Source organism: Pseudochaenichthys georgianus, chromosome 21 (assembly GCF_902827115.2).
Source record: "Pseudochaenichthys georgianus chromosome 21, fPseGeo1.2, whole genome shotgun sequence".
NCBI lineage: Eukaryota > Metazoa > Chordata > Actinopteri > Perciformes > Channichthyidae > Pseudochaenichthys > Pseudochaenichthys georgianus.
This window is the reverse complement of record NC_047523.1, coordinates 37,968,538-38,212,982: the sequence shown is the minus strand read 5'-3', so window position 1 is coordinate 38,212,982 and position 244,445 is coordinate 37,968,538. Positions and strand designations below refer to the sequence as shown.

The window sequence follows — 244,445 nt, the reverse complement described above, 5'->3', positions numbered from 1 at the left end:
TAGGGCGTCTTTAATAGCTTGAAATATACTTTCCCTCAATCAAGTTTGAAATAGATCTGGGTTTATATGTCTATGCCTTGAGATATGTCACCCTTTGTAACATGACTACTTCTTCAATCTTGCAGGTTAGATGAAATAAAAGCTGTGGTGAAGTTGCTACTGAGGACCACGCACCAGGGGATCACACACACACACACACACACACACACACACACACCACACACACACACACACACACACACCACACACACACACACACACACACACACACACACACACACACACACACACACACACACACACACACACACACACACACACCACACACACACACACACACACACACACACACACACACACACACACACACACACCACACACACACACACACACACACACACACAGCTGCTGCTTTCCATCTCATCGTCCTGTTGAATCAGATTTGAAATAGCGGAGAGATAGAGGCACATCATCCGAGGGGAGGAGAAGTAAATATGCTGTTTGGTACATGTTGTATTCTTTGCTTTAAGCCTCGTGTCATCCTCAACCCTCTTAATTCTATTCATGATTTGCTGTTACACTAAACCATAGCTGCTACTTGACCTCAATTCTATGTTAAACGTCTCGATCTACAAATAGTTTGTGATGTCTTTTTATACGTCAGATTATATTTATGCACTCGGATCGAGTGAGTCGCAGTCTGCTGCTTTGAAAATGTATATTCCTTACCCAGGTATCAGTCACTTGACCTGTGGGGTGGACTTTCTTTAGTCTATTACGTGAACCAAATGTATTTATATCGGGCGGCACCTCGAGCTATATTGTTTCAAAGTATTGTAAATATACACGGACAAAGGTACATGTATTGTTAGCATCATTATGAAGCTAACAACTTTCAACATTGCTCGTCGTAACTCGTTATTCACTCATAATCAAAGGAACATTGGTAATTGATCAGACTACTATCTCTTCTTATGCATCTAGAGATCCAGTTACACCTAAAGTACCAGTAGCGATTCATTCGTGTCGAATATGTATGGGTTAAACTAAAAACTGACAGATGTCCTCAATCAGAGTTTCCACCGCAAGTCAAGAATTTCTCATAGTAACTCGTTATTCACTCATAATCAAAGGAACATTGGTAATTGATCAGACTACTATCTCTTCTTATGCATCTAGAGATCCAGTTACACCTAAAATACTTGTAGCTATTAACTTTTGTCTCGTGAGTTAAGCTAAAAGCTGACAGATGTCCTCAATCTGCTTTCCACTGCAAGTCAATCCAAGGATGATTGGTCCTTTATCTGACTTTATTATTATTTTCTTCACTTTCTAGAGACACAGCTACACTTAAAATACTAGAGATTAATGTTCGTCTCATATGTATCGGGGCATCTACTTGTTTCTTAGATTCTGCCTCAGTTTGATGTTGATCTGATTCTCATGCAGACCTTGCCAGCGGCTCGGGGTCAGCTAACAGATGACCTCATCAGATCTGGCTCTCAGGGCCTTCAGATCCTCAAAGTCTATTGCGTATTTCCTTATGGGTCAGCCCTACTTCCAATCCTTTCACAAAAAAACTCTCCCGCTTCTCAACACATCCGTCACCGTCAGGATTTGTTGTATTTGGGTTTTACGCCTGTTTCTTGAGATCCCAACGCCTCTGGCTTTCCTCATAACTGTGCCGCTGATGCATTAGCCTCAACAGGTGCTCCTTTCTGAAATGATCACTTAGGTATATTTAGATTTTGAAATCTGAGAGCGCCCGCCTGTGATTGGCTGTGTGGACCACATGATAACCTGGGTAGAAATCGCAGCCGTGTGCTTTCTCACAGCTTTTCTCTGGAGGGAAGCTGGGGAGGCTTTGGCGGCTTAGGAGAACATTTAACTTTGATTTAACTGGTAAGCAAAGAAAAATGGATTTTAAAAAAGCACAAATATCTATTTAGTTCGTCCTCACCTTGCATGGCTTGTCCATCGGTTTGGACTTCCATCATGTCCATCCTCTGCTGCCATGGATCCAGGAGGACAGTTGAGAAGGTGCTGCACATTTAAGGAATAACTAAGAGATCTGCAAGCAACATCTCCCCAGGCGTGCCTTTGGATGTATCTTGATGTCAGCAACAGCCCGGCCTTTTTCGCCTGGTCTCTTTGAAATCTCAACACCTGTCGGGGCTATTTTGTTCTTTTACCTCAACTTGCATCTATTTGTCTAAGTATTGCACATATATGTTTTTTCTTAATTTATTTAAAGAAAGGGCAATCGAGTGCTAAAAAAGGTACTTAGTATGCCATCCTATATTTAACCTGCAGCCCTCAGAAGGCATTGCCCTACCGTTTGCTAAACAGAGTCAACCAATCGGGCTGTGGCATTAGCTTACATGTCAAATAGCTGAAGCTCTCTGTTGGGCAGCTGTCGCCAACCTTCAGCCAGTGCCTCCGTGTTGTGGCAAGTGAGGGAGGAGGGGCGGCTTTCTCACACATTTAAAGGCCTATGATAATGCACTAATGTCTCACCTTCCTAACCTGCAACGCTCCCTGTGTAATTCTCTCTCATTGTCCTACTTTGTGACACATTTCTATTGCTTTGTTTAGGACAAACAGTTGGACTATCAGTTTGAGACCCTAGTGGATGACAAGGGAAACGTCCTTACAGTCAGGAATTTCAGCGGAAATCTTACCTTGGTATGGCGTCCACTTGGTTTACCATTACTATATATATGTTGTTATTTCTCAGCGTGTATTTGCTGCTATAAGTCCTATATTTGATCGGGTAATTGGGTTCAACAGGGGATGACTGGCAGCATCTTAAAATACCCCCGGTGCAGTTGTCCTTTGATCTCTGGTGTCTAAGCCCCAGTAAAAGCTGTCTGACGTTGTGAAGTGTTGCTACCGCTGGACACATTTAAGATAACTCTGCGACATACTTTTTACGCTGTATGTATAAACGCTTATGAGGCATAACCGTGTCCATTCAGAGTTTAAATAATGAACATCTTTTCAAATCTCATCTGTGTTTTGTCTAGAGCTTTTAAAACCGTTCCAACATGGCAGAGGAATTTGAGGAATTTGAAGAGAGTTATGAGGAGGAGGAATTTGTCGAAGAGGTAAGTAAAAACTGTGCACATTAATCAAACTGCGAAATTACTTTTCTACGACTAGTTTACTCATATTATATTTCAGCAGATTGAGGTTATCCACCGGGACAGTGGCAGACCCTATGAATAGTTAAGCTAGCGCCCCCCCCCCCACAGTCAGGCACTTCAGTCGTCAGGATCCTGTTCAAATGGGTTTACATCCTGGATCGCCCTTAACGGCTAACTATAAATCTAAATTAACTCAAACTGAAGGTTTACACATGTTCCTGGGACATTATCTGTTGTCCTATAAGGAGACTTTCTATGAGGCTTTACCTTATGACCGGTTGGTCGTAACTATGCTACCAAACTGTATAATAAATAGTATCTTCAGTGGTGGCGATAGCGCCATGTATTCCCACAGATTATTGCATATAATGAAACTACAGGCCATCTGCTTTTTCCAACACGTCTAACCTATCAATGAACACATGCTGTAATGTTACCCAACTAACACAAGTACCCTTCACCTGTAATCAGAATCAATCCCTTTATTTGTCCCACAACGAGGAAATGTACATAATAACAACAATAGTGCAGATACAGTGAAGACATTAGACGTCAAGGTACAAAGCCCAATAGGATTAGATTTGGGAACACGCCAGTTACCATTCTGTCTTTTTATTAGAACTTAACCAATGGTGTGAACTGAAGTGGCGTGGACCAATTGTATCTGCCTATGATCTGATATGTACCAATATGTTTGAGTGCTGTGCCCTGGGTGCTTCTGAATGTCTCACTGTGTCCAATGGAAGCGTGAAGTCAGAAGGCTAACAGCTTAGTCCTCCATTTCCTGGTGAAATGGGATTAAAGCCTGCCTTGTATTCGTTAATACCTAATATTGTGATATCTTATAGGGGAGTCAAATGGATATGTATCACCTAGTCACACCGAGCAATTACTTCCGTGGCCATTGACTCCCATATAACATATCAAATGGGTCTGCCATCGTTACCGCACTGATGGCATATCGACTGGGAGGCGGAGACAAACGGAGACCCACAAAGTCAATACACTCTGATTTCACTGGCACTTTCATCTACACTGGAGAAGAGTTCAAATGCTTTGGATAAATAGTAAGATGGCTTCTTATTGAATCTACAGAATGGGGAGAAACATAGTGATAGTCAGGATATACGTGAGACAAATGCATATAGTTCAAAACACGCAATGCCTTTTAACGATAATTTCGTTTGACTATTTTATCATTTCATAAAGAGTGGAGTTATTTTGTTACACTGAAATAACTGAAATCTGACTTTATCATGTCAACAGATTTCACGTAACTGTATAAGGTTAGTTGTAAGCAATGATATTAAGTATTACATAATTAGCTTCAACTTAATATTATTGCTTTCCACTACCCTAATACAGCTATGTGACATTTGTTGACATAATGCACTTAATTAAAGTCAGCGGTTCAGTCTTTCCAATGTATTTTAATCTGCTGTGATCCATGATATATTAATTTGGGTCATTAAAAGGTGGAGCGTCTGTCTGGCATCCGGACACATTTAGAAGTGGACATCTAAGGCACCTTGGCAGAGTGTGAGAGAGCAGTGAGAAGTGAAGGGAGAGAGGGAAAGAGACAGCCTGTAAATCACACTCTGATACGTGTTAACGTCACTGCGAGAAATTTGCTTATGAAAATAATAATAATACATTTTATTTCGAGCCGCCTTTCAGGACACCCAAAGTCGCCTTACAGTGCATTTAAAAGTTAAAACGGCTAAAACAAAAACATATGAAAGGTGGGAAACTGCCCGACGGGTGGCCGAGCTATCGTTGTTTCTGCGATGCTTTGTAGGCATGTGATAAAATGGCGGCGTAGTGTTTCATTTACACCTATGGTTCTCTCCTGTCTGATAGATTTGGATATCGAAGCCTCTTACACATGTTGATAAAAAAAGGTTTGAGATGTTCTTTCCCGCAGCTCTGGTTATTTCTAGGTGTCTGGTAGATTTGAGGACGTCTTGGCAGTGGGGAAAGAAGTCATATGTTAGTCTACTTAGTGGCAATAACACAGTGTGGAAAGCTCTAAAAGTCAATACTACTCAATATGCCACTTTCAGAATATTATAATTGTGTATGCATTAATATGCACACGTCACTAATGCAGCTGGTAAATCTGTGGCTATCTTGTAATACTCTCCGATAGCTCATTTCCAAAAATAATACATCAGTTATTTTTATTTTGTTTATAAATCTGAAATATGTTATTTAGTTTACAGCGTTACAGCAAAAGTCACAAAGCAGATAAAAGTCAACAATACAACGAGTAAGCTTACATATGAAATATCTACACAAATGAGCAAATACAAATAAAAAAAGACGACAATTATTATTATTGTATTAATTGTAAAATATAGGCAGTGATGCAAACAGTACAGTATTGGCTTACAAGTGGAATAAAAGAGACATTTAAAGTGCAGTACTCCAGTCAAAGTTCGCTTCCAAAAGTGCTAAGTTAATTGGTTAGCTTCCAAAGACACCAGTGTCAAAATGTTCAACCTGACGTGACTGTAAATGTTTCACTGGGATCGTAGGGAAGTGTAATTCAGGCTGTAAGTTAGACGGGCTATTCATGGCCCAGTATGCTCTGCGTGGGAATGCTGTCCCTCACTGTGGTCTCGGGGTTAGGTTGCTTCAATGGGGAAGCGAGTTTCTCATTGGGTTTGTATACCCCAAAGAAAAACAAGTCGCATCCAGCCACGCAAAATGTTTCAATTAAACCTCAGATCTGAGGATTTCTGACTCCAATGCAAAACAACGTGGGGGTGGGTTTCATGTGTGGTGCTAACAGCATTGAAGATTGTCATTTTAAATATCTATCTCTTCATTAGCCTGATCATAACTCTGGAAGATCCACGGGAACATCCGTTTTGTTAGGGACTACTTTTCTGGAAGACAGTAAGGCAACAAGGCAAGTTTATTTATATAGCACCTTTCAACACAAGGCAATTCAAAGTGCTTTACAACAACAAAGAAAGACATTAAGAAAATGGCATTTAAAATCAGTCATTAAAAATAAAAGCTAATAAAATAAACATAAAAAGAAAAAACACATGGATAAAAGTTACAGTGCAGTCCAAGATATGAACAGTTCAATTAAAAGCAGCGACAAAAAGAAAGTAGTCCCTAACAAAACTGTGGATTAACACAGGCTTTGTTTCCAGAAATGAAAGTGGTTGTTTTGAAATGTTCAATGCCGTTAGCAACCCACATGCAAACTTGTTCCCTTTCACTCTGTTGGAGTAAAGGCAGGAAGCGTAAAGACTGCTACCTAAACATGTTCAAAGTATTACTAGGGATGATTAGACGATGATTTAGGGTGAACTAATCCTTTAAACTCAGAGATGATAACGCCGTCTAAAGACGTTTGTGTGCATCTGAGGAAATGTTCGATGCAATAAATAAAACCTAAGAATAGAATGTCTTTCATATGCTTATAGCCTCGGTCAGATTTAGAGCAGTCAGTCACACATAACGGAGGATATCAATCTGTCCTTTGTATAAACCAGACTTAATTAGACCAGTCATAATTACAGTACATTACCCCTCTGTGGATCGCACTCAGTGACTCTGTTCGAGTGGGTAATGAACCAGTTCCTTACGCGTCGGGGCGCGGAGGCTTTTATGCAAGTCGATGGTCTTTTTGAGGGCGGTTGACAGAATAGCCTCGAATGGGATGTCGAGTGATTTCCTGGGACTCGTCAGGCTTGACGTGTTCATGGCAGTAATTGATGAGCACCAGAGCTGTGGAAAAATCACCCTCGATCCAAATAGAGAATACTTTGCTGTTTCTCCCATAACTTGTTCTGTCAGTTTTGAAACCCCAGAGTGTGTCCTATATTTGTAGTATGTTGAGCAGACTACCACAACGACTGTCTCTGAGGGTGCTCAGATGTTACAGGTAAAGCACCTCCTCCCAAAAGGACTCAGAGGAAACCCCTCCTTGTCTGCATGTCTGTGGATCATCTGTTGTCTGGTTATCTCATTAAAGGCCTCGTCTCCGTCATCAGGGCAGGTTTTAATGTTTAATCCACGTCAATTAAAACCCTGATGGCGACGTTTTCATTTACAAATCAAGGTTTCTTTGCCAACTTAAAGTGATTTAGTTTCCTGAAGCCTTTGTTCGCTCCAGATGAGATACTGTTCGCTTGTGTTCATGTTACATGTGATCCCGGTATCGCATGCAGTGCAAGATGCTTGTTGTTGATGTTTCTGTACACTGTGCGGTTTACTTGTGTTGGTTTGTTCGTTGTTTGTTATTCAGGCCGTTATCCGTACTCCCTAAGTATCGTGTACATTTAAAAGTGTTACAATTACTAGTTACCTGTACACAAATGTAATCAGTAATCCAATATGTGTATCAAAATATAAAAGTAATGTATTACCTTCCGTTACTTTGGGATTAGACGGTTGAACAATTTGAGCCGAGATATTTAGGGTAAAAAATGATGGCCGTCCTGATCCTTTTAGAACTAACACGATATGCGCTTTCTTAGTTGTGTTATCCTGCTCGTAATCCACAGTTTTTAGAAACGTTTCGTAGTCAGATTATGTAACTGTCCTGCTTGTAATCCGTTACTTCCCAAGCCTGTATGTAGAATATTGCACAGATTCATAAATGAAGGTGGGTTCATAGAGTAATAGGTAGACTGCAAACAAAGACATATTACGTTTCCTTTCAGTCTTGATCAGATCATTATCGAATCCACACCTTTGGAAAAGATTTGTTTTGTCCGAATGTCCCGTGTCTGTCTCTGTCGTTTCACTTCCTGTAGTCAGGGAGCCCTTTTGTCAGTCGGGTAGTTCATCGTGTTTTCCTCTGTTCTCGTCCAGTCTGGCTTGCAAGTCAGGAAGGTCAGGAAGAAGGACAAGGTGGACACTTCCAAGTTCATGACTCCATACCTGGCTCACAGCCAGAAGATGCTGGATCAGTACAGTCACGTAAGCGACACATTTGGATCAAAAATAATGACTTACCTCCTTTTTTTGTCTGCCTGTTAAAGTTGAGTTATGTCCATTGTACTAAAGGCAGTGTTTGCTCTTCTTTACAGAACGTGTACAGGAAGGCTTACGAGATGTCCAAAGGCCAGCCGACCGCCTTCATCTCTGATACTCCTGAAATGATTCGCATCAGGAAGGCTCAGGAGCAGCTCAGCGAGGTAAGACCGAGGACTGTGGTGGTATTTTACCCCAAATCATTACGTTTTAAGTAGTGCTGTCAACATTATCGCGTTAACGGCGGTAATTAATTTTTTGAATTAATTGCGTTAAAATATTTAACGCATTTAACGCATGTGCAGAATGGCCCGCCCCATACGTGTCACCAGTGGCAGCGCCAGGGTATGGCTGGGGTAGGCTACACCCATACCAAGAAATGGCTTGGCCCCACCATGAAAAATGATGTTAAAGTAAGCAAAATAAAGTCTGCCAACTCGCGCGGAGTAAATTGCACAGACGGCAGTTAGTAAGATTGATTTCAGTAGCCACTTGTCTGGAAATACAGAAGACCAGAAACGGTTTTGAAAACTTTTGTCACGTAGTGATCGTCTTCTCAATAGAACATCTTTGATAATGTCTTCTGGCCAATCAGAATCAAGATAACGGCGTGGTGTTGTTGCAGGAAGTCCCGACGGAGAATACTTTTGCTGTAGTACAGGGGTGCACATAACTGGTACGCAGGTTATGTGCGTAATCTGAAATGCGTACCGTCACTTGTGTCACAAAGCGCATTTGCGTACCGACGTACTTGTGAAGCTTTTCCAGAAGGCGGTTAGATCACCGGACGACAGAGTCGGTCTCCGTGTGCACAGACAGGCTGCTGTTAACGTCGGTCTGTACAACGGAACTGTGCCAAAACTAGCCAACCGGCTGCGGAGGGAGACCCCCCCCCCCTTCACTGGAGAACTGCGCTAAAACAGCTGATCACAACGTTCACACTCTGTGGTCACGAAGTACTCCACTAGCCCCCCCCCTGTCGACTTTCCTGAAGTACTCCCCCGTTGATAGAAATCAACACGTAATGAATTAAGACCCCACGGTTTGATGATTGATAGGTGTGTGGGTTGTCTTTCATTTTGACACGCAGAAAAATGTTATAATAAACATAGATACTGTATGTTAAATGGATATATCCGCCTTCTTTCATTTATCTTTCCATTCCCACAACAATATACATAAAGAAATGGCATATTTTGGACATAGTTCGAATGGTGATTAATCTGATTAATTAATTTTTAAACTGTGATTAATCTGATTAAAAATTGTAATCGTTTGACAGCCCTAGTTTTAAGTCTAAGGTTGAGTTTTGACAGGTTATACGAATGGGAGATTTTGAATTTGTAAAATAGCTTAATTGAACCTATGATGTGGTGGACACTTGATTTGAGCTTAAATGGATGAGTGTGGAGCAGAGATGCTGACCGAACTCAGGCTAGTTTAGTAATAGCACATGTCAACATAAGGTCATTCAAAATGCTTTACAAAAAATATGCCAACACTTTCACAACTTAAAAAAACCCTAAAATCCCACCTTTTAATGTAATTGTATTCACTTTATTAGCATCCATGAACAAAGCGCTAAAGATACCATGTAGTATTATTATTATAATAATGTATGTTGAAAGCATATAGGCCAACAGAAACACATTAAAAGTTAGATTTAAATACATTTAAACAGTCATTTAGAGCCAAAGGACTAAAATAAAACTGAATAGGTATTTGGATAAATGAATGTGTTTAAAAGATGAAGAACTAAATTAATTGATTCGCTCATGTCATGAATTCTAATAAATGACACGTTTCTCCCTCAGGTTAAATACCGCATGGAGGGCAATAAGACTCGGACAACCAGCATGTACGGTGGCGAGGCCAGAGAGATCGCCCACGTCAAGCACGTGTCCGAGCTGATCAGCAAGGTGAGCGACCTGAACCTATACAACAACAACATATAGGACAATGAACCAGTATTTACAACACGGTTTTACGTATCTTTTGCAGGTTCTGTACCGACAGAAGTGGGATGAGACTAAGGACCGGTACCTGCTGCCGCCTGACGCTCCGGAGCTGGTGCTGGCTGTGAAGAACGCTGCTAACTACAGCAAGGTGAGCACGATGTACTGTCCGAATAATGCTTCTACATCAACATGTGTCCCCTCTTCTTCATGTCTCCTCTACATCAACATGTGTCCCCTCTTCTTCATGTCTCCTCTACATCAACATGTGTCCCCTCTTCTTCATGTCTCTTCTACATCAACATGTGTCCCCTCTTCTTCATGTCTCCTCTACATCAACATGTGTCCTCTCTTCATCATGTCTCTTCTACATCAACATGTGTCCCCTCTTCTCCATGTCTCTTCTACATCAACATGTGTCCCCTCTTCTTCATGTCTCCTCTACATCAACATGTGTCCCCTCTTCTTCATGTCTCCTCAACATCAACATGTGTCCTCTCTTCTTCATGTCTCTTCTACATCAACATGTGTCCCCTCTTCTTCATGTCTCTTCTACATCAACACGTGTCCCCTCTTCTTCATGTCTCTTCTACATCAACATGTGTCCCCTCTTCTCCATGTCTCTTCTACATCAACATGTGTCCCCTCTTCTTCATGTCTCCTCTACATCAACATGTGTCCCCTCTTCTTCATGTCTCCTCAACATCAACATGTGTCCTCTCTTCTTCATGTCTCTTCTACATCAACATGTGTCCCCTCTTCTTCATGTCTCCTCTACATCAACATGTGTCCCCTCTTCTTCATGTCTCCTCTACATCAACATGTGTCCTCTCTTCATCATGTCTCTTCTACATCAACATGTGTCCCCTCTTCTTCATGTCTCCTCTACATCAACATGTGTCCCCTCTTCTTCATGTCTCTTCTACATCAACATGTGTCCCCTCTTCTCCATGTCTCTTCTACATCAACATGTGTCCCCTCTTCTCCATGTCTCTTCTACATCAACATGTGTCCCCTCTTCTTCATGTCTCCTCTACATCAACATGTGTCCCCTCTTCTTCATGTCTCTTCTACATCAACATGTGTCCCCTCTTCTTCATGTCTCTTCTTCATCAACATGTGTCCCCTCTTCTTCATGTCTCTTCTACATCAACATGTGTCCCCTCTTCTCCATGTCTCTTCTACATCAACATGTGTCCCCTCTTCTTCATGTCTCTTCTACATCAACATGTGTCCCCTCTTCTTCATGTCTCTTCTACATCAACATGTGTCCCCTCTTCTTCATGTCTCTTCTACATCAACATGTGTCCCCTCTTCTTCATGTCTCTTCTACATCAACATGTGTCCCCTCTTCTTCATGTCTCTTCTACATCAACATGTGTCCCCTCTTCTTCATATCTCTTCTTACATCAACATGTGTCCCCTCTTCTCCATATCTCTTCTACATCAACATGTGTCCCCTCTTCTCATGTCTCTTCTACATCAACATGTGTCCCCTCTTCTTCATGTCTCTTCTACATCAACATGTGTCCCCTCTTCTTCATGTCTCTTCTACATCAACATGTGTCCCCTCTTCTTCATGTCTCTTCTTCATCAACATGTGTCCCCTCTTCTTCATGTCTCTTCTACATCAACATGTGTCCCCTCTTCTTCATGTCTCTTCTACATCAACATGTGTCCCCTCTTCTTCATGTCTCTTCTACATCAACATGTGTCCCCTCTTCTTCATGTCTCTTCTACATCAACATGTGTCCCCTCTTCTTCATGTCTCTTCTACATCAACATGTGTCCCCTCTTCTCCATGTCTCTTCTACATCAACACGTGTCCCCTCTTCTTCATGTCTCTTCTACATCACCATGTGTCCCCTCTTCTTCATGTCTCTTCTACATCAACATGTGTCCCCTCTTCTCCATGTCTCTTCTACATCAACATGTGTCCCCTCTTCTTCATGTCTCTTCTACATCAACATGTGTCCCCTCTTCTCCATGTCTCTTCTACATCACCATGTGTCCCCTCTTCTTCATGTCTCTTCTACATCAACATGTGTCCCCTCTTCTCCATGTCTCTTCTACATCAACATGTGTCCCCTCTTCTTCATGTCTCTTCTACATCAACATGTGTCCCCTCTTCTTCATGTCTCTTCTACATCAACATGTGTCCCCTCTTCTTCATGTCTCTTCTTCATCAACATGTGTCCCCTCTTCTTCATGTCTCTTCTACATCAACATGTGTCCCCTCTTCTCCATGTCTCTTCTACATCAACATGTGTCCCCTCTTCTTCATGTCTCTTCTACATCAACATGTGTCCCCTCTTCTTCATGTCTCTTCTACATCAACATGTGTCCCCTCTTCTTCATGTCTCTTCTTCATCAACATGTGTCCCCTCTTCTTCATGTCTCTTCTTCATCAACATGTGTCCCCTCTTCTTCATGTCTCTTCTACATCAACATGTGTCCCCTCTTCTTCATGTCTCTTCTTCATCAACATGTGTCCCCTCTGTGGAAAGAGACTCTGAAAGTTTCAGGAACAAAGATTTTCTCTCTTTTTGATCCATTTCTATAAAAACCTGTCTGAAAATGAGCTGATCAGATTTTGGCCACTTTATGATGTCATAACGATGTGTTGTCTTGTGTAGCCATTAGCCAATCAGCAACCAAGGTAACCCCCCCCCCCCCTTATCACCTGAATCTCCTCCTAGAGCACCAATAGCCGCGTTCACACTGCGGTACTTTTCTCACAAAGGTTCATGCGAACTTAGTTCATGATCGCGTTCACACCAAAAAGAGCCGGTACTAAAAGTAGTTCATGCGAACCTTTTTACCCCCTCGAAAGTCCCTGCTAGAGAGCAGGGACTTTCGAGCGGCTCTTTTTTGAGAAAAGAGCTATATTTCTGATTGGCTGGGCGGATTGCAAACCACGCCCCGTAAAACTCCCAAAAAGTTTTGTGAAGCCGCCATTTTATTTGCTGGCATTAGCATTATTAGCATTAGCATTAGCCCAGCGCAGAAACGCAGAGAGACTAACTTATGGCAACACAAAATAAAACATGGGAGCGGTGGAGATGAGGAGGTTTCGGCGTTCTGGAGATTTACTCGGAAGGCTTCAGTAGAAGCTGCTGGGACTCCCAGCAGCTTCTACTGAAGCCTTCCCCAACTCCGGGGACTTCCGGCCGGGGACTTCGGGCGGCAGTATACGCCGTGAAGTGGTTTGCGGCCTGCCAGTAAACCCAAAGCAGAAGAAGAAGTGACGTCAGCGGCTTCATTTGCCTAATCCTCCCTCTGGGACTTATTCCGGTGTGAACGTGATCTGTACTTAGTTCATGAGAACTAAAGAGTTCGCATGAACCTTTGTGGGAAAAGTACCGGAGTGTGAACGCGCCTATTGAGTTCTTTGTAACCAAACCTCTCTCAGAGGGGCGTGGGGAGGGGCTCCTTATTTTCATCTAAAGTAACAGACAGAGAATCAGCACTTTGGAAACAGGGCTGAAACAGAGGGGATTATGGGTAATGCTGCAATGATCAGTTTGGTGTTTCAGCCAATCAGAGACAGGTTTTATGATGGGGGATCTTTAAATGTATGCTTTATTATAAAGAAAGTCTATTTGTTGTAATTGTTCTGTCTGCATGTGGTAATTGTTGCCCTTGCCCCTTGTTCAGAAACGGTACACGGAGGACTGGGATGCGGAGAAGACGATGTATTACCCGTACAGCGACAGCCCCGAGCTGCGCAGGGTGGCCAAGGCTCAGGAAGTCCTCAGCGACGTGAGTTACATTTACACCAAACTGGAGGAAATGAAAATACCATTTTTTTTAGAAAACAGTTTTAGAGCTGTGTATCGTTTTAATACTTCCAGGGGGATTTTTGTTTGTATATTACTCTATTATATTATATTTAATTAAATGATATTTCAATAAATTACATTATATTATGAAAATACAGTACACACACTGTCCAATATTAAGACCTGTGTTTGGTTTTTCTTTATTGCAGGGTGAAAAATATGACTTTATTACTCTATTATAACATATATTATTATATATTGCATAACATTACATGACATTATATCATATTACATTATATTGCATTATATTACATTATATTATATAACATTATTTTATATTTTATGACAGATAAATATACAAAACACAATATTTATATATTTTTTTATATAAAAAAATGATTGCATATATACTCATATAAGATATTATATATATATTTATCTCCTTTGATTCTATCAAATACTGTTGTTTGAAACAATGTGGAATATCTAATACTGGGTTATTCTGTAAGAATTAGGAAAGCTGTGACACAAATTCACCTGAGAAGTTCATTTCCATTTTACGGTGCTAGCAGATTGCTAATTCAGCATCAAATACAGAGGCATGCATATGTTCCCCACCATATATTGCTTTCTTCGTTTCAGGTTACATTTATTTGAATTTAGTCAGACGTAGCAGCAATTAACCCCCCCACCTTTTGAACACAATAGCTTGTAAGCCTTTCTGCTGATGTAGGAAAGTCACCAGTCAATGAAGCTGTGTGTGTGAGTCAGACCGTGCTCTCGGGTCAGGTATCGATGTTGTCGAATGAACCCTTTCTGTCAATTTGAACTCCTGCTGTGTGTCCCCCCCCCCACACAGATCAGCTACAAGAAGGGTCACGACCAGCGCAAGGCCAAGTTCACCTCGCTGGCCGACCCGCCTGAGTATGAGCTGGCCAGGAAGGCGGCCAATCAGCGCAGTGATGTAAGCAGAACACGTTTTGATCAAGTGTAAAAGAAATGGGGATGCACGATTATTCGAAAGTGGACTAATGCTAATGTCCTAAACACTTCAGAAAACAACTTTGACGACAGCTGAAAACGTATTTTTTGACATTAGCGACATTCCACTTTAATTAGTGTTTTAATCTTTATTAATTTTAGTTTATTATTTTTACATATTTATTTAAACATATTTTTATAGTGTATTTATTTTCTCTTATGGCTGCCTTTGTTTCACTGAGAGGGTTATACGTATTTTTTATGTCCCCCCTTGTGTCCCTTGAATTGTTATATTATGTTTAAATGCTCAATGTCTGCAAACAGGTTTTGATGTGAATTATTCTTTTTAAAATAATCTCCAATATCTTTTATCATATCGCAATTGTAATTTCAGTCCAAAAAAAAATCACTGTTTGTTTCTTTTTCCAAATTGTGCCGCTTCAGAGGTAGAAAAAGTGATAATTAACACTATAAATACCTGCAGATAGCTCTATTACTATTTATAACGGCACATAGGAGAGTGATGAGCCTCATTGCTTCTCAGGAACATTTGATAGGCTCTAACTCAAATGGACACAGTGCCCTCGGAGACCAACAAACACTGAGTCACTGCTCGGGATAACGGACCACCTGCTCTCTCATATTACCGAACACACTAAGCTTGAAGGGAGAGGCCAACAATAGTTTCAAATTCCAGTCGCTCCCAATAGATCTGTCCAATATGTTACTGCATATCTTCGACCCACAAGTGCTCTCCTGTGTAAAATACATCCTCTAGTGATGACTATTTGTACTCCACAGCTCAAATACAAGGAGGATTACAATAAAAATGTCAAGGGTCAGTGGTGCGAGACGCCATACTTCGACGTGGCCACTGCCAGGGTGGCGATGGAGAACTTAAGCAGCGTAAGTGCTTATTTCAACCTAAGGGGCAGACATTTATTATAATTATATTAGTTGTTCATTTGTCTACATCTCACGGTTGTTATTTTATCCTTCCAGAAACGATACACGAAAGATTGGGAGGATAAGAAAGACCAAATTTATTTCATGCAAACAGACACGCCTGTTTATGGAACGAACAAGAAGGCTGGTATTGCTTCGAGTGAGGTAAGTGTTTTTATAGGACTTCTCATATTGAATAAACGTCAGGATTATCAAGAGTCAGAGCAGAGTGAATTGTGCCCACACATGAACTGCATGACTGAGAGATTTACGTTTGAATCAATGTCACTGAATTAATTGAGTGTGGAGTTCAGTACCAGATGTGAAGAGGCTTATTCAGCTCCTGTATCCCACACACTCGCACAATGCAAACATGCGTCACTTTAACAGACAATGAAGACACATTTGGCGTTCCCTACCAACGTCATGTGTGAGTCAGCGTGAATACACCTCATGGACAGCCTTAATTGTCCTCTTACTCACTCTACTCTTCGTGTTTCTGTTTTCAGATCAAGTACAAGAAGGAATACGAGAAGCAGAAAGCTCAGGCGGACTACAACACGCTCCCCGCCACAGAGAACCCGCTCCTAAGACAGCTCAGATATGCCGGCACCATCCTGAGTGATGTAGGTGTCTGGAGATATGGGTGTTAGATCACAGGTGGTCTTAGGACAAATTATGAATGATACTTAAGATAGATTCAAGGCTTTTATTGTCGTTCGTACACAGCTACAGTGTAGTTATGTCGATGAACATCTTAGGTCACAGGCTCCTCCAACAGTGCAACACAATAAAACTGATAAAATAGTGCAAGTAAATACAATAAAATAGGATAGAAGCAGTGCCATAAGAGTCTACAAGTAATAAGGGGGGGACAAGGACAGAATCTATAAGGTAGAACAGTATTTAGTATTAATGGTTTCAATGTCTAAGGTCCCCATTAGCATTAGCTATTCTTCCTGGCGTCCACAAAGGGTGTCCATGTTTTTATTCCTTATAAAGATCCCCATTAGCATTAGCGTTAGCATTAGCTATTCTTCCTAGGGTCCACACATGACGTCCATGTTTTTTATTTATTATTAAGATCCCCATTAGCATTAGCTATTCTTCCTAGGGTCCAAAAATTGTGTCCATGTTTTTTATTCCTTATAAAGATCCCCATTAGCATTAGCGTTAGCATGAGCTATTCTTCCTAGGGTCCACACATGACGTCCATGTTTTTTGTTTCTTATTAAGATCCCCATTAGCATTAGCGTTAGCATGAGCTATTCTTCCTAGGGTCCACACATGACGTCCATGTTTTTTGTTTCTTATTAAGATCCCCATTAGCATTAGCGTTAGCATTAGCTATTCTTCCTAGGGTCCACACATGACGTCCATGTTTTTTATTTCTTATTAAGATCCCCATTAGCATTAGCTATTCTTCCTGGGGACCACAAATGGCGTCCATGTTTTTTCTTCCTTATTAAGATCCCCATTAGTATTGGCATTAGCTATTCTTCCTGGCGTCCACAAAGGGTGTCCATGTTTTTATTCCTTATAAAGATCCCCATTAGCATTAGCGTTAGCATTAGCTATTCTTCCTAGGGTCCACACATGACGTCCATGTTTTTTATTTCTTATTAAGATCCCCATTAGCATTAGCTATTCTTCCTGGGGACCACAAATGGCGTCCATGTTTTTTCTTCCATATAGGAATCCCCATTCACATTAGCATTAGCTATTCTTCCTAGGGTCCACAAATGGCGTCCATGTTTTTTCTTCCATATAGGAATCCCCATTAGCATTAGCATTAGCTATTCTTCCTAGGGACCACAAATGGCGTCCATGTTTTTTCTTCCATATAGGAATCCCCATTAGCATTAGCTATTATTCCTAGGGACCACAAATGGCGTCCATGTTTTTTTTCCATATAGGAATCCCCATTAGCATTACCTTTAGGAATAGCTATTCTTCCTGCAGTCCATACAGTAAATGGGGTCAATGTATTGTATTCCTTATTAAAATCACCATTAGCATCAGCAGAAGCGTTAGCAAATGTTTCCTGGAGTCCACAAATGTACAGTCAAACACACCTTGACTAATTGTAGCCACTCAAAGAAAAAAACCTGACTAATTGAATTACAATGAAGTACTAACTAGATCAGAAATTGACATCCTTTTAAGTCACACTCAAATTAAACCCCAAATATTAATGGATAACAACATGTCAAGAATTCATAGCAAACTTCATGTTTTGCTTTTTTATACATATTCATTCTCTCCCAAGGATAATTTCGACTTTACATATAATTACACATTTCAATTGTTGTTCCTGAACTTTTTTGAGGTACTGTTTCAACAAAATCTCTGTTCTCTGTTTAGACAAAGATGTAGCTTGCATGCATTTGGCAATAACTCTGAAAGGTGACTGCTGAAAGGTTGAAGAGTGTCTGACATGAAGCTCCTCTGAGTTAATTGTCATATTAGAAGTGCTAATTAAACCACCTGGAAGTCACTTGCAATACTTTTTCGCCTTCAGGGAGTTAATTGATCTAATTGAATAACGTTACCAGTCCTACTGACGTGTTGTTTGCCGTTAGTTAGTGAGTCATACGGACAGATATGTTAAGTTGTTGGTTTTCTTTTTCAAGCTACTGATCATAATTGAGTTGCCATTTCTCGAGTTCATGATCTGTTTCATATCTTCCTTGCAGAAAGTATATAAGTCCAGCTATGAAAAGGCCAGGGGTTCAAGTATCAACTACTGCGACACGCCCAAGTTTCAGATGGACTCCGTACTCAAACAGTTCACTCACGTAAGAATAAAATACTTTCATAAACCACGGATATTATCACTTGTCTTTGCTTTGAATCATGTTTTATGTTGTTCTGTAGGCACGTTACACAGAGAAGTATGACAACGTGGTGAAGGGGCACTACGTCGGCAGCTATGAGGATGTTTTCATGGTTCACTGCCAGAAAATGGAGGCAATGAAGAGCGAGGTAAGTCGTTGTGCATTTTTCTAAAATCGAATCAAGATTGTATTATATACTTTTCAGTGCAATTGACCCACTTTTTCTTATCTTGCAGCAAGAATATAAATCTGATTATGAAGACAATAAGACAAAATGCTTCTACCCTCAAACACTGACGCCTGAATATGAAGTTAATAAGAAGCTTCAGAAGTGTAATGATGTGAGTAGTAGGCTCCACTAAAATAGCTCTCTTCTGTTGGTAAATATATGTAACTTACACCATTTTCCTTCCTTGTGGTTTGCAGAAAGTTTACCGGCAACATCCGGACACCATGAAATTTACACAAGTGTCGGATTCACCAGTTCAGCTTCAAGCCGCCCTCAACGCCAAAAATCTAAGTGACGTACGTATGAATGCACACAAAGCCGATTAAAAAATATATACAGATTTAAATTAGCACAAAAAAGAGGCACCGGTTGCCCAAAAAATATAGTTTTCTTTAAATAAAACATTGAAATGGTGTCTGTTCAGCCCATTCAGCGATTGATGTTAAGTCACTTATCAATATTGCTCACTGTTACATAAACGATATATACATCTATATATATTGACTCAATTGCTAGCTAATTGGCTATATCAAATTCTCCTTCACATGCAGATCAGCCTTAAATGTGCCCGATCATCCACGTAGTCTTTCTGTGGGCACCATGGTAACTGGAGAGCCATTTCTCTGAAGTAAAAATAGCAACAAGCATTCAGTTAGCCCAGAATAAACCCTGTGATCACAGAGGGAGGCAGGGGAGCAGAGCAAGGGACCGTCAATATGTCTCGGATTGTTTCCAGCGAACACGGCTGCCCTCCAGTGACGGAAAATCTAAATTACCTGAACGTGTGTCTTGGAAATTACTGTACGGCTGCACACATATATAAAAATAACTATGACACCTTGTTCTTTTTGCAGATCAACTACAAGGCCAAGTACGAGGAGACTAAGTTCAAAAACACTCTGCCCCCAGACTATCCCTTCTTCATCCAGTCCAGAGTCAACGCCTTCAACCTCAGTGATGTAAGTAACCGCTCTGCAATTCATTTCGTAATTTCATTTTGGCATGTGTTTTCCATTTCCCTGACGGCATGATTCTCTGTTTGCAGAACTGTTACAAGTACGATTGGGAGAAATCTAAAGCAAAGAAGTTTGAAGTCAGGGGCGATGCCATCTCGATCCTTGCTGCCCGCGCTCACACCAACATCGCCAGTGATGTAAGTATTTCACAACATTAGAGAGGCACTATTATGCTTTTGGGTTTTTTTCTTCCTGTAGTGTGGTCTATATATATATGTCATGTAAAGGCAAATATATCAACGTATATTGGTATTTGTATTGGAGTTTCTCTCCCACACACTCACCCCCTGCTTAAAACGCCTCCATTGGACTCCTTTGTTTACTTCCGTAACATTATGACATTACGATGTTACTTCTATTGGCTAGCGCTCCGACATATTGTACGTGATAGGATAAGGGGCGGGACATCTCTAAGCGGTTGACCAATCACAACAGAGCCGGCCAGCTAACCAATCAGAACAGACTGGGCTCTGGTTTCAGACAGAGGGTGAAAAGAGGTGCTGCAGCACAGGCAGTATGAGAACAATAAAGAGCTTTTGAACATTAAAGCCTGGAGACATGTAGAGACACTACATACTGATATACACCTGAACATCAGCAGGAGAGGACTCTTTAAAGTAGAGACACTACATACTGATATACACCTGAACATCAGCAGAACATCAGCAGGAGAGGACTCTTTAAAGTAGAGACACTACATACTGATACACACCTGAACATCAGCAGGAGAGGACTCTTTAAAGTAGAGACACTACATACTGATATACACCTGAACATCAGCAGGAGAGGACTCTTTAAAGTAGAGACACTACATACTGATATACACCTGAACATCAGCAGGAGAGGACTCTTTAAAGTAGAGACACTACATACTGATACACACCCTGAACATCAGCAGGAGAGGACTCTTTAAAGTAGAGACACTACATACTGATATACACCTGAACATCAGCAGGAGAGGACTCTTTAAAGTAGAGACACTACATACTGATACACACCTGAACATCAGCAGGAGAGGACTCTTTAAAGTAGAGACACTACATACTGATATACACCTGGACATCAGCAGGAGAGGACTCTTTAAAGTAGAGACACTACATACTGATATACACCTGGACATCAGCTGGAGAGGACTCTTTAAAGTAGAGACACTACATACTGATATACACCTGAACATAAGCAGGAGAGGACTCTTTAAAGTAGAGACACTACATACTGATATACACCTGGACATCAGCAGGAGAGGACTCTTTAATGTAGAGACACTACATACTGATATACACCTGAACATCAGCAGGAGAGGACTCTTTAAAGTAGAGACACTACATACTGATATACACCTGAACATCAGCAGGAGTGGACTCTTTAAAGTAGAGACACTACATACTGATATACACTTGAACATCAGCAGGAGAGGACTCTTTAAAGTAGAGACACTACATACTGATATACACCTGAACATCAGCAGGAGAGGACTCTTTAAAGTAGAGACACTACATACTGATATACACCTGAACATCAGCAGGAGAGGACTCTTTAAAGTAGAGACACTACATACTGATATACACCTGAACATCAGCAGGAGAGGACTCTTTAAAGTAGAGACACTACATACTGATATACACCTGAACATCAGCAGGAGAGGACTCTTTAAAGTAGATACACTACATACTGATATACACCTGAACATCAGCAGGAGAGGACTCTTTAAAGTAGAGACACTACATACTGATATACACCTGAACATCAGCAGGAGTGGACTCTTTAAAGTAGAGACACTACATACTGATATACACTTGAACATCAGCAGGAGAGGACTCTTTAAAGTAGAGACACTACATACTGATATACACCTGAACATCAGCAGGAGAGGACTCTTTAAAGTAGATACACTACATACTGATATACACCTGAACATCAGCAGGAGAGGACTCTTTAAAGTAGAGACACTACATACTGATATACACCTGAACATCAGCAGGAGAGGACTCTTTAAAGTAGAGACACTACATACTGATATACACCTGAACATCAGCAGGAGAGGACTCTTTAAAGTAGAGACACTACATATATCCTCTTTGACATTCATGATATTAGTATTTCTTGCTTGCTTTGTACATTTGATTGCTTTTACTGCCCAGTGTCTTTAATCGAGCAATGATAAACTTTTGTTTTCCCCCCAGGTCAAGTATAAGAAGGCTTATGAGAAGAACAAGGGGCAGATGGTGGGAGCCCTCAGCATTCATGACGATCCCAAAATCCTGCACTCTGTTCGCGTGGCTAAAATCCAGAGTGAAGTAAGTCATTATCTTTCTAAGTTACTTACATTTCCCTTCACATTCATTTATTAGATCTGAGTAACAAGCGCAATGTTTTACTGATATCTCCACAGCGTGAATATAAGAAGGACTATGAAAAGATCAAGACCAAGTACCACTCACCACTCGACATGATGTCAGTCACCTTGGCCAAGAAATCCCAGGGCATTGCCAGCATGAAGGGCTATAGGAGCATCAACCCCAACTACTTCCTGCCCCCCGACAGCATACTTATGAACCTGGCCAAGAAATCCAACATCATCCAGAGCGATGTAAGTACAGACTTTACAGCATCCTATTAATGACGCTTAGCTTAAAGGTCACCTAGTATGCTAAATTCACTTGTTCATGTCTCTTCTGCATCAACATCTTCCCCTGCATCACAGAATGATTACAAGTCGGAATACAACAACTACACCAAGGGTTCTCCATGGATCCCCTGGGGCTCTGTGGAAGTGGAGAAAAATAAGAAAGCTGGTGACATCCTTAGTGAGGTACGAGCCCAACAGTACTTCCCCATCTTCACAAATGCGTTCTTGTAAAAGGAAATATGTGTCCGTAGGTGGGATATGTCTAATATGTTTTGTAATGACTTCTCACTACAGAGAAAGTACAGACAGCATCCGGACAGCATCCCCTTCACCTCTATTCACGACCACCCCGTCATGATGCAGGCCAAAGCGAACCAGCTTATGAGGAGTGATGTGAGTCTACGGTCTTTCTCTTAGTTAACCACAAATCTTAACCTTAAGACTCTGTCAAGTTTCATTTACGGTAAGTACAGCACATGTAATGCCTGCCCTTTTTTTGCTTTCTTGCCTTACAGCGGTTCTACAAGAGAGGTCTGGAGGAGATCCATCAGAAGTACTCTCTGCCTCATGATGTCCCTGAGTTCGTGCAGGCCAAGTGCAATGCTTACAACATCAGCAAGGTAACACGTTGAAATACAGAGGGATTACTTGTGTTATTTATATACTAAGATGTTCTAATAGTGCACTTTTTTCGTCGTCATTTTGGATATCTTGCTCCTAAACGTGATTTGCTTGGACGCACTGACACATACGTTAAGTGTGCTAACTGTATTACTCTTTATTGTTGTTGTTTATATCCGTTATCTCTCATTTCAGAACACCTACAAGTATGCCTGGGAGGATCTGATTGCTAAAGGTTATGACCTGAAGTCCGATGCGATCTCTATTATCGCCGCCAAAAAAGCCAGACATGCTGTCAGTGATGTAAGTGTATTTCCCCCATGTTTGCTCTGTACCAGGTGAATTGTACATCTTATTGCTACATACAACTGTAAAAAAACGTTGAAAGCTGAATAATTAAGATCCTATATGCCCGTTTTTACATCTAGGTCCAGTATAAGAAGGCTTACGAGAAGGCCAGAGGACACCATATTGGTTTCCGCAGCGTCAAGGACGATCCTCTGATGGTCCACTACATGCAGTTGGCCAAATTGCAGAGTGACAAGAACTACAAGAAGGACTACCACAAGGCCAAGCTGAAGTATCACTCCCCAGTGGACATGATGAGTTTGGTGCAGGCCAAACATGCTTCGAAGGTTCAGACCTTCACCGGCTACAGGAAGATCCCTAACGGCTACTTGATCCTGCCGGACAACTTGAACGTGCAGCGGTGCCGCAACATGATGGAGATTCAGAGTGATGTATGTTCTCACTTTTTACACAAACAATAGCCTAGTAGCTTCAGTGTAGTTATGGCAGTGAACATCGGAAGTCCCAGGCTCCTTCAACAATGCAACATACAAGACATACAACAATACAACTAATCTGCAAGAAGAAACAGAGTACAATCAATAGTGCAAGACTATCTATACTATGCATGTCAAAAAACTATTAAAGGTGGGGTAGGTAAGTTTGAGAAACCGGCTCGAGATACACTTTGTTATATTCCATGGAATGCTCTTAACATCCCGATAGCAATGAATATCTGAAGTGCTTTGACAAAAAATACATAAAAAATGCCATCTGTGGAAGCCGTGGCGCTGTAAAAAGCACGACCAATCATCTGAGCCGGCTAAAGTAACTGGATGGCCTACCTGCCTGTCAGCCTTCCATCTGGGCACAGACTTACCTCGTGCCCTCATTGGTCATGTGCGCGTTCGTGTGTGTTGGAGGAGGGGCTCTGTGAGGAAGTGGCAGATTTTCTCCGGCTGTGTATTTTCAAATTCTAGCGCACTCGAGCTGGTTTCTCCAAAAGTACCTACCCCACCTTTAAGTTAAATTGGACAATGGCATATGTTTTGTTTCTCTATTTTAGTCTTAAAGGTGGGGTAGGTAAGTTTGAGAAACCGGCTCGAGATCGCTAGAATTTGAAAATACACAACCTGAGAAAATCTGCCACTTCCTCACAGAGCCCCTCCTCCAACACACACGAACGCGCACGTGACCAATGAGGGCACGAGATAAGCCGGCTAAACAGATTGGTTGTACTTTTTACAGTACTACGGCTTCTACAGATGACATTTTTCGTATGGATTTTTTGTCAAAGCATTTCAGATATTCATTGCTATCGGGATGTTAAGAGCATTCCATGGAATATAACAAAAAGTGTATCTCGAGCCGGTTTCTGAAACTTACCTACCCCACCTTTAATTCAAGTGAAAAGTAAGCAATGGACTAATTATAAAGATTTGGTTAAAGTAACAAATGTTTACTTATCCACTTCATTGCCCAGTTTAAAACATTTAACAGAATAAAGGGATCAAATGTTATCAGTTACATTACTTTGAAGTATGTGAAATAGTGATATATAACTTTTAAAGTAACCTTTCCAACATGCAATAGCAATCCATAAGGATAAATAGTTAGTCTCCTGGCTAAAAGTTGGTATTTCTCAGGTGGGATATTTTGCATTATTCCCATGTCTTATTCCTTTCCAGGTTAACTATAAAATGGACTATGAGACTTCAGTGAAGGGAAGCGGCTGGATTCCCATTGGTTCTGTGGACGTGGAAAGAGCTAAGGTGGCGGGAGCAGCGATGAATGAGTCAAAGTACCGCCAGAACCCGGACACCTTCAAGTTCTCCAGTCTCAGCGACTCCATGAACATGATGCTGGCCAAGTCCAACGCCAAGATCATGAACACGGTGAGAAGGAGCAAAAACAATAACTTCTTGTCTTGCTATAAAGTAAATCACATGGTTTCCGTCTTTCGATTCCCTTTAATAACAGACAAACCGATGTCTTTGTTGTCTTTTTGCAGAAAGAGTATAAGGCCAGTGGAGAGAAGTTTTTGCACACTTACCATCTCCCTGCTGACGTCCCTGAACTGATGCAAGCCAGATACAACGCCGTCAACATCAGCAAGGTGAGTCGCACATTCTTATTTAGTATTTTCCAGCCTTTATGCATACGTGTAGAATATGTCGAGAAATGACTTTTTTATCCTGTGATATAACACTTCATTCATTTTATTTAGAATTACTACACCTATGCTCATCGCCAAGATCTGCTCAAAGGACATCACGTGAAGCAAGATGCCATTTCCATTATTGCAGCAAAACAGTCCACTAAAATCGCCAGTGATGTAAGTAGCATGCCGATAATAAAACGTTTGAATCGTTACTGAATCCGATAATGCTTTTCATACCTAACGTTCGTCTTTTTTTTTTTTACAGTACAAGTACAAGCTGGCTTATGAGAAGGCAAAGGGCCACCATGTTGGCTTCCGCAGCATCGAGGACGATCCCCTGCTGGTCCACTACATGAAGGTGGCCAAGATGCAGAGTGACAAGAACTACACGAAGGACTACCACAAGGCCAAGCTGAAGTATCACTCCCCAGTGGACATGATGAGTTTGACCCAGGCCAAACATGCTTCAAAGGTTCAGACCTTCGCCGGCTACAGGAAGATCCCTAAGGGCTACTTGCTCCTGCCGGACAACTTGAACGTGCAGCGCTGCCGCAACATGATGGAGATTCAGAGTGATGTATGTTCTCACTTTTTACGCATACTGTATGTAGATGTCCAAGTCTTTGAAAAACACTTAAACGCAGCATGCATCTGTGTGACGCTGGAAACAGAAAAGCAATAAGCGAATTCAAGTCAAAGTCAACTTTATTGTCCAACTTTCAGTTTGTGTGTACAGACAGAGAGATCGAAATACCGTTTCTCACAATCCCGAATACAAAAACCAATATATTTAAAAATATGTATGCAAATGTGTATATACCTATATATATATATATACACAACCAAAAGACACATTTATACATATGCACACATTAAAGGTGGGGTATGTAAGTTTGAGAAACCGGCTCGAGATACACTTTTTGTTATATTCCATGGAATGCTCTTAACATCTCGATAGCAATGAATATCTGAAGTGCTTTGACAAAAAATCCTTAAAAACAAAATGTCATCTGTGGAAGCCGTGGTACTGTGAAAAGCACGACCAATCATCTGAGCCGGCCTGGCTAAAGTAACTGGATGGCCTACCTGCCATCTGTGCACACACTTATCTCGTGCCCTCATTGGTCATGTGGCGTTCGTGTGTGTTGGAGGAGGGGCTCTGTCAGGAAGTGGCAGATTTTCTCCGGTCGTGTATTTTCAAATTCTGGCGATCTCGAGCTGGTTTCTCAAACTTACATACCCTACCTTTAAGACCTCAATAAAAGCACAACAATAATTGACGACAAACACTGAATTTCTCAATCTTCTTCTCTTTAAACCCACAGAATCTCTACAAGTCAGAATACAGCAACTTCACTAAAGGCACAGGTTGGATCCCTATTGGTTCTATTGATGTGGAGAAGGCCAAAGTTGCTACAGCCGCCCTGGATGAGCACCACTACCGCCAGCCCCCAAGCTCTTTCAAATTCACCAGCAAGACTGATGCCATGAACATAACTCTGGCCATGGCCAACACCAAGATCATGGATCACGTAAGAATGTCTTCTAATAATAAAGAAACCAATGCCTTCACAACTCCAAAATGTGTTGATTATTCATGTACCAGGTTTGACTTTTGTTCTTCCTCTCTAGTCTTCATACAAAGCTTCTGGAGAGAAGTTCATGCACACCTATAATCTGCCGGGTGACAGCCCTCAGTTCCTTCAGGCTAAATTCAACGCCCAGACCCTGAGCGAGGTAAGAGGACATCATATTCATTAAGTTAGAAAATGTTTTGTATGCCAAAGAAATAATTGTCGGAACACTTTTTTGCTTTGTTTATCCACAGACTCACTACAAGCACAAGTGGCTGGCCGATATTGCCAAGGGATACAACATGAAGCCGGATGCCATTTCTGTCATTCACGCCAAGCATGGCAGACATATTGCCAGCAATGTATGTATATCATAAATCTACCCAACGCACTTTTTTCCATTTAACTGAAAAAGTCACTAACGTCCACAAATCCTTTTTTTCCAGATCCAATATAAGAAAGAATTTGAGAAGGCAAAGGGCCACCATGTTGGTTTCCGCAGCATCGAGGACGATCCCCTGCTGGTCCACTACATGAAGGTGGCCAAGATGCAGAGTGACAAGAACTACACGAAGGACTACCACAAGGCCAAGCTGAAGTATCACTCCCCAGTGGACATGATGAGTTTGACCCAGGCCAAACATGCTTCAAAGGTTCAGACCTTCGCCGGCTACAGGAAGATCCCTAACGGCTACATGATCCTGCCGGACAACTTGAACGTGCAGCGGTGTCGCAAAATGAACGCCCAGTCAAGTGATGTAAGTTTGAAACCTTAAAGCACAGCATATTACTAGACCGACTGGAAAACTGGGTGGGACTTTCGGAAACAGTTCTAAATTGGTTTGAATCCTACTTAAAGGACAGAAACAACTTTGTTTCTATAGGTAAATACACATCTGAGTTGACAAATATGACATGTGGAGTTCCTCAAGGCTCTATCTTGGGGCCTCTTCTCTTTTACATCTACATGCTACCACTGGCTCAGATAATGAAAAACAACAAAATAAGTTACCATAGCTATGCAGATGACACACAAATCTACGTAACAATTTCACCAGGAGACTATGCTCCAATTCAAACACTGAGTAAGTTCATTGAACAAATCAATGACTGGATGTGTCAGAACTTTCTCCAATTAAACAAAGATAAAACTGAGGTAATGGTTTTTGGAGCCAAGGCAGAACATATAAAAGTTAGCGCTGAGCTTCAGTCTGCAATGTTCAAACCAACAGATAAAGCCAGAAATCTAGGTGTAGTCATGGACTCTGACCTGAGTTTCAACAGTCACATTAAAACAGTTACTAAATCAGCCTACTATCACCTAAAGAATATATCTAGGATTAAAAGACTAATGTCACAGCAGGATTTTGAAAAACTTGTCCATGCTTTTATATTCAGTAGACTCGACTACTGCAATGGCGTCTTCACAGGTCTCACTAAAAAGTCTATTAGAAAGCTGCAGCTGATTCAGAACGCCGCTGCTCGAGTCCTCACTGACACTAAGAAAGTGGATCACATCACTCCTGCTCTGAAGTCTTTACACTGGCTTCCTGTGTGTCAAAGAATAGATTTCAAAATACTGCTGCTGGTTTATAAAGCACTGAATGGTTTAGGCCCAAAATACATTTCTGACCTCCTGCTAAATTATGAACCATCCAGATCTCTCAGGTCTTCAGGGACTGGTCAGCTTTCTGTCCCTAGAGTCAGAACTAAACATGGAGAAGCAGCGTTCAGTTATTATGCTCCAAATATCTGGAACCAACTCCCAGAAACCTGCAGGTCCGCTGCAACTCTGACTACTTTTAAATCCAGGCTGAAGACTTTTCTTTTTGCAGCTGCTTTTAATTGAACTATTCATATCTTAAACTGCACTGTAACTTTTATCCATGTATTTTTCCTTTTAACGTTTATTTTATTAACTTTTCTTTTTTAATGCTTAATGTCTTTCATTTTTGTAAAGCACTTTGAATTGCCTTGTGTTGAAAAGTGCTATATAAATAAACTTGCCTTGCCTAAAGGGGCCTTCAAATGCCATTTCCCTTTCCTGTAGTGCGTTATATAGGTTTTTGTGCATGTAAATGGTCTGCTAAGGCTAAAATCCCAAAGTTTCCTTTCAGATTAAATAATAATACACTTTATTTATATAGAACCTTTCAAATAGAGTTAAAACGGGCTCCAACATAATACAAAAAAAATTATTAAATAAACACAGAGAATAAAATTAACTTAATTTAAAAGAAATTACCTAAATGTTTACATTTAAATGGGAATTCGTTCAATCACTACTAATTGTCATTTTTAATTATAGTGTAGAAGAAGTATTTACAAATCCTGCTATTTTATACTTCTACCCATCCGCAGTTTAGAGGCTAATGTTTTACTTTTTGCCAGTTGCAACATTAAATGTATCTATTGTATTCACAATTGTGCAAAACGTTAACACGAGTCATACCTAACAATTTATCCATGTTTTTTTTCAGTGTGACTACAAGTCTGAATGGAATAACTATATCAGAGGCACTGGATGGGTCCCGATCGGCTCAATTGGAGTTGAGACGGCTAAAATTGGCGGTCTGATTCAGAGCGACAACAAGTACCGCACCGACCCATCCACCCACAAGTTCAGCAAGCTGATGGACTCCATGGACATCGCTCTGGCTACTGCCAACAACAAGATCATGAACAAGGTACAACACGGTTAACTGTTCTGTAGAGTGCAGGGCCACTAAGTATGAATTATTATCATCATTCATTTGTTTTTCTGGTCTTACAGCAAGCATACACTGCAGCTTGGAATAAGGCCAAACTGAGCATCCACGTCATGCCTGATTCTCCTGAAATCATCCTGGCCAAGGCCAATGCCCTCAACATGAGCAACGTAAGAGGAATACTTAAAACTGTTTAACCTACCTCTAATTGTATATAAATAATGGTGATCGGTTTGTGTATTTTAACACTCTTACGTTTATCCAAACAGAAACTTTACAAAGCCGGTGTTGTGGCGATGGCCAATAAGGGCTACCATCTCAAAGGAGACGCCATCGCAATCGTGGCCGCCAAAGCTGGAACTAGAATTGCCAGTGACGTAAGTCGAACAAACATTCCTGTGCCAAATTAAGAAGGGAATCTACTGAAACCCACCATGCATGTTAAACAAGTATTCTTTCACCGTTTACAGTACAAGTACAAGCTGGCTTACGAGAAGGCCAGAGGACACCATGTTGGTTTCCGCAGCGTCAAGGACGATCCTCTGATGGTCCACTACATGCAGTTGGCCAAATTGCAGAGTGACAAGAACTACAAGAAGGACTACAACAAGGCCAAGCTGAAGTATCACTCCCCAGTGGACATGATGAGTTTGGTGCAGGCCAAACATGCTTCGAAGGTTCAGACCTTCGCCGGATACAGGAAGATCCAGCACAGTTACTCTCTCCTCCCTGATGCAATTAGCCTGAAGCACTCTCGCGCCATGAGCACCCAGGCTAGCGATGTAAGTTTCAAACATTAAAGGGGCCCTAACATGCTTCTTGGGGTCTCCCCTTTCCTGTAGTATGTTATATAGGTTTGTGTGCATGTAAAGGGTCTGCAAAGGCTAGAATCCCTGTGTTCCCTCCAGAGGGAGTTTCTCTACCACAAAGGCAGAAAACAACTAATAATTGATTTTTATCAAACTCTAATCATCTGAATTATGGTTTTTTTCAGTGTGACTACAAGTCTGAATGGAATAACTATATCAGAGGCACTGGATGGGTCCCGATCGGCTCAATTGGAGTTGAGACGGCTAAAATTGGCGGTCTGATTCAGAGCGACAACAAGTACCGCACCGACCCATCCACCCACAAGTTCAGCAAGCTGATGGACTCCATGGACATCGCTCTGGCTACTGCCAACAACAAGATCATGAACAAGGTACAACACGGTTAACTGTTCTGTAGAGTGCAGGGCCACTAAGTATGAATTATTATCATCATTCATTTGTTTTTCTGGTCTTACAGCAAGCATACACTGCAGCTTGGAATAAGGCCAAACTGAGCATCCACGTCATGCCTGATTCTCCTGAAATCATCCTGGCCAAGGCCAATGCCCTCAACATGAGCAACGTAAGAGGAATACTTAAAACTGTTTAACCTACCTCCAATTGTATATAAATAATGGTGATCGGTTTGTGTATTTTAACACTCTTACTTTTATCCAAACAGAAACTTTACAAAGCCGGTGTTGTGGCGATGGCCAATAAGGGCTACCATCTCAAAGGAGACGCCATCGCAATCGTGGCCGCCAAAGCTGGAACTAGAATTGCCAGTGACGTAAGTCGAACAAACATTCCTGTGCCAAATTAAGAAGGGAATCTACTGAAACCCACCATGCATGTTCAACAAGTATTCTTTCACCGTTTACAGTACAAGTACAAGCTGGCTTACGAGAAGGCCAGAGGACACCATGTTGGTTTCCGCAGCGTCAAGGACGATCCTCTGATGGTCCACTACATGCAGTTGGCCAAATTGCAGAGTGACAAGAACTACAAGAAGGACTACAACAAGGCCAAGCTGAAGTATCACTCCCCAGTGGACATGATGAGTTTGGTGCAGGCCAAACATGCTTCGAAGGTTCAGACCTTCGCCGGCTACAGGAAGATCCCTAACGGCTACTTGATGCTGCCGGACAACTTGAACGTGCAGCGGTGCCGCAACATGATGGAGATTCAGAGTGATGTATGTTCTCACTTTTTACCCAAACAATAGCCTAGTAGCTTCAGTGTAGTTATGGCAGTGAACATCTGAAGTCCCAGGCTCCTTCAACAATGCAACATACAAGACATACAACAATACAACTAATCTATAAGATAGTGCAAGATTATCTATACTATACATGTCGAAAAACTATTAAGTTAAATTGGACAATGGCATATGTTTTGTTTCTCTATTCTTAATTCAAGTGAAAAGTAAGCAATGGACTAATTATAAAGGTGTGGTTAAAGTTCACGTGTTCAGACTAATGCTGGATACAAGCAGTCCATCCCACACTACACTGTGATGCCTGACGCTATGAACCTGCGACTTGCTCATAACATGCAGTTCATCGCCAGTGATAGAGAGTCTGACTGAAATAATATCTATTTACACAAGACTTTCACTCCAAATTGGGACATTGACTTTGCATGTAGCTGTTTTGCATCTAAAATAAACTGTTTTTGTTGACTTCCCCCCTCAGAACCAGTACAAGAGTGAGTATGAAAGCTACGTTAAGGGAGTAGGATGGGTTCCCATTGGATCGTTGGATGTTGAGAAAGCAAAATTAGCCGGACGTATCTTCAGCGAATCCAAATACCGTCAGTCTCCCAGCAAATTCAATTTCACCAAAGACATGCACTCCATGGATCTCTTACTGGCCACCGCCAACAACAAGATCATGAATAAGGTACTGGATAGGATTTGTGGGTTTTTTTAAATCACAAATTGGTCTACTCTAGCATGTATGTGACGTAAATGTTGTTTTTTAGCAATCCTACACCACTGCCTGGGAAAAAGCCAAGACTTCAGTCCACATGATGCCTGATGCGATGGACATTGTTCTAGCCAGAGGAAACAAGAAGAACGTCAGTGAGGTAAAGGGTTATACTTAATGCTTCCACACATGTTTTTCTAGATCTTTTCTGGGGTCTGTTATGGAAACAAACAAAACTAGTCGTATGGATTTCGCCAAAAGGAATTGGTTGGGATCAGTAAACAGAACGGTATCTCCATTTCGAGAGTAATAATATATTTGAAAGACTATTTGCTTTGTGTCTGAGCTAGATTACCAGGTTGCTGGATTTCAATCATCATTATATTTGTATTTTGAACTGTTGGTTAATAAACTGAATTGATTACATTACTTCACGTTGGTGCATTAGTTGATTCAGTATAAAGAAGACATGCTCTCCTTAATAAACATGTGTATCCTTTCTCTCTTCAGAAACTGTACAAGTTGGACCATGAGCTGTCCAAGAAGAAGGGCCACCATCTTCGTGGTGATGCCATCTCAGTCTTGGCTGCCAAAGCTTCCACTGCTATTGCTAGTGATGTAAGTGCCTGTGTGGATATTCCTATACTGTTCCAACAACTGGATACATCAATTGTGATATTCCCACCCTCAAGAGTTTTTTTATTTGATGATAAAACTCTCACACTTTCTTTTTTAGCACAAGTACCATGCAGGATACCGTAAGCAGGTCGGCCACCACATCGGTGCTCGCTGCGTCCAGGACGACCCTCTGCTGGTTCTGGCTCTGAACTCAGCCAAGATTGCCAGTGACGCTTTGTACAAGAAGGACTTCAACAAGTCCAAGACCAAGTTCAACCTGCCTGTGGACATGATCGCCTTTGCGCTGGCCAAGAAGAACCAGATCCAGGTCAACCACGCCAACTACATCACCCGCCTCCACAACTGGACTTGTCTTCCAGACTCCACTGATGTGCGCCAGGCCAGGCGCGCGTATGACATACAGAGTGATGTGAGTATGAATCCTGAAATGCTTACTTTGTGCAGTATTCGTTTTGCAGATATTTCAAGTTGTAAAATCATCGTTCACAACATTAAACCTTTTTGTTGCATCCAGAATGTGTACAAGGAGGACTTCAAGATGATGCAGGGTATCGGGTGGGTGCCAATAGGTTCACTGGATGTTGAGAAGGCAAAGAAAGCCGGAGAGGCTCTGAATGAGAGGAAGTATCGTCAACACCCAAGCAACTTCAAATTCAAACTCACCACTGAGGACATGTCCCTGGTGTTGGCTAAGGCCAATAACAAGGTTATGAACAAGGTATTTTCTATGCGGTTTTTTTAAATGTATAATGTTGTGTTTTATACAATATTGATGCATGTTTTTCTGCAAGTTCACTTCATAGGTTGTCTTTAACTGTAAAGACAGTACTTTGCATTATGTTTTTTGTTCAGTTTTTCAAAACATAAGGAAGGACGATAGCATGGCCTGAAATAGAAAAGGAATTTTAGCTTTCATAACATGGGTTTTTCCTAATGTCGATAACAGCAAAGTCAATTTAACCATACTCTATAAGAATAAACATTGTTTGGTAAATAAGAAACAAGCTGTTCATTGGAAGTGATATGAATGTCTAAATATCCAATGGGCTTAATTAGGGTACATTTAAAATAATGTAATGATTAACAGACTTGCATTTCATTATATAAAATCTAATGTATACCCTGAATGTCTCTAAAATTGGGTATTTTATGTTAAAAGATAGTGCTGTAGTTTCTGTCTCTCTGTGAGGAATATCAACACATCTGCATAGCGCAATATCAGTGATGATTCAGCCTTAAATACATATTTTTCTTTTTGCACATCATTTGAAAGGTTTAGAGATCAATGCAAACTACAACCCTGATTAAGTACAACCTTTGTTGTGCCTCTGATTGTAGAAAATACATCTGAGGAGGTTATTAAGTGTAGTTTTAATCTATTCAATATAATCTTAAGCGAAATTGAATGTGAACAAAGCTGAGAAAAAGTTCCTGACGACTTGAAAACATTCTTCACTAGATTTAAGAAGTCCTATAGTTAGGAGTTTTCTAATTTCATCAGCTGTATATATCATTTTCTAAATGTTTTTAATATTGTATTATTGAAACTAAACCTATTTTGTTTTAATTTGATCTACAGCAAGCTTACAATCAAGCCTGGGAGAAAGACAAGACATCAATCCACATCATGCCTGACTCGATGGAGGTTCTTCTAGCCAAAGCAAACAAAACCAACTACAGTTTGGTGAGTCACATTTTCTGAGTAATTGATCGCTTTAAAGCAACATTATTATTGGTACACAACCATTTTTCAGAAGATGTTAATTTAAAAACATTTTATTTTCCTTTATACAGAACAAGTACAGGCAGGCAAATGAGGACGCCAAGAAGAAGGGCTACGACCTGCGCAATGATGCCATTTCTATCATCGCAGCCAAGAAGACCAGGGATATTGCCAGTGATGTAAGCTTTTTAACAAATACAAACCGTTTCCACATGTTTATCACTGCACATGTAACCATGGAACTTTGTTATTCAATTTTCTTCCAGCACAAGTACCATGAAGGATACCGTAAGCAGGTGGGCCACCACATCGGTGCTCGCTGCGTCCAGGACGACCCTCTGCTGGTGCTGGCTCTGAACTCAGCCAGGATTGCCAGTGACGCTTTGTACAAGAAGGACTTCAACAAGTCCAAGACCAAGTTCAACCTGCCTGTGGACATGATCGCCTTTGCGCTGGCCAAGAAGAACCAGATCCAGGTCAACCACGCCAACTACATCACCCGCCTCCACAACTGGACTTGTCTTCCAGACTCCACTGATGTGCGCCAGGCCAGGCGCGCGTATGACATACAGAGTGATGTGAGTATGAATTCTGAAATATATCTTATGGAAAGTTTATTTTTTGAACATCTTGGACCATATAACACAATGTGTCTGTTGCATCCAGAATGTGTACAAGGAGGACCTCAAGATGATGCAGGGTATCGGATGGGTGCCAATAGGTTCACTGGATGTTGAGAAGGCAAAGAAAGCCGGAGAGGCTCTGAATGAGAGGAAGTATCGTCAACACCCAAGCAACTTCAAATTCAAAATCACCACTGAGGACATGTCCCTGGTGTTGGCTAAGGCCAATAACAAGGTTATGAACAAGGTATGAAATCATCAATCCTGTAATCGAGAGGGTCAAAATGGCTCAGTTGAACTACTTATACTGATATGATGAAAGCTTTTCCGTTAATTAAAGTATATTGTAATAATAATATATATTGTTTTATCTTTACAGAAAGCATACTCTGACGCCTGGAACCGCGACAAGACAACGATCCACATCATGCCTGACTCTATGGATGTTCTTCTAGCCAAAGCAAACAATGTCAACTACAGTTTGGTGAGTGAAAAATTAAACATATTATGGTAAAGCAATTAAATACAGTATAAGGATAATAGTAATACATTTTATTGATGTAAGATATTTTTAAACAAGGTTACAATATGCTATATTCATTAGGATATTGTTTGTTTTCGATACATCTGTCTTATTATAACTCAGACCTACTTTTAATCAGAAATGAATGTACACTTAATGTGGGATGTTTGTGTTTGTTTACAGAAAAAGTACAAGCAGGCAAATGAAGACTCCAAGAAGAAGGGCTACGACCTGCGCGGCGATGCCATTTCCATCCTTGCTGCCAAGAAGACCAGGGATATTGCCAGTGATGTAAGCTGTGGGATTTCTTTTTAAAACTGTTTCCATATGGTTATCACTGCACATGTAACCATGAAACTTTGTTGTTCAATTTTCTTCCAGCACAAGTACCATGAAGGATACCGTAAGCAGGTGGGCCACCACATCGGTGCTCGCTGCGTCCAGGACGACCCTCTGCTGGTGCTGGCTCTGAACTCAGCCAGGATTGCCAGTGACCATCTGTACAAGAAGGACTTCAACAAGTCCAAGACCAAGTTCAACCTGCCTGTGGACATGATCGCCTTTGCACTGGCCAAGAAGAACCAGATCCAGGTCAACCACGCCAACTACATCACCCGCCTCCACAACTGGACTTGTCTTCCAGACTCCACTGATGTGCGCCAGGCCAGGCGCGCGTATGACATACAGAGTGATGTGAGTATGAATCCTTAAATGCTTACTTACACAGACAGTGGCAGAACTTCAGTGTTAGTGTTATTAGATCTCAGTGCTGCGTTTGACACTGTTGACCACAGCATATTACTAGACCGACTGGAAAACTGGGTGGGACTTTCGGAAACAGTTCTAAATTGGTTTGAATCCTACCTAAAGGACAGAAACAACTTTGTTTCTATAGGTAAATACACATCTGCGTTGACAAATATGACATGTGGGGTTCCTCAAGGCTCCATCTTGGGGCCTCTTCTCTTTAACATCTACATGCTACCACTGGCTCAGATAATGAAAAACAACAAAATAAGTTACCATAGCTATGCAGATGACACACACATCTACGTAACAATTTCACCAGGAGACTATGCTCCAATTCAAACACTGAGTAAGTGCATTGAACAAATCAATGACTGGATGTGTCAGAACTTTCTCCAATTAAACAAAGATAAAACTGAGGTAATGGTTTTTGGAGCAAAGGCAGAACGTTTAAAAGTTAGCGCTGAGCTTCAGTCTGCAATGTTCAAAACAACAGATAAAGCCAGAAATCTAGGTGTAGTCATGGACTCTGACCTGAGTTTCAACAGTCACATTAAAACAGTTACTAAATCAGCCTACTATCACCTAAAGAATATATCTAGGATTAAAAGACTAATGTCACAGCAGGATTTGGAAAAACTTGTCCATGCTTTTATCTTCAGTAGACTCGACTACTGCAATGGTGTCTTCACAGGTCTCACTAAAACATCTATTAGGAAGCTGCAGCTGATTCAGAACGCCGCTGCTCGAGTCCTCACTGACACTAAGAAAGTGGATCACATCACTGTTCTGAAGTCTTTACACTGGCTTCCTGTGTGTCAAAGAATAGATTTCAAAATACTGCTGCTGGTTTATAAATCACTGAATGGTTTAGGCCCAAATACATTTCTGACCTCCTGCTAAACTATGAACCATCCAGATCTCTCAGGTCTTCAGGGACTGGTCAGCTTTCTGTCCCCAGAGCCAGAACTAAACATGGAGAAGCAGCGTTCAGTTATTATGCTCCAAACATCTGGAACAAACCCCCAGAAACCTGCAGGTCCGCTGCAACTCTGACTACTTTTAAATCCAGGCTGAAGACTTTTCTTTTTGCCGCTGCTTTTAATTGAACTATTCATATCTTAAACTGCACTGTAACTTTTATCCATGTATTTTTTCTTAATGTCTTTAATTTTTTGTTTTTCTTTTAATGTTTCTTTTATTATCTTTTACTGTTTTTAAATGCCTTTATCTGAATGTCTTTCATTTTTGTAAAGCACCTTGAATTGCCTGGTGCTGAAAGGTGCTATATAAATAAACTTGCCTTGCCTTACTTTGTGCAGTATTCGTTTTGCAGATATTTCAAGTTGTAAAATCATCGTTCACAACATTAAACCTTTTTGTTGCATCCAGAATGTGTACAAGGAGGACCTCAAGATGATGCAGGGTATCGGATGGGTGCCAATAGGTTCACTGGATGTTGAGAAGGCAAAGAAAGCCGGTGAGGCTCTGAATGAGAGGAAGTATCGTCAACACCCAAGCAACTTCAAATTCAAACTCACCACTGAGGACATGTCCCTGGTGTTGGCTAAGGCCAATAACAAGGTTATGAACAAGGTATGAAATAACATTACAATTATGTCATCATAATAATGCATATTTGCAATGTTCATCAATTTCTCTCTTTCTTTCTTTTATGACCACAGAAAGCATACTCTGATGCCTGGAACAAGGAGAAGACGAAGATCCACATCATGCCTGATTCTATGGATGTTCTTCTAGCCAAAGCAAACAATGTCAACTACAGTTTGGTACGTGAAAAATGCAGTATTTATGGCGATACAGCAACCCGTATTCCAGTTTACTTTCAAGAGTTAATGTATACTTAATTTCTGGGATGTTTGTGTTTGTTTACAGAAAAAGTACAAGCAGGCAAATGAAGACTCCAAGAAGAAGGGCTACGACCTGCGCGGCGATGCCATTTCCATCCTCGCTGCCAAGAAGACCAGGGATATTGCCAGTGATGTAAGCTTTTCAACAAATACAAACCGTTTCCATATGTTTATCACTACACATGTAACCATGGAACTTTGTTATTACATTTTCTTCCAGCACAAGTACCATGAAGGATACCGTAAGCAGGTGGGCCACCACATCGGAGCTCGCTGCGTCCAGGACGATCCTCTGCTGGTGCTGGCTCTGAACTCAGCCAAGATTGCCAGTGACCATCTGTACAAGAAGGACTTCAACAAGTCCAAGACCAAGTTCAACCTGCCTGTGGACATGATCGCCTTTGCGCTGGCAAAGAAGAACCAGATCCAGGTCAACCACGCCAACTACATCACCCGCCTGCACAACTGGACTTGTCTTCCAGACTCCACTGATGTGCGCCAGGCCAGGCACGCGTATGACATACAGAGTGATGTGAGTGTAGCTCCCTTGCTTGATTGTTTTTATTTCAGTTTCATGCTACTAAGTATGTGAGGAATTTAATTGTTTTCTCTACTCACTTCAAAGGCTGTGTACAAAGCTGACTTGAAGTGGCTCCAGGGTTTGGGCTGGGTTCCCATTGGCTCACTGGATGTGGAGAAAGCCAAGAAAGCTGGAAATGCTTTGAATGAAAGGAAGTACCGCCAACCCGCAAGCAATTTCCCCTTCAAGAGCACCACAGAGGCTATGAACCTCGTACTTGCGAAGAATAACGCTTTGGTCATGAACAAGGTTCGAATTGAAATATTTTGGGTTGAATTCAAATATCTTTGTGAAAAAAGGTCTATTACGACCGTGATTTGCAATGGAGACCTCTCTCTTGAGATCTCTTCAGTTAAAACCATCAAGTAACACTTATTTGTGGTTTGTTCCAGAAACTCTACACCGCCGCATGGGAGAAGGACAAGACCAAGCTGCACATCAACCCCGACACCCCTGAGATCATCCTCGGTCAGCAGAATGCCATCACCATGAGCAAGGTTAGCTTAGTGAAGAAGCTGAATTGTTGGACCTCCATTTGTTGAAGAGCTGTTAACTAAAGTATTCATATGTGTCTTTCTTTGTAGAAACTCTACAGACAAGGTTACGAGGACACCAATCAGCAAAGGATATTATCTTCCCGGGGATGCTATCTCTGTAAAGGCTGCCAAGGCCTCCAGGGACATCATCAGTGATGTAAGTGACCCACAACTCACACCAACACTAGCTATAACAACACTGTCATGCAATATTCTTTTTTTGGGGCAAATTATTAGTTATTAATGGCTGCTACTTTTTGTTACACTCCTTTATACTGGAAGAACACTTACTTTTGTAATGCTGTCATTTATAAATCGGGATTTCTGAAAACATAAAACCCTTTTCTGTTGATATCATCAGTACAAGTACAAGACAGGATACCGTAAGCAGGTGGGCCCACCACATCGGAGCCCCTGAGCGTCAAAGACGACCCTCTGATCGTGCTGGCTATGAACTCAGCCAGGATTGCCAGTGACGCCCTGTACAAGAAGGACTTCAACCAGTCCAAGACCAAGTTCCACCTGCCCGTGGACATGCTGAGTATCGAGCTGGCCAAGAAATGCCAGATCCAGGTCAACCACGCCAACTACATCACCCCGCCTGCACAACTGGACCTGCCTGCCCGACTCCAGTGACGTGCGCCAGGCAGGAAAGCGTACAACCTGCAGAGCGATGTGAGCCTCTCTTGGGACATGTTCGACATCTTTCAACAAACAATGTGCCGAGGTGTTTTAATGTTACATGTAAACTATTTTCCCAACAGGCCGTATACAAGGCTGACATGGATGAGGTGATAGGCGTCGGATGGATCCCCATAGGGTCAGTTGATGTGTTGAAGGCAAAGCACGCTGGAAGATTCTCAGCGAACATCTGTACAGGTTGAAACCAGACAAACAGAAATTCACCACGGACATGTCTTCCATGTCCATGGTCTTGGCCAAAGCAAATGCTGGCATCATCAACAAGGTGAAGACTATCACATCCCTCTTTTACAATTCCTCAATCATCTCCTGGTGTGTTGATGTGTTTTCAATCCCTTTTTATGTTCCTCACAACAGAAAAAACTATACGGCAGCTTGGGAGGCTGACAAAGTCAAGAACCATATCAACGCAGACTTACCTGAGATTCTGCTCTCTAAAGCTAATGCTTACAACATGAGCAAGGTACGTTCGGTCTGTTTTGACCTCGACTTGTATTATACAGCCATGCAAGAACATATGATGCTGATCGTGTTCATTTTATAATCAACCATCTAAATGTTTCTTTCAGAAAAATTACAGGGAAGCCGTCGACGCGATGTTCAGAAAGGGCTACGACATCAAGTCCGATGCCGTCTCTATTGTTGCTGCCAAAAAAGGAAGAGAAATCATCAGTGATGTACGTAACTTACGAAAGGACACTTTTCTCTCAGACATATATCGATAGCAATACGAAATAACCCGTCTTAAGCAATGTGGCTCAAAAACGGGGGTCCAAGGCTATACAAATGTGTGCTTACTTGTATTGTACTTTCACTTTAGATTAGATATACTTTATTGATCCCAATTTGGCAAAATATACCGATTTTGACAGTGAACGATATACTGTACATCTATTATATAAAATATAATTATACAAGATTGACGTCAGTGTCACAATGATATGCCAACCTATGACTAACTAAATGTATACATAAGGTCATTTTTTAATTAAAGACCTTCACCTTCTCTTTCTACACAGTACAAATATAAGGCAGGTTACCGTAAGCAGGTGGGCCACCACATCGGTGCTCGCTGCGTCCAGGACGACCCTCTGATCATGCTGGCTCTGAACTCTGCCAGGATTGCCAGTGACGCCCTGTACAAGAAGGACTTCAACAAGTCCAAGACCAAGTTCAACCTGCCCGTGGACATGCTGAATATCGAACTGGCCAAGAAATGCCAGATCCAGGTCAACGACTTCAACTACAGGACTCACCTGCACAACTGGACCTGCCTGCCCGACTCCACTGACGTGCGCCAGGCCAGGAAGGCATACGACCTGCAGAGCGATGTGAGTAACGAGAGTTTATCAGAATGTGTTTGCTCAACTTTATCTTGCTTATTTATTTTATTAATGCGTCTCCACTTTGTATCCTCCCGATATGACTTGTAGGCTGTTTATAAGGCCGACATGGAATGGATGAGGGGAACCGGCTGGGTGCCAATAGGTTCAGTTGATGTGGAGAAGGCCAAGAAAGCAGGACAGATCCTGAATGAAAGGAAGTACCGTGAGCATCCCAGCAAATTCAAGTTCACAGCCAAGACAATCGACATCCCATATGCCCTCGCTACGGCAAACGCCCATATCATGAACAAGGTAGAGATCCTAGAACATGGTACTTTATTGTATTTTGCATTTTATCTCAGTTCTTCTTTTGATTGAAGTATTATGCAGAATATGTGGGAAAGCGTTGAACTTGCTTCCCTTTGTTCGACTCGATGAAATCGCATAAAAAACTGTGCACTCTGCTGTTTACAGAAAGCGTACACTTCCGCCTGGGATACGGATAAGGTCAAACTTCACATGGTACCGACATCCCAGAGATCATCCTGGCCAAGCAGAATAATATCAACACCAGTCTGGTAATGTAGTTCTTAACCAATGAGGGCATCACATATGGTCATATCAATAATTGTTAACTTGCTAAAAGAATAATTATCAGATCCTAATGTTTGAAGAATGAAGGACATTTTAGTGTTGATGTTGTAATCACTGGTACAAGGAAATAGTCTCCATTGGTACTGATATTGGAACTTAAACTAAATGTATATCAGACATACTAACTGCCTATTCCTTCTTTTGTTTCCCAGAAACAATACCGTGAAGGCTATATGGAAACCATCAACAAAGGCTACTACCTTCCCAAAGATGCCATTTCTGTTTTGGCAGCGAAGGCCTTCCCGAAATATCATCAGTGATGTAAGTCTGTCTTTATTTGTGAAGTATTATGCTTCACAATCTAAATTCTTCAGCCCGCATTATCCTTTTATTTTATCACTGCAATGATTCCTTTTATGAGAATAATCTAAATATTTCCATCCCCATGTTTTTAGTACAAGTACAAGGCCGGTCTCCGCAAGCAGTGTGGCAATCAAATCGGTGCACTCAGCGTCAAAGACGACCAGCTGATCGTGCTGGCCGCTAATGCAGCCAAGATCTTCAGTGACGCCTGTACAAGAAGGACTACAACAAGTCCAAGACCAAAGTACAACCTGCCCCGTGGACATGCTGAGCATCGCGCTGGCCAAGAAATGCCAGAACCAGGTCAACCAAACCAACTACTCCAACCGCCTGCACAACTGGACCTGCATGCCCGACTCCACGGATGTGGTCCGTGCTAGGAAGGCCTACGCCTTAACACAGCGATGTAAGTATATGTAATGTGTTAGAAAAATATCACTCGTCCACGGCTTGAGGTTCCAATATCAGGATACATGTACTCTATTATCCTTGCAAGAATGGAAGTAGACATCACATACAGAGCATCAGCTAGTTCCTGAGCAGTGTCCTCACATGCTGATATCCAGAGAGGGAGTCACACAGTCACAAGGTGGAGGAATAGAAAGCAGTATTCAATGTTTACTTCAGATTAGCTCCACGTCAGAAATGAGCATGCTTGATGTCTCTCTCCATAGAGGCTGAATCATCATGTTAATCACAGAGCTATATCTGCCTCAAACAGTCCTGATGCTCTTCTGGGTCATCACACATCCTGTCATGTTTCACAGCTACAGTTGGGATTCCTTTGTTATCATGTTACTCTCATGCTGGAAGAGGACACTCAGTATTTTCCCAACATAATGTTATTCGGTTTGTTGAGAGTGAAATCACTTCGTCCGTTTGTTGGAGGCGTCCAAGTTGAAAAACCCACAAGAACAAAAACACATCTGTATTTTTTGTCTTTCTTTTTTCAGGCCGTGTACAAATCTGATTTGGAGTGGCTGCGAGGATGCGGCTGGTCCCCACAGGACTCAGTGGACGTCGTCAAAGCTAAGCACGCCATGAAGATCCTCAATGAGAGGCTCTACCGCCAGCCCCCAAGCAGCGAGAAGTTCACCAGCGTGGTCGATCTGCCAGCCATGGTCCTGTCCAAGCAAAACGCCATCAACATCAGTGATGTGAGTGATTACATATTCAGGTCATGCAAAATGCCTTTTCTAGTAAATGTTAAACTCAATATGTTTTTTAAATCCTTTTTATTTATTCTGACAGAGGAAATACAGGGAAGTCTGGGATAATGACAAGCTCAAATTCCACATGCCGCCCGACGCCCCCGGCTTTATTCTGTCCAAGGCCAATGCTGTCAACATCAGCAATGTAAGTTTGCTTTTTTAAAACAAGCCAAGTTCTACCCATGTTGAAACTTTACATTAAGTCTTTTCAAATGCACAGGTTTGCAATGTAGTTTTATAAAGTACTTACTTTGTGGTTTGGCTTCAACTGTTTTTTTGATCGTATGTTCTTGTTCTGTGCAGAAACTGTACACGAAGAGTTGGGTGCGCAGAAGGCCAAAGGCTACCAAATCAAGGAGGATACTATCTCCGTGCTGAAGGCCAGAGCTTCCAGGGATATCGTCAGTGATGTAAGCAAGGCTTAAATACAGTAAAATCATACATGAAATACATTTCTTGCTTCATCTTCTATCTCTTCTCTTTAGTACAAGTACCATGCAGCGTACCGTAAGCAGGTGGGCCACCACATCGGTGCTCGCTGCGTCCAGGACGACCCTCTGATCATGCTGGCTCTGAACTCTGCCAGGATTGCCAGTGACGCCCTGTACAAGAAGGACTTCAACAAGTCCAAGACCAAGTTCAACCTGCCCGTGGACATGCTGAATATCGAACTGGCCAAGAAATGCCAGATCCAGGTCAACGACTTCAACTACAGGACTCACCTGCACAACTGGACCTGCCTGCCCGACTCCACTGACGTGCGCCAGGCCAGGAAGGCGTACGACCTGCAGAGCGATGTGGGTTTATAGAAATGCTTGTGGATAATATTCACTCTATTAAAGCAATGATCACATATTTATTTAATTATATGTACCGTACTTTTCGGACTATAAAGCGCACCGTCATATAAGCCACAGCAGCTAAACTGTCCGTCTGTCTTGCTCTCGTTCTGTCTCTCGGTTCCACTTTCACTTTGGCGCGCTACCTGTCTCACTCTTTTCCGGCCTCCAGCTTTTCCTGCTGGAGCCCGCCGCTTAGAGGTGGCGGGCGCGGACCGGTCCTAGAGCCCATGGTTAATTTTACCTGTAAAATCCATAGATCTAGGAGGTTCCCTAGTGGCCGGTAGCTGTACACAAACAATGGGGGAAAAAGTCGCGGCTTATAGTCCGAAAAGTACGGTAGTCTGTATCCTATTGTAGCCCGAGCAACTCTCACATTGTAAATACTGTACATTTATATCTCATACACATGAACCTGTTTTTGTTTCCTCAGGCCGTGTACAAAGCTGATATGGAATGGATGCGTGGATGTGGATGGAATCCACACGAGTCTGTGGATGTAGTGAGGGTGAAGCAAGCACAGAAGGTCCTGGCTGATGTAAGTGTGACTTCCATTTAGCTTCTTAAATAAACACATTTATACACATTTGTTAAACATGTTGCATTTGTTCCCTCAGTGTATTTGCTAAATTATTCTTCTTTCACACCTTTCCTGCTATTTTACAGAGAGGCTACCGCGTGAAGCTGGATACGCAGAAATACATTGTTCCAACTGACAGGCTGGACATGGTCTGTGCCAAGAATGCTGCTAAAGTCCTCAACGAGGTGAGGAAGACTCTGCAATGTGGACGTGTTTGAGGCCTATCTTCAATTCAACCACTTAAACGTGACGATGACAGATTCCAGTTTGTGTTTGGTAACTAACTTCTGGTTTATCCTTCTGTTCAGCCCAAATATCGTGAGGCCTGGCACAAGGACAAGACCAAGTACTCCGTTCCAGACACTCCAATTCTCGCCACAGCCAGAGAGGTGGCGAAGATTCTTCACCCGGTAAGACGACTGAAGATTTGCTACATATTACATTTTAACAATACCTAATCCTTTGCCTATTTCATCATCAGCTTGACAAATCATCACACAACTTATTATAACCATGTCCATCTCTTGCAGAAACTGTACACCAAAGCCTGGGATAAGGTCAAAGCCACGGGCTACTTCATGCCTGGAGACGCCGTACCAATCAAGCAGTGCATCGCCACGAGTAAAGTGCAGAGTAAAGTGAGTAGACTGACACACTCACCCCTCCTTTCATAATCAGAATACCAATGAAAGTTGTTCCTAATGTAACTGTGGGTTCGGGCATATAGAGATAATGTTTTTCTTTTCCTGCAGCACAAGTACCTTGAATCGTACCGTAAGCAGGTGGGCCACCACATCGGTGCTCGCTGCGTCCAGGACGACCCTCTGATCATGCTGGCTCTGAACTCTGCCAGGATTGCCAGTGACGCCCTGTACAAGAAGGACTTCAACAAGTCCAAGACCAAGTTCAACCTGCCCGTGGACATGCTGAATATCGAACTGGCCAAGAAATGCCAGATCCAGGTCAACGACTTCAACTACAGGACTCACCTGCACAACTGGACCTGCCTGCCCGACTCCACTGACGTGCGCCAGGCCAGGAAGGCGTACGACCTGCAGAGCGATGTGAGTGCTAATCACACTTTCCCCGGATTTTATATCATATTAATATTAGGTGTTCTGCCCTCACGGTCGTTATGAGTACAGTTATGCAGATAGATAACTCCTCGACAACAAGTGGCAAGCGTTTATCTCCTTAAATAAGATATTTACATCAACAAGTCAACAGAGTAAAACTGAAAGAAACACAATATACATAGAAATTAGGCACTTAGCTGTGATGCAAACATATATATACAACATTTCAATACACCTCAAACATAACAAAATGGCAATGTATTTAAACATTGAAATAATATCGAAAATACTCGCTGATATCCACACAAATAATATGAAAAATACTTACAGGCAATGCTTTCTACAACATAGCAAAGAAGGATGGATTCAGATTCAAACTCTAGTCTCACTACTCGCATGTGCGTATCACTTCCTATGTTTTCAATGTGAGTCATTCCCATTGGCTGCTACTAATAAAAGAAGAAGTAACACAAAACAACAGCACCACCTGCTGGCTGGAGTAAGACAGCGTCTGACGGCACATTAGGGCTGTGATACGATACATAAGTAAGTAAGTAAAACTTTATTTATATAGCACCCTTCTCAACACGGATGTACAAAGTGCTTTACAGTACAGTACACAGGACACAATTCACAGTACAACTATAACATGTAGAATAAAAGGCATAAAACGGCAGCAGGTAACACATAGGATAAAACATAGGACAAAACACCAATAATAAAAAAAGAAAAAAAAGAAGACAGCCACTAACTCACCTCCTCCGACGACCCAAAGGCCTGTCGGAAGAGGTGGGTCTTTAACTGCCCCTTAAAAATCTCTATTGAGGCCGAGGTTTTTATTATTTGGGGGAGTTTGTTCCAAAGCCTTGGGGCCACCGCCTCAAAGACACGGGCACCCTTAGGAGGTCTTGCTCAGAGGACCTCAGGGCCCGGGTTGTGATGTGCGGGTGGATCAGGTCATTGATGTAGGCTGGGGCTTGGCCATGGACGGCTCTATATGTGAAGACCAGTACTTTGAATTGGGTTCTGAGATGGACAGGGAGCCAGTGCATACATATCCTGATAAGGGGGTATTAGAAAAATATCACTCGTCGTCACCGGCTTGAGCTTCAATCTCAGGATCCATAGAAGTAGTCATCACATACAGAGCATCAGCTAGTTCCTGAACAGTGTCCTCCACAAGCTGATATACAAGTACATTCACTATTTTCCCACCAGGTGGTATGATTAATGTATAACATGTGTCTTTCTTTCTGTCTTCAGTGTGTGTATAAGGCTGACATGGAATGGCTGCGAGGCTGCGGCTGGATGCCGGCTGAGTCCGTCCACCACGTCAAAGCCAGGAATGCTCAGGCGATTCTCAACGAGGTATGTTGACCGTAATCCCCACTGCTGTTTTCTTTCAGCATTTTTTGCCCATTCTTTTGTTTTCAGTTCATTGTGACTCACCTCAATGTTGTTGTTTTTACCTTGCAGAGACACTACAAGCAGGGCGCAACGGATGGCTTCGCAAAATTCACCCACATCGCGGAGCGTCCTGAGCTCATCTTGGCGAGATTGTACGCCGCTAACCTCAGTGATGTATGTACAAAAAAAAAAAGTTTAATTTTTCAATTTCAAGAAGCAAAGTAAAACGATGAATAACGTTGTTTGCTTCCCACTATAGGTGAAGTACAAAGAGACCTTCAACATAGAAAAGGGTCACTATTTTGGTTCGGAAGACACTCCTCAACTGGCACACTGCAGGGAAGTGGGCAAGAACGTCAGCGAGGTAATGATTATTTCATAAATGTATGATATGTGTTGGTAACATCAGACTTGCCTTTAACTCTGTGTCTACTTTGGGTCACTTCAGAAAACATACAAACATCAATGGGACGAGTCTAAGGCTACTGGCTACAAGCTGGACGAACAATACATCCCACTTCTCAGCGGAAAGAAGGGCAGGGATATCATCAGTGACGTAAGTGACTCCTTTAGGGTGTCCATTGCTAAATGTGAAAGCACAAGGGCATCATGTTTTCTTCTTATAGTAGGTGGACTGAAAACTGACTTTCATTATTCTGGACTTTTTTCTAGGCCAAGTACCATGAGCTCCATGAGAAGGTAAAGGGACACTACATGGCCGGGACCCTGGTGGACTTCCCTGAGGTGATGCGCTGTGGAGGACAGGAGAAGAACAAGGGACTGGTAAGATATCCTCGATTTATTCCATACGTGACAAGACATCCTTCAATTGATAAGAAAGTTAAACAAGATATGAATGATATTGCAAAATGAAAGCCAAAGAAAGTTTAAAAAAGTTATTCAGATACTACAAAAAACTCCCTTAAGCGAGAGATTGATAATCAATAGTCAAAATAGCACCTTTCTTGAGGTAAATCTAAGGTCTGTCACAAACCTGGACCGGATCAACTTTTATCATAATCAGGTGTGTTGCCGCGTGGATTAACACACATAAGGAATTTGCTTTAATCTATATTGGTGCAAATAGAAGAAGAAATAGACCTTGGAGTGTGATGTTATTGTTGGAGTAAACATACTTTGTTACTGTACTTAAATACATTTCTCTTGTATCAGTACTTTACTCCACTACTCTTTTTTTCTGATGACTTTTTACTTTTACTTCTTAAATTTTGAACCCAAATACCTGTACTTTCTACTTCTTACATGTTGAACTCAAATACCTGTACTTTCTACTTCTTACATGTTAAACTCAAATACCTGTACTTTCTACTTCTTACATGTTGAACTCAAATACCTGTACTTTCTACTTCTCACATGTTAAACACAAATACCTGTACTTTCTACTTCTTACATGTTGAACACAAATACCTGTACTTTCTACTTCTCACATGTTGAACACAAATACCTGTACTTTCTACTTCTCACATGTTAAACACAAATACCTGTACTTTCTACTTCTCACATGTTGAACTCAAATACCTGTACTTTCTACTTCTTACATGTTGAACACAAATACCTGTACTTTCTACTTCTTACATGTTGAACACAAATACCTGTACTTTCTACTTCTTACATGTTGAACACAAATACCTGTACTTTCTACTTCTTACATGTTGAACCCAAATACCTGTACTTTCTACTTCTTACATGTTGAACACAAATACCTGTACTTTCTACTTCTTACATGTTGAACACAAATACCTGTACTTTCTACTTCTTACATGTTGAACACAAATACCTGTACTTTCTACTTCTTACATGTTGAACCCAAATACCTGTACTTTCTACTTCTTACATTTTGAACACAAATACCTGTACTTTCTACTTCTTACATGTTAAACTCAAATACCTGTCCTGTACTTTCTACTTCTTACATGTTGAACCCAAATACCTGTACTTGCTACTTCTTACATGTTGAACACAAATACCTGTACTTTCTACTTCTCACATGTTGAACTCAAATACCTGTACTTTCTACTTCTCACATGTTGAACTCAAATACCTGTACTTTCTACTTCTTACATGTTGAACTCAAATACCTGTACTTTCTACTTCTCACATGTTGAACTCAAATACCTGTACTTTCTACTTCTTACATGTTGAACACAAATACCTGTACTTTCTACTTCTCACATGTTGAACTCAAATACCTGTACTTTCTACTTCTTACATGTTGAACTCAAATACCTGTACTTTCTACTTCTCACATGTTGAACTCAAATACCTGTACTTTCTACTTCTTACATGTTGAACACAAATACCTGTACTTTCTACTTCTCACATGTTGAACTCAAATACCTGTACTTTCTACTTCTTACATGTTGAACCCAAATACCTGTACTTTCTACTTCTTACATGTTGAAAACAAATACCTGTACTTTCTACTTCTTACATGTTGAACACAAATACCTGTACTTTCTACTTCTCACATGTTAAACTCAAATACCTGTACTTTCTACTTCTCATATGTTAAACACAAATACCTGTACTTTCTACTTCTTACATGTTGAACACAAATACCTGTACTTTCTACTTCTTACATGTTGAAAACAAATACCTGTACTTTCTACTTCTTACATGTTGAACACAAATACCTGTACTTTCTACTTCTCACATGTTGAACTCAAATACCTGTACTTTCTACTTCTTACATGTTGAACTCAAATACCTGTACTTTCTACTTCTTACAAGTTGAACTCAAATACCTGTACTTTCTACTTCTTACATGTTGAACCCAAATACCTGTACTTTCTACTTCTTACATGTTGAACACAAATACCTGTACTTTCTACTTCTCACATGTTGAACTCAAATACCTGTACTTTCTACTTCTTACATGTTGAACTCAAATACCTGTACTTTCTACTTCTTACATGTTGAACTCAAATACCTGTACTTTCTACTTCTTACATGTTGAACCCAAATACCTGTACTTTCTACTTCTTACATGTTGAACACAAATACCTGTACTTTCTACTTCTCACATGTTAAACTCAAATACCTGTACTTTCTACTTCTCATATGTTAAACACAAATACCTGTACTTTCTACTTCTTACATGTTGAACACAAATACCTGTACTTTCTACTTCTTACATGTTGAACACAAATACCTGTACTTTCTACTTCTTACATGTTGAACCCAAATACCTGTACTTTCTACTTCTTACATGTTGAACCCAAATACCTGTACTTTCTACTTCTTACATGTTGAACCCAAATACCTGTACTTTCTACTTCTTACATGTTGAACACAAATACCTGTACTTTCTACTTCTTACATGTTGAACACAAATACCTGTACTTTCTACTTCTCACATGTTGAACTCAAATACCTGTACTTTCTACTTCTTACATGTTGAACACAAATACCTGTACTTTCTACTTCTTACACGTTGAACACAAATACCTGTACTTTCTACTTCTTACACGTTGAACACAAATACCTGTACTTTCTACTTCTTACATTTTGAACACAAATACATGAACTTTCTACTTCTTACATGTTGAACACAAATACCTGTACTTTCTACTTCTCACATGTTGAACACAAATACCTGTACTTTCTACTTCTTACACGTTGAACACAAATACCTGTACTTTCTACTTCTTACATGTTGAACTCAAATACCTGTACTTTCTACTTCTTACACGTTGAACACAAATACCTGTACTTTCTACTTCTTACATTTTGAACTCAAATACCTGTACTTTCTACTTCTTACATGTTGAACACAAATACCTGAACTTTCTACTTCTTACATGTTGAACACAAATACCTGTACTTTCTACTTCTCACATGTTGAACACAAATACCTGTACTTTCTACTTCTTACATGTTGAACACAAATACCTGTACTTTCTACTTCTTACATGTTGAACACAAATACCTGTACTTTCTACTTCTTACATGTTGAACACAAATACCTGTACTTTCTACTTCTTACACGTTGAACACAAATACCTGTACTTTCTACTTCTTACATTTTGAACTCAAATACCTGTACTTTCTACTTCTCACATGTTGAACTCAAATACCTGTACTTTCTACTTCTCACATGTTGAACTCAAATACCTGTACTTTCTACTTCTCACATGTTGAACTCAAATACCTGTACTTTCTACTTCTCTCATTTCCCAAACAGCTGGTTCCTTTAGTCTGAATGTGTGTTTGGTGCGTGATCATTATTCTTTAGAGTCACTGCGTGCCTATTGGTTGGAACACGATCCGTGTATCCATCACTTCCTGGTCTTCTCTAAAGAAGAGGGACCAATGGAAACGTTGTCATGTTGCCGTTGGTCACCATGGAAACATTCATTAGCTAACAATGACATTATTGTTCTATTGATATAAAGGGAGGTCAGGTACTCTTTAAAACAGCTGCTAGCTATCGGTACTTTTTACTGAAGTACACTTCAAAGCCTCTTTACTTTTACTTGAGTGAAGACGTTTAGTCAGTACTTCTACTTTCACCAGAGTATTTTTAAACACGAGTATCTGTACTTCTACTTGAGTAAAGGATGTGTGTACTTTAACATCTCTGCATATTGTTCATGTCAAACGTCCCATGCTTCCTCTCTTCACAGAGGCTCTACAATAAGGACTACCACACCACCAAGACCAAGAACCACATCCCCCCGGACATCATCGCTAACAAGGTGGCTAAGCGCAGCCAGGACATGCTGAGCGAGGTGCTCTACCGGACCTACCTGCACCAGTGGACCTGCCACCCCGAGCAGGAGGACCTCATCCGCGCCCGCAAGACCAACGAGATCCTCAGCGATGTAGGTTTATTAGTTAGGAAACTGTTGCGCTTTTTGAGGTACGGACTCGCTGAAAAGAATCCAGGACGCTTCTGGTCGAGTTCACCGCCAGACAAATGACCCAATACAACACTTTGATTATTCTCACACAACACAACGGGGTGCTTGGACCTGTGGTAGATGTTTGGACAAACTGTTTGGATGTGTGTTTGTTAGATATACAAGCATTAATTAAATATAACCAATTGTATATGTATTTATTTAGAAGAAGAAAAACACTATTATTCTACCAGGGGAAATTCCAACTTTAGTCTTATACAGTTATAGAAAACAAAAATGAATTCGCAAATACAATCTAATGTTATTAATATAACCCAATGTCACACGACACCATTGTCTTAGTGCGCTTCAAAGATCATCAAACATGAATGAGAATATAAAAATATATAATAAAATTACACGATAAAATGCAAATAAAATGGAGTAAAATAAAATAACAACAGGACCTTTCCACATAAGGTCCTGGAAGTACATACATGCACGAAAGCATGCGTGAAAGCAGCACTCGGCACATGAGATACAAGATGGACTCTGTTTCAAACCGTAATAAGACATCAGTGGATCTTCATTGAGCATGTCCGCAGTACCCCAAGGCGTATTAAGATGTCCAATGTTTGCGTTCTACTTGATATGGAGTGTAAACTGTTTGTAAGCAACGGATTGTATCAGATTTTTTCTCCGTTATTAAATATTTGTGCTTTTTGCTCGTGCCGTTCCAAAGGTGTTCTACAAGGAGGACCTGAACTGGATGAAGGGAATGGGCTGCTTCGTCTGGGACACCCCGGAGATCCTTCGTGCCAAGAAGTCCTACGAGCAGCAGAGCGAGGTGAGGGACACCCCGTAACCGTCACAGGGAACTTCAGACTATCGGGTTCATAACGTGTGGCTTGTGTGTTAACCGTGTGACGTCTTCTCTTGCAGCTTAAATACAGAGCGGAGGCCAAGAAGGAGTTCAACAATTACTCCATCGTGACTGACACCCCGGCCTACGTGACGGCCATCCTGGGGAACACCTGGGCGAGTGACGTGAGTGAGCCTTTCAGACATACGTGAAGTTTAGAGGTCACCTGTAGCAGAATCCACTTCCTCGTGTCTCTTCTGCATCAACATGTGTCCTCTCTTCTTCATGTCTCTTCTGCATCAACATGTGTCCTCTCTTCTTCATGTCTCTTCTGCATCAACATGTGTCCCCTCTTCTGCATGTCTCTTCTACATCAACATGTGTCCCCTCTTCTTCATGTCTCTTCCACATCAACATGTGTCCCCTCTTCTTCATGTCTCTTCTACATCAACATGTGTCCCCTCTTCTTCATGTCTCTTCTACATCAACATGTGTCCCCTCTTCTTCATGTCTCTTCTGCATCAACATGTGTCCCCTCTTCTGCATGTCTCTTCTACATCAACATGTGTCCCCTCTTCTTCATGTCTCTTCTACATCAACATGTGTCCCCTCTTCTCCATGTCTCTTCTACATCAACATGTGTCCCCTCTTCTGCATGTCTCTTCTACATCAACATGTGTCCCCTCTTCTTCATGTCTCTTCTACATCAACATGTGTCCCCTCTTCTTCATGTCTCTTCTGCATCAACATGTGTCCCCTCTTCTCCATGTCTCTTCTACATCAACATGTGTCCTCTCTTCTTCATGTCTCTTCTACATCAACATGTGTCCTCTCTTCTTCATGTCTCTTCTACATCAACATGTGTCCCCTCTTCTTCACGTCTCTTCTACATCAACATGTGTCCCCTCTTCTTCATGTCTCTTCTACATCAACATGTGTCCCCTCTTCTTCACGTCTCTTCTACATCAACATGTGTCCCCTCTTCTTCATGTCTCTTCTACATCAACATGTGTCCCCTCTTCTTCATGTCTCTTCTACATCAACATGTGTCCCCTCTGTGGAAAGAGACTCTGAAAGTTTCTCTCTCTTTTTGATCCATTTCTCTAAAAACCTGTCTGAAAATGAGCTGATCAGATTTTGGCCACTTTATGATGTCATAACGATGTGTTGTCTTGTGTAGCCATTAGCCAATCAGCAACCTAGGTAACCCCCCCCCCCCCCCCCCTTATCACCTGAATCTCCTCTAGAGCTCCATTGAGTTATTTGTAACCAAGTCTCTCTCAGAGGGGCGTGGGGAGGGGCTCCTTGTTTTCATCTAAAGTAACAGACAGAGAATCAGCACTTTTGAAACAGGGCTGAAACAGAGGGGATTATGGGTAATGCTGCAATGATCTGTTTGGTGTTTCAGCCAATCAGAGACAGGCTCTGGATATATCTGAGAGCTGTGATATATTGAGGGAAAACAGTACATCAGGGACCTTTAAGTTAAAATGCCTAAACGTGTGTTAATGAAACGATTATCCTTAACAGCTGAACTACAGGGAGGCCTATCACAAGGAGAAGCACATGTACACCACCGTGCTGGACACCTACGACTACGCCAAGTGCCGCAACTTCAAGCACTACTTCAGCAACGTAAGTGACGACTCTGTAATCCAGTCACATGATCGAAGATCTGCTTTAAATGTCGATAACGTGTTGTTTTACTTTCCACAGAAAAACTACACGGCCGCCTGGGACAAAATCAAAGACAAGAGCTACCAGATCCCTCAGGACTCTCAGGCGCTGCAACACGCCAAACTGCAGAAGGTTATCCTCAGCGGCGTGAGTTCTGGTTACTTCAATTGGTTTGGGATTTTAAGAAATTATTCACAAAGCTTACAAAACAAAATAAACACATGTAGGTACATAACGTAACTACATAACAGTTGACACATCCGAAATTAAATATTAATAATAATGTTAATAATGATACAAATAAAAGGATGCAATATTAATACTCAGGTATACATTCATTGTCATGTTCCTTATAAATCTTCATTATACTTTACCCACCTTTCCTCAAAGATTTCTAATAGTTGTTTTCTCCATTACACATTTATTTATTCGGTTCTTCCATTGAGAGTTTATTAAGTTATTATCCTTTAGCCGATTCCTTGTAATTTGTTTAGTGATCGCTTTTCTTACCAGAAGAAATAGGTCATTCATTTATTTCATTCTACGTTATAACAGGTTTTTTCTTCCATATCATTTGGACTGTTTTAAGAGACGATGTGCTCTTGTCCCTTTAGGTGAAGTACAAGGAGGACTACGAGAAGTTCAAGTCCCTCTACAGTGTGCCCAAGTGTCTGGAGGACGACCCGGCCACCGCTCGCTGCGTCAAAGCCGGAAAGCTGGTGCTTGATGTAAGTGACATTAATCAGGCTTTTTTTATCACACTGTGTGTCTGAAGTATTGTTAGTGAGAGAAGACTGACAGATTAACTCCACTTGAAAAACCAAGCTGCTAAAATGCGTCTAACTGGGTTGTTTTGTGCATTAAAATATCACTGAAAGATTTTTTTTTTATCATTACATTATTTTATTTGTACCCATTAGAGCAGGGGTGTCAAACTCAAGGCCCGGGGGCCAAATCCGGCCCGCGACTTCATTTTCTGTGGCCCCACAAGAGCTTGCAAATAATATAATATGTTTATTATATGGTTACATGCCGATTTACAGAAGCACGTTGCCCATAAACTACATGTCCCACAATGCATCTCAAATTTGACTTTTTTCTTCTAAATATGCCTTTTTTCTCAGAATTTACTTTCTTTTTCAAAATGTCACTTTTTTTTTAATTGTGCTTTTCTTTTAAAATCATTTTGTGACATGCGCACTGAAGAGACTTGCCATTATTAGCCCTAGACTTCTGCTTTCAGACGTAGTTAATTATGAAGTTATTACCCTATCCGATAATAATCCAATGCAGAGGCAATGATGTAATATAATACATTATTTTAAATATATTAAATATTTATATATGTATTTTTATATAGTCTTAAAGTTACACCCGGCCCTTTGAGTGCAACCATAATGCGAATGTGGCCCATGATGAAATTGAGTTTGACACCCCTGCCTTAGAAGCATGGCATTCAAGATAATGTAAATATTTCAGGAGAGGTCAAAAAGCCACAAGCTGATATAGCCAACCTCCTTCAACTTAAGAAATAACTACATTTAATTTGTTTTGGTTTTTCGGACGAAGGAAAACTCGAATTCAGTTTGAACTATTCAAAAAAATAGTTGTAAAAAAAAAAAACAGACGTCCAGAAAATGCATGACGAAAACTAATGTGAATTAAATGGAAATATAATTGCAGTTCATTAAAGAAATGTAATGAGAAAATAAGCTAACTTTGTTAAGTTCCATTAAATGTGATCCCTAATAATATGGAACACTCCCACGCTCTTGATAACACCAACCGTCTGGTGTCTGTCTGTATAGCGCCTGTACAAGGAGGACTATGAGAAGACCAAGGCGAAGAACCACATCCCCGCAGACATGCTGGAGATCCTGTCCGCCCACAAAACCCAGTCCTCCGTCAGCGAGATCAACTACCGCAAGAAACTGCACCAATGGATCTGCCTGCCCGACATGCAGGTGTTCACGCAGGCACGCAAAGTCAACGAGCAGCTCAGCGACGTAAGTCAGACTGTTATAGAAGAGAATCCTTTATTGTCCTTATACAGGTACGAGGAGATGAGGAGTGGAGCTACTCCTTCGCACATGGCACATCAAAAAACAAAAACAAGAGACGTCCAAAATTCAGGAGAAGATGTTTTAACCAATTGCAATCCAATACGTGACTTAACTTGTGTTATCTTTGGTCCATAGATCTTCTACAAGGATGATTTGAACTGGCTGAGGGGAATCGGTTGTTACGCCTGGGACACTCCAGAGATCCTCCGCGTCAAGAATGCTGATAACCTTCAGAGCGAGGTAAGTCCTATCACTTTACTCATTCTTATGCTGCCCTCTATTTCACATCCTTTTAAGACACATATTACTCTTCTCAACAATGTCCATTAGCTTCCCTAGTATCCTCGGTAGACTCAGACTGCATCGTGTTTTCAAAGGTGAAGCTGATCGTCCTGTCGTTGTGTTTTATTTCAGAACAAATACAAAGCCAAAGCTATCGAGTCTTTCAAGGACTTCTCGGTGGTGATGGACACTCCGGTGTACGAGACGTCCAAGCAGAACTCCCAGAACCTGAGCGACGTGAGTGAATCTCAAAGTGTTCTGAACAATTTTCCATACATTGTATACATATTATATTTACGATATATCTCAACTGTCTTTCTTCTCTTTTCCAGCTGCACTACCGCTACGACTACAACGCCAACGTCAAGGGAACGAACACCGCTCCGGCTGTTACCATCGACACTCAGAGGGCCGCCATGGCTAACTACATCCAGAGCGATGTGAGATACTATTCCTTGAGGTTCAGCAGCCATGTGGAGAAATTACCATCACATGTTAGATTAGATTGGAACAATAATTTGCAGCAGCATGTTGAGAAAGTATTGCACAGAAAATAGAAATATGGACTACCGTACTTGTTGGACTATAAAGCGCACCTGCATACAAGCCGCAGCAGCTAAATTGTCCGTCTGTCTTGCTCTCGTTCTGTCTCTCGGTTCCACTTTTACTTTGGCGCGCTACCTGTCTCACTCTTTTCCGGCCTCCAGCTTTTCCTGCTGGAGCCCGCCGCTTAGAGGTGGCGGGCGCGGAGCGGTCCTAGAGCCCATAGAGTTAAAGGTGGTTAATTTCACCTGTAACATCCATAGATTTAGGAGGTTCCCTAGTGGCCGCTAGCTGTACAAAAAAAATGGGGGAAAAAGTCGCGGCTTATAGTCCGAAAAGTACGGTACATAATGTCAGAATGTAGGAGCACTCTACTCAAGGGAACACTTGTTGTTGACATAATATTAAATTAATAACATTATTTGATGTGCCGTTTTTGTAGTTTTCTTTACACTTTATTCTTTATTTTATCGTGGGAATTTGTTCAGATCTCCAGTATGGTGGAGAGGCTACACTGCACACGCTATTTTCGTTTCATTTAATTGTGTATTTGAATCGGGACAGAACACATTGATGAACACTTTAAAACAAAAATAATGCTTACAATGCTTTGAGCTAATTTCCATCCGTAGTCCCGTCACATTCAACATATAAGAACATGACATTTAGTAGTAGTGACAAGGAACCCAGTGCTATAGTGAATATGTGTACTGCAGACTAATCTCTGCTAAACAGATACAAAAACAACAAATGCTGTTTTCCAATTGAAACATTATTCAGTTAAGATCGTAGGTTCAGGATTTCTCCCTAATGTCGTCCAGTCAGTATCTGTTTTTTAAATTATTACTTATAAGCTGTATGTTTTCCGAGTTGAAATGCCTCCCATCTCACCTCGTTGTCTTTCCCTCTCTCAGAACGTGTACAAGGAGGAAAACAAGAATTCAATGCCCACTGGATACACCCTGACTAAGGACACACCGCTCATCAAGCAGGCTAAACTGAACAGCGTCGTCACCAGCAATGTGAGTACAATTCCTGCCTTAAAGGTCTCCCATTATGCAAAATCCACATATGGGTAATGCTGCAATGATCTGTTGGTGTTTCAGCCAATCAGAGACAGGCTCTGGATATGTCTGAGAACTGTGATATGTTGATGAAGAACAGTAAAATAGAGGACCTTTAAATCATCCAATTAAATCAATGTTACTGAGTCATATCCCCTCGCTTTTCTTGTTGGGTAGGTGAAGTACAAGGAAGCCTATGAGATGATGAAAGCAAAGGCCTACACTCTTCATCCCGAGGGAGTCAACTTCGTCCTCTCAAGGAAGGCTAACAAGATCACCAACGAGGTAAGATTATCGATTAATAGAAATGTACATATTACTGGATCAAACAGTCTCTTATGTCGTCTTTGCCCTTCCCCAGCGCCTGTATCGTGAGCTGTACCACAAGCAAAAGGACAAGATCCACACAACCTACGACACCCCCGACATCAAACAAGTCAAGATGAACCAGAAGCACCTCAGCGACGTATGAAAGCGTTTGAACCCCACTTATATCATCCGGGTTTGTTTCATTATTCATGATGGAGTCATGTTTGTACTCATGCCACCGTTTTGCTTCCTTCTCCAGTTGTGCTACAGAGAGAAATACTACAACACCAGAGGTCAGCTGATCAATCTGCCCACCACACCCCAGCTGATGCACTGTTACCACGTCAACCAGATCACCAGCGAGGTATAAGAAGAGAAAAGCAGACGAGAGATGTGCTTTAAATCGATTTACATTCATTTCTTAAATGCTCATTAAAACCATTTTGCGTCTTCAGCTGAAATACAAAGAGGATCTGCATTGGCTGAGAGGCGTCGGCTGCTTCCTGTACGACACCCCGGAGATGGTGCACGTCCGCAACATCACCAAACAGAGGGTACGTGTTTCACATCCCTTAATATCGTGATTATTAGAAACCTCAGTAACTGAAATGTGCAATAAACACCTTTTCAATGTATTATTACTGCGACTTTTATGCTTCGACTTTATGTGCACTTCCTTCGGTGGCTTCACAATCTTTTCCATGTTAACATGTTTCTTTTCCAGGTGACCTACCCAGTGGAGGCTAAGAAGAACCTGGCCAACTTCTCCGTGGTCCTGGACACACCGGAGTATAACCGCGTGACGGAGCTGAAGACCCACATGAGCGGCGTGAGTCAAGTTCCCACACATTTAGGGACTCATTTAAGCGATGTCTATACGGACTTATGACCTTTTCTTCCCCGACTTAATTGCAAAAACATCCAGAGGAAGTCTGTCCTGTAGTGGAATTAAATATACCCTATTGTGCCTTTTCCCCTTAGTGTGTTATATAGGTTTGTGTGCATGTAAATGGTCTGTAAAGGCTACAATCCCAACGTTTCTCTCCCACACACTCCCCCCTCCTTCCTGAGAACCTTGATTTGATGTGAACATGTCACGGTCGAGGCTCAACACACACAACCTGGAAATGAGCACAATATGTCCGTTTAACAAATTCTTAGTCCTTCTCCAAATGAATACGAATACTTTAGATTTCAATTTGCCCCGATGTGTCATTTTAAAAACAATTATTCAACATTCAAGATGCAAGGCTTTATTGTCATTTTCACATTTCAGTAGCTGCAGTGTAGATATGGCAATGAGCAACTTAATTCATAGGCTCCTGCAACAGAGCAGCATGAATATATCAACCCGGTCTCACAGCCTGCGTACAAATGCCACGACTTTGCAAAGGATTGGGATGGATATACTTTATTAATCCCCGCGGGGAAATTGTTTCTCTGCATTTGACCCATCCTGTGTTAGGAGCAGTGTGCTGCCATTTTGAACGGCGCCCGGGGAGCAGTGTGGGGAACGGTGCCTTGCTCAGGGACACCTGGGTAGCACTTGGTCTTGCCGGGACTTGAACTGGTGACCTTCTGGTTGCCAAGCCAAGTCCCTATCGACTTCGCCGCCACCGCCCCAAAGGCGTGCAATAGATACGCAAAAGTCTGATTTTGCGTGCATATGATACGCTGATATTCAGTGGCGGTTCTAGACCAATTTCACTGGGGGGGCCACTGGGGGGGCCAGGCTGGGGCCAGTTATTTTCTGAGGGGGGCACAATAAATGCGGGACGAAAAAAGACAAGGACAGTAAGAAGTAATTGCGCATAAGAAAACAATGCAATACAGTTATTGGTATTTGTTTCAGTACACATATTTATTTCAGATACTTATAGTTACAGTTTTTACGCTCTATAGGTCCGACTAGAACGACAAATAGCGTTAGTTATGTCTATTCCGTCAGCCAAGAAATCGTTTAATTTTTTTTTCAGGGGGGTCACAGGGGGGTCCAAAGTCAGTGTTAGGCCCCCCCCCCCCCCCCCCCCCCCCCCCTGGGACCGCCCCTGCTGATATTGCACCTCAAACATTGAAACAAAGAGCTCTGTGGCTTCAGGCTTGATCGCCGTTCCAATGACAGTTTTAATGTTTGCGGTGCAATACACGACACAGCAGCTTATGGTTATAGTCAGGGTTAAATAAACGTCAGAGATATGTAGAAAATAAACGCATTTAAGATACGTTCATAACAAACGTAACGTGGGAGTATCATATGCACTCAAAATCGGACTTCTGCGTATCTATTCCACGCCTTTGCAAAGTCGTGTCCTTTGTACGCAGACTGAAGAGAGTGGGCTGAATATAGGACCTAGAACACGTAAAACAGATATTGGCACAATGTATATCAACTGCATCACATTATTACCTCGAGGTTCACATTCAGAAAAGAGCGTCAGAAAGCAAACATCGCGACGTAATCTGCTTGAGCTTTTTGCACTAACACCATATTTATATAAAATAAAGGCAATGAACAGTTACATCTCTACTTTACATAAGGGTGTCTGCACAATCTCACATTACAGCAACAAAATCCCGAGTACCAGAAAATATACATTTAAGAAAAAAAGACTTGTCATTGTTAGGGGGGCCACAGGGGGGTCAGAGGTCAGGGTTAGGGGGGCACTGGCCCCCCCTGCCCCCCCCCTAGAACCACCCCTGCTTGACGTGTTTGTGCTTCTCTATTCTCAGATGATCTACAAAGCCCAGGCTAGGGAGGACATGTCGAAGGTCAGGACCACCGGGGACTCGGTGGACATCAAGAGAGCCAAATGGGCCCAGCTGCTGACCAACAACGCAAGTTCAGACACAACCACCACCACGAGTCGTCGCATTAATCATTAGCTGATGATCTAATCCAGCGTCGTATCTGTTTCTCCACAGTACCAGTACACCAGCTTGGCTTCCAAGGAGAGAATCCACTTCACTTCAGAATATGAAACACCAAGCATGTGTCATTCTAGGAAAATGAAGGTGGTCTGCAGTGACGTAAGTATCCCCTTACTGGGTGTTTGGAACCTCTCACATCGGAAGAAGAAGTTCATATCTTTGTATATTTCCAGTGACATCGTGGATAGAAAATACTGTCCATTCTGTCAGTGCGCTCATGTGTTGCATCCATGATGTCTTCCCTCAGAACAAATACAAAGACCAGTATGAGAAGATGAAGCACAGATACACCGCCATCGCTGACACGCCCCTCCTGATCCGCGCCAAGAAAGCATACGTGCAGTCCAGCGATGTGAGTATACCTCCGAGTCAATGATTTCCAATGCACTTAACCCTTCGATGCCCTCAGAGTGCCTGGACCCCACTCTTCCATAAGTGGGTCAAAAAGGACCCGTATTAGAATAATGTGTTTTTGTGCCGTGTTTGTCATTTTGGTTTAGAAAAATCACGTGTATAATATTTAGTATTATATTTTGAACTAGAAATATTTTATATTTACTTTTTCACTATTTATAATTTTAGACATTTTTTTTACATTTTGAAATAAAACGTTTTGAACATATCGATGGAAAGATCTCCGCTATTCTGAGACCCTCACAGTGTTCCAGTCCCTTCTCCTCTAGTCTACTCGTAGCCCACCCCCCATCAATCCATGCCGGTTGATCAAGTTTGATAGTCCTACACCCCCACCCTAACCTTCCCTTATATTGGAAAGCGATTTTGAGTCCTTGAAAAGCCCTATACAAATATAATGTATTATTATTATTACTATTATTACACAGGTATCAGATCTTGCTGTGTAAAAAAATCTTCTTGAGAGGTGTCACTTCTGATGCAGCCTGTGTGGTCCACAGTGAATGTATTCCTGACAGCAACAGGTGATAAGAATCAGAGGATCCCGTAGGATCCCATAGGAAATGCATGCGGGTCATTTTTGACCCACGTATGGAAGCTTGGGGTAGAAATACAAAAACTACCATTTCTTAAAATTTAAATTTAAAATTAGAATGGCATGATATCCAAAACATGTTGAGGAATAGCTGGAATATGAAATGATAAAAAAATGTAATTACAAAGATACTTCAAGAGAACCAGCTCACCGGGTCCAAGAGACCCACTTGTGCATCGAAGGGTTAAAGCGACTTTGTTCGTTTTGTGAAGATTTTTTTTTGTAAAGCGACTTTGACTAAAAGCCAACCTTTATAAATATAACATTCATATGAGTGCAATCATTTTACATTTTTTGTAGCTTTCTCACCTTATCTCAGAACAGTCGTGTAAAAAAACGTGTTATTAAACCTGTGTTACTTCACTTGAATAAACTACTAATTAAGCTACGAAATGTATTCGTTAATGGTTTGTATTTTAAGTCAATGATAGTCTTAATATATGTTTCCTTTTTCTTTCATTTCCCACCGTTTTTCAAGCTACTACCATGAGACACCAGTGCCAAACTGTGGCGTTTCTCCACGGATGATAATGATGTCTCGACATATGTTTCTGTGTTTGATGAAAACCTGACCCCATGTTCTTTCTGTCTTCAGCTGCGCTACAAAGAGACCTTCGAGCTCGCCAAGGGCCACTACCAAACCGTGAAGGACGCTCTGAACATCACCTACCATCGCAGAGTCACTGACGACATCAGCGAGGTCAGGAATACAAATTATTGATATTATGAATAACGTTCGATAAATAACGTGCGATTACGTAACTACCACTACGGTCTTTGCACTACTAAATACTGTTAATATTAATTATGTGACCGTCTGTTTCCTGTAGTTATTGAACCGCTCTTTTTTCCGCACTGTTAGTGTACAGTTTTATTTTTGTGCTGAACGATTTCCTTGGGGATGAATGAAGTCTTATCTTATCCACTTGATGTGAACATCTTTGCGTGCTAAGATCATTTTGATTCAACTCTCTGATATGTGTTCCTCCATCCTTCAGGTTAAATACAGGGAGAAGTACATCAACTCTCTGGGAACCTGGAAGTCTATCCCCGACCGCCCCGAGTTCTTCTACAGCAAGATGGCCAACGACAACATCAGCAGCGTGAGCGATCGTGACTTGCTTTCCAAATCATTTACTCACAGCATAAGATTCAGAATTAGAAACAGATTTATCACCAGGTCGGTTTACGCGTACGAGGGATTTGACTTGATGTCGTGGAGCTGACATACAAGTAAAACAAAAATTAAAAAAGATAGAGAACTATTACAAGAAAACTATAGTAATATTAAAACATATTACAAATATTAAGAAATATAGTGAAATATAGCAGTATTTACATAATAAAAAAAATACATAAATAATACAATAAATAATAAAATAAACAAATAAATATACAAATAAATAAATAATTAAATAATAAAATAAATACATAATGAAATATACAAATAACTAATAAATAAACAAATACATAAATAATTAAATAAATAATAAAATAAACAAATAAATATACAAATAACTAATAAATAAACAAATACATAAATAATTAAATAAATAAATAATAAAATAAATACATAATAAAATATACAAATAAATATACAAATAACTAATAAATAAACAAATACATAAATAATTAAATAAATAAATAATAAAATAAACAAATAAATATACAAATAACTAATAAATAAACAAATACATAAATAATTAAATACATAAATAATTAATTAAACATATAAATATACAAATAAATAAAAAATAAACAAATACATAAATAATTAAATAAATAATAAAATAAACAAATAATGAATTAAATAAATAAAATGGAATAAAATATGGATTATAATTCGGCAGTAACAATAAAAAGAAAACAGATATTGTGTACATTGTGAGTGTCATACTTTTTTTTAAAATGTATTTATTTTTAAACAATATCTTTATTGAGTTTTTCATTTTTTACAAACACAAACAATGATATCCTCAAATACACATATTAACAATGAGTGAATAGGACATGTACAAATGAGTGGGCAATCCATGTATAATATACAACATTTTACTTACTAATACGTAACCAGCGAAACACAAAGACTCACCAGGTGACAAGACTAGACATGTTTTAATAAAATAACTATCAATTATAATAATCAAATGCATTTAGAGACAAACATAAAGGCACTCAGGAATACAACCATTTCCAAGCAGCTATTTACTTTGGCTTTCAAGAAACTTCAGTCAGGGGTACCTCCGTTGTGTGTGTCATGCTTTGTAATAATTGTATTTAATCTGTTTTTTCATATCGCCCTCTTCAGGTGAAGTACAAGGAGGACCTGGAGTGGCTGAGGGGCGTCGGCTGCTACGTGTGGGACACACCTGAGCTGGTGACCGCCGTGAAGAACAAGGCGCTGTACAGTGGGGTAAAGAATCTGACTATTGGATTATTGATATCATGTTTTTACAATCAAAATCAGAAGGTCTTTATCGTCATTATACTTGTGTACAATGACGTACCACAGGCTTCTCTCCAGTTTGCACTGGAAAGAAATGGGAATAACAAAAGTAACAACATCAAAGACAAAACACTCAAGTACAAGGCAGTCGTTCAATTTAATTTAATTTACGAGATTTGCAAAAAAACTATTATATTATATGTTATTGTTTTGTATTAGATTAAAGTATATTACATTATATTAAATTATATTATATAATATTATTATTATTTTAATTCATGTTGTCTTGTATATCAGCCTGTCTCCCTTGTGTTTTATTTAGTTTTTTTAAATTACAATATATATATTATTATAGATTGTTATTGCATTATATTATTTAATTATATATACTATTATATTCATTTTGCAGTCTTTTAGGGGTCGGGGTGTGTGTGTGTGTGTGTGGTGTGTGTGTGTGTGTGTGTGTGTGTGTGTGTGTGTGTGGTGTGTGTGTGTGTGTGTGTGTGTTACAGTATGTTTTGTCAGTGTGTGTGTGTGTGTGTGTTACAGTATGTTTTGTCAGTGTGTGTGTGTGTGTGTGTGTGTGTGTGTGTTACAGTATGTTTTGTGTGTGTGTGTGTGTGTGTGTGTGTGTGTGTGTGTGTGTGTGTGTGTGGTGTGTGTGTGTGTGTGTGTGTGTGTGTGTGTGTGTGTGTGTGTGTGTGTGTGTGTGTGTGTGTGTGTGTGTGTTACAGTATGTTTTGTCAATGTGTGTGATGAGTTCGGGAGCTCCTAATAATCTTAAACAGTAATATTTGTTTATGCCATACTTAATAAAATGCCATGTACTCGATAGCACTTGATGTTTAACATTCATATGGAAAGTACGTTTATTTCCTGCATGTTTCTAATCGTAACGTTTCATATCTTGTTTACAGAAACTGTACAGAGCGTCCTTTGAGAAGAACAGAGGAAACTTCAAGTACACCTGCGACACGCCGTTCTTCCAGGCCGCCAAGTATGCTTCCACCCTCATCGACGACGTGAGTGTCTTCATTCTTTTACCCAAAGCGGTCATTTATTATCGCAAAAAGCAGTTTTATCTTTACTTTGATGATTTCCATTTGTAACATCGACATCTTTCTGTCTTTGTGCATCTCTATCGGACTCTCAGCTCGGAGGTCAAAGTGTCAGAATTCATAGTTTAATATTTAATTATCTGATTCAAATGTTTATGAACTGCATTCCTGTTGAGAAACCAATGCATTATGTTTCCTTTGTTCTTCATATCGACTTCTTGTAACCAGTGGTGGAATGAAGTATTTAATGTTGTGTACATTCGAAGTACTTTACTTCTCCATTGCATCTAGAGGTCATGTTTGTAGTTTTGACTCTCAGCCTTTATTACATGGCTTAGTTGAATACTCGATTCTGATTGGTCAATTCAGAACACGTGACACGTTGTTAATATCGAACAGACAGACCGCTGTCAAGGACTTATTGACCGTTGTTAAGGACGCTCACATCTTCAGAAAGAAGTCCGGTCGATTGAACTGTATACAGTTGGGCGAACTGGGACATGAAAAGCAGCGCAGAAGTAACGGGGCAGAAACCCTCCTTTTTACGCAGCGGTCCAGACATAGACATCAAACGGCGACACATACTCAGTGTGCAGTTCCTTTGGCATTAGGGCAGGGATATCTAGATACTTTCCAAGGTTTGATATAATGAATTGTGCTACTTTTAAAGCAAGCAGCGATGTTTTCAAATCTGTAATCAAAAAGCTCCTCAAAAACGCTATCGAAGCAGTTCCTGCCGTTGCTACGGTAACAACGGACTATTTTTCTTAGCGGATGCATGTCAATTTAAATCAATACAAATATTTTTTAAATCAATAAAATCATTTTCTAAATCCATAAAAGCATTTCAATTAATATTGGGAGTCATAACGTTACTTTGTTGAGAATGAGGGCGTGTAATAATCCCTTACATCGACCGCTTAAGTCCAGTTTTAACCCCCTCTGATTTTGAGTTTTCTGAGAACCTGAAATGTGACTTGAACTTTCTTACTAAGCCAAATCTACTATCCACCGTCACAAAGCAGAAAACAGGGCTATTTTACTGATAGACAAAAATACAAATGTGCCTTTCAGAGATACGTTGTTCTCACAGTACAGTGGCAACGCTTCCCATATACGAGGACTTTATAACATGATGTATTGCTGCAGGTTAGACTACCCCGAATGTAAAATAAGCACAGCTGGAGCAGTAAAACACAACACACACACATTCAACTGCACAATACATATTGTAACTCTCCATCCTTCACATGTAGATTAAACCGCTGCGAGTGTTTCTTCCACCACTGGTGTTAACCTCCCTTTCTCCCCCTGAAAAGTCTCATGACAGCGCTCTGTGTTCTGGACGTTTGTCGTTAACCACCTTCTGACATTTCTGAGCAGAGGTCCTACAGAGCTTCTTATGAGAAAACCAAGGATAAGTTCACCATCACTACAGACGATCCTAGATACAAGCTGGCCAGAGCAAACAACCAGATGAGCCAGGTAACGTCCTGCTGGAGCTGACACCACCGGCCTGCCTCTTCCTCCTCCTCCTCTTCCTCCTCCTCCAGACCTCTGCTCTGACGCATGAGGTCGTCCACAGACCTGCCTGCCGGGGGTCTGCGGCGCATGGCGGCGCTATGTCTGTGTTTACCAGTCCCACACCGGTCGACGCAGGCACTCGTAGCAGCTGGACGGCTGTGTCGAGGGAGCCTCTATCTGTGCCGTCAGACAGGCGGTTGAATCGACCCATGAGGACATATTTAATGTCTTCACATGAAGTCCAAGCAAGAAGATTTTTAACAGACACTCATATTCCCATGATAACATGTGACATATTTATTTATTTGTACACATTTTTGGTGGCAATTGGAAGATTTGTAACAACATCCTGGATCCATCTTTTCTTATATACCTTTACATTATCATTTGGGTTGTCTATGTTTGTAATTGTATCAACTTTATACACACAGCATCTATTACAAGTCTGTGATCAACGGGAGAGTGGTCCCTCCTCGCCTAGATTTTTCCCCCATTTCCCCGTAAGTGTGGGGTTTCAGTTCCTTGTTCCTGCGAGGGTCTTAGGACAGAAAGCGTCATATTAAATCCCCCTTAGACAAATGTGTAATTTGCGACATTGGGATTATAAATACATTTTCTTTTTTACATTACCCGTCACTCTGAAGGCACAGATGAGGACAACCAGCTGCACTTGGATCTCCGGAGTACTGCTCCAGTCCTCTCAGTGTTTCTGCTGTTCTACATGTGTCCTCAACTATGGCATGCTGTGTGTGTGTGTGTGTGTGTGTGTGTGTGTGTGTGTGTGTGTGTGTGTGTGTGTGTGTGTGTGTGTGTGTGTGTGTGTGTGTGTGTGTGTGTGTGTGTGTGTGTGTGTGTGTGTGTGTGTGTGTGTGTGTGTGTGTGTGTGTGTGTGTGTGTGTATGTGTGTGTGTACAGGCAAAGTATAAATCCAAAGCAAAGAGTCTTCTTAAGAGCGGTTGCAATGAGCTCCGCCGCCCTGACATCCTCTCGGCCCTCTACCAGTCCACTTTGAGCAGCAAGGTAAACGGCCTCAGAGATGGACCACCTGTGTAGTCAACAGGCTACATTATTTGTATTGACTGCCATCTCTCAACAAGGTCTTATAACATCTCAAAGTCATCCAATTAAAACTGCTTTCCTCCATTCAACTCCGGAAGGGGTTTTAACCTCCACACTTCGCACCATTCTCCTTCACGCTAAAAAAAAACCATCCATCCACCACCAATTGGTTTTGCTTCATCTAGTCAGAAATGGATCTAATTGATGCATTACAGTCAGAATTTGAGGCAGGGACAAAAGATATGATTTCTATTTTACTATAACGCCAAAGATCTTGACTGTCACTGTCTTCTCCAGAGTAAACCTCGTGTTTATATATCAGCCTCAGATTGACAGTGATCCATAGATTAAGATGGACTGCTGGTCAGCGGGCGCTGCTGACTTTCATGACTGAGTCGTGGTAACACACGTCTTCATTTTCACCTGGGAAATAACTGTTCTGCACGTTTCATAAAGCATCCTACACTAACATATGCACGGCACCATTTCACTCATTACACATGTTATCTGTTTCTGAAGTAGTTCATAGACTGTTGGAGAACTATCCAAGAAGAAAGAAGAGAATGAAAAAGATTTTTCTTTCAACTTCACTTTATTTTATTACAACAACTCATTTAAAGCCATATAAAATACTTCTTTTACTTTGTCTTTTCTCGTCACCACATCATTCATCCCTTTTCACCGTCATTTACTAAAATTGTTAAAATCCACATTCCCTGAAACTGTAACATTTCACAGATCCATTTCCGCCTTTTCTTGGATAGTTTTCACCTTGACGAAATGTGAAAAAAGACAGAAATACACATGAATAAAAGCAAGTTAACACATCGACACAGTTTCTACGAGCGGTGCTGACGTTGTTGTGTTCAAACCCTTCCTCAGTGGAAGTACAAGGAGCAGTATGAGCGTGCAAAGGACAAGTTCACCTCCGTCCTGGAGACTCCAGAGTACGAGGCGCACAAGCGCAGCAAGAAGATCCATGACGTGAGTTTCTGGATTCTTCTCCTTTCTTTTGTTATTTCTAAACTTTAATATTGGTGTGTTCTGAGTTGCTCCTGACGATGTGACGCTGTTAATCCCTTAGATCATCTACAAAATGGAGTACAACAAGACCAAGGCTAAGGGATACACCTTGCCTTACGACACCCCTCACGGGCAGCACATGAAGAGAGTGAAGGACATCACCAGCAACGTGAGTCCCACTCAGACTCCCTGCACTGTTCTCTTCTACAGACACATCGGAAATATACGATACGATAATACGATAATACTTGAATGGTCAGATCAAGTCTGAAATGTTACCTGCATCACAGCAGCTCCATGAACACTTGCCAACCCTCCCGATTTTCGCGGGAGACTCCCGATTTCACTGCCCTCTCCGTTTCCTCCCGGGGTCATATTTCTCCCGCATTTCTGACAAAATCAAATTTACTCAGGACTGTTTCCACTCAGACTTTAATCTACAGCTACACCATTGTTTGGTTTCCATGGTAGCGCGTCTCTTTAGTAGCGCGCGGAACTGAAAGTCTGAGGAAGATTCTTTCACACACACATACGGGTATTGGGCCGAGGGCGACACCGTACTTCCGGTATCCGCCATTTCACGCGAGGTGCAAGCAGAATATCACAGTCTATTGCCTTAATCAATATCTAGTCAACTCTAAAATACCACATATATGCAATGGCATGATAATATTATTGTGACAAGTGGGGTATTCACCTGGTGTTTCCAGATAGACGTAGATGCTGCCAAAATCGACGAAGGCCACTTTCGAGGGTCGTTTTCCCATACATCTGCAGGCAGTCTGTCAGGGCAATCCGACAACCCACACAGCTCTAGTTCACGCTGGTAACGACCTCGAGCACACCCCTCAAGTCCAGAGATGTAATCCGAAGACATGCAGCGATTTCTTCAGTCGTTAATTCAGAAAAAAAACCTAGTGCGTTCTGCCTGGCTACGTTAGCTAGCTGTTTATATTAGCACCACCAGGATATTAGCACCTCCAGGAAAATGCCGTATTTATATATATATCTATGGCGCGCGTTGCATTGTGGGTAGCTCGTGACGTCACTGTGTGTGAAAGAATAGTCACAGAAAACAGAACAAGAATCGACAACTCCACCCTCTGCTCAGTCCTTATATATACAGGTGCAGCCCACAAATATGCTCCATCAAGGATGCTGCTTCAGGCCGCGCGGCAGTGCACTTACAGCTACAATAAGCATGTTAATGTTAATCTATATATATATAGACATTTGTATTCATTGGGATAAATCCCTTGAGATGCACCATCTCGTTTTCAAGGGGGTCCCGACAATAGCAACAACTTACAGACATACATAAACAAAATGCAAAACATGACAAACCACATACAGTCTGTTAAGTGAAATTCAAGCAATGCACACAATCATTACAATTTGAGACAGTCGAGCAAATCAGTTTCATAATATCAGTTTCATTAATAACAGTTTCATTAATAACAGGACAGACCAGCTGAAAGTGAGATGATAATGCATGTTTAAACCCAGTGATGCAAGAGATCTAATGGCAGCAGGTAAAGTATTCAGTCTGTTACAATCTAATACAGCTCCGGCGGTGGTTTTGAAATCCTCCCGATTTCTGAGGTCTCAAGGTTGGCAAGTGTGGTGTAACATCACACACATATCAAGACACAATACATGACAAACAAACAACACACATTTAACATAGCAGCTCGATCAGTGAGAGAAAAGCTGCTCAAAGAGCCGTCAGCGAGCATTTGATCTGGATTCAGCTCTGAGTTCACTGAGAGGACTGACTGGAGCACAAAGGATGCTTCAGACTGACTTTAATGAATCTCCCATTAGATGGTAGCAGTTCATATTCGCTGTTCAGAACATGCTTTGGGTCCCAGATGATGTTGTTGGACAGCTGTTACGTTCCCTGGTAGATCTAGGGGTACCAAGGGAAGTAGCGACACACAAGATAGCTGGACGAGAGAAAAAGGAGAGGAAACTCAATGCTCAAGGAGTTTAAGTGAGGTTTTAATAAGAACATAAGTGAGGCGGCTCACCAGCCAAATTACAACACAAGACTACAATAAACATCACACAACCAAGCTGGGTCTCACACAGAGACATGCTGCACACATGCAGCCAGACGAGAAGGAGAGAAAGAAGGGGCCTCACTGCCGCCCTCCTCCGGTCCTATATGGAAGCCCTGATTGTCGATTAGGAGCACCTGGGGAGAGGCTGCACCTGGGGACAATCAGAGGGAGAGAGGAAAACACACACACACCACCACACACACTACGGCACGTAACACTTCCCCCCATAAAACACACCTTATACTGCTCACCAGCAGCCAACACCGGAGCAACACATGGAATACATGGAACACACACACCACTCACTGAACACAGATCCACATCGCTCTGAGCTAGGTCCACACCCACCGCTTCAGAGACGGAAACACCCACAGCACTGTCACAGACGGATGCAGAACTTAACTGCACCACACCACTCTGTCGCATCGCAACCGGGTGCCGGTCTTTTGGCTTTTCCAGAGCAGTTGCCACCTGCTCCTTCCGAGCTACACACTCTGCCTCTAGATGACCAGGATCAAGACAAAAGAAACACAATTTCTTTTTCTTGGGTCCTGGAAGAGAAGCAGAATGAGCCTGTGTGGCACGCCTGTTACGAGCTTTCCGGAAACCAAAACGATGAGGAGAATCGCTCTGAGCCAAAAGCTCAAGCCCTTCCTCATCCGCCATAGTGGTGGCCTGCTTTCGCTTCCAAGCTGCACAGTCTACTATCATATGACCTGGGTCAAGACAAAAAAAACAAGCTCTGTCTATCCTGGGACCTAACAATGGAACACTGGCACAGGGAACATCATTAGCAGGAGCTCTCCGATAAGTGTCCCGCTGAGGAGGGTCCCGCTGAAACAAAACGCTCCTGTGTATCAGCGCACTCTCGTCTGCCAGAGTGGCAGCCTGCTGAAGGGTAGTCACTCTCTGCTCATTGAGGTAGACTACCGTACGCTCCGGTACATAGTTTTTGAACTCCTCTACCAGCATCAGCTCACATACTGAAGCGATGTCATCCGCTTTACATGCTCTACACCACCTGTCAAAGAGGACTTTCTTCTCCCTCGCGAAGTCCACGTATGTTTGGCCAGCAGCTTTCTTCATGCCGCGAAAACCCTGCCTGTAGGCCTCAGGCACCAGCTCATATGCCCTGAGAATAGCACCTTTCACCTTGTCATACTCCAAACTATCCTCGACAGAAAGAGAAGAGCAAGCCGCTTGAGCCTTGCCGACTAGCTTGCACTGTACGAGTATGGCCCACACGTCTTCTGGCCAGAGCAGAGCAGCAGCAATGCACTCAAATGCACTAAAGAACATCTCCACTTCCGACTCCAGAAAGACAGGGACTAGCTGAATGTTGCTACCAGCATCAAAAGCAGCAGCAGAACCTGAAGGTGTAACGGCAGAATCACCCACCACAGCTGCTTGGAGCTCTAGCTGACGCATCCGGACAGCAGTGTCTGCCTCCAACTTCCTGATCTCCAGCTCCTGCCTGAGCTGAAACTCTCGCTCACACTCGCGCTCCTCCCTCTCACACTGGAGACGAGCCATACGCACTTTTACCCTGGCATCTAATTTAGACCCCATAGTAACGGCTACTTACAAATATTATTATTTATTTATTTACAAACTTCCCCAGATCCTGCCCACCAAACTTTACCTAACTATCTTCTGGAGCGTGCCGGGCTCGAGGCGACTTTAAAGGCAAACATCAGCGGCCAAAACCCTGAATCGCCTGCCCCCAACAGGGAATGAATCCCCACCCAGGATTACCCCGAAAATAAAAAAGGCAAAATAAAAAATGAGTGCCTGAAGGAAGGACTGATTCAGTCCAGCTAGACACTCCCCTGTCTAAACTGAGGAAGCTGTTCAACAGGAAGACACTTCACAGCCACTCTTACACCTATATACACTACTGCTCACCACCACACACAATATCAACACTAACCAACAACCAAATACTCACTCTTTGTCTCAAAGATTGGACGAGCCCCCATATTACGTTCCCTGGTAGAGCTAGGGGTACCAAGGGAAGTAGCGACACGAAAGACAGCTGGACGAGAGAAAGAGGAGAGGAAACTCAATGCTCAAGGAGTTTAAGTGCGGTTTTAATAAGAACATAAGTAAGGCGGCTCACCAGCCGAATTACAACACAAGAATACAATAACCAGCACACAACTAGGCTGGGTCTCACACAGAGACACGCTGCACACATGCAGCAGCCAGACGAGAAGGAGAGGAAGAAGGGCCTCACTGCCGTCCTCCTCCGGTCCTATATGGAAGCCGTGATTGTTAATTAGGAGCACCTGGGGAGAGGCTGCACCTGGGGACAATCAGAGGGAGAGAGAGGAAAACACACACACCCGACCACACACACACTACGGCACGTAACAACAGCCATAGGTTGTCATAGAGCAGTGTTTCTCAAACTTTTTCATTCCAAGGACCACTTCACCAATAAAAAGCACTCGCGGACCACCTAACTCCACAAATATCAAAAAACACATAGTTTTTCTAGAACAGATTACAAATCGCCTGAAAATGGTACAAACAAGTGGCAGCATGTGTGACGAAGGTGTTGCGCTGGGCTATATCATGCAATCGAAAGTGAAACTTAACCTCCCTCCATTGCGGAGATATTCCCGCGAGAGTGCGGAAAACTGAAATGTATTTATTTATTTCAATTGTGAAATGTTACCAATATACTCACGGACCACTAGGGGGCGCTCACGGACCACCAGTGGTCCGCGGACCACACTTTGAGAAGCATTGTCATCGAGTCTCTGACAGGGTTGGCCAACAATCTTTGAGCAGATTTTTAACAGGTGGAGCAGATTTGATTTGAAAGCTGTTGACAAACACTTGCACCAGGTAGTATTGCAGTACTGTAGAATAGACAAACAACAGAAGAATTTCTCTGCTCGCCCCAAAAGACCTAAGGCTGCGGAGAAAATGCATTTTAATTTAGGGCGTGTGGCGCAGTGGGTTGTGCGTTGGTGTTGGGATCAGGGGGTCAGGGACAGGTTCAAACCCCACTGCAGTCAGCATGTCGTTGTGTCCGTGAGACCCTTCACCCCAAAGTGCTCTCATGTGGGGATTGCCACAGAGTTGAGCATGTAAGTCGCTTTGGATAAAAGCGAGTAACATGTCATGTCATTTGAAATAATTTGGTGTTTTTTTTCTCTTGCAGCTGAAGTACAGAGAAGTGTATGAGAAGAGCAAGGCCCAGATCAACATTGCACCGGACGCTCGCTCGATCCGTGCTGCCAAGGAGGCCTACAAGAACAACAGCAATGTAAGTGTCTTCAGTGCAGGGATTAAGGATGGGTTGAAATTGAAAATGTGAAAATATTGAATAAATATTGGGGTTTTTTCCCTCGGTTTTCAGCTTGACTACAAGAAGAAGTATGAAGCCACCAAGAACAAGTGGATCTGGACGACAGACAGACCCGACTTCCTCAATAATGCCAAGAACACCCTGCAACAGAGCGACGTAAGTAAATGCGTTTTATTCAATGAAATGCTGCCACCGCAAAAACTAATTAAATGAACCGTCAACATATTTCAGAATCTCAATATACATCTTTTACAATAATAAAAACATATTGCTTTTCCAAAAAGGAGTAGGACGATGTGTACACTGATGTGGTCGTACCGCAACTCCCTCTTCTTTAGATGTTACGTTCTTTATTTTTAACAACGTCCAACAGCATTTGTCGTCCATGGTTTCACCCGCAGGTCGAGTACAAGTATGACAAAGAGTCGATGAAGGGCTGCGTGATCCCCGTGGTGGACGATAAGTTGACCCTCCTGGCGATGAAAAACAACGAAATGTACAGTGAAGTAAGTATTTCCACATCGTTACATCTCGTGTATGATTCGATGGGATTACTCCAGACGGCGACAACACGTCTTCAGACTTCGATGTTGACATGTTGTAATCTGTGTGTGTTGCTGCTCCCCAGTTGAAGTACAGAGAGAAGTATGAGAAGTCGAAGGGCCACTACCAGCCCGTCAGCGACACCCCTCAAATCCTCCACGCCAAGGCGGTGCGCAGTTTGGCTTCAGAGGTAAGTGTGATTCTGATGAACAACGTGTTTTGAACAAAGTCGGAATCAGAGACAGACGTATTGCACCGAATAGCTGTTTCTATCACTTTGAAGAAGCCCTAGGACACTTGATCTGGTGTTCTCTTTTGGGCATGCCAATGGTTTGCAAAGGCTAAAATCCCAAAGGTGAGGAAGTATGAGAAAAATAAAGACCCTTTTGAACATTAAAGCGTGGACACATGTCACAGTGGAGGCACAAATACAAATATGAACCTGAACCTCATATGTCCTCCTCATTTATACATGTGTTATAAGTTCTTCATTTCCATCCTCAGAGCAAATACAAGGAGGCGAGTAAGAAGGACATGCAGTCCGGCTCGTTCACCACGCTGTCTGAGACCCGTGACACCGTCCACAGCAAGGAGATCAACAAGCTTATCAGCGGGGTACAACTTCCTCACATTCATTTATTATTTATATTTTCCACATGTTTATATATACATATATATATATATATATATATATATATACATATATATTTTGGACTGTTTATTTCTGTGTCTTAATTTCTCTTGTGTACATTGCCTTGTGTTTTTACCTACCTACCTACCTACCTACCTACCTACCTACCTACCTACCTACCTACCTACCTACCTACCTACCTACCTACCTACCTACCTACCTACCTACCTACCTACCTACCTTCCTTCCTTCCTTCCTACTTACCTTCCTTCCTACCTTCCTTCCTTCCTACCTACCTACCTTCCTTCCTACCTACCTACCTACCTTCCTTCCTACCTTCCTTCCTACCTACCTACCTACCTACCTTCCTTCCTTCCTTCCTACCTACCTACCTTCCTACCTACCTACCTACCTACCTACCTACCTACCTACCTTCCTTCCTTCCTACCTACCTTCCTACCTACCTACCTACCTACCTACCTACCTACCTACCTACCTACCTACCTACCTACCTACCTACCTACCTACCTACCTTCCTACCTACCTACCTACCTACCTACCTACCTACCTACCTACCTACCTTCCTTCCTTCCTTCCTACCTTCCTACCTACCTACCTACCTACCTTCCTTCCTACCTTCCTTCCTTCCTTCCTACCTACCTTCCTTCCTACCTTCTTTCCTTCCTACCTTCCTTCCTTCCTACCTACCTACCTACCTACCTACCTACCTTCCTTCCTTCCTTCCTTCCTTCCTACCTACCTACCTACCTACCTACCTACCTACCTACCTTCCTTCCTTCCTTCCTACCTACCTACCTACCTACCATCTGGAGTATTTTGACATTCCTTTCCTTCCTTGCAGAAACTGTACAAAGCGAAGTTTGAGAAGGATAAGGGCAAGTCTGTTTACAACAACATGGTCGTTCCGCCTGAAGTTCAGCACGCCATGGGAGTCGCCAAGAGCCAGAGCAACGTGAGTAATCCAAAGAACCCATAGGACCAAAAAACTAATGTAAAAGCACGAGACAATAAAACCATACTTATCGCCACAGACTGAAAACGCTCATACGTGATGTAAGAACATTTTAGTATAGTAATCCCCAAAAGTGCTAAATAACATTTTATGGACAGCATTTCAAGATGCGAGGCTTTTATTATTAATCATGTGTACATTATTGTGTTTTTATTGTTTTTCACAATGTATTGCGTTTTTAGCACTTCTTCATTCGTGTGAAGTTTGAATGCTTTCTCCAGCACTTGACTCTGACGCTTTATAAATACATTTGACTTACTTGCTTACTTGCACAGCTACAGTGTGGATATATGAATGAAAATCTGAGGTCACAGGCTCCTCCAACAGTGCAACACGATAAAACTGATAAAATAGTGCAAGTAAATACAAATAAAATAAAATAGAAATAGTGCAGAATAGTCTTTATACAAGTAATTGGAATATTGATATAAGTTGCAAACAGATGAATGTTCCGGTGTGTAACTGTCTTAGTGGATGAATCTTCACGTTTCCAATCCTTTCACATGTTCTGGTGCCTCGTTGTATCGTGTCTGATGTTCTGCCTTCCTACCCTTCAGATTCAATACAAGAAGGATGCCAAAGCCAACCTGCACTACACGAGCGTGGCCGACCGTCCCGACATCAGGAAGGCGACCCAGGCTGCCAAGCTGATCAGTGAAGTGAGCAATTCAATGAGCATGTACTGGAGGTTCAATACTTAAAGGTCAACATGTGTCCCCTCTTCTCCATGTCTCTTCTACATCAACATGTGTCCCCTCTTCTCCATGTCTCTTCTACATCAACATGTGTCCCCTCTTCTCCGTGTCTCTTCTACATCAACATGTGTCCCCTCTTCTCCATGTCTCTTCTACATCAACATGTGTCCCCTCTTCTTCGTGTCTCTTCTACATCAACATGTGTCCCCTCTTCTCCATGTCTCTTCTACATCAACATGTGTCCCCTCTTCTCCATGTCTCTTCTACATCAACATGTGTCCCCTCTTCTTCACGTCTCTTCTACATCAACATGTGTCCCCTCTTCTTCACGTCTCTTCTACATCAACATGTGTCCCCTCTTCTTCATGTCTCTTCTACATCAACATGTGTCCCCTCTTCTTCACATCTCTTCTACATCAACATGTGTCCCCTCTTCTCCATGTCTCTTCTACATCAACATGTGTCCCCTCTTCTTCATGTCTCTTCTACATCAACATGTGTCCCCTCTTCTTCACGTCTCTTCTACATCAACATGTGTCCCCTCTTCTTCATGTCTCTTCTACATCAACATGTGTCCCCTCTTCTTCACATCTCTTCTACATCAACATGTGTCCCCTCTTCTCCATGTCTCTTCTACATCAACATGTGTCCCCTCTTCTTCATGTCTCTTCTACATCAACATGTGTCCCCTCTTCTTCATGTCTCTTCTACATCAACATGTGTCCCCTCTTCTTCATGTCTCTTCTACATCAACATGTGTCCCCTCTTCTTCATGTCTCTTCTACATCAACATGTGTCCCCTCTTCTTCATGTCTCTTCTACATCTACATGTGTCCCCTCTTCTTCATGTCTCTTCTACATCAACATGTGTCCCCTCTTCTTCATGTCTCTTCTACATCAACATGTGTCCCCTCTTCTTCATGTCTCTTCTACATCAACATGTGTCCCCTCTGTGGAAAGAGACTCTGAAAGTTTCAGGAACAAAGATTTTCTCTCTTTTTGATCCATTTCTATAAAAACCTGTCTGAAAATGAGCTGATCAGATTTTGTCCACTTTATGATGTCATAACGATGTGTTGTCTTGTGTGACCATTAGCCAATCAGCAACCAAGGTACCCCCCCCCCCCCCTTACCACCTGAATCTCCTCTAGAGCACCATTGAGTTCTTTGTAACCAAGTCTCTCTCAGAGGGGCGTGGGGAGGGGCTCCTTATTTTCATCTAAAGTAACAGCCAGAGAATCAGCACTTTGGAAACAGGGCTGAAACAGAGGGGATTATGGGTAATGCTGCAATGATCTGTTTGGTGTTTCAGCCAATCAGAGACAGGCTCTGTATATATCTGAGACCTGTGATATGTTGATGAAGAACAGCATGGGGCCTTTAAAGCTGCACATAGAAAGGCAGCAATAAGCTAAATCTCATCGTGCACGAGGTGGATATTCACTTCCACGGTTAACCATGAAGAGCCTAATATATTCCCTAAACTTTAATAATTACAAACTCAGATTTTCACTTTATGATTATTATGGCAAAAATATTTTAAGAAAGATATATTGTTGTGTTTTATCTCTTTTGACACTCGAATTACTCTCATGTGTGTGTGGAAGCAGACAGAGGGAGAACAGTAAAGGAAGAACATTTACACAATATTATTACATATGTATTCCTATGGTGATATGTCTTCACATGAATCGTCTATATCTGTATATCAACATCACAATACCTAAGTGTAAGCCCGCCATCTCTGAAGCCAGATGTAGCAGTAAAGACCCCGCTGTAGCTCCTCTACTTGGCCACTGATTCTTGACACTTGGTTTTGTTGTCGCCAGGTTGGTTACCGTGATAAGGCCCGTGAGGCGGCCAGCCGGGGAGGATCTCTGGCGTACCGCCCAGACATCGCTCTGGCCACCGAGGTGTCCAAGCTGACCAGCCAGGTACAACCATCTGCCCAAGGAAACCCTGGGCCGCTGCTTCCCCACTACTTCCCCTCATATATCTTGGTTATTTCATTATAAAAAATTGCGTCTTTGCAATTTGGAGAGTTGTTAGAGCTGCTGTTTTAATACTTGCAAGTAGCCTCCAGGCAACTTGTTTATCTTCCTCCATCTCTTCCTGTAGTCATAACACACTTGAAGTACACCACCTGTTCTTCTCACACATAGCATCATCACAGTATAACATCTGTCATCTGTCAGGATCCCACTTTGTTAAAAGTTACATTTCATTATTATTAAACTCATGCATTAGGATGTATTAAAGCGTTAACACCATCCTTTGCATCACAGAAGGAAGCCTTTAACCCGAGCAGAGGTCTTCCGTCTGGGTGTCATGTTAGCCTCCGTATGCTAATATGTGCACACTAGTAATGCCGAGGCTTTGCGAACTTAACGATGAAACTATCCGCTCATCCAGCAAAGCTTTCTCTGCCACCCCGCAGTATTTATACATGTGTTAATCTGTCGTTGTGACTCCATGAAAGTACATGCGTAACTGCTCATCTCATTGTACATGTCCTCCATCTTTAAACCTGTCCTCTCCCTCCATCCTTCTTCACTTCTACTCCTCATCTCTTTCCTCTTCCATGCCGTCCTGGTCTGTGTGTTTCTCATCCCTCCATCTCGCTGCGCTTTGTAGGTGGAGGCCAAGCCCTCCTCCCACGGAGCAGCTTCCTATGATACCCCCCAGATGCGCCACATTAAGAAAATGAGTGCCGTGACTAGTGATGTAAGGAGGTTCATGCCCAGAACCTGACGGGCTGCTACTCTCTGTCTGTCCCCTCTTTCTGTTCACTTCATATCCACCTCGTTGTGTTTTGGCTTTCTCTGCACCCTCTGCACTTGTGTTTCCCCCATAAGCTGTGAAGTGTGTCATCACTGCACTTGTTGCACTGGTAGCACTACTGTACACCTACTGTATCTTTGCTCCACATTTTAAGATCTAAATTAGTCCACGAAATATGTGTTAATCCAGTAGTCCCAATATCCTACGTGTTGATCTGGAACCAAGAGGGCAGTTTGAAATGTATTAAACGTGGGTTCAAGTTTACAAAAGTCTTAATTTAATTATGTTTTTCTGCTGGATTTACACATGTTTTATCTAAGACGTTGTTTTAAGGATACTGATTTGTGTCACCGTCTATCCGGAGAACAATTCAGGCGTCCTCTGAAACACTATTTATGTTTCTCACAAGCGGAATCAGGCTTTGTTCACACTGCAATGCATCTTAGGTGGTCCGACTATGGCGCGTTTCCACTGCAGGCCTCGGTTTGGTTAGGCCTTGTTAGGCCCGGCTCACTTTAATGCTGCGCTTCCATTACAGTTTAGGGACTAGGGCAGTTACTATAGTAACGCAGTGTAGGCGGAGCCGTGACGTCATCTTCAATGGGCGCCCCAAAAAACAACACAGCCGTTAGCTGTTAGCCCTCAGAGCTCACAGCTCCTCATATCTGTTCAGAAACTGGACGAAAGCTAAACAAGTACAAACCACAGACTGCCTGTGTCATAGAGAATACAGTCGCTGCTTTATTTATGTCTGTAGGCCGTTGCTGTGAGTGTAGACGGTCGGAGCATATACTGCGTTAGCTTAGCCAAGCTACATTCAGAAAACACGCATTTTTAAAGGGTTCTTCGCCTGCCGTCTGTCTGCAGACTTGTCAAAGCATTAATTCATGGTTTTTACTAACCGGTATCAGTATGTTGTTACTTCGGCATCATTTTGAAACGTGTATTACAATTAGATCAGTGAAATATGTTCATCTTGTTGTAGTTGTAGCCCCCTTGCCAGCGACTCTCTCTCTAGTTTAGCATGCTCAGCCCGACTCAGCTTGGTTGTTCCTGGCCCTAGAACCACGATTTAGTCGGGCCAGAAAAAAGGTGAAAAAGTAGCCCCGGGCCAAAACTAGGCCAAGTGGCAGCGCAACCAAAAACGGGCCCGGCACGGCTTGGCACGCTTAACGCGAGCTACCCGCTGCCGTGGAAACGCGCCAGACTTGAAGTTTACAAATTGTCCCTTGAGGCTCATTCGAGATGCTTTCTAGTGTGAACTGTAGCCAAGTCAGCTCAGACGCTCGAAACAAAGTCTCTGGATGTCTCCACAGACGACCTGTTTGGTTTTATTCAGAAGCACCCCTCACGTGACCGCTTTCTGTTGTATGAAACACATGCTAAGTAGGATGATCTCTTCTCTCTGAAACCAAACTGCGGATGTGAACACACCCATAGAGACGAGGATTTCTGAAACCAAAAGGGGAAATGTCTTCATGCATGAGACCACATGTTTATAGGAAACACTGTCGTTTTTCCCGTGTATAACAAGGGATACAATTTGAGTGTTAATATTGAAAAGCAAACCCTTTAAAAAGAAAGGAAGCTAAGTCCCTTTTTATACACTTTTTGTTGTCTTTTCAAATGTTTTCAGTGGGATGGAGTCTGTCAATCTCCTGCTGGTTTTCTGTTTTTAAATCTGTCACCTCCTACGCTGACTTTAAACATCTATCCGCCTCTAATAGTTGAAATACAAGGAGAAGTTTGACAAGGAGATGAAGGGAAGGAAACAGCAGTATGACCTGCAGAACAGTAAGATTTACCAGACGCTGAAGGATGCCACCGTGCTGGCTAGTGAGGTGAGTGCATCGATCTGGAGTTTCATTTTTCAAGACACACGGCCCTTATTCTGTCAATCACACCAAGACACAGGTTAGAGTAGTGACAAAAGTTGACTTGAATTTGAAATCTAAGAGAATATTCAAGTGTATTTCTCCTAAATTTATGACGTTTTTTTTTGTAAATGTATAACCTTAATATAATCAACGTTTTTTTTCCCGTAAAATGTTACTAAAATTATTAACAATATCAATGTTTTACTAAATAATGAATTAAGAATATTTCAGATTTAGGGCATTTTTGTAAATTAACAGGAAACAAAACTCAGATAATCTCTGACATTTAAATGATACATTTACCTGAAAAAAATGTAAGACAGAAAAATTAAATGTCGGACGTGTAATTAGCTAAAGCTTTGTTGTTTATTGATATCAGACAATGACACTACAGATTATTCAATTATTAATTAAATATTTCGTTTTGTTATTGCATTCATTTGTATAGTACTGTATCATGTCTGTATCATCTTTTGTTTCATTTGTATTTTCTTTGGTTTTACACGCTCGAAAAAAAAAAATAAACTAAATAAAATTTTTCTCAGAGAATATCATAGTTTATTTCTCCGTAATTCTTTAGATCTTTCATTACCTTTTACTACCACTAGTAGAAAACTGGAGACTCGTAATTTATTAATTGTATTCCTACATTTTATAAAACAAAAGCCTTTATCACGTAGCAAGTATTCACTCACTTTCTTCCATAATCTAATTACCCTACATACCAAATACAAAGAAACCCCATATTGAGTTATTATAATGTCTGCTAACTCTGTCTGCAGGTGAAGTACAAGACAGACTTGAAGAAGCTCCACAAGCCTGTGACCGACATGGCGGAGTCTCTGTCCATGCAGCACAACCTGAGCACCAGCAAACTGTCCAGCACCGTAAGACCCACCCTCCTCTAACCCTCTCACCCCCCCCCCCCCCAAAACCCCAAAACCCAGGAAGCATATGCATGAGTTCAGTTCAGTGTTTCCTCCAGAGGTGGGAAGTAGTGGAGTACAAATACTTCGTTACTGTACACATTTTTCTGGTATCAATACTTTACTCCACTACTTATTGATCTGACGACTTTTTACTTTGACTTCTTACATGTTGAACACAAATACCTGTACTTTCTACTTCTGACATGTTGAACTCAAATACCTGTACTTTCTACTTCTTACATGTTGAACACAAATACCTGTACTTTCTACTTCTTACATGTTGAACTCAAATACCTGTACTTTCTACTTCTGACATGTTGAACACAAATACCTGTACTTTCTACTTCTTACATGTTGAACACAAATACCTGTACTTTCTACTTCTTACATGTTGAACCCAAATACCTGTACTTTCTACTTCTTACATGTTGAACCCAAATACCTGTACTTTCTACTTCTTACATGTTGAACACAAATACCTGTACTTTCTACTTCTTACATGTTGAACACAAATACCTGTACTTTCTACTTCTTACATGTTGAACCCAAATACCTGTACTTTCTACTTCTTACATGTTGAACCCAAATACCTGTACTTTCTACTTCTTACATGTTGAACACAAATACCTGTACTTTCTACTTCTTACATGTTGAACTCAAATACCTGTACTTTCTACTTCTCACATGTTGAACCCAAATACCTGTACTTTCTACTTCTTACATGTTGAACACAAATACCTGTACTTTCTACTTCTTACATGTTGAACACAAATACCTGTACTTTCTACTTCTTACATGTTGAACTCAAATACCTGTACTTTCTACTTCTTACATGCTGAACACAAATACCTGTACTTTCTACTTCTCACATTTTCCAAACAGCTGGTTCCTTTAGTCTGAATGTGTGTCTGGTGGCATGATCATTAATACTTAGTAAGGAGGTCATAATATTTTTGACTCATGGCTGAAGTTAAGTTTCTCCATCTCTCCCCAAGTTGGCAAAAAAATGCATCTCAAAATGCATCAGATTGATGCTTTAAAATATGGAATATTCAAAATGTTCTTCCGGGGGAGCATGCCCCCGGACCCCCCTAGAGGGATAATATCCTTCTCACCGTTTTCACCCCTGACCCGTTTTCATGCCTGATTATTCTTTAGAGTCACTGCGTGCCTATTGATTGGAACACGATCCGTGTATCCATCACTTCCTGGTCTTCTCTAAAGAAGAGGGACCAATGGAAACGTTGCCGTTGTTCAGCATGGAAACATTCATTAGCTAACAATGACATTATTGTTCTATTGATATAAAGGGAGGTCAGGTACTCTTTAAAACAGCTGCTAGCTATGGGTACTTTCTACTGAAGTACACTTCAAAGCCTCTTTACTTTTACTTGAGTAAAGAAGTTTAGTCAGTACTTCTACTTTCACCAGAGTATTTTTAAACACGAGTATCTGTACTTCTACTTGAGTAAAGGATGTGTGTACTTCTGCCACCTCTGGTTTCCTCTGCACTGAAACGCGTCTGAACTCAGTGTTTCCATCGCCTCACGGCACATTAATCGTCTACATGCATCTCATGAACTTAACTCCATCTCCTAAACATCCTCTGACCTCTGACCTCATCTGGTAGTGACCCTTCTCACCCTTTTTACCTTTTGAACCTCCCATACTATCCCTTTCCTTTTAATCTAAACTCCTTTACTCCTCCCATTTCGTGTTTTTCCTCCTAGTTTGTACCAAACTCTCATTAATGATCACTTAACACAATCCCCCCTCTTCCTCCATCGATTATCGACCATTCATAATATAGTTACTACCTTTTAGGGCTGCACAATTAACAGAAACTCTATGGCCGAGTGGAAAATCCCAATCGCGGCCAGGAGGTAAAGTTATTGTAAAAATATGTAAAAATATAATTTCGGATTAAGTATTGTGATATGTCACAAAGTGTATTCGACAGACTTTTAAAAAAATGGTTTGTTTCGTACAGATTATGTTAAAATGTTAACACATTTTGTACGGATAATAATGACGCAAAAATGACCAGTCTCTTTGATATTGGGAATTATATTGCAAAAGTCGTTTTATTCAAACTGTGCAGCCCTAACTTCCATCCTCAGTCTCCCTCGTTGCTTTCTCAGCATGTCATGTATTTTGACGTTGCTCTTTTTTGAAGTTGTAATGCTACTATTTGATTCTGTCATTAAGTATGAGACGTTGTTGTAACTATGTAATGGATGGGAGTAAACGGCAGACAAAACGCTTTTTTCCCCACTTCCTGTACTGAGCTGTTTTACATGATTGGGAATCCCCCCCCCCCCCCCCCCTCTTAGTACTGCTACAAGAAGAAATTTGAGGAGAGTAAGGGTCACTACCACATGATTGCTGACACACCAGAATCGCTTCATCACAAGGAGGCCACTGAGCTCCAGAGCAACGTAAGTGAAACTGACTTTAGGGGGGGCAACAAACACCCCTCCCTCCCAAAATAAAAAACACTGCTGTGGGTTCAAACTGTTTACAATGTCCACTGTCAAAGGAATCGCGATAGCTTCAATTCCTGCACACACAGAAGAGGGTTTCTGCACATATGTGTTAATAATTGAAGTTGCTAACTTGGCAACACGCAAACATGTATACTGATATAATACATGGTAACATTTGAGTGTTATATTGCATATGTTCCCTTACACCAGGGGTGTCAAACTCAAGGCCCGGGGGCCACATCCGGCCCGCGACTTCATTTTATGTGGCCCCGCAAGAGCGTGCAAAGAATGTAATACGTTTATTATACGATTAAATGCCGCTTTACAGAATCAGGTTGCCCATAAACTACATGTCCCACAATGCATCTCGTTTTGTGACATGCGCACTGAAGAGACTTGCAATTATTTGCTTTCAGACGTAGTTAATTACTAAGTCATTATCCTATCCGATAATAATCCAATTCAGAGGCAATAATGTAATATAACACATTATTTTATATATATTATATATTTATATATATGTATATTTTATATAGTTACAACCCTTTGAGTGCAACCATAATGCTGATGTGGCCCGCGATGACATTGAATTTGACACCCCTGCCTTACACATACAAGGCATTTGAAATGAGACACAACTCAAAGTCCTGCAACTCAAACAAGATTTCTTATCATTTAAACGTCTAAAGGTGTCGATTACAGACTGATTTAATCATTTTTTAAAACGTGTTTTCATTATTTAAAGGACAATACTAGTGGTTTGCAAGCTGTATCATTAAGTTAGTGTATGTTTACTGTTACTGTTTACCCATTTTGCATTTTATGGTGTCATGTTTTAGACTTCATAATGTGTTAGTCTTCATTCCTGGTAGCCACAAGTTCCCAAATAATGCCTTTTCGGTATAAGATTCAATCATACAAAAAATGCCTTATCACGATATGTCTTCACATCGTTAAACTCGTATTCATTTTTGAGATATGTATCTATTTAAATGTATTTCACGCTTTCAGGTAAGGCGGTATTTGTAGCATACTGAAATGAATGCAAGCCCTAACTTATACTACGTGTCTCCGTTATATGTGCTGCTGCTGTCCAGGTGAAGTACAAGGAGAAGTATGAGAAGGAGAAGGGAAAGGCCATGCTGGACTTTGAGACGCCGACATATGTGACGAATAAGGAAGCTCAGCAGATGCAGAGCCAGGTAAACAATCCGTCTCTTCTGTGGTTCAAATGGCACACTTCTTTTGACAGGCTTCTCTCAGTCTGGAGACTCCTGAATGCCTGCTGCTCTACAGTATATATTAACTTGTATCCTGATGAGTCTTTAAATGATGATACGCCACAGCTTGTTGAATGTCCCGCTAATGTTTTAAGTTGGACGAGACGTTTGGAAAAACATTTACAGTGCCTTCATTCGTTTATTTCATCAAGATGTTGTGTCAGTGGATATTAGGGACAATGTTGATTTCAGACACGATACATTTAGTCCCTCGGCATTTCTTATACCTTAAATAAACTGGGAGAAGGCAGTGTAAATGTGTTTAAATGTATGCAATGCAGGCATTTTGTTGTCTTCTAATACTGTGTATATAAGTTGAGAGTGTTATAGTTACTCCCAGGATGCAGCAGTGGCAAAGGTAAAGTATAGGTTTGTCTTTGTTTATAAAGATTCCTACTGATAATTTAATTAGTTCAAACCTGAGAGCTGCTTTCCTGACATTAGACGCCTCCTACACTCAGACCCGGCGCCACGTGGGGCCCTTCCAGGGTTTTGGCACTCAGAAATAGGCGTTATTATTGTTCATTTGTCGACCATGGATATACATTAAGAGTACATGTACATCGCATATATTGAAAGATCATTTTTGGTGTAAAATAAACAGTTGGAGGTGACGTTAAACGTACATTTTTCAGTGATTGAGACATGTTCTTTGCTTGTAAATGAGGCCAGAACACATAAAAATGATTAAAAAAATCCCCTTCAGGTCCAGTTAGTCCGAATGTTTGTGTTGTTACAACTAAATCACTATGGTGGCTCGAAACTGGGTACACATATTAGAGAATAGCGGTTTCATTTCTTAGTCTGCAGCCCTGGTGGAATGCTAAATATATGAAATGCAAGTATATGTTCAGATCAATGAGTTCCAGATGAACTTAGAGACGTAAAGATAGGCAGATATGCTTATAATAAATCAGCAAGATCGATAAACCAGGAAGTTAAGCGCCCACCGATGGATTTAGATCTGCTCCAAATGCACTCGTACACAAGCACAAGTACTAAAGACTTCTAATACGGGATTTGTATCATCGTCTGGCCGGCGTTGCTGACCAGAGAGAGGTAACTTCTGCATTGTGAACCTGCACTGCTGCATGTTGTAAGCTCTGTCTGTCTGTGCCTTGTCTTGTCTTTGCTGCCAATAGAAAGACTATAAGAAGGACTTTGAGGAGAACATGAGGGGCAGAAACCTCTCATCGCTCGAGGTGACTCCTGCCATGACACATGTCAGGCACGCCACCCAAATAATGAGCGAGGTAACTAAAGGACGCCTTGTTCCTGACAAGCTCACCCATTCTTTATAATCATACTAAGACTGTATCACAACCACGGCCCCTCTTCATCTCCAACACTTGTTACTATTTACTCCTACGAGTGCTTCCCTTTTTCTTGACTTCTTGCAGGTTCATCCCGCTGTTAGGTTTTAGTCTGTTTGCATGATTCACTGCACAGCTTTAAAGAGGCCCAATTAGGCTTTTTTAGGATTTTCCATTTCCTGTAGTGTGTTGTATAGATTTTAGTGCATGTAAATGGTCTTCAAAGGCTAAAATCATTTCGTTTTTGACTCCAACTTGTATTCAGGAAAATTCAGTTTTTTTGTTTCGTAAGATAGTAACATTCATATAGGAATGTTACTATCTTACGAAACAAAAAAACAGAATTTTGACCACTTGCGCTTCTATTGGCTCGCGTAGTACTTTACTACAACACATTGTACGTGATAGGCTAAGGGGTGGGACGAGTCTAAGTAGTTGACCAATCACATTAGAGCCGGCCAGCTAACCAATCAGAGCAGACTGGGCTCTGGTTTCAGACAGAGGGTGAAAAGAGGTGCTGCAGCACAGGCAGTATGAGAAGAGCTTTTTGAACATTAAAGCATGAAGACAGTAGAACCACTAAACACAAAAATGGGTCCATTTAATTCATCAATGTATTGTATCTCTATCCACGGCATAGTTTAGTATAGTTGGTGTTAAGTGTGGCCATTTGCATCTTGTTATCCTAATTTCCCAATCAGAAGACGACTAACAGCTTAATGTTATGCATGCAATCACATCATTCAATGAAAGTGAAATGCTGTTTGTTTCATCGTCTGTATGACAAAATGTGGTTCACATTTTCTTTGATCAGGTTTCTTGCCAAAGTCACCAATATCTCCAATACAATATTCAGTGTTTAAGAATGATACATTAGACCTAATCTCTTTGTTTCTATCGGAAGTGTGGTGACTTTGAGCTCTGTCTGTCTGTATGCTTCGGCCTGCCTGCCTGTTTGCCCTTCTCGCATTGTCTCTGTTCTTCTTCCGTCCTGTAGAAAGAGTACAGGAGGGATCTAGAAGAGGGAGTGAAGGGTAAAGGGCTAACTTTACTGGAGGAAACTCCGGAGCTTTTGAGAGCAAGGAATGCCACTCATATCCTAAGTGAGGTACGACCGACTGAGAGGAGATGGAGACCGTCTCTCAACGAGTGCCTTCCCACAATCCATCTGCTGAACCCTTTCCCCTTAACTAAGCTTCACCCTCACACTAAAAAGGGCGACTGCTGGGTTTGACCCCTTCGCTTCATGACTTCACTAACTTTCCCAGCACTCTCCTTTTCTTTTATTTCCATAAAATGTTCTCTTCCTGAAATTCACCTTCACCCCGTTTGATGTTCCCACGATGTTCTCTTATACTTGTGTGTTGTAAACATTTCAAAAGTCAACTTTAAATCGATTCAAAGCACAGTTAGTTTTTTATGAAAGTACTTTTTCTCAATTCACAGCACGTGTACGTAGATAGACAAGCACCTGCAATACAGAGGAAGCCAGAACAATGCTTCATCTATTGTAAAATATAGTAATACAATGTTTTGATCAAGATTGCATCAAAGCCCATCTTCAACTGAAGTTCATTATTTGTTGAGATATGCTCTCCGTGCTTTTTAGGACTGTATATCCCGAATATCCGAATATTCGTTCGTTGGAGTAATATTCAGGTTTCAATTTCGTTATTCGGATATTTGTATTTGTTTGTTTTCGTTTATTTTGTTGCCGCGTTGCACTGCGGCTGCCAAATTGAATTTATTGAATTCTCCAATATCAACGTAAGAGCTTGTGCCTCTTCGGGGGGTGCTAACACTTAACCATAAACTTTATCGTTTACTTTCTCCGTCTTTATATGTAGATATGACTTTTTCTCCGTTAATCTCCGTCACGTTGTTTCCATAGCAACAACAACGTCCTATCAACAGCGCTTACCTCTCCTTCAAAATAAAAGCATGTCCATAAATGAGTTTATTTAAAATGCCTAATCCTGCTTTAACACACTGTCCTTAACTCCTTTTTTCCTCCAGTTTTGAGTGGGACACCCAATCTGCTGTCCAATTGACCTCTTTAAAAATCCTAATTGCCTCTAACTCTTCTTTATTCACCATTCCCCTAGACCTTTGGTTTTGCAGCCCCACTGAGTGTGAATGAGTAACACTTTCATATCTGCTTTTTGCAAACACAGAGCTTTTATGTAACACTTTGTTGCCTGTTATATTTACAGAGAGAGTACAAGAAGTCGCTGGAAACTGATATTAAGGGCAGGGGGATGATGGCTTTGGCGACAGACACCCCTGACTTCATGAGGGCGAAGAACGCTACTGACATCCTCAGTCAGGTGGGAATCAGACTGAATATTTAGAAAACATTTCAGAGAGCACATCTAGTGTTTGTATGTCTGTGTTGAGCAGAGGTGGGAAGTAGTGGAGTACAAATACTTCGTTACTGTACTTAAGTACATTGTTCTGGTATCAGTACTTTACTCCACTACTTATTTTTCTGATGACTTTTTTACTTTTACTTCTTACATTTTGAACACAAATACCTGTACTTTCTACTTCTTACATTTTGAACCCAAATACCTGTACTTTCTACTTCTTACACGTTGAACTCAAATACCTGTACTTTCTACTTCTTACATGTTGAACACAAATACCTGTACTTTCTACTTCTTACAAGTTGAACTCAAATACCTGTACTTTCTACTTCTTACATGTTGAACACAAATACCTGTACTTTCTACTTCTTACAAGTTGAACTCAAATACCTGTACTTTCTACTTCTTACATGTTGAACACAAATACCTGTACTTTCTACTTCTTACATGTTGAACACAAATACCTGTACTTTCTACTTCTTACATGTTGAACACAAATACCTGTACTTTCTACTTCTTACAAGTTGAACTCAAATACCTGTACTTTCTACTTCTTACATGTTGAACACAAATACCTGTACTTTCTACTTCTTACAAGTTGAACTCAAATACCTGTACTTTCTACTTCTTACATGTTGAACACAAATACCTGTACTTTCTACTTCTTACATGTTGAACCCAAATACCTGTACTTTCTACTTCTTACATGTTGAACACAAATACCTGTACTTTCTACTTCTTACATGTTGAACCCAAATACCTGTACTTTCTACTTCTTACATGTTGAACACAAATACCTGTACTTTCTACTTCTCACATGTTGAACACAAATACCTGAACTTTTCAAGAGTTCAAGGTTCTTTATTGTCAAACTGACATAGCTACAGAGTAATTATGTCAAACTTTTACTTGAGTTTAGTCAGTACTTCTACTTTTACCAGAGTATTTTTAAACACGAGTATCTGTACTTCTACTTGAGTAAAGGATGTGTGTACTTTTGCCATCGCTGGTGTTGACTGATGTTTTCTGTCCATCAGAATAAGTACAAGCACACCGCTGAGATGGACAGGGCGAGCTTCACGAGTGTCATCGACACCCCGGAGATCATCCATGCTCAGCAGATGAAGATCATCATCAGCCAGGTACATTAAATCCCAAATGTAAAGTGAGTAAATAAAACAAACTCCCCTTTTCATTGTTTGTGCTCAAACATTTTCATATCCGACAACACAAACTGAAATAAGAAGTCAGTTTTAATAGACGGCCAACTAGCTTCCTCTCTGGTGTCACATGCAGGTTAATAATATATACTGTATATATATATATTTTTTGCTAGATATTTAGAAAATACATGGCATTTTTGGTAGGGGGCTTATAGAGAATGGCACTAAAAATATATCGTTTCAGGCAAAAGGTGAGAACAGGAATGTGTGTTTTCAAAAGTCGAGACCACTTTTAAGGAAATGGCGTTCCAATGAACCACCGCATGCTCTTCGGTACGGAGTTATCTCCCACCACCAGAATTAAAAATCTGATACAACACCAGATAGTTATTAACTCTGCTTTTCTCCCATAGACCTCCAACAGCTATCTGCAACCATGTATTCTTCTAAACCATTAAATGTCTCTTAGACCCAATTCTAACTAAGCTATTCAAATAAGTTCTCCCTTTAATTAACATGTCTTTACTAAATATGATTCATCTGTCTTTATACTCAGGATATGTTCCACTTTCCTTTCAATTAGCTTCTTCTAAACCCCAACTTTGACCAAGAGGTTTTGAACAATCCTAACCCAATATCTCACGTTCCCTTTCTTTCTAAAATCCGTTTGCTTGATTAAGTAAACAATTCAATTTGGCTTTTTGTGTTTTCCCAACAGAAAAAGTACAAAGAGGAGGCTTCAAAGACCATGTCTCAATATGTGCCGGTGTTCGACACTCCAGAGATGCAGAGAGTCCGTGAGAACCAGAAGAACTTCAGCACTGTGAGTAGAACATATATATAAGCATGAATTAATAAGCCTGTTTCTCCTGGGGCAGCAGCGAGTGTCTGACCGCTGTATGATGAAGTCAGAGGTTCTTCCAGTGTCTTGTGGCTCTGTGTCTGATTACAAGTATTATCTTCAATACTTTATACGTATGTATTGTGTTCTGTAACGTTGTAAAGTCAGTGTTTGTATTTAACCCTCCTGCTGTCTTCGGGTCAAATCTGACCGATTTACTACTTTCATCAATCATACGTTTTTTGATTTACATTCGATTGCATCAAGGCTTTATGATATCCTTCACAGTAGACATTTGAACATACAAAATGGCTGATCAACACTTTCATTGAATTTTGGATGATTTAATCAACTTTGTAACACCATGGTGTTCCCGGGCAAAAATGGCCGCCATAAAGAAAAGGAATTAGTAACCATCCAGATCAGATAAAACACACACACACACACACACACACACACACACACACACACACACACACACACACACACACACATACTCTAGGTGTGTTCCCCCCCTTATGTGCCCATCCCCCCATGTGAATCACACCTGGCACTCACAAACACACACACACAGAACAATTTGATACATTTCCCGCTCTTATGTGCCCCTCCCCCACATGGATCACACCTGGCACACGCATTATGTTCAGTGTCTGTTCTTTGTATATTTACTGCAGTTGTTCACGTATACCAGTACTCTGATACAATATGTACAGTTTGAAAGGCTGTTAAATGAAATGTGGTGATGATTAATGGTCTTTGTGTTAATGTAATAGCAGTTAAAACAGGACCGGTCAAATTTGACCGCGATCACCAAAGTAAGGGGGGGACGAAGACAATAGGAGGGTTGAAGCTGTCTAGTACTCAGTGTAGAAACTAAGGTAGATGTGTTCCTTCTTATTGACGAGTTGTTTCTCTTCTGGTTTTCTGTTTTCTTCTTTTTTCTTTTGACCGATTGTAAAACATGTTAACTGCACTTTTGTTTTTCTCTCTGTAGCATCAGTACCAGATTGACCATAAAAACATAATGGGCAAAGTGTCTACTATAAGCGACACGCCTGAAATGCTCCGTGCTAAAGAGAATACAAAGAATTACAGCTTGGTATCTACTCCATCAGACTTTTTTCTTAATCTTTTCTAATAACACTTTTTAAAATACATTTTTCTTGATTTGTTCCCTTAATATTTTATTTAACAAACCCTGATATGCAGCCCAGATATCTTTGGACCAAGCTGATTTTTTTTAATCTTGTGGAAAACATTTTAATTCAAGCAACTAACTTCTTATGGTGTGACATTTCTTAGAGCAGAGCTTGTGTGTTGTGAAATACCGTGTTGTTGTGTCCTTTAAATGTTGATGTATATGTTTGTTGTGTTGCTGTGTGTGTGTGTGTGTTTGTCGATAAATCAGGTTTAGCTTTGAATTCAAACCCACTTTTCCTCATTAACCAAGAGTTGAAATCAGGCTAACTTCTGGTTGCTACTTTCATTCCTCATCTGTGTAAAGATTCAGTACAAAGAGGATTTGGGAGGAGGAACATCCTTATCCGAGACCCCCGAGATGGAGAGGGTTAAACGCAACCAGCGCAACATTAGCACGGTACTCCTCAGAGCGACCCTACTTCATCCAGCCTCCCTCCATACTCCCTCCTTAAGGAATAACCAGGAACATAACATATCCCGACATGTAATCTCTTCAATTAGCCATTTACTGCTAATTACATTTCCTTACTAATTACGGGATTTTAACAAGGCCCCAAAGTTCACAAGTATTTAGTTTTGCCTCTGCACTGGTGGTAACTGTAGACGAAGGCGCTATAAATATTATATTTTAATTGTATTTTTCCGTAAACAAACGTCCAGTTCGATTCAAGGATGATCTAGTTAAGATCAGGGGTGTCAAACTCAATTTCATCGCGGGCCACATCAGCATTATGGTTGCACTCAAAGGGCCGGTTGTAACTATATAAAATATACATATATATAAATTTATAATATATATAAAATAATGTGTTATATTACATTATTGCCTCTGAATTGGATAATTATCGGATAAGATAATGACTTAGTAATTAACTACGTCTGAAAGAAAATAATTGCAAGTCTCTTCAGTGCGCATGTCACAAAACGAGATGCATTGTGGGACATGTAGTTTATGGGCAACCTGATTCTGTAAAGCGGCATTTAATCGTATAATAAACGTATTCCATTCTTTGCAAGCTCTTGCGGGGCCACATAAAATGAAGTCGCCGGCCGGATGTGGTCCCCGGGCCTTGAGTTTGACACCCCTGATCTAGATCATTACTACGTCACTGTGGACCTCAAGAAAGCGATAATTGATATGCTAAATATGACACATTTCACCCAAAAAGTGATGACAATTTGGATTGAAATGGATGAAAACTGCAGGTTTATTGCGAGTTATTCATTTTGTAAAAACACATTGATGAAGAAACTTGTTCTTTTACAAACCTGTCCAAGTACAGTACTTTGTGTCCATTGGTTTGCTTCTGGGGTCGTTCATTGTTTGTGCTAAGACCCTATTTCTATAGAATATGGGACTATATTTATCGTTATTCATCATGACACATTTGAGTCTGAGGGACTTTGAGGGCTCTGTAGGATTTACATTGCAACTAAATGAAGTATCCATTTTGAAAGCAGAACGTATCACAATCCTCCTTATTACCAACCAACCCAACTACCACTAAAACATACTATGTTTTCGTCAGTGTGTTCTGTCGACCGTACTGTGCTTCTGTTTGTCTCTGTCTTACTCTGTGTCACTTTTGCAATGGGCAGATTCAGTACAAGGACTCTTTGGGTCAAGGCACGTCCATACCAGATCTGCCCGAGGTGAAGAGGGTCCGAGAAACCCAGAAGAATATCAGCTTGGTAGACGAGAAGGACTTCAACGACGCTTATCTTGTCCCCTTAAAATCATTCCCCAAACCCCCCTCTGACCTCTCATAGAACAGTCTAGACAACGTTACCGTACACGGTTTTTAATCCTAGTCTCCCCTCCTCCATCCTAACTAGATTCCATAAATCCCTCCACTTACTGACTTTATGTATCTTGAATTCATATTTCCACAAAAACACAATGCCCCCTTCCCCTTTTCTTCCTAAACAAATCTTCATTTCCTTGGATTTTTGTATTTTAATTCCTGACTTTGTGGCATTTCCTCCTCCTTAAAGTAAAACCTAACCTGCCTTTGAGTGTGTTGCCACCATGTGTGACTCTTTCTGTGTCTCCTTTCAAAGATTCAATACAAAACAGGAGTGGAACAAGGCACGTCAGTAGCAGAGACCCCCGAGATGGAGAGGGTTAAACGCAATCAGCACAACATTAGCACGGTACTCCTCCGAGTGACCCTGCCTCCCCCTCTTCCTCACCCGTTATCCATAGGCGGAGTTTGACATTTGCGCTTGGGGGGGGCAAACCTTTTTTACTGACGTCAGTACACAGTTCCAGTTATTGCGTGGGTTGCTACGGATACAGTATCAATCAAGCCAGCGCTCACCGCACTGAGTATGACTTTTCCACACACGAACACAACTCGTCCCGTCATGCCCGCCGCACACACACACTCATATGGAAGGGGCGGTCTCTCCCCCCAACAACAGTGCAAATCATAACTGTGCACATCTTATACTTATTCGATAACTACTACATCCCTCGGTTCCTTGAACACGTTACAATATTATGAACCAGTGTCCTATCTTATTAAAATATTGATATATGAAATATTTGTATTGGAACAGTTTTCAACGTAGTAATGCTGTAACATATTTCAGCCACTAGGGTGGGCAATGCCCCCCCTGCCCCCCCCGCAAAATCCGCCTATGCCTTTATCTCCCTCAAACACCAGGCCATAACAACTCTCCCTACGCTCTCTTAGATGTCAGAAGTGTTGTGTTTGTTCGTCTCCGTCTTACTCTGTGTCTGTGTTACCTCAGCGACCCTTATCTTATCCCCTTAATATCATCTCCTTGTAGTCTAAAAGGCTAGGAAACAGTACCCTCCTCGTTATGTAGTCCTGGTTTCCCCTCCTCCATCCTCACTAAGTTTCACAAATCCCTAGTTTTTCCCAACTTAATCTTGAATTCATTTTTCCATAAAGCCCACTTCTTCATGTCTTCTAAAACACATCTGCATTTCCCTGGAGCTTTAGGATTATAACTACTTTCTTAAGGCCTTTCTTACCCCCTTAAAGTAAAACCTAACCTGCCTTTGAGTGTGTAACCACCATGTGTGACTCTCTCTGTGTCTCCTTTTAAAGATTCAATACAAAACAGGAGTGGAACAAGGCACGTCCGTATCAGAGACCCCCGAGATGGAGAGGGTTAAACGCAATCAGCACAACATTAGCACGGTACTCCTCCGAGTGGCCCTGCCTCCCCCTCTTCCTCACCCTTTGTCTCCCTCAGACAGCATAACAACTCTCCTCAGCTCTTAGATGTCAGACCTGTCGTGTTTGTGTGTCTCCGTCTGTAACTGTTGCAATGGGCAGATTCAGTACAAGGACCCTCTGATCTGCCCGAGGTGAAGAGGGTCCGAGAAACCCAGACGAATATCAGCTTGGTAGAGGAGAAGGACTTCAACGGCCCTTATCTTATCCCCTTAAAATCATTCCCCAAACCCCCTCTGACCTCTTCAGATGTCTACAAGTCTAGAAAACCCTTTCTTTAGTCCTACTTTCCCCTCCGCCGTCTTTACTAAGTTCGATAAATCACTCCTTCTTACCAACTTTGATTGAAGACTTTATCTTGAGTTCATATCTCCAGAAAAAGCATTTTGCCCCCTCTCCCATTTCTTCAAATTCTATTTTAAATCCTGATTGTGTGGCATTCCCTCGTCCTGAAAGTAACACCCCGCCTTCCTTTGAGTGTGTTGCCACCATGTTGTGACTTTCTCTGTGCTCTCGTGTTTCATGTGACGTCAGACGTGTTTTGTTTCTTGTGTGTGTTTGTCCCCGTCTCACTCTGTGTCTGTGTAACTTTTGCAATGGGCAGATTCAGTACAAGGACTCTTTGGGTCACGGCACGTCCATACCAGATCTGCCCGAGGTGAAGCGGGTCCGAGAAACCCAGAAGAATATCAGCTTGGTAGAGGAGCAGGACTTCAAGGACCCTTATCTTATCCCCTTCCCCTTAAACCCCCTCTCCTAGTCTAAGTCTGGTCCCCCCCCTCCATCTCACTCCTCATGTCTGCCAACTTCGGTTGACGACAAAAACATAATTTCCCACCATTTGTCCCCTAAATAAATCCTTTCCCTGGAGTTCTTACGTTAACATCCAGTATTTCCTCCTAAATGTAACCTAACCTGCCTTTGAGTGTGTAACCACCATGTGTGACTCTCTCTGTGTCTCATTTCAAAGATTCAATACAAAACAGGAGTGGAGCAAGGCACGTCAGTATCAGAGACCCCCGAGATGGAGAGGGTTAAACGCAATCAGCACAACATTAGCACGGTACTCCTCCGAGTGGCCCTGCCTCCATCCGCCCCTCATCCTTCATCTCTTTAAACACCGTCATAACAAACTCCCCTTACATCTCAGAAGTGTAATGTTCGTATTAAACCCGTCGTGGGGTCGGCTGAACTCCACGCATAACCTGCTTCTTCATTTCCAGTGGAGGAAAGTAACTCAGTAGATTTCCTTAAGTACACTTTGAGGCACTTTTCTTGAGTATTTAAATGTTTTGTCACTTTGTACTTCTACTTTGGATTGATGTGAAATATAATCAACACTCAAATAAGACTTAGTAAAATGTACAATATCACATCAATCAAAACATATCATATGTATTATTCTGAAATGGACCAATCTGCAGAATGAGAACTTTTACTTTTGGTACTTTAATTATATTTTGATGCTAATACTTTTGTACTTTTACTTGAGTATCATTTTGAATGCAGGACTTTGACTTGTAACAGAGTATTCCTACACAGGTACTTCTACTTTTACTGAAGTACCAGATCTGAGTACTTCTACTTTTACTGAAGTACCAGATCTGAGTACTTCTACTTTTACTGAAGTACCAGATCTGAGTACTTCTACTTTTACTGAAGTACCAGATCTGAGTACTTCTACTTTTACTGAAGTACCAGATCTGAGTATTTCTACTTTAATGAAGTACCAGATCTGAGTACTTCTACTTTTACTGAAGTACCAGATTTGAGTACTTCTACTTTAATGAAGTACCAGATCTGAGTACTTCTACTTTTACTGAAGTACCAGATCTGAGTACTTCTACTTTGACTGAAGTACCAGATCTGAGTACTTCCTCCCACCACTTCTCAGGGCGTTAAAACAAGTGTGCGTTGATCCGTGCTTCCTGTCTGCAGTGCTGTGTTTTGTCTCCTGTAATTGTCTCTTTCTGACCTTGTCACTTTCTCCTCCACTCTACCCTCACTGTGTGTTGGGTAGATTAAATACAAGGACACTCTGGGTCAAGGCACGGCGATATCGGACCTCCCCGAGGTGAAGAGGGTCCGAGAAACCCAGAGGAACATCAGCTCGGTAGCAGAAAACAAAAAAAACCCGAACCACGTGTGCTCCTAACGGTTGAGAGTGGATAGTAGTGCTCATTGATAATTCCCATCATCTGCTCCCCCCCCCCCCCCCCTCCCATCACCCCCATCTTCATCCTAGTCATCGTTTCCCAGTGGCTTAAAGTACATTTACTCAAGTACTGTACTGAGGTACTTGCACTTTACTTGAGTATTTCTATGTTATGCTAATTTGTACTTTTAGTTCACTACAGTTCAGAGGTAAATGTTGTACTTCGACTCCACTACATGTATTTAATACCTTCAGTTACTCTACAGATCTGGATGAATGCTGTGAAATATAATCAAGTGTTAAATCAGACTTTAGTTCCACCTGGAGTAAATCCACCAGCTACCCTGCAGTCTACAAAGTCATTCAAACTAGCTGCACGTTTACCAGCTTTGATAACACTTTCATGATCAATCATTATAAAACATATCATATGTATTATTCTGAAATGGACCAATCTGCACAACGACTACTTTTACTGTCGCTATTTTCACTATATTTAGATGAGAATGCTTTTCTACTTTTACTTGAGGGACATTTTGAATGCAGGACTTTTACTGTAACAGAGTATTCCTACACTCTGGTACTTCTACTTTTACTCAATACAAGATCTGAGTACTTCTACTTTTACTCAAGAACAAGATCTGAGTACTTCTACTTTTACTCGAGTACAAGATCTGAGTACTTTTACTTTTACTCAAGTACAAGATCTGAGTACTTCTACTTTTACTCAAGTGCAAAGTCTGAGTACTTCTACTTTTACTAAAGTACAAGCTCTGAGTACTTCTACTTTTACTCAAGTACAAGCTCTGAGTACTTCTACTTTTAATCAAGTACAAGCTCTGAGTAATTCTACTTGTACTCAAGTACAAGCTCTGAGTACTTCTACTTTTATTCAAGAACAAGATCTGAGTACTTCTACTTTTATTCAAGTACAAAGTCTGAGTACTTCTACTTTTACTCAAGTACAAAGTCTGAGTACTTCTACTTTTACTCGAGTACAAGATCTGAGTACTTCTACTTTTACTCAAGTGAAAAGTCTGAGTACTTCTACTTTTACTAAAGTACAAGCTCTGAGTACTTCTACTTTTACTCAAGTCCAAGCTCTGAGTACTTCTACTTTTAATCAAGTACAAGCTCTGAGTACTTCTACTTGTACTCAAGTACAAGCTCTGAGTACATCTACTTTTATTCAAGAACAAGATCTGAGTACTTCTACTTTTATTCAAGTACAAAGTCTGAGTACTTCTACTTTTACTCAAGTACAAAGTCTGAGTACTTCTACTTTTACTAAAGTACAAGCTCTGAGTACTTTTACTCAAGTACAAGCTCTGAGTACTTCTACTTTTATTCAAGTACAAGCTCTGAGTACTTCTACTTTTACTCAAGTACAAAGTCTGAGTACTTCTACTTTTACTAAAGTACAAGCTCTGAGTACTTCTACTTGTACTCAAGTACAAGCTCTGAGTACTTCTACTTTTATTCAAGAACAAGATCTGAGTACTTCTACTTTTAATCAAGTACAAGCTCTGAGTACTTCCACTTTTACTCAAGTACAAGCTCTGAGTACTTCTACTTTTACTCAAGTACAAGCTCTGAGTACTTCTACTTTTACTCAAGTACAAGCTCTGAGTACTTCTACTTTTAATCAAGTACAAGCTCTGAGTACTTCTACTTTTAATCAAGTACAAGCTCTGAGTACTTCCACTTTTACTCAAGTACAAGCTCTGAGTACTTCTACTTGTAATCAAGTACAAGCTCCGAGTACTTCTAGCCTACTTTTAATCAAGTACAAACTCTGAGTACTTCTACTTTTAATCAAGTACAAGCTCTGAGTACTTCTACTTTTAATCAAGTACAAGCTCTGAGTACTTTTACTCAAGTACAAGCTCTGAGTACTTCTACTTTTATTCAAGAACAAGATCTGAGTACTTCTACTTTTATTCAAGTACAAGCTCTGAGTACTTCTACTTTTACTCAAGTACAAAGTCTGAATACTTCTACTTTTACTAAAGTACAAGCTCTGAGTACTTCTAGTTGTACTCAAGTACAAGCTCTGAATACTTCTACTTTTATTCAAGAACAAGATCTGAGTACTTCTACTTTTAATCAAGTACAAGCTCTGAGTACTTCCACTTTTACTCAAGTACAAGCTCTGAGTACTTCTACTTTTACTCAAGTACAAGCTCTGAGTACTTCTACTTTTAATCAAGTACAAGCTCTGAGTACTTCTACTTTTAATCAAGTACAAGCTCTGAGTACTTCTACTTTTAATCAAGTACAAGCTCTGAGTACTTCCACTTTTACTCAAGTACAAGCTCTGAGTACTTCTACTTGTAATCAAGTACAAGCTCTGAGTACTTCTAGCCTACTTTTAATCAAGTACAAGCTCTGAGTACTTCTACTTTTAATCAAGTACAAGCTCTGAGTACTTCTACTTTTAATCAAGTACAAGCTCTGAGTACTTCTACTTTTAATCAAGTACAAGCTCTGAGTACTTTACCCCAATGCATCCTTTCATTTTCACCCATCTATTCATTTTCCCTCCATCTTGTAACCTTCTTCCATCAACCCCTCTGTTGTTTATGACGCCCCTCCCCCATTGACCATATCTTCTAACACACGGCCGAGCTTTTCTTTCTGCAGAGTGTGTTTCTACTTCACGGCTAACGACAAACTAAATCTCCTGCTGAATTGTAAGGAGTGTATTTCTTCTACATCAACATGTGTCCCCTCTTCTCCACGTCTCTTCTCAACATGTGTATGGAGCTATTTCAGGGTCATAAGTTTTGATCATTCAAAAAAAATACAATTGATTTGAAAGTTCAAGTTTTTATCCTGAACTTTGAAAAATACAATGATGTATTCAAGATAAAAATAAGTATTTGAAATAATTTTTCAGGTTGAATATTATTTTGATTCAGTTCAGCAATTTTTTGGAATAAAATATTTATTTTCAGATTTCACTTTTATACATATTTTGATATTTGAATCCTTGTTTTTTTCAGTTGCACATTTTTCGTTTTCGTTAGGTAGCGCGAGAAATATAACTCAATACTCAAAACATCCATGAAGGCAACATGACAGAGGGAGGCCTGTCACTCAGGAAGCCAAACTACTCTTTGCTAAGCCCCGCCCCCCCAAGCAACATCATGGCCAAAAGTCTGAAAGCGAAAAAAAAAGATCTGAAAGCGAAAAAAAACAATCTGAAATCGAAAAACGATCTGAAGGTGAAAAACGATCTGAAGGTGAAAAACGATCTGAAGGTGAAAAACGATCTGAAGGTGAAAAGCAATGTGAAACCTGAAAAACAAGATTTGAAACTGAAAAAATAGTTGTTTTGAATCTGAAAACGAAAAATTTGCAACTGAAAAAAACAAGGATTCAAATATCAAAATATGTATAAAAGTGAAATCTGAAAATAAATATTTTATTCCAAAAAATTGCTGAACTGAATCAAAATAATATTCAACCTGAACAATTATTTCAAATACTTATTTTTATTTGGAATACTTTTCAAATACTATTTTTCAAAGTTCAGGATAAAAACTTGAACTTTCAAATAAATTGTATTTTTTTTGAATGATCAAAACTTATGACCCTGAAATAGCTCCATACATGTGTCCCCTCTGTGGAAAGAGACTCTGAATGTTTCAGGAACAAAGATTCTCTCTCTTTTTGATCCATTTCTATAAAAACCTGTCTGAAAATGAGCTGATCAGATTTTGGTCACTTTATGATGTCATAACGATGTGTTGTCTTGTGTAACCATCAGCCAATCAGCAGCCAAGGTAACCCCCCCCCCCCCCCCCTTATCACCTGAATGTCCTCTAGAGCACCATTGAGTTCTTTGTAACCAAGTCTCTCTCAGAGGGGCGTGGGGAGGGGCTCCTTACTTTCATCTAAAGTAACAGACAGAGAATCAGCACTTTGGAAACAGGGCTGAAACAGAGGGGATTATGGGTAATGCTGCAATGATCTGTTTGGTGTTTCAGCCAATCAGAGACAGGCTCTGTATATATCTGAGACCTGTGATATGTTGATGAAAAACAGTGAAATAGGGGGCCTTTAAACTGCTTTGTCCGTGTTTTCTGTTTTTTGTAAATCCAAGTCTATGAAAGCAGTCCTGTAGGTGTGTGTACTGTGTGTGTTTCAGTGTGTTTGATTTGCCTCTGTGCTTCTGTCCTGTAGGTGTTGTATAAAGACAGTTCAGCCAAGGGAACGCCTGTGGTGTGTACCCCAGAGATGGAGCGAGTCAAAAGGAACCAAGAGAACATTAGCTCGGTACCTCCAGAACCACCCGAGAACATATTCTACTTTCAATATGTTCTCCCCACGTTAACCCTTTTCTAACTGACTTGTCTCCCGGCTCTAGTTAATTGTATTAATTCTCTCTCTCTTCAAATAGTGTGCACATCATCGCTGCTGTGCTAACCTTTCCTGTTGTTAAAACTACTGCACTTCATCTTGTCCTCTCCTGAAGATTGGGATGTCATCCTGTTTTCTGTTAATCCTTCATCCTAATTCATCCGTCTGATTTCCCAGTAGTGTAACCTCCTTCTGCCAGCTCTGTGCTTGTCTCTCTGACCACACCCTCTGTGCTGTGCTAACGGCTAACGTGTGATGGTGTCAGGCTGCAGCCGCTCACTGTGTGTCCTCTGCTCCTCCAGGTTCTGTACTCTGACAGTTTCCGTAAGCAGGTCCAGGGCAAGGCCGCCTTCGTTCTGGACACGCCTGAGATGAGGCGTGCCAAGGAGAGCCAGCGCATGATTTCAGGGGTAAGATATTGTCTCTTTCCTGTTGTGTGTTGGATAGGTTTTTGTCAGAGGTGGGAAGTAGTGGAGTACAAATACTTCGTTACTCTACTTAAGTACATTTTTCTGGTATCAGTACTTTACTCCACTACTTATTTTTCTGACCACTTTTACTTGTTACATTTTGAACACAAATACCTGTACTTTCTTCTTCTTACATTTTCCAAACAGGCTGGTTACTTTAGTTTGAATCTGCATTTCATTAAATTTATTCAAGCGCTTTTCCGAATGCTCAAAGCGCTAACATTACAAACTACACATATCAGACATGTGTCTTGCCCAAGGACACAGAGTTATGGGTACTTTTACTTAAGTACATTTCAAAGCCCATACTTCTTTACTTTTACTTGAGTAAAGAAGTTTAGTCAGTACTTCTACTTTTACCAGAGTATATTTGTACTTCTACTTGAGTAAAGGATGTGTGTACTTTTGCCATCTCTGGTTTTTGTGCATGTAAATGGTCTGCAAAGGCTAAAATCCCACAGTCCCCCATTCATGTTGACACCACTATGTAACACTCAAGCTTTTGTTGGCTCCAACATATTGTACGTGATAGGCTAAGGGGCGGGACATCTCTAAGCGGTTGACCAATCACAACAGAGCCAGCCAGCTAACCAATCAGAGCAGACTGGGCTCTGGTTTCAGACAGAGGGTGAAAAGAGGTGCTGCAGCACAGACAGTATGAGAAGAATAAAGAGCTTTTTGAACATTAAAGCCTGGAGACATGTAGAGACACTAAATACTGATATACACCTGAACATCAGCAGGAGAGGACTCTTTAAAGTAGATACACTACATACTGATATACACCTGAACATCAGCAGGAGAGGACTCTTTAAAGTAGATACACTACATACTGATATACACCTGAACATCAGCAGGAGAGGACTCTTTAAAGTAGAGACACTACATACTGATATACACCTGAACATCAGCAGGAGAGGACTCTTTAAAGTAGAGACACTACATACTGATATACACCTGAACATCAGCAGGAGAGGACTCTTTAAAGTAGAGACACTACATACTGATATACACCTGAACATCAGCAGGAGAGGACTCTTTAAAGTAGAGACACTACATACTGATGTACACCTGAACATCAGCAGGAGAGGACTCTTTAAAGTAGAGACACTACATACTAATATACACCTGAACATCAGCAGGAGAGGACTCTTTAAAGTAGAGACTCTACATACTGATATACACCTGAACATCAGCAGGAGAGGACTCTTTAAAGTAGAGACACTACATACTGATATACACCTGAACATCAGCAGGAGAGGACTCTTTAAAGTAGAGACACTACATACTGATGTACACCTGAACATCAGCAGGAGAGGACTCTTTAAAGTAGAGACACTACATACTAATATACACCTGAACATCAGCAGGAGAGGACTCTTTAAAGTAGAGACACTACATACTGATGTACACCTGAACATCAGCAGGAGAGGACTCTTTAAAGTAGAGACACTACATACTAATATACACCTGAACATCAGCAGGAGAGGACTCTTTAAAGTAGAGGCACTACATACTGATATACACCTGAACATCAGCAGGAGAGGACTCTTTAAAGTAGAGACACTACATACTGATATACACCTGAACATCAGCAGGAGAGGACTCTTTAAAGTAGAGACACTACATACTGATGTACACCTGAACATCAGCAGGAGAGGACTCTTTAAAGTAGAGACACTACATACTAATATACACCTGAACATCAGCAGGAGAGGACTCTTTAAAGTAGAGACACTAGATACTGATGTACACCTGAACATCAGCAGGAGAGGACTCTTTAAAGTAGAGACACTACATACTAATATACACCTGAACATCAGCAGGAGAGGACTCTTTAAAGTAGAGACACTACATACTGATATACACCTGAACATCAGCAGGAGAGGACTCTTTAAAGTAGAGACACTACATACTGATATACACCTGAACATCAGCAGGAGAGGACTCTTTAAAGTAGAGACACTACATACTGATATACACCTGAACATCAGCAGGAGAGGACTCTTTAAAGTAGAGACACTACATACTGATATACACCTGAACATCAGCAGGAGAGGACTCTTTAAAGTAGAGACACTACACACTGATATACACCTGAACATCAGCATGATATGACGTCCTCTTTCATTCCTATTATTTATGTTTTCTCATAGAGGATAAAGCTGGTGTTCTTTAGTATTTTCCTTGTCAACAAATATTAACGAAAGACCACAACTAACAATGTTTACAGTCCGTCTCTCAGCTGTTGATGATCATCCCTACCAGTCAGTAGATCCCTCCACCGGGGCATGCCCTCATTTCCCAGGTTTATATGGCTCAGAAATGTCAGGAACCTAACGCTAACTTTTAGTCGTCAATATCTTGATTGTTTTACTTTTTTTTTTAACCGTAACCAAGTACTTTTGTTGCCTTAACTCAACCGTAGTTTCACAACGATCACCACGTAACATTGTGCGTTTCTACAAGCGTGATATGAAACGTTTTTGGAACAAACAGTGGTCAATATTGAATCTGTTAAGGACTATTTTCCGCAGCGGATTAAAACACAGTTGCTGCTCTAACAAATATCTCCCGTCTGTTACTCTTAACTGTGTGTTCCTCTTCCAGGTGAGATACCACGAGGACTTTGAGAAGAGTAAGGGCAGCTTCACCCCCACCAGCACCGACCTGACGACTGAACGCGTGAAGAAGAACACGCAGGAGTTCAGCGACATCAACTACCGCGGCATCACCAGGAAAGTGGTGGAGATGGAGAGGAGGAGGACCATCGAGCACGACCAGGAGACCACCACCGGTACACGAACACACACACACACACACACACACACACACACTGTCAAGAAAGAGAAAACCATACTATAAACTACAAGATATTTGAACTATGTACGAATAGTGAAAGAAAGGTCAATCACATGCTTTGTAGAAGACATTCTTTTTTCTAAGAGCTTTTCATTAATTTTCTGCAAAGTTAATAATGAGAAACCGGCGCACATACAAAGACTGAGAAATATCTAAAGCCACATATTGAAATGTGTGATTGTAAATCTTTACATGTGACTGTCTGCTCTCAGATCTGCGTGTCTGGCGCACAAACCCCGGCTCTGTGTTCGACTACGACCCGGCCGAGGACAACATCCAGTCCAGGAGTCTGCACATGATGTCAGGTGAGAGGAAAACCCTTTTTAATACAATGTTAAAAGAGATTAAACAGATTCAAAGTGATGCGTTCCAGCCGTGGCTAGTATGAGGTAAATGTTAAACCTGATCTTATTGAATTCATTATTTTACAAAATCTTATGAACTGTATCCATCTTACCTCTGATGTTGTTCAGTGCATGCTCAGCGCCGCAGTAAGGAGCACTCCCGCTCCACCAGCGCTCTGAGCGGCCTCGCTGACGAGAAGTCTGAAGTTTCCCAGGACCCTGAACACCACTTGTCCCTCTACAGCAACGGCTTCATGGCCTCCTCCACGGGTAAATGCTCCAGATTAAAACCCAACATTACTGAAGACAGAGTATTTTTACCAAACACTTTTCTGGAGTCAGTACTTTACTCCACTTCTCATTTTTCTGACGACTTTTTACTTTGACTTCTCACATGTTGAACACAAATACCTGTACTTTCTACTTCTCACATGTTGAACACAAATACCTGAACTTTCTACTTCTCACATGTTGAACACAAATACCTGAACTTTCTACTTCTCACATGTTGAACTCAAATACCTGAACTTTCTACTTCTTACATGTTGAACACAAATACATGTACTTTCTACTTCTTACATGTTGAACTCAAATACCTGTACTTTCTACTTCTCACATGTTGAACACAAATACCTGAACTTTCTACTTCTTACATGTTGAACACAAATACATGTACTTTCTACTTCTTACATGTTGAACTCAAATACCTGTACTTTCTACTTCTCACATGTTGAACTCAAATACCTGTACTTTCTACTTCTCACATGTTGAACACAAATACATGTACTTTCTACTTCTTACATGTTGAACACAAATACCTGTACTTTCTACTTCTCACATGTTGAACTCAAATACCTGTACTTTCTACTTCTCACATGTTGAACTCAAATACCTGTACTTTCTACTTCTTACATGTTGAACTCAAATACCTGAACTTTCTACTTCTTACATGTTGAACTCAAATACCTGTACTTTCTACTTCTCACATGTTGAACTCAAATACCTGTACTTTCTACTTCTTACATGTTGAACTCAAATACCTGAACTTTCTACTTCTCTCATTTCCCAAACAGCTGGTTCCTTTAGTCTGAATGTGTGTTTGGTGCGTGATCGTTATTCTTTAGAGTCATTGCGTGCCTATTGGTTGGAACACGATCCGTGTATCCATCACTTCCTGGTCTTCTCTAAAGAAGAGGGACCAATGGAAACGTTGTCATGTTGCCGTTGGTCACCATGGAAACATTCATTCGCTAACAATGACATTATTGTTCTATTGATATAAAGGGAGGTCAGGTACTCTTTAAAACAGCTGCTAGCTATGGGTACTTCTTACTGAAGTACACTTCAAAGCCTCTTTACTTTCACTTGAGTAAAGAAGTTTAGTCAGTACTTCTACTTTCACCAGAGTATTTTTAAACACGAGTTTCTGTACTTCTACTTGAGTAAAGGATGTGTGTACTTTAACATCTCTGGTGATTATGTAAACCGTGTGTGTCCCTTTGTTTCCTTCAGGTTACCAGCATGCTAAGACAGTGGAGCTCCAGCAGAGGTCTTCCTCAGTCGCCACCCAGCAGACCACCGTCTCCTCCGTCCCCTCTCACCCCTCCACCACCGGGGTCAGTGACACACTCACTACTTAATGGATCAATACGTTGCTTGTATCATGGATCCGAAACTTTAGACACTCAAGACATAACAAGATATAACAACACAGAACCACAGACACACTGCTGATTGGAGGAACTATTATATTGTCGTGCAACAGTATGAGAGCCAGAATACTTGCGTCAAGTCCGCCAAGAGTCTGTGTGTCTGTCTAAAGCATAACAGAATCTCACAGGTTTTATGCACTTCTTTTGAGTTTACACAGCACGATACCTTTTGGACCTTATACAATCACATACAAGACCCTATGCTCAATAACACGCTGCAGACAGACATGTGCACATTCAAGGTCTCTTTAGACCAGTGTTTCTCAAACTTTTTCTAACCAAGGACACTTAACCAATAAAAAAACACTCGCGGACCACCTAACTCCACAAATATCCCAAAACACATCGTTTTTCTAGAACAGATTATAAATCGCCTGAAAATGGTACAAACAAGTGGCAACAAGTGTGACGAAGGTGTTGCCCTGGGCTTTATCATGCAATAGAAAGTGAAACTTAAGCTCGTTCCACTGCGGAGATATTCCCGCGAGAGTGTGGAAAACTTAAATGTATTTATTTATTTCAAATGTGAAATGTTACCAATATACTCACGGACCACTAGGGGGCGCTCACGGACCAATAGTGGTCCGCGGACCACACTTTGAGAAGCACTGCTTTAGATAAACTAAATGATGAAACTCACTAGCATAACTTACAACACATGATCATATAATATAGATTATCTCAACACTTGTTTTAGTCTTTTTATGGGATTTGTTGACAATAAAAAAAATAGAGAATATCCCCCTCCTCATGCTTTAAACTCTTGGAGCTCTCACAGCCTCTTTACACATGACTCTGTGTAGCGGGTCATTTGCAAATTAACATACAAATGTGAATAATTGTACTTTTAGGGGTTGAACTACGTAACACTCAAAAATCCCCTTAAAATAAATAAATGAAATAATACAAAAAATGTACATAAAAATGTAGAAAGATACATGAATTGAAAGATCTCCTATCCTGCTACTTGTAGGCATATATTATGGGTCTCAGATCCCTGACACACTGGGGACACATGTATGTATAAAAGATGATAGGAGACCTGTAAGCAGTTGATGAAAATGGGTTGTCATTAAATAACATCGCATCCTTGCAAAACAACAATAACACAGATCAACGTCTGGCTCCAACACTCACACTTCTTTATCCTCTGCAGAAAACCGTGCGTGCCATTTACGACTACGCGGCGGCCGACAGCGACGAGGTTTCCTTCAAGGACAGCGACGTGATCGTGAACGTGCAGGCCATCGACGAGGGCTGGATGTACGGCACCGTGCAGCGCACCAGCAAGACCGGCATGCTGCCCGCCAACTACGTGGAAGCTATCTAAAGACAAAGCCCGCCCACCGCCCCTCCAGAGAAGCACATCCACGGGGCGACTTCCTGTCAACACACCTGTGGCTTCAGTGCAATGTGTCGCCTGTAGTTAGTTTAGATCTGTGTATTTTAACTGTTATCTTTCAAATGCTGCTGCTGCCCCCCCCCCCCCCCCCCCCGTTACATTTAAACATGTCTGATTATGCATACTATACTATTTTAGATTGTTACAATTGAGACGCCTCGGGAAAATCACTCACTTTGTATATTTCAATAATATTTAATATATATAAAGCTCTCTTTGTTCAGGATGTATTACCGAGCAACGGGTTCAAATGATGCCTGTAACTAAGGAGTCAGTCACTCCTCCACGATGAAACCGCTCCTGAAGAGTGTGAACGAGAGCCTCAGTCTTCCCTCCTTTACACTGAAGGCTGGCCACTAGTGTGTGTGTGTGTGTGTGTGTGTGTGTCTTCAGATTATACAGGTCCTCTTCCTTTAATCAGTAGCTAATAAAGCACACCACGCTCCTGCAGCACTCGGACTCCTTTCTTTGATTCTAAACTTTGACTCCTGGTATCTTCTTCTAATCGTTGTATTCACACTTCATTGGCATTTAAAGACGTCATTATATATGTAAGGGATAGCGTGCAGCGAGGTTTTCTGTAACTTTCTCTTTTCGGGTAAGCCATCATGAATCCAAAGTCTTGTGCTCTCGACAAATATATAAAAAATAATATTTGAAAAGTGCTCCGAGGTGTTTTCTTACCAAAATAACGAACGTGTGTTGTCCACAGCTGGCGTTAAATTCTTTCTGCGGATTGATATGACTGCACATAGTCCCTTGATCCTCCTTAGCAACGGTCTGTTCTCCTTAACAACGAAAATTAACAACCTCTAAACCAGGGGTGTCAAACTCAAACACACAGTGGGCCAAAATAAAAAAAATGGGTGCTAGTGGAGGGCCGGACTGGTTCAGTGTTTATTGCAGAACTTATTGAAATGAACTTACTGCACATATTAAACCTGGAACTCACAAAGCTTCAATTATTGCTTTTAAAAACAACATTAAATAATCAGGTGCATTCATTTCTCATGGCTCTATCTGCAGCTTTTCAGAGTCATTTCTTATGAGTACTTTTCCCCACAGGCCAACAACAGCTTCAAGAAACTATTCCCCTCAAAGAACAAACCAAACATGGCCTGCTGTCGTGAGAGAAAGTGCAGAAGGAAGCATCCATTGAACTCAGTGTGCTGCTCTGGGATGCTAGTTCAGACACTTGGCATCTCATCTCGGGTGCAAGGTCATCAATGTGTGGGCTCAGGCTCTGAGCGGAGGAGACCCTCAGGATGGAGGGAAGGTGCAATATACCGGCGGGCCAGATCTAATAGGAATTAGAAATTATTCTGCGGGCCGAAATTAAATCCACCAACGGCCTGATTTGGCCCCCGGGCCTTAAGTTTGACACATGTGCTCTAAAATGTCCACATTGACCAATCAGAATCGAGTATTCAGCGAAGCCGTGTAATACTTCAAAAATATTGTATAAAACTTGTTTCTCCAATGAAAAATGCAAACACGTTTATATTAATCAGAATCAATGAATTTATTAACAACATATTTAGAATTAAGGAATTCTATTTAATGTATTAACTTACGTGCATTACATTACAGAGTACTTACTGTGTGACACTTATTAAAGACTTACTGACGTTTATAACTATAATGGTTCATTAGAAAGTGAGGCCCTTTATTCATTACATTGTTATTGAATTAATCACTAAATCTGTTTCACAAAAGCTTCTTTATTAGAAAGTGGTGGCAGAGTATGAGCCCACATCACAGTTTAACTGCAGGCATCTTTATGGTGACGTGAAAAGGCAAACGTGTGAATTTAACAAGGCACAAAAAACACGAAATGATGAGCACCGTACACTGTTCATATAACAACACTTTATAGAGGCAGTGACGTCAAAAGGCAATAACGAGAATTCATCCAGGCACTAAAGGATCTTTTTACTCATGTTGCTGCAGCGAGTCGACCATCTCGTGGCCTGCTGCGTAAGATTGTCTTGTTTGGCTCGAAGTACTTTGGGGAAAGTGGAAACACCTCCTTCCTGTTGTCAGTTACAGTTCAGTCGTACTATAAACTGTAATATCAAAAGGTATCTCTCGCGCTCTGCATCTTCCTGTCCGGTGATACTGATATTACTCGGCTCACATTGCGTCACCTCCCCTGCTGCAGAGTGAGTAATCCGGCCCGCTGCTCGTACTGCTTCTGATTGGCCTCTGAGATTTTTGCACACAGATCCACGGGCTTCTCGAAGAAGTTCACCAGCGCCTGTTCGGTGAGCAGCGACGCCAGAATCTGAGCGTAGCTGACCGTCCAATCGCTGTCCGACGAAGAACTCCCAGCATCCTCGGGGGTTTGTTCCGCGCTGACCTCTGACCCCTCTGAGCTGTGTCTCCGATGTTCCACCTCTCCGATCTGCAGCACCAGGCTGGTAACCGTGGCGATGGCCTGGAAGAGGTCGTTCTCCACCAGGTCGCCGTGAAACATGCTGTAGAGAGTCTTACAAAACTGGATGAACTCACGCTGTGGAGGAGAAAGAAGAAGACGTTTTACTTTCTTTTTCTTTTAGAGACTCACGAGGGAAGTCTTAAAATTAAAACGGGTCAAAGATGGGTTCGGGTGACGGTAATGGCGCATTTCCATTACAGCGCGGAGCTCGCTTTAAGCGTGCCGAGCCGTGCGGGGCCTGTTTTTGGTTGCGTTTCCACAAGGCGTAGTTCCGGCTAGCGGTTACTTTTTCACAGTTTTCTGGCCCCATAAAATCGTGGTTCTTTCCGGGCCAACAACCGGGCTGAGTCGGGCTGAGCATGCTAAACTAGAGAGAGTCGCTGGCAAGGGGGCTACAACTACAACAAGATGAACATATTTGACCGTGATTTAATTGTAATACACGTTTCAAAATGATGCCGAAGTAACAACATGCTGATACCGGTTAGTAACAACCATGAGTTAATGCTTTGACAAGTCTGCAGACAGACGGCAGGCGGAGAACCTTTTAAAATGCGTGTTTTCTGAATGTAGCTCGGCTAAGCTAACGTTATATATGCTCCGACCGTCCACACTCACAGCAACGGCCTACAGACATAAATAAACCAGCGACTGTACTCACCATGACACAGGCAGTCTGTGGTTTGGACTTGTTTAACTTCTGTCTAGTTTCTGAACAGATACGAGGAGCTGTGAGCTCTGAGGGCTAACAGCTAACGGCTGATGTTGGTTTTGTGGCTCTCATTGAAGATGACGTCACGGCTCCGCCTACACTGCGTTACTATAGTTACTGCCCCAGTTCCTAAACTGTAATGGAAATGCGCCATAAAGTGAGCCAGTCCTAACACGGCCTAGCCATACCGAGCGAGGCCCTGTAGTGGAAATGCGCCATAAGGGAAATGTGTTGTCTGGGGATGCAAAATGATTGAAAGATGAAAGGAATAGAAAAAGGTTAGAAAAGTGTCAAAATAACTATAATTCCACGGGAAGACGAGGGGGAGAGGAATGTGAGAATTTGGTTTGGGGTCTTTTCAAATATCTGGAACAAACTCCCAGAAACCTGCAGGTCCGCTGCAACTCTGACTACTTTTAAATCCAGGCTGAAGACTTGCCGCGGCTTTTAATTGAACTATTCACATCTTAGACTGCACTGTAACTTTTCATGTTTTATTATCTTTGCTTCGTAATGTTTCTAATGTGTTTTTAATGTCACTTTTGGAAAGCACTTTGAATTGCCTTGTGTTGAAAAGTGCTATATAAATAAACTTGCGTTGCCTTTCTGAAGAACACTTTAGTGTAAGATAAGATAAGACGGAACTGTATTTATCCCCGTGGAGAAATGCAGGCGTTTATAGCAGCGACAGGGTACAAAGAAAGACAAATCAGAAATTGATAAAGTAAATGTTGAAACAAGATATCACAGTGAAACGTTAAGCATTGAATGAACATGATAAAGATATTTACACAAGTGTGCAGTAAGTGTTAATGTAATTCATCATTAAAAACAGAGCAGACAATGTTTTTATAGCACCATCGTTGTTTAAAAGTGTCTATATTAATAATAATAATAAAAATGAGGAGAAGAAGAAGAAAAAGGATGCAGAACAATATTTATATTATTTTATACTGCATGTTGCATTGTTGGAGGAGCCTGGGATTACAGATAAAACCACCAATGGTATTAAGCCTTTCCCAGCATGCATTGGGGGAGAAACAGGTCATCAGGACTAACACACAGCGCCTAATTAGTCGAATTTACTGCTGATGTCAGTTGATTTTAAGGTATATTCTCTCCATTATTTGTCAAAAAGAGATCAGACTATCAGGATATGAAGTAAACTAAATGCATGCAGACTTATAAGGGGAGGCACCACTTTTATTGTGCATTAAAGCTGTAGTGCGGTGTGTTTCCAGTACCTGGTTCATGAGCGGCAGAGGCTTCTCCACATCCTTCTCTCTCTGTTTCACCAGATCCTTCAGCATCTGCTTCAGCTGCTCCTGGTAGTCCTTCACTTCTCCTTCAACATCTGGAACAGCAGTTTCAATGACGGCTACAGTCAGTAAAGAGAGCCAATGTTATGCTAACTGGGTGCTGGCTAAATGTTGGCTGATAGTGTGCATGTTCCCTGTCTAGTGGTTGAGTTATAGTTCAGTCACCAGACGGGAGACGGCCAACACGGTTTAGCATCTATCACGGATGGTTGCTACGGCTCCCTCGTTCCCGTGTTAGTTTAAAGCAGGGGTGTCAAACTCAAGGCCCGGGGGCCACATTCGGCCCGCGACTTCATTTTATGTGGCCCCACAAGAGCTTGCAAAGAATATAATATGTTTATTATACGGTTAGATGCTACATAAGCACATTGCCCATAAACTACATGTCCCACAATGCATCTCAAATATGACTTTTTCTCACAATTTGCCTTTTTTTCTTCAAAAATATGCATTTTTTCATAGAATTCCTTTTTCTCAGAATTAGATTTGTATTTCAAAATGTCACTTCTATTTCTTTTTTCTCCAGAATTTGGCTTTTCTTTTTAAATCATTTTTGGACATACGCACTGAAGAGACTTGCAATTATTTGCCCAATAATTCTGCTTTCAGACGTAGTTGATTATGAAGTTATTACCCTATCCGATGATAATCCAATGCAGAGGCAATGATGTAATATAATACATTATTTCATATATATTATATATTTATATATGTATTTTTATATAGTCTTAAAGTTACAACCGGCCCTTTGAGTGCAGCCATAATGCAGATGTGGCCCGCGATGAAATTGAGTTCGACACCCCTGGTTTAAAGAATACAATCCCAGGACCCTTTGTTTCAGTCGTTGCTCACAGGAGGGACGGAGAGAGACATAACGGTGCATCCCGACCGGGTTTGAAAAGTTAAAGGTGAAAAAGCGAGTTACTCTCTCACTGTGCAGGTTAAGTCAATAGCTCGCTAGCATCCTCCAAAGATGGACGACTTGCTGTGGATGACGTCACCTTCTCATCAACAACAACAACAACACAGTTCTTGAGCTGGTTCACGTGGCGGTGTGTGTGCACTGACCTGACGGCAGATTAACAAAGAGCGGTCTGTTTGTGGACACCAGGGGGCTCTTCATCAGAGAGGGGTCATCCTCACTTTCTGTCAGAGCTACACACACACACACACACAAGTGAATAAGTCAATTTGCTGTCCTGACAGCAGCTTGGATCTCATGACTTTCATCGTGTAATTAACATGTTGAGTGACCTGGTGGGATGTGCAGACGGTACAGCAGCCGGACCATTCAGCTCCTCACAGTACAACGTGTCTGAGAGGGAGAGAGCGCAGAGAGAATAGAAGAGACGACAGATAGAGGAGGGAGCCGACGAGAGAGACCCGGGTGTAGGGGCAGAGCAGCGCATTTGCCTTGGGAGGGACGATCCAGAGGAGACGGTGACGGCTCGTGGGAAATATTTAGAGAGGGCGCGGTGGGGAGGATTTCTTTCTCGAGGAGAGGGGAGGGATGAGAGGAGATCGATCTGGGGGGGAGAGAGAGGGAGGAGGAGAGAAGAGGAGAGAGAGAGGGAGGGAGAGAGAAGAAAGAGGGTTTATAGACGACCCCTCGAGAGAGTGGAGAGGGAGGAGAGAGAGAGAGAAAGAGGAGAAGGGAGAGCAGCAGAAAGAAAAGAATAGTACGTGAAGGGGAGGGATCATCTCTTTCATCTGAAAGACTCGATTTGTTTCTAGACTCTCTGCGTCCCGCGTTACAGAGTGCGTAGTATTCCTAGTCAGATATCTCATAGATCTCCCAGGGGGGGAGAGAGAGAGAGAGACAGAGGAGAGAGAGGAGGGGAGGGGAGAAGAAGGGAGAGGAAGAAAGAGAGAGGGGAAGAAAAGGGAGAAGAGGGGCGGAGAGGGGGGAGGAAGAGAGAGAGAAAGAGGAGAGAGAGAGGAGGGAGGAGAGAGAGAGGGGGAGAGAGAGGGGAGAGAGAGAGAGAAAGAAAGAGCGAGAGAGAGAGAAAGAAAGAGGGAGAGAGAGAGGGGGAGAGGGAGGGAGAGAAAGTATTAAAACAAATCACATGTGCAACAGTTTCTAATGAAAGTTCAAACCCCGCATGAATACAGAAGGATATAAAACGAGTCCCGAACCGCCTGCTGATCCACGACGTGTTGTTTGTTTAATACATTACAGCATCATTTGGAAAGTGACTTGTGAAATGTCTTGTTGCCTAAAGATGGTGTTCGGTTTAAGCGTTGATCTCAAAGAGAGAAAAGATGCCAGATTTGAGCAAATTGACTGAAATGAATTTGCCAGAAAAAAAAGTCAAAATGTAGAAAAAATAAAGTAAAAGATGAATTTCAGAATAAGCAGCATCGTAAATTATCGTGAATACAAATTATACTTTTACATTACAATATAGTACAATATAAGAAAAGCACAAGTTTTCATTTGTGGGCGGTATTATATTATACTTTTTTTAATTAGCTGAGGGCCGTTTCAAAATGGCCCCCGGGCCGTAGTTTGGACACCCCTGATAAAGAGCATCCAAAATCGTCCTTCCTCCCCGTCCCCCCCCTCACTCACCCAGCCAGCCGGCGAACTCCCTGAAGGTCACCAGGTTGTCACAGTTGTGGTCCAGCAGGGTGAAGGTTCTGTTGGCGACGGTGTCTGCGTGCTGCGAGGAGCCGGGCCACGGGGCCAGCAGCCCGTACAGGCTCTTGAACTGAGCCCGGTCCAGATGGTACTGCCGCTCCATGTAGGAGTGACCCGAGTCTCCGTACCGCCACGCAGCCGCTTCCGCCGCCGCCGCCGAGCTGCTGTCGCCCCAGTACAGACTGACGAAGTGCTCCGTCTGCAGGGAGGGAGGAGGAGTTCAAATACAGCTCGGATTCATATCAGTATGTAGTGTCTCTACTTTAAAGAGTCCTCTCCTGCTGATGTTCAGGTGTATATCAGTATGTAGTGTCTCTACTTTAAAGAGTCCTCTCCTGCTGATGTGCAGGTGTATATCAGTACGTAGTGTCTCTACTTTAAAGAGTCCTCTCCTGCTGATGTGCAGGTGTATATCAGTACGTAGTGTCTCTACTTTAAAGAGTCCTCTCCTGCTGATGTTCAGGTGTATATCAGTACGTAGTGTCTCTACTTTAAAGAGTCCTCTCCTGCTGATGTTCAGGTGTATATCAGTACGTAGTGTCTCTACTTTAAAGAGTCCTCTCCTGCTGATGTTCAGGTGTATATCAGTACGTAGTGTCTCTACTTTAAAGAGTCCTCTCCTGCTGATGTTCAGGTGTATATCAGTACGTAGTGTCTCTACTTTAAAGAGTCCTCTCCTGATGATGTTCAGGTGTATATCAGTACGTAGTGTCTCTACTTTAAAGAGTCCTCTCCTGATGATGTTCAGGTGTATATCAGTACGTAGTGTCTCTACTTTAAAGAGTCCTCTCCTGCTGATGTTCAGGTGTATATCAGTACGTAGTGTCTCTACTTTAAAGAGTCCTCTCCTGCTGATGTTCAGGTGTATATCAGTACGTAGTGTCTCTACTTTAAAGAGTCCTCTCCTGCTGATGTTCAGGTGTATATCAGTACGTAGTGTCTCTACTTTAAAGAGTCCTCTCCTGCTGATGTTCAGGTGTATATCAGTACGTAGTGTCTCTACTTTAAAGAGTCCTCTCCTGATGATGTTCAGGTGTATATCAGTACGTAGTGTCTCTAATTTAAAGAGTCCTCTCCTGCTGATGTTCAGGTGTATATCAGTACGTAGTGTCTCTACTTTAAAGAGTCCTCTCCTGCTGATGTTCAGGTGTATATCAGTATGTAGTGTCTCTACTTTAAAGAGTCCTCTCCTGCTGATGTTCAGGTGTATATCAGCATGTAGTGTCTCTACTTTAAAGAGTCCTCTCCTGCTGATGTTCAGGTGTATATCAGCATGTAGTGTCTCTACTTTAAAGAGTCCTCTTCTGCTGATGTTCAGGTGTATATCAGTATGTAGTTTCTCTACTTTAAAGAGTCCTCTCCTGCTGATGTTCAGGTGTATATCAGTACATAGTGTCTCTACTTTAAAGAGTCCTCTCCTGCTGATGTTCAGGTGTATATCAGTATGTAGTGTCTCTACTTTAAAGAGTCCTCTCCTCCTGCTGATGTTCAGGTGTATATCAGCATGTAGTGTCTCTACTTTAAAGAGTCCCCTCCTGCTGATGTTCAGGTGTATATCAGTATGTAGTGTCTCTACTTTAAAGAGTCCTCTCCTGCTGATGTTCAGGTGTATATCAGTATGTAGTGTCTCTACTTTAAAGAGTCCTCTCCTGCTGATGTCCAGGTGTATATCAGTATGTAGTGTCTCTACTTTAAAGAGTCCTCTCCTGCTGATGTTCAGGTGTATATCAGTATGTAGTGTCTCTACTTTAAAGAGTCCTCTCCTGCTGATGTTCAGGTGTATATCAGTACATAGTGTCTCTACTTTAAAGAGTCCTCTCCTGCTGATGTTCAGGTGTATATCAGTATGTAGTGTCTCTACTTTAAAGAGTCCTCTCCTGCTGATGTTCAGGTGTATATCAGTACGTAGTGTCTCTACTTTAAAGAGTCCTCTCCTGCTGATGTTCAGGTGTATATCAGTATGTAGTGTCTCTACTTTAAAGAGTCCTCTCCTGCTGATGTTCAGGTGTATATCAGCATGTAGTGTCTCTACTTTAAAGAGTCCTCTCCTGCTGATGTTCAGGTGTATATCAGCATGTAGTGTCTCTACTTTAAAGAGTCCTCTTCTGCTGATGTTCAGGTGTATATCAGTACGTAGTGTCTCTACTTTAAAGAGTCCTCTCCTGCTGATGTTCAGGTGTATATCAGTACATAGTGTCTCTACTTTAAAGAGTCCTCTCCTGCTGATGTTCAGGTGTATATCAGTATGTAGTGTCTCTACTTTAAAGAGTCCTCTCCTCCTGCTGATGTTCAGGTGTATATCAGCATGTAGTGTCTCTACTTTAAAGAGTCCCCTCCTGCTGATGTTCAGGTGTATATCAGTATGTAGTGTCTCTACTTTAAAGAGTCCTCTCCTGCTGATGTTCAGGTGTATATCAGTATGTAGTGTCTCTACTTTAAAGAGTCCTCTCCTGCTGATGTTCAGGTGTATATCAGTATGTAGTGTCTCTACTTTAAAGAGTCCTCTCCTCCTGATGTTCAGGTGTATATCAGTATGTAGTGTCTCTACTTTAAAGAATCCTCTCCTGCTGATGTTCAGGTGTATATCAGTATGTAGTGTCTCTACTTTAAAGAGTCCTCTCCTGCTGATGTTCAGGTGTATATCAGTGTGTAGTGTCTCTACTTTAAAGAGTCCTCTCCTGCTGATGTTCAGGTGTATATCAGTATGTAGTGTCTCTACTTTAAAGAGTCCTCTCCTGCTGATGTCCAGGTGTATATCAGTATGTAGTGTCTCTACTTTAAAGAGTCCTCTCCTGCTGATGTTCAGGTGTATATCAGTATGTAGTGTCTCTACTTTAAAGAGTCCTCTCCTGCTGATGTTCAGGTGTATATCAGTACATAGTGTCTCTACTTTAAAGAGTCCTCTCCTGCTGATGTTCAGGTGTATATCAGTATGTAGTGTCTCTACTTTAAAGAGTCCTCTCCTGCTGATGTTCAGGTGTATATCAGCATGTAGTGTCTCTACTTTAAAGAGTCCCCTCCTGCTGATGTTCAGGTGTATATCAGTATGTAGTGTCTCTACTTTAAAGAGTCCTCTCCTGCTGATGTTCAGGTGTATATCAGTATGTAGTGTCTCCACTTTAAAGAGTCCTCTCCTGCTGATGTTCAGGTGTATATCAGTATGTAGTGTCTCTACTTTAAAGAGTCCTCTCCTGCTGATGTTCAGGTGTATATCAGTATGTAGTGTCTCTACTTTAAAGAGTCCTCTCCTGCTGATGTTCAGGTGTATATCAGTATGTAGTGTCTCTACTTTAAAGAGTCCTCTCCTGCTGATGTTCAGGTGTATATCAGTATGTAGTGTCTCTACTTTAAAGAGTCCTCTCCTGCTGATGTTCAGGTGTATATCAGCATGTAGTGTCTCTACTTTAAAGAGTCCCCTCCTACTGATGTTCAGGTGTATATCAGTGTGTATGTAGTGTCTCTACTGGGACATGTCTCCATGCTTTCTCATACTGCCTGTGCTGCAGCACCTCTTTTCACCCTCTGTCTGAAACCAGAGCCCAGTCTGCTCTGATTGGTCAACTGCTTAGAGATGTCCCGCCCCTTAGCCTATCACGTACAATGTGTTGGAGCGCTATCGAACACATTGCCCTTGTAAACCTATAATTATCATAGTCTGAGGGATGAGAGGATACCTTGAAGAGGTCGTAGACATCGGCCAAGATCTCTGGAGAGATGGAAACATCTGGAGTCACCAACCTCAGCTGCACACACACACACACACACACACACACACACACACACACACACACACACACACACACACACACACACACACACACACACACACACACACACACACACACACACACACACACACACACACACACACACACACACACACACACACACACACACACACACACACACACACACACACACACACACACACACACACACACACACACACACACACACAGGAAGATAATTAGTGTAAAGTCAGAACATATGATAGTAAGACTTGTTTGCCTGTCTGCTCACAGCGTTCTCCTTCGTTGTGTCTTCGTGCGCCTGCAGCACTAAGATCCTGTGTCGACAGCGAAGCCTCTCGATCTGCCGCACCGTCAGGTCCCCGAATTTCTGACAGAAATACATTATATTATATATTTACGTTGCATCGTTGGAGGAGCCCGTGACTCGAGTGTTTCACTGCAGCTGATATGAGAGTCCAGCCTGAGCCTCGGGGCCGCTCACCTGGTACGACTCGTTGAGGAGGTCCGTGATGTTGGTGCTTCTCACGGCGGGGATATCAGCCTCGCTGCTGCAGGTCTCCTCTATAGCGGGCGGGGGGGAGGACGGGGGGGGGGAGGACGGAGGGGGGGAGGACGGAGGGGGGGAGGACGGGGGACAACACGACTCCTCATATCCCACCTGTTCCAGAAAACTGCAAAAAAAACACAGAACATTTGCATTTTTAAATACAATAAAAACTCGTGTTGTAGGAAATCACGTGTGAAGTGGTAGGAAGTGACCAAGTACATTTACTTAAGTATCATTTTGAGATACTTGTACTTGAGTGTTTACATTTGATGCTGCTTTGTACTACTCCACTAAAGTTCAGAGCTCAATGATTTACTTGTACTCGACTACATTTATTTAAACCTTTAGTTTCTTTACAGATTTCACCAGCTGTGAGAACACTTTAATAATTTAATCATTATAAAACATATCATACATATTACTCTGAAACGGACCAATCTGCACAACGACTACTTTTACTGTCTACTACTACTACTACTACTTTCACTATATTTTGATGATAACACTTTTCTACTTTTACTTGAATAACATTTTGACCACAGGACGTTTACTTGTAACAGAGTATTCCTACACTCTGGTACTTCTACTTTTACTCAAGTACAAGATCTGAGTACTTCTACTTTAAGTATAAGATATAAGAGTACTTATTCTCACCTCTGATTCTGATACGCTAAAGGAAATTCCTCGCACGTGTAAACCGACTTGGTAGTAAAACCGATTCTCGATCTGATGCATTTCAAAGTATCGCTCCCTGATGACCTGGTGTTTGTATTAAACTAAGTATACTTGGCGTTAGTACCTGGAGAGGATCATGAGCGCCTGGCCGTCGTCGGTGCAGGCGGACAGCGCCTCAGCGTTGGCGTCCAGAGCAGCCAGACCCAGCTGGAAGATGGCTTTGATCCCGTAGAAGAAGAAGCAGTCGACCACGCAGACGGCGCTGTGGAAGGGCAGCACGCTGAGGAAGAGGGTGAGGAACCAGGAGAGGGAGACGGAGGAGAGGGTGGAGAGGTCGGGCACGTGCTCCGCCAGCTCGGGCAGACGCTCCCGGATCAACTCCTCGAACACCGACTGGTCCACCTGAGCTCCTGCGGGGGGGTGGGGGGGGGAGAGAAACAGGATTCAAGAAGGGGAAGTGTGCTGTACAATGTTCAACGTCTACTTTATTGTCAATCTTTCAGTTTGTGTGTCCAGACAGAGGGGTCGCAATACCATCTCCCACATCCATTTTAATATGTATACAAATATGTATATCCTATAATCAACAGACACATTTCTACATATGCACACTTTAAGACATGAACAAAAGCACAACAATCCATATATACACAATAACAGTCACTTCAATGTTGCACAGAGTGACTCCCTCACGTCTTTTGGACTTGTTGCAACACAACACTCGGGTGGATATTCAAAGATGGCTGTCCAAAAACATGAAACTGTAACATCCATTGTTTCACCAGCAGTCTGTCTCTTTCAAAATACCCAGAAATAATTGTTTCACCACCAGTTTTTAAGAAGCTAATCATGCATCATGCAAAGCTGGAAAAATAAGTTAGTATCTACCCTTCGAACTTTGAAAGAAAAATGTCAGAAGACGGTAAAAAGGAAAAAACGATAAAACTAAATATGGAGCAAAATTTACGAATCACTGTAAATGAGAATTTGTGTGTGTGTGTGTGTGTGTGTGTGTGTGTGTGTGTGTGTGGTCTAGCATTATTATACTTGTGGGGACCTACATCTGTTTACATAGTCACGTGTGGGGACTGGCCTCCCTCATGGGGACAAATTGGAGGTCCCCATAAGGGCATCATTAATTTTAGGGTGAAGACTTGGTTAGGGTTAGGCATGTGTTGGTTATGGTTAAGGTTAGGATAAGTCTCCAGGAAATGCATGTAAGTCAATGGAATGTCCCCCGGGGCCTATACTGCGAAGCCGGTTCAACCTAACCTGGATATGTTTGAGTTAGCCGGTTGGCCTAATCCAAAACATACGCGCTCTCGCTAAACTGTCCTACGACGCTGGTTATCAAGTGGATCGCTCAAGCCAGCCGTGTCCTATCTAGTCAGGTGCGCGTTCACATGAGAGGGGTGGTATCTGGAGCATTCGACCAATCACAAACATGGAGAAGCGTACTGACAGCGCAGCGTCATACTTCCTGAATGAAAAGTGAACTTTAATACTAGTCAAAAATGAAGAAGTTAAACTTTAAACATCCATGACTCAAACACTTGATCAGGATCAAAGCCACATAGCTGCACCTGCAAGGTGAACACAGCTGGGAACAGAACACGTGTTTGAATGCGTACATTAACAGGTTTATGATATCACTGCCCCGTCTAAAACACGATCTGACTTCAATTACATTTGTCTCGAGTGTTTCGTCAACTTATGTGTTGCTTAAAATAATACTTCTGCATACAGGATGTGACGCTGTGAGTGCTGCACGGCCAGATACGGCTCAGCTGACTCAGATCAGGAGATATATGATACATTATGAAGTGATATGCCGCGGACTGTACTTAATGTACTCTGATCCGGTTACTTATGTTGTGGCCGATATTTAAGTAAGCTTTCTTAACGCTAATGTTATAATAGTCAGATTGCTCTGAAGATGGAGGTGATATTCTATTCATGTTCACGTTCACACAGTCGGTGATTTTTGCCCGTCTTTCCTGCAACGGCAGTTTTTCTGTATTTCCTTTCTCCTGTAATATGACTTGATCGCTTTAAACTCCGCACACTGAGCTCTGATTGGTCAGCAGGCGGTGCTTTCACTGAGTTGAGCTCTTAGCCTGCAACATAACCTGGTCCCGACCAGGTTAGCTGCTTAGCATATATTACCATGGAGATCTAGCCTGCTCAAAAGAGAACCAGCTTCGGATGACCGGAAAGCCGGAGTTTTCCCTGAATTTAGCCGGCTAAGCGAAAATCCTGCTTCGCAGTATACCCCCCTGAAGTGATGTATACATGGTGTGTGTGTGTGTGTGTGTGTGTGCGTGTGCGTGTGTGTGTGTGTGTGTATCTTGTTTTCTTTGTTATGATTTACCTATACTCTATGCAAAAAGCAAAGTGCATCTGTTATAGTATTTTTTGGTGTGGTATATAAATAGTAACTTTTTGACGGGGGCTGATGTTCACAGTTTGACCACTAGATGGCAGCAAAAGCAACGCGTCCAGTCTTCTCCAGTGTTCCCACGATGAGACCCCTATCTGCTGTTTTAAAGGTTAAAGCGATTATCAAAAGATATGACTGAGCGAGAAATCACTTCATCTAACGAGGAAGTGTTTGCTGAGCGGATCCAACAGGATGTGGGTTTGCTATAGAACAACAATGCCCTCCTGCATGTAGACAAACACCGGTATTATTGAATTACAAAAGAGTCAACTGATAACTTCCACGTGTGTCTTTAGTGGGTTAGGGAAATTGTTACTGCTAAATAAAAGAAGTTAAAAAAATATCCATCCTTTACATGTAAATTCCGAGAAGACAATCACTGCCGGTTTAAATATGAACATAAATATCTTGAGGTTAAAAGAAAGGAAATAGTTTCTAAAGCACCCTGATGGGGAGGAATACGGTGCTTCACAAACACAGGAAGTGAGCCTTGTTTATTATAGAGGCCAAAGATAAGCACTGTGGGTAGAATCAGACAAAACAACAACAACACACTGTGGTTACGTGACTACAAGGAGCAGCGACTGTAGGAGGATGAAGTGAATATATATTTGTAAAGCTTGTTTTCGGACGTCTCACCTATGACTCTGCGGTTGAAGTAGTCGGGCAGCATCAGCTCGCAGACGGCCACCAGCAGCCAGAACGCTTCTTCTTCTTTGGCGTAGAGCAGCAGCACCGACGCCAGGATGTTCATCGACTGACCACAAAGACATGAGAACAACTGTCCGTTAACAAAGTGAAATAATATAACGGGATGATGTGCAGCGAGGCGGTGATCAGTGAAAACGGTTGAGAGTTCTTTCTTCAATAATGACCGCCAGGCTCAGGGGTGTCAAACTCGATTTCATCAGGCATCATCAGCATTATGGTTGCACTCAAAGGGCCGGTTAGAACTTTAAGACTATATAAATATACATATATAAATATACAATAGATATGAAATAATGTATTATGTCACATTATTGCCTCTGCATTGGATTATTATCAGATAGGGTAATAGCTTCATAATTAACTACGTCTGAAAGCAGAAGTCTACAAGTCTCAGTGCCATGTCACAAAATGAGATGCATTGTGGGACATGTAGTTTATGGGCAACGTATTATATTCTTTGCAAGCTCTTGGAGGCTCGAGCTGCACATACAATACACTAATGTACATTTCCCAAAGATATTGAAGTGACTGTTATTTTGTATATTTGATTATTGTGCTTTTATTTATGTCTTAATGTGTGCATATGTATACATGTGTCTTTGATTGTGTATATATAGATGTATACATATGTTCTACATATATTTGTATTTGTGTATTAGGGATTGTGGGAAACGGTATTTCGATCTCTCCGTACACACAAACTGAAAGATTGACAATAAAGTTTGACTATTGTGAGTATCAAAGGAACCCCCATGCAGTCTCATCCCTGTCTCTGCACAGCGCCCCCCGGTGGTCGTACCTGGCAGTATCCGATCTTGGGGTTTCGGTGGGCGTATGCGGTGAGGACCCTCCTCAGCGCGGCGATGCCGGTGGGGTTCTGGAAGGCGGGATGGTCGGGCAGCGAGCGGTGCAGATCCCGCTCGATCTCGTCTGTGGTCAGGCTGGTCTGACCCATCGACCTCTGCACCAGGCCGCTGTAGTACCCGGGGTGGGCCTCCAGCTCCGAGGACGCGTCTGCAACAAAAGCAGAGAGGCGGAGAGGATAAGCAACTTTTCTTTGCCACATTATAACTGGTTTTAAAATGAGGAGAAAGCACACGCTGTTTATGGTTATCTCTATAAAAAAAATGAAAGCCCTTCCACTTCCAGTACTTTGCTAACTTAAGACTTTTTCGAAAACTTTACTAGATTAAGACTTTGTAGCCTAAAGCAAATCTAATCAAAAGAGGATAGACGGTAAAGGTCATCAAGATGCCGAAAATATGATTATATGAGGAAGACTTTTTAGTTTCCTTTACTGTGCATCGCATTAGGTTTTATAGAAAAGTAACTCATCGCATTAAATGTAGTGCAGTAGACAAGATGGTTGAGGAGTTTAATTTAAGTTTAAGTTTTATGTTTAAGGATTGTAATTTGTTACATTCAACCACTGATGTTTTCTATCCGCACTAAGGAGCGTTAAACTACTGTTTCTGTAACGCAGTGTGCAGGACTTTGCATAGCCTCGTGTGTGTGTGTGTGTGTGTGTGTGTGTGTGTGTGTGTGTGTGTGTGTGTGTGTGTGTGTGTGTGTGTGTGTGTGTGTGTCCTAGCATTACTATACTTGTGGGGACCTAAATCCGTTTACATAGTCAGGTGTGGGGACTCGCCTCCCTTATGGGGACATAATGGAGGTTCCCATGAGGGGGATCAATGGGTGAAGACTTGGTTCTGGTTAAGGTTAGGATAAGTCTCCAGGAAATGCATGTAAGTCAATGTAATGTCCCCTGAAGTGATGTATACATGGTGTGTGTGTGTGTGTGTGTGTGTGTGTGTGTGTGTGTGTGTGTGTGTGTGTGTGTGTGTGTGTGTGTGTGTGTGTGTGTGTGTGTGTGTGTGTGTGTGTTTACCTGACAGCGTCATCCACAGCTCCCCCCTCAGAGACTCTGGGATCCCCATGGCAACGAGTCTCTGTGTCTTGTCCGTTCGAAACATCGTGACGCCGCGACCGAACTCTGAGAAGTGATCGTCCCACAGACGCTGCTTCACCTCCTCCACGCTCTGAACACACACACACACACACACACACACACACACACACACACACACACACACACACACACACACACACACACACACACACACACACACACACACACACACACACACACACACACACACACACACACACACACACACACACACACACACACACACACACACACACTTAGAAAAGGGATGGACATATGGAAGAGCACATGTTGATGTGGTCGAGGTTTAGTTTCTTAATATGAGACTTTTGATTTGTTTTTTTATTACTGATTTTTGTTCCGTCATGTCACGTGACTTGAATTTTGAATTGCGCCGTCCCTTATACTATCTCCCTGCCGACAGGGACACCCCTCCTGGCACGGTCCTTGGAAGATGCGGCGTGTTCTTATTTTTTCCGTGACAGGAACGCGCTTCGCTGGCGGCGAAAAGAATCCCAGCAGACTCCGTTGCCCCTCCAACAGAGGGATGTCTTTGTCCTTTTCGTTATTTCAAGCTATAAAAACTCGATCTTTTCTCAAATGATTTAATTTTTTTGGGCGCCCTCGGCTCGAGTTCAGGGCGTTCCGAGCTGAATAGACCCCCCCCTGGCGGAAACGCTGGTCGCCGGGTCACGTCCCGATCGGACCAAAGAATACGGAGTGTGGACTGGTACTGGAGAGGAGCCAGTTCACCTCCTGGGCCACTGCCGAAGTGCCCTTGAGCAAGGCACCTAACCCCCAACTGCTCACTGGCGCCGGCTAGACTGGCTGCCTCCGCTCTGACCTCTCAACTGCATGTGTGTGTGCATATAACTGTGTGTATTTGTATGTGCATGTTGTAAAAAGTGTGTACTGTGTGACCTGTATAAAAACACATGTGTGTACAACTGAATTTCCCCCTCGCGGGATTAATAAAGGTCCATCTCCATCTTCTTGTATATGCGAGTTTGATTTGAGCTAAACTACTCCTCTCCACCTTGTTGCCGTTGGTTCCCGGTTGGTTTTGGTGGAAGGCCGTCATCAGAGCCTCGCTGTTGACGGTGTTTCTCAGAACCTGCTCCTCGATCTCCTCTTCATCCGTGTCGTAATAGAAAGTGTAGTAAGGTGTCGGGGACCTCTGAAAAGAGAAAAACATCATCAGTTTCTCACAGAAAAAAAATCCAAATGTCAAAACTGAGCGGTCAAACTAATTTATTTTAACATTAAAAGGTTTAAAAGTTAGTTTTCACGATCAGATGTATTTAATTTCATATTGACGTCATCCAAAATAAAGTCATCAGGTTACGTTAATGCTAATATACTTCTCTGGCCCGTAAGTAACCTTTTAATGAAGTTCAAGAAACATCCAAACTCTCAGAGTACTGGATAGAAGATACCGGCATACAAGATGGAAAGCAAAATAAACACTGATGTATTTTTGGTTTGTACTTTAAACTGATTTCTAGTAACTGGTCACTTGTAATCTGCCATATGTCTAATGCTGGGGAACGTCCGGTTGTGTTTGTGCAATGTGATAAAAGCGAGTCCTCTTAGAACTTGTATGTCAGCGAGAACACCTGGTGCTCGTGTGGCCTCCCTTCCCCTCACAGAGTCAGGTGTTATCTCTGCCGCCACACGTACCATGCTCCTCTTGCCGTCCTTCTTGCCTCGGAACATGGCCTGCTTCCACTGCAGAGATCGCAGTCTGGCGTTCAGGTTTTCCACGAGCTCGTCTCGGTCGTGCAGGTCGATCAGCTGGAAGGCTTTCTTACTGCGGACGCTCACGATGACGGGGTGAGGCAGCAGGCTGGTGCTCTCCGCTTTCTCTATGGACAACACCTGAGGGAGGGACACCAGCAGAACCATAAGAATACATTCAAACCTACTTTGGATCACTGGATTGACATTTATGATGTTTTTAAGATGGAAAGGATTACCCTGGCTTTGAGATTGCAACAGGGAATCTTTTTGTCAAGATGGGGAAAATGTATAATATATGTTACACCAATACCACCATCATTTGTCTAGAAGGGACTTTTATTACTATATTACTATATGTTTTCTATGCCCCCCCTTGTTTGAATAAGATAAGATAAGATAGACTTTTATTAATCCCTACTGTTAGGAGCAGTGTGCTGCCATTTTGAACGGCGCCCGGGGAGCAGTGTGGGGAACGGTGCCTTGCTCAGGGACACCTCGGTAGCACTTGGTCTTGCTGGGACTTAAACTGGTGACCTTCCAGTTGCCAAGCCAAGTCCCGATCGACTTCGCCACCACCGCCCCAAATTGCAGGTACACCCCCATAACCCTGTTTGTGTTTATGTTCATACTGTATGTTATAGCATGTCTGAAGGTCAGTGAGGCCTCTGCGTTATCCACATATATGTATGTTTGATTTGTGATGTCACTGTTAACCACAGAAGGCTTACAGAGAATATTGTATTGACTGTATACATGTGAAAAGCTGAATTAAAAAAGAATAAAAAATAAATAAGAATACAAACAATATCTTAATACTTGTGTTTGCAAAGCACTCAGAATTGCTTTTGCAGCGACACAATTCCCATCGAATGATAAGAGGCTAAGTGTGGTTCTGATACTCGTTCCCAACGATCAGTCCATCTTGAAGATCTTGTTCCATCCAATTTAATAACACAAATAGACAAACAAACAATAACACCATACGGTCGACTAAAGCTACATGTATCTGAACCAAATCGCCCTCTTTGTCCGTCAGCACACAACGGGTCGACTAAATACCTTAAACCACACCCATGTGATAATGCAGGAAGTGACTACCGTACTTTTCGGACTATAAACCGCGACTTTTTCCCCCATTTTGTTTGTACAGCTATCGGCCACTAGGGAACCTCCTAAATCTATGGATTTTACAGGTAAAATTAACCACCTTTAACTCTACGGGCTCTAGGACCGGTCCGCGCCCGCCACCTCTAAGCGGCGGGCTCCAGCAGGAAAAGCTGGAGGCCGGAAAAGAGTGAGACAGGTAGCGCGCCAAAGTAAAAGTGGAACCGAGAGACAGAACGAGAGCAAGACAGACGGACAGTTTAGCTGCTGCGGCTTATATGCAGGTGCGCTTTATAGTCCGAAAAGTACGGTAATGTGGTGTAAACAATTAATGATACAAATATGAATAATCAACAATGGCTAAATAGGCATTTTGGCTCCGAAAGCATTGTTGTTGAAATGTGCCAAATACATTCTTATGACAGAACAGATCATATTTAGAGCAGAAAGATAATGTCTTTTAGTGTTTTTAAGTGATGACGGAGCTCAGCAGTATTTATTCCTCTACATTTTAAGAAGCTGAACGAGTCCCGTCACAAAGCAAACACCACTTACATGACTCCAGAAAGGAACACCCCCCCTCTGCACTGCAACGTGTGAACATTACCAGCCACAGGGAACCAATCCGTGTTACTCTTTAACCAGCAGCAGGCCGAGTAAACACACACTGTTTAACAAGCTAACAATACATGATGGAAAACACTGGAGTTAAGTCTCTCAGGGTCAAAGGACAGACGTGGAACTGTACAAGACCAGGGGACAGTTAAAGTCAAGACAGAGGAGGAGATTGTGTTGTATCTATCATTAGTTTCAGCTTCCAGAAACACACACTTGTTTAGTTCTGCGATCTGGAGGTCATGGGTTTCTACGTTCAGGTGATTATCACTCAATACTAATAAAGTCACATGACCAATGTTCTTGGACTTCTGTTTCTCCCTTCCCGTAGGCCTGTAGAGTTCACATTATGACAGAGAAATACAACAAATATATGGCTGTAATTACTGTTAACCTGTAAATGTAGCCGTGTCCTTTCACAAGGGGTGATGGAGCCTGGCCTGGTTTAGACATGTGTCATCTTATGAGGCATTCAAAGACACCTTCCTGGGAGTAATCGTGACCATTTTAGACTTTTAGGAGAACCGCCTGAATGCACCATTAGCCCTTCTGTTGAACTAAGTTAGACAACATACCATAATGCGTCCTTAGAGCCTCGTGGACCCCAACGTGTGGGTCAAGATGTTCATGTGAGGCTCACTGGTCTTCAGTCCTTTAGAGTTTATGACTTAAAAAGGTCTGAAACGGCACAAAGCCTACATACTGTACTACGTGATATTTTCATTGACGTTGCTACTCATGTAGCTACTGTGCAGAGATGTTAGAGTACACACATCCTTTACTCAAGTAGCAGTACAGATACTCGTGTTTAAAAAATACTTTGGTAAAAGTAGAAGTACTGACTAAACTTCTTTACTCAAGTGAAAGTAAAGAGGCTTTGAAGTGTACTTCAGTAGAAAGTACCCATAGCTAGCAGCTGCTTTAAAGAGTACCTGACCTCCCTTTATATCAATAGAACAATAATGTCATTGTTAGCTAATGAATGTTTCCATGCTGAACAACGGCAACATGACAACGTTTCCATTGGTCCCTCTTCTTTAGAGAAGACCAGGAAGTGATGGATACACGGATCGTGTTCCAACCAATAGGCACGCAGTGACTCTAAAGAATAATGATCACGCACCAACACACATTCAGACTAAAGGAACCAGCTGTTTGGGAAATGTGAGAAGTAGAAAGTACAGGTATTTGTGTTCAACATGTAAGAAGTAGAAAGTACAGGTATTTGTGTTCAACATGAGAGAAGTAGAAAGTACAGGTATTTGTGTTCAACATGTAAGAAGTAGAAAGTACAGGTATTTGAGTTCAACATGTAAGAAGTAGAAAGTACAGGTATTTGAGTTCAACATGTAAGAAGTAGAAAGTACAGGTATTTGAGTTCAACATGTAAGAAGTAGAAAGTACAGGTATTTGGGTTCAACATGTAAGAAGTAGAAAGTACAGGTATTTGAGTTCAACATGTAAGAAGTAGAAAGTACAGGTATTTGGGTTCAACATGTAAGAAGTAGAAAGTACAGGTATTTGGGTTCAACATGTAAGAAGTAGAAAGTACAGGTATTTGTGTTCAACATGTGAGAAGTAGAAAGTACAGGTATTTGTGTTCAACATGTAAGAAGTAGAAAGTACAGGTATTTGGGTTCAACATGTAAGAAGTAGAAAGTACAGGTATTTGAGTTCCACATGTGAGAAGTAGAAAGTACAGGTATTTGGGTTCAACATGTAAGAAGTAGAAAGTACAGGTATTTGGGTTCAACATGTAAGAAGTAGAAAGTACAGGTATTTGAGTTCAACATGTAAGAAGTAGAAAGTACAGGTATTTGAGTTCAACATGTAAGAAGTAGAAAGTACAGGTATTTGGGTTCAACATGTAAGAAGTAGAAAGTACAGGTATTTGTGTTCAACATGTAAGAAGTAGAAAGTACAGGTATTTGAGTTCCACATGTGAGAAGTAGAAAGTACAGGTATTTGTGTTCAACATGTAAGAAGTAGAAAGTACAGGTATTTGTGTTCAACATGTAAGAAGTAGAAAGTACAGGTATTTGAGTTCAACATGTAAGAAGTAGAAAGTACAGGTATTTGTGTTCAACATGTAAGAAGTAGAAAGTACAGGTATTTGAGTTCCACATGTGAGAAGTAGAAAGTACAGGTATTTGTGTTCAACATGTAAGAAGTAGAAAGTACAGGTATTTGGGTTCAACATGTGAGAAGTAGAAAGTACAGGTATTTGAGTTCAACATGTAAGAAGTAGAAAGTACAGGTATTTGAGTTCAACATGTAAGAAGTAGAAAGTTAAAAGTGGTCAGAAAAACAAGTAGTGGAGTAAAGTACTGATACCAGAACAATGTACTTAAGTACAGTGACAAAGTATATGTACTCCACTACTTCCCACCTCTGCTACTGTGCGTATGAGAATAAAGCGTTGCATGTGATGACCCCTCAGTGATGCAGGACGTACCTCTGAGAGGGGGATGAGCAGGATGCAGCTGCCCTCCTCTCTGCTGGAGAAGCACAGGTAGCAGTCGGTGGTGTAGAGGGTCCCGGCCGTGTGGCAGCGAGCGTGGGGGGTCCACACCGAGCAGGAGGCCACCTCGTGGAGCCTCTCCTCCCGAGGGAGGCGAAACAACGCCAGCACGTACTCCCGTATCGCCTGCTCCTCCAGGATCCTGGGGAAGAAGATGGTGAGGGAGAAAATGTTATAGCGCTGATCAGTCTTGCACTAATTCACATTTCTCAAAGTTATAAGGGACTGTTATTTTGTATATATTGATTGTTGTGCTTTTATTTACGTCTTAATGTGTGCATACGTATAACTGTGTCTGTTGATTGTGTATATATATATATATATATATATATATATAGGTATATACATAGTTTTATAGATATTTTATATATATTTGTATATTCGGGATTGTGAGAAACGGTATTTCGATCTCTCTGTCTGTACACACAAACTGGAAGATTGACAATAAAGTTAACTTTGACTTTTGACTTTGACCGACCAATCAGAGGGGAAATAGTGGTGGGTAGCCTGAGCAAAAACAACAAAAACATTTAGAGTTTGAAAAGTTTGGGGAGCAAAGACGTACCAGGAATCAGTTTTAAAAAGATTTTAGGTGATAGAAAATGTACAATGTCCGGGTGAATATTTACTTCATTTCTTGGCTTAAAATACACTGGTGGACCATGAATGCATTTTTTATTTTAAATCAGCACATCGCTTCATTATTTGATTGTTTTGAATACATTGTTGTTATAATTCACGATCATATCACGTAAGGGTGGGGTAGGTAATTTTGGAGAAACCAGCTCGAGTGCGCTAGAATTTGAAAATACACAACCGGAGAAAATCTGCCGCTTCCTTACAGAGCCCCTCCTCCAACACACAGGAAAGCGCACATGACCAATGAGGGCACGAGGTAAGTCTGTGCCCCGATGGAAGGCTGACAGGCAGGTCGGCCATCCAGTTACTTTAGCCGGCTCAGATGATTGGTCGTGCTTTTTACAGCGCCACGGCTTCCACAGATGACATTTTTTAATGGATTTTTTGTCAAAGCACTTCAGATATTCATTGCTATCGGGATGTTAAGAGCATTCCATGGAATATAACAACAAGTGTATCTCGAGCCAGTGTATGTTTGCCTTTCTCCGTTCTCTGATTTCCCATTCAGTATCCCACATCACCTTCATGGTCATTACTTTCTTTTTCTTTTTTTACACCATTCTGGACTCTCTGTGGTTTCTCTAACTTTTCATTTCTTCTTCCTCTTTTCAGTTTCATTCTCTTGATGTAAGACTAGAGAGACTAGAAAACATATTTCTGTGTTGTGGTTTGCCAGCCACATACATCTCAGGTTACTTTTAACTCCACTCCGTTTTGGTTTTGAGGTTTTTACATAGACAGGAATAAATAACCCCGAGTGTCACAGTGGCGTCTGAGAGCAAAGAGCCATGCTGTTTGTGCATCAAGGCAAATCAAGGGTGCTTGATAGGAAACATAAAAGAGATTAAAGTACATAAAGAAATACTAAAAATACACATCTCATCGGTGTCTTAACTCAGCCATCTGTTAAGACTTATAGAAAGGTCTTGAGTCAAGAGATTAGGTTTCTCCCGCACACTGTCGTTTAAAATGTATTAGTGACGCACCGTTTCTATAAAAAAAGTACAAAATAGCAAGAATCTTTTCGAGCCTCCGTTCTGAGTAATACTGCACTGACTCCAAATGAGTCAAATCGTTGTCAGTGCTGCAAACAAAAGAGAGAAATCTGTTTAGTTGTATTGGCCAAAGTGAAGTCATAACGGGTGGTTTTTAGTCTGCAACAAAGGATGTAGAACCTTTGTTGCAGTGATATCAATGGAGAGCTAGTTCCACCATTCAGACCAGGGGTGGGGAACCTTTTTCCTCTCAAGGGCCATTTCAATTTTTACAATATCCTCCGAGGGCCGTATACAAGTTATTGACCTCTGCTTAAAAATAATAAAATCACAGATTAATTTCGCCTTTCTTTCATGCTGTGCAAAGAAAAAAACAACCTCTTAATCCAGATATTTTACCATGACTCGGGTGTGGCATGACCACCAAAACAGGAAGATATGGACACAAGATGTATGCAAAAGTATTTAGTTTCCTATCCATGTGAACATGATTTAAGTGTGTTTAAACATTTTTTAAATGTTGAAGCAGATTTATTTTTCTTTATGGATATTTTACAAATCACTCTCCTTTCAAACTGTATTCTTGTTTATTAATAACAACTTTGTTTTACTGTCATATTAGTATTGTATACCTTTTTACTTTATTCTCTTATTTTTTTATAACTATAATGATCATATGAAGATGTGCCTTTACCTCACTGGTTGGAGGAAAAGCTTCTTATATTTGTTAGCATAGCTAGCTAACCAGATGCTAATAACAACAAAGTTATTGACTGTATGATCAGTGTGACAGGGGAACAGATCGCCACTGGGATTTCAACTAAAAACACAGACACGCAGAAACTGCGGCATGTGTATGGCTCCTTATCGGTACTGCAATTTCTGAAGTGCCGGAGTGACGTTCTGCCTTCTGGTGCTCTCCGTCAGAACTGCACCCCTGTCAAACCAGACATATACCAACGTGATGTCACACCAAAACAGGAAGATATGGACACAAGATGTGTGCAAATGTATTTAGTTTCCTATCCATGTGAACATGATTTAAGTGGGGGGGTGGACCTAACATCCTCTAGGGGGGTCCGGGGGCATGCTCCCCTGGGAAGATTATTTTTAAAATATTGAAGTTAAAGCATCAATCTGGTGCACTTTGAGAGCAACATGAAGAGATCTATGGACACCTCTCTCAACACCCAGATGAAACAGAACTGTAAACAGATTTACTTTTTCTTTATGGATGTCTTACAAATCACTCCCCTTTTAAACTGTATTCTTTCTTATTAATAACAACTTATTTTTGCTGTCATATAGTATTTTATACCTGTTTTTCATCTATTCTCTTATTTTTTTATAACTATAATGCTCATATAAAGGTGTGCCTTTACCTCACTGAGCTGAGGTTATCAGAGCCTCTCAGTCTTTCAGGAGAGAGCTCTCTAAAGCTCTCCCCCCCGCGGCCGCTTACACAGTAAATTCCAATGTTAATAAAGGCTGTACACGTTTTTTGGGAGTTTGATTTATTTTAAATTAACACTAATACAAAATTAAAACCTATAATTGCACACTAAAACCATTATTTCAGAAAAAGAACAATTTCACACAAACCTCTGGTTTTTACTGGAGCTGGGGCAGTTCAACTTGATTTTTGGGGGGGGGGTGCGGCATAGTTTATGGGCGGCGTACGTAAAAAAATGTGTTGGCACCCCCGATGGGTTGACGCACCCTTAGCGTTCGCCTATACTGCCTATGCCGAGGGCCAGCCCTGCAACAGACCTTATTTCCTGCAATATTCCGAAATCCAATGCTTTTAGAAAAGGGAGCCCTTGCGATGCTAACTTCCAGCTCCACCTGCAAAAACACGTCACCCCTGCACCGCTCCGTTCATTTTGAAATGAGGTGTATGCGAGTGTGATAAAGCAGAGCTCTCTGACCTCTTGGTGATGCGTGCCGGCTGCTGCAGCACTCGGTCCAGCTCCAGGCCTTCGCTGTCCAGCAGCCGCCTGAGGGCGATGTCCGCCAGCTGACCTATGACCCCGAACGCCTCGTCCAGGTTCAGGAACATGGAGAACTCCCTCTGTCTCTTCCGGGTGTTGATCCGGATGGCCTCCGTCATCAGACCGCTGGAGACCCGCTCCAACCGCGTCACCTCCGCCCAGGGGATCACAAACTTCACTGAGGGAAAATAAACATTGAAAGACCAATTTAAAGATGGTGTCGCTAAGAAAAAGCTCATCTAAAAAGATAAGATAAGATAAGAAGTACTTGTTTGATCCCAATATGGGGAAGGTTTGCGTTGCAGCAGCATCAAAAAGACACGGCATTGAGCAAAGAAAATTAAATTAAAAGAAATAAACATTCCACAATTCAAACATCTCAATAGAAATAAAATAGCATTAAAAAAAGTAGAATTTATAGAAACAAAATATGAAGCAGGATATTAAATATACATAAGTATGTGAGGAATGGAATATTAAATTGGGTATAAATGTAAAATGTTCACTGTGATTTTAAGTCCAGTTGTCCAAGAAGCTATAATAATAATAATACATTTATCTTGGGGGGCGCCTTTCATAACACCCAAGGACACCTTACAGGGTTACAGATTTACAATTTTACCTTACAAATTAAAACAGTGGATTTAGTGAAGTATCAGCTGGGGTAAGACAAGACAAACAACAGGACATTGACTACAAAAGGACACAAAAGGACACAGGGTACAGATTATAGAGACAATGCCAGTTTGAACAGGTGGGGTTTGAGTTGGGTTATGGAGCAGATCCTTCTCTGCCAGCCAGAGGTGTGTTCACACTTTCTCATGTAGTCCCAAAATACGTGAGAATAATGACTTGTAAAAACTAATAATTGTGTGTAATTCAGTCTTTTGGTTAATACATGTTAATACGCCCGGTCTTTAGAGTACGGACCTTCCTTCCCAGCAAGAAGGCGTAGAAGACCAGGTGGTTGATGCTGAGCTACTTCATTATGTGATTGTTTTTAATATATTGTTGTTATTAATTAATCTTCATTTAACTTAACTATATCTTTAGGATTTCAATAAAGTGAAAGAAGTGTTTTTAGTTCAGTTGGCCTTTCTCTGTTACTTTCACATTCAGTATCCCATATCACCTGCATGGTAACATTCTGGACTCTTTGTGGTTTCTGTGAACCCTTTCATTTCTTCTTCCTCTTTAAAAAAAAAAGATTATAATTGTGAGTAATTCAGTCTTTTGGTTAAAGGTCAGCTATTATGCAAAATCCACTTCTACAGAGAATCAGCACTTTGGAAACAGGGCTGAAACAGAGGGGATTATGGGTAATGCTGCGATGATCTGTTGGGTGTTTCAGCCAATCAGAGACAGGCTCTGTATATATCTGAGACCTGTGATATGTCGGTGTACAGACCTTCCTTCCCCAGCAGGAAGGCGTAGAAGGCCAGGTGGTTGATGCTGAGGTAGAGGAAGCCCTGCCGCGGCACCCTGCCCTTCCAGCAGCAGCACGAGTAATACGTCACCAGCTTCTCCGACGAAGGGAGGCCAAAGTGCAGCTCGAACTTCCTCAGCAGCTCCCTGAACTTCTCGGGGTCTTCCTCCTGAGCCGCCTGGCGCCCCCGGACCTCCTCAGCGATAAGACCCTGCAGCGGAGGAAACATGGATCACTGATAAAGGGTTTCTTCATGTCACAGAGCTACAGTGTGGACGTGGCAATGGAGTTCTTCTGACCTGAGCTCCTCCAACAATGCAACGTATATAATCAACTACAAAAAGTAAACAAACACTGAAATAAAGCGAAAAAAAGGCAAAGTTGGAGAAGAGCAAAAGACACAATAAGAACATCAGCAGGAGAGGACTCTTTAAAGTAGAGACACTACATACTGATATACACCTGAACATCAGCAGGAGAGGACTCTTTAAAGTAGAGACACTACATACTGATATACACCTGAACATCAGCAGGAGAGGACTCTTTAAAGTAGAGACACTACATACTGATATACACCTGAACATCAGCAGGAGAGGACTCTTTAAAGTAGAGACACTACATACTGATATACACCTGAACATCAGCAGGAGAGGACTCTTTAAAGTAGAGACACTACATACTGATATACACCTGAACATCAGCAGGAGAGGACTCTTTAAAGTAGAGACACTACATACTGAGATACACCTGAACATCAACAGGAGAGGACTCTTTAAAGTAGAGACACTACACACTGATATACACCTGAACATCAGCAGGAGAGGACTCTTTAAAGTAGAGACACTACATACTGATATACACCTGAACATCAGCAGGAGAGGACTCTTTAAAGTAGAGACACTAAATACTGATATACACCTGAACATCAGCAGGAGAGGACTCTTTAAAGTAGAGACACTACATACTGATATACACCTGAACATCAGCAGGAGAGGACTCTTTAAAGTAGAGACACTACATACTGATATACACCTGAACATCATCAGGAGAGGACTCTTTAAAGTAGAGACACTACATACTGATATACACCTGAACATCAGCAGGAGAGGACTCTTTAAAGTAGAGACACTACATACTGATATACACCTGAACATCAGCAGGAGAGGACTCTTTAAAGTAGAGACACTACATACTGATATACACCTGAACATCAGCAGGAGAGGACTCTTTAAAGTAGAGACACTACATACTGATATACACCTGAACATCAGCAGGAGAGGACTCTTTAAAGTAGAGACACTACATACTGATATACACCTGAACATCAGCAGGAGAGGACTCTTTAAAGTAGAGACACTACATACTGATATACACCTGAACATCAGCAGGAGAGGACTCTTTAAAGTAGAGACACTACATACTGATATGAACCTGAACATCAGCAGGAGAGGACCCTTTAAAGTATAGACACTACATACTGATATACACCTGAACATCAGCAGGAGATGACTCTTTAAAGTAGAGACACTACACACTGATATACACCTGAACATCAGCAGGAGAGGACTCTTTAAAGTAGAGACACTACATACTGATATACACCTGAACATCAGCGGGAGAGGACTCTTTAAAGTAGATACATACTGATATACACCTGAACATCAGCAGGAGAGGACTCTTTAAAGTAGAGACACTACATACTGATATACACCTGAACATCAGCAGGAGAGGACTCTTTAAAGTAGAGACACTACACACTGATATACACCTGAACATCAGCAGGAGAGGACTCTTTAAAGTAGAGACACTACATACTGATATACACCTGAACATCAGCAGGAGAGGACTCTTTAAAGTAGATACATACTGATATACACCTGAACATCAGCAGGAGAGGACTCTTTAAAGTAGAGACACTACATACTGATATACACCTTAACATCAGCAGGAAAGGACTCTTTAAAGTAGAGACACTACATACTGATATACACCTGAACATCAGCAGGAGAGGACTCTTTAAAGTAGAGACACTACATACTGATATACACCTGAACATCAGCAGGAGAGGACTCTTTAAAGTAGAGACACTACATGCTGATATACACCTGAACATCAGCAGGAGAGGACTCTTTAAAGTAGAGACACTACATACTGATATACACCTGAACATCAGCAGGAGAGGACTCTTTAAAGTAGAGACACTACATACTGATATACACCTGAACATCAGCAGGAGAGGACTCTTTAAAGTAGAGACACTACTTACCGATATACACCTGAACATCAGCAGGAGAGGACTCTTTAAATTAGAGACACTACATACTGATATACACCTGAACATCAGCAGGAGAGGACTCTTTAAAGTAGAGACACTACATACTGATATGCACCTGAATATCAGCAGGAGAGGACTCTTTAAAGCAGAGACACTACACACTGATATACACCTGAACATCAGCAGGAGAGGACTCTTTAAAGTAGAGACACTACATACTGATATACACCTGAACATCAGCAGGAGAGGACTCTTTAAAGTAGACACACTACATACTGATATACACCTGAACATCAGCAGGAGAGGACTCTTTAAAGTAGAGACACTACATACTGATATACACCTGAACATCAGCAGGAGAGGACTCTTTAAAGTAGAGACACTACATACTGATATACACCTGAACATCAGCAGGAGAGAACTCTTTAAAGTAGAGACACTACATGCTGATATACACCTGAACATCAGCAGGAGAGGACTCTTTAAAGTAGAGACACTACATACTGATATACACCTGAACATCAGCAGGAGAGAACTCTTTAAAGTAGAGACACTACATGCTGATATACACCTGAACATCAGCAGGAGAGGACTCTTTAAAGTAGAGACACTACATGCTGATATACACCTGAACATCAGCAGGAGAGGACTCTTTAAAGTAGAGACACTACATACTGATATACACCTGAACATCAGCAGGAGAGGACTCTTTAAAGTAGAGACACTACATACTGATATACACCTGAACATCAGCAGGAGAGGACTCTTTAAAGTAGAGACACTACTTACCGATATACACCTGAACATCAGCAGGAGAGGACTCTTTAAATTAGAGACACTACATACTGATATACACCTGAACATTAGCAGGAGAGGACTCTTTAAAGTAGAGACACTACATACTATTATGCACCTGAACATCAGCAGGAGAGGACTCTTTAAAGCAGAGACACTACATACTGATATACACCTGAACATCAGCAGGAGAGGACTCTTTAAAGTAGAGACACTACTTACCGATATACACCTGAACATCAGCAGGAGAGGACTCTTTAAATTAGAGACACTACATACTGATATACACCTGAACATCAGCAGGAGAGGACTCTTTAAAGTAGAGACACTACATACTGATATGCACCTGAACATCAGCAGGAGAGGACTCTTTAAAGCAGAGACACTACATACTGATATACACCTGAACATCAGCAGGAGAGGACTCTTTAAAGTAGAGACACTACATACTGATATGCACCTGAACATCAGCAGGAGAGGACTCTTTAAAGTAGAGACACTACATACTGATATACACCTGAACATCAGCAGGAGAGGACTCTTTAAAGTAGAGACACTACATACTGATATACACCTGAACATCAGCAGGAGAGGACTCTTTAAAGTAGAGACACTACATACTGATATACACCTGAACATCAGCAGGAGAGGACTCTTTAAAGTAGAGACACTACACACTGATATACACCTGAACAACAGCAGGAGAGGACTCTTTAAAGTAGAGACACTACATACTGATATACACCTGAACATCAGCAGGAGAGGACTCTTTAAAGTAGAGACACTACATGCTGATATACACCTGAACATCAGCAGGAGAGGACTCTTTAAAGTAGAGACACTACATACTGATATACACCTGAACATCAGCAGGAGAGGACTCTTTAAAGTAGAGACACTACATACTGATATACACCTGAACATCAGCAGGAGAGGACTCTTTAAAGTAGAGACACTACATACTGATATACACCTGAACATCAGCAGGAGAGAACTCTTTAAAGTAGAGACACTACATGCTGATATACACCTGAACATCAGCAGGAGAGGACTCTTTAAAGTAGAGACACTACATACTGATATACACCTGAACATCAGCAGGAGAGAACTCTTTAAAGTAGAGACACTACATGCTGATATACACCTGAACATCAGCAGGAGAGGACTCTTTAAAGTAGAGACACTACATACTGATATACACCTGAACATAAGCAGGAGAGGACTCTTTAAAGTAGAGACACTACATACTGATATACACCTGAACATCAGCAGGAGAGGACTCTTTAAAGTAGAGACACTACATACTGATATACACCTGAACATCAGCAGGAGAGGACTCTTTAAAGTAGAGACACTACATGCTGATATGAATTCTGAAATGAGCAGAATATCTCCTGGCACTGGTTGGTTTCACACCTTGACTTTTCCTCTGACGAAGCTGGCCCCATCCTCCTTGTTCTCGAACACAGACAGAGAGTGCAGCAGGTTGTGGACCAGCCAGTCCCAGTGCTTATTCACTTCCCCTATAGCGGCTCCTGGGAGAGAAACAGATCAAAAGGAAAGGATATAACAGCTGTGAGTCATCTAATGACGCAACTGAGGGCAAAGAAAAGTAAAGAAATCAAACCAGATATCATTATATGAGATGTATGGCGTCTTAGATTTTGGATTACACACCAAAAAAGTGTTTCCTGGATTTAAATGCTGCATTGCAGATCAAATATGTACCATGCAGTATTGTTATAACTGTTCTATTATTTGCCTTAAACAACCTGTCATTATTGAAACACATTACTGATGATTCATAACCAAGTATTTATTGTGTTGACCTACATTTAACAAAAGCACCAAGTCCATTCTATCATTTTAAAAGCTTGTTGTCATTTGCACAACAGCTACAGCTTAGTTTTGGCAATGAAAATCCTTAGCCCAACAATACGCGTAAGACAAACATTTAAATTGTGCAAATAAAATGCATTAAAAAAAATAAAATGTATACAAATATGGTAACGTTGAACAAAAAATGAAATACTGTACGGTGGATTTATTTAAAAAAAATATTAGAATTTGGGTTTTTGTTGGAAAATATTCTAATATTCGATTTCTTTTTTGATATCACCCAGCCTGAGTTTCTCACCGCTGGCGATGACCCAGCTGACCTGGGACCCGGGGACCTGCAGCAGGATGCGGAAAGGAGTGACTCTGGCGTTAGAGTCCAGCACCGAGTCCAGCGCCCCCACCAGGAGACCTGCAGAGAGACAACAGGACGCAGAGACATGAGATACAAAACAACAACACCTGCAGTGAGAGGTGCAGTCTGTGTGGTGGAAAGAAAGCAGCAATAAGGGGGAGATCTCGCATGTAAACAGATTTGTAGTGATGTTAAAAAGATCTGTGTTTTACATTTGTGTTTTAATTTTATGCACGACACCAAGTCAACTTCCCCGTCAACCTACCTGGTAATAAACCGGTTTCTGAATCCATACAGCGCGCATTTTGTGGAACTAACTTCAAGCTGATTTGAATATAAATCTCACGTTACAATGATATCAATGTGGTGCTGGTGCTATAAAAACATTTATCTAACATATGAATCCAACTCAGACAAACCACATTGAAAGTACTATTACATCTCTACAGTCAATCTAAACAGAGAGAAGTGAGGAGTTCATTCGCAGGCAGCAATATTTCACAGCTGGATGACAGAAATACACCGGCGGGTGTCAAATATGCAGAGAGGCTCAGAGTGGAGGCACAAGAAAACAAACAAGACATTATTTTAATGCCATTTTTATGTTGCGTATTTGGCAACAAGTACTTTTTTTATTTTACAGAGGCCCCCTACATGCCTAAAGGGGGGGGGGGGGTTGAAAGTCATAATTGTAGGGATTATTTTACAACCCTTAGGAGTCGATGCACTTCGGAAACACATTTAGAAGCTGTGTTTCCCTTCTTCATACACAGCTGTTTTTACCCCAGCTTTCTCAGCCCGACCTGCATCTACCACCCTGCGTTTCAAACAGTTCAAAGTTAGGACTGAAAACACAAAGGAGGCGTGAGACGTGGAGAGAAGAGGGACAGTATCAGTTTTCCTGCATGATGGCGGACTAGTTCATGATTTAACTGAAAAGCGTCAGGTATGTCCGCCTATAAAAACCTGCCGTGAAACCGTCAAGAAGAAGCTGGAAGTCTGCTGTCAGAACGGGATTATGTCATAGTCTTGTGAGAGTCAAAAAGATGCTTTTCCACCTTTGAAAAGTACGCTTTTAGTTCCTTTTACAATCATTCAACTCAGGTTGTATTACACACTGAACATTAGCATAAAATATCATCTGTCATCAGCTTTAATCCAGAAGAATACCAGCCGTTGTTAGTGGAGGCAGGTGGAGATTTGTAGAGATAACGCGTCTGGCACTCAGCCAAATGTAAAGCATATCTCAGAGTCAAAGTCGAGCTGCGTGGAGCTTTGAGGCCGGCCGCCCGGCAACAGAAACCCCTCCGTCTGACAACACAAAGCCTGCGGGGGAAACTTTCCAGAGAGAGGAGTCACCGCCTTTCTCTGCTAATGAATACTGCTGAGGAGACATAGAGGCTCCAGCTAGGGACAAAAGCAAAACAGAGACCTGCTCTCACATATACAACACTGTAATGTCTGTTTGCTCTTGAATGCATCACGGTTACTCATCAGTTTGTCTCTGTCTTGTGCTGCTTTTAGGTCAACGAAATAAATTAAGGACAACGGGTTCAATACAAATGAGCATAATAAGTCCCCTTTAATATTCCTATCTTAAAAAAGCTCTTTAAAGAGTCCTCTCCTGCTGATGTTCAGGTGTATATCAGTATGTAGTGTCTCTACTTTAAAGAGTCCTCTCCTGCTGATGTTCAGGTGTATATCAGTATGTAGTGTCTCTACTTTAAAGAGTCCTCTCCTGCTGATGTTCAGGTGTATATCACTATGTAGTGTCTCTACTTTAAAGAGTCCTCTCCTGCTGATGTTCAGGTGTATATCAGTATTTAGTGTCTCTACTTTAAAGAGTCCTCTCCTGCTGATGTTCAGGTGGATATCAGTATGTAGTGTCTCTACTTTAAAGAGTCGTCTCCTGCTGATGTTCAGGTGTATATCAGTATGTAGTGTCTCTACTTTAAAGAGTCCTCTCCTGCTGATGTTCAGGTGTATATCAGTATGTAGTGTCTCTACTTTAAAGAGTCCTCTCCTGCTGATGTTCAGGTGTATATCAGTATGTAGTGTCTCTACTTTAAAGAGTCCTCTCCTGCTGATGTTCAGGTGTATATCAGTATGTAGTGTCTCTACTTTAAAGAGTCCTCTCCTGCTGATGTTCAGGTGTATATCAGTATGTAGTGTCTCTACTTTAAAGAGTCCTCTCCTACTGATGTTCAGGTGTGTATCAGTATGTAGTGTCTCTACTTTAAAGAGTTCTCTCCTGCTGATGTTAAGGTGTATATCAGTATGTAGTGTCTCTACTTTAAAGAGTCCTCTCCTGCTGATGTTCAGGTGTATATCAGTATGTAGTGTCTCTACTTTAAAGAGTCCTCTCCTGCTGATGTTCAGGTGTATATCAGTATGTAGTGTCTCTACTTTAAAGAGTCCTCTCCTGCTGATGTTCAGGTGTATATCAGTATGTAGTGTCTCTACTTTAAAGAGTCCTCTCCTGCTGATGTTCAGGTGTATATCAGTATGTAGTGTCTCTACTTTAAAGAGTCCTCTCCTGCTGATGTTCAGGTGTATATCAGTATGTGGTGTCTCTACTTTAAAGAGTCCTCTCCTGCTTATGTTCAGGTGTATATCAGTATGTAGTGTCTCTACTTTAAAGAGTCCTCTCCTGCTGATGTTCAGGTGTATATCAGTATGTAGTGTCTCTACTTTAAAGAGTCCTCTCCTGCTGATGTTCAGGTGTATATCAGTATGTAGTGTCTCTACTTTAAAGAGTCCTCTCCTGCTGATGTTCAGGTGTATATCAGTATGTAGTGTCTCTACATGTCTCCATGCTTTAATGTTCAAAAAGCTCTTTATTTTTCTCACACACACCTCTTTTCACCCTCTGTCTGAAACCAGAGCCCAGTCTGCTCTGATTGGTTAGCTGGCCGGCTATGTTGTGATTGGTCAACCGCTTAGAGATGTCCCGCCCCCTTAGCCTATCACCTACAATATGTTGGAGCGCTAGCCAATAGAAGCACAAGTGTTACATAGTGATGTCACTATGTTAGGAAAGTAAACAAAGGAGTCCAATGGAGGGGGAGAGATGTTAGGGGAAAACTCAAAAAGCACAATAGGGCCTCTTGGAGAGATAGGTATTTGCTTGGAAATAAAACAGGGTTTGGTATGAAGACCGTATCAGCGGCAGATGTTTAGTTGCCCTGCCCTTCCCAGAAATCCTGCTTGAAGTATGTCATCACCGCTGGTTTCACACTGTCTTATAGTTCCTGCTTTAATCATTAAACCTAAACACCTTTTTTACAGTTAGATCTGAGTGATAAAACTAACTCTGCTCTGCGTTTTGTTTCCTCCCCTTGTGTGGCAGGAATTCCGGAGAGGAGCTGGCTTAATTAGTTAATGTTAACGACGTGACAACAGGACTTGACCTTTCACCTGCTCTCGCCATGGGAACACAAACACAAAGTAAACCCCGGACAGGAACTTCCTAGTATTCTGTTTTATGAGAAGAGCAACCGCTTGGTTTCCCCCACAGGGAAGAAGAGGGAGAATGAAGAGGGCTGTGTGTGAGCTGCTCCTCTGCTTTAATGATACGAAGTGTCCCTCATCGTGTACATCTACTGTACGACAATGTGTGAGTGAAGTAAAGAGAAACACGGAGAGGAAGCGAGACAGAGGAAGCCGCAAACAGCGCATCAGGGAAGCAGAAAGACGGGAGGGGGGGGGGGGGGGTCTTAAATATGGCAGCATTAAGACCACTGAAGGAAATCAACCACTGTGCATGTTTGGGAAATTGAGCTCTCACTAAGTGGAGATAATTAAACTAATAATATTAAGAATTCATTTATTTTATATCGGCACCTTTCAAGGCTCTCAAGGTCGCCGTACAAACACACACAAAACAAGATACACAACACCAGCATAAGAAACATGGACAAGACAATGCAGTAAGTAAACTGACTTTCGTTTGGGAATATTTAAATAAATATTTAAATAAAACATACTTTTACTCGAGTATTTCCAATTATATATATATTATGTGTCTATACATGTATTTAACATACTTTTCTATACTTTTAACTAAATGCATCCTAGAGGAGTGATTGTTAAAAGTACATTAAAGTAATATAATCATAAATAAGTCAATAATTGTTTGAGAGAGAACTTTGTCTGCAGACTTAACTTCCCAAAATTAAGGTAAAGTGAATTCAGATGGTTGGTGGTGTTTTCAATGCTGCAGGTAGGGCTGCAACTACTTTACATTATCGGTCCATCTGCCCATAAAATGTCAGAATATAGCAACAAATAATCCATCCCAGTCTTTTAAGCCTTGTTTGTCTCGTGTCAGCCAAAAAACGCCAAACATATTAACTTAAAAAGCAGGAAATCTCCACGTTCGAGCCTAAAAAGATCATTTTATGCCATTACAAGTCAATCATTAATCATGTTTTATCTGTCAATGGACAATCAAATGTAATAGTTGCTGCAGCTTTGACTCGTTAACCCTGCTTTCCTTTAACATTGCACACTGCAAGGTGTGGTAGCCCCCAACCCCCCCACTCTATTTCTAATGTTGGCTTTGAGGCCTGTGCAGTAGCGTAGGCAGAACTGTACTTTAGGGTGGGCCTGTAAAAAATAGGGTGGGCCAGATTTTTCTTCTGCGCATCAGAAGCTAACAACAATCCCGCCGGTACCGGTGGCAGATTACTTTTAGAATACTTTCTTTTTCCATAAGAGATGGGTATGTTTTGGTGAACAGCAGACACGTATTTTACCGTTTTAATGGCTTATCAAGAACTCAAACACAACATCTTGGTGTCATTCTGGACAGCTCTCTCATCTGCACCCCACGTAAAAAACATCACCCGGACTGCATTCTTTGTACTGTCTTAAAACCTTTCCTTGGAATATGTTATGAATTGTAAGGTGTCCTTGGGTGCTTTGAGAGGCGCCCCTAAATAGAATGAATTATCATTATTATCTGAAACGATGTAATAACTTTTAAAACTGTTTCAGTCACTTGCCCCATGCATTCAGCAGCTTTGATTTGATCCCGAAATATATGTCATCATTTCGACAATAAAGAAATGCTACATAAACGTTATCTTGCACATTTTATCTAACCATCTCCGTTTCTAACTTTCAATCTATTTTAAAAGAGATCTCTCTCTCTCTCTCTCATCTGCGTGCGGGGGCGGGGCCTCACAGACACGCTGCAGCTCTCTCGCTCAGACATGCTGCAGCACTGTGCAGTGTGCACACAGTCCTGCCAGCAATGAATATTACATTTTGTGAGGAAACAATAAGTATTCCAAAATGTATTCAGGTTTACGAAAGTGTAATCAGATTACTCGTTTTTCAAATGTAACGCCAGCTGAATACACTTGCTTTCTGTATTCTGATTACGTAACGCCGTTACATGTATTCCATTACAACCCAGCCCTGTGTATATCTCTCCGGACTGTCCACCAGCAGATGAAAAACACCCACCTCTCCGCCTCTTCTAAGGGACGAGGGAACCGTGCGGCAGAGTTTCCGTTAACATTGTTTTTCTTCTGACAGCCCAGCAGCAGGAGAGGTGGGGAGAGGGAGACGTGGGGAGGGGGAGGCGGGGCTATTTCATCATTATCAGAAAATGATCGTATAGATCGCTGCTAGATGAGGGCAGTGGGGGCTCTTCTTGGAGTCTGGCTTCTTTTTTTTTTAAATCAAAGCTCATTAGTGAACTTTGAGCCATCATTTCTTTTGCAGGCAGCTTTCTGCCTCTCTCATGTTATTATGGCGCGCCGGAACCAACAATCAGTTTTTACCGTAAATGAGTTCGGTTCAGAGGACAAAGCACATACAACATTAATTAAACTCGATATTTGTTCACTTGAATTTCACTTTGAATGCTTGGATATTCTCAATGGGTGAATACATTTTTTTATAATAATAATAAAATAATAAAAAAATAAAAATAATTAAAGATTTTTTTTTTTTTTAAATGACACCAAAGCTTTCTCAGGGTGGGCCAATGAGTAAACTGAGTGGGCCTGGGCCCATCCTGGCCCTATGGTGGCTACGCCACTGGGCCTGTGTGAAACATCTTTATAGGAAGTGAGAAAGTCTGGATTTGACACAAAGGACTGTTGCAAGCTTTTTTAAAGAAATGATCGCAGTATTTTAACTACAGTTGGAGCGTAACAACTTGCTCTTCCATCCAGTTATACAGTTGGTTTCAAGGCATCAGTTGCCATAGTAACACACACACAGGCTGTGGTCATTCCGGGGCTTTCCCGTGAAACCAACTGATCCAAAATTCCCAGAATGTATGTTAACTTTTTAATCCTTCTCTCCGTTTCAACCCCTTTTGATTTTGCCTGCTGCCTCTTTCTTGTTGTTCCTATTCTTGTTGTTTTCCTGACAGCTGGGTTTCTCGGGCTTCTCCATTGTTGTCCTAGTTCACCGGTTTACGTGTAATCAGAGGTGGGAGAAGTACTCCGATCATGTACTTTAGTAAAAGTAGAAGTACCAAAGTGTAGGAACACTATGTTACAGTAAACGTCCTGCATTCAAAATGTTACTCAAGTAAAAGTATTAAAAGTATTAGCATCAAAATCTACTTAAAAGTACAAAAAGTAGTAGTAGTTGTTCTGTAGATTGGTCCATTTCAGAATAATATATAATGATTGATCATGAAAGTGTTCTCAAAGCTGGTAAAGGTGCAGCTAGTTTGAATGACTTTGTATTCTGCAGGGTAGCTGGTGGATTTACTCCAGGTGGAACTAAAGTCTGATTCAACACTTGATTATATTTCACATCATTCATCCACATCTGTAAAGTAACTAAAGGTGTATTTAGTGGAGTAAAAGTACAAGATTTTCACCTGAAATGTAGTGGAGTAGAAGTACAAAATAGCAAAATATGGAAATACTTTAGTAAGGTAAAAATCTCTCAAATGTTTAAGTACAGTCCTTAAATCTATTTTTTTTGTTTTTGTACCTGTGATCCTCCCTTGTGTGTGTTGTTGTTGTTGTTTACCTGTGATCCTGCCTGTGGGCTCTCCATGTCCTCTCCTCCTCTGCAGGAGGAAGAAGTCGTTGCTCCTGACGGTCACCCAGAGCTTCAGAGCGTTTTTCAGCAGAACTTCCTCCGGGTTTAGCCACATTTCTTCCCGCAGGGAGGGACCGGAGGAGGGAGCCTCCCCACCGTGTTTACAGCGCCGGTGAGTTGACTCTTGTTCCCCGGATATGGAGCGTCCTGCTCGGCCCTACAGAGGCGGGTTCTCGGGGTTCTCCATGGTTCTCCTGCGGACAGCTGCAGGGTTCAGTCCGCCTCTCGTCTGCTCTGCTGCCTCACGCCCGATCTGCAGCAGCTGTACACACCACAGTCAGAGATCCTCTAATGGAGAGAGGACCCACTCTGGATTGGAAGTAGTTTATAAATATTGACTAATTTATTAACATATAATGTTCTTTTTCATTTTTTAAAGCAGATGTGTGCATCTGTAGTTAGCGTAAAGAAGTGGAATTATGTGCCGAATGATTTGAAGGGCTGTAAGATAATGTGTATGTTTACGAAAATATATAAAGAAAGCGCAATTAGACAGTATGAAGTTGACTTCTGATTGTGTTCTGGTTTTATGTTTCAGCATTTGTAAGTGACTGTGACAGAAAGAATATTGCTTTTATTTTACTTTTTTATGGTTATTATTCTGTTTTGGGGCAGGTAGAATAAGATTGTCTTTTCCCTGCTCCTTTCCACCACGCTCTATGTTTTAAAATAACTGCCATGTGTGGAATAAACAAATAAATAAATACATGTTAAAGAAATATTCAGATATTAATAAAACATTTTTTAAACTAATATTAATATATTAATAAAATAGCAATATTAATTTAGTTAAGTTTATTAGTTATGGTGTCGTGGACAGTCCCCATTGATCAACTGTCACAAAGTAACAGTAAATGGGGCAGCTTTGGCCAAAATAGCTAATTTCCAGCTGTTGTCCCCGGCCAGATGATATAGAAACCTTTTTAAAATCACAATACATCAACAGCATTAGTTAGAAAGAAAGGATGAAAGACAAGTAGATGGAGGCGAAAGGATAAAAGACACCAATAAAATGCAAACAACACACGTTACTACATAGGCTACTGTACATGTCACAATTACATATTAATAAATGTTTCTTATTGTTATAAATCCCTTCAAAATATTTTAGAAAATAGTTTTCAACCCCAGAATCAGAACAATGCTTTTTTATATAAATATTTCCATTTTGGCAAGAAAAGCTTTTATTGCAGTTATTGTAATAAAATATGTGGTTCCTAGAAAACAGAGACAGAGTGAGAGCTCTTCGTTTTTATTATATTTCTCTTCCGCATTTCACCGACTTTCCCTTCCGGTAAATATTCACTAGCCCTCCTGTGATTGGCTGTTCAGCTGACAGAATGCTCAGGTGCTCAGGACTGTAATTATCACACAAAAGCTAATTGTCTATTTATTTACTATTTTTGCACTTTTCTTCACAACGGCACAGTTATTCCATTTTCATTTACTGTACATATTATTTCACAGTAAATTGACATATTCTTAATTTATTTCCCTTTTTGTGTAGCCATTTGTATGTGTTGTGAACATTTGTTTTATTTTATAATAGTCTTTTTTTTACAATAAGTTTTACAATATGTATTTATTTGCTCTTGTTGTACATGGTGTTTCTCTTAGATGTAGATGTATGCTTTAATTCACACCAAAGGACATGTGTGTGTTTAAGATAAGATAAAATAAGATTTGCTTTATTGATTTATGAAATAATCACTTTATTGATCTCAATTTGGGATTTATTTTGTATTGATTGAGTAAACCCAATTCTGATGACACATTCAGACCAGTCATTATTAGGACTGAATAAGAGGAGTCTAAATGTCCTGTCATCAACTGCTCCTGACAACTCAATGGCAAATGAATGTACAGCAACAGTTTTAAAGTCTGTCGACACTACGAGATATAACGCCCTCAAACACCCTTTCACGTGTGTAAGCTCAACACCATATACCAGCCAATAGTGTCCATGGCTTTATTAACCAATTTGAGACACATTGCGGCTCGCCTCGAAAGTAGACGAGAGTAGCCGATCGCAGCCGGGGGAGGTGTCAAAAAGCTCGCCTGAAGTCGGACAGCTCCGAGTCGGCTTCTTCTTCTTCATCTTCGCATTCGCATTCTTCTTCTTCTTCTCTCGGATTTTTGGCGGATTGCAAACAACTTTAAGGTGCATACCGCCACCTCCGGAGTCGGCTTGACTAGGTTTGCATTTATAAAGAATGCACACATGTGTTGTGTCGTTAATGTCAGATATGTACTAAGTAAATACATTTGTTCCTGCTCAAGATTAGATTCAACTTTATTGTTATTGCACAGATTACAGGTACTGAGACAACGAAATGCAGTTTAGCTTCTAACCAGGTGCAACAAGCAGTGAAGTGGAAAGTAATGTTCACAATCTACAGAATAACATATAGAATGAATTGAATGATGAATAAACAGTGGGGTATGAATACACTAGATATCAGCCTGTGAGCAGTATAAACAGTGTGTGTGCATATGCTAAGATATATAAAGTATGAAAACGGTAAGCAGTATAGTATAAAATATATAGATATTAATTTCATGATGATAAACATTGTGGAACAATGATGAAAAATGGGAATGGATGTGGCGACGTAAAACTGACACAAAACAACAACAAACTTTTGCCAGCCAATTGGAGAGTTTCATCAGCAGCACGTGGTAAAACCCACCAATGAGCGCTCAGCTCGAGATACCAGCGAGCCGTTTCCCATCAAGCATTTCGTTTCCGCAGCTCGTGGAGAGCAACTGCGCCAACTCGCCTCGCTCTTAAGGCTGCGGGCGTCTGTGTCCCGCGAGATTTCAAAGTCTCATGTGGGCGAGCCTCCAGAGCAAGTCGGACAAAATGACTAACCATCATGCAACGCACTAGCAAGACGTTGATCGCAACTGCGCAGGTCTGCGCAGGTCTTGCTTGTCTCAAACAAGCCTACTGTTTGGCGTCTGTTGACCCTCCCTCTGAAATGCACACTGCATACTCTGTCCTGTATGTCTCTGGTACAATAACTACCATCACTCAAAACCACTTCCTGGCTCATGCCCCCATGTTCGTTGTCACTTATCATTTCATTTAACATCATTCTATGTGCTGAATATATATACTCATTGTGCTTGAGAAAAGTATAATGAGTAAGAAGAGGAATTAGAAAAATAGGAAGTTGAGCAAGTGAAACTGGCAGGAGCTTAAATTAGATTTCAACAATGTGTGTCGCAGATTTCACATGAAGACCGTCCTCATGGCTTCACATCAATGATAACTTTATGTTTTAATTTAAACAATATACCACATCCATTTCAGTCTTATTTGTATGTGCGTTTAGTCTGTACTCCTCCTTTTTCTTATAATTTTAAACAATTGGTTAATTCATGGTTACACACTGTAAGTATTGCACTGCAATTATGTCATTTTACCTGCATTGTTAGATAGTACTATATTATCCATCACTTTACATTTGGAGAGTTAAACAACTTGTTACTCAATTAGATTCACTTAAAGGTAGGGTAGGTACTTTTGGAGGAACCACTCAATAAAATACACAACCGGAAAAAATCTGCACATTTTTTTTACAGAGCCCCTCCTCCAACACACACGAACGCGCACATGACCAATGAGGGCACGAGATAAGTTTGTGCCCAGAGGGAGGGCTGACAGGCAGGTAGGCCATCCAGTTACTTTAGCCGGGCCGGCTCAGATGATTGGTCGTGCTTTTTACAGTTCCACGGCTTCCACAGATGACGTTTTTTATGGATTTATTGTCAAAGCATTTAAAGGTGGGGTAGGTAAGTTTGAGAAACCGGCTCGAGATCGCTAGAATTTGAAAATACACAACCGGAGAAAATCTGCCACTTCCTTATAGAGCCCCTCCTCCAACACACACGAACGCGCACATGACCAATGAGGGCACGAGATAAATTTGTGCCCCGATGGAAGGCAGGCAGGCCATCCAAGCTTTTTTAGCTTTTTTTGTACTTTTTACAGTATTACGGGTTCTACAGATGAATTTTTTTTATGGATTTTTTGTCAAAGCACTTAAGATATTCATTACTATCGGGATGTTAAGAGCATTCCATGGAATATAACAAAAAGTGTATCTCGAGCCGGTTTCTCAAACTTACCTACCCCACCTTTAACTGTTATGTTTCAATGTAGGCTATACTTAAGCAATAGCTCACGACAGGCCGTGGTATATGCTCATTATATCACAGCTAAGGGGCGTGGTTCGGCCCGACGCGAAGCGGAGGGTCGACAACCCCCTTAGCTGTGATATAATGAGCATATATCACGGCCTGAAGTGAGCTATTGCTTTTATAAAACGGTTACCAAGTGTGACAATATGAAAAAAAATACACACTCTAATTTAAATAGTTTTTATTAGTAAATAATGATGTTCCAAATAAAATAGTCCCTCCGTTGCCTTCTGCGCGAAACATAGTGCGAGGTGGTTGCTATGCAACAACACTAACAGCTAGCCAACATATTAGACAGAGAGCGTTGATTCATTATTTGGCTATTTATTTACATTCATTTGTATGTTGCCGTTTATTGTGCACCCACTGAAAACCTGTCCAGCATCAGTAGCATGGCTTACGTGGTTACTTGTTGAGGTTGTTCTAGGCTGTTGCTTGGCGTGGTGAGAATATTGCTCCACTTTCTCCGGTCCCCGAGATTTGGCTTCCAGTAGCTCTGGAGAGAGCTTTCGCACCTATGGCCACTAACGGTCATACTTTCTCTGCTTTGTTTCAAGACCCGCATCAGAAAGCTTTTGAATGGTGGTACTTCTCCAGTTGGTCTACCTGCTCTTCACGTAGCTCTGCATGTCGTCGTTTAGGTGCTTTTTTTTCTGGAGATAGGCACTCCTCAATCCACTCCTCCATAGTAAGACCCCCCGGAGGTCGAAGTTAATCTTAAATGTTTCCATCTTATGCTTTGTAAGTTTGTTTCGTAACAGAAGAAATGTAAATATATTTATAAAACTGACAAGTCAAATCAAGCAATCTGATTGGCCGATAGTATTTTTGCGGACCTCTTTGATTACAGATTTGAAAACATCGTTGATTGCTTTAAAAGTAGCTCAATTCATGATGTCAAACCTTGGAAAGTATCTAGATATCCCTGCCCTAATGCCAAAGGAACTGCACACTGAATATGTTTTGCCGTTTGATGTGTATGTCTGGACCGCTGCGTAAAAAGGAGGGTTTCTGCCCCGTTACTTCTCTCCTGCTTTCTTGTTCCAGTATGAAAAGCAAACTGCAGGCAGTTTGCTTTTCAACCCAACGGTATACTGTTTTTCTCAGACGCGGAGGGATACTGACTTGTTGTGAAAAGTAACTTACAATTCTACCCGTGGTATACGCTCAGTATATCACGGCTAAGAACCAATCAGATTGTTTGATTTGACTTGTCCGTTTTATAAATAGTAAGAATACACATGTTGCTCATAAAGAAACGCTGATTGTGTGTAGGAGTTTTACTTCAGATAAGCACACTCCGAAAAGGAAATCTGTTTATAGAGTAGGCTAATGATATGAACTGGTTTTCATTTTGGTTTTCACTATGATGTTGTTGTCGTTGCTACACCTCATATCTAGATTTGTTTCGCTAGAGTTGAGCAACCCACTTCAATGTACTCTTTATATATTTGTAATAATAATACATTGGAGTGACACATACTTGTAAAGGCACTTCTTCCTTAACCATATTTATACTCCAGTAAATAACGTGTGTGTGCGTGCGTGTGCGTGTGTGTGTGTGTGTGTGAGTGTGTGCGTGCGTGCGTGCGTGCGTGCGACAGCACCTGTTTGGTTTCTTGCTCAGCTGCAGCCACAAATGGAATGCTGCGCTCTCGCTCCTTATATGGTCGCATCGAGCGTCAAAAGGAAATTGGTGTCACTTCTATTATTGTCCGACCTATAATGCGTAATGTTCCTCCTCTTTTAAAACATGGATAACCAAACTCTAGCACCACAAAAATACATATTTAAAATACAGATTGTTCTTGAATTACATTATTTTAATCCTGGAAGAAGAGTGAGTTAATTTGAAACAGTGGTAGCTTTTTGTTTCTGCCCGAACACTCCTTTCTGTTTCCGGGTTTGAGAAGACAGCAGTGGTGTGATTTCAGAGGAAGCTGTTATCTGACGAAATGCAGGTTTGTAACTCTTCTTTAAACATTTAAACGCTGTGGTTTGTTTTTGGTGAATGTGGCGCGTTGACATCGGTTGATGTCGAAGTTGTGTGTTGAGAAAATGTGAGTTTTATTTTTTTTAGCTTTAGCAGTGTAGCTGGGCGTATCAGCTGTTTAAATGTTAGCTTATGCTAGCTAAATGCTAATATCACCATTTAGTTTCCTGTATTTTACACTCTATTATATCTTTGTATTATTTTCTTGTCATTTCATGTATCTTTTCGCACTGTCATTCATGTGTTTTACTCTGTAAAGCCCACTGAGAAACTCACGTGTCTTGTGATATTGGGCTTCTTTGTTTTGATAACCCGATTGGAGGTCAGACAGAAGTGTAACTAATCACCATTTTATCAAACATGTGGTTATTAAATACGTTAATATTCCATAAGCGGCCATTTCATGTCAGTGGCAACGTCCCCGGCTTTTTTTTTTAAATGAGTCGATAGTCTACAGATATTTCAGACAGTCTACAAAATGTAAAAAAAAATATATATATTATATATATATATAGAAAGAAAGCTAAACTGCTTTTTGCCTGACGAAGGCTAATCCATAGCGTCATTACTTAGAGCTGAAATACAGAATGAGTCATGCCTAACATGACTTAACCTACAGGCGAGGCGTGTTCCCTGGAGCTCTGACCACAGTACATGAGGAGGATTTCAGGGGTTTAAGCAGAATATATAGTTTATCTTACCATCCATCCAATCTACTCATTTCTTTCTAAGGGTTAAATCTCGCTGTTGTAGGCAGAGCACTCTAAACTTGTACCTAGAAACTTCCAATACCCCCAGCAGGTTTAGACACAATCATATGTTTATTTTTTCTTTCTGTCAGTTAGTTATTTTCGTGTGTGGCCAGACAACTACCAACAATTCGTTTTCTTTGGATTCTTGAAAACTATCAGATTTCACTTTTGAAATCATCTTACAAACATAACATATCCAAGCCAAAGGAAACCCAGAATACGAGTAACAGTCGTAATTGCTTTGTTTTTTTCTACAGGACCCAAATGAAGACACAGAGTGGAATGATATCCTTAGGAAGAAAGGCATCCTTCCTCCCAAAGAGGTCCCTAACGATGCCGAAGAGGAGGAGGAGCTGGCCCGCCAGCAGCGGTCTATCGGTAAGAGAAGAACTTGGAAGTGTCCTTCAATACAACGTACTGTGAAAACGTACAAATGAAAATCATGTGAATTAGATCAAATATAATATTTCGATCACTAGTGTACTCTAATCAGACCACGGATCAAGGAACTTACAGGAACCCGCAAGCATGAGCACATCACCCCAATTCTGGCTTCCCTCCACTGGCTTCCTGTCCATTTTACAGTTCATTTTAAGATGTCATTGTTTGTTTTGAAATCGCTAAATGGGCTCGCCCCTCAGTACATCTCCGACCTCCTACCGGTGTACACCCCCCCAAGGGCTTTGAGGTCGGCTGATCAGCTGCTGCTGGTAGTCCCTAAACCCAGACCAGGGGAGACCGAGCCTTCTCAGCGGTAGCCCCCAGGCTCTGGAATGACCTGCCCCCCCCCCCCCCCCCAAGTCAAATTGTCGCCCACCCTCCAAACTTTTAAGTCCCGCCTAAAGACCTCTTTTCCCTCGCTTTCGAGTCAGCTTGAGTTGTTTTATTGATTTGTATGCTTTTATTGTCTGTCCACAGCTTTTATGTACCTTTTATCTATTCTTATGTGCACCTTTTATCTATTCTTATGTGTGCCTTTTATCTATTCTTATGTGTGCCTTTTATCTTTTCTTATGTGTACCTTTTATCTTTTCTTATGTGTACCTTTTATCTTTTCTTATGTGTACCTTTTATCTTTTCTTATGTGTGCCTTTTATCTATTCTTATGTGTGCCTTTTATCTATTCTTATGTGTACCTTTTATCTATTCTTATGTGTGCCTTTTATCTATTCTTATGTGTGCCTTTTATCTATTCTTTTATGTACCTTTTATCTATTCTTATGTGTACCTTTTATCTATTCTTATGTGTGCCTTTTATCTTTTCTTATGTGTGCCTTTTATCTATTCTTATGTGTGCCTTTTATCTATTCTTATGTGTGCCTTTTATCTATTCTTATGTGTGCCTTGTGTCTATTCTTATGTGTGCCTTTTATCTATTCTTATGTGTGCCTTTTATCTATTATTGTAATATTATCTTTTATTATAATGTTATGTTTGCTGTGAAGGACTTTGGTAAACCCTCTGTTTTTCATATGTGCTCTAGAAATAAAGAGGATTGGATCCCTCAGGGTTAGAGCCTTCTCAGAACATGTGATGAACTGCTGTTACTGCCGTGTCTCTGATAGTGAAAACATACGAGGACATGTCGCTGGAAGATCTGGACGAGAACGAAGATGAGTTTGGCGAGGAAGACGAGGCTGCTATTGAAATGTACCGGTGAGTAGAGATTGGAGCACTAATGTGTATTATACTGTCTTCTCAAGACGAGTGCATGTCACAATGCAAACCTGCAAACTGGATTTGGCTTCATCCTTAAAGAAATGCTGCCAAAGTAAAATAATTAGCATTTGGTTTGGCTTCCTGGAGATCTGTAACAAGAGTGTGGTGAAAGCCATTTCATCTGACGGCCCACTGATGAGACATGTTCGTCCCACAGACAGAAGCGTCTCTCAGAGTGGAAAGCGACTCAGCTGAAGAGCGTGTTTGGAGAGGTGGTGGAGATCTCCGGGCAGGACTACATCAAGGAGGTCAACAAGGCTGGAGAGGACATCTGGGTGGTGCTGCACCTCTACAAGCAGGGGTGGGTTCTTCAAGTACTCGTGTTATCTCTTGATGCTTGTGTCTTGTTCGGGTGAACCCTTTTAGACCGTGGACAAGTCTAGTGTGAATCATTTCCTGTCTGACACAGCACTTAATATCAGGATTTCTTTTCAGCGAGTCATTCTTAGAGTTGCACAGGAGCTAAACTTAAACCCTCACCTCTTGCATTTTAAATATTGCTTTTGGCAACGTGATAGATTTATTGATTCACACAAAACAAAATGTTTTCGCATCAATTATTTCTTAAAGTCAATTACCAAGCACAAATGCTAAATGTGCTTATTTTCCATGTCACTGTTACTGGAACATATACCTGTTTGGACCGGTTGACTCAACAAAATGAGCAGTCAGAGATAATTAGAACAGTAAATAATAGTCATTTTGTGGTATTTTCCATCACTTTTCCCATTGTAACAAACGTTTTAACACGACTGGCCCTTTATGAGCAGGAAGTGCAACTCTGACAGATGTTTATAAGCTTTCTGTTAAAAAAATCTCACTCGTCACTCGCTTCAATATCAGGATCCATGTGTTTCTGATCCTCTCAAGAATGGAAGTACCGTACTTTTCGGACTATAAGCCGCAGCAGCTAAATTGTCCGTCTGTCTTGCTCTCGTTCTGTCTCTCGGTTCCACTTTTACTTTGGCGCGCTACCTGTCTCACTCTTTTCCGGCCTCCAGCTTTTCCTGCTGGAGCCCGCCGCTTAGAGGTGGCGGGCGCGGACCGGTCATAGAGCCCATAGAGTTAAAGGTGGTTAATTTTACCTGTAGAATCCATAGATTTAGGAGGTTCCCTAGTGGCCACTAGCTGTACAAAAAAAATGGGGGAAAAAGTCGCGGCTTATAGTCCGAAAAGTACGGTAGTCATCACACACAGAGCATCAGCTAGTTCCTGAACAGTGTCCTTCACATGCTGATATCCAAGAGAGGGAGTTACACAGTCACAAGATGGAGGAATACCGGTTCTTAGGTGATCAAACATCCCGTCACGTACAAAATACTGAGTTGTTGGCTTTATTGCAAAATCTCAAAATCCTGACTTTCTGCAAAAAATTCTGACTTTTTCAAAAAAAATCTTCTCATAATTTTGACTTTTTCTCAAAACATCTGACTTTTTCGCAAAATCTCAAAATTCGGACTTTTCCTGAATACTTAAAAATAATAATAATCACTCGTCACCGTCAACTAGTTCCTGAGCAGTGTCCTTCACACGCTGATATCCAAGAGAGGGAGTCACACAGTCACAAGATGGAGGAATAGAAAGCAGCATTCAATGTTTACTTCAGAATAGCTCCACGTCAGAAATGAGCATGCTTGATGTCTCTCTCCATAGAGGCTGAATCATCATGTTAATCACATAGCTATCATCTGCCTCAAACAGTCCTGATGCTCTTCCAGGTACTCACACATCCTGTCATGTTCACAGCTGCAGTTGGGATACCTTTGTTATCATGTGGACTCTAATACTGGAAGAGGACATTCAGTATTTCCCAACACTTTCTAATTGTTCTTCTCCTCTCCCAGCCTCCCTCTGTGTACGCTCATCAACCAGCACCTGTCTGTGTTGGCCAGGAAGTTCCCTCAGACCAAGTTCCTGAAGTCCATCTCCACCACCTGCATCGCCAACTACCCCGACCGCAACCTGCCCACCATCTTCGTGTACCGCGGGGGCGACATGAAGGCGCAGTTCATCGGGCCGCTCGTCTTCGGGGGCATGAGCCTCAAAGTGGAGGGTAGGAAGACACTCACTTACAGAAAAAGTTCCAGGACATTAGAGAAGCATTTAAATCAGGGGTGGGGAACCTTTTTCCTCTCACAGCCCATTCATTTCACCTTTCTTTCATGCTGTGCAAAGAAAAAGCAACCTCTTAATCCAGATATCTCACCATGACTCACGTATGCATGCACGAGCACGGTGTGACATGACCACCCAAACAGAAAGATATGGACACAAGATGTGTGCAAATGTATTTAGTTTCCTATCCATGTGAACATGATTTAAGTGGGGGGGGGTCCTAACCTCCTCTAGTGGGGTCCGGGGGCATGCTCCCCCGGGAAGATTTGTTTTTAAATGTTGAAGTTAAAAGCATCAATCTGGTGCACTTTGAGAGCAACATCAAGAGATCTATGGATACATCTCTCAACATCCATATGAAACAGAACTGTTAACGGATTTCTTTTTCTTTATGGATATTTTACAAATCACTCTCCTTTCAAACTGTATTCTTGTTTATTAATAACAACTTTTCTTTACTGTCATATAGTATTTTATACCTGATTACTTTATTCTCTTATTTTTTTATAATGATCATATGAAGATGTGCCTTTACCTCACTGGTTGTAGAAAAAGCTTCTTATATTCGTTAGCATAGCTAGCTAACCAGATGCTAATAACAACAAAGGCATTGACTGTATACTCAGTGTGACAGATGAACAGATCGCCACTGGGCTTTCAGCTAAAGACACAGCCACGCAAAAACTGCAGCATGTGTACGGCTCCTTATGGCTACTGCAATTTCTGAAGTGCCGGAGCGGCGTTCTGGTGCTCTCTGTCAGAACTGCACCACGTGATGACACGTTAGGCTCGTGTTGTGTTCAAGGACCCTGACCTTGGCCAGGAAAAACAGGCACTCGCTTGTTTAATTTCTTTTTTGCGTGTGTTTATAAATGACCTCGAGGGCCGTACCAAATGGTCAGCTGTGTATTTCTTAGAATCGTTGAGTGTCAGTGTGACACTCAACTGAAATAAAGGGTCTTGGATTTGTCGTCTCAGCAGATTCAGATGTTAATAGTGTTAAAATAGTAAAAACTAAATATATATATTTCGTTATATTTTATTGTTTTTGTTGCACATTCTTACTTAAACTTTTCTCTTACATCTTTTTATCCTTTTTTTAACATTCTTCCAAAATGGAGAAATTGTCACAAACCCACATTTCCCCTGTGATAATTAAAGTTTTCTGATTCTGATTGATTTACACAGTTATTGCTGTTTTAATCTTCTGTATTTTATTCTAAAAATGTTTAGTCTTTTGAAGAAAAATAACATTCTTTCAGTCATATTTTAATGTTTTAAGTGTTGCAGATTTACTCAGACAGCCACATCCTGTAAATGTCATCCGATTGATTGATCTTATCTTCGTCCCGTGTGCGTCCTCAGAGCTGGAGTGGAGGTTATCGGAGTCCGGCGCCGTGAAGACAGAGCTGGAGGAAAACCCACGGAAAGAAATCGAAGACAAGCTGATGTCATCGATCAGAAGTTCGCTTCCTTCCCGAAAGGACAGCGACTCTGAGGACGAGGACTATTAGAAAGAAAGGTTTATCGCTCCAGAAACGCTGTGTGGGAAACACTCGGAGGACCTTCAGCAGAGAGGGGGGGCGTCTCCTTTATCAGCAAATACATTTCATATTAAACCATGTGGGTGATGTTGAACTCCTGCTGGAGGACACTTGGCTGGACCTATGACCTATGACCTTCTGTTGAACCACACAGCCTCCTGTACATTTCCTCGGTGGGAAAACCATTGTGTAATCTGGAATAAACATCCGACTCCATCCCCTGAATATTTACAAACGCGTCAAAGACAAATTGTAACTTTTTTATTACGTTTTCATGATAATTATGTCACAAAATGTACGTGTACATTTAAATCTGTTGAATTAAATGTGAGTTCAGCTCTTTGCCACAATCTCTGTGCCATCTTTTCCCCTTGATTCTCATTTGTTGGGTTGTTTGTGTGACTGTTATTGTTTGTGTGTATTCTGCGTGCCCATGTGTTTGGGAGCGCCCCACATCATCGACTCAGACATGTGGAAGCAGGCAGACACACGGTGGAGCAGTTTCTGTGTGTTCCAGCTGTACAATCATTTATTTTCTCTTATCAAAAAGTAATTTCTCTGTCATAGATGCAGCCCGTCGCTCCGTCCGTAGATTCAGATTTAGTCTGCATTCCTGTGTGTAGATTATTCTTCTACAACATATCCTCCGGCAGACCTCGAATCTTCATTGGGAAGAAATAAGAAAGGTCAGTTAATTGAGTCTGAACGGTGATGTAATTTAAAAAGATTAACGCTGGTTCTCTTAATCGACGAACTACTCCTTTGCTTCCTGGAAAGGGTGACTTCTAAGTAAACGGAAGAGACATAGGCAAGAAACTTTGTTTAAATTAGGATTTTCTTCCTAAGAAACCTTTGTCTAACCTTCCACTCTCATTACGAAGAGCAACGAGCCTTAATATTCGTAAGAAATAGTATTTAAAAATATGAAAAGGGACAAAAGTTGCATGAAAGTATTCAGTGTTGTAGTTTCAGGATGTTCCTGCCTGGACAAGTTCTTGCTACTTTAAACCAGGTCAGGCAAACATGCATGTGATCAGAAAGCCCCCTGACATATTAACTACATCTGAGAGTTAAAGAACACTAATGTACCGTCAACAATCATAAAGAAATATAACCGCAGGACATTTACTCAATAAACGTGGCGCTGAGGCATTAGCTAGCGAATCGTAGGCAAGGAAAAGGATCCGAAGTCGAGGTAAGATCGTCGTTCTTCCAATAATCTAACATCCAGTTAGATGACAACCAGTTTTACTTTAAATTGCCCTGTTTCCCTTTCCTTTGTTTGGTTATTCCACCTCCACCTGTCTGCCAAATAAATACCCAATCACCCAAAGCTGCCTTCAGAATGAAAGCATAAACAACTGCTTTAACTAAACTAATTACACTAACTAATGTACTATAAACAAAAACAGCAAGAAATTGTTAAAGGTGGGGTAGGTAATTCACTTCAGAAACATTTTCAAATTCTAGCGCACTCGAGCTGGTTTCTCCATTCTTCTTACCTAGCCTACCTTTAACCTATCAAATAATATTAACTAATGTATACATTCTACACCATATGTATGTATGTATGTATGTATGTTTGTTTGTATGTTTGTATGTATGTATGTATGTATGTATGTATTTCTTACCAAAAGCACCATGTTCTTCTTCCTCCTCTGGGAGAGTTTGGGGAAAAGCCTCATCAGAGGATGAACTGAGTGAGACTGGAGGAGCAAAAAGGAGAGGTGACTTAGAGAGGAATGTTCAGATGACAGAAAGCTTTGGCTTCTTTTATAAAAACGATATCTAAGTAGAAGGCAAAAAGTAAGGATGTGGTGTCAGTAGTGAAACACGGATAAAGTATTGACACTGTAAAACAAATCTCAGCCTATAGCCTACAAATATTACTTAAACTCAGGGGTGTCAAACTCAATTTCATCACGGGCCACATTGGCATTATGGTTGCACTCAGAGGGCCGGTTGTAACTTTAAGACTATATAAATATACATATATAAATATTTGATAAAATAATGTATTATATTACATTATTGCCTCTGCATTGGATTATTATCTGAGAGGGTATAACTTCATAATTAACTACGTCTGAAAGCAGAAATATAGGGCAAATAACTGCAAGTCTCTTCAGTGCGCATGTCACAAAATTGTTTTAAAAGAAAAGTAAAATTCTGGAGAAAAGAAGTGAAATTTGAAGAAAAAAAAGTAACATTTTGAAGAAAAAATGTCAAATTCTTAGAAAATGTAAACCATGTAAACGTATAATACACATTATATTCTTTGCAAGTTCTTGTGGGGCCGCATGAAATGAAGTCACGGGCCGGATTTGGCCCCCGGGCCTTGAGTTTGACACATGTCCTCTAAGAGATGTTTGAATTCCTGAATATTGAGGGGAAATGTGTTCGATGATTCAGCTTTTGGCTCCTTTTACCAAACTACTGTCATTCTGAAAGGTGAGTTAACATTTCAAACAGGACATTTTGACCTTTTTTTGAGATAATGATTAAAAATATCCTCCTACCACTTGCTTGCTGTCTCCTCTGGAGAGCGCAGGTTGCTGCATAGCTCCGATAGAGTTGCGTGCTTGAGAGTAATGAAACAGGAACTGAGAAAGGGAGAACATTGAGACGTCAGTACATGCTGCTGCTGAAAAACATCAGAAATGACCAATGAGAAATAAGCAGAACTGAGAGGGAACACTTACTCTTTTAAACACTTTCTGGTCTTGCTCCTGAGGGGAAACAATTCAGATTATCCACACGGTGTTTAGATATTTCTGCTCGTTAACCGATAACACGCCTGTTCACTCTCCTCTCCGCTTCTCTCCCTCTATCGCTAATTATTCTCTTCACTCACTTTCCTCTCCACTTCTCTCTGACGCTCTCTCGTCTCTTCTTTTGTGTTCTTCTGTGCTCACTCGTCTCTTTCGCCCCCTGTCGGCGGCAGTTAGAATAGAATCGCCGCGTCAAAATTGAAATCCCCTATGTATTGATTATATGCCCTTGCCGACCCCTGTCCGATGTACTCTGCCAAAGACATGACTACTGGACAAGCTGCCCCTCAGGATGTAGATCGACCCCTCAGATTCTCTCAATGAATAACTAGAAGTTGACATGAGGCATTGGGCGACATCTGAGGCCTGTATACTACGAAGCTGGATTTTCGCTTAACGGGCTAACTTCAGGGAAAACTCGATAACCAATCGAACTCCTGTAAATTCAGATTTTAATGCAGTGTAAAAATCAATAAAAATGTTCCACAATAAGAACATAAGAAGCCACTTTCAGAGGACATTTTGTCACAAGTGTTTAACTGTTTATTGATAGTGGTGTTGCATAAGTGTGTGTTGCTGTTGATTGGTCCATCACAAATCAGACCATTAGGTTTAAAAAAAATTGAATAAAATGGACTCATTTTTACTATGTGTCATTGCCAATGCTTCTTCTAACACTACAAACTGTTAAATACTTAGAAATGAGTTTGATAATTAAGATTGTTGTTACGTGCCAGGCAGGCTGTACATGTGTGGTTTTCTTTCCCTCCTGTGTTTCTCTCTTCTCCCTGTCTTCTGCACAGCTAATCAGCAGCTGATCGGTATCTGCCTGTGCACCTGAGTCTGATGGCTGATTGGATCCTCTCACCCTCAGCTGGCCTATCAGCAACCAGGGCCGACCATAAAGGAGGCACCCAGGAAGTCTTCTCTCTCTCACTCTGGGCCTGTTGCTGAGGAAGGAACACGGCTGTGTTTAGCAACTAAAGCTATTTGAATACTCTGAACTTTGTTAATGTGTGTGTTGAGAGGTGGAGGAGTTAGGTACGTCTGGGGTACCCTGTACATTTCTCACCACCGAGCTAACTATTGTTTAGACACACTAGGTAAGTGGATTGTTGCCCCCCTTGTATATTGTTTTGTCAAATTCTTTGTAGTTAGTTAGTGAGGGTTTTTGTTTGAGTTTGGTTTCAAAGGATAGTAGAGATAGGCCTGGTTTTGTTACGCTTGTTTCTTTTGCTCCTCCTCCTCCTCCTCCTCCTCCTCCTCCTCCTCCTCCTCCTCCTCCTCCTCACCAACAGAGTGTTTCTGTTTAATTGTATGATATGATAGGTTACAAGGAATAAACCTTTTGTCAACCTTTACTCTGACTCTCTCATAATTATTGGTTGTACGTTATTGTCTCCAGGTCCCCTAGACCTTAGTGGGGACGTAACAAATGGGGGCTCGTCCGGGATCTCTATTTTCCTGAAATAAAAACAACCAATAATTGAGAAGTCATTGTAGGTGTTGTACATTGGCTGAAAAATGGGTTTTGACTTACAGGACTTTATTGAAAGTCCAAGTGTTCATACGTTGTATTCCTGTCGCAAAGATGACATGTTATGTATTGCAGCTCACTTTAACATTACAGTAGACAAGTATAAAGTAAAAAAAGAGATGAGAGAGAAAATCCTGCAAAAACTAGAAGAGTTAAAGATTCTTGTAATCCCAAGCATGTCAACTCAGCCTAGGGCTGAGGTGACTATTGAAGATGATAGGGAAAGAGTATTAGCTACACCTAGAGTTGACAAGTTTAGTCCTCAAGCTCAGACCTTAAGATGGTAAAGTGAGACTTGTGTTTGCTTAGATATTTCTGCTAGTTGCATAAAGTACAAATAAGTGACACAAAAACCGAAACCGAGTTAAATGCAAGTTAACAATCAATAAATGATTTCCATATTATACCAGTAACTGATTTATTTCATCATTTAAGGTAGCAGCATAATCACTGAACGCCGCTAACTCTCAACTTTCTCACTTCCTTGCTGCCCTCCTTTTCAAATTGTGAAAGACAACCTGTATTTAGTAAGAAAACCCAACCACGACATGATGAAAAAGCTCGATTGTGTTGTTTTGAATTATTTAGGGTAAAGTTAGCCTCTTCCCGCTGCTCTCAGCTCTTGATTAGCAGAATAAAAAATAACTGTTAGCAATAGAGCTTTTGGGAAATGTGTTAGTTGAATGTTGACAGCACGAAACTGCCGAAGGTCAGAGGTCACCAATCACAGGGCCGGCCCTGACCAATTTGCTGCCCTAGGCAAGATTTTAGCTGGCGCGCCCCCCCCCCCCCCCCCCCCCCCCCCAAATGCAGACACTTACACTCAAAATGACTCGCGCATGTGCATGGTTGTGGCATTACCACCAACACAGAAAGATGTGGACACAAGATGTGTGCAACTGTATTTAGTTTCCTATCCATTTGAATATGATTTAAGTGGGGGGGAACCTCACATAGGGGGGTCCGGTGGCATGCACCCCCGGGAAGACTTTTTTTTTTTAATATTGAAGTTAAAGCATCAATCTGGTGCACTTTGAGAGCAACATTAGGAGATCTATGGATACATCTCTCAACACCCAGATGAAACGGAACTGTAAACAGATTTTCTTTTTTTTTATGGATACTTTACAAATCACTCCCCTTTCAAACTGTATTCTTGTTTATTAATAACTTTTTTGTGCTGTCATATATTGTATACCTGTTTTTCACCTATTCTCTTATTTTTGTATAACTATAATGATTATATAAAGGTGTGCCTTTACCTCGCTGAGCTGGGTTATAAGAGCCTCTCAGTCTTTCAGGAGAGAGCTCTCTAAAGCTCTCCCCCCCGCGGCCGCTTACACAGTAAATTCCAATGTTAATAAAAGCACACAGAAGCTGTGTACGTTTTTTGGGAGTTTGATTTATTTTAAATGAACACAAATATAAAATTAAAACCTATAATTGCACACTACCATTATTTAAAAAAAATTAAAAAAAAATTCACATAAACCTCTGGTTTTTACTGGGTGGGGGGTGTGCCATAGTTTATGGGTGCTGTACGCAATATAGGCGTAGTTCTGTTAGTATAAGATAATAAGATGTACTTTGTTGATCCAAAATCGGGAAATTGTGTTATGAAATTGAAAAATATATATAAAAAAAAATTTCTCCCCAATTTTTGGCGCCCCCTATGGGTTGATGCGCCCTTAGCATTCGCCTATACTGCCTATGCCGAGGGCCGGCCCTGACCAATCACATCCACGCACTATGGCCTCATGTTCACAGTGATTATATCAATGTGTCACAGTTCATTTAGACTATAATGTTGTATATCTGAGAAACATTACAAAATACTGCATATTTTTACCTCATCCTGATCTCCCCATAAAACATCACTCAAGTCATCGCTCTGGATGTCTCGCACCTGCAGAGAAACATCAACTTCAATATGAATTCATTACAACAACACATTATTTCAGTCTCGCTTCTGAGTGCAGCTTCTAAAAATAAAAGAAATCTGAGGATTGGATCTGGATTTATAAGCAGATGTTTGATTTATGGACTTATTTTTGGTCCAGAATATTATCATTAAAACAGATCTTAGAGGATAGCAGTGAAATAATTCTGATAACATCTGACAAGTAGACAAACTAAAGCTCCATGGTTTCTTCAGTTGCTCTTTTCTTACCCAGATTCCACTCTGTTTTTAACTTGTGCATTTCAGAATAAACTGTTATTACTAACTTTACATAGATGTTTACATGTTGTTATTTGTACACTGACCTATCATAGTGTACACTGACTTTAATGCTGTATATTTATATTGAGCATTCAATAGATAGTCTCTATGTATCTCTCACTGTGTACTGTATCTTATTAATGATTGATAATTCAAGTGATTAGTTAATTAAACAACCTCCTTTTTTTAACTCACAACCCTGAAGTTAACGTTTTATCTAGAACCAAAGAAGGCTGATTAGAAATGTAAAAAAAACATGCACTAACTTGTCAAAAAGTATTAATGTTACAGAAATTACATTTTTGGACGAAGATATTCCCTTACCTTTCTTAACTCTATCCCGTCTTCCCACTGATCGAAAACACTGGCATCTGTGAGGAGAGAACATGTGAGAAAATTAATAAAACATTTCTGTGGAAACGTAGTGACATCATTATTGGCTAGCGCTCCGACGCATTGTACGTGATAGGCTAAGGGGCGGGACATCTCTAAGCGGTTGGCCAATCACAACAGAGCCGGCCAGCTAACCAATCAGAGCAGACTGGGCTCTGGTTTCAGACAGAGGCTAACCCTAACCCTAACCCTGAGAAAGATAAAGAGCTTTTTGAACATTTTACATCAAAAATATATTTAACTTTTGTGTCTTTGAGCAGGTGTTTCTGTCAATACTTTATCAAGTAACTATGCATGAGGTTTATAAATCATTTTAAAGGCTTATATATATATATATATAATACTTCTGACACGGTGTTAAGTGAAAGGTAGATGTATTTAATTGGTTATGTAACTAACACGTTAAAGAGCAATAGTTTATTCATGATAATCTTATTTATAATAATAATAAAGCTTTGAGTCATAATGAAGATCCTTGTAAAAATTAGATCAAATACAATTTAGTTTATTTTCTACAAATGTACGCATATGCACTGCAGATATGACCTGCTGGTTATAATAGCCTCATTAATTATTAATAATTAATGAGGCTATCATTTGAATCATTCCCCAAATCATGGTTTAGTTCACGAATAATCCAGTCATAAATGTTTCTTCTTTTGCAATCATCCTTCATATATAGAACGCTTATTTCGTCCTACTTTGAACGTAAAAGAGCTAAAATTATTCATGGCTCAAAAAAGAATTTATTAATTATTGATACATGACGCAATAAAAATAATAATACATTAGTAAAAGGTCACCTATCATGCTATTTGTAGGCAATAGCATAGGTCTCAGATAAAAATATATAAAAAACATGCCGATTAAGTTTTTTGCTCAAAATACCAAACAGATCACCCGTTCTAGCCATGCCTCATATCCCTCTATTTCACTTCCTGTTTCTAAAGTGCTGATTTGGGGAATAAAGCTTAAAAAAAAAAAAGTGATTAAAAAAAAAAATAGGGAGCTTATGCAGGAGATTCTACCGGCAGCTACTGTCTAAACTAAATGCTGCCGTGATGAAACGCCATATCATGGATTATCAAGGATCTGAAACAGTCTGGAGCTCAAAGGCTTTCTCTCTTGCCGGTTACACCACAAGGTGAGTTCCTTTCTACTTCCTGCTTCTTCACACACATGCTCTCCAGTACAGGTTAGCTCTGAGTGTTAGCGATGCTAACGTAAACACCGACCATATTACGTCCAAAACAGTCGGGCATTGTTTCTGATAGCAGCTTTCTGATTGGGCCGTGGGTCCACATTTCAGATATTACGTCATATCGGACGCAAATCTGGATCAGCTCCGTTGTTCCCCGTTTTTAGAGATTTGGGTACGGAGGAAAAGAGAGGGGGTTTTATTTTCTGACGCTGCGTGAGTTCCCCGACACACCGGGGACACATGTTGATGTATACAAGACATCAAGAAGTGCATTTTGCATGATCGGTCCCCTTTAATTATTATCCACTTATCCATGAATGAAGTCCATTAAGTAACTTTATATATACTTTGTATTATTTATGGTTTCATCTCCTATTATCCCTATGCTGGAAAAGCTATATGTAGTTTTCTATAATGAGCCCCTTTAGACCTAGAGGTGTTTAAGAAGTGAATCCAATTCATGGTTTCTGCCCTCGTCATTTAGAGGGTATTTGATATTTACATTTTCTGACATAAACAAACTCTCATTCCTTATAATATATCCTATATATATCTCTATGATTAATAACGTCTATACATTCATAATAATAAGCTGAAATGTTGCCCCAGATGTATTTAAAGAGTCAATCTAATTGATCTTTTTTTCAGGCTATATTTTTATTTCTTGCATTTACACAATTTTAGCATTTGAATTGAGTCACGCTTTCCAACTCAATATCAAATATAACCATCCACTTGTTGTGCACCCAAGAAACCAGAATAAACACTCATTTACAATGCATTTATTTACTATTTATAACATCTGTATTTATCTATGTCTGTCCAAACCCTGCAGCTTATGTGTTCTTTAATTATTGAAAACGAATGCGCTTTATTACTATTTACACTTTGTGGTTGGAAGGAAATTGTATTTCGTTGCAATGACAATAAAGTTGAATCTAATTGAATCTAATCTAAACATACAATAAACCAGACTAAATGTACTTTATAGTATTTGATCTCCTGTTGCCCCTTTTTGCCCTAGATGTGTTTAAATGAGTGAAACCAATACATGACCATCGGTACTGACCTGAGTACAGGTTAGTTGTTACTCACACACACACACACACACACACACACACACACACACACGAAAGCTGTTACCGTTCGGTGTTCGCGGGTCAATTTTGACCCATTTTATCTCAGTCCAAAACACTAAAAAATAATGACTATCATCCAATATTGTTTTAACTACATCATAACTAACTTATTATGCATTCATCATAACCGTACAATCCTGTTATTTTATGGCCCCAAAAAACATTACACCACATATTTAAGTAAAACATGTGATTACATTCACTCATTATACTTCCTATAGTGAAGACAGTGGATCGTTATCTGACTGTCATAGAATATTAGAACACAATCTCCCCAAAGTTTGAAATGCTTGTTACAGTGGATGAGGGGGGGGGGGGGGGTGTCTAAAGTCAAAGATGGATCTTGATTGGGCCAAATTTGACCTCGAGTCACCCAAAACAATTCTGCCGGGTCTCCCCAGACCCCAACACCAAATGATACACTCTTTTTAGAGACCTTCAGACTTGCTAAAATAGTCCAAATCAGTTGTAGTTATATACTAATAAAGGACTGGCTTACCTAAAGCCAGTTGAGTAGCACTTGAAATGTTTTGGCTCTATGAAGCCTGATGTACTTGATGATTCCGTTTCCTTCAAGTTTGTATCTTGTTGGTCGAACGCACTTATTGTAGTCGCTTTGGATAAAAGCGTCAGCTAAATGCAATGTAACGTAACGTAGTGTTTATTTAGCTGCTGTGGAGGACATCGTGAAGCCTGGTTCCGATACAAAAAACTAGAGCGTAGTTATTATATAATTTAGCTTGAAGCGGGTCACGGGAGACCCGACCGCAACATAAGGGTTACCATGACATAAACAAACCATAGTATGTCATCTCCTATTATCTATGACACTAATTACCCCCATAATGTGTGAAAGAATACATCTTTGTTGACCTCATGATGTACAGGTTATTTATTACTTTCATGATCACATTTCTAGCGTTTGAATTGAGTCGCTTTCAAAGTCAAAACATGTGAAATATGATCACTCACCTGTTGTGCTCCAAGATCCCAGAAACCAGAATAAACATAAAAGAAAAAGTTGTCTGACAGTCGGCCGAGGCATCTCCTCTTCCTCTTCCTCTTCCTCTCTTTTACGCTTGTCTTTTTGGAGAGGGTGTTCCTGATGTTGCACGGCTGCTTGTTTTAGTCTCTTCTTCTTCTTCTGTCTTCTTCTTCTGTCTTCTTTATGTGCAGCAGGTCTTTAAAAGCACCCTGTCTCATGCCGGCATCACCCTGTGAGCAGAGGTGACCAATCACACGATCCGGTCATCAGCACACTCGCTTGCGCACATCCAACCCACACACACACCCACACACCTTTCTGGGAACACTACTGCACGGGGAATACTGGGGTGTTCTGTTTTTTGTTCCTGATTTGTTTTTCTTAACCCCACTGTGTGCTGCTGGAGGGCATGAGCGGGTCTCCGTCCGCTTGAGAGGGACATTGATGATTAATAGTTACAAAGTGTGTCACAGTGATGTTTACTAGGACTACTATACTAATAAATCAGTAAGTGATGGAGAGGGTGAGTCACTTTTGTTCTTTTGACACATGCCAAAAGCTTTTATAGGAATTGTTTTATCGTCAGCCCTCCATGATGTCAAAGGAGGGCAATAAGTGTGTATTGATCCGGTTAACTGAACACATGTACACAGGGTTGGGAGGGGTATTTTAATGCTTTACAACGACAAGACACCTGTAAAAAAAAAAACGTGTAATCAACCTAAACTGTAACGACTGAATGAACACAAGTGGAGGACTCAATAGCACGACTCAGAGACAGAGGCTTCGGATGCAGAAAAGGTCTTATAGCCAAGGTTCGGCACACGGGAGATCAGTCAGTAAGGCTAACGAAACAGACGAGGAGTAGACAGGGACCGGGCAGGGCACGAAGCCGGGTCGGGACACGAAGCCGGGGCAGGACACGAAGCCGGGTCAGGACACGAGGCCGGGGCGGGACACGAAGCCGGGGCGGGACACGAAGCCGGGTCGGGACACGAGGCCGGGGCGGGACACGAAGCCGGGGAGGGACACGAAGCCGGGGCGAGACACGAAGCCGGGGCGGGGACACGAAGCCGGGTCGGGGACACGAAGCCGGGTCGGGGACACGAAGCCGGGTCGGGGACACGAAGCCGGGGCGGGACACGAGGCCGGGTCGGGTACACGAAGCCGGGTCGGGTACACGTGGAATCAGATGCTAGGAAAAACACTGCTGGAACGCTGGAAGACCTAAGACGAACTGGCGCTGAGGGAATGTGGACGGGACTAAGTAGGCAGAGGGAGGGGTGATGATGGGGCACAGGTGAGGCTGATTAGGGAAGGGAAGCAAGTGGAGTTCAATCAAGGGCAGGAAGGCTGAGACTGAAATGAGAGAAACAAAATGAAAACAGGAACAATAACAAAAACATCAACATGCTGGCTCGGCTCTTACAAATCTGAGTGTCAAAATGTTCTTGGCGTTGCTTTTGAAATGATAATAACATTTTTTTTTGTGTATTATGTAATATACCAGAACAATAAGAAACCACTTTATTATATATATAATAAGACTAAAAACGTGTCCTCTGGGCAGAGATTGTATCAATAGGACAGAAAAGCACAGCATGAAATCACGTGTTACTGAGTGTTACAGACATCTATGAGGGAAACGCACAAGAGATGCCTCTGAACTGTAGTGAATAGAAGTATAAAGTAAAATGGAAAGGCTCAACTCAAGTACTTCTACATTTGACTTAAACTATCAAATGTTGCCTTCCATTATTACACACCTTGAAGCAGCCTGACAAAAAAAGAACTTGGGGGAGTGACTTTGGAAAAGGTCAGAGTTTTGTTGCGAAACCATCAGTTTCTGGAGAATTCCTGGTTTGAATATGTGTATCAGTCTGGCTATATAACCTGATCCGAGCAGTTAATCCCAGGACACACACACACACACACACACACACACACACACACACACACACACACACACACACACACACACACACACACACACACACACACACACACACACACACACACACACACACACACACACACACACACACACACACCTGTTCCACATCACACACTTCAGTTCTGTGTAAGGGGAAAAAGAGTCCTGAAGATAACCGGGTTAAAAAAAATTCTACCGTGTAATCTCTCTCTCTCTCTCTCTCTCTCTCTCTCTCACACACACACACCATGTATACATCACTTCAGGGGACATTACATTGACTTACATGCATTTCCTGGAGACTTATCCTAACCAAGTCTTCACCCTCAAATGAATGATCCCCCTCATCATTATGTCCCCATAAGGGAGGCGAATAGATATCTTGGTTCCTTCTTTTCTAACGTCACATTGTTCTGTCGTCGAACATAAAACAGAAACAAAACATCTTATTGATATTTATTTTCTCTTGTATTTATTTTAACTGCATTTGATATTGAGGAAATCCAAAAGTCACAGAAAGTACTCATTACTTTGTTCTATGTTGATGGTTAGATTAGGTCATTGATGACATTTACTGACAGGTAACTATAATTGTAATGGTGTACTTTGTAAAGTCGCCCTCCCTAACCCGACAGTCTCTCCTCTTCAGAATGATGGTATCTTGTGACTGCAAACAAGTCACACACCTGTCATATCTGGAGACTAACAGAGCTAAACAGAACAAACTGTCTCCCTGTCTTGTGGCCAAGATAAAAAAGCAATAAACTCAAACACTGTTGACTCTTGAATCCTCCCAGTGTGTCGCACATTGAAGATCTGGTAATCACGGGTCGTCTCGTGTGATTGGCCCGCGCAGAAGGGAAGGAAGTGGGAGTAATTGAGCCTCGGAGAAGTAGCTGAAGAGCTTCTTGGACACTTTCTCATTTTGACAAGTGGAAATCTTCCACTTGATGGCTCTTACACTCAGAGAAGCAAAAGCAAGGGCTCGAGTAATGACCTGTGCTTTAGCCACGCTATCGGTGTCCCTGAAGTGATGCCAACGTCAGTCGGTCCACACAATTAGACACGTATAGCAGCCGTGACGTTTGGTACGGACATCCATGGTTTCTTATCTCATCACTGAGACAATCAATTGCACTGTTTTGTCCTCTGTCTCTCTGCACTGCTTCACATTGACATCGTCGTGTAATGTAAATTGTATGTTTTGATTTAGTTTTCAGTCTATGTTGCATATTCATAAAGCTTTATTTATAACATTAGATAGAGTTCTACTTACTTACTCCGGACTTATTTCTTGCTTTAAATACATAACCAATTCAATACATCTACCTTTTACTAAACACAGCGGCAGAAGAAGAAGTATGTAAAGCCTTTACAATTCTTTATAAATCTTTAAAAGTACAGAGGGACCTCATGTTAAATAAACTCAGTTACAAATAAAAGTATTGGCAGAAACACCTGCTCAAAGACACAAAAGTAAAAGTTGTTTATGTGAAATGTTCAAAAAGCTCTTTATTGTTCTCATACTGCCTGTGCTGCAGCACCTCTTTTCACCCTCTGTCTGAAACCAGAGCCCAGTCTGCTCTCATTGGTTAGCTGGCCGGCTCTGTTGTGATTGGTCAACCGCAAAGCGAGGTCCCGCTCCATCACGTACATCGTGATGGAGCGCTAGCCAATAGAAGTGCGAGTATTACGTAGTCATGTCACTATATTCCGGAAGTAAACAATAGCCGCTTTCACACCAAGTACTTTGCCGTAGTTAGTGCCCCGGCACTTATTACCCCAGGGCACTACAGATCGCGTTCACACCGGAATAAGTCCCTGAGGGAGGATTAGGCAAATGAAGCCGCTGACGTCACTTCTTCTTCTTCTGCTTTGGGTTTACTGGCAGGCCGCAAACCACTTCACGGCGTATACTGCCGCCCGAAGTACCCGGCCCGAAGTCCCCGGAGTTGGGGAAGGCTTCAGTAGAAGCTGCTGGGACTCCCAGCAGCTTCTACTGAAGCCTTCCGAGTAAATCTCCAGAACGCCGACACCTCCTCATCTCCACCGCTCCCATGTTTTTTTTTGTGTTGCCATAAGTTAGTCTCTCTGCGTTTGTTCGCTGGGCTAATGCTAATGCTAATAATGCTAATGCCAGCAAATACAATGGCGGCTTCACAAAACTTTTCAGAGTTTTACGGGGCGTGGTTTGCTATTCGCCCAACCAATCGAAATTGGTACTTTTTTCTCCCCAGGAAAGTACCAACTCTCGAGCAGGCACTAAAAATGGGGGTAAAAGTTCTCGGGACGGGAACTAAGTTCTCTTTTTGGTGTGAACGCAAAATTCCAGGCAATATCGGAACCTAACGGGAAAAGTACTCCGGTGTGAACCCAAGGAGTCCAGAGAAAGGAGGGAGCGTTGGGATTTTAGCCTTTGCAGACCGTATTAGATTAGCACAAAAACCGATAACACTCTAATGAAAACCCCAAAAAGCACAATAAGAACTCTTTGAGTACAGTAATACATAAATAAATGGCGCCCACAAGATAACTGTCTGAATCAAGTGACTTTCATGTAGAACTTATATCTGCAATGTATAGAAAGTTGACTTCCTGTCCTTCTAGCCCCTGCCACGCTTGTGTTGAATCAGTGTCTCGGGATAATACGGTGCGTGATCTACCCTTCAACATAAATGTGCCGTTAGCTTATCCGCCGCTCCCGAAGCATCTCCCTGTGGTCAGATACATGCGCTGACATGTGTGCCAGGCCTGCAGCTGCTGCCTGCGGGACGCTCACACCCGCAGTACTGCATGATGGGAAAGTGTCCTGCAGTCTGGAGGTTTCACGGCAGCCTTTCCAACTGATTGGTTTGTTGTTTCTTCACCATAAATGTCTTGTGGGTTTATTATATATCGTGTCTATGTTCTGATATGAGATGGCCCCTGATTGCTTCCTCTGCTCGTGTGTAAGCATAATGGATTTGCCTCGTCATCCTCCCGAGGGGTTGAAGTGTCGGCTGCTTGATTGCACTTGATTGTGCAAATAAACACATTGTTGTCGTCCTTTAAAACGAGCCAAACAGAATACAGATCAATCTGATTAAGCTGACTGTGTGTGTGTGTGTGTGTGTGTGTGTGTGTGTGTGTGTGTGTGTGTGTGTGTGTGTGTGTGTGTGTGTGTGTGTGTGTGTGTGTGTGTGTGTGTGTGTGTGTGTGTGTGTGTGTGTGTGTGTGTGTGTGTGTGTGTGTGTGTGTGTGTGTGTGTGTGTGTGTGTGTGTGTGTGTGTGTGTGTCTTAATTCTCTGTACAAATGAGCTCACTTGTTTCCCAAACACTATTAAAAACACATCAATGTACTGGTTGACATGTTCCTTCATTACCATGATCACACACACACACACACACACACACACACACACACACACACACACTAACTAATGCAGTGTGACTCGATCCCACACACACCTTCCTGCTCTTGGAAATACTCACTAAAGCACCACGTCTGTATTCACCCTACATTCAGTCCATCCATCCTCTGGCACTCTTTATATGATAACATTTAAAGAAGAAAAACAACAAGTTTTATCCAGAGCCGACGTCCAACAGATTCCTTATCCTTCATTGTTTGTGTGTTCATCTAGTGCCGCATTGATGAGAAAGTCCACATCGCTTTGCAGTTGAGACACATCAGTGCTCCTCCTCTTATTAACCCCATAACTCAGTGCCCTTCAGACCTTTCAAAGGACCCAGACGGTCGCCTCTCGCGTGGTCGATGCCCTGCAAGTGCTGCTCAGGGAGTGTTAGAACACACACGTCCAGGGTGTTGCTCAACACACTTTACCATGACCAGGATTTGTGATCAAATTAGTCTTCAAATTTGTTTTGGTTGGAGAAACCGCACAGCTGCTGAGTTCACTTGCCTTTTTCACATGTGTATTTTCCTGATATGTCGGGAAGTTGCTCATTAAAACAAATGGAAGCTAAGACTCAAGTACTTGAGTAACGTAAAAGGGTAAATATTGTAAGCAAATATGATTTTGTTAAAGGAATAATTCTGGTATTTTCAAGTAGTGTTGTAAAAGGTACTTAGTCAGTGTATCCAGAAGCAGGTGGTCGGGCCCCCCCGTTTGTATTCACTGCTTTTTAACCGGGAGCAGCTAAACATATTTGAGCCGCAAAAATGAAGCCAACTTTGAAAGATATATCAGTCCTAAAAAACTTCAACTTAACTAATGTGCATTTAAAGAAAAGAGGAATAGTTTTGGCGAAAACTAAAAAGGTACCATGGGGTACAGGAATTCGTTTTGGTTTCAAGAGCCTGGTTCACGGAGGATACCGAAAAAGTCCTAGAAAGACAAGGTAAACTTAACTATGTGCATTTATTTAGGTAAAAACTAAAATGTATCATGGGGTCAGATTATAACTTTCCAAAAGGGGGGTTCGTTCAGATGTGTGCTCACACTGCACTGTAACTGTGATATGTTTCTTAAATGCTATTAATGTCTTTCATTTTTGTAAAGCACTTTGAATTGGTACAAATAAAACTTGCCTCGCCTCGCCTCGCCTTGCCTTGTCTCGCCTTGCCTTGCCTTGTCTCACCTCGCCTTGCCTCGTCTCGCCTCGCCTTGCCTTGCCTTGTCTTGCCTCGCCTTGCCTTAAACATTTTCAAATATTGTTAACCGTTTCCAAGGTTACCACTTTTATAGAACCACCAAAATCTCTTTACAGGTCAATTCCAAATGCAATGCAGATGCTCAGAGATCAACAAAGTCAATGACACATTTTCTATTTACAATCAAATAAAAAGGTCTTTTCACCCTCTGTCTGAAACCAGAGCCCATTCGGCTCTGATTCGTTAGCTGGCCGCTCTGTTGTTATTGGTCAACCGCTTAGAGATGTCCCGCCCCTTGGCCTATCACGTACAATGTGTTTGAGCGCTAGCCAATAGAAGTGTGAGTGTTGCGTAGTGATGTCACTATGTTCCAAAATAAACAAAGCAGTCCAATTGAGTGTATAAGAGAAATTCCCGCTGGAGGGAACAAAGGGATTTTAGCCTTTGAAGCCCATTTACATGCACTAAAACCTATATAACACACTACAGGAAAGAGAAAAACCCCAACAGCATAATACCGCCCCTTTATTGCATTTTGTATCACTGCCACAACACACCTCTGAGGAGAGTATGGGCTTAAAGGTGACTTGAAGTGAAGTACTACAGTAAATAGATTGAAAGGGAAATACTTGAGTAAAGAATGTAAACATTATATTGTATGTACTTGGCCACCTGTTATAAAGCACATTACAAAAGGACTTTAGAAGCTTTGCAGCCACATGTTAAAGCTTGAATGCAACAAGGCATCAGATGTTTCTTCCTACGATCAGTACTGAAGCAAAACAAAACAAATGAACCTCCTTCATCAAGGGACTGCTCCTGGATAATGGCTGTTTGATGAAATGACATGGCTTTAAGCCGTGTCTCTGGGTGCCTCGTCCCAGCGGAGCAGCAAACAGATACTACCGGAATAAGTGTGGCGTGACAGCGTGAGTCAGAGGAGACGTAAACGAGAGACAACTGTACATGGTGTGCAGCATCTGGACGAAAACACAAAGCAACACAATGAGATCATTTCAGTGCATCACCAACCCCATGTGTCCATATAATGTAATGTCACTCAGCTGCAACACACACAAACTCAAATTGAGTTGTACATGCTAAAAGTTATTTCCCCCCCACTGATTCTTGGACCAGGTGTGTCCTTGGGCAAGACACTTCACCTGAACTTGCTCCTGTGGGTATTGTCCACAGTGACCATTGCATGTATAAAAAAAAATATGTGTAATGTGTGTATCTGTAAAGCACTTTGAGCACTGGAAAAGCGCTATAATAAATGTAAGGAATTATTATTATTATTATAAATGGACTCCAGGCTTTTTGGCGGATCCAGTTGTAGATGAATGTCCAACCCAGTCTCACAAAAAAAAACGTGTAATAACTACGTTGGTCCAAAACGTAGGACGTATTATTTCTACAAAAACGCCTCTGAAATTGTAAGATCTCTACATTTTTTTTCACCATTCATTCCAATGGCTGGCGTCTATGTCACGTGATCTTCAAATTTCTCCCTGCAGAAAAAAAACAACATGGCGGAACTTCGTTTTATTCTCGGTTGAAAATAACTATTTAAAGGTTAGTTTGGAGACTAAAATGCGTTTAGATGTCATTTGATGCGAGAAATACGAGTTGTTATTTCAGATTATGTGTGCAGTGGATGCACATGATCTTTAGTTTGCTAGTTATTACGAAGATTACTTCAGGAAATTGTGTCGATACAACGTGTTCATTGTTACCAAGGTGGTTGCTAGGGACGCTGCTATCGATATTATTTCTGTTATGTTGTGTAACTGTTTAATGGTGTTATCTTTATTGCTACCCCCTTCCCCGTCAATGTATAGTGTTGGTCCACAGCGCAAACATATTAGTTTAACAAAATCCGCATCTTAAATTGTGGCATAGTTACGTTATTTTGCATGTACTCTTATGATAAACATACTATATTGTTTGCAAACTCTTGTGGGGCCACATGCAATGAAGTCACGGGCCTTGAGTTTGACACCCCTGCTCTAATGTGTGCATATGTGTAAATGTGGCTGTTGATTGTGTATATAGGATATACATATTTTATACATATTTGTATACATATCTGTATATTGTATAATTAAGCAATAGCTCACGACAGGCCGTGGTATATGCTCATTATATCACAGCTAAGGGGCGTGGTTCGGCCCGACGCGAAGCAGGCAGTTTGCTTTTCAGCCCAACGGTATACTGTTTTTCTCAGACGCGGAGGGATACTGACTTGTTGTGAAAAGTAACTTACAATTCTACCCGTGGCTCAGTATATCACGGCTAAGAACCAATCAGATTGCTTGATTTGACTTGTCCGTTTTATAATTGTATTTTTGTATTCGGGATTGTTGGAAACGTCATTTCGATCTTTCTGTCTGTACACACAAACTGAAAGATTGACATTAAAGTTGACTTTGTCAAAAAAAAGTCCTAGAAAGACACAGGTAAACTTAGCTAAAGTACTTTTAAATGGTTTGTGGGTCAAACGGTCAGTTTTATTAGTTTCGGAAAAAACTAAAGGATCTTATAGTTCGAGGGTGGACTATAGGGTACATGTTCTTAGTTTTACTGAAACTATTGTGAGCTTTATAGTAGGATACAACTTGGTACGACTATGTTATAGTGGGTTGCTAGATACGACTGGGTATTTTCTTAGTTTTGGGGAAAACTTTGACAGTCTTTTAATGTTTCTTTTATTATCTTTTACTGTTTTTAAATGCCTTTCTCTGAATGTCTTTCATTTTTGTAAAGCACCTTGAATTGCCTGGTGTTGAAAGGTGCTATATAAATAAACTTGCCGTGCCTTTGGACTCCATGCTGTTTTCTTATTAAAAACGATCAAATCTGTCGCTTTGTTTACATTTTCCGTGCACGCAAGTGTCATGGTTCTTAATGGTTACACAGATTGTACACAACATCATCGCGGGAATGAATGACTTTACAGCTTCGAGGGTCACGAGGGAGGAGTTGGCTTGTCTTTAGTCTGACAGACTCATTAGATGTTAGCGACAACAGAAATCCTTTCAACCGCTGCATGATTTGCACTTTCAATAAGCGAAATCATTGGAGAGTCCTCTGACGAGTGTTTAGGATACACATGCCGCCACAGTATTGCCCCCGGCCTGATAAAGCGCCTTACAAACTGGATGGAGGATAATCTGCGAAACAATCCTCAACGAACAACTCCGCGTGACATTTATCTGCATGATGTGGATCTCAGTGAAGAAGCGGGAGGGGGAATGAAAAAAGAACACCAGCAGGATTTTTTGATTTGATTTATTTCTAACGTGTAAAACAATAATACAAAATAATAATAATGAAATGAAAAATGAGAATTATTATACTGTACAATCTTAAGCAGTGTCAAATTGATAAACAAAAATGTTATTGACTTACAAATGATATATAACCAAATGATCCTCGTGGAGTGTGTAGCTTTGGAAAGCGCGATCCTGCCACGAAGCCGCACGTTATCCAGCTTATTACAGGGCTTCATACCTAATGAAACAACGACTTGACTCACTATGTTCATTAAAATGATTTTATTGATTCTGAAATGATTGTCTTTCTTCCTCTAAAAACTAAAATGGTACGCTCAACTTCTGACCAACGTCTGGAACTGCGGCGACATCAACGTAACTTAAAGGTCCCCTATGATACTGTTTGTCATCATTACAGGTCTCAGATATATACAGAGCCTGTCTCTGATTGGCTGAAACACCAAACAGATCATTGCAGCATTACCCATAATCCCCTCTGTTTCAGCCCTGTTTCCAAAGTGCTGATTCTCTGTCTGTTACTTTAGATGAAAATAAGGAGCCACTCCCCTCTTTCCACAGAGGGGACACATATTGATGTAGAAGAGACATGAAGAAGAGGGGACACATGTTGATGTAGAAGAGACATGGAGAAGAGAGGACACATGTTGATGTAGAAGAGACGTGGAGAAGAGGGGACACGTGTTGATGTAGAAGAGACATGAAGAAGAGGGGACACATGTTGATGTAGAAGAGACATGAAGAAGAGGGGACACATGTTGATGTAGAAGAGACATGAAGAGGGGACACATGTTGATGTGGAAGAGACATGAAGAAGAGGGGACACATGTTGATATAGAAGAGACATGAGGAAGAGAGGACACATGTTGATGTAGAAGAGACATGAAGAAGAGGGGACACATGTTGATGTAGAAGAGACATGAAGAAGAGGGGACACATGTTGATGTAGAAGAGACATGGAGAAGAGGGGACACATGTTGATGTAGAAGAGACATGAAGAAGAGGGGACACATGTTGATGTAGAAGAGACATGAAGAAGAGGGGACACATGTTGATGTAGAAGAGACATGGAGAAGAGGGGACACATGTTGATGTAGAAGAGACATGAAGAAGAGGGGACACATGTTGATGTAGAAGAGACATGAAGAAGAGGGGACACATGTTGATGTAGAAGAGACATGGAGAAGAGGGGACACATGTTGATGTAGAAGAGACGTGAGGAAGTGGTGACCTTTCAAGAGACCCTATTATCCCTTTAGGTGTGATCTCCTTCCTGTATTGTGTTATAGGTTTCAGTGCATGTCAATGGTCTACAAAGGCTAAGTCTCTCCCTCACACCCTTCCAGTGTTTTTGCTTAGACTCAGGATATCTGTCGTGCATCGATTTCCTCTACAATTTCCTTAACTGTATACTGACATACTTGTGTGTTATTAAAGACATATGAATCCTAGACGAGACACCAACACGTACAGGTAGGACGCACATATGTTACGACCCAGAGGTTCAGCATGCTGTAAAAGCGACATGACATCAGGGATCAGGTGAGGCCTAATTAACCTCACTTCCATGTGAGTCAGAGGCCTTGTCACTGTGTCGTCCAGAGGAAGTGGAGAGTGTGGTTTCTGCCGTTGACAGGCGGTGTAAATTAGTACCACATATAAGAAATGTAACTATCATGTGTCGAGATCCTGCGCCGTCTCAAAGGTCAACCCTCAGCTGGCTGTTCAACATCAGCCATCTTAATTGGTCACATTCACTGTGCCCAGAAAGAAGACGATAACATTCCTCTATTTCAGTGTTTCTCAAACTTTTTCATACCAAGGACCACTTAACCAATAAAAAAACACTCGCGGACCACCTAACTCCACAAATATCCAAAAACACATCGTTTTTTACAAATCGCCTGAAAATTGTACAAACAAGTGGCAACCTGTGTGATGAAGGTGCTTATCTGGGCAATCGAAAGTGAAACTTAAGCTCGTTCCATTGCGGAGATATTCTCGCGAGAGTGTGAAAAACTTAAATAAATGTATTTATTTCAAATGTGAAATTTTACTAATATACTCACGGACCACTAGGGGGCGCTCACGGACCACCAGTGGTCCGCGGACCACACTTTGAGAAGCACTGCTCTATTTCAATTAGCCGCTTGGTGTAGCCGTAGGACGGTGTTGCCAAAGAGGAGAACAGATTCAAAGTTTGACTGCAGCGACGTGATTGGCTGGTTGAGATTGTGGCAAATATGGTTGGTTTAACTAAAAGAGTGAAACATCATGGTGAGCTTATTGGTAATGCATTAAAAAATACTTATTACACGACATAGTTCATGATAGCTAAACTGTCCTCAGTTAAGAAAATAAAGAGTGCAAGAGAAGGGAATAGGTTAAAAGACAGAGCGATGGATGTCAGAGAAAACAACAGAAGAAGACAGACAGGAAGTGAACACCAACAGGAACGCAGTGTTTTAAGACTGGTTAATGGAAAATAAACCGCAAACAGACTTGGACAGTTGTAGAACACCTTGATCAGGGCTGCCGTCATATTAGATTTGGTTAAGGATTTCCCTCGAGAGGAACTATCTTCTGCCGCCTCAATCACTTGAAACATTTAACACACAAATAAGTATTTATTAGCTTTCATCGTATAAAGTTAAAGTTAAAGCATTACCCATAATCCCCTCTGTTTCAGCCCTGTTTCCAAAGTGCTGATTCTCTGTCTGTGACTTCAGATGAAAACAAGGAGCCCCTCCCCACGCCCCTCTGAGAGACATTTGGTTAGAAAGAACTCAATGGTGCTCTAGAGGAGATTCAGGTGATAAGGGGGGGGGGGGGGTACCTTGGTTGCTGATTGGCTAATGGCTACACAAGACAACACATCGTTATGACATCATCAAGTGGCCAAAATCTGATCAGCTCATTTTGAGACAGGTTTTTATAGAAATGGATCAAAAAGAGAGAGAAACTATCAGAGTCTCTTTCCACAGAGGGGACACATGTTGATGTAGAAGAGACATGAAGAAGAGGGGACACATGTTGATGCAGAAGAGACATGAAGAAGAGGGGACACATGGTGATGTAGAAGAGACGTGAAGAAGAGGGGACACATGTTGATGTAGAAGAGACATGAAGAAGAGGGGACACATGTTGATGCAGAAGAGACATGAAGAAGAGGGGACACATGGTGATGTAGAAGAGACGTGAAGAAGAGGGGACACATGTTGATGTAGAAGAGACATGAAGAAGAGGGGACACATGTTGATGTAGAAGAGACAATGAAGAAGCATTGGGGGGGACACATGTTGATGCAGAAGAGACATGAAGAAGAGGGGACACATGTTGATGCAGAAGAGACATGAAGAAGAGGGGACACATGTTGATGCAGAAGAGACATGAAGAAGAGGGGACACATGTTGATGCAGAAGAGACATGAACAAGAGGGGACACATGTTGATGTAGAAGAGACATGAAGAAGAGGGGACACATGTTGATGTCGAAGAGACATGAAGAGAGGGGACACATGTTGATGTAGAAGAGACATGAAGAAGAGGGGACACATGTTGATGCAGAAGAGACATGAAGAAGAGGGGACACATGTTGATGTAGAAGAGACATGAAGAAGAGGGGACACATGTTGATGTAGAAGAGACGTGAAGAAGAGGGGACACATGTTGATGTAGAAGAGACATGAAGAAGAGGGGACACATGTTGATGTAGAAGAGACGTGAAGAAGAGGGGACACATGTTGATGTAGAAGAGACATGAAGAAGAGGGGACACATGTTGATGTAGAAGAGACATGAAGAAGAGGGGACACATGTTGATGCAGAAGAGACGTGAAGAAGAGGGGACACATGGTGATGTAGAAGAGACGTGAAGAAGAGGGGACACATGTTGATGTAGAAGAGACATGAAGAAGAGGGGACACATGTTGATGTAGAAGAGACATGAAGAAGAGGGGACACATGTTGATGTAGAAGAGACATGGAGAAGAGGGGACACATGTTGATGTAGAAGAGACATGAAGAAGAGGGGACACATGTTGATGTAGAAGAGACGTGAAGAAGAGGGGACACATGTTGATGAAGAAGAGACGTGAAGAAGAGGGGACACATGTTGATGTAGAAGAGACATGAAGAAGAGGGGACACATGTTGATGTAGAAGAGACATGAAGAAGAGGGGACACATGTTGATGTAGAAGAGACATGAAGAAGAGGGGACACATGTTGATGAAGAAGAGACATGAAGAAGAGAGGACACATGTTGATGTAGAAGAGACGTGAAGAAGAGGGGACACATGTTGATGTAGAAGAGACATGAAGAAGTGGAGACACATGTTGATGTAGAAGAGACATGAAGAAGAGGGGACACATGTTGATGTAGAAGAGACATGAAGAAGTGGAGACACATGTTGATGTAGAAGAGACATGGAGAAGAGGGGACACATGTTGATGTAGAAGAGACATGAAGAAGAGGGGACACATGTAGATGTAGAAGAGACATGAAGAAGAGGGGACACATGTTGATGTAGAAGAGACGTGAAGAAGAGGGGACACGTGTTGATGTAGAAGAGACGTGAAGAAGAGGGGACACATGTTGATGTAGAAGAGACATGAAGAAGAGGGGACACATGTTGATGTAGAAGAGACATGAAGAAGTGGAGACACATGTTGATGTAGAAGAGACGTGAAGAAGAGGGGACACGTGTTGATGTAGAAGAGACGTGAAGAAGAGGGGACACGTGTTGATGTAGAAGAGACGTGAAGAAGAGGGGACACATGTTGATGTAGAAGAGACATGAAGAAGAGGGGACACATGTTGATGCAGAAGAGACATGAAGAAGTAATAAAACTGGTACAGCTATCATGTCTTTTACTGCCCACACAGCTCAAGCTCTGACCGTCTCATATACGTTGCGTTTCTGACGGGGTCCTGCTGATGCCCAGCGTCATGCGGTGACTCATGACAGAACAGAATCTATCTTAATGGAGTAATTAGTAACAACGCGTTCCCAGAATCAGCCCGTAGCGCTGAAACAATGGATTTGTCAGCCATCCCTGTTGATCAATAACAGTCTGCAGAAGCCACTATAACACTTTTAATGTTATCGCCACAAGACATTATTGGCAGCTTGATAATACCACCAATAATAGGTTCAGGGACAACAGGATCAATTTGCACATGTATTTGATCCATCAGTGAAGTTTAGTTGGTAATAACATGATAGTGTAAAAGTTATCTGAAAGGGACCTATCATGCAAAATGTGTTATGCACACAGTGAGCACACAGGTATGGAGGACAGAACATGACATGAGTAAAAACCCTTATTTTTCAGAACATGTATAAATTATGCTTTTAAAAGAAATACAAGAATAAATAAATGTATATGGAAATCAATAGTACGAATGTTCTCTCAATTGCTCTGAACGTTTTCAGTGCACGCAAGAAGTACACTTGACCTCAGAGCCCTCAAGAGACAGATATAAATGTTTATTGGCATCAAAAATGGTGTTGCTATTAAAGGTGTTGCTGCTACCTAACACGCAGTAACAGCAGTGTAAGGTAAGGGATGGGATTTTTAACAGGTTTGAGATCTTTTGCCGCTTTCACACCAAGTACTTTGCCGTACTATAGTGCCCCCATGGAACTAAGTACAGATCGCGTTCACACCGGAATAAATTCCCTGAGGGAAGATTACGCAAATGAAGCCGCTGACGGCACTTCTTCTTCTTCTGCTTTGGGTTTACTGGCAGGCCGCAAACCACTTCACGGGTATACTGCCGCCCGAAGTCCCCGGCCGGAAGTCCCCGGAGTTGGGGACTGGCTTTAGTAGAAGCTGCTTCTACTTCCGAGCCTTCCGAGTAAATCAATCAAATCAATCAATGTTTATTCATACAGCCCAATATCACAGATGTTACATTTGTCTCAGTGGTCTTCACAGTGTGTACAGAATATCAGTATGACAACACGACACCCTCTGTCCTCCTTAGACCCTCTGTCCTCAGACCCTCTGTCCTCAGACCCTCTGTCCTCAGACCCTCTGTCCTTAGACCCACTGTCCTTAGACCCTCACATCGTACAAGGAGAAACTTCCGGAGAAAACCCACAGTTTAAAGGGAACATGGGAGAAACCTCAGGGAGAGCAGCAGAGGAGGGATCCCTCTCCCAGGACGGACAGACGTGCAGTAGATGCCGTGTGTAAATCGAAAAGATAATACATTTACAACATAGGTTAATAAATAAAATGGCATAAATCGCCAGAACACCTCCTCATCTCCACCACTCCCATGTTTTCTTTTGTGTTGCCATATATTATTCTCTCTCCGTTGGTGCGCGGGGCTAATGCTAATGCTAATGCCAGCAAATACAATGGCGGCTTCACAAAACTTTTCAGAGTTTTACAGGCGTGGTTTCTAATTTGCCCAGCCAATCAAAATTGGTACTTTTTTTTTTTTGGTGTGAACGCAAAATTCCAGGCACTAACGGAACTAAACGGGAAAAGTACTCCGGTGTGAACGCGCCTTTTGATTTGAAGCTCTTCTCCACTATAGCAGTGAGATAATGCACACATGTAACAAGCATCACAACACACTAGGATAAATCAGCATGATAACTGCATGGCTCTTCCTCTCAGCCACAGCCGTATTATGGGCTTTATATTTTTGAAAAGTGGTGTGGACATGTCCCCAGCGCAAATGACGCCTACATGTACTTAAGAATATAGTACTTGAGTAAGTCCACTTACTTTACACAACTGAACCGAACTCGACTTCACTTCTAACAGCTGGTTGTCTAAAGCAGAAGTCAGACTGCCATCTTGTGGTTCACTCAGCTGCTTGCATGATGCAAACATGGAACAACGAGAACTGGTGAATCCTCTTTGTTTACAGGCGTACAGTTCAAACATGCCACACGGACATTTTATTTACAGAAATGGAAACAATTGCACTATTTTCAAAGTGTATTTTTGTTCTGAAATAAACTTTAAAAATATATATATATCAGTAAACGTACTCAGTTATTTTCCAACAGTGGGTTTCATTCAGGGATTTAGCATCGGTAAGACCTACGACTTAGATGGTGTACCATTCAGAACAAACTGAAGCCCACCTCACAGTTATCCTTAGGTTAATGCAATGTCTTGATATCATGATAATTACAGTTGTTATGGTTGTTTAGTTTGTATAACACATCTAATTCCCAATGTTTTATTAGGTTTCTGGTTGCCTAGGATGTAATATTGTTTTTTTAACATGCTTTGTTCGAAAGGAGGTACCTTAATGTATTTCTGGGTCAAAATAACATGTTTCATAATTGACCTTACATGTTTCATAAATGACCTTACATGAAGACAAAGGGAAGTCATTGTTCACATTGTTCAAGGATGTTGTCAAAAAAAACTGAAAGAGGAAATGGATTTTTCTTTTGTTGAGGACATATGTAACTGTGTGTGTGTGTGTGTGTGTGTGTGTGTGTGTGTGTGTGTGTGTGTGTGTGTGTGTGTGTGTGTGTGTGTGTGTGTGTGTGTGTGTGTGTGCGTGCGTGCGTGTGTGTGTGTGTGTGTGTGTGTGGTGTGTGAGAGAGAGAGTGTGTGTGTGTGTGTGTGTGTGTGTGTGTGTGTGTGTGTGTGTGTGTGTGTGTGTGTGTGTGTGTGTGTGTGTGTCTTTCTGTGTGTGTGTGTGTGTGTGTGTGTGTGTGTGTGTGTGTGTGTGTGTGTGTGTGTGTGTCTTTCTGTGTGTGTGTGTGTCTTTCTGTGTGTGTGTGTGTGTGTGTGTGTGTGTGTGTGTGTGTGTGTGTGTGTGTGTGTGTGTGTGTGTCTTTCTGTGTGTGTGTGTGTGTGTGTGTGTGTGTGTGTGTGTGTGTGTGTGTGTGTGTGTGTGTGTCTTTCTGTGTGTGTGTGTGTGTGGTGTGTGTGTGTGTGTGTGTGTGTGTGTGTGTGTGTGTGTGTGTGTGTGTGTGTGTGTGTGTGTGTGTGTGTGTGTGTGTGTGTGTGTGTGTGTGTGTGTGTGTGTGTGTGTGTGTTTCACTGAATGGTCTAGAAGCCACGGGCTGTTGCTGAAGGACACCGTGTACTTATACAACCGTTTCTAATATTGATGGTGTGAAAGAAGCATTCAGTGGAGAAGCCAAGAATAGAGCAAGCAGCCTTGAAAGGATACACTTACACAACAAGAAGAAGAATCCTTCGTGGATGTAACATATGAAAACAGATAAGGCTTTCGGTATACACACATTGATAAGAGCTGCTATGTTGATGTACATTCAATGAGTGAAACCTCAGGGAGCAGAGAGCAGTTTGGTTAGCTGCAGATTAAGACAACATTGAATATTTAAAGTTATACTTCATAACATGTTCATATCGTTTGCTCCACAATACATTACAGCTTACAAGTTGCGAGTACAGGCGGGCTCAACAGTACAAATAATTTACAAATCAGATCTTGCACTGCCTCGTGATCCTCCTTGACCCCGAGAATGAAAGAAAAGACATAATGTTAGCCCATGTACACACACACCTATATAACACACGACAGGAAAGGGAAACCCCAGAAATGATAGCAGGGCCTCTTTAAGGTCTATCGCTGCTTTGCACAGCTGTGTAATATATGTGTGTGTTCCTCGTTTGGTTTGATAACCAAATGCGGCCCGCGACTTCATTTTATGTGGCCCCACAAGAGCTTGCAAAAAATATAATATGTTTATTATACGGTTACATGCTACTTTACAGAAGCATGTTGCCCAAGAACTACATGTCCCACAATGCATCTCAAATTTGACTTTTTTCTCAGAATTAGATTTTTTTTTTTTTAAGTTGTCAAAATGTCATTTCTTTTTAAATCATTGTAACATTCTCACTGAAGAGACTTGCAATTATTTGCCCTAGACTTCTTCTTTCAGACGTAGTTAATTATGAAGTTATTACCCTATCCGATAATAATCCAATGCAGAGGCAATGATGTAATATAATACATTATTTTATATATTAAATATTTATATATGTATTTTTATATAGTCTTAAAGTTACAACCGGCCCTTTGAATGCAACCATAATGCTGATTTGGCCCGTGATGAAATTGAGTTTGACACCCCTGCTGTAAAGGAACCGCCTCTGCCATTAAGTGTGAAATGTGCAACATCAATGACCCTGTCTTGTCTACAATGTGTGGAGAAAAGTCCCCGTTGATCACGGTCGCTCTGCTTGTTGTGTTTACACGGAAAAGCACACAGAACAATGAACGAAGCATTGAGAACTGTTGCATGCAGTATCTTAAAGAAACCATTGATTGTGACTCAGATGTGGAGGTGACTCACATGTCTTTCTAATCGCATAAAGACAGCCCATTCCTTTTGACTTCAAACCAACCAAGAAAATCAATAAAGCAGCAATAAATCACAATTTCATGTCCTCAAAGTCCCTCTCGTTCCAAAGTCCATTTTTAGACTAGTATAGCAAGAAGGGGTTATCTCATAACATGTGTCTGACTCACTCATTTGAGGACAATCAGCCAATGAGAAGAAATTAAAAAAATTCCAAATAGCGTGAATAATAAAAGAGGAATGTCTTACGTACATTTTTCAGACACTCAAATTGGTGGTTGACCTCTTGATCGCAGCTCCAGTTCATTCATATGTTCTCCCTTATTCTACAACTGTTCTGCATACTGTGTGTTATTGGAGTAAATGCACTTCATCTCCATAAATATGTACATATCCAAGACAATCAGATCTTCTGACATTGTAAACATTTGCTGCTTTACACCTTTCAAATTCTGCATTATTAAATACATTGGCATTTCATGAAAATGGTGGTCTTTGTGTTAACGGCAATGCCTTTTAGAAAATAACCGTCTCCATGAAGAAGCAGCTGCTCTAGAAAATGTCCTTTTCAAACACTTACCTAAATGTACCCAACTGGGTGCACTGAAAAACGGACACTTTAATTAAATGTATTATGTCAACACATTTCACATAACAGTATTAAGTTAGTAGAAAGCAATACTATAAAACCTTTAAAAAAAGGATTTAAACGTAATATTATTGCTTTCAACTAACCTAATACAGTTCAGTCAGACAACTCACGTGTTCTTAATATGTTTATTAGAGCAGCATATAGTTGAGTTTGGCGTCTAGGCTCGGGCCTCATCACTCCACAGATTTACAAAGAACATTGAGTGATGATTAGATAACTATCCCCCGAGCCTACAGGTGGAGCTGGGGTGGAAGCTGGGGTGGTGGGGGAGGGGGGGGCAGGCGAGCAGCAGCAACATGAGACACAGCAGCAGGTACTTGAACGCAGCAATAGCAAGTGAACACAGCAGTGGCAGCAGCAGGAACATGAACATGAACACCGCAGCAGCAAGTGTGAACACAGCACTGCTGTGTTCACACTTGCTGCTGCTGCTGTGACAGCAGCAGCAGCAGCAGCAAGTGTGAACATGAACGCAGCAGCAGCAGCAGCAGCAGCACGAACATGAACGCAGCAAGTGTGAACACAGCAGTGGCAGCATGAGCGAGGCAGAGGCAGGAAGACCTGGCAGTTTAAATAGAGCGGCATGTTTAGGAGAATGTGTTTGGTTGGTTGTAAGAGGGACGAGGTGCGTCACGTGTTAATGTGTCATTGGTGCTCGAGTTGACTGCCTGAACCAGCTCGCAGGCTTCACCCCATATATGTGAAATATGTTGATCTATTCATAACTTCTTTCTGCCTGGTAACCCATGATAAGCAAATCAAATCAAAATGAGATTCAGAGAGTTGCTGAGAATCTCTCACCGTCCAGCTCTTATCTAAATCATATTGGCATGTTTTCAATAAGGATTGTGTCTGGAGCTTCAGGATTTAACATGTAGGTCAGTCTCTGTGTAAAATGCACGTGGATGTGTTTATCATTCTGTCTGGCCTTCAACTCCTCAAGGAACAGGGACATGTGTTTGTACATATGAGCAAAGCAAGTTTTTTTGTTTTTGTTTTTTTTAATAAACAAGGTACATATTATATAGTTGGTATCAGAAAAATGTATAATCTACAATAAAATCTCGTTTAAAATGGTGTTACGATGTCTAAAGTAACTGATAAGTCATGTGTTTCCTGCCTGGCAGCAGAAATCTTTACCCGTGTATCTTTACCCTCTCACAACTTTAGATCAGAATAACAGCAAAAGGAAAAGCTGAGCATATCTCCGTGTTTTGCTACCTAAAGCTACGTTGTGTGATGTCTGTATTTGCTTCCCCTGTCGCGAGTTCTGATCGCTCAGTGATGATACTTATATTTCTAGAATCTGTGGAATCTCAGCTTGTTAGCATAAGCTTGTTTGTGTAAGTATATTGATTGATTTATACCTAGAGTGCGTTAGCATTTTTTCGCTCAGGGCTCATTTAGCAAAAGGTTAGCTTCTTGTGAGACTTGTGTTTTATTTCGGTAAAAATGGTTCATATCATCAGTTAGCTGAGTTTCTTCCCGTTGAATGAGCAGGACACATAAATAGTTTATTACATTTTAAGAAGCCCTGAGACACAGTTTCGTGAGAAAAAAAACGGGGGGAAAAGCCCCTTAACAGGTTAAATGGGAATTAAATCATTTGAGTGTTCCCAAAGCCCCGGTGTCCTGCAGTTTGTGTGGGCCAACTGTTTTTGGGAGATTCATAGCCAACCACACTGAAGATTATGGCGGTATTGATCAGTCTTCTCATATTTTTAAGCCTCAATTTGCCTCTAACATCACTAGAACTCATAATTTAAGGGGTAATTTCTCAATTTTTTGTACCAGGGGAGCATCCCCCCGGACCCCCCTAGTATTGTTTGGTCACCATTTCCACAGCCCCACCAAAAATATTTTCCACCAGCCGCCACTGCTGTCAGGGTTTGGAAGATAACTTTGAAAATGTATTCTGTTAGTCACTGGTAGCCTGTAAAACATGTCATCAGTAACTTATCTGAGTTTCACAATGTAAAAGTAATGTATCCTGATTACTTTCCATTAGTTTTGGGTTACCTCAATATCAAATGCAATGCAAATGAGTAAAATAGAAAACAATGTTACCTTAAAAAAGAAGAAACCAAGATATTAAGCGTCAAATTATTTTATTGATGTTACGATCTCAGGCACGTAGGATGTTGGACCCAATTGCAGACAGGGAGACAGAGGTAAAGTATTGTAAGATACTTTATTTTTCCATGAACAAAAAGGTAACCACCAAAACTCTAGTCGAGAGCAGTGAGGAATCAAAAGCCTTTCGTGAGTACCAGGAGCATAGACCTGACCATGACAATAGACCAGACGGACTGACACTGGGAGACAGGGGAATTTAAACACAGGGTAACTAGACACAGGTGGGAACAATCAGGGCCGGGGCCGACACTGATGAGCACAGGAGACACACAAGGAGTGACAGGTGAAAACAATCAGGAAATTAGACACACTAACGACAGACATGAAAACACAGGGAAACGAGACCAGACAATACACAGGGAGGAAAACATGACGAGGAGAACGAAAAAACACCCACACCTAGACATAGAAACGTGACATGACATAATAATCCTGACACTTGATAGTAAAACCTGCCTTTCAATCAGCGTATTCAGACGGTAGCCTTTACACCAACACTGAAACGCATGAGCACACACTACAGTTTAAAAAAGCAGAAATGAAATCTGAGCTGACGGAACATGCTCCGTTTTAGTTGAACACACAGTTAAGCTCACACACACTATGTTATGAACGTGTAGGTTCACCTGCTGAATTAGAAACAGAAGCAAAGAAAGTGGAGACCATAAAGCAGGTCCAGGCAGTAGACGTATAGACTCACACGTAAAGTATTATCCTCCAGAACAGAACAGCTGACAGAGAAGAGAGAACATATGATCCGTTACAACACACACTTTGTTTGTTTGTTTGTTTGTCATCCTGCTAGTAATCCCCGATTGTAGAAATGTAACAGTAATCAGATTGTTTTAATGTAAGGGAATAAAGTCACCTTTTCTTGTATTCTGATGACATAACCCTGTTACATGTAATCTGTTACTCCCCAAGCCTACAAACTGTGTCATGCTCACACGTGCTTGGACCCTTTCCAAGTCAGTAGGTGTTTGGAAATAATTCGCTGGCTGCTTCCCATGCGTCCTGCAGCCTGTTGGTGTAATCCCAAAGATTACAGTCCATCAGATGAGCCTCAGGTGAGCGTCGGGATTACTACACAGATTAAGAAACGCCGCCGTAGTGACTTTGGATCCTGACTTTCCGACACCAATGTGATCTGATTAACGCTTCAAATCCTACATCTAAAAATACATGTAACTCGAGACCATGTCTTGATAGGATCGCCCCCCTACTCCCTCGCTTGGACTACTCATATTAGGGAATTTAACATTCATTTTAATCTCCATTATTAAAGTTTCAAGATCTATGCAAACTTTATAATCTCTAAAACATCTCTGAGAAGCTCCTTCTTTAAAAAAGAAAGAAAGACAGCTCTCGTGCCTAAATCCACCCTAAAGAGTAGAAAATGTAGCAAGAGGAATAACTGATATTTTTAATGCGGTCCTGTTATGCTTTTTGAGGTTCTCCCTTTCCGGTAGTGTGTTAAAGGTTTTAGTGCATTTTAGTCTGCAAAGGCTAAAATCCCTGTGTTCCTCGATTGGACTCATTTGTTTGCTTCCTGAACATAGTGACATCACTATGTATCACTCGTGCTTCTATTGGCTAGCGCTCCAACACATTGTGCGTGATAGGCTAAGGGGCAGGAAATCTCGAAGCAATTGACCAATCACAACAGAGCCAGCCAGCTAACCAATCAGAGCAGACTGTGCTCTGGTTTCAGACAGAGGGTGAAAAGAGGTGCTGCAGCACAGGCAGTATGAGACAAATAAACATTAAAGCATGGAGACATGTCCCAGTAGAGTCAACATATGAACCTCTTTAATAAAACTTTAGTACCTTTCGTGTTTGTTTGTTTGTTTGTTTGTTTGTTTGTTTGTTTGTTTGTTTGTTTGTTTCACAAGTCAAATGGAAATTAGCACTCCAAAGCACCCACTCACACACAATACAGAGATCCCTTCAACATGATAATATATTGCAACACATTCAAGTACTATAAATAATTTGTTCTATTGTGCATCGCTGACTGCTGAGGGTCCAACATACAGTGGGGCAAACAAGCCACCAATTGTGCAAGTTCTCCCACTTAAAAAGATGAGAGGCCTGTAATTTTCATCCTAGGTACACCTCAACTATGAGAGACACAATGAGAAGGAAAAAAAAATCCAGAAATTCACATTGTCTGATTTTTAAAGACTTTATTTGCAAATTATGGTGGAAAATAAGTATTTGGTCAATAACAAAAGTTAATCTCAATACTTTGTTATATACCCTTTGTTGGCAATGACAGAGGTCTTACGTTTTCTGTAAGTCTTCACAAGGTGTTCACACACTGTTGCTGGTATTTTGGCCCATTCCTCCATGCAGATCTCCTCTAGAGCAGTGATGTTTTGGGGCTGTCGCTGGGCAACACGGACTTTCAACTCCCTCCAAAGATTTTCCATGGGGTTGAGATCTGGAGACTGGCTAGACCACTCCAGGACCTTGAAATGCTTCTTACGAAGCCACTCCTTCATTGCCCGGGCGGTGTGTTTGGGATCATTGTCATGCTGAAAGACCCAGCCACGTTTCATCTTCAATGCCCTTGCTGATGAAAGGAGGTTGTCACTCAAAATCTCACGATACATGGCCCCATTCATTCTTTCCTTTACACGGATCAGTCGTCCTGGTCCCTTTGCAGACAAACAGCTCCAAAGCATGATGTTCCACCCCCATGTTTCACAGTAGATATGGTGTTCTTTGGATGCAACTCAGCATTCTTTCTCCTCCAAACACGTCTAGTTGAGTTTTTACCAAAAGGTTCTATTTTGGTTTCATCTGACCAGATGACATTCTCCCAATCCTCTTCTGGATCATCTAAATGCTCTCTAGCAGACTTCAGACGGGCCTGGACATGTACTGGCTTAAGCAGGGGGACACGTCTGGCACTGCAGGATTTGAGTCCCTGGCGGCGTAGTGTGTTACTGATGGTAGCCTTTGTTACTTTGGTCCCAGTTCTTTGCAGGTCATGGACTCGGTCCCCCAGTGTGGGTCTGGGATGTTTGCTCACCGTTCTTATCATTTTGACCCCACGGGGGAGAATATCAGTGGTCTTGGATGTCTTCCATTTTCTAATAATTGCTCCCACAGTTGATTTCTTCACACCAAGCTGCTTACCTATTGCAGATGCAGTCTTCCCAGCCTGGTGCAGGTCTACCATTGTGTTTCTGGTGTCCTTTGACAGCTCTTTGGTCTTGGCCATAGTGGAGTTTGGAGTGTGACTGTTTGAGGTTGTGGACAGGTGTCTTTTATACTGATAACGAGTTCAAACAGGTGCCATTAATACAGTTAACAAGTGGAGGACAGAGGAGGCTCTTAAAGAAGAAGCTACAGGTCTGTGAGAGCCAGACATCTTGTTTGTTTGTAGGAGACCAAATACTTATTTTACCGAGGAATTTACCAATTAATTCATTACAAATCCGCCTCTCTGAAGAACCAGCACCTTACCGTGGTAGAGAGGTTTGTGTGCCCTGATGAACCTGGGGGCTGTGTTGTCTGGAACCTTGTGTTCCTGGTAGGGTCTCCCATGGCAAATTGGTCTCAGGCAAGGGACCAGACTAAGATTGGTTCAAAAGACCTCATGAAAGACGACACAGGAAGTGAGGATACCCGGCCCGGAGGAAGCCCGGGGTCCCCTTCTGGAGCCAGGCCCAGAAGGAGGACTCGTCGGCGAGCGTCTGGTGGCCGGGCTTGCCACGGAGCCCGGCCGGGCCCAGCCCGAAAAGGCAACGTGGGCAACACCTCCGCTTCTCCGTCCCGCGGGCCCACCACCTACGGGAAACATCGATGGGGTCGGGTGCGCTGCCAGAAGGGTGGCAGTGAAAGCGGAGGGTCTCGACGGACCAGACCCGGGCGACAGAAGCTGGCTTTGGGGACGTGGAACGTCACCTCTCTGGGGGGGAAGGAGCCGGAGCTTGTGCGGGAGGTGGAGCGGTACCAGTTGGATCTGTTTGTCACCTCTACGCACAGCGTCGGCTCTGGAACCTTACTTCTGGATAGGGGTTGGACTCTATTCTTCTCCGGAGTTGCTCAAGGTGTGAGGCGCCGGGCGGGTGTGGGGATACTCACAAGTCCCCGGTTAGGTGCTTCGTTGTTGGAGTTTACCCCAGTGGACGAGAGGGTCGCCTCCCTACGCCTGCGGGTTATGGGGGGGAAAACTCTGACTGTTGTGTGTGCTTATGCACCCAACAGCAGTTCAGAGTATTCGGCCTTCTTGGAGACCCTGGAAAGAGTCCTGTATGGGGCTCCTGAAGGGGACTCCTTAGTCTTGCTGGGAGACTTCAACGCACATGTGGGCAATGATGGAGACACTTGGAGGGGCGTGATTGGGAGGAACGGCCCCCCTGGTCTGAACCGGAGTGGTGGTTTGTTACTGGACTTCTGTGCTAGTCATGGATTGGCCATAACAAACACCATGTTCGAACATAAGGATGCTCATAAGTGTACGTGATACCAGAGCACCCTAGGCAGAAGGTCCATGATCGATTTCGTTATCGTATCATCGGACCTGAGGCCGTATGTTTTGGACACTCGGGTAAAGAGAGGGGCGGAGTTGTCAACTGATCACCATCTGGTGGTGAGTTGGGTCGAGTGGCGGGGGAAGCCTCTGGATAGACCTGGTAAGCCCAAACGTGTAGTTCGGGTGAACTGGGAACGTCTGGAGGAGGCCCAAGTTCAGGAGGCCTTCAACTCGCACCTCCGGCGGAGCTTTTCGGGCATTCCTGTGGAGGTTTGGGACATTGAACCAGAGTGGTCGGTGTTCAAAGCCTCTATTGCCGAAGCCGCGGTGGGGAGCTGTGGTCTCAAGGTCCTAGGTGCCTCAAGGGGCGGTAACCCTCGAACCTCCTGGTGGACACCGGTGGTCAGGGAAGCCGTCCGACTGAAGAAGGAGGCCTTCAGGGATTTGTTATCCCGGGGGACTCCCGAGGCAGTTGCAAGGTACCGACAGGCCCGAAGGGCAGCAGCCTCATCCGTGGCCGAGGCAAAGCAGCGGGTGTGGGAGAAGTTTGGAGAAGACATGGAGAAGGACTTTCGGGCGGCACCAAAGTTGTTCTGGAAAACTGTCCGACACCTCAGGAGGGGGAAGCAGGGAACCATCCAAGCTGTGTACAGTAAGGATGGGACGTTGTTGACCTCAACTGATGGAGTGTTAGGGCGTTGGAAGGAACACTTTGAGGAACTCCTGAACCCGACAACTCCGCCCTCTATGTTAGAGGCAGAGCTGGAGTATGACGGGGGATCAACACCAATCTCCCGGTGGGAGGTCACTGAGGTCGTCAAACAACTCCACAGTGGCAAAGCCCCGGGGGTGGATGAGATCCGCCCGGAAATGCTGAAGGCTCTGGGTGTCGAGGGACTGTCATGGTTGACACGTCTCATCAACGTTGCGTGGAAGTCGGAAACAGTACCGAAGGAGTGGCAGACCGGGGTGGTGGTCCCCCTTTTCAAAAAGGGGGATCAGAGGGTGTGTGCCAATTACAGAGGCATCACACTACTCAGCCTCCCCGGGAAAGTTTACTCCAAGGTACTTGAAAGGAGGGTCAGGCCGATTGTCGAACCTCAGATTGAGGAGGAACAATGCGGATTCTGTCGTGGTCGTGGAACGACGGATCAGCTTTTTACTCTCGCAAGGATCCTGGAGGGGGCCTGGGAGTACGCTTATCCGGTCTACATGTGTTTTGTAGACTTGGAGAAGGCGTATGACCGGGTTCCCAGGGAGTTACTGTGGGAGGTGCTGCGGGAGTATGGGGTGAGGGGGTCTCTACTCAGGGCCATCCAATCTCTGTACTCCCAAAGCGAGAGCTGTGTCCGGGTCCTCGGCAGTAAGTCGGACCCATTTCCGGTGAGGGTTGGCCTCCGCCAGGGCTGCGCTTTGTCACCAATCCTGTTTGTAATATACATGGATCGGATTTCGAGGCGTAGTCGTGGGGGGGGGGGGGTCTGCAGTTCGGTGGAGTAAGGATTGCACCACTGCTTTTTGCAGATGATGTGGTTCTGATGGCTTCATCGGTCTGCGACCTTCAGCACTCACTGGATCGGTTCGCAACCGAGTGTGAAGCGGCTGGGATGAGGATCAGCACCTCCAAATCTGAGGCCATGGTTCTCAGCAGGAAACCGATGGACTGTCCACTCCAAGTAGGGAATGAGTCCTTGCCCCAAGTGAAGGAGTTCAAGTATCTCGGGGTCTTGTTCTCGAGTGAGGGAACAATGGAGCGTGAGATGGGCCGGAGAACCGGAGCATCGGGAGCGGTACTGCAGTCGCTTTACCGCACCGTTGTGACGAAAAGGGACCTGAGCCAGAAGGCAAAGCTCTCTGTCTACCGGGCCATTTTCGTTCCTACCCTCACCTATGGTCATGAAGGATGGGTCATGACCGAAAGAACGAGATCGCGGATACAAGCGGCCGAGATGGGTTTCCTCCGCCGGGTGGCTGGTGTCTCCCTTAGAGATAAGGTGAGAAGTTCGGTCATCAGGGAGGGACTCGGAGTTGAGCCGCTCCTCCTTCGCGTCGAAAGGAGCCAGTTGAGGTGGTTCGGGCACCTAGTTAGGATGCCACCTGGGCGCCTCCCTAGGGAGGTGTTCCAGGCACGTCCAGCTGGGAAGAGACCAAGGGGTAGACCTAGGACCAGGTGGAGGGATTATATCTCTTCGCTGGCCTGGGAGCGCCTTGGGATCCCCCAGTCAGAGCTGGTTGATGTCGCCAGGGAAAAGAAAGTTTGGGGCTCTCTGCTGGAACTGCTACCCCCGCGACCCGACCACGGACAAGCGGGAGAAGATGGATGGATGGATGGACAAATCCTACAATGTGATTTCCTGGATTCTTTCCCCCCATTATGTCTCTCATAGTTGAGGTGTACCTAGGATGAAAATTACAGGCCTCTCTCATCTTTTTAAGTGGGAGAACTTGCACAGTTGGTGGCTGACTAAATACTTTTTTGCCCCACTGTATGTGCTGAACCTGGATGTTCTTATTTGTCCCGATGGCTTAGGTGTATCGGTTGAGCAGGGTCCCTGAGGTTATGCTCAGCTTTTCTCAGTAAGAGATCTTTACATAACGGACAAGCTGACATGCGGTCACACACTGATCCTATGCTCGCCATCCCCACCAGGCTCTGCGTCTGCAACCTATCTTGATCTGCAATCTGCATGTTTACATCAGGCTTGGGGAGTAACGAGTCCACGTAACAGGATTATGTCATCAGGATGGTAACTGAATTCCTTTACAGTTACAAAAAAAAAGACGTAATCAGACTATTACATTACATTTCTAAAACCTGGGGATTACAATGTTAGGTAAAATACAAAAAACAGCATATAGTGTGTGTGTAAAGGATCAGATGTTCTCTCCTCTCCGTCAGCTGTTCTGTTCTGGAGGATAATACTTTACGTGTGAGTCTATACGTCTACTGCCTGGATCTGCTTTATGGTTTTCACCTTCTTTGCTTCTGTTTCTAATTCAGCAGGTGAACCTACACGTTCATAACATAGTGTGTGTGAGCTCAACTGTGTGTTCAACTAAAACGGAGCATTTTCTGTCAGCTCACATTTCATTTCTGCTTTTTTAAACTGTAGTGTGTGCTCATGTGTGTCAGTGTTGGCGTATCGGCTGAATCTGCTTCATGAAAGGCAGGTTTTCCTATAAATAAAATATTTTTTGATACTAAATATCTTGGTTTCTTCTTCTCGAAGGTCACATTGTCCTGTTGTCTACATACAATTTGCATAACACATCCTTTCTTGACTGAATCTTGCATGGTTGCGATGCTTTCGCGGTTATAAAATCTGTCCAAAGACATACATGCACTCAGGTGCGCCTTCGTACTTAACCTTTGTTTGTTGATCCTAACTACACACCTGTACCGTATCCTTCCTGTATCTTGTAAAGCTGTGACACTATCTCTCGGACAATCTGTCCTAGGAAAGGTTATGCAAAGCATCATGGGGCTGTACCAGTTCAGCCTGCAGGTCAACAACGGCTTAGATAATATTTTAACAAAGAACTTTTGCATCTTAAGGAAGCACACACACATTCCTGATTGTCAAAATATGTTGAACTCCAACCTAATTATTGTTACTGGGGAAATTATTACCTTCGTCATTCAGCCCACACATTATCATTCACCCACTGTCACCATCGAGAGCTGATATGCTAATTTTGCTGAATTTTAAAACAAACATTTATTATTAACTCGTCTTTTTGGCACACATTTGAATTAGATAATTTGTCATATTCGGAAGAGAACAGTATGATAACATAATTACATAATAAGTGTTATGCAAACTGAAAAAGCAACTTACATCACATCATTCGACACTAAATCATTCACAGAAATATTTCTCCCAAAACAACACATGTAACACTGCTTACATAAAGCATTACATAAAACAAAATGAATCAATCCCGCAGCGAGGACTGGGGATTAAGCAGGGACAAAGTGGTGCTGGTAAACGCTCTATCATCGTCTGCTATAATCCTTCTGATCATTTGACATGCTGGGTCGGCATTTCGTTGTCCGCACTTGACTGGTTTCCCTGTTACATTTCAAACAGGCGGATCAGTGTTTCCAATATCAGTTCATAAATCTCATACGCAAATATTTAATGTGGCTTTCTGCAGGGTTCAGTTTTAGGTGCACTTCTATTTGTTGTTTTTGTATGCTCTCATTTAAAAAAATCCTCCAAACACTAAAATATATCTCCCATTTAATCCCCAAAAATCAGGCAACTTTAGACTTTCGACAGTACTTTAAAAGCTGTTTGGCTTATAGTTTTCTCCAGTTAAATGAGGACAGTTGTCAGTTCCAGTTTATCCTACTCAGAACCATCTCCAAAATGTGGCATTTCCTATCATCTTTTGATTTAGAAATAGTCACTAGTGCACTAATATCATCCAGACTGAAACTCCCTTTATCCAGGCCTTCCTCAGGCTAACATTTCCCATTAACAAGTTATTCAGAACTCTCCTGCCACGTTATAACCATGGTCCAAGAAGACACATCAGTCCTATCCTTGCAACCTTAAACTGCCCTGCCATTAAATACAGGGTGAACGTCAACATCACTCTCCTTGTCACTCTCATTGTCTAGACTTTAAGAATCTCTTTAACATGGTTTCACCCCTTACTGCACAACCAGCAGGACATGATACCTTTGTTATTGCTTTCATTGACACCACTTTTATTTTTGCATGTAACTTTAAAAGGGAAAAAATCAGATTTTGCCTTTGGATTGTGTTTTAACTTATTTATATTTTTTCAAAATGCACATAATTAGCATGTCCGTCTTTGTGAAGCACAATGGAGCCAAACCTGAACTTTAAAGTGCAATGTAAATTAAATAAAGTTGCTGATTCAACACAGACTATACCACCATTCTTCTTTTACACCTGAATGCATAGTATAGAATATCACATGTTGTGAAACATGTTACATGCCAGAAACTGAGAGCTTGTTTGGATGAAGCTCACAGACAGTCCCCCACTAAGAGGTTACACAATATATATCTAAGCGTTATATAAATGAGCCACTTAATGGACCAATGGGGAGCCACTTCTTGCGTCATGTGACGCTTGATCAGCGAATGTATATCAAATCTGTAGAAGCAGGCACATCATCCTTTAGCTGCTGAAGCTAGCAGGCTAACGACCAGTAAGGAGTACCCCGACGGGAGCGTTATTTTCAACCCCTACTCTTCGCTCTTAAAGAAGAGGACATTTCCGAATTTGTGATTATTTACAGAACCTTTTTGGACATTGGTTTTAGGTGGATTTGTGGAGTTCGACAAGCGGTGTGAACCAAGCCCCCAGGAAGTGCTCCGGCATTTGAAGCCGAATTTTATGAATGGCCGTAGTGGCCAAACCGTGGTACTACAGCTTCCGTGACGTAATTTTGGCCCAAAAAGACTTTTCCCCATATACTTACTTTGAGAAAGACACGTTTGTAAATCAGCGTATACTTTTTTTCATTAAATTAACTACCCAGCACTAACTTTTTAATAGCCCTTGTTTAAATCATCACAGTCTAATTCAAAGGGCGTGACAAATCCTATATATATACAGTCTATGGACAAATCTTAATACAGAGTTACTTTCTAAGAGACAACTCAACTGCGCATGCTCCGCGGGCCCGCGTACGGATACTTTCTGTTGCTCGTTTTGGGCTTCAATGCGCCACTGAGCAACTCTCAGGCATGAACGTGATTTCAGCCCACTGAATAAGCTAACGTTAGCTCTCGGCTTTAGAGCTCTCTTGCATAAAAACAAACGGCTGATCGGCGGCAGTTGGTTGGTTGAAGCAGAGAGAGGGGCTTTTTGGGTCTGTCGTTTTAAATATATATTATGTAAACTGGACTTTAATGTTTTTTTGTTATAAATGTGTTGAAAACGTAGCTTTTTGCCGAGTTAATAATGTCATCGTAACGCCGAATAACCATGGATATTAAGCTTCTTACATGCTGAGCACGGAGGACTTTACCCACCGCCTCTCGACTCAACAGAAGGAGACTGTAGAATATATTTTTGTATTCTCCTAAGAAAGGGACACGTTGTTTTGGCCGAGAGACGTGGTGCTATGTGATGTGACGAAGTTTTTATTTTCTAAGTACGCAGTTCTTCTTCTTCTACTCCCCTCAGTGATTCAGAGGCTGGTGTTTACACGGACCCCAGCTGGACCCGTTGGTGACGTCACATTTTGAGATGGAAGAAGTACTTAAAATATTGTACTTTTAGTTAAAAAGTAGAAATACCAGAGTGTAGGAATGCTCTGTCTCTAGTAAAAGTCCTGCATTCAAAAAGCAAAGGTAGGACAGTATTGACATCAACATACACTTGAAGTTATGTAAAAGTACAAATTATGCAGGTTAAAAATAATATTAAGTATATGTTTAGATGAAAAATATTGATGCTAATGTGTTTATGAACGCTGGTTAAGGTGCAGCTAGTTTGAATAACTTTATATGTTGCAGGGTAGCTTGTGAATTTACTCCAGGTGGAACTAAACTACCTCTGACTTGTAGAAGAGTATAATAACAAAGTAGCCGTAAAATGGAAATGCTCAAATAAAGCCCCTCAGTACTTGAGTAAATGAACATAGTTACTTTACACCTCTTTATTTTATCGTGGTGGAGGTCGTCTACAACATCAATGGCTAGCAGTGAGAGTCGGGCATCAGTGAAGCTCTCCTTCATTGTTTAAGTATCTCATTCTCCAACATGGAGACGAGGCTCGAGATGTTCATGCATCCGCTCTCCAACTCTGGGGCTGCGGGGATTTGCCCTGAAATGCTGGAGGTGGCAGAGGAGGTGAACCGGGCTGGAGACTACAGTCTGGCCGCTGAGATCTACACCTCCCAGCTTGCAGACCTCCAGCATCCAGACAGGGGTCTTTGTCTGAGGAAAGCCGACTGTCTGACCCAAGCAGGGAGGATTTCTGAGGCTCTGGACTCCTACTGCACAGCGGCCAGTCTGGGGAAACTGCGCCCGGAGGAACTGCCTCTTTTAGTGGATACAATTGCTAGGACTCTCCGGGAGAAAGAGCTGGGCTTCCCTGGGGGGGAAAGCAGCAGCAGCAGCAGCGAGGAAGAGGGGCTTGAAAGTGACGGGGAATGTGGAAATGATGAAGCACTGGATTTGTTCTCCTGTCGCCTCTGCAAGTGTCTCCTCCACGAGCCCACCACCGTGGAGTGCGGACACACCTTCTGCAAAATCTGCCTGGAGGACGAGGCGATCACAGAGTGTGTGCAGTGCAAGAAACAGTTTAACGAGAAGAAAGATGGCCTGCCAAACGACAGGAGACTGGACGTGGTGCTCAGTGGCCTGCTGGGTAAACTGTTTGCAACCGAGAGCAAAGCGAGGAAGTTCTGGATCGAAGGGCAGGTTTTGCGGGGAGAGAAAAACCACCCCGAGGCTCTGGAGAAGTACAACGCAGCAGTGCATCTAGGTAAGATGACAACATGTGTGCATTTCTGTTTGTAATGTGAGAAGTTTTCATTCAAACTTTAGTCTTTAGCACAGGTGACCTACTTGTTCCTAGTGTAGCTGCGCCGTGTCACCAGTACGAGGCGCCATTCACACCTTTCTCTCCCGCACTGAGGTCAGACACGTTATGACACACTGGACTTGGTTACCTAAGCAGCACACTTCTGGTCTTATTCTTTCTAAAGCTTCTGTGTGTTTCCTATTCCTACCCTGCAGTGCTGGAGGGTTTTCATAAAGCAATTGTGGAGAAAAGACGTATGTAACACTGTGTATATTAGTTTAATTCAATTATTCAGTCTTATTTATATAATGCGTACATTCTGCATGAGTTGGGTTTAAGCCCAAGCTCCTCCCCTTATCGTGTTTCATAAGATGTTCATGGTGTGTTGGATAACATCACAGCATGTCTCATGTTGCGTGGATTACATCTTCAGACATTTAAAGCGAACTCTTTTCACCCCTGGCCTCAATGTCAGAGTCACATTACAAATCAATTTCCTCACCCCTTCCTCTAAACACTTAAGACATAGTGTGAACCGAGGCACTATCACAGCAAGCTGTCTCCGCGTGTCAATCAAAATATATAACGCACTGTCACTTTGAGCATTTCAGTGGCACGTGCTCAGATCGTTCTCTCCCCAGATCAATATTGATCGCGTGTGTGTGTGTGTGTGTGTGTGTGTGTGTGTGTGTGTGTGTGTGTGTGTGTGTGTGTGTGTGTGTGTGTGTGTGTGTGTGTGTGTGTGTGTGTGTGTGTGTGTGTGTGTGTGTGTGTGTGTGTGTGTGTGTGTGTGTGTGTGTGTGTGTGTGTGTGTGTGTGTGTGTGTGTGTGTGTCAGCAGAACATACAGTTGTTACCTAACCGGTGCGTTTGAGGACACATGGATTGCCTGTGCCACATCTTATACAATGCATTTAGGAAATAAAAGTCAGGTTCAATATAGAAACTGAGGAAGAGGGTGCATTATGTCTTGCAAGGTGACACAACTCAGAGGATTTAATGAATGAAAACAAGTAGATCTGCTCAGAAGGGAGCGTCAGTCAATCAGAGTCAGGACTGAAACGGGAACAAGTCGGTCTAAAGACTAAGGATATATCCCGTTACCTTTTGTGACTGCTTTTTCTGGATCCCTCACATTTTTCCTTTACTTTTCCTGCATTTTATTTCTTGTTTAATTTGGTAAAGAAACTAAGAGGATGTGAGTCATCAAGCCCATCCAGCTTGAGGAACCGCTTTCCCCTTTACTTCGTTTGTTTACCCGATGCGGGGCCACAGCAAACCCTACTTTCTACCAATGTGTTCTTGCTTACGTGCGTCAGTTCTCCGAGGACCACGCTCCCCACGATGTGACTATAGCCTATACTGTATTGTCCCTATTACGCACAGAACTGAACAAGTCCCACATGTTGAGATCTGAGTGTTGCGCTGGGACAATTCTCGCTGGTTGCTCATGAATCATGATTAAAGGTCAAGTTAAACCCACTCGTAACCACTCGCCATTTTGCTTCAAGTCTGAGTCATGTGAGTTACGTGGAGCGGTTTCATAACGCTTTTTTTCTCTATCAGATAAGGGTTTAATGAAATGAGATATAACTCTGAGGTATTTGACACTCTGACATTCCATTAAACGCTACAGCCTTTTTTTCTGCTCTATATAGGAGTTCATACAATTAACAAATCAACCGGTTTAAGCTTACGCCTATCAGAAGAAGCCGAATGAGTATCTGTTATGTTAAGAGAAAAAATATGGATGTTACAGAAAACTATGACTGCACATTTTTGGGAAATGTAATGAAAATCACAATATGGACGAGTGCAATGTTCAAATTGCAGGAAACACGATATTTGTTAAAGGCTGAATATGTGTCAATGTTTCCCATACATTGATTTATTAATTAATATCATCCGCCACAAATAGAATAACTTGGAATAACTTTTTTTTTTCTTTTTTTTTGTAAATGTAAATGTTGGTGGTCTAATGGCCAGTGAGGTGGGCTGATGATCGGAAGGTTGCGAGTTCAAATCCCGACTGGAACACCACTACTAGTGTGCCCTTGAGTAGCCCTCAGTTACTCCAAGGAGAATGCCTGTAATTGGTCATTGTAAGTCGCTTTGGAATAAGGCGTCTGCTAAATGCCTTATATTTTTGGGAGAATAAACCCCACAGATCCTCAACTCCGGTGTCTCACTCATTAACAACGCAGCCAGGCTTGGATTTTCGTCATTTCAGGGGCAAGGCCATTTGGCCTTTGGCGTCACACGTATTTTCAGGGCGCAAAGGCCACATGCCAGGGCACAACCGGATGCGTGGGCCAGCAGAAATGATGAATTGTTATTCATGTCGCAATAGCACTCAATAGGCTAGCAGCTACTCATATTTTCCAAATCGTAAAGCCTGACAGGAAGCCATTAGGAGAAATAGGAAAATCATGATTGTTGTAGATTGTGATGGCGGCCACTCAATCTTTGTTAGATTTACTTTTATAAAGTTCTCTTGTTTTAATCTGAGTCATGTAGGGTGGCCAGGAAACTTTAATAGCATATTGCCAATAGCACAACAGTTACTAACGAGATGACATAAATACGGGTTTGCTGGACTTTAGTGATATAAGCACCTGTTCTCCGGGCTCAATGGTTCACATCGTCTCATATAACTGTTAATACTGTCTGCTTGTTGTTCTGGAGCTTCAGCTGACTCAGCTCAGGTAGCTTCTCCACCTTCTGCTTCATTTTTGGAAAGGTGAGAGATCTAGCTATCCAAAAGTTTGGCTTATTATTTGTTGTCGAAGGCTTTGAGGATCCACCCACACTGTGATCAAAATGTTCCCTTATGCAACATGAAGGTATCACGATATGTATCGGTTGAGTATCGGTATCGTTCAGTGGTATCAGTATCGGTATCGTAACAAAGTCAACGATATGCAACCCTACCCACACAGTTCCAGGAGCAATGACCATGACCTTTTGTTTTTATGGTGAGTCACCTTCAGTGAGTGGGAAGACAACTGGAGAAACACCTCGTTGATCAATACTGGCTTTAACAGTCTTAAGTATAGTTTGCTTGACCTACAGTGGGACAACATGTCAACAAAGTAATTAAAACATGTCGACTAGAAAATAATACAAATACTGACAGCATGTTTTCAAAACTCTTCTTTTGATTTGTTGCAACCTTGAACGGTCTTCAATAAATGTGCCATTTAGATATACATACATTATTACAAATGTACCTTTTAAACTAATCGTAGTCAAAGCTTGAAATACGGCTCTTATCATGCTGGATCTTCTTAAGAAAGACGAGGGGATATAGTGCAAATTGGATATACACACTTTTTATGATTAGAACTAAATGTGTACTTGCTAATGTTGCACACCAACCCGGCCATGCAGTGAATGTTTTCCTACAGATTCGGACTGTTAAATGACTAAATGTACGCAGCACTTTAGTCAAATAGGGCTCCTCCAGCCACACGTTACGTGGCTGCTGCCCTACTTCTGCAGCCCAGAACAGCCCATCTGTCCCTGGAGGGCTGTCACTGACCTGATGGAGTGTGTGTGTTCTCTCTCTGTGTGGTGCACAGCGCCCTCTATAGGCCGGCTGCTGTGTCAGCGCGCTGAGCTGCACGTGGAGATGAGGAACTTCAGTCTGGCCGTTCAGGACGCCAGCAGCCTCTGTCGGATAAAACCTCACTGGACAAAGGTGAGGCAAAGATACAATTCATCCACAATATATAACAAATAAATGCATTTATCTTGTGTTCGTAAGCGTCACCTCTGGCTGGCAGAGAACTATCGGCTCCATTTATATTTTTTACTTTCTTGTTTTTTTCTAGTCTTTCTAATTTGTATTGTACAATGCCATGTCTTTTATGTTGCTGCAACACAAACATGACCCTAATTGGGATCAATAAAGTACTTCTTATCTTATTAGTAAGCATTCCTATTTATTGAGACTAAACGGGAGAGCTCAGAATATACTTTAAAGGGGACCTATCGTGCAAAATGCTCTTTTTGATGTCTTGTATACATCAACATGTGTCCCCGGTGTGTCGGGGAACTCACGCAGCGTCAGGAAATAAAACCCTCTCTCTTTTCCTCCGTACCCAAATCTCTAAAAACGGGGAACAACGGAGCTGATCCAGATTTGCGTCCGATACGACGTAATATCTGAAATGTGGACCCACGGCCCAATCAGAAACGTTGCTATCAGAAACAATGCCCGACTGTTTTGGACGTAATATGGTCGGTGTTTACATTAGCATCGCTAACACTCAGAGCTAACCTGTACTGGAGAGCATGGCCCTTTCTCATTTTATCAAATCCCCCTCCTCAACTCCTCGACTCCTCGGTCCTCCGGTAGTGACCCGGAAATGAATTTCAGCGCGCCATGTTGAAGGACATCTCATTTCTCTAAATGCACTTCGAGGACCGAGCATCAAGCGTCGAGGAGGCTCTCTGGAGGAGCTATAACCGAGGATACACTGATGGGTCCTCCATGGTCCTCCACGGCTCCTTCGTGGATGCATTTCCGGGAACAGAGATGTTTCAAAGACTCGTGACGCACGGCCGGACTTATCTCAGCCAATGACAGCTCTGCATGCATCCCCTGGATATTATTTTATTAACTGCTTTCATCGCGACGCGATGTTTACAGAGAGAACAGCTGTGAGGTCCGTGCAGAAAGCAGAGCAGTGTGTATAATATATATCACTCAGTAGAACAGGCCTACTCTTTTTGCTTTAGTTTAGTAGATATCTACAAACAAAGAGTCGATATTTTTCTAAAACCATTTAGTGCTTCACAATAAAATACACCACGGCTGTAGCCTGTTTTAGGAGCTGTATATGCATGCGTGTGGTGTAGGTGTGTGTGGTACAGTGTGTAGATGCAGCGGACAGACAGGTCTCAGTTTGTTTGGTGTCCTCTGCTTACTTGTAATACTTGTAAATAAAACTTTTGGCCCGTAATTTATTTTCCTCATTGTAGCGACCAGAGAGGGGGGGGGGGGGACATATCCAGTCTCTGATAGTGTTACGAGTTATGAGAGTGCTCTGCTTGATTCTGAAATTGTATATAAATATATACATATATATGTGTGTGTGTGTGTGTCCGCATCTGTAGCCTGTTATTGTCTCATGACACCGCACTGTGAATGAATCAAAGTAAATATATAAGTCATCATGAACACATCTGTCCATCAGACAGAGGGCTGCTGTGCCTTCTGTCATCATTAATGGACGTCTCTTTAAAATGACCGCTCAGAGGAGAGGAGTTCTCATTTCTCTAACCGCCTGCTGCTTCCCCTCCTCTCTCCTCGGTTCCCCTCCTCGGCTCCTCCGCTCGCATCTCCTGTGGGCGGGACTAAGTATCGAGGATAGGAGTCGAGGAGGGGAGTCGAGGAGGGGAGTTCGAGAAATGAGAAAGGGCCCGTGTGTGAAGAAGCAGGAAGTAGAAAGGAACTCACCTTGTGGTGTAACCGGCAAGAGAGAAAGCCTTTGAGCTCCAGACTGTTTCAGATCCTTGATGATCCATGATATGGCGTTTCATCACGGCAGCGTTTAGTTTAGACGGTAGCTGCCGGGTCCCGCATGAGCTCAGACCCCTCCTTTTTATTCTTTATCAATTTCCTTTTTTTTTTTAAAGCTTTATCCCAAAATCAGCACTTTAGAAACAGGAAGTGAAATAGAGGGATATGAGGCATGGCTAGAACGGGAGATCTGTTTGGTGTTTTGAGCAAAACACTTCATAGACATGTTTTTTATATTTTCTTTATATATCTGAGACCTTAAAAATAGCACGATAGGTGACCTTTAAAATACTTTAAAATACGGAAAAAACAAAGGCATTGATTATATTCTGTGCTTCTATTTAACGTTTGATAGTTGTTCACACATCTCTGCATTAGACTTGTTCGTGTAGTCGTTGTGAAATAGGGTATTTTTATAGACACTGCAGCAAAATGGTTTGAAACTAGTAAAAAATACGCCATGTGAAACATTTGTGTTCGCCCGTTTACATACTACTAGTTTGAAATCATGGGTTGTTCCTAAAGCAAGAAAGGGAATCATACATACATGTTCATACATACTGCAGACATGTTGCTGATCGAAGGACATTCGGTTTGAAAGGGGTTTTTGAAATAAAAATGCAAGAACAGAGATACTGATTAATTAAAACAAAACGCATAATTAACACCTGTTGACGAGGACACACGGCAACATGCAGTGTCTTTTAGGTTTCTCACAATATCGATCTGTTCCAGGCTCACAGTCTGAAAGCCACGGCGCTGAGCGAAGCGGGGCGGAACGACGAGGCGCTGCAGGAGTATCTGATGTGTGTCGCCCTGAAACCCAACTGGACCAAAGTCAAACTGCAAGCGCAGAAGGTAAGAGAAGCTCCCCTTGAGTCCAAACGGGAGAATCCTCATATATTCCTCCATAGCTATTGTGGCGGCTATATTCCCGTTGAATGCGGCCGCTCTGACGCTAAACTTCGCTCCTTCGTGTTATAAATAATAACGTCTGTACTGAACTCGACGTTTTAAGGATATTTAATTAATATAAACAGAATCATACGGTCAACAAAAGATATCAGAGTTAAGCTCACCCCCATTGTCATGCTACCAAACCTCCACATACACCAGGTGCCCTAATACCATTAACCACACCTGTGACACTCAGCGGAAACAACCAAGTGTGTGGTGTTAACAAATAATGAAGATAATATAACTATAAACACATTTTGGCTCCTACAGGTATAACCTTTTTCAGTTTCTGACATTGAGAACAGATTGCGGTTCGGACAAGAGGAGCGTGTCTCATCAGTGTCTACTCGTGCTCATCTGTCTCTGTGTGTCTCCTCCTGCAGGTCCTTAGCGAAGTGTTCTCTTCTGTGTTTGAGAATGGAAACATGCCAACGCCGCTGCACCCGCTGCAGGGGGGCGTGGCCTCTCGCCTCATCAAACCCCCCGCCTCACTGATGTCCCTGAGGCCGGAGGCAAAGAAACCTGGCTCCTCCTCTCAGGTAACTCAACGTCAACTTTATTGTCAATCTTTCAGTTTGTGTACAGACGGAGAGATCGAAATACCGTTTCCCACAATCCAGAATACAAAAATACAAATATATATAAAACATAACACAATGGTCGCTCTCTTCTCTCCCTGTGTGCAGGACTCGGAGTTCAGTGTGTCTAAAGGCTCTCCAGTGGACGACTCGTCCTCCAGACTCTCTCCTCCGGAGGGCAGCACCAAGAGCCTGGCCGAGGTCCTGGCTGCGCTGCCGGCCCCCCCCGGTGGCGTGAAGAGGAAGCACAGCGGAGAAGGACCCTCTGCCGGCACTAACCATCCCACCAAACTGCTCAGATCCGGTACGAGGATCTAATGGCGCATTTCCACTGCAGCGCGTAGCACGGTTTAAGCGGGCCGTGCCAAACCCGGCCCGTTTTTGGTTGTGTTTCCACAAGGCGTAGTTCCGGCTAACGGGTACTTTTTCACCGTTTTTCTGGCCCTCCAAATTCATGGTTCTTTCCGGGGCTACAACTACAACAAGATGAACATATTTGACCGTGATTTAATTGTAATACATGTTTCAAAATGATGCCGAAGTAACAACACACTGATACCGGTTAGTAACAACCATGAATTAATGCTTTGACAAGTCTGCAGACAGACGGCAGGCGAAAAACCCTTTTAAAATGCGTGTTTTCTGAATGTAGCTTGGCTAAGCTAACGTTATATATGCTCCGACCGTCCACTCTCACAACAACGGCCTACAGACATAAATAAACCAGCGACTGTATTCACCATGACACAGGCAGTCTGTGGTTTGGACTTGTTTCACTTTTGTCTAGTTTCTGAACAGATACGAGGAGCTGTGAGCTCTGAGTGCTAACAGCTAATGGCTGATGTTGGTTTTGTGGTTCTCATTGAAGATGACGTCACGGCTCCGCCTACACTGCGTTACTATAGTTACTGCCCCAGCTACTAAACTGTAATGGAAACGCAGCGTTAAAGTGAGCCGGGCCTAACAAGTGGAAATGCGCCAATAGTGTCATTTCAAAATGAGATTATTCTCTGATGGCTGATGGAAGTATCACTGGTCGCTGAATAGCACTTGAACACACTATTCTCTGTTGTCTTTTTATAATTATTTGTGTGTCCGGCTTACTTTCTAAATGATTTGCTGCTCTCATTGATTGGAAAGCACCTTTTATACAATGATCAATAGAGGGTAGAATGAATACATTATTAAAGTAGCTTTAATACAATCAAGTTTCAGCTCATCTCTAGCCTTATGTTGACTTGAGTAAAGTGGGAAATATCAGATTTTGAAGAAGCACATGAGCAAGTAAACAAAGGAGAAACAACTAGATGTGGATTCTCTATATTCAAGACTTTTTGTATTCTTAGTTCGACAGTATTCAGTCATGGCCAGGTGAAAGGATTAAAGGATTAAACCGAAAGTACATTTAATTAATTGTACTAGAACAACTTGTCCAAGTAATTACTTTAATCACTGAGTAATTACTGTTTATACATGTATCGGGCTGAAGCACTACGAAGCTGTGTCATCCTGCAGAGCTCAACCAGTTGGGCCACTTTTCCGACCAATAGCCGCTTTCTTTGTACTTTGCCGCATTTAGTGCCTGGCACGTTCCCCCGTGGAACTAGAGCCAATCACGGTCACACCCGAATAAAGGGGAAGATTATGCAAATGAGCCGCTACTTTTTCTTCTTCTGCTTTGGGTTTACTGGCAGGCCGCAAACAACTTCACAGCGTATACTGCCACCCGGAGTCCCCGGGCGGAAGTTGGTGCGCGGGGCAAATGCTAATAATGCTAATGCCAGCAAATACAATGGCGGCCTAACAAAACTTTTCTGAGTTTTACGGGGCGTGGTTTGCAATTCGCCCAGCCAATCGAAATTGGTACTTGTAAATGGTAAATGGACTGTACTTATATAGCGCTTTATCCAGTCTTTAAGACCCCTCAGAGCGCTTTACATACTACATGTCGTTCACCTATTCACACCCATTCATACTGGACATGCACTAACATGCATACATGGCCATGCCATCGGGAGCAACTCAGGGTTCAGTATCTCGCCCAAGGATACATCGACACGTTGGCTGCACGGGCTGGGATCGAACCCACAACCTTCTTGTTGAAAGATGACCGCACTCCCTCGCAGCCACAGTCGCCTTGTTTCCCCCCAGGATAGTCCCACCTCTCTAGCAGGCACTACAAATGGGAGTAAAAGTTCCCGGCACTAGTAAGTACTCTTTTTGGTGTGACTACAAAATAAGGGGTACTAACGGAAATAAACGGGAAAAGTACCCCGGTGTGAACGCGCCTATCGACACTTTAAAAACAATAATGCAGCCTTTTAATCTCTCGATCTTCAAAATGCAGCCTATCGCTGAAGGAGCTGCACAGTGAGGACCGGGTGTCCTGTCTCGTGATGAGAGTGAATGTGTAACGTATTACATAATCAAGTTAATGTTCAGCACCATAACACAACTGACTTAGGATAAGTAATGTTGATCAAAGCATTTTTTAAACATTAAAGTTTGTAACTTATTAGTGTACATAAAAATGCTTGAATAACCACAGCATGATTCTTTTAAAAGAAAAAGCCTGATCTTGAATTTAACAAAACGGAGCAGAAATGAATCCATGTGATGCGACATCATTGAGCCGTAATACGCGTTATTGCTGCCTGTAGATATTAAATAACCTAAACTCGCCTGCAAGATATCTACTGTTTGATAACGGCTGTTTCCTTTCCACACACACACACACACACACACACACACACACACACACACACACATCAACTTATCAAAATCACATTTAAATGTTTTCAAATGTATTTGTTGTATTGATGTTTTAAGTTGATGTTGTTGTTTTTAAATCCTGCCATCATCGTATGTTGTGTTGTGTTCAGACGAGGCGGGCAGCTCTCAGACGGTCTCAGTGTGTGGAGGACGGACGTTCCCTGCTGAGCTGTTGGACAGCGGAGACATGGAGTGTCCACTCTGCATGAGGTGACTACACACACACACACATGCACACACACACACACACACACTCACACGCTCGCACACACACTCACACGCTCGCACACACACACACACACACACACACACACACACACACACACACACACACACACACACACAGAAGCACACACATGCACTCACACCTCACACACACACACACACACACATACACACACACACACACACACAAACACACACACACACACTTAGCATACACAGTATTCACACAAATTCAAACATGTACTCAGGAGGAGTAACTCTTTGACCCTGATACTTGTATCATCCCGTGTTGGAGGATGCAGTGTTTCTTTTAGTGATGGATTTCTCCCGTGTGTCTCCAGATTGTTCTACGAGCCGGTGGCCACTCCCTGCGGTCACACCTTCTGCCTCAAATGTCTGGAGCGCTGCCTCGACCACAAATCCAACTGCCCTCTGTGCAAGGAGAATCTCTCCGAGGTACACGCTCATTATCAAATACGCAAAGGCACTTTGTTCAAAATAAGCTCATTGCTTTATTGCATAGATACACATCAATAGTGTTGTGGCTTTACTCGAATTTGTACTGAATACATGTACCCTTTATTCAATTGTTATGGTGACGGAGTACCATTTATTTTAATTTTTAAAAGTAATTCATCCATGAGAACGTGTAGTCCCAGGTCAATACATTTAATGATATATGTTGTCGTTACAGTATTTGGCCACTAGGGGCTACAACAAGACCCTGCTGATGGAGGAGGTGCTGCAGCGTTACCTAGGAGACGAGCTGGCTGACAGGAAGACAATCCATGAAGAGGAGAGGAAGGAGCTCTCAAAGTCAGTTTCACACACACACACACACACACACACACACACACACACACACACACACACACACACACACACACACACACACACACACACACACACACACACACACACACACACACACACACATACATTTGATTAAACTAGTCACAGGAAAGACTTAACGGGTCATGTTATTGTTGCATTGTGTCGCGATACATTTTCTCAAATACATGCATATATAAATATTGAACATGGTATAAAGAGTAATATTTGCAATGGTAATAAAATAATATTGCACATGGATGTTGAAAAATAAGTATTATGCAAGAATAATAATGTGGTCAGTGTTTTACAGAGTCTCAACCTGTGTGTCTCTTGCAGCCTGAACCAGGAAGTCCCTGTGTTCGTGTGCACCATGGCCTTCCCCACCATCCCCTGCCCGCTGCACGTGTTCGAGCCGCGCTACCGCCTCATGATCCGCCGCTCCATGGAGACGGGCACCAAGCAGTTCGGCATGTGCATCGCCGACGAGCTCAAAGGCTTCGCCGACTACGGCTGCATGCTGGAGGTGAGTGTGTGTGTTTCCAAAGACGCTGCAGGAAGATGGTTCTGCGCTGTATCGAGTTAAAAACAAAGTGAGCTGTGTTTCAGGTGCGAGATGTGAAGTTCTTTCCCGACGGTCGCTCCGTGGTCGACACTATCGGCGTCTCGCGGTTTAAAGTCCTCAGCCACGGCCAGAGAGACGGATACCCCACGGCCAAGATAGAGTATCTGGAGGACAAAAAGGTGGGTTCAGCGGGAGGTCGCTTACTTCATTATGCTGTCGGTCAGATCATAAAGTGTCGTCACGCAGAGGAGAGGCTTTTGGGTTTCGGTAAGCAAGTCGCTCACTGACAGTTGAACAGAGAGTTCCCTTCACTGTGGGACATTCAGAGACTTTTCTGCACTGATTGAAATGTAGACTTGCTCAAATGAATGATTTGCTACCCAAATAAGTGTCTTTTCAGACGGGGGCTTTTTGTCATACTTGGAAACTATGTAACCGTTGTCAATGGTGTTTAAATGGTAAATCGACCTCGTTTATATTGGGCTTTATGATTCCTCTAAGCGCTTTACAGAGAGGGAGAGGTTACATTGAGAGACGGAGGGAAAGACGATGCCTGACAACTTCCGCGGGCTTGGGTTTCGAACCCACGTACGAGCTGCTGTAGGGACAAACGGTCATTGATTGCATCTCTGCGTGAACGATTAGATCATTTCACCTAAATCAAATGAATGATGTTGATGGTTAAATCAGCTTCACATGTCGGCCTACTGAGTTCTGAACTTGCCACTTAGATCTAGAAAGGCCTTGGGGCTATGTTGTACACACTATATGCACTGCAAGATGCTGTTGTAGTATTTACTACATCTGAAGCTCTTAATATGATTGCCATATTTTTCCCGGCCCCTTGCTTTTGATCATTTTCATCACCGGCCCCATTCCAAACTAATTGAATAGCCCTGCTCTAAGCGCTTTACTTATACATAAGTCATATAAGTCATCAATCACCCCTTCACACACATTCGCACAGAGGCAGGGTCTGCCATGCAAGGCACTCCAGTTAGTTTTAAAGACCTTGCCCAAGAATACATCGACATGTTGACTGCACTATATCTCTCTGTCCAATCAGGTGGAGGGGGAGGAGCTTGTGGAGATTCTGAAGATGCATGACGCTGTGTACGAGCAGGCCAACAACTGGTTCACCTCCCTGAAGGACAACATGAAGAGCCAGATCCTCAGCCACTTCGGACACCTCCCCAGCAACGACCCCGACCCTCTGGTCAGCAAACACCTGTTTCACCACTCATTTCACAATCTCCACGGATACAAACATACAAACAACATCCAATACATGATTATATAGGATGTCGGTTTACTGTTAAGGTGCTTTCACACCAAACTGACACCAAAGAACACGTCCCGACGGAATGTCGCCTTACGTCTCCTGGGTCTCGGCCATGTGTCGCACTGGAACACACCGCAAAGACTTCAGCCGACGGCCAAGAAGCCCGTACGAACTGCGCATGCGTGAGTGGCAATACCTCTCCTTACCAGCAGGCGGCGGTAGTGTGTATTCGTCGTTCAAAAGAGGCGACAACCGGAAGACAGACTGCGTGATAACCGAGAGAAGAAGAACAGACAGCGTGATATAAACGAACAACAAATAGCGTGTGCGTTCCATTTTCCCTCTACAGCGAGAAGCTCACGGGGCTTTCCCGAACCTGAGTCGAGAGTTCAATGAGATCTCAGATTTGCCTTCTTAATAGTTTGTTTGGGTCCCTCACTTCCGTTTCGCTTCTCATGCTCTGATTCGCTAGCTGAACAGCTAATCAGAGTGATTTCTTTAGCCGACTGCTGTTGGCACGGCAGAAAAGACACAACGGTGCGGGACACATCAAGACACACCAATCGGAGTAGGGCGACACGACGCTCATCGCCGGCCTGACATCTATCGACGGCCGAAATCGGCTTGGTGTGTCAGGACCTTCAGCCCCCAGAAACGGCTGAAATTAACACTGACTGCAGTCACCCGATATCTAGTCAAATGGGTTTTATATTTTTATGAATCTGTTATTCCATTATGTTTCTTTTGTGTGTTCCTTTGTGTTGTCTTCCTATTAAGTGTTAAAGGTCCCCTATCATACTGTCTGTCATCAATATATTACAGGTCTCAGATATATCCAGAGCCTGTCTCTGATTGGCTGAAACACCAAACAGGTCATTGCAGCATTACCCATAATCCCCTCTGTTTCAGCCCTGTTTCCAAAGTGCTGATTCTCTGTCTGTTACTTAGATGAAAACAAGGAGCCCCTCCCCACGCCCCTCTGAGAGAGACTTGGTTACAAAGAACTCAATGGTGCTCTAGAGGAGATTCAGGTGATAAGGGGGGGGGGGGTTACCTTGTTGCTGATTGGCTAATGGCTACACAAGACAACACATCGTTATGACATAAAGTGGCCAAAATCTGATCAGCTCATTTTCAGACAGGTTTTTATAGAAATGGATCAAAAAGAGAGAGAATCTTTGTTGTTTGATGGAAAGCACCTTGAATTGCCTCTTCGTCTGAAGATGTGCTCGATGAATAAACGTGCCTCCTCTCTCTCCTGCAGGCGAGTCCCAGTGGCCCGGCCTGGAGCTGGTGGCTGCTCGCTGTCCTCCCTCTGGAGAACCGAGCTCAGCTCACCATCCTCGCCATGACGTCTCTCAAAGATCGCCTGATCGCTATCCGCAGGGTTCTCATCTTCGTCACTCGCCGGAGGCCGCGGTGATCCACAGAGACCAGAACCACTCGGACTTCTGTTCCACAATCGAGTCCTTCATTTGTTAACCGGGCCAACCCACTGACTGATTACTTTATACATTAACTGATTCATTTACAGCAGGGGTGTCAAACTCAAGGCCCGGGGGCCAAATCCGTCCCGCGACTTCATTTAATGTGGTTAATCGGTTACATGCCGATTTACAGAAGCACGTTGCCCATAAACTACATGTCCCACAATGCATCTCAAATATGAATTTTGTTCAAATTTTTTACTTTTTTGCTTCAAAATTTCAATTTTTTTTACATATTTTTCCAGAATTTGGCTTTTTTTTAAATAATAATGTTGTGACATACACACTGAAGAGATTTCCAATTATTTGCCCCCGACTACTGCTTTCAGACGTAGTTAATTATAAAGTTATTACCCTATCCAATAATAATCCAATGCAGAGGCAATAATGTCATATATTACATACGTTTAAAGGCACATTTCCCCTCTGTGGGACGAATAAAGGGATTCTGATTCTGATATTAAACATTTACATATGTATTTTTATATAGTCTTAAAGTTACAACCGGCCCTTTGAGTGCAACCATGATGCTGATGTGGCCCGCGATGAAATTGAGTTTGACACGGTCATGAACATGCTGCTTATGTTGGTCCTGTTGAGAGCATCAAGTGGGACAGGGCTAAGGATGTTCTGTCTTTCTGTCCGTCTGTCTCTTTATCCAGCCACCTCTCATGATGAATACAGCTACATCACATCTCTTGGGTGAATTATCTCTCCTTCTCTGTTGTGCATAAGCCCTCTCACTCTTCTCATTTAGATTAACTAACTCTGTTATGAAAGAGTGGAAAGGATCAGATTTCTCCGACACACTGAGCAGTATTCCAGATGTTTCTCAGCTGATGCAGAGCCGTGTAGCCCCGTTTCTCTCACAGGTACAGCCCATACAAATATGAAGCATAAACACTTCACCCTTAAGTGAATGTACCGGCCTGGCTGTGGTATGGGAGGGTTTTTCTAAATACATTTACAGAAGCCGTTTGGTTGAAATGCGAGAGGTCAGTTTCCTGTTTCCAACAACAGCTGCTTCACTGTAAATCTTCCTGACACAAAGCTCTATCTGCTGCCTCACACGTACCTCAGACTCTGATGAAAAGTAAGCTGCATTCAGACAGCCAAAAAACACACTGTGAGAACAAGTGCAACTCTACAACTTCGTGCTACCTTTGTTGTCAAATAGTAGATTAAAGTAACATCTGTCACATTGTTCTTCAGATGCATCTCCCAGATACATCGCCCTGTAATGTCCTGTTGTAGCATATCGCTGGGACAAGCACAGGCTAAAGGGTGAGGGTATATTTTCCTGTTGTTGCTTTTGATTTGTTTCATGCCCTTAAATGTATGTACGGTAAAATCTCAAGTTGGGTGATTTCTATGTATATCAATGTAACTCGGAGGCCTTTTTAAAAATGTTTTATTTAAGAAACATTTCACCCCTCTCTCTCTTTTCTCATTTAAATAGGCGCGTTCACACCGGGGTACTTTTCGCCGTACTTTTTCTGTTTAGTTCAGTTAGTACCCCTTATTTTGCGTTCACACCAAAAAGAGTACTTGGTGCCGGGAACTTTTACCCCCATTTTTAGTGCCTGCTAGAGAGGTGGTACTATCCTGGGGAGAAAAAAGTACCAATTTCTGATTGGCTGGGCGAAGTGCAAACCACGACCCGTAAAACTCTGAAAAGTTGAAGCCGCCATTGTATTTGCTGGCATTAGCAGCATTAGCATTAGCCCCGCGCACCAACGCAGAGAGACTAATTTATGGCAACACAAAAGAAAACATGGGAGCGGTGGAGATGAGGAGGTGTCGGCGTTCTGGAGATTTACTCGGAAGGCTTCAGTAGAAGCTGCTACTACTGAAGCCTTCCCCAACTCCGGGGACTTCCGGCCGGGGACTCCGGGTGGCAGTATACGCTGTGAAGTGGTTTGCGGCCTGCCAGTAAACCCAAAGCAGAAGAAGAAGAAGTGACGTCAGCGGCTTCATTTGCGAAGTCTTCCCTCAGGGACTTATTCCGGTGTGAACGCGATCTGCACTTAGTGCCATGGGGCACCTAAGTACATAAAAGTACTTTCATGCAATTGCAGTATCTTTTTTACGTTGTTCCCATTACAAGTTGCCTTGTGGAGATTTCTTATAAACAATTCGTTATGTTTATGTGAAATGTTTCTCACCAACACATTGTGCACATCCCTGAACATGTTGCTCTCTCATAAAATATTTTAGAAGCTGCATTGTTCCTTCTTTCTTACCGGCACAACGCTGTCTTTTTTGGAGCACAAACGAATCAATGGAAAGCTTGGAACTGTTTGCAGGAATGTGTTCTCTCGGTTCTCTCACAGGCTACTTGGGGTTAAGCTGCTTTAAAGAAGCCCTATTGTGATTTTTGGGGTTCTCCCTTTCCTGTAGTGAGTTATTGAGGTTTTTGTGCATGTAAATGGTCGACAAAGGCCCCAAAGTTCCATCTCCTTCGAGAACAAAGTGGACATCAGCAGGAGAGGACTCTTTAAAGTAGAGACACTACATACTGATATACACCTGAACATCAGCAGAGAGGACTCTTTAAAGTAGAGACACTACATACTGATATGCACCTGAACATCAGCAGGAGAGGACTCTTTAAAGTAGAGACACTACATACTGATATGCACCTGAACATCAACAGGAGAGGACTCTTTAAAGTAGAGACACTACATACTGATATACACCTGAACATCAGCAGGAGAGGACTCTTTAAAGTAGAGACACTACATACTGATATACACCTGAACATCAGCAGGAGAGGACTCTTTAAAGTAGAGACACTACATACTGATATACACCTGAACATCAGCAGGAGAGGACTCTTTAAAGTAGAGACACTACATACTGATATACACCTGAACATCAGCAGGAGAGGACTCTTTAAATTAGAGACACTACATACTGATATACACCTGAACATCAGCAGGAGAGGACTCTTTAAAGTAGAGACACTACATACTGATATACACCTGAACATCAGCAGGAGAGGACTCTTTAAAGTAGAGACACTACATACTGATATACACCTGAACATCAGCAGGAGAGGACTCTTTAAAGTAGAGACACTACATACTGATATACACTTGAACATCAGCAGGAGAGGACTCTTTAAAGTAGAGACACTACATACTGTTATACACCTGAACATCAGCAGGAGAGGACTCTTTAAAGTAGAGACACTACATACTGTTATACACCTGAACATCAGCAGGAGAGGACTCTTTAAAGTAGAGACACTGAATACTGATATACACCTGAACATCAGCAGGAGAGGACTCTTTAAAGTAGAAACACTACATACTGATATACACCTGAACATCAGCAGGAGAGGACTCTTTAAAGTAGAGACACTACATACTGTTATACACCTGAACATCAGCAGGAGAGGACTCTTTAAAGTAGAGACACTGAATACTGATATACACCTGAACATCAGCAGGAGAGGACTCTTTAAAGTAGAGACTCTACATACTGATATACACCTGAACATCAGCAGGAGAGGACTCTTTAAAGTAGAGACTCTACATACTGATATACACCTGAACATCAGCAGGAGAGGACTCTTTAAAGTAGAGACACTGAATACTGATATACACCTGAACATCAGCAGGAGAGGACTCTTTAAAGTAGAGACACTGAATACTGATATACACCTGAACATCAGCAGGAGAGGACTCTTTAAAGTAGAGACACTACAAACTGATATACACCTGAACATCAGCAGGAGAGGACTCTTTAAAGTACAGACTCTACATACTGATATACACCTGAACATCAGCAGGAGAGGACTCTTTAAAGTAGAGACACTACAAACTGATATACACCTGAACATCAGCAGGAGAGGACTCTTTAAAGAGACACTACATACTGATATACACCTGAACATCAGCAGGAGAGGACTCTTTAAAGTAGAGACACTACAAACTGATATACACCTGAACATCAGCAGGAGAGGACTCTTTAAAGTAGAGACACTGAATACTGATATACACCTGAACATGAACATAATAGGGCCCCTTTAACCAAAAAACTGAAACTAAGAAGGCCATTGGTAGATTTTGCACAATAATGACCTTCGTTTAAATTAGGGTTGGATTAAAGGTACCATACGGAATGTATGACCACTAGTAGCGATGTTTTTATGAATGGCTTCTTGTTTTTTTGCACGTTGCAGGAAAATAAATTGATATAAGTTCCTGCTCACACTTGCAAGCTTTTTCCAAATGGTGCCAGTTATATACTGTGAAGAAGTCGATGCAGGTTTTAAAATATTCAACAAATATGCAAATGTTTTTTTTCCGTCAGGGTTGAAGTTGTTTTGGTGTGAAACAATGAATGTAAGCCTAACTGTGTTTACAATGAAGTTCGACATCGTACCTCAAAAGGACGGACGAATGGTGCAGGAAGCGTCGAGGCTTCGATTTAAATCTCTGCAAGTAGAATCAAGTTTTTCTCCAAAGAGCGAGGAGCAGTGTAAATCTTAACTGTGTGTGGATTGCATTCTCAGTTTCTGTGTATAATGCTGTCCTTCCAGATGTTTGACTCCTCTGCGGTCACTTGCTCTCTGTTCGGGGGCGGGAGGTTTACAACGTGCTGCGTTTCCCTGGTATTTTTGTAAAAGGAGATTTTTTATTGCAAATAAAGAAAAACACATAACGTTTTACACGTCATGCATTTTTTTGGAAAGAGAGGGGGGTAAACATACAGTAACAACATCCACAACACGATTTTATGAAGTAGTAAGTTAGAAGATCTTAAAATAAAAAGCAGTTTTCGTAATGATAACATTTTACTCATCAGTCTTTTATCATTTCCTAAACAAATCCAACCCATTGTTTTGCATTTTAACAGACGACTGTGCTGAAACTCCCCAAAAATATAAAGTTATTTTTGTATCTGTCCTTTTAGACTGCCATTCGTTTCTTGCGTCGTAAATCAGATCGAATCAATGAAGATGTAACCCTCTGTCTTCGTGCCCCCCCTTACTTTGGTGTTAGCAAATTTGACCGGTCCTGTATTAACTGCTGTTACATTAACACAAACACTTAATCATCACCACATTTCATTTAACAGCCTTTCAAACTTTAAATAGCCTATTGTATCAGACTACTGGTACACATGAACATCTGCAGTAAATATACAAAGAACAGACACTGAACATGTATTGCGTATGCCAGGTGTGATCCATGTGGGGGAGGGGCACATAAGAGCGGGAAATGTGTCAAATTGTTTCGTGCGTGTGCGTGTGTTCGTGAGTGCCAGGTGTGATTCACATGGGGGGATTGGGCACAAACTGTAAGGGGGAAACACATCGAGTGCGTGTGTGTGTGTGTGTGTGTGTGTGTGTGTGTGTGTGTGTGTGTGTGTGTGTGTGTGTGAGAGAGAGAGAGACTGTCTAGCTTACAACTCATACTTGGTCTTACAAACAATATCAGAATCTCACATGTACACCACCAGACTCTTTCACACACAGCATCACACCGTCTTTAACGTACTGTCCTTCCTTCCTTCATTTACTATACTATCATACATAAATAACTATTCTCTCTCACACACAAAAACAAAATCTCTTAAACGCACCATCACTCTCGTACACACACCACTATCGTCTTTCACAAACAACTATAATCTAATAGAACATTATAATAGTGTATGGGAAAGAGGATAGTAGATGTGTGTAATCGGTAAACAATGTAGAATAATAACCTATGTAAAAGGGAATAGTATTTCATGTTAATAACAATAGTTGTATTTGTAAAACAGAATAGCAGTGAGGCCGAATAATAGCTTATAGAAGAGGTAATAATAGTTCATGTGAATGACTGTATGTGTATAAAACAGAATGATAGGGTGTGTGCATTAGAATAGTTATGTGTTTGAGAGAGTATGATTGAAACGGGAGTTTGATGGAAAAGGAAGTTGGACTAAATTCTCAGTTCCTGATTGGCTCTACGTGTTTTGTTTGACGGACACCGCCCACAATGGCATAGACTGCTACTAATTTTCCCGATGCAACCTGAAGAGTAAAAGGTCAAGTCCGTCAGAAAGCAATGACTGTGTGTGTAAGCCTAACACTTACACTGACTGTAAGGATTAGTAACATGTATTGTGTTTATTTGATGACATTTCGAGATGTTTAAATTGCGTTAGCATTCGCGCTAGCGTTAGCCATACTGGCCTGTATACATGCTTATTGCATAGGGTGACCAGACGTCCCCGTTTTCCGGGGACAGTCCCCGTTTGTATTGGCCTGTCCCCGGTTGAAACTGTCCCCGGAAATGTCCCGTTTTTTAATATACGTTAAACACACATAGCAAGGTGAAATAAAACGTTTCATGTCAGGAAACACTGGGTAAACAGACTGTGGTCAAGCCAGCCCCCACTTCGGAAAACACAGTCAAGCCAGCCCGCACGTTGAATTGCGGTGCACGAATATCCTATGCATTACGGAGCGTCCACACTACAGCTCCAAAAAAAGCTTGGAGCTGGGCGTGTCTGGAGCTTGGGGATTTTATTCAAGCAACACGACCAACAACCAATCACATGAATCTCCCGCTCCCGACATACAAAGCAAAAACCCCTGGGATTTTATGTGAGCAATATATATATAAACTCCCCAAACAGGCGAAAACCTACCAGTTTCCCCCACTGCCTCTGCCACCTCCCTCCATGCCTGGTTCCTCCGGTTTGTATCCCGGTAGGTGAAGAGGGTCTGGTCATACAAAACCGGGAGATTTGCTACGGCGATAGTTAGTTTCTCCTCCGACTTTTTTTGAAATATAGAAATGAACGGCGGGATATCTCTCCCAGCTTAGACGCGGTTTGATTGGCTACGGCTTCAACTGTCAGATTTTGGGAAACGGGATTTGATTGGCTGGCGCTGGCTACTCCGGCGTCTCCGGCGTCAGAAGTTGAACATTGTTCAAGTCGAAAGCTCCAATCTGCTCCAATCTGCCCATTCACTTTCAATGGGGTGACGTCACGTAGCCGCGCTTTTTCGCGGAACTGAATTGTGGGTAGCAGAGCGGTCCGTCTCCGGCGTCTCCGGAGTAGCCAAGACATGAAACTATAAGTGTTAATTAAGTCTAAATAACTCAAAATGAGGTACTACTGTCTTATTGGGCCCATATTGAGCAGAGCATATTCAGACCAAAACTCATGTACAACAACTTCCTTCCTTGCAATAAATAAGCACTAATTAGAGGGTTATTGAGGAAAAACTCAACTAATGGCTTATTACTTGTAGGATATGGTCATGTAGAATGAGACATTAATAAGTGTTTTATAATGAATAATAAATAGCCAATATACTGCTCATATGCATGTTAATGATCAACTAGTTGATGGTGTACCTTAATATAAAGTGTTACCAAAATTCTTATTGCAGCTCAAATGTAGCCGTGCTCTGAGCAGCTTCAGGCTTTGTTTTGTAAACCAGTCAAGGAATGAATATTTAAACTGGCTTCCTGTTGGATCAACCTGACTTCCTTTTAAAGTATGCTCTCTTACAACCAGCACAATGTCCTCTCACATAAACTGTCGTAAGCTTTCAAAAACACAACGGTTGCAGTCGAATAGTCCAACAATCAGCTCCTATCGTCTAACCCTATTGTTAAGGCCTATAGACTGTTGGACCCCAAAGCAAAAGACTGGAGAGAGAAGGTAAAAAACAAAAGCTTTATTCAAGCAGAAACAGAAAAAAGACGGCAGTGGAGTCAGGAAGTTGGCTCGCACTGAGTCGTCAGGGACAGGAGGCAAACATCCAAACAAAGAATCCACAAGACGAGGAGAGCAGCGAGACACAGCGGAGGGTCGAAACACAGAGGAATGATCTGGCAGGGAAGCGGCATGAGGACCGGGCTCTTATCTCTACAGGTGAAGAGGTGAGTGGAAACAGGTGTGCCTCGTCTGCTCCTGTCACACACCGCCCTGCAGAGGAACACAGAGAAGGGAGGGGGGAGACAGGAAAGAGCACACAACAAAAACTAAACAACAGAATCTCTGGCTGAAGTCGAATAGTCCATTTAGCTTAGGAACCTTCCTAAAGGAGTGAAATGACCCGGAAGTCCCTCAGTGGCAGCCATGATAAGTGCCGTTCCAATTCTCTAGAATGATGAGAATGATAGGAAAGGAGGTTTCAAACTTGCTTTATAACCTCCTTTAGCTTAGGAACCACTGGACCTCCCTAACGGAGCGTCCACACTACAGCTCCAAAAATAGCTTGGAGCTGGGCGTGTCTGGAGCTTGGGGATTTTATTCAAGCAACACGGCCAACAACCAATCACATGAATCTCCCGCCCCCGACATACAAAGCAAAAACCCCCGGGGATTTTATGCGAGCAATATATATATAAACTCCCCAAACAGGCGAAAACCTACCAGTTTCCCCCACTGCCTCTGCCGCCTCCCTCCATGCCTGGTTCCTCCGGTTTGTGTCCCGGGAGGTGAAGAGGGTCTGGTCATACAAAACCGGGTGATTCGCTACGGCGATAGTTAGTTTCTCCTCCGACTTTTTTTGAAATATAGAAATGAACGGCGGGATATCTCTCCCAGCTTAGACGCGGTTTGATTGGCTAGCGCTTCAGCTGTCAGATTTTGGGAAACGGGATTTGATTGGCTGGCGCTGGCTACTCCGGCGTCCAGGCGACCAGAAGTTGAACATTGTTCAACTTCTGGTCGCCTGGGTCGCCTGAGACGCCTCGCTCTGCTACCCACAATTCAGTTCGACGAAAAAGCGCGGCTACGTGACGTCACCCCATTGAAAGTGAATGGGCAGCTTGGAGCAGCTTGGAGCTTTCGACGCTGTCGACGCTGTAGTGTAGACGGGCCGTAACCGACAGGAGAAGCGAAAATGCTGCCCCACAATGCCTTGCAGCCGCAGCATTTGCCGTCACTCAACAGTCGGCCGTTCACGGAAACAACCGATTATGACGGAGAAATGATATCATGAAAGTTACGGTGCTTATTAAGCTTTTTAAAACATAGGTGGTAAGTTGCCAAAGTGCTTTGTTTTGAACGTTCATCAGTATTATAATCAAAGAGAGAAATATGAACGTTAGTTTTTACTGAAATGATCAAATAAAGTCAACATCTCAGTCTTCACTGAGCTGTGTGGGGTTTGTTCAACTTTTAAAAGATGTTTGAATGGTGATATACACAGTGATAGATGTTAAGAACTAACGTTTATAATAAATACATCTGTATTGATGTTAAGATCTTTAGTTCATACAAGCATACGTATTGGGATCATTGGTATTAATGTGGACCGGAGGGAGAGGGTGACGAGCATAAGTTTCACTTTCCTTTTTTATTTCAATTCCAACTTTGGTCCTGAAGAATATGTTTCTCTGTTGTCCACGTTCATAAAGCAAAGCAGCAGCATCAGAGCAGGTGCAGAGTCTCTAGATGAGTTCACAGTAGTCCCTCGTTCTTATTAAACATCCATGTTGTAGTCCGCTGTATAGAAAACTGTGGTTTCCATGGTTCCCCCACAGCAGCAGACGCACACAATGACGTCCGCTGGCGCATCATAAACACGTCGGATAGTGAAAGTGCATTCGGATTCTCTAAAGTACCGCAGTCTCTTCTCCTAAGTCCTTTTTAATTCTCCTATCCACTATCCCTTAACCCTGTGACGTTTCACTCAGAGGTCAAGGAATAGACGATAGGGTTAGAACTTAGGAGCTGATTTTTAAACTATCCGACTGCAGCCATAACACCTATCGTCTATTCCTTGACCTCTGAGTGAAATGTCACGGGGTTAAGGGATAGTGGATAGGAGAATTAAAAGGACTTAGGAGAAGAGACTGCGGTACTTTAGAGCAGTGCTTCTCAAACTTTTTTCAGTAATGTACCCCCTTTGAAACATTTTCTCAGCCAAGTACCCCCTGACCGATCCCGAACATTTTTGATCGAAAAAGCCGATATAAATAATTACAAAATAGTGATGTTCCCTCAGTGTGTGATGTATTAACTCCTTCGTGGTATGCATTACAACAAACTATGGATATTTTCATTTTATGCATGAAAAAAAATAACATAACACTTTTATAAAACAGATTTTTTCCAAGGAGTTTTTCAATTTAAGTAATATGTTATTGTGAAAAACTATAAAATACAATACACACATTTGACATGTTTATATGAGGACCCCCTTGGTGGTTCTAGGAATGTTTTATATACAATTGTGTTTTCTATTTAACTTATTTTACTAAGATTCTTTTTTTAACTAACCATTTCTTTTTTTTTAAATCTCACGTACCCCCTGCAGTACCCCAACGTACCCCCAGGGGTCCGCGTACCCCCATTTGAGAATCACTGCACTTTCACTATCCGACGTGTTTATGATGCGCCAGCGGACGTCATTTTGTGCGTCTGCTGCTGTGGGGAAACCATGGAAACCACAGTTTTCTATACAGCGGACTACAACATGGATGCTCAATAAGAACGAGGGACTCATCTAGAGACTCTGCACCGTGCTCTGATGCTGCTGCTTTGCTTTATGAACGTGGACAACAGAGAAACATATTCTCCAGGACCAAAGTTGGAATCGAAATAAAAAAGGAAAGTGAAACTTATGCTCGTCACCCTCTCCCTCCGGTCCACATTAATACAAATGATCCCAATACGTCTCTCACACACACTACTATTCCCTCACACATACTACAATTCCTCTCTCACACACACTATCATTCTCTCTCTCACACAACGTGTTCCATCCTGCATACACTGAGTATTATATTGTAGTATGATGTTGTATATAAGTGGGAATAATAGTGATTCTAACAAAGTACAGTTTGGTATGTAAGTAAGTTTGATTTATGGCCCAGAGAAAAGTGTGTGAAAGAGAGTCTGATTGTGCGTGTAAAAGTGTTTAGCAATATGTATAAAAGAGTTTAATGGTGTACGTGTGAGATTCTGATATTGTTTGTAAGACCAAGTATGAGTTGTGAGCTTGTCGGCCTCTCATATGTGTGTGTGTGTGTGTGTGTGTGTGTGTGTGTGTGTGTGTGTGTGTGTGTGTGTGTGTGTGTGTGTGTGTGTGTGTGTGTGTGTGTGTGTGTGTGTGTGTGTGTGTGTGTGTGTGTGTGTGTGTGTGTGTGTGTGTGTGTGTGTGTGTGTGTGTGTGTGTGGTCTAGCATTACTATACTTGTGGGGACCTACATCTGTTTACATAGTCACGTGTGGGGACTGGCTTCCCTTATGGGGGAATCATTAATTTTAGGGTGAAGACTTGGTTAGGTTTAGGATAAGGGTAACGGCCCGTCTACACTACAGCGTCGACAGCGTCGAAAGCTCCAAGCTGCTCCAAGCTGCCCATTCACTTTCAATGGGGTGACGTCACGTAGCCGCGCTTTTTCGCCGAACTGAATTGTGGGTAGCAGAGCGAGGCGTCTCACGGAGCGTCCACACTACAGCTCCAAAAATAGCTTGGAGCTGGGCGTGTCTGGAGCTTGGGGATTTTATTCAAGCAACACGGCCAACAACCAATCACATGAATCTCCCGCCCCCGACATACAAAGCAAAAAACCCCGGGGATTTTATGGGAGCAATATATATATAAACTCCCCAAACAGGCGAAAACCTACCAGTTTCCCCCACTGCCTCTGCCGCCTCCCTCCATGCCTGGTTCCTCCGGTTTGTATCCCGGTAGGTGAAGAGGGTCTGGTCATACAAAACCGGGTGATTCGCTACGGCGATAGTTAGTTTCTCCTCCGACTTTTTTTGAAATATAGAAATGAACGGCGGGATATCTCTCCCAGCTTAGACGCGGTTTGATTGGCTACGGCTTCAACTGTCAGATTTTGGGAAACGGGATTTGATTGGCTGGCGCTGGCTACTCCGGCGTCCAGGCGACCAGAAGTTGAACATTGTTCAACTTCTGGTCGCCTGGGTCGCCTGAGACGCCTCGCTCTGCTACCCACAATTCAGTTCGGCGAAAAAGCGCGGCTACGTGACGTCACCCCATTGAAAGTGAATGGGCAGCTTGGAGCAGCTTGGAGCTTTCGACGCTGTCGACGCTGTAGTGTAGACGGGCCGTAACCGACAGGAGAAGCGAAAATACTGCCCCACAATGCCTTGCAGCCGCAGCATTTACCGTCACTCAACAGTCGGCCGTTCACGGAAACAACCGATTATGACGGAGAAATGATATCATGAAAGTTACGGTGCTTATTAAGCATTTTAAAACATAGGTGGTAAGTTGCCAAAGTGCTTTGTTTTGAACGTTCATCAGTATTATAATCAAAGAGAGAAATATGAACGTTAGTTTTCACTGAAATTATCAAATAAAGTCAACATCTCAGTCTTCACTGAGCTGTGTGGGGTTTGTTCAACTTCTAAAAGATGTTTGAATGGTGATATACACAGTGATAGATGTTAAGGACTAACGTTTATAATAAATACATCTGTATTGATGTTAAGATCTTTAGTTCATACAATCATACGTATTGGGATCATTGGTATTAATGTGGACCGGAGGGAGAGGGTGACGAGCATAAGTTTCACTTTCCTTTTTTATTTCAATTCCAACTTTGGTCCTGAAGAATATGTTTCTCTGTTGTCCACGTTCATAAAGCAAAGCAGCAGCATCAGAGCACGGTGCAGAGTCTCTAGATGAGTCCGTCGTTCTTATTAAACATCCATGTTGTAGTCCGCTGTATAGAAAACTGTGGTTTCCGCTGTAGTGTAGACGGGCCGTCAGGCGACCCAGGTCGTCCGGCGTCCAGGCGACCCAGGTCGCCTGGACGCCGGAGTAGCCAGCGCCAGCCAATCAAATCCCGTTTCCCAAAATCTGACAGCTGAAGCCGTAGCCAATCAAACCGCGTCTAAGCTGGGAGAGATATCCCGCCGTTCATTTCTATATTTCAAAAAAAGTCGGAGGAGAAACTAACTATCGCCGTAGCGAATCACCCGGTTTTGTATGACCAGACCCTCTTCACCTACCGGGATACAAACTGGAGGAACCAGCATGGAGGGAGGCGGCAGAGGCAGTGGGGGAAACTGGTAGGTTTTCGCCTGTTTGGGGAGTTTATATATATATTGCTCCCATAAAATCCCCGGGGGTTTTTGCTTTGTATGTCGGGGGCGGGAGATTCATGTGATTGGTTGTTGGCCGTGTTGCTTGAATAAAATCCCCAAGCTCCAGACACGCCCAGCTCCAAGCTATTTTTGGAGCTGTAGTGTGGACGCTCCGTAACGGAGCGTCCACATTTGATTGGCTGGCGCTGGCTACGGCGGAGACGGACCGCTCTGCTACCCACAATTCAGTTCGGCGAAAAAGCGAGGCAACGTGACGTCACCCCATTGAAAGTGAATGGGCAGATTGGAGCAGATTGGAGATGTCGACGCTGGCGACGCTGTAGTGTAGACCGGCCGTAAGGGTTAGGCATGTGTTGGTGGTTAAGGTTAGGATAAGTCTCCAGGAAATGCATGTAAGTCAATGTACTGTCCCCTGAAGTGATGTATACATGGTGTGTGTGTGTGTGTGTGTGTGTGTGTGTGTGTGTGTGTGTGTGTGTGTGTGTGTGTGTGTGTGTGTGTGTGTGTGTGTGTGTGTGTGTGTGTGTGTGTGTGTGTGTGTGGTGTGTGTGTGTGTGTGTGTGTGTGTGTGTGTGTGTGTGTGTGTGTGTGTGTGTGTGTGTTATCTGATCCGGATGGTTACTAATTCCTTTTCTTTATGGCGGTCATATCACCGGGAACACCATGGTGTTACAAAGTTGACTAAATCATCCAAAGTTCAATGAAAGTGTTGATCAGCCTTTGATATGTTCAAATGTCTGTGAAGGATGTCATGAAGCCTTGATGCAATCAAATGTAAAACAAAAAAGTTTTGTTTGATGAAAGTAGTGAATGGTCACATTTGACCCGAAGACTACAGGAGGGTTAGGAAGTACGGGCAGGTGAACTATATTTTATAACTTTTCATTTGATTTATTTCACTCGTTACGTTGCAGGACAGTTGAAGCTTGATTAGCAAAACATCCAAATTAAACACCAATAAACAACATTTTACTTATCTTACTTGACTTAAAAAAATAAACAAATCAGTAGAATTGAAAATATCCTATCACAAAACACCACGAACCTGTACATGAGCGTAGGGCCTCTTTAAAACACCTGTCTTTCAGCCTCCTGCCTCTCCTCCTCTCTGCCTCTGAGCTGTTTATGGAGAAGCCCAATGGGACTGTTGTTGCTGGGCAAAGTGAATTTAAGATGTTCCCTTTTCTACATTCCTCCCTGCCTGCCTGCAGGACACAGTGTTGCCTGTTGGACACAAGGAGGCGCTGTTTGTCAGGGGAACAGAAGGGCGGTGCATTGAGAGCGAGTTCATACAGGGTTATACCACTGTTTACTTTAAATATGTTATAATTACTTTACCGGTCAAAATAAATGCTATCATTTGTATTCTCACATATCAGGATATGCAAGTAATGTAACCTGTTTTTCTGTTACTTAGTTTTGGATGACCTATAAAGAGTTCAAGGCTGTATTGTCATACACAGTAGCTAGTGTAGATAAGGCAATGAACATCTCAAGGCCCAGGCTCCTGCAACAATGCAACATATAAGACATACAGAAACAAAACGAATTCATATCAAATGCAATTCAAATAAATAACAGAGAAACGGAATATCAATAAGATGTGTTTTCCCTGAAGCTTATTATGTAAGACAACAGAACAATGGGACCAGAGGTAAGTAGAAACCAAGATATTAAGGATAATACATGTGAGATTTTCATGTTTAGTGCAGGTCGTGAAATGTGAGTTATTACAACTTTTTCATTGAAAACATCTTCCCGAAATATAACCCTGGAGAGCAGGAGGAGAACGCTGCAGAGCATACATCTACGACATATGAGTGTGTGTGTGCGTGTGTGTGTGTGTGTGTGTGTGTGTGTGTGTGTGTGTGTGTGTGTGTGTGTGTGTGTGTGTGTGTGTGTGTGTGTGTGTGTGTGTGTGTGTGTGTGTGTTGCTTTATTTGTATAACACCATAACATACACTGATTGCAATCCAAAGTGAGTGATATCTCACAATAGTCACAGAGAACTGATGTCACATAGAATACAGAAGTAAAGACACACAGATATGAGCATAGAATAGACATAGAATAAAAAATAGATTGAAATCTACTATAATATAATGGTGCATTGAAAGGAGGATAGTGCAAATCCACACTGATTACAGCTTGATATAATGGCAGCGATGGGATGATATTAACAATAATAACACAACATCAGGTGACAGTTTAAGACGCATCAGAGTGCCTTGAGAAAGTGCAGCAGAGAGCACGTGTTACGGCCCTGACACACCAAGCAGTCACCAGAGGACTCGCTGACGCCGACTGTTGCGCCGCCGAGTTCTCCCGCGTCTTGGCCATGTGATGTGTCGCACGGGAACACACCGCAAAGACTTCAGTGCGTGAGTGGCAATAACTCCCCTTACCAGCAGGCGGCGGTAGTGTGCACTAGTCATTCAAAAGAGGCAACAACCGGAAGACAGAGAAGAAGAACAGACCGTGATATAAACAAACAACAAATAGCGCGTGCGTTCCATTTTCACTCTCGTCCATCGAAAACATGTTTCGTGCGGCACTGGAGCTAGATTTGGGTTCTGCCCGCTCTGTATTAATGTCATTAGTGATGGCGAGATGAAGCCTTATGAAGCTTTGAAGCTTTCCAGCCAGGGTTCATCTCATGAGGCTTCATCACGGGCTTCATCTGAACACAAACCCCCTGCTGGTCAAAGTGTGTAAAACAGGCAGATTGGACATCTGAGAAGCCCCTCACTGCAGTGCGCAGTACCTCAAGCTCCTCCTTCTCAACCTTTGAGGCACGTGACTAACGGCCCCTCCTTCTCAACCTTTGAGGCACGTAAAATAAAATTAAAGTTAAAAAACAAATGAAGGCCCTTTCTTGAAGTCATAACTGAAATAATTGATGCAATTAACATGCAAATAGACATTAAAATATGCTTTGAAGGCTGTTAATGTGTTTAATTTGAGTTTTACATTTTTAAATGCCGTTGCCATGGCGACATCTCACGCCAAAAACAAGAATACCGAAGACTAGAAACGGTTTTGAAAACATTTGTCAGGTAGTGATCGTCTTCTCAATAGAACATCTTTGATAATGTCTTCTGGCCAATCAGAATCAAGATAACGGCATGGTGTTGTTGCAGGAAGTCCCGACGGAGAATACTTTTGCTGTAGTTACAGTACATCTTTATATACATCGATACAATATTACGTGTTGATAGAAATCAACACGTAATGAAATAAGACCCCACGGTTTGATGATTGATGTGTGGGCTGTCTTTCATGTTGACACACAGAACAATGGGGGCTATCAACCCTTATCCACAATGTAAAGTAACTCACAGCCTCTTCCCTCTTCTCTCTGTGAGGAGCAGCAGGTTCAGCTTTCAGAACAAAGTAACAACAAACTAAAATGGCATTCATTTGTTTAAATATGTCGTGTAGTAATAGATGTATTTATCTTTCTTCTCAAGAGAGTACCAGAATGTGTATTTTATGTTAGTATTTCAAAAGATCTCCTGGGGGAGAATCCCCCCGACCCCCCTGCAGGGGTTGGGTTTTCAGCATGTCAGCTCTTTCACCTGTGGGGAAATTGCAAGATTGGCTCCAGATCGCACTTTTTATTTACTACAAGACAAATGTGCCTTTTTATTTCATACAGTTCAATTTGGTTTGAGACAGGGAAATAACCTAAACCTCACGCGTGGCGTTTCACTGTCAAGGGGAGCGTGTATGTAATACATTGCAAATACTGACTTCACCCCACCACTGTATGGGTTAGCCCTACCAGAGATTACCCAACACAAATACTCTCTGGCAACTGCCGACCCGTATTGCGCAAGCGCAGATCTAAGATCCAGTAGAAATGATAACAAAAGTAAAAGTCTGCTGCTTATTGTTCTACTAGCTAGGCCAAAATAGAGTGTGCCAGGTACCCAAAGTTGGCAACCCTGATATTAATATGTTAAAATAGTTAATACTCTGACGCTATGATTAACAGAACAGAACTGTGAAGCTCGTCTCGTGCCTCAACGGTTGAGAAGGAGGGGTTTGAGGTACTGCGCACTGCAGTGAGGGGTACTACGATCTCAACAGTGTGCTCTATCTCATACCGAGTTCCCATTGAGTAAAGCCTTAGAATAACTCTAAACAACGAACATTACATCATATTTTCATGTTGACAATATTGTTGTTATTCCAGTTGAGTGATTGTGATTGAAAAGCCTAAGGAGGCTGCTAAACATTGCAAAGAGGGATTTGTATTCCTTAATAATATTCGTAACCATGTTGTAGCCGGAGAAAGGCTAAACCATATCAAAGAATACATTTATTAACTGCATTATCTCATTTAGCTGTAGCTTTTATAAACAACAACAAATACGTGTTGTTCAGTCGTTGAACCAGAGACCCTGCGGTCATGAGTCACCTGCTTTCCAGCTGAGCCACAGCACACACAGCTCCCTGAAAACACTGAACATATGTATCCCTGTATTTATTCATGTTTTTATTCCTACATTTATTTATGCTTGTATCTATTTATACTTATGACATGTTCCGACATCTATATGAGTGAGGGTCTGAGCTCTCTTGATCCATCGTGTCCCCGGGCCCGGGTACAGGAGGGGTGATATGGTTCTTGTTATACAACCATGGGTATTATGAGCGTTGTGGTTCAACGGATCTGAATCGCTTCGTGAAGCAGTCACGTGGTGTCGACAGGCAGCGAGGCTTCGTTTGTCATCGATGACGTCACTGGCCCAAAACGATACAAGCCTCGATACATGCTTCACAAAAAGCTTCGGGGATTACTCGACACACGCTCCGAAGCCTCGGCGCAATACGTAACATCACTAGTTGACAGGTTATCATCATGTAGGCGTTGATAAAAGCTCATTCTAATGTGTGTGTTATGTGTGTATGAAGGTGCGAAATAAAGTTTAGCATTGCCTATCCTGCTATTTGTGTTCTTGTAATCACACAGCGATAAGAAACAATAACAATGCGCCTACATAGCTGTCAGTTGCAGCCCTAGCATTAGTATTGGTTACAGTAACAGCTACAACATTAAAATACTTCTCGGCAGATTGAGGAGGAGAATGGGATCTGAACAACCATCTGAATAATAATAACTTTATTTGTATCGCACCTTTCATACAGGGGATTGCAGTTCAAAGTGCTTTACATCAGTAAGAAATAAGATATACAATCAGTGTAAAACAAGCAGCAAGAGCAAAGCATAAAGTGGGATCAAATAATGCAGATATATTATATATATACATCCATCCATCCATGCATCCATCCATCTTCTCCCGCTTCTCCGTGGTCGGGTCTCGGGGTAGCAGTTCCAGCAGAGAGCCCCAAACGTTCCTTTCCCCTCATCAACCAGCTCTGACTGGGGGATCCCAAGGCGCTCCCAGGCCAGCGAAGAGATATAATCCCTCCACCTGGTCCTAGGTCTACCCCTTGGTCTCTTCCCAGCTGGACGTGCCTGGAACACCTCCCTAGGGAGGCGTTCCAGGTGGCATCCTAACTAGGTGCCCGAACCACCTCAACTGGCTCCTTTCGACGCGAAGGCGGAGCGGCTCAACTCCGAGTCCCTCCCTGATGACCGAACTTCTCTTATCCCTAAGGGAGACGCCAGCCACCCGGCGGTGGAAACCCATCTCGGCCGCTTGTATCCGCGATCTGGTTCTTTCGGTCATGACCCGTCCTTCATGACCACAGGTGAGGGTAGGAACGGCCCGGTAGACAGAGAGCTTTGCCTTCTGGCTCAGATCCCTTCTCGTCACACGGTGCGGTAAAGCGACTGCAGTCCCGCTCCCGCTGCTCCGGTTCTCCGGCCCATCTCACGCTCCATTGTTCCCTCACTCGAGAACAAGACCCCGAGATACTTGAACTCCTTCACTTGGGGTAAGGACTCATTCCCTACTTGGAGTGGACAGTCCATCGGTTTCCTGCTGAGAGCCATGGCCTGACTGTATGTATATATATATATATATATATATATATATATATATATACAGTTGCAAGAAAAAGTGAACCCTTTGGAATTGCCTGGATTTCTGCATAAGTTGGTCATAAAATGTGTTCTGATCTTCGTCTGAGTCACAACAACAGACAAACACGGTCTGCTTCAACTAATACCACACAAACAATATGTGTTCATGTTTTTATTGAACACGCCATGTAAACATTCACAGTGCAGGGTGAACCCCTCGGCTAAAGACTTCTCCAAGAGCTACTTGGAGTCAGGAGTCGGCCAACCTGGAGTCCATCAAGGAGACGAGATTGGAGGTGTTGGTTGAAGCGGCCCTGCCCTATAAAAAATACACCAGTTTTGAATTAGCTATTCTTAAGAAGCATTGCCAGATGTGAAGCATGCCAGATGTGAACCATGCCTCGCTCAGAAGAGCTCTCAGAAGACCTACCATTAAGAACTGTTGACTTGCATAAAGCTGGAAAGGGTTCCAGAAGTATCTCTAAAGCCTTGATGGTCATCAGGCCACGGGAAGACAAGTTGTCTATACATGGAGAAAGGTCAGCACTGTTGCTGCTCTCCCTAGGAGTGGCCGTCCTGTAAAGATGACTGCAAGAGCACTGCGCAGAATGCTCAATGAGGTGAAGAAGAATCCTAGAGAGTCAGCTAGAGACTTAAAGAAATCTCTGGCACGTGCTAACATCTCTGTTGAGGAATCTACGATACGTAAAACACTGAAGAAGAATGGAGTTCCTGGAGGACACCACGGAGGAAGCCACTGCTGTCCAGGGAAAACATGGCTGCACGTTTGAAGTTAGAAAAGAGCACCTGGATGTTCCATAGCTACTGGCAACATGTTCTGTGGACGGATGAAACCAGAGCTGAGTTATTTGGAAGGAACACACAACGCCATGTGTGCAGATATATATATATTAATCCCAACAGGCCACCTTGCTTATGGTTTGATTCAGTTTTAGTAGAATATAAAATACATGAATGATGAAATGAGCACAAAGTGCAGACATACTATAATTATATTGAGGTACTTGAGACTAATCCTGCAACTGTAGCTCTGCTCCACAACAGTTGGAGAATGAAGAAACCATCACGTATGAAAGGCTGCATGTGAATAGAGGGGCAGACAAACGGCTTGCACATTGACATTTGAATCTTGAACAATGAACAGCGGTAGACAGTATCTCATTTAGTATCATCATCCTGCGCTTCGCCGGAGGCCTTCGAGTGCCGAGTGTGCTTGGCCTCTCTCCGAGCCGCGGTGCCGGTGTGGTGCGGATGGTGGATTCTGCCAGGCCGGGCTCAGCATCAGAGTGGAAGGACTCCTCGGTGGTGCTGGTCCAGGTTTCACTGCTGGTGCCACCGGACGTTCCTTACATTTTTTTAAATAAATTCACAGTTAGTTGGATTTAATACCATGGCTTCTTAAAACTGTTCACTAAGCATTCATAACAAAACAATACCCTGAAATGTGTGTGCCATTAGTTTGGGGTGTGGTCAAGTGTGAGAGGTACATTGTAGACACATTGAGATGCTCTATTCAGATGCTAAAGACATACTTCTAGACCAGTGTTTCTCAAACTTGTTCATACCAAGGACACTTAACCAATAAAAAAACACTCGCGGACCACCTAACTCCACAAATATCCCAAAACACATCGTTTTTCTAGAATAGATTCTAAATCGCCTGAAAATGGAACAGACAGGTGGCAACATGTGTGACGAAGGTGTTGCGCTGGGCTTTATCATGCAATAGAAAGTGAAACTTAACCTCGCTGCATTGCGGAGATATTCCCGCGAGAGTGTGATAAACTTAAATGTATTTATTTATTTCAAATGTGAAATGTTACCAATATACTCACGGACCACTAGGGGGCGCTCACGGACCACCAGTGGTCCGCGGACCACACTTTGAGAAGCACTGTTCTAGAAGATTCAGAACACTACAAAATATAAGACATATTTTATCATGTATTATTATTATAGGTTAAGATAAAAGCGTTATTGAACCCATGGTGAATTTCATAAGCTACCCAGCAGTATATCATGTAATTTCAATTAGCTCCTCCTTTACCAGCTGCAACATTAAGGTGATGAGCACATCAATAATTATAATACAATAATATATATATTATTCTGTTATTGTTATATTTAACACTGTAACCACCAAGTGAATGAAAATAATGTTTTTGTAAATGAAAGAAGCAAGAAACACTTATTTGTACTCAACAAATAAAATAGTTACCGTGACGATGAGGTTCGAAGTACTCTCCTTCCTTCTTGTGTAGGGCTCTAAAAACTGAAGCCTGGTTATGATCCACTGCTGTCTGCCCGGCTTTGTGCTCCACCACTACCCGAAGGGGCAAGTCTCCTGTACCGGGTGTACTGGGTGTACCGGGTGTACCGGGTGTACCGGGTGTACTGGGTTC

The 244,445-nt window shown here is 42.0% G+C and overlaps 5 protein-coding genes across 5 annotated transcripts; 3 read left to right on the top strand and 2 right to left on the bottom strand.

Moving 5' to 3' along the window:
* Nucleotides 1–1,832: 1,832 nt before the first annotated feature.
* LOC117466655 (nebulin-like) lies at nt 1,833–112,150 on the top strand. Its single transcript, XM_071207100.1, is given in 154 exon segments — nt 1,833–1,902; nt 2,596–2,685; nt 2,791–2,937; nt 3,027–3,107; nt 6,997–7,050; nt 7,983–8,090; nt 8,201–8,308; nt 9,959–10,063; nt 10,146–10,250; nt 13,757–13,861; nt 14,741–14,845; nt 15,664–15,768; nt 15,865–15,972; nt 16,317–16,433; nt 18,504–18,605; nt 18,685–18,792; nt 18,881–18,985; nt 19,071–19,169; nt 19,728–19,832; nt 19,919–20,026; nt 22,073–22,186; nt 22,282–22,479; nt 22,594–22,701; nt 22,813–22,911; nt 23,034–23,138; nt 23,335–23,442; nt 23,568–23,879; nt 25,116–25,322; nt 25,439–25,543; nt 25,655–25,762; nt 25,854–26,165; nt 26,914–27,120; nt 27,221–27,325; nt 27,417–27,524; nt 27,609–27,920; nt 29,643–29,849; nt 29,936–30,040; nt 30,140–30,247; nt 30,341–30,652; nt 30,865–31,071; nt 31,158–31,262; nt 31,362–31,469; nt 31,563–31,874; nt 32,374–32,580; nt 32,663–32,767; nt 33,118–33,225; nt 33,344–33,655; nt 33,761–33,964; nt 34,826–34,930; nt 35,041–35,148; nt 35,236–35,547; nt 35,636–35,839; nt 35,972–36,076; nt 36,299–36,406; nt 36,497–36,808; nt 38,255–38,458; nt 38,548–38,652; nt 38,759–38,866; nt 38,954–39,265; nt 39,359–39,562; nt 39,706–39,810; nt 39,898–39,927; nt 39,929–40,006; nt 40,211–40,246; nt 40,248–40,262; nt 40,264–40,446; nt 40,448–40,493; nt 40,496–40,524; nt 40,614–40,704; nt 40,707–40,816; nt 40,910–41,014; nt 41,121–41,228; nt 41,571–41,882; nt 41,985–42,188; nt 42,351–42,402; nt 42,405–42,454; nt 42,683–42,769; nt 42,771–42,791; nt 42,926–43,087; nt 43,089–43,256; nt 43,787–43,990; nt 44,085–44,189; nt 44,348–44,366; nt 44,369–44,454; nt 44,530–44,841; nt 45,317–45,421; nt 45,550–45,648; nt 45,772–45,873; nt 45,994–46,101; nt 46,216–46,527; nt 47,803–47,907; nt 48,016–48,120; nt 48,206–48,310; nt 48,395–48,502; nt 48,619–48,729; nt 52,593–52,790; nt 53,551–53,655; nt 53,751–53,855; nt 55,201–55,305; nt 55,387–55,494; nt 55,962–56,075; nt 57,156–57,353; nt 57,546–57,650; nt 57,825–57,929; nt 58,025–58,132; nt 59,150–59,257; nt 59,477–59,584; nt 59,661–59,765; nt 59,868–59,972; nt 60,064–60,162; nt 60,333–60,437; nt 62,339–62,443; nt 62,531–62,635; nt 62,784–62,888; nt 64,141–64,245; nt 64,544–64,648; nt 65,854–65,958; nt 66,909–67,013; nt 69,489–69,593; nt 70,515–70,616; nt 70,717–70,824; nt 75,891–75,995; nt 76,089–76,193; nt 76,439–76,543; nt 76,666–76,770; nt 77,085–77,195; nt 78,074–78,184; nt 78,802–78,903; nt 80,769–80,873; nt 81,574–81,663; nt 83,448–83,561; nt 84,380–84,484; nt 86,860–86,964; nt 88,110–88,214; nt 89,435–89,545; nt 90,603–90,713; nt 91,819–91,932; nt 93,009–93,113; nt 93,853–93,957; nt 94,973–95,077; nt 95,483–95,575; nt 96,778–96,870; nt 97,240–97,332; nt 98,259–98,351; nt 98,992–99,084; nt 99,358–99,450; nt 100,408–100,500; nt 104,731–104,823; nt 105,210–105,317; nt 107,988–108,174; nt 108,452–108,544; nt 108,713–108,853; nt 110,096–110,199; nt 111,452–112,150. Coding segments are annotated over 151 exon segments (19,281 nt in total). The 5' UTR covers nt 1,833–1,902; nt 2,596–2,685; nt 2,791–2,937; nt 3,027–3,047; the 3' UTR covers nt 111,626–112,150.
* A 1,044-nt stretch (nt 112,151–113,194) lies between these two features.
* Nucleotides 113,195–152,560, bottom strand: LOC117466657 (TBC1 domain family member 8). The gene is given in 21 exon segments (XM_034110036.2): nt 113,195–114,209; nt 116,091–116,200; nt 117,234–117,320; nt 117,420–117,454; nt 117,456–117,480; nt 118,738–119,005; nt 122,481–122,549; nt 122,827–122,925; nt 123,040–123,229; nt 123,905–124,190; nt 126,860–126,977; nt 127,731–127,945; nt 128,820–128,970; nt 129,916–130,056; nt 130,560–130,757; nt 134,794–135,001; nt 138,422–138,662; nt 139,893–140,121; nt 144,397–144,515; nt 145,118–145,228; nt 152,177–152,560. Coding segments are annotated over 21 exon segments (3,396 nt in total). The 5' UTR covers nt 152,304–152,560; the 3' UTR covers nt 113,195–113,840.
* Nucleotides 152,561–158,256: 5,696 nt separating this feature from the next.
* pdcl3 (phosducin-like 3) lies at nt 158,257–164,927 on the top strand. The gene is made up of 6 exons (XM_034110632.2): nt 158,257–158,415; nt 159,457–159,577; nt 160,765–160,855; nt 161,076–161,219; nt 162,763–162,971; nt 164,399–164,927. The coding sequence occupies exons 1-6, from the start codon at nt 158,410–158,412 to the stop codon at nt 164,545–164,547; spliced, it is 720 nt and encodes a 239-aa protein (XP_033966523.1). The 5' UTR covers nt 158,257–158,409; the 3' UTR covers nt 164,548–164,927.
* A 104-nt stretch (nt 164,928–165,031) lies between these two features.
* Nucleotides 165,032–174,988, bottom strand: nms (neuromedin S). The gene is made up of 7 exons (XM_034110633.2): nt 174,812–174,988; nt 171,431–171,477; nt 170,735–170,791; nt 167,280–167,306; nt 167,097–167,180; nt 166,209–166,283; nt 165,032–165,239 (listed from the first exon to the last, which is right to left on the bottom strand). Exons 1-7 carry the CDS (start codon nt 174,882–174,884, stop codon nt 165,210–165,212), a joined length of 393 nt encoding a protein of 130 aa, XP_033966524.1. The 5' UTR covers nt 174,885–174,988; the 3' UTR covers nt 165,032–165,209.
* Nucleotides 174,989–206,381: 31,393 nt separating this feature from the next.
* Nucleotides 206,382–225,194, top strand: lonrf2 (LON peptidase N-terminal domain and ring finger 2). The gene is made up of 12 exons (XM_034110376.2): nt 206,382–208,709; nt 212,329–212,447; nt 215,010–215,132; nt 215,615–215,770; nt 215,918–216,113; nt 218,692–218,791; nt 219,148–219,262; nt 219,501–219,622; nt 219,977–220,163; nt 220,247–220,381; nt 221,269–221,418; nt 222,749–225,194. The coding sequence occupies exons 1-12, from the start codon at nt 207,983–207,985 to the stop codon at nt 222,905–222,907; spliced, it is 2,289 nt and encodes a 762-aa protein (XP_033966267.1). The 5' UTR covers nt 206,382–207,982; the 3' UTR covers nt 222,908–225,194.
* Nucleotides 225,195–244,445: the final 19,251 nt, after the last annotated feature.

Coding starts and splice junctions, on each gene's coding strand:
- pdcl3 (XM_034110632.2), top strand. Junction 159,578..160,764: donor CCGCCAGCAGCGGTCTATCG/GTAAGAGAAGAA, acceptor TGTCTCTGATAG/TGAAAACATACGAGGACATG. Junction 160,856..161,075: donor GCTGCTATTGAAATGTACCG/GTGAGTAGAGAT, acceptor TTCGTCCCACAG/ACAGAAGCGTCTCTCAGAGT.
- nms (XM_034110633.2), bottom strand. CDS start 174,884: ATGCCTCGGCCGACTGTCAGACAACTTTTTCTTTTATGTTTATTCTGG. Junction 170,792..171,430: donor ACGGGATAGAGTTAAGAAAG/GTAAGGGAATAT, acceptor GTTTCTCTGCAG/GTGCGAGACATCCAGAGCGA. Junction 167,307..170,734: donor TATGGGGAGATCAGGATGAG/GTAAAAATATGC, acceptor GTTTCCCCTCAG/GAGCAAGACCAGAAAGTGTT.
- lonrf2 (XM_034110376.2), top strand. CDS start 207,983: ATGGAGACGAGGCTCGAGATGTTCATGCATCCGCTCTCCAACTCTGGG. Junction 220,164..220,246: donor ACTACGGCTGCATGCTGGAG/GTGAGTGTGTGT, acceptor GCTGTGTTTCAG/GTGCGAGATGTGAAGTTCTT. Junction 220,382..221,268: donor AGTATCTGGAGGACAAAAAG/GTGGGTTCAGCG, acceptor CTGTCCAATCAG/GTGGAGGGGGAGGAGCTTGT.